At 43.0% G+C, this 232,537-nt stretch overlaps 2 protein-coding genes across 2 annotated transcripts; one reads left to right on the top strand and one right to left on the bottom strand.

Moving 5' to 3' along the window:
- Positions 1-8,580: 8,580 nt before the first annotated feature.
- Positions 8,581-12,083, top strand: irx3a (iroquois homeobox 3a). The gene is made up of 3 exons (XM_036543923.1): positions 8,581-9,005; positions 9,954-10,968; positions 11,620-12,083. Exons 1-3 carry the CDS (start codon positions 8,796-8,798, stop codon positions 11,685-11,687), a joined length of 1,293 nt encoding a protein of 430 aa, XP_036399816.1. The 5' UTR covers positions 8,581-8,795; the 3' UTR covers positions 11,688-12,083.
- Positions 12,084-49,667: 37,584 nt separating this feature from the next.
- On the bottom strand, positions 49,668-161,776 carry fto (FTO alpha-ketoglutarate dependent dioxygenase). Its single transcript, XM_036543681.1, has 10 exons — positions 161,709-161,776; positions 139,682-139,759; positions 138,559-139,177; positions 135,733-135,858; positions 133,167-133,246; positions 132,563-132,706; positions 127,936-128,055; positions 112,944-113,068; positions 51,966-52,106; positions 49,668-51,047 (listed from the first exon to the last, which is right to left on the bottom strand). Exons 1-10 carry the CDS (start codon positions 161,748-161,750, stop codon positions 51,041-51,043), a joined length of 1,482 nt encoding a protein of 493 aa, XP_036399574.1. The 5' UTR covers positions 161,751-161,776; the 3' UTR covers positions 49,668-51,040.
- Positions 161,777-232,537: the final 70,761 nt, after the last annotated feature.

Raw genomic sequence — 232,537 nt, 5'->3', positions numbered from 1 at the left:
GTTGTGACTGCAGATGCCCGGCAGCTGAGGCCAGTCTTGCTTGGCTGCTTGTTCTACAATACCTTACACACACACACACAGTTGACATTTGCTCCATCTCGTGAGTTAGCGGGGCAGTCTAATTCGACAAACAATTACTGCTCGCTGCAAACAACACCGACCAGCTGATACTGATGCATTGATCCAAGTGGTGGAATGGGGTTTTTTGGTGCATTGTTTTAGTTCCCAGTTGGTTTTCTTAGCTTGAACCAGGTTTAAATGTAAAAGCATAATCTTATTCATTTTACTACCATTATGACAATCATGGTGACAATGATTGTGATGACAATCATATCACACCAATTTCCCAATCATTATGTTATTACTGTTTTCTTTTTATATGATTATATTTGATTGGAAAATAGTTCTGTTTTGTGCATGATAGATTCTGGTGAAAATCAAGCCCTCTGGAAAACCACTTCATTGAGCTTCTTTATAGACAGAATCTGACGGTTTAAGAACTGGTTTCATACTTTTCTGACCTCAGAATATTAAAATACTGAATATTTCACTAGTACTGATCTTATAAGCAGCACCTATAGACCAGGTGTAAATATACTTATTCTTCAGTGAAACCTGGGTGTGAGAGGTGAGAAATCCTGCTCTGAAAACACCACTGTCCCTACTGACCACACAGGCCCTGACAGATTGTTAAACTGGAAGCCTCAATCCCCATCGCTTACATTTTAAAGCACACTGAAAATGATTAAATAATATGACATGCATTTTACTTTATATTTATCTGATGCTGATCCCTTTTTTCATGCTTCAGGAACACAGACACATAGTGTTGACTGGAAGCAAATCCTCTGTGTGCATCATAACCCATGTAAGGGTTAAGAGCTTCATTCAGTGAATGATTTGTGCTGTTTGCTGGGTGTTTCAGGGGTGTGTTTCCTGAAAAAAAAGGGGGAATGTGTCTATGAGTGGAAATTCGCTTTAGGTGGCTGGCTTGTGCTGATTCTGTGTTGGAGCAAGAAGATGGTCAAGTGTTCAGCCTCTGGTCATATAACGGCCTTTAGCCACTCAATACCTCGAGACTGTGGGGAGGGCCTGCTAACAAAGGCATCCAGACCACCATGATGGTGTAGTTTTTCCTTCATCAACCCCTGGCCTGCAGGCACATTCTGAGGGGAAAGGGGAATTGTCTGAGCTGGTTCCAGAAATCGCAATGGTGCTGGAACACCTGTGCCACAACCAACACTTCTTCCACACATGAATGTCCTATCTCCTCTATAAGGTCTCTCTGGCATACTACAGCAACCCAATACAACACCACTGTTCAGGAAACACACATGAATGCTAATTCAAAAAGTATGATATCTTTAGCAGAGAAGGTCATGGTTAGAAAAAAAAAATATGGCTTGATTTAGGTGAAGCAAGTTACAAAGGGGACTCATTTGAGTACCATTCACATTAAAAGTATATTATATTCTGTGGCCTTCAGCATCACACATATGAGTGTGCAGTAAGAACAAGGAAATGGCATGTGGAACAGAGTGTATGGGCTGTCTGTGGAAATCAATGAGCCCAGGAAAGGGTGCTGATGTATCAGTAAACATCCCAAATCACTGAAACTGCACTCCAAAGAACAGCACCTACCCAAAACTTCAAATCCAAATTTATAGTGCTGCTGAATTTCACTGCTTTGCTAACAGCAGAAAAAGGAATTGCCTAGGCTCCGAGGCAATGTACAGCTTAATATACACCTTTATCTCTTGTCCTTACATTGTTATTTCACCATGTAAAATGGCAGGAAACACAGAGGGAAGACTACTGATTGATATAGCTGTGTTTGGTTTTCATCTCACAACACATTCATGCATCAGGCAAACTTGATCTAGTCAAATAATGTACGCATCAATATTTTCAGAAGAAACATGATTTGAAAAATATAGATAAAAATAAATAATTGATAGAATAAGAATTAAAGGATTTACAAAGTTGAATGTATGACTGACATTTTTACAAAGAAAATATTGTGGCAACAGAACAGGTAAATGTTTTTATGGGCCTAAACTAGATGGAAAATTGCAAAACAGGATAAAACCACAAATGTCCACTAATTAGGTAGTGATACTGGCTGCTATACCTCTTGAATCATATTTAAATATGTGGGATGAAACCTATACATGTGTGTGTGTGTGTGTGTGTGTGTGTGTGTGTAGGCCAGAAAGAGAGAGGAGTGAGTGTTATACCTTGCAATATTGTAAGCTATAACTCCCAAAGCGTTCCAATCACTGTGCTATCATTTGTGTTGACATGTTATACATATATAGGACATTGTTATGTATGAATAAAAACAGACAAAACACTACCTTCTATTCATTACTAAAAGTTAGCCTTACATTCATAACTAAAAGTGAAAATTGCTGTTCCAAATCCAAACAAGGGCCCAAATGAAGGAACCCTCTGGGGCTCAAAAGAAAATCTAATATCTTTACCTTATATAATAATGTGAAAATAAAATGTTGCTATCTAAATGAACACCCTATCTGCTACTAAGTGAAGACATATGTATAATATGTCCATGCCACTGCTGTTCTCCTATCCTTTATGCTGCACTCTATGAGGTAACACAAGATGTACAGAATTCTATTTCCAGGGATATATACAGTATAGGTCTACCTCATTTTCAGGCCAGATCCTTCAACAAAAATGCCAATTATCCACACTCTCGTTTATCTTCATTGCACATGCCACAATTTGTTCACAACTGTGCAACATGCACCAAGAAGTTCAGCAGCCTTAATTCAAATATTGCTTCTCCGCCTCCTGCCAGCTGAATTAGTCCTATCACTTAGCCGGGCAGTTGGCAGCGTTAAACCAGCTTGCATTTTAATTTGGCCCTGAAGATACTTATTTCATTATTGATCAACTATAATGCTGAATCAATGACCACCTTGTTACGTGGGCCATTCGCGTGTAATACAGTGATAGCACAGCCCAGAGTAACTCATTCCCATTCCAAAGTGACTTTACCATAAAATCAATGCCTGTTTGTTACTGATATGAGGGGGAACTGCCGTGAGATGGGATGTGAACGAGATACAAGAAAGGAATATAGTCAGAAAGTTGAAAACACACTCAGGCAAACAATTATCTTTATACTAGTAATCTGACAGTCTGATACAGCCTAGCATCCATTATAGCCCTATGTTTTTTGTGATCGAACTGGCTGTGAAGGAGTAGTGAATTGTAATTTTTCAGTTGTTAGATTCTGTAAATTTAAGAAATTGACTGGCAGCATGACAATGTTTTTTCCATTGTTTCTAATATTATGTTTTAACCCAGTACATAAATGGTATCGAAGATGGTTATGACGGATATTGTTCTGTTCGTTATTATTATTATTATCATTATCATTATTATTATTATTGTTGTTGTTGTTGTTGTATTGTTAAAATTACTATTATTGGTCTTCTCGTGTGCCAGCATACATTATGTACATGCATTATGATTATAATGTGTATGTCTGCAATTGTCAAAAAAACACCATTTCTAGCTTTCAAATGGCATTTGGGACCGATGGATGCCAATATTAAACCAGCGTGGAAAGACAGAAGGGTGAATAATCTTGCGGCGCTTGACTCTGTTTACATTGATTAATTAGCGTGTCCAGAGGCATTTGTCTGGTCTGGGGAAGAAGACGGAGAAAGAATATCCTCTGGACAATCGTTTTTAAGCGAGACCTTCCAACAAAACCGTGACGATTTCACTGAGGGTAGATGTGAGTAAATAACGGTGAAATAATCAGACCCAGGGCCGCTAATAAAACACTCCAGAACCCCCCAGGACGGACAGCATAATATTTACCAAAGCAGTGTTGAGAGTGCAGCGAGAAGGCCATTTGACACCGGGCGCTCTGACCTTCCAAATCAATTACTGCCCGTGGCTCCCGGCAGCTCCACAATTTAACCACAAATTCTCTCTTTATGGGCTCCTTTTTAAAGCTCTGCCTTCTCCTTTACACCTCTGCCAAGGCAGGCGAGAATAACTCCCCAAAGAAATTAACACAGACGTGTGTAGAAGTCACCAGTAGCTCGTAAGCACGGAGCTTTGTTATGTTGCTGGCGATTGCAGATGCACGGGCAGTCCAGTAGGCTATGCATGTGCATGCCCTTTTATACGTTTTTAGCTTGAAAGATAGATTTTAAGAAAAGCAACCCTAAAATCCTTATTAAAATAGCCTCTCTTCCCTTGTGTGAAGAATCCTTTACATTTTGAAAAATGTATATTTTATCTCAGATAACTAAAATTAGTTTGAGTCACCGTCTTGTAGCCTGAACACCAGCAGCACGACACATCATCTGACTTCATTTCATTAAGGAAATTTTAAGTTTTAAAAGTTTAAAAAGGAATTACATATTAAAGGAATAATGGTTGATTCCATCAACAAACAGTTGTGCTCTTACTACGTTATGACGCTTTTTCTTTTATGTTCGGTTTCTGTTTCTATTATTACTTAAGATAACAAGCTTCAAAATTTGAGCGCCAGGGACAATCAAATGTACCTTTATATGTTTACGGTTTAGGGTTAAGACAGATTTGATTTGGGTTAAAGATATGTTGACGTCACGTGATGATTTTTATGGATGAGTAGAGACCATATATTGTGTTACTGTTTGGTAAGTATCAATTATCAGAAGAGCGAAATACTATATGCGCTAAATGTATTGGCATGTTTCAAAAAGTAATGTATCTGAAACCTGTTCAAAATCCTTACTTTCTCACCCATGCTGGCAGAGTTTGTCTGGTTAATACGTCACATACGGTTGGTGTGGTGTAGCTAATTAGAACACCTTTATTCCGTTTGTCCCAGTTTCATCTAAAAAGAAAAATTAATATGGCACTAAGAATTATTTTCTTCTGACACTTGCCTTTATCTCGAGCTACAGTTTATTTCAAAATAAACTTATTGCATGTGAAAGATTCAACCTCTACCGCTTTACAAACACATGCCGCGAAATTACCCTTATTTAACTCAGTTGAATCCAATTGGAAAGCGCACACTATTAATTATTGAAGAGGCCATTTTTGGCCGTAAACTATTTTAAAACAGTTTTACGTTTCAGGTAAGTAACAGCATTCTTAAAGTGGAATAGACTACTGAACTACTTCTATCTGCATTTATGATTTAAAAGCTATTGCGAGATAGACCAGGCTATCTTAGGCCAGACTAGGTTTGGTTGAATAAGTGAAGCAGAGACATGTTAGATTTAAATCTTAAAATACCATCGTCTTTTCTTAAAATAGAAATTGGAATAGCAGTATACTTTTGTAACCTTTGAAAAGTTTGGACTAATGATATTTAAGATGCATAAATTCCAAGTTGTCAAAATAAACTGCAAGCTTTCAATAACGTTTCTCTTCAATAATCCGCAAATAAAAGGCTTGTTTATCAAAGCAGTTAAGAAAATGCGATTTGGGAAAGCCTCTCTCTTTCTCCCTGCCCCCTCCTCAACAACCCCAAACATCAAAGGTCATTAATTGTGTTTTCTTTTCAAATCCGTTGTCACCGCAATTAACAGATCTTGATCAGAAGAGCCCTTTAAAATTGATTCCATGTGTGATAAGGTATGTGTCACTTGTTTTCTGCCGCCTTGGAATTATGGAAAAGATCCAAATGTGTAATTTGAAGAGCCTCTGTTTGAAAGCCTTTGATCTCGCCTTTTCTCCTTGCGCTTCACGTCATTAGTTGTGTCGTTAGCATGTTGTGTATTGCATATGGAACAGCACTTTAACAATACGTCTCCTCTTGTTTATTTGGATGCTTGTATCACGGAGCTACACTATATTCTGCGTATTTTCGTGAAACAAACTTACAGAAATTATTTAACGAGTCCCACGGAGTTTAAATGTTAATTACAAAATGACAGCGCAATGGCTGCTGCTACGGAAATTAAGACTCAATGACATAAACAGATGTTAATAACGAATGAAAGAATACGGCAGTAAACAAGGTTTGCACTGCTGCCGCAAAACGGTACCCTAATTATTAGCCAAATAGCTTACTTAGGTTTATTACTTTCAGGAGAAGCAGTCTTGTATTAACAGAGGTCAGGTTATAGTACCCTAACAGTATGAGCAGCAGTGATAGTGATAGACTATTATTATTATTATTATTATTATTATTATTATTATTATTATTATATAGGCTAATACTGAACTTGATTACATCTGAGCCTCAGAAGGCGTTGGCGTGTCACAGTTTCAGTCGTTATTTACTGTTCTCTTGTTTACTATAGTTCATTCAAATTTTATCGAGTAGAAAATAATGCTTCAGTCAGAAGGGATCGGGGACTGCTCGTTACTGAGTTGCTATGTCGTGGAGAAAAGGGCTGTCTTAATGTTTTTATGGCTGTGCCAGTTTCCCGGCCCTGTGTGAAAGTGTTAAGTTAGTGCATGTGTGTTTGACTGGGGTAATAAATCAGAGGTAGACCTCCGGGCCCTGACAGGTCTCGGGGATGAGACACGTGTCAATCCCAACTCGGAGCGCTGCAGAGCGGACACCAACTTGGCAGACACGTCGCCCGCCTCTCCCATTTATCCACACACCAGGGTCTACCTGCCGCTTCGTACTGAGCGTAAGCTCTTTTCAAATGCTTTGCAAAAATATGTCAGGCGATTCTTACACGATATCCCTTCCGCAATCTGAAAGTAGAAATCGTAAACAAAGTAGATCCGTTTTGATATAATGTAGCCTAAACCTATTAAAATTGCAATTTGCCTGTCGTACATAAAACGTGTTTTGTGAGTTTAAATTCTCTTCTTATTCTCACAAACGCACAGTGCAGTGTGCGATTACTTGGCCACGGATGTGCCTGGATAAACATCGCTGCGAGATCCGCGAGTCGGTGTCTCAGTTTTATTGACTGCTATGTAGTGATTACCATTCCGTACGGATTGTACCAGGCAACCGCTGGTAATTAATAACCCCATAATCCCTGCCTCGGTTATCAACGTCACCAGTCAAAATGCCAAAGCGTTAAGCAGCAACATCAGATTTTTACATTTAATTTATAGATATTCGGCGAAGAATATATGATAAACTAAAACAGTCGTTGTTACAATTCACAAATAATGATAATAATCAGTTGAAAAGAAGATTAAAGGTTTAAATAGCCACATGGTTCCAGGAAACTCGATCAGATAATTAAAACCCAAATGAAATAGTTTAGATTTAATCCCGTTGTCAATATTGCTTGAGCCTCAATTATATCGTCAAAATAAACTATAGGCATACAATTCTTAAAGTTTGCCCTTGTTTTGCGAACGATTATCAGACGTATAATGCTATGAAGACTGAATGTAATACGATTATAGATGTTTCCGACACATTTTAATATATTGATTCGGGGAATTTCAATTCGGATTTCTGCTTTGTCCTAATCCGTATTCTTTACAACACTTGGGCTTTATCCGGTTTATCCACACGATCTCTATCAGGTTAATCATCTGGAATGCTTTTTTTCATTCCCCTGGAAATTAAACGTTTGCATAGACAACATAAATTTTGTATACATACTTAGTACGTCTGTATAATCATGCATCATACATTCATGATGAAAGCACACTCGTTTCTAGGTTTTGCATTATTTGTGTTATTCCGTTAAAAATTCTATGAAAAATATTTTAGTCACAAATATAGCATCCTTTTAGATAATAATAATAATAATAATAATAATAATAATAATAATAATAATAATAATCTTAGTTGTAGTCCAGTCTAACAAGAAACCAGACTTTCAGTATTACCCCGGTTTCACCGCCTTCCTGCAAATTCAAAAGTAGCCTATAGGCTATTATCTATAAATATATTAATTACAAGATATTCAGAACTTTCGTCTTTGACGCTTATAACAGGTATTTATTTATGTTGTGTTGATAAGTTTTATTTTGTTTGTTTATTTCCCTCGGTCTCACTTTCTCTTTCGTGTCAAATTATCACTTGCAACAATTTGGTGTCTCACATTATATGTTAATTGGCTCTGATCTGCCTACCACTGGTTAGTTGTGCACATAACATAACATGTTAATTAAATAATGACGCGTTTTTCAGAATATTACAAATATTCATGAAATGCCATCCTAAGTGTGGGCTATTAACACGCACTCATACACAAAAAGTCAAGGCACACACGTGGGACGTTTGTAATTTCAAAAAAAAAAAAGTCAGACATTGAAGACCTCTAAGAAGTTAATCACTTCGAAAGAGTAGAATATTTATCATTTGCGCAGATGACCACAAATAGGGAATTAGCGCTGCAAACGGGGCAGGGCCGAAGCGAACAAATAACAAACGCAATGATTGGCGAGTCATAAAATGAGATTTGAAACCCATTCAAATAAGGGATCGCGACGTCAGTACACTTATCTGTAGGAAATACAGAGACAGTGAGAGAGCAGGCTCCGAGAGAGAGAGAGAGAGAGAGAGAGAGAGAGAAGCGGGCAAGCGAGTGTGCATGTGGACTGGGACTTCAAAATAGGAGGGGCGTCTGAACGACTAGAAATGTCAATCAGAGCTAAGAGTCCCAATAATCTAAGGCAATCTGTAAGGACCTGACCTTAGTCTATTCAGATCAATAGGAAAGTGAGGGAGGGAAGCGCAATCGGATCGCTTACACTGGCTCTGTATGAGGAAATATAGACTTCCCTTAGAGTTTCTTGTACTCATTGTAAAGTGGATATTGTAGCCCGTACCAAGAGGGCGACTCTGCGTTTTTTGTGACTATAGAAACCTTTTTTCTACGACCATGTCTTTTCCGCAGCTGGGATATCAGTACATCCGACCGATATACCCATCGGAGCGTCAGGGGATCGGCAGCACTCGAGCCGGCACAGAGATCAGCCCGACTGGGGCACTTTCCAATGTTCTGTCCACTATGTACGGATCACCCTTTGCCGCACAAGGATACGGGGCTTTCCTCCCTTATTCAAACGATATATCAATTTTCAACCAACTGGTAAGTGTTATGTATCTATTAATTCAGTACCTTCCTTCTTGTGTAGGCTACTTTCAAAAAGAACTAAAAAGTTGACGATAACAATGGTGCAGTCCGAGACTAACGATTTTTGATATTATTAAAAAACAAGACATTCGTGAAGTTTTAATATTGCTACCATGCTTACTTTTGTGACTTTTTGCAGTTGTTAATAAGAAAGCGAACCATGAAGTTCAACAGTGCCCGTGAGGGATCCGCAGACTTAAACTAAAATTGCGAACATTCAAACCGCTCAGCGTAACATTGTATGCAGTAGCAGGACGTTGTATGCGACCACGAGCATTCAACATTAGGCCAGTAGACTTGATACACATGTTTTATAACTCTGAAAATTGTTTATTATTTTTGTATAACGAGAAATAAAATGTGCCAGCTCGACTAGGTCTGGACAGAAACGCCCCGTACTGATTTCTTTATCGATGTGACATATTTATTTATCACTGTACACAATAGCGTGCACACTAATGTCGTATTTTACACAATATGTTTACATATAGGCCACGGAGGTTTAAGTATAAAATATACAGGAGCTTATATATACACACATTTTCTATACATAGTCTTTACAAAAGATGTAAATAACCCATGCGTTTAGGCCCACTTAACCGCACAAATGAAAAAATGACCGAACTGGTCACACTAAATATATTTACTGCATTTGACTGTTAGTTTAGCAGTTACAAGAGAAAATTGGAATACAGTAGCCTATTTTTAAAAGATGTTAGTCTTTTTGAGACAATGTTTCTTAGCAAACCCGTAATGAAACAATGAGGTTTTTTAATCTGTTCATCTTAAATGTGGTCAAATTGGTTTCATTTTGTAAGAGCAGTGACGTAGCTACAGTAACACCCGTCTAAATGTGAGGCAAAAAATCTGCAGCACTTACAACTTTTTGTGTCTCTTTTTTAGGGAGCTCAATATGAGTTGAAAGACAGTCCGGGAGTTCAACACCCGGGGTTTCCTCACCATCACCCTGCTTTTTACCCCTATGGGCAGTATCAGTTTGGTGACCCGTCCAGACCCAAGAATGCCACGAGAGAGAGTACCAGTACTCTTAAGGCCTGGTTGAGCGAGCACAGGAAAAACCCGTACCCCACAAAGGGTGAGAAGATCATGCTGGCCATCATCACCAAAATGACCCTCACCCAAGTGTCCACCTGGTTCGCCAACGCGAGGAGAAGGCTTAAGAAAGAGAACAAGATGACATGGGCTCCCCGAAGCCGGACAGACGAAGAGGGAAATGTTTACACCAGTGATCACGAGGGAGAGGACGGAGACAAGAGAGAGGACGACGAAGAGATTGATTTAGAAAACATCGACACTGAAAACATCGAAAATAAGGACGATTTGGACGACCAGGATGACTTGCCTGCTGATTTGAAACTAGATGCGAGAAGCGACTCGGAGATTTCGGATGGTTATGATGACCTACAAGGATCCGACCAGAGGTTTCTAAAAACGGTGGTAAAAGAAAGCAAGGACATCCACGGGGCCCGGCATGAGCACTTCCACCAGCATTCTTTAGAAATGAAACCTACACAGCCAAACGGAGAACAGCTTAAACTGAACACCGCATCCATCAACTCCCCACCCTCAGAGAATAACGCAGCCCCAGCCCAAAAGCCGAAGATATGGTCTTTGGCTGAGACAGCAACGACTCCGGACAGTCCTAGAAAGTCTCCATTGGTAAACGGAAACTCAGCCGGGCCTGCAGCACAAACGCTAATCGCTCCTCATAGACTTATCTCTTGCCCAGTTGGGAAACTTCAGAGCTGGACAAATAGAGCCTTTTCAGCGCACCAGCTCGCTTTGCTAAACTCAAACCATTACCTTGGACTGGCCAGTCAGGCTTCGGCGAACAGCCTTGCAATGTACGGCAGACACACAGACGACAAGAGTCACAGTTCAGAATCTTCCCTAACAGGTACTTGTCACACAGAGTGAATCTTGTCTGAATATCACACGTTTTTACATATATTTTATCCTGATTCGTTTGGTTGTTTTATACTGATTCATTTAGAGATGGAATATGCTGGTCTGTATATTATATTGGCTGTAATACATTTCTGTGGAAAATGGAAAATGTTTAAGAAAATAAATATTGCAGGTGGGGCTACATCTGAGCATGTGAATGAGACAAACGTGTGGTTAGCATTGTGTAGGCCGACGGCACGAAGGCCTGCAGGGTAGTCAGTCTGATTTTCTAAACTGCTTCATAAGTGAACCAGTTAAATGAACGAAAAATACAGTATATGCCAATCTATAGGTCAGCGCACCGAGGCGTCATTAATGGTTTACTAATTATCCAAAATAATGACTTGCCTCTCATAAACCCAGACTGCGGGTGTAGGTCGTAGTTAGCCAAGAGAGACGGTTTAAAAATATGAGTAGGCCTTATGTTACTTGAAACCGTCGGTCTGCCCACAGCAATGTTATATAGGTTACTAGGCTGAAATGTGTGTTTCAATGATAAATGCATTTTCTAGAAGTCTGCTCCTGAAAACCTCAATCGGTTAGATTCTGGCATTTAGTGAACTAAGCCAATTAATGCTTTATTTCATGATTATTATTTCAGAAAGATCTAGTGCCTTGGAAGCAGAGAAAAAGTTAAAAACAGCCTTCCACCCAGTTCACAGACGGTAAGACGTTACCTTATACTTAATGCGGACTTATTTGTTTGCTTTCGTTAAAAAAATTCCATGCGCATTTTCAAAAAAAAAAAAAAAAAACAAGCAATTAAATAATTACTTGGCTCTGAATACCAAACTGTTACCTTTCTCTAACATAGTTTTAATTCGTATCGAAAAGTATTTGGTTAATTTAAGAGGCCACACGGCATAACAATATTTCAGATATTCAATCAGCCATGAATTTTCACACTTTAAATCTAATGAATCACGTTTCTGCCATTCGCTATATTATTATTATTATTATTATTATTATTATTATGACGAAAACATCGTTAATTGTATTCACACACCACGCAGTGAGTTAGGATAGATTTTTTCCTCATTTTTCTCACTCACCCCCCTGCCCCCTCCCCCGTGTCTTGCAGGCCTCAGAACCAGCTAGAAGCAGCAATGGTTCTCTCGGCTCTCTCTTCTTCATAAGTTTCCTGTCAGTTTTATTTTCATCTGTTCTAAGGAATGTAAATTAACAATGAACCATTTCTGTATACTTACCTTGTAAGCATGTTATGTGTAAAACTGCTAATGTAATATTGTATGAAACTGTACTCTGTGAGGTTTTCTTTTTGTAAGTTCCGTGAGGATTTGATGTTCAAAAAATTTGTATATAGAGTAAAGAACATGTAAATAGTCGTGAACCAAATTGTACAAGAAAGTATATATTTTGGCTAATAAATGAACTGTTGCAACTTTATCACAATAGCATGTGTTTTTCCAGGGGAGGGGGCTTAACACGTTTATTAATAATGCGGTTATCAATATTTTCAATTTGTTCAGTATCTTCATTTTCAGCGGATACCATTGCCTGTTTAAGTGGTTCGAATTGTTTGACGCGATAATTATTTGTTAAATTAGCACATAGTCTAAGGTATATTTAAATTACTTTCATCTGACGAGTTCTAATTAGCTGAAAAAAATCTAAATAGTGTGTCTGGAATTGAATATGGCTGGGAGATCTTTACTAAAGCATTATGTTCTATAGCTTACTGAAATACAATGGTTGGTTATTGCACATATTTTTGGAGACTGATTTAATAAAACGTGGGAATTTATTTCAGACTTGAGACATTCTTGGCTGAGAGGTTAAATACTTTGACTGTCCACAATGGTCTGCCGGCATAATCATAATGCTCATATATTTGTGATTCAACTCTTTAAAAATTTAGCATGAATTCTAATCAGACATTGATTCTGCACCGCTTTCCATATGCCTCCAAAACATTGTGAAATAATTTATTTATGTTTGTTTTCCGCCTCTACGATCATTTGCATATCAGCAGCTTTGTTAGTAAGTCTAGGAAGTTTGCGCAAGGTTGGAGTTGGAGCGCCCTCTACAGGTTGATTTTATCCATGATCCACAGTAAAGGCTTGGACTCTGTCTCAGGCCTTCGTTTGGCCTATTCGGTGGAGAGCAAATTCAATGTACATTATTATTATTATTATTATTATCGTTATTATTATTATTAGTGGTAGAAGTATCAACAGCATTTGATAATTTTCTAATATATTTCAAAACACTTCTAAAGAACTCACACACCCCTCGCACCATTAAATTGAGATCATCTTAAACGCCTTGACAATGGGTTTGTCGGTAATTGTTGAATGCATTCACTCTGTCATTTCCTAATCGTAAATCAGGCTACACAATAAATGCGGATCCAGTCCATTGTATATCCGTGTTATTGGATATCAAACAAATGGTTTAGAAGTTTTTTTCATTTTATTTTTAAAAAAGTATTAATTGTTCAGTACTTTCTACATAAAGGAACAATCGTTGGTCATTGTTAATGCAATTTTTATAAACCGATAACGTTTCTATAAATACATTTACAACAGTTGTAAATTAGTTTGTGAAAACATGTCTTTAATGGTGCCTTTTGTAGAATGTCCCCACTCCTCAGAATTTCTTCAAGTAATCCTATAGAATAAAATAGAAAAAAATAAACGAATAAAGAACACTTACTCATGAAACGGGTATAGCGTGACATATTTATTGGTAGATGCTCCTTTCCTCAACTAAAACCCACTGGTAATAATATCTTAGAAACCAAGGTATATTGAAATTTATTGAGCATAGCCTAAATGTTGCAATAAAATTGGCCGGAGCTATTTTGTTTTTCATTCATTTGCAAAAACGTTTAGCGGCAAATGTTTGTAACAACTTGACATTAAGTCGAAGGAGGTACTAGCCCAGGCAGTGAACCACAGACCGGTCGAGTACATGACAGTACCTAGGTATCTGAAGTGTAGCGACCTCGCCGAGAGAGTAAGACTGGAGCTTTGTATTCTAGTAAAAAAGGCTGGCCTTTTTCAGCTCCTTTCTCCATACAGCCTTCCTGTCTAATCAATTATCTTCCTGAGAGCCCTTCATCTAACTGAGTGCTCATTATGCATATTCATAAATCACAGCGTCCATCTCTGACACTGATTGATGTCATCATCTTTCTGTTTTATACCCGTTTTCTCCCGGTAACGTAACACCAGCTAAGGCACAGGAAATACCACAGCGTGCGAGTGACCAATAACCTCCCATTACCGATGCCCGTCTGACTTACACACCTATCACGAGTCGCACGAGTGGACACGTCCCTCGTATTAAATTTGTTTCCCCTTAGTTTTACCGCAATAATTACAAAACAAAACTTGAACCAGAAGAGTGAAATCTAATCAAGTGAGAAAAAATAAAAGAATTAAACGTTAACACAAGCCAACTTTACTTTTACTATAACTATAACTTTGCTATAAACCATAACTTTTTTTTCGAAATGGCGCTCATATTTATATATGATTAAAATATATTTAAGTCATTATAATGATCTGAAATTGTAAATATTTTAATTGTTTTAAAAAAATTAATGAGACACATATAATGACTGAAGCTGCGCGATTAACTTGTAGACGGATTTGCATTTTTTAATGGTCAAATACTTTAAGGTTGAACCATTAATTTGTTTTCGATTAGCACTCATATGAAGTAGCTATTCTTTTCAAAAATAAAATGGTTAAAAATCTGAGTGTTCGGAGGACGTTTAAAGATACATTTAAATGAGGTCTTTCTGAAACAGTCTCTCTGGATCACTAGAATTAAATTCAAATGCTGAAGAGGGGATTTTGCCCGCATGCAGTAAACTGGTTGCCCCCTGATTATTGCATAAAATTAATGATTAAAATGCCTGACAAGAAACAAAGTAATCACGGCTGCCTGTATAACCATACATGTCCAACAGGCTTCTTTTACTTATTCAGCGAATGGAAGACATTATCCAACATTTTGCTCAGAGCAACACGGAGGCCATTTCCAGCAGGGCATGAAGTGTCATTCATTTATTCACACGTTAAGTGGATGTCCTTGTGGCTAATGAGCAATAATCAACACTGACTCCTCTTTTATTTCTTTGCTCCCAGCAATGTTAAACACCCCAACAGACAGCCTTTCACAGAGAAATATGCTTTGAATACGCTGATGGGTGAAAAAAAACACACACGCATACACAGTCACACATTAACGGTGCAAACTGACAGACTTTTTTTTTTTTTTTTGCATATTCATCCCTTCCCCCACACCCTCAGTCCCACACATCTCCAGTTGCTGTCCCCTAACCCCCCCCCCCCCCCCCTTAGTGTGTGTGGTTTTGATGGGATGTCAGGATATGAGTTTGCAAGGGTACAGGCCTGCCTGTATGGGGCTGGTGGTGTTTCCTGTTCAACAAAGGCAAGTGGCACAGTTAGGGATGGGCACATTTTCAACTACCAACACCCGTCTCAAAAAGAGTGAGCAAAACCATCACCTTACCCTCTCAGAGGATCTTTTTTTTTTTTCTTTTCTTTTTTTTTTTTTTTGTAAGTTACCACCAACTGGTCCCCCCTTCACAAAACAGGACCTGTACATTGGACCTTGATGGGAATGTCAAAATTGCTCATGCTCCATTTTGTACACATTAATGATTTTATTTGACACAATTTGTGTTTTACTGTACAAAAATACCAATACCTGTTGAAATTTTGCACATGGTGTAAAGTGAGGATGTACAGTGGTAAGCAGGATATGACTTTAGTCCACCTTGTGGGATACAAAGCAGCATGGAGACATAATAATATGAATATGCATGAAAATCATTTTTTTAAAAATGGTCACAGGGCTGCTGATAATTATACTTGATTGCCTTGGGCAACGTTGCCTTCAAAAACGGTCAATTAACTGAAATGCAAAACAGATCAACATGATTATTTTAAGTTGATTAATTTTACTACTGAGGCAAACAACCTATAATAATAATAAAACAATTACAATTATAACAATTATCATTATCAAGATTATTGGTCACATTGTATAGGTGTGGTCATAGTGTCTGATACAGTCTATTATGAATTGTTACAAGATTTTGATTTTTGTTGTTTGTAGCACTTTGGTCATCAAGTGACACCTGTATTTAACTGTAAATATTAACATCAGAACCAATACATGAAGACAACAGATATATGAACAGATTTTATTTTTTCCAAATTCAAATTTATGAATAGTCTTGCAAAATTAATTTGGCAGTTCAATGCCAAATAACTAGCACTACATTATCTGATTACCAGTGTTTAAAATAAGATATACTGTGTTGAACGACAGTAACGTATTACTGTTCTCAAACAGTTCAAAAAGGCAGTTAATATAAAGTGTGATCTCATGATTCTACATTTGCATGTGATATATATTGTTGTTTTTAGTGAAGAGTGTTGGGTTTGACAAAGTGAAAAGTAATGTGTCAATAATTCTGTTGATTGCTGGACCACCAAGATGTAGGAGAGAGACTGCAAACCTAAGTATTTTTTGCAATGACAAACCGCATTGCTATCCGCAGTCATACCCAGTTTTTGATTCTGAGTGCTATTCACTTCCACTGTCAACTGTGTGAGACCCAGACGCATAGCTCTGCTATGTTAAAAGAGTGCATTGTGAGATTCTGTTTTGGGGAAAAGTGAAGGAATATTAAACCAATTAAACGGGAATCTAATCTGTCTTCCTGAAAGGCTGAGGGTCTCTATTGATCCAGTGAGAGGATGGCATTGCCCAGTTTTCCTCTGAGTCCCGGATGGAGCCATCAGCGGCCAGTCTGAATGGGCAGAAAATAAAGAATAAATAAACAGAAAAGTTTCCCATTGGCGGGCAAGAAGTGTCCCCTGAAAGGGAACGCTGGCCTAAATAAAGAGGGCTGCCCTGTGTTTTCACCCCATCCTCCCCCTATGTCATTGTCCCCCTTCACCTCCTGGTCAACACTCCCCCTCCCACTGCCAGTCTCAGCCCCCAGATTCACAATGCTGTTCCCATTGTAGCGTGGGCCCAGCTTTGAAGCCACCGGGCCTCTTTGTCCGGCCCGCTAATCCCGTTAGAAGGCCCTGCTGAGTGTCCACTCACGGCATCTCTGGAGAGGGAGCTGCTCTTTTTCCCGACGCCGCGGCGATGACGGGGATGAGCAAAAGCAAAACGAGTGACGTGGCAAGCTGAGCACGCACGCCACGCTGCCTTCACGTTTCGAAACAGCCCCGCCCGTTTCCAGTTGACCGTTTCGATTTGGGAGAAGACAAGACGAAACCGATCCCTTTTCCTTCTGGGAAAAAAAAATCAAAGATTCATGATTCGAGTTGGCTGTTTTGAAAAACATTTCATAATGAACGAATTGTGGAAACCAATTTGAAAGTGGACAGATGCCAGTTTTGGCTTGGAAATATGTGGCTGTAGTTTCAGCCATCAGCAAGGGGGCGGACAGGGGGGACAAAGCGTAGGGGAGAAAGGCAGCCTCCGGGCCTGGAGCAGGAGCGAAGGAGGACACTGATTTCATGCCTATTGTTAAGAGGGGTTAGAGAAGGGAGTGCTTTCACTGAATCAGAATGGCAACAAGAAGGGTATGGGGGTATGGGGGGCTGGGGGAGAGAGAGAGAGCTCCTGAGCTTTTACTGTTCACCCATCTGAAAGATTGTGCTCTTCTCAGCCCCCTCAGATTTATTTCGCTGAAGTTACAGGGCAATTATGGAAATGGATCCTTTGAAGCTGGGCCGAGTTCTCTTTATTTTCTTCCCCCTGACAAAGCATAGTGTCAGTGGATTCTCTTTTTTTTAATGTGTTTCCTTCCTGCCACACGTTTATCACGTTTCTCAGTGTTGTTGTTTCTAATGCTATTACCGTAAGCGTCTGGGCTTCAGGAGGCCTGCTGCTAATAATGATTTAGATTTTTTTTAAAGGATAAGAAAGGAAGCAGAACAAACCGTCGGTCTCAGAAACTCCAGGGTCCAGGCCAGTTCTCCATAAGTAGCTTAAGTACCGGCCATACACCAAAAATGACATCCTTGGGAACGGTATCGGGATATTTGGGACCCCTTGTATAATCCTTGATTCACTGGCTAAATTCAATCCTCCAGACTGACCACAGTGGTCAGGAAAAGAGCCACCAGTTACATTTCACCAGCGGGAAAGTGCAGCCGTCTCCCCTCACAAGTGAGCACCAATAGGCCAGAGCCCCTGGCCCTGTACTCCCTCAGCTTTGTACATGACTTATCATTGCAGAGCAGAATTTAGGCACGACATGTGAACTAATAAGATGCATATTCTCTTGCACTTGAGGTAACGTGATGGGAGACTGTTAAGAAGTAGCTGTGGTAGTTTTTATGAGGCCTTCTGTCCAGTTCCACGCTGTCCAGGTCTTTTATAGGCACTTCAGTAATGCTGGTGCACACTGGACTTAAAAAAGTAGAATTAATAACAAAAAAATATTCCGTAATATTTACTTATTTATTCATTTATTTATTCCTCACTGTGCAATTCTCACTGAAAGCCCAGGTCTCTGTCTCACTTTTAAAGAATGTCTCACAGGCAGGAGTGAACATTCCTGTTTCGCCTCACTCCGGCCTATAATTACATCACTTGTAAACACAGCTCTAAAGTCAAGCGGCAGTTGTTAAATGGATTGTCCTAGTGCAGCTTTTGGCCTCCCGCTGACAGGTACTGTATAATTATCAGTGTTTGTTCTGCAGATAAGATCGGCAACTAAGTTATGAGATAACTCCTCCTGGAGCTGCGGATTGGTCGGCCAAGGGGAAAGTTAAGCCTGCTCCTTTGGGCCTCTGTCAAACAACAGCCCTTTGCATTTCACATGAATAATTTGCAGCTTCTCTTAAGTGATTGAAGCCTGTAACAAAGAAGGAATTGATAAACCAACTCAACATGACAAATCATGTTTATTAAGAAACTTTTTTTAAAGTAGTGGTTATGGGGTCAAAAGGTTTACTGACGATCACTTGTAAGTTCTTTTACTTTGATCTTTATCCTGGCAACATTAGCTTGGTCTGACACAAAGCTGCTTTGAGTATCTGTATGTGGCCTTATTTGTCATTACAAGTACCACACAGCGTGTTATACAAGTTACTTTGTACTATGCTACCCATGACTCTTATAGGCACTGTATAGCTTTTGTGTCCTTGTGTTGCGCAACATGAGAGCATTAAAAAGGCACCAATTTTTTGCAATCATTTTGATGGCTGAGTCTCTCTCGGGCCATTCAGGGCCTGGATTGATGTTGTATGCTGTTCCTTTTCAGAAGTTCAGTGCAGTATTAAAACATCTTTATGTAAAAAAGCATGTTCATTAATAATCTCTTTGAATTGTCTATGTATTTGATTTACACCAAAAAGTAAATGTTTGTTTTATTGCATAGTCCCCTTGAGGTTCATTCAAAGTTCATAACTGTTTTATATGCTGTTTTTTATCAACTGTAATGTGTGTGTATGCTTGTGTGTGTGTGCGTGCATGCATGTGTGAATGACTGTGTACATGCAGAAATACAGGGGTATTTGCATAATAGTACATTGATGGCATAGTGTGTGTGTGTGTATGTTTGTGTGTGTGTACATGTGTGCAGTGGTTTGCTAAAAAAGGTCAACATAAGGGTGGTCTTCAACAATAAAGTGCTGAGGGGTGGGACGTTGAAAGGAGCTGTAAGCAGAGGTCTGCCTTTGCTTAGTTAGTTGAAGTTTTTGTCGTATAACCAGAGTTTCACAGCTTATCGGCATAGCAAGAAGATATGAGTAAAGATATCAGTCTGCTTCCGGCCAACCAACCTATGAATTATTTACAATGTATATTATGCAATATATGACTGGACCTGATTAATGCAACCACAGATACTACTGTTCCTACATGCCCAAAAATGCACTGACTCAGACAAAATTTGTTTATTTTCACAAGAACAAATTATAGTTATCAATTCAAAAATGACACAGACAACTGCCGAATTGTACTGTTGCTTTACTATAGAGATTGATTCTGCAAGTGTGATCACGCAATATACTGAGGATGCCTTAATACTGAAAGATTCAAACCTTGATTTTTTCTCCTCAGATAAGAGAAAGGCTTTTGGATCACTCTGTCTGCTACGTGTGTTAATTAACAGTCTCATTAGACTAGTACAGTATTACATATTAAACGCTTATATATTTACTCATGCAATTAAGGTATACAATTATTTAAGGGTTCAATGGCAGTGCCCTTCTTAAGATTCAAACATCCAACCTTCTGGTTGCAAGACCAATTCCCCAACCACTACACACACTGCTGCCCCTAATGGCATTCACTCCAGGCTTATATGCAAAATCTACTTTTTCTGTGATAAATACTACTTTCACCAGTCTATCAAAAGGGGTGACATATCCCTCAGTGACCAGGCAAATCTCAATATGTTAAACCTGAGGAATAAAGCAGTCCATTGTTCCCCACTTCTCTTTGTGCCTAGATAAACTTGTTGTGGCGCACATTGTTGGGCTCTCTCCAATGACACTTCTCAGTCTGATAATCGCATTGCCATGCAAATGACGGCGAGAGGAGAGAGAGAGAGAGAGAGAGAGAGAGAGAGAGAGCGATGTGCCCCTTTTTTCTGAGAGGGACGGGGGGAATTATTTCAGCTGAGACAGGAAGACAGAGAAGGCCTCAGCCCCCTACAATGAGAGGAGGGCTGGGGGGGGGATAAAGACAGAGACCCTTCTCCGCGGAGGGTGGGGAGCGCCTCAGTGCTCACTTGTGTCCGGCGGTCGGCTGGGAGGAAGCAGGAAGCGGGGCCGATGGGCAGCGGTGAGCGGCGCGGTTGACATCCCTCCAGGAAGGCCTGCCACCGTCACCAGCTGAGCGAGGGCCGACCAGGGCTTTGTCACCAACGAGCACGACACAAAGGAGTGCCACAGTGGAAACGGAAAGGGCACTGATTCACTCAGTCTCCCCTCACAGAGAGGGGCGCCACCCCTCTGTTGTTATGTAAACCAGCGTCACTGACTGGAAACAAAACTCACACGGGGGGAGGGGAGGGGGAACTGACCACACCCAGATCATGCTGACAGGCATATTCAGTTCGCTTCCGTGCTGCCTTAGATGCGACGACACATTTATTTATACAGGAAAAGCTATACGCTACACTCCCAAGACGTGCGTGAACTCTCAATCACGAGATCGCAAAGGAGAGGGCTCCAGTTTGAGAAGTGATCTGCCTAATGTTACAGCTAAGCACCCCAGGGGTTTGATCATGTGACCATGGGAAATTGCATGTCTAACGTAATTTTACAGGTTGATAAACAGGCGGGTTGGAGGGCAATTGACAGTATTAGCAGATGGTCCACAAAAAAATCCCAGGAGTTCCTTTTTTCCTTCTTCGAAAGGGTCTGCTTATTTGCTGTGAGTTTGTAAAATATACAGCAGCTGAACTATGACCTTTGCTCTCTTTTGAAGGTCACAGTTCTCTTCTTGCATATACAGATGAAGACCTTTTCGGAAATCATAAGACAAACAACAGATAAGATATGAGGTCAGGGAGTTAAATCAATAATTATAATTAGTGGCTTAGATTTACATTTCTGTCATTTATTTCCTCAGGCCTTTTGGACATTCAGACATCCACTGCAATGGAATATTTTACACATTTCCAAACTGAAAGGTATTACAGTTTTTGACATTTTTTCCTTACACATCAACACATAAACTAAGCATTAGGAGCATGATATGTATACAATGAATGTCAAATAAACAATGAACAATGAATATATCTATAAACAATGAATATAAACAACAATATTACGAAAAAAGGTTTAGATGCCAGTAGAGCTCAACAGCTAAAATATAATCTGCAAACTAGTCTTCTTTAAAAGTGTTTAAAGGAAACTCTCCTTGTGAGACTACAAAGTCTGGGCTCATTTCTCTAAAAACAGTTGATTTTGTTTTTCTGGTCAAATAAGCACATGCATACATTGTGGTCATGTCACGTCCTCATCCTCTTTTTGTGAACTGCAGAACACACCAATGGCTTGTAGAGTCTGTAGTCTGTAGAGACCAAATCATTACGTCTGAGAAATGTAAAATCTTTTCGTGGGTGAAGTTACTAGTAGAAAAAAGCTCTTGGCCGTCATGTATGAGGAGTGCCTGACAGAACATGTGATGTCTTCTCTACCCCCCCAAGAAAAGCACCTCAAATGAGAGCACCTGCTATCCCTTTTACTCACTAATTTGTAAAACAAAGGATAAACAGTTTTATGAAAGCCAAGAATGCGTGTCACTCTCTCGACCAGCAGCCCGTCTTTGTGGGGTGAGGAAGAGAGACAGCTTTTCCAGAGCGCACCGGACTGCGTGCTTGTTTAAAAGGCTGCCATTCAGGTTAAAAGGCTCTCCGGAGGGTGCGAAAGGGCAGGCGAGGGGTGCGAGCATGAGAGTGGGAGATAATGGCTCTGTCTCCACGCGTCTCAGCGCTCTACTGCTGCACAGCTGGGAGTCTGCAACCACCCCCCACCCCCCTAACACGGCTCCAACCTACACCCTCAGCCCTTCCTAGAATTCGAAACATGCAATGGGAACACTTCGAAAATCATTACGAGGAGGAAGAAGGAGAATGAGGGGGAGAAAAAAAAAACATAGAGGGGCCACTTGACGTTGGCCTCTGTCTGCGGCTCGGCAGGTGGCGATCTGTCAGTGGCAGACAGGTGGCTCCTCGAGACTGCACCTAATCCTCTGTCCCTTCCCCTAGCTGGCCCTCTCAGCTGTCTCCCTCTCTTCTTCCGCCAGGGCCAGATGCAGAACATACTGTAGTGTCATATAAAAACCCCAGAAAAATTAGGCCCTGAGTTCCCTCTCTCCCTGGTGTTGTTTCCCACCAGCAGAGAGCTTCCTGTTTGCTCTCTGCCACGAGGTCCCGACAAGAAAGTTCACTCAAAAGTGAGTCACTGACTGGTCATTTGAAAAAAAATGACTGCTGAGGAGGATGACGGAGATGCTCAGTGAGGCTTTCTCGCTGACCAGCAGCCAAGCCTCCTCTCTGTGAAAGCAGACATGGGCTCCTCTTCATTGAACCCTCTATTCTGTTGCTTAAGGAGCCACTCACGAGGGAAGAAAAAAGGGGGACCCATCAGAAAAGGGGGTGTCGGGGTTGCGCTTGGACAGCTTTATGTCTTGAAAATGCAGTCCCATTCACTTGGATGTTCCATGCTCCAGTAGAGGACCACAAGTGGATGTTTCATCTGAATGTTTCCTTGATTCAGATGGGGAAAACCTTGTCAAATTATGAGAGCTGCTCCCTTTCCTTCAAGCACATCACTTAAAGTAGCGGAAACCAGCAGTACTCAGGGTATCCAGACCTGAAAGAGGAAACCGGTGGGAAATTTCAGGACCCTTCTCTAGTCATGAGACTCAAACAGTGCTGTGCAGCCTTAAAAGCTCATATTATTAGAGCGAAACAATAGGACATGATGGATAAGAGTATGATCAAGCAAGAGCCATATTACCATATGCTGCAGTGTCTCATGTCTGCAAAAGACAACACTCCTATAGGGTAGATCAGGTCATGACTGCCCTTTGACTGATAAACCCTCAGCTCTACACCATTAACATTTGTTTTAATTGCTGCATGCTCATTACCAACCGATGAGAGAGTTGATGCAGTCAGAGGATGTGCTTTGCATTGCGTAGTGGCCTTAACTGTAAGGTTATGCAAAAGATTAGGAAATCCAAATTTGCATATAAATAGGTCACTTTACTGTTTTATCAGACAGCAGAGCAGACAAACCACATGACTGTGCATTGCTGGCTTCATAATGATGCAGGTAGCACTGTTTAAGGCCGTAAAGCTCAACTAAACACCACTGACTCTTCTGTTTCCCGTAGTCTTACCAAAAGATGTAAAAATGTTCCATTTGGCCTGCAGACAAACAGGAGAGTATGTGTTCTCAAATATCAAATTATGAAACAAAGCATATTGAATATTATTTAAATGTCTTGAACATACTACATCCTTGAAAGCTTTAAAGTAAGAGGTGAACACAAACACCTGTGTTCAGCATAATCACGACCAGTTTTCCTTATACAACCACTTTCAATGAAATTTTACAAACTGGTTAAAAAGGACTCTATTTTTTTTACCCTTGGCAAACTCTAATCTGCTTTGGTATCCTTAGAAGCAGGTTTGAGCCAAATCTGCCATTGCACTGTAGGTGCTAAAGTTCAGAGAGCATGGTGGCTTTCCCTATAAAAGTTTGACTCAGCAGTCAATTGAGTATCCCTATCCTCCTACTGCCAAACATCACCCAAAGCTTATGGGGCTCTGTGAGTAGGACTATTTATGGTTTTTCTTGTTTTTTTTTTTGCAGCATCAGAACCAGTTTAACCTAAGACTCCTCATACTTAACACTCATTCTACACACTGCAAAAACCTTTCAGCATTCGAATAAAGCGAATGAAAATAAAGCCATTGTCCGTGGTTTTATGTTAATGGAATTTCTTAAGAGAAACCATGCACACCACATCTACATCACTGCATGCATTGGTTGTCTGACTGATTGCATATTTACACTTAATTGTCATGTGTCATATACTTAAAAAAAACTAAAGATTTGTTTTTTTTTCAAATGCAAATTAAAGGCTACGTTACTGCAAACCCAGGCCCTGTTACCATTAACAATATCGCTCATACGTTTGGTTTCTGCTCTCTTCTGAAATGTCTCTAGCGAGGTATGGTCCATGAAAATGGCCTAATAAAGACTAGCTTGGGAGCAGACACGAAAGGGCTGCCTAGACACACAGACAACCTGGCTAATATGCATTTATGAGTCAGGCGTGGTTTGGGCCCCGCTGTTTGAGCAGTTTCCCCCCATACTTCTCCAGGCTGATGTGAATATGGCTGTCCTCTGTTGTGGTATTCCCCCGGTCCCGGATCCACATTTCAAAGTCATTAGGACAGGAGGATTTTTCCACATCGCAGTCCAGGTTCGGCTTGGATTTATTACAATCTTCAACCAAAAAGTAATTTGCACCATGTTGGTTTCTGTAAAGAAGACAAATGTGAGGAAGTGGGGAGGAACCTCCAGTCTCTTTGAGTTATGTCCGCCAGGCTTTGATGGAAGAACAGTGCGCTCCAACACTAATACCTTAACTTTACATTAAACAAACCCATAAAGTCAGGTTTGTGATTTATGAACCTTTTTATTGCTGGATAAATAAGCAAAAATAATACTGAAATGGGGTCTGTGTATTGAGGCCTCATTTTAATGAAATGCACACAGGTGGCATTCTGGGAAAGGTATGGCAAGGAAACTTTTGAAAATAACAGTCTTTTATTTGATAAAGAAAGAAGCGGGCCCTTGCGGGCAGCACGTCACGTATTACATTCAAAAGATATGTCCTTTATGTTATTTATATGGTTTTATTTTTTGAAATAATAATTTCACTATTAAAACCTTTCCCACAACATCACCAAAGTGTCCACCACCATCCACTCCTTGGCCACACTGTTGGCACAAGTGAACCTGCGGCTTTAATGGGCACCGTGCTATGTTGATGAAGCTCCATTAAAACAGTGGAGGGGAAAGTTATTGTCTTTAAAACAGATCCAAGTCTTACATTGTTGTCTTTCCATAATTGTCCAGAATTGTCTTGGCATGCTCCACTCTCAAGTAATGTCCTCCATAGAATGTGGCTACTGCGTAGGTACTGGAGTAATGTGTTGATCTTTGCATTTTTTCCCAAAGTTGTCTGTGCGTGTGGGGTGAGTAATAGCTTCTTTTAGGAACAATAAATTGCACATTCTAGATAGATGTTCTGGCTAAATGGTGTCTGTGGTATGAGATATATCTGAAAAACAAAAGAGACTTTGGGTTGGAGACAATGCGACACCTACAAGGGGGTGGGGGGTGGAGGGGCAGTTGGGACCTTCTAACAAGAGTGAGATGCCACATAAGCTGTGCAACAGCCTCCACACACCCACTTCAAAGAACCTACATCCTGGACACCCCCATTAAAGGAACTTACTTCCTACACCCACCCTTTCAAAGAACCCACCTCCTGGACCCATTCACATTGCTCTAGCCTGCATTAACAGAAGGTCGACTGCCGTAGGCATGCAGGACACTCTGAGTAAAAGTCATGTAGAACAAGGGCAATAACGTTCTCTTCACAATGCTGTCTCAGCACTCATACCAAACACTAGCTGTAGCCTGAAGTGCACCAAGTGCTTGGGGGTAACCTCAGACTCAAACCTAGCACATGCTGGTCATTTAAGGTCAGCCCCCATCTGATTTATCACAGCCTAACCTGACCCTCTACAAATTCAGCTATACGATATCCCCACCAGACTCCGGAGGGCTGTGACAGTGCCTAAGCAAGGTCAACATTTCTCCATACACTGCTCTCTCCTCCCTCCTCCAGCTCGCCCCGCGCCTTCCATCATGCAGGGCTTGCTAAACATACACACTTAAGCAATTACGCAGAGCTCCCCTTTTAAAGAGACATCCCCAGTGGGTTTCAGCCATACATTAACAGGCACTTTCTGCAAGAGAGTGGAAACAATGTTCTGTTTAATCATGGCGCGGTCTGACTGCTGTGTACCGCGTGCGCTGGAACAGCCAGTCAATCATGTTAAAGCCTGGGGTGAAGCCCCGCGAGAGGGAAACCACTGCAGGAGGAATACTGAGGACTTACAGAGGTTAATTGAGAGAAGGCCGATTCCCTTTTACCCTGTGCTACTTCAGAATTCAAAGATGCCAAAACATTTTATTATTCCCTTTAAACACAGGCAATTCTGCAAGGATTCTTTCACTACTTTTCTTTGTGAAACAGAGGGATGCTGGTTTGAATCCCATGTGAAGCTTTATTGTGAACCCTTGAGAAAAGCACTTCACAAGAATTGTGTTAGTATAGCCAACTATAAAATACATAACACATAAATGTTAAGATACACAGTTAATCCTGGATAAGTGCATTTGCTAAGCAAAGAAATAATTAAGTAATATTGCTATGCCACTGCTAATTGAACAATTCTGACGAAGCTGTCACTGAAACGGTTCACGAGTTAAGTCATCTTGAAGATACCTATGGAGAACCAGGCACACACACACACACAAACACACACGCAAACACCCACCCACCCTATGCCTTTCCATTTGCACAAATTGAATGAAATGAATTTTGAATAGCAATAAAGTGCACTTTATTTTGCTTGGCTGGGCGGCGACCCCATGGTCCCTCCTCAATCACAGTGGTATCGTCTTTCCCCAGACCCAGTGAAGCCATGCCATGCAGGCTGGAGATCATTTGCCGAAATGCTCCTTAGATATCCCTGCTTTTTTAAAGGCAGAAATTCAATTTATGGACACTTTTATTACAATGTCTGTCAGTGAATAGAAGACGTTTCATAATCAGCAGCACACATCCAATCTGATTACTGCAGGCAGTTAGTCTAGCCAATATGTTGTCCATTATTCAGTTGGACCACGGATATCCACAGAGAAAAAAAGGAAATTTGAATAAATAAAAAGTAGGCCGTTAGATATGGTCTGGGGGCAGCTTTTAAAAATGATCTGATTTAAGTGTTTGCTGTGGGGATGCACCCAGTAATATAAGAGTGGTCTGACCCTGCCAACATTGCAAAGTGTTGTGTAGCACTGTCACTACTTTAAACAACACAATCATACTCTCGGACCATCGCCAGTTCCACTGAACAATTACAGAATAGCTTTTAACATAATTTCATACCATACTTCCCTGGAGTCTGATTTTAGTTATGTCACTAAAAAGGCATCAAACACATTGCCATTTAAGACAGTGTTGATACATTTAGGCAGCCTGTGACTTGAAAATTTTAGAGCCTGTTTATGCTGTTAGAAAATAGTTGCTAAAATATATCTCTACTTAATAATTCAGCATAACCTCTAAAAGTAGTTAGCAAACAGAGAATAAATTGTTGGCGAACAGGTAATGAACCACAAAATAAATAGTTTGAAACAAAACTTTGTTGTCTGAAATTAACATTTATGCTGTACCATTAAAATTTGCAGCTTGTGCCACTTTATGTATTTCCTAACCTACATGGTATAAAATCAACCAAAATGGAAATCTTATTATCTGCATAGTGCCTACTTTTGGTCTACAGTGGGAACAATAAATTATTTCATTTTATTAGAATCTGTCAAGGTTCCAAACATTCTGAACAACAAGCATCTCAGTTCCCAAATCCAGTAAGGCAATCAGGTTGTGCACAACTACACACACAGCACAGGGCTACTCAGTCAGTGTAGGTTGGCATTCCAGTCTAGTACATAAGTAGCTGATTCAACTAATCACTGTGTTTACTAAATGAGTTTGGCTTCCCTCCCCAGCTCTGGGAATGTTAGTAGTTTAAAGGAGGCTGCAGTCTGAGCAATTTCTGCTGTTGAGAAGCTGCAGTCTGAGTGTTTTTTGCTGTTAAGCAGCTGCAGTTTTAGCAGTTTTGCTGTTGAGCAAACATGCTTCAGCACATGAACATTTATCTTAATGACAGTTCTGCAACGCCTCGGTCTTAGGGTAGCAGGACAAAGCCCACAAATGTGGGGACAGGGAGCTGTGTGTTGGGAAAGGGTACGGTGACAGCACCGGGAGGGAGGCGTTTTAGGAGACTCCTCTGGACTGCCGAAGGAGAAATTCTACATAACGAAGCTTCATTCACACTTTTGTGTTTGCACATCCCCAACTCGCTCGGACTTGCAGAGAGCTTACTCCAGAAAATATTCACTTTCTCAAGAAATGAATCTTATTTATTCATTTATTTTTCACAAAGATGGACTCAATCCCTCACGAGTTCCACAGAGGGGTAAAAAAAGTCTGGGAAAGCTCCCCCCGGAGTCCAGGCCAGGAGGCAGTGCAGCCTGGGAAACGAAGCGTGTCGTTTATTAATGAGAAGATCACATTTTTTTCCACAAGAATGACACATTTAGTGGTGCGGAGGGCTCTGTGAAACGTCAGCAAGAAGGCCCTGTGTTTACTTTACAAAGTAATTAGACGCTGTCACTTGACACTCGCACAGGTACCGCTTTGGTCGGCATCCAAACGCAGATCTCATCACGGCCCCACTTTATTGCCGGAAAATAAGCCCAGAAACTAAAAACTGCGCTTTCAAAATTGCCTGCTTGTCCCTGATGTTATTCCTGGACGAAGCCCCATGTTGGAACTTAAGGGATCTGGAGCTTGTGCCAGAATCCTTAAAACCTGTAACCGATATCCCTCTTCCCCAGCAATACCTGAAATGTTCTGTTATTAAAACTGAGAAAATCCCGAAGGAACGTTTTACACGTTTACTAAGTGTATGTCAAGGTGAGAGATGACAGTGGTGAATTACGACAGAGATTGGGTTCAGGGGAGTAGTTGTGTAGAGCAGGGTATAGAAGCGGAGAGGGGAGGGAGTCGAATGCATCAACAGCACTGAAACAGAGTAAATCTAATCACCCTCTGACTTCACACATGAGCATTTAGCTCAGAGCCATAGATTACCTAGCTTTAAATACACTGGGTGCCACATTCCCTAGTAAGAAGCCAGCACATGCCACAAAATAAAGTGGATTGGAAGCTCCCATTCTGGATAGCATTTATAAATCATTCTCATAAAACTGATGACCATCTCAAAGCTTGTGTCATGTCTCTTGAGTCAGTTTCTCAAAACATTTGGCTTCCTGTTACCTCACTTAATTATGAGAACTTTTTAAAGTTATGCTCTATAGTACAGCTAATGGGTTAGCTGGCCAATTAGCAATGCTAGCTATCATCAGTTCAATTTTGTGGTCATTCTTTTGGAAATTAGCTTGTTAGCAAGCTTTATCTTTATTCATAATATAGTTAGCTAGTTAGCTCCCCATTGTTATATTCAACTTCGGGAGTCATGTCATTAAGGCTGTCAGTTTTTATATAGTTAATTCATAATTATAATAATTCATCAGTTAATGACAAATTTACAAAGCTCATTTCCAAAAAATACATGCAGTATGTCACAGCCAGGAACATCTCAATACTATTCATGCATCCTCATTCTTCCTCAATTTAAAATAGAATCATAATTTATCGGTCATCCACTGGCTTTGCATTACAAACAAAATTAAAAGTATTATTATATAGCTAGCCAGCTTGGTGATTAGCTAACTATGTAAACATTGAGCTAACTAGCTAGTGAATTAGTTAACTTTTAATGCCAAGGATCTAGGTAGCTAGCTAACTGTTTTAGACAAGTGTTTATTCAGCACTAAATGATTCACCCACATTTACTGATGATCTTCACCTGACTTTTAAGCGCGTCCCAGATTTGCTTCCCAGATTTGCTTCCTTTTTAAGACAGTTGCTTATCGCTGCCTTAGTAAAGTTCTACTTTGGAAGGAGACGAGCAGCAGGCAGCATCCTTTTGTTCAGGACACAGCCTCTATACTGATTTAATAGCTGCCAACACATGTGTTCATGTGTGTCCCTGCATAGGTGCTGAGCAACAGTTAACTGCTAACACGTGCCTTGTTGAGAATTTCCGTGCCTTTTGGTAAGAAACACAAACTCTGATGTACTAATGGGTGAAAAGAATGTCAATTAGAATGCAGACCGAGCTGGCCTCAGTCATTTCAAAACCACTTTAAATGTGTACTAAATGATCAAATGGGACAGCTCCTTTTAAGCTCACAGTAGGGTTTTTCTTCCTCAAGAACAGCTTTCTTTTAACAACACAACAGGGCTTTGATTCAACTCTCAGCCACACAGCCCTTCAGAGAGAAAACTTTTTGGTACTTTTGGTTATTAATCAGCTGTGACTCAAATGCAGATGAAATCCCTTCAGAGCCGGGTGGTTTCGGAGAAGAACCACGGGTGTGGGTGAGGGGGGTGTGGTGCCCCATGGTTACTGAATGATGCTCATGCTCCCACTGCTGAGGGTATGGTTTTTACCATCAGTGAGATCCACTTGGGGGATCACCAATGATGCTAAATCTAAAAAAAAAACACATAGAAAATGAAGCCACCCAGACATCATCTTGGGTGCTGTGTCAACACAAGTGGAAATGGCCCTACTACCACAAAGACACCACAGTGACGGAGGAAAACCAGAGAGAAAAAACATAGATAGAGGGAGACAGCCAGGGAGGATGGCTGCATGTGCAAACGTTCATTCCTCAGCAGGCTATACAGTTCCAAACACAGCGCACTCCAGCTCTGGATATGGGGCCAAGGAAGTGACTGTGGATATGGTGAATGCAAGGGCTAGTACCAGAGCCCAGGAAAACAGTGGCTGGGGAGTGGATTAAGACCCGAGGGGTCCCGGCAGTGGTCCCAGTACCGTCCCTGCCATGGCTGGGAAACTAAAAGCAGCACATGGCTTTTTCTTTCAGGCGTTTTCCATGTCGGTGAGGATTTCCTAATGAAACACATCACTGTGGATCGCTTTACAGGGATTACGGAAAACATCTGTTTTGAAAAGGAAAAACAAAATTCGATCACATTTTATATGTTCAGTGAGATTCAATTAAAATGTGATTAATAAGAGCTTTCCCAGACAGCTCTGTGCAGGGCGCTGGGTCCGCACTCCTCCATGTTCCCAGACCTGGTCATGTTACTGCGCTGCCATGCGCTGATCTCAGGATTATTCTCACCAGCGCCATTTAAAGACAGCGGAAACAGGTGCCTCCCCAGGAATTTACAAGGGGAAAGGAAGAGAGAGACAGAAGGGAAGAGACTTCATTTCGCCACCACGGTTTTAACAGGACAGATCACATGGTCTAGTATGCGGCTTCTAGTGTGTGGAATGTTCCGCATCACAGAATAAACGTACACATGCAAATTTTAACGCACATGACGCAGAAAAAACATACACCTTTTCTTCACAACACTATCAAGGCAAACCACCTCTCTTGTATGCATGTCCACTCACAGACACACACACTCACACATACACATACATCTGCATGTAAAGAGCCATATTGTGCTCAGCTGTGTCTCCCTCACAGACACGCAGTGCCTCTACAGCTTCTACACCACTTAGCACCAGCCCCACTACATACATGCAGTTCAACCGCTCATCACCATATCTGCAAATCAGTCCACCCACACAACAATCGATTAATGCTTGTTCTTATCTGCCTTTGAACTGTGAACATAAACACCAATATGAGTACGATACACATCCATAATGCTGCTGCCTGCCTGTTTGAAACACATAAGTCCATGTTATCTGAATCTGAATGCACTGTGATAACAATACTGTGTCAGCTAATATATGAGTCATAAATTCTTGAGGGCACGCAATAACTTTCTCAACATATGTTGCGTTTGAAATGATACTCATAACTTTACCATTATGTGGTGTACAGTGTGAAGAATAAAGGCAAAAACCTTTTTAAAAAGCTGAATGTGTTTTTTTTAGCATATCTGAAGGTGTTTTGGTATCTATAAAACAGAACCACCACCTTTTATGCTCACCATCAGCACTGCCATACTGGAAAAGGGAGAGCTCTCATATTGACCTAGGATTACATCCAGTTTCCAGATTAGGTTAGCCTTTGTTTTTTCCAGATTTTAACACCAAAACAGATATGAGTAAGTAGATACATACAAAGTGGGGCATTGCAGCTTGGGACTATTACCAATAAATTATGTGAAGTCAACTGGAAAGGATTTTTGGTTACATCACCCTACAAACCACTACAAGCAGATGATGCACAGGACCTCCTACTACTCGATGAGTATATAAAACCATTGCAGTTCAAGTTCTTTCAGTATATCTCATCTACTTTGTACTTCTGTTCCCACATGCTTGACTGCTGGAAAGGCAATTTCTTTTTTAGATCAATAAAGTTCTATGTACTCTACTTCTCTACTTACTCTACTATATGTCTACTACTCTACTTCTGATTCCCTAAAAGATAGAAAAAAAACTCATATACTGTAAATGTGATATTTTAACCAATGGGTATAGCCAATATGCAATAGGAATAAGAATATAAAATTCAGTGAATTGTAAAACAATAAGACATGTAAGTGTTGCTGATGATGAGGGTATAGGGCACTGATCTTTGGCTTGGAGTCCGAAGGGTCTTGGCACCTGGCCACGGGCAAAGGTTGCTGCCTCCCCATTTGGTCATAATAAACAGGAAAAGAAATAAAAGGAGATATTGGGGGGGGGGGGGGGGGGGTGTATGAACAGCTGACAGTGATGACTGGGATTTTTATTCTTGTGGATGGGACGGGTTTGTTAATTGCATTGAGATTGTCAGACGATTCTCCTCCTTTTTGTTTGGACCATCAGAAAATGTTATTTTCACATTTTATACTACTACATTTTATACTACTACTGTAGAGAAGCTGGCCGACACTTCTCCATAAACGAGTAGAAAAGAGAAACAGGTATAACCATAATTTATTGTAAAAACCGACCGACAAAACAAAGAAAACCAGCCTATGCAAGCCAGTAGCAGGGACAAAGTGAGCCTTCTGTGCTCTGCAGCCACACCTGTATTTAATCAGGCCTCAATCAGTAAGGTGTGGCTCATTATCCAATAAGCTGGTTCCCACACAAACACTAGTGCACACAATTAACAAGTGATTGCTATCAATTAACAAGTGTCATTTAGGCAAAGGAAGAGGTGCTGAAGGCTCTCCTTCACACAGGGCAACAGACATATTTGAAATGTAAAGATAAGTGGTGCGAAATATGTTGAAGTTTTTCATATCATACCCTTTACACCACCTTTCAGTGGTCACATTACCTACAAAAAAAGACGGTGATTGCTAAAATCAATAAAAACTGAACAGGTGGATTAAAAACAGCCACACATCACAGACCGATAAGAGTATTTAGGATTCACATATATCAGATAAAGCAATAATCCCAAAAACATTAGGTTTTAGCATTCAGGTAAACAAAGGTGAGATTATAGCTGTGCTTAAAGTTTAAAGTTACCATGCTGCTTTGATTTCTGCTATGTTTCAGCCTAGAAATTTGTTATGTTAAGTATAAACATATTCAGCAGGGTTTTTTGTGTTCTGTTAAAGTTCTCTATTAATGTTAAACATATCCAACAAATTTCTCAGGGCATTCAGGGAATGAGCATAACATAGAGACTTCACTTATCAAGACAAAATATAGACCAGATGGTTCTGGTAACTGCAATACACAACATAAACAATCTAAGATGGTATAGTTCACTCTGAACTTCATCCATACACAAAATGTCTGGAAAATATCTTACCTTTTGTACAACCGCATTTAAAAGTTATTCCTGAATGTTCTCTGGGGTAGACTGGAAGTCATTCTGTAGCTACACAGAGAATATACTAACACACAGCAGATGTGGTGCCACATACTAACATGCTGACATACATATGCAAACGTTTTGTGCAGTAGGATGGTACAGACATAGATACATATGCATACACACACATGCAGACATCTTTGTGACATTAAATGCATTATGTTGAAACTTCTTTTTTTTCTTCTCAAGTATTAAAACCATTAAGTAACCTTGAGCCAATTAATCATGGGCCGACTGCTTTGGCGCTAGAACTACAGACTGAGAGGTGCCTTTAGTGAAATTACAGAGGAATTAATCAGGCTTTTGTGGAGTAACAGAGAGTTGGAGCAGATGGAGAGCAACGCTGTATGTGTGATGGTGCAGTCTGTGCTCGCAAATTAATTCTGCATCCGTAGCTGTTGTTTTGTCCAGAATGTAAAATGCTGCATCTGCTCTCTTGTACAACATTGCTCGCTTTGAACTGCACTGATCATCTTCTGTGTTTACAGTGGCAAGCATGAGAGAGCACCCCCCCCCCCCTTTGTCATACTCATGGGTTGAGCAAAGAGGACAGTGCAAGAACACAGACTCAATATGCACAAAAATCTGTCTGTTTGTCTTTGCATCTCCAGAAACCCACTCCTTTTTCTTTCCTTTCTTCACTAGCACATTTAAGCATTCCTGGCCCTCCTGCCTAGTGTAGCAGCATCACAAAAATTGATAACGTGGGCAAGCAGTTTCTCCAAGTCACACCTACAACAGCAGTTTGGATGTGCCTGGCTGCAGGGAGGGAAGGGCTGGTGTTTTTACAGATGAGCAAAAGAGAGGCAAAGGCATTAGTTCTGCTATCTGCTGAAACTGAGATGTGGTGGCTCTTCTCTGAAGCTCAGTGGTTGGGTTTAAAGATGGGGCATGGAGATTTGCTGCTCAGTGGCTGTACCTGCTGACTGCGGGCGCAGACAACACAAGTGTAGGCTTAGGCTTAGGCCACAGATACTCAGCCATGATATAAAAACAGTCTGCATTGTCAGTGATACTTATAAAAATTGATGCTCTGAGAAAAGAGTTGCCTTCTTTGTGTAAAAAATGGTTATATGAGGCACAAGAACAGAAAGCGCATTTGGGGGGTTGTAAGGCAAAGCTATGGAAAAGCGTCAGAGTAAAGGCTCCTTTCTGCAGTGTGGCTCCTGGGTCTTCATGTGGACCTGTCAGCCTGAGGTCTGTATAAGCTCCCTGCACTCCCTCTTTCCCCGGTCAGCCTAACCTTGGCTGACACGTCGATTTTCACCAAGCCTCCAGTCTCCTCTCTTTCTGTCTCTCTCTCTCTCTTTCTCTCTCTCCCAGCAATCCCCAGCACGAAAGAGTGGGAGAAGGCCACTGGCAGCCTGGGTTCAGGTGGGTGAGACTGGCACAGGCCTTGCTTTACCGCTGTTTAGCAGTGCCGCGACCCTTGACACCTGGCATCTGGCAGCAGGAGGAATCACGCTCCCCTCTGTCAGGCCCTCAATCTGGAAAAGCGCTGCATTATTCCCCAGTTCTCACGGGGGGAGGCATCTTACAACAGCTGACTTCAGACAGCCCAGCCAATGGCAATTAGGAAGAAAGAAACCTGCCATTGACAAGTTCGGCTGAGGAAAAAAGGGACCAATATTGTGTCTATTGATCTTCATTACAATAGCAGCAAGCTGTAAAATGTTTGATGGTTTTGTACAGATCTTACTTGCCTCATTCATAATTACTGCTACATATGTAAGACCAAGGGCAACTTCAGAAGGAGTATGGTTTGAAACGCTGGTGAAAAAGTAAGAAGAGGAGATCAGAAATCTCAGTAGGGATTCACTGCAGCTTACAGCCCCCAGGCTATGCTTTCTCCTGCCATATACCTGAAGCAATACAGTTTTATAAAAAAAGAACGGTTGGGGTTTGGTTTAAATAAGAAATGAGGCTTGTTTTAGACAGTAAATCAAGATAATTTCAAGTCATGTGGATATGAAGAAATATTTCATACAAAATATTGCAATTAATATAAACAGGCCTCTTCAACTGCAAAACTCAACATGTAAGGGAGAATTTTGGACTCTAAAGTATTCCTGGAAATCCATTCTTGGCACCATTTCTATGATTCGTGAAGGGTAACCGTGTTCATATCACATCAACAATTACGATGATATAATAGTATTTGACATGGTTTTATTTGTGTATGATCTTGTTCAGGTCCCTTCCCCTGCTCAGTTATTATTATAATTTAATATATAATTTAAAGAGATTATACACAATAATAATAATAATAATAATAATATTAATAACATCCCACTCAGCTCTACAATGAAACAGTGCACCTCTGTGTTGTGCGCATGTGTCTGTGTGTACATAAATATGTTTTAAGAACTTTTGCACGGGTGACTTTTCCTGACTTTGAAGCATGTAACCTCCTAGAATACCTCCAGATCTTAGCTCGCTTCCCACCTAAACTCACTCGCACTTGACATCGAAATCACTTGCTCCTCCGAGGAGAAGAAAGGGATTACGGCGGAAAGCCGGGCTGTTGAAGTCGTACCCTCTGTCCCGGCGCGCTGAGCCTTTCCGAATGAGGCGCTAACGCTACCTCCAGCCTGCTCTGTTTACCGACAGCTGTGGCGTCGAGCCGGAGAGACAGGGCTGAGCCCGAGCGAGTGCCTCTCCAGCGAGCCGTCCTCCTGTGCACCCCATCCTGGGACCCGCATATGCAAAGCAGCGGGCCCCAGACAGGACCTTTAGTCGCAGGGCTCCTGAAACTTTAATCGAGGAGCGATTAAACGAGGCTGTGGAGAGGCTGGGCCACGCAATCCGCAGCCATAATGCGCCTGTTTGCATCCATTCCCCGGATCCTCTGTCTGCTCGCATTTGTTCCAAACAGGGTTGAGTCTCGCGGTCCGCAAGAGGATCCTCATGTCTATTAATGGACTAAAGTGAGCCCATTACACTGGCAGGGGTAAAGCGCCACCACAGACGACAATCTGGTTATTCTCAGGGAAAGAAAAAAATGTTTGTTGGCATCTTGTGAATTATTTAAAATCTCTTCATCCCTCCAGAGTTCTGAGTGAAGATAATGTTGTTATACACTCTTAGCAGCGTTGTTGAGAAAAGGGATGAATAATGTATTGTTTAAATGGTGAAGTTAAGATCAAATTAACAAGGGGGCACTGATTTCAAGACAAGATTTACAGAGTGGTGTTCGTGCTGTGTGTTGCTGTCCCAGTCTCGGCACAGGAGACACTGCAGAGAAAACATGAGGTTGTGGGCCTGTGATACAGCATACCCGTGGCAAACCAGGATGCGGTCACCTTAGCACTAGTCCAAGAGTGGTCACACCTTAAATGAAGTGCTGCTTATAAAGGCTTTATGAAGCATATGTAAAGCCTTCATAAATACAACATAATGCCTTCATAAACCATACACAAGCAAATGTCATACTTCATAAAGGGAGACATATCGCTTTCAAATGCAACACGTTATACCAAATGTGACATAACCAAGAATGTCATTTTCATTTAGCCTTTAGACAGGTGACATTCTTGGTTATGTCACATTTTGTATAACGTGTTGCATAAGTCTTATGTCTCCCTTTATGAAGTATGACATTTGCTTGCCTATGGTTTATGAAGGCATTATGTTGTGTTTATGAAGGCTTTACGTATGCTTCATAAAGCCTTTATAAGCAACACTGTTTAAAGTGTGACCCCAAGAGCAGAGGGAGAGCCAAGGTCCATCCCACCTTGTAGTCCAAACACTGTCTCTAGACCAGTGACCCAGGACTATCTCAGTCAGACCAGTGCCTCAGCAGCACAGCGCCAGCACCGCCGCTCCAACCATTACTTAACATTTTAAAACAAGGGAAATTTCTTCACATAACAATGACCGAACTTCCAGGGATAATAAAACAGACACCCAGCACACCCAAAGCATTTTCACACAGCCCTTCATATATAAGTCATGAAACCCGAACAGAGTGCAGCACATTCGCTATTCCCTTTGCTTTGGGGCTGTTTAAGGCTGCCAGCAACGGAAGGCAGGAGGTGAACGGGAGTTGTTTCAGACCCCCCCTTCCCCAAACCCCCACTCCCACCCCCCCAACCGCCACCCCGCCCCACGTCCCCTCGCCTTTGTGAGAGCGGCACTGTGGCGCACTGACACAAAGTAGCCCCTGTGTTCAGCGAGTCTGAGTGATCTTGCTGCGCCTGTCCTCTGAGGAGGCCTCAAACCCCCCTGTCCGCCGAATCCTCCCTCCCCGCAGCGGTACTCCCAATACTACCTGTGACCCGCTCCCCCCTTAAGCCTTTCTTCGAACATCAAAGGTGCGCTAAATCGCAGAAACGATTCATTTTTTTAGGCCGCACCTGGCACCGCTCCCTAAAGCGCAATTCGACATTGGACTGGTTCCTCCGCCGCTAACAGCGGTTCGGCCAGTTGTGATTAAAGAATGGATTCCACTCAAAGCATAAAACAACATCACTCAGACAGCCCACTTTAATCTTAAGCTTCCCTTTCCGTCTGCCGCATACTGACACTCATTGCCGGAGTTATCGGGCCCTTGCAGGCATGACCGTGCCACACGGAACATCTCGTTCAGTGTGGCGCTCTTTACGATCTACAAATAGAGCCTTTTAACCATTGTGCAGCCCCCGCGGTCTCAGATGTTCGCGCATCGTCCAGAATAGCCCATCCCCCAGCACTCATTAGGCTGTCCGGGATGTTTCCTGGCAGGTCCTCCAACCTTTTTTCCATGTTCTCTGATCCCGGCTGGAATGCGCTGCAAACCAACTGGCCTGGCAAAGTGGTCTAGCCCACTCCACACGGGACAGCTGCTCCGGGCCCTGGGGAGAGGCCTATAATTGAATTACAGATACCTTTCCATAAGCAGCTCGTATTTTCAAACCGCGTCAGCAGGGCCTCTAAGAGAGTGACGTCCCTCAGTGGGTCCCGACGGACGTCCTAAAGTGTGTTTGCACATTTCGTGGCACGCATATATATCAAGGTGAAATGAGAGGATGATGGGTAGGATATCAGAGGGAAATGGCTACTGCATGGGCTGGTTACTAGGCAGACCCTTGCAGTTGGCTTGGCTCAGTGAAGCTTCTGGAGGTTTCAAAATGGAGACAGGTGGGATAGGGTCCAGGAAATTAAAATGAAATGAACCTTGTCTCTTACACCTTTTCATTGTGAAAATAATAAATATAATATCCCAAAGACCATGATTGCACCACATGCATGATTGGAGAAGCAATAGCTAAACTGATATTGCCCCAGAAAAATAGAGTTCCCTTTTCCTTCTGTCTTTGAATTTTTAGAATGATTCAAGTGTTTTAAAATGTTATTGTACTTTCTCACTCAAATCATATAGGTACTGTTAAGAGGCAGAATATAACCAAGGGTACCTGTTTACATAAAATAAACATATGCTGATGTAACCATATTTGTAATTACAATGTAACAATAATTTTACTACAGTGTAGCTACATCTAATTACAAAGTAATTATGCTGACCACAAGTGCACAATCTTCACCACTAACACCAGGGTAAGCAGAGATGACACTTCAGACCTCAGCTTCATTAAGCCATGATTGCTGTTCATCACAAGAACATTCAGAGCTGATGCTTGCCTGAAGACTTTTGACACAGACTTCAAGAAGCATTCACATTGTTTTAAACAAAAAAAATATTACATGAAAGGATACTTAGGTTACACGTCAGACACAAATACCAGCTCTAAGTCTCACCATAACTAAAGCAACACCAGCGCATCTTCAGATGTTGCTGGTGCTCACCAGATTCATTTTGAGCGACCGACAGATACAAGGATGATTTTGCTTAAGATTTTAAGACTGTATGGTTATCTCAGGAATTGCATAAGGACATCTCAATGTTACTGAGCAATGAGAATGTGCCTCTGAGAGAGCTGTAAAAGGTGAGCAAGTTTCTATCAGGGGTTCCTGGGGTAAGCCTGCTGCTGACTGGGTCCTTCTCTGGGCCATGGCTCCCCAGAGGAATGCAGGCCCTCGCAGACAACATCGCAAAGGCTGCGGTGCCAGAGAACATGAGGGCCGAGCAACGCCGCTTATGGCTCCTTCTCCTTGTCTTTAATTTCTCCAACCTTCATTGTTACAGCCACCATGACAGCTTCCCCACGGTCTCTGTGTCAGCGTGCTTCTCTTCTCTGTGATTTACACCCCCTGGCTTGGCTGGTAGCAGCACCCTGCTCAAATTGACTATGACCTGCACTGAACCCCACACACCAAAGTTGGACAAATTCACTCTGGGGCTATTTTATCTTCACAGAGAGTCCCACTGTTGCCGGTAGATTAGGGCATTAATATACATGACCGGACGAATTCCCCATCTCATGTATTCAAATGAACAGGGGCCTCTTATTTCAATCTCTGACCATAACAGGAACAAGTGGGAATAAACTTGTCTCTTTCTCTCTTTTTTTTTCTTAGGACGGGAACCGGCTGCACTTTGTACAAAAGCACAGGGGGTTACTGGAAAAACAAACACACCGCTGCTTTTAGTGAACCACATTTCAGGTTCAGACAGAAGCCAAAACGTCTAATATAGCACCGTCTCCTAGCGTGGACTCCGAGAGGAGTTTTTCAAAGCATACCTCAGAACTCGGTTAGACACAGATTCATCAAAAATACACTCGCATAGTATACACAAAATCTAAAGGAAGATTGTCATACTTGGAATGCTTTCAAAACTATTCACACATGAAGGGAGAGACACATACTCATCCACTACATGATCTAGTATGTCGGTGCAGTGGTCCTTCATCTACATCAAGGTTTGGCTCTGTGCCCAGTCACTTATTTCTCTTAATTTATTGCAGTTGTCAAAACTGGTACATACACTGTTTTAGACATTATAATGTCTTTAAAGCAGTAAGGAAGTCCACTCTTCAGCAGAAATAAGCTTTTTGAAAACTGAAGAATCTGGCCATATTCATTTACTGCCATCAAATGTCCTGTTGAGTACATCTTTTCTGTGATATGTACAGTACATTAGCAACAGGACCTTTCAACCACAGCTGACATTATTGCTGAATTCAAATAAATAAAACTACATGGAGGCATGGTGCTGTCTTGTTCCAAGTTCCTAAATTCCTGCTATCTGGGTGATACGTTTGCTATAGCTCAGAGGTGTTATGGCAAAAAAGAATCAACAGGTAACCCTGTAGATAAATCCCACCATCTCAGTCTCAATGCTGAATTACACCATTAATATGGAGACATAATAAAATGGTGTACAGAGGCCATCCTTATCACCATCAACGCCAATGCCCCAAAAACATATTCACAGCCATAACTTCAGGGGCATCTTGAAAACATTCTCTTTTGATGCTGCTAGCATTATTGCCAATTTCTTTATAATAGAAACTCTGGGAAGCTGTTGAAGATGGATGTTGACATTACTGATGCTACTTAAATAAAACTGAATATTTCATCCACAAAAAGAGAGGGAGAAAGATCTGGTCAAAAGTGCACAATACCTGGTTCAAGACCCCTCTGTAACCCAGTCAAAGTAAACAGGTGGAGATGGGAGAGAAAGAGAGATAAAGAGATAGAGAGATAGAGAGAGAGAGAGAGAGAGAGAGAGAGAGAGAGAAAACGCAGTCTACCGGCCTCTTCAAGGTTGGAGCATGGGGGAAGGGGCGGGTTAGTATTCACACACTCCCTTTCCCTCTCTCTCTATTACACACACACACACACACACACACACACACACACACACACACATACACACACTCTCCCAGTCACTCACACTCTTCTCTCAAGTGCAGCAGTCTCTGAGCCTCTTCCCTTTGAACTGAGCAAAAAGGGAAAAAGGCAGGTGGAAAAAAGCAGAAGGGCTTCACAAAGCAAAGTGATGTTGGGCAAAGATTTGACAACATCCACAGAATCCTTTCTTTTTTTAAAGTGGGAATATCGTTAAAACCCACAAAAAAAAGCTACAGATCAACCTGAATGTAAATTTCAGAGAGGGCTACTGGGGAGAACAGGCTTTTTCATTTGATTTTATTTATTTATTTCTTGCGTTTGTGGGCAGAAATGAGGAGCAGTTGTCAGGTGGATTTGTGCTGAAGTATTGAGGTCTATGAAATATTTACCAAAGCAATAATGACTCCCTGGACAGAGCAAGGGGAGGGAAAAAGAGTGAAGAATAAAAGTGGATGCTCTGCACCAAGAGAAGGCCTGAACAAAGCAAAGGACTGAGTCTTTCCCTCTTCCTCTCTCTCTTTCCCTGTCTCTTGTGGCAGTCAAAATTACAAGTAATCTAATTGTGGGATAGAGAGATTCTTTTTTTATCTCCATTAAAAATCACAATTATGCCGTACATTTTTCCTTATATTTTGGCATTATGGGTTGCAATAAATAATACACACAAATACACACTCACACAAACATTCACACACATATGTGAGTGCAAGCACACAAAATGTGCTAGACAGGTCTCTGAACAGGGTGTAATATAATAAGGCCCAAGGCTCCAGGAGATGGAGACTTCAAGGAGAGGGGCCCTGTGTTAAAGCTTTAGTGTATCACCCTGTTGTTTTGTGCACTGTGAGGCATACTGTGGTCAGTTTGATCTGGACAAGCCATCACTGTTTGGGGTAGAAAAAGGAAGGAAATCCTTTCACAGAGCTAATATTTTTCCAGCCTTCACAAAACAACTGCAAAGTGGACACAGAGCAGGATTGTTTAGGTGGACTTCTATGCCTTACCATAGCTGAGACTGACTTGTCGGGACATGATATTGTAAGGCACACATTCAATGTAGGATTCACAAGAAGATTTGCATGGGTCCTAGGCTTGTTCTCTGGGGAATCCCTAAGACGGAGGATCAAGCTTTCTGACCTGTAAACCCACATTCTGATTCTCTGACCTTTGGCAATAATCTCACCTGACTATTGAGTACCTCCTCTCTCAGCCCGCCATGCGCTCACAGTGATGCATCTCACAGGAATGTCCAGGTGTCTGAGCAACAGAGGGGTCTTCTTTCTCAGAACAGAGAAGCTACCCCATCAGCTTTACCTTGTCACAAAATAAGCAGTAATTTAAAATGCTTTGTCTCCACGGGATTTATTTTTAAACTCCTTTGATTGTTACATGTATTTTTTCCACACGGGGAATAAATCCTGGAAATTATTCATGTAATTCAAACATTCAGGTACATATTTAGATACATTTGCTAACAGGTAAAAAATACATAACCATGGGGGTATTGATGTAATGGGTTTGAGTATAAATGCAACTTTAATGTTTGTAGGGTCCATAGCTGATTGAGATGATGAATGGCAGCACATAAGACCACTCCCATCCTGAAAATGTGTGTTCCTCTTTGACAAACAGCCGGCAGTGACCTTTGAAGATCACCTTCAAAAACAAACTGTAAAACACCCCCTCGGTTTAAAGAAGGACACAGAACAGCGGATGAGGGGAGGGGAGTTGCAGCGTGATTCTGAAGCAGAAGGTACATCGGTGCTCCCTACCTTAATGTCATTAACATGCATGTTTTAACGGGCCAGCCCAGGATGTCAATGCTCACCACTTTATTTATCAGTAAATAAAGATGGATGGTGAGCAGGAGGTGCTATCGACTGATCACAGTCTTTTAAACAGAAATCAATGGGAGAGGTGGGGAAATCGGGCAGAAGCATTAACTTTGTAATATGGGGCTATGAAATTCATGTCTTTATTGCAAGACATAATTAAGCTATACGTGCAGACCTGGGTTTGCTTTGAGTGGAGGTATAGCTCAGCAGCAAGTAAACAGCTGGCCAGACATTTATGAACCGACTCCATTGATTGGCTGCACGGCTGTGTTGGTGGTTTTATTTTAGTGACATAAAACCATTAATGGGGGAGCTTACCGACGAGATCAGTGGGGGTTTGATCCAGCTTCTACGATGCTAGACCTGGTCTTTATTGAATGTGACGACTGGTGTCTACGTAGCTCCAGTCTGAGCTGCAGTTTCCCTCTCCATAATCCAGCACTCTAAACTGCAAGAATATATTCATGCTCTGGAGACCTAAGCAGTGATGATGCCAGAGCTTAAGACTGTTGTTCTCTCCAGTTTTGCTCTTTGAGCCTCTCCTTGTTGTTACGCGGCTGTTGTCTAATAGCTATTGGAATTGTAGTGGTGGAGTGATGACAAAAATAAAAATGAGGTATCATTCAACCCATTTCCATATCCATATTATATACTTGCTTGACAACAGGTCAGACTAGGTGATTTAGGGTGATTCAGAATTGGTGAAACAGCAAAAACAAAAGAAATGGTAGCTTGGTGAGCATTATGCAACTGCGTCTGATATTGCAACCTTTAAAAGAGCAGAGAGCTTGCAGCAATGTAAAGACAAGATTGGCTGATGCCATGTAATCCTCAGCTTTTGGGGGAAAAAAGACAAGACAGTCATTTTCCCTCCTGTTTGTTTCAAACCTGCATTGGACTTAACGGCGAAGCCACAGTAATACCCCTGTGCTAAAGTGACACAGAGGGACGGAGAGTGATATGCTGGATTGGATCATTCCGCCCTGCAGCGTGAACCTGCTGCTCCTCTGAGGGCACCCTCTCCACCATCCATATTTATGACGTTTATTATTCCAAAGTGCGAACATATAATACGACACATGACGGATCATCCCCAATAACCTGCAGCCTACCGCTTGGAAAATATGAGGTGGGGAAGCAAACGGTCTGGGAGCCCGGGCCTTAAACTGCCGACTGGAAGGAAATAAACTCTACCCTGAAATGAAGCTGTCGGAGGGAGGCTGGGAATAGAAGGAGCCAAAGGGAGAACAGTGCACCCTGTCTGCAAAGAGAGGCAACTGCAGGCCACAGCGCTGTGCACACACCACACTCGCCAAAAAGGTCACCTCCCACCCTTCCAGACTTCCTTATATTAAGTCATTCCCATCTTGCACGTTCATAAGCAAACAAACTCCCCCAGTCTTTATTAACTAAATATGAGTACTTTGACCGCAGGGCAAAAATTCAATAATTCCCCACCAAATATTTCAACCAAATAAGGAAATAAATAAACAGACAAATAAATAGATCTCCCATGCCACCAGAGGAGTCGGAGGGGGGAGGGGGCTGGATGTAATTTGACATCTCAGTTATTTGGAGACCAATGCCGAAAGCTATTCTGAGGCTTATTTGAGGATCTGCCAATCACAATGCGGCGCCGTTGCAGTGGAGGGTTCGGTCTGAGATGTCATTGATGCGGACGCACCTCAGGTTTGATCAGATGAGGGACACATGCCCTGACAAACACAGCTCATCTTTTCCCTGCTATCACGACATCTCAATACTCCCTTAATGGCTGCTTTTAATACATTTTTCAGATGCGAAGGATAAAAGCGATAGTCATAAATAAGGAACAAGGTGCAGCAGCTTGTCCTTGCTAATTTCCGCGCAGCTGATTAAGTTTTAAATCACGGCAATGGACCTGTCCCTTGCAATGAGAGAATCGAGCTACTTTTAGCCTTTTTTTTTTTGCCTGTGAAACAGACAGCCCAGCCTGGACGCAGAGCACAGGCCACTGATATTAAAGGAGCCTGTGCATCAATTTCAGATGAGACAGAGATGACTCCATTATCCCTGACTATGGCTGCAGCCTGGCAGAAAAGGAGGAGCACGCAGGTCTCTCTCCTCCAATACCAAGGCCTGTTGTTTATGGTGCTGAAGACACATGGCTGTGATGGCTGTGTTACCGTCTCCTTGTAAAATGAAACCGTTGCAATCATGGGAAGCCTGGTTGTGGAGAGGTGAAACGTCATGTGGAACTTGAGTTTTAAAATCAGGGAGGATGGGGGCAGGGCGGCACATCAGCAGTGCCACTGTCAGGCCTACAGCCCACAGCAGACAGCAGACAGGTCATACTATCCAAGGGCGGTCAAGCATGCCAGCATGCCAGCATGCCCTGGGTGCATTCAAGCCTTTTCCATCACATGGTTAAATCTACTGTCCGCCCTGTTTGGCTCCCACGTAACTCATGTAGCTTGACCATCTGAACACAGACTACAGCAGCACTATGTGAAAAGCAGCGGTGATCACAGTCACAATAAAAACATCAAGCAATCTGCATCACCATCTGATCAGTGTCCATCAGCTACAGCACATATTCGGGTAGCAGGTTCCCATAAGACCACATTCTATTTTGTTAAATTCTATATGGCTAGTGCGAGGCCTTGCTAGTAAAGGGACCATTTGGTAATGCTGAGATAAAGAACTGCCTGGTTTGGGCAGAGCAGTGAGAACAGGAAGGGAGCCTGTAAAGAGCTTGGAGCAATGGTTTTGATAGCCTTGCTCATTTCCTGTAAAACAGCACTAGCACCTGCTATATCTGTTTATCACACACAGAGGTTCTTTGCTTTCCTTCAGGATAACTCACCTCAGGGACATCTTGTCATTGAAAACAGTGCACTTATCAGTCAGCACAGGGATGCTGGAGGGGGGGCTATGTTCAGTGAGGTTCTGTCTTTACGTGAGAGCACTTTAAAGCACACAACTCCACTCTGGGAACACACATCCCTTTTTTCTCTGCTCTAATCAGCTAACGAGGCTGGTTTCTATGCCAAACCTGCCTTTCGGCAGTGCAGAGCACAGGGCTGTGGAAGAAACTAAAAGTGTCGCTACACAAAGGGTGGAATCAGCTGACTGGGAATGAGAAACACTTGGTATGGATGGGCACTGCCCATACATGGATGGGTCACAGAAGCAGCTCATGCAAATGGCTAAAAAGGTTCCAGCTATGACTTAATTTAGTGATTCTACAGTGCAAAACATTATTACATAAACAAATCTGCAAAGACAAAAATGAATCCATCTATTGAAGAAATAGGCTTCACACCTAAACAGGATTAGAGACTAATTATGCAATCCCTTGCTCTATAGGCATTTCATTTCAATACCTACACTCAGCTGTTATTGTGTAAATATTTGTCCAATACATTCACATATTAAATGAATGTTTTTTTCTGTACAGTCTTGTAAAGTCAGTGAAATCAATTAATGATAGTGCTTTAAGAGTGACCCATAGGTTGCTGCATTTCAGATGAACACTGATCAGTGTTCAGTCTAGTGTTGCTGAGTCGGCCAGCAGTATGGAGATAGTATACCCAACCCTCCTCCTGTAAACTGATCCAGGATGCATGCCTGCGCCCCCAGTGCAGCCCAAGGGCATTCGGGTTGGAGATCTCCACCCTGATCTATGGCACACTCACTCAGAGGGGCATGACCTCACACTGCTATTTACAGGGGCACCTGGCTATTTTATCTTTCCCTCACCTATTGTTCGCCTAATTGACAGTGATTTTAAAATGCTTACTGACTCTTCCAGAACAATGCATGCCAGCACTTCCCCTCAACAGCTCGTGGCCGCCGCCTCCTTGAGTGGACATTCCAAACACTCCTGCGGAACATAAAAGTAGACAATCCGTCACTCGCTGACTCACTCACTCACTCACTCAACTGAACTCATTTATATCATTTGCTTGCCCACTCAATACAGGAACTAGTTACCCACCACACACACCCTTCCCCAACCCCCAAACCTACATAAAACAACAACAAAGCAGTGGAATGACAGCATAATCATAATCTTGAACTGAGCTCTTCTATCAGTGTAAACTTAAGGAGCACGTTCATAGTAACAACAAATCTGGGGAGAAAATGGAACTTGTTTCCTGGTAAGCTACTCCAGTGAATGGAAGGTCCCTATATCCTTGGAGAACTACACTGGACAGGCCGAATGATTTTCAATAATCTGGTAGAGCTGCACTATACAGACCCAACGGTGCTCAATATTATGGTACAGCCACACTGTACAGTGTTTTAGAGCAGCACTATACAGGTCTGATGGTGAAAAGCAGTGGGTACAGGCCTGTTATGGAGCGGTGAAGCTGTAGTGTACAGGCCTGTTATGGAGCAGTGAAGCTGTAGTGTACAGGCCTGTTATGGAGCGGTGAAGCTGTAGTGTACAGGCCTGTTATGGAGCAGTGAAGCTGTAGTGTACAGGCCTGTTAGGGAGTGGTGAGGCTGTAGTGTACAGGCCTGTTATGGAGCAGTGAAGCTGTAGTGTACAGGCCTGTTAGGGAGTGGTGAGGCTGTAGTGTACAGGCCTGTTATGGAGCGGTGAAGCTGTAGTGTACAGGCCTGTTAGGGAGTGGTGAGGCTGTAGTGTACAGGCCTGTTATGGAGCGGTGAAGCTGTAGTGTACAGGCCTGTTATGGAGCAGTGAAGCTGTAGTGTACAGGCCTGTTAGGGAGTGGTGAGGTTGTAGTGTACAGGCCTGTTATGGAACAGTAGAGCAGCAGTGTACAGACCTGTTTTGGAGCAGTGAGGCTGTAGTGTACAAGTCTGTCATAGAGTGGTGAGGCTGTAGTGTACAGGCCTGTTAGGGAGTGGTAGGGCTGTAGTGTACAGGCCTGTTAGGGAGCAATAGAGCTGTAGTGTACAGACCTGTTTTGGAGCAGTGAGGCTGTAGTGTACAAGTCTGTCATAGAGTGGTGAGGCTGTAGTGTACAGGCCTGTTAGGGAGTGGTAGGGCTGTAGTGTACAGGCCTGTTAGGGAGCAATAGAGCTGTAGTGTACAGGCCTGTTAGAGTGGTGAGGCTGTAGTGTACAAGTCTGTCATAGAGTGGTAGGGCTGTATTGTACAGGCTGGATAGCAAGCAGTAGGGCTGCAGCGTGCAGCCCCTGGGGTGAACAGTAAAACAAGCAAGGTTGTGATTTCGACTCTTTACAAAGCGAAGGCAGCCCTGCATTAACTCTGTAAAAACAGCAAGCCACCTTCATGGAGGCCCGGGGGGGTGGGAGTGTGGGGGGGGGTTTGGCAATAAAGATCAGCGAGAGAACAGCAGCGAGCGTCTCTGCGCGCCTGCCGCACCGTGCGCACCCAGCACTCCTAACCTCGTAAATACAGCCGCGGAGCTGCTTGTAAATTCAGCTCGGCAGTCTTCTGAGCTGCCAATCTGGCAAGGAGACAGAAAACCTGGGGGAAGAAACTCCTCGAAGACACACTTGGGCTAATTTGTTAGCTGACAAAAAAAGGCCAAGCACGGTAAATAATTTGACCGGGTGCTTTGACGGCTGCCGGTATTTCTTCCGGTTTATCTGCGTTTGAGCCAGGTCAGTGACAGGCAGGATGGATGGGCCACAACTCACAGGGGCCCAACTAATGATCCTCAGAACACTGTGTGGATAACCATGGGGGAAAAACCACGCACAAAAAAAGCTGCAAAGAGATTCACAATGTAGACAGATACGGCACAGTTTGAAGAGTGAACATCAAACACACAACACACCCCACACGCTCATAAGCGCATCCAGAAGCTGTGTTTTATTTCATTTACAGTGATATCTTTTGCAATGCCTTCTCAAAAGCTGCGGAGTTGGGTGCAGTGAATTCTAAAACTGAAAACTACTGGCGTACTTTCATTCCTCTGAAAACACACAAAATGAGTGACACATTTGGCAATAACAAAATAATTAGTAACTCTAAACATTATAAAAAATTCAAAAATAGAAGATTTATTTGCATTCAGTTGACTATACAGCAATTCTACTTCATCGGGAGTCACAATAACGAAAAACGAAAAAAAAAAAAAACATTTGGCTTCGACATTCAACACGTTACACTTTTTTTAAAAAGAGTTTTTTTTTCTTCCTTTTCTTAAATAATGGATCTCTCACATTGCCTGCAGCGTAACAGCAGAACTAGCGCTGAACATGTTTAAGTGTAATTAGAAATGATAAAACAGCTGTAATTACGAAAAAGCACCGGTTTAGCGATGGATGCTAATGAGGGCGCTCCGCTATCGCCAGGCTGCTTTCATCAATGCAGAGCACATGAGCGCCGCTCGGCGTCTCCAGCGCGGATGTCTCCCAGCCCCACCGCGGGCTCTCTGCCCGCTCCCTCGGCAGGCACATGCGAGGCGCTGATAGACACCCTGCGCTGGAGATAGCTGCAGTCAATACTTCAAGGACTGGAAACAACAACAACAAAAAAAAAAACGGTGCGAGACCCACCCACTTCCTTTCTTTTTGAGATTTGGATTCACAACGAGCGAGCGTTTCGTTCTGAAATGGGATGTTGAACGTTAAGAATGGTTTTGGCTATCAGAAAAGGTATCATTAAGTGGCGTTTACATAAAATATCTACAGTGCCTCTATGTGTCGGACCTAATCACTATGCGGCGGAAAGAGGACAATGGTTTAAGGTGAAGAACACTTGACTTAGTTTCCATGAAAAAGACGTAACCGTGCAGGCCAAGGCGTGAGCAGTAGTAATGTTATGTAGAGTGCTAGAACAGTCAGCGATGTGCAATTTCATGCTATCAAAACAGCGATATGTCATTACGTGGGGTTAAAATACAAACAAACATCGAATAGCGATTCTACTACTTCAGCACAGGTTCATGGTAATACTTGTGGTTGCTTGACCTAAAAAAAAGAGAGCAAGTGCGCACAATGCCCTACGTGTGGTGCCGCCCTCCCCCCGATGCCCAGCCGGAGTTCCGTCCCTCCTCATCCTCCCGCCGAACGCGCGGCTGCGGCTCGGGGCGAGGGCCGAATGCTGTGTGCTGCCCTCACTTCTCGGGGGCTGACAGTTATCGTCTAAAGGCGAGCAGATCTCTATCTTCAGTTAATCCATTTAGGCCGAAACAGCGACCGCGGGAGCCTCTAGCACGGTCTTCCTTCAAAGCCTGACAAGAAAACAAAGCACAGAGTCACTGAACTCATCCCCCCTGCCACCCCATTCACAGCAAGTCACAGGTACCTTGTGGGAAGATACCGTCCCCCATTCACAGGTGCGTGGTGAAAACAAACGCTCCACATTCACCGACAGTCACAGGTACCTGATGTAAACACGGACGGGTTTGCGCAGCACGACCAGTGCGTGAAGGATAGAGATGGCGGGCGGCCAACGGAAAGTGGCCCTTATGACAGGGAGAAAAAGAAAGCTGCCGGAGAGAAAGGCCTTTGAGTTGAGCCCAGTGGCAGAGGGTCAGGCAATTAAAACCGATTTATGAGTGAGGGAGAAAACTGTTGACCGGAGAGACGCAAGGTAATAACAATTATTCAGTAGGTCTGTGGAACAGAAGACCGATCGGCTGAATGGCCTTAGAGGACTCGTGGCTGAGGATGCTGGGAGAGCGGCAATAAGAGATATGGAGGAGACTGGGCAACAGCACGTACAGCTCAGACTGTGAGAGGCAGGCGAAATCAGTGTCTGTAGTTAAGCATCAACAGGAACACAATGAATTACAGCATTATGAGGTCAGTCTTCAATGACAACTTTAGTAACAAATTAGTCAGTGTTCCAAAAACCAATCAGGCCAATAATTATCAATCTGTCTGAACCAAACTGGATAAAATCTGGCTCTGCTGAAACTTTTTGAAACAGGAATTTTAAGCGGTGTCGACCAAAAAAAAATCACAACGTTCCATGAATCATTGAGCAATTGCAATGTAAAACGTTTATCCAATCAGAGAGCCTCGGAGAAGCTGATATGGCCTGGTTGATAGCAGAGGACGATCAGGCTTTCTTTTAGAAGTATGAGAGGAAGAAGAGCTTCACGAGATGAGGAAGTGGGAGAGTGGTATCCCTTCCCACCACTTACCTCCACAGGAGAGACTCCACTCTGCTGATGATGTCAGTCAGGTCAAAGGGCAGTGGCATGGGGGGGTCATCCTCACCCCAGTACGGCCGATTGACAGGCGCCTCCTCAGGGGGTAAGGTCTGGGCAAGACTGGACTGGCACCTGGAAGAGGGACAGTTTGCTCGTGTTAGCACCAGCACCAGCAAGGATGGGTGAGAGGCTGGAAAAGCAATGTGGGGGAAAAAGTAAAACCCAAAAACTTCTTTACAGATTGCAATTTTAAGGAAAAAAAAGGATATGTTAAGGGTTAATGAGCCACAACTGCAACTTAAAAGTTAGAGCTTCAGTTCCTAGGTGGGGTACTGCTGTTTCACCCTTCAGTGAGGTGCTTAAGCTGAAAAGTTCCAGTAAATATCCAGCTGTATAAGTGGATAATGTGTAAAACGTAAGCTGTGTTATTTGCCCTGGATGTGTGCATTTGCAAAGCAAATAAGAAGTGGAAAAAAGTGAATAAATACGACCCTGCCTTCAGCGTTATACCCGATTCAGCAGCACTTGAAGTGTATTAATCAGAAGTTTTACAGGGCTACCACTGCGTGTGTAATTTCTTTGCTAAATACACAGAGATGATGGTATTAAACCAATGGTCTGGTTGTGTATCCCACCATTATCTATTTAGATCTATCTAGATAGATCTATTATCTATCTACACCAACAACATCACTCATTGCCAGCTAAAAACTGGACAGGCGGTTGGGGATTCCTGGCCATGGAAATCAAACCACTTCCTCTTCAGACTTCAGAAATGCGCTTTGTGTGAGCCTACACTGGGGAGCGGCTGTAATGAGGCATTGAAGTGCCATTAGATGTGTCATGATTACTACAACAGTCATTCCAATGTTGGCAGATGGCTTCACAGTAAATGTTCGCCTTTATTTCATTTAAGGAAAAGAAAACATTTTGATGTTTGATGTTGTTACATTTACCCAGTAAATGTACCCAAGTTTCCACATCAATGCAATCTATCAATTCTTTATTTCCTGCTTCCATCAGAGTTCCACTGAGACACAGCTGTTCCCACTGCCGCTAAATATTAATCATTGCTCTGTTGCGCTGTGTGAAAAATTGGTGTGTTCTTAAGAAGAGGGTCTCAATTCCCCCACTGTCTTGCAGGAGAACAAGCTGTAATCGTGAATCTGAAGCAGACAGAGAGTGAATGGCAAGACCCCTGACCTGGAAGTACAAAGTACAAAAGGGCTTCACTGTGTGGCCATGGAGCCATCATGGTATCAAATTATATAAAAAAGAAACCTTTAATTTGTGAACCCCATCCCCCAATGCCCCTCTTTCTTATCTCAGGGCTCCACATCAACGTTTTATAAATGTGGCTGGGCTCTGTAAATGGCCAGGGGACAGCTAACCATTGCTACAATTTGTGATTATATATATGGCTCAAGCCACTTAATGCAAGAGCAGCTCCACAGCTAAGTGCTACCTTCTGGTCTCATCTACGCCCCTGTCTGTGGTGCATTACAGCACAAGGACAGTATTAACACATAACATCCCAATATATCTTCTCCACCTCAAATCAGGGCCTGATAATAGCATCTGTTAACATGCACTAAGTACTATTATGTAGCACATCAGTTCATAAATAATACGATAAGCCGACCTTGGGGCCTCGCAACCAGTAATGTGTTTAAATGTTCTCATTACTTATTTACAGTGTGAATTAAAGGAAGCGCTGCTTCTCAGGACAATTCACTGAGCATAAATATTCAGCTGCAATAAAATGCGCAAACGATGGTGAGAATGCTCCTCTCCAAAGGTCAGTCCATGGGAGCAGTGGGGTAGCATTGGCTAGAATTAGCAGAAATAACAAGCGGTGATACAGACTAGACTTGAAGCCTTAGCTGTTATCCCAGGGTAGAGAGCAATTAGCAATGACACTGCCAACAGTGAGCTTCTGCTGTTGTGTACAGGATGGAGATGATGTCAACACCAAGACAAAACACTGGCATGGAAAATTCCTGAAACCCTTTAGATGTATCCCAACACTGAGTGTCACTATATGCCTGACTGCTTCACCCTTGATAATTCACAACCTGTAATTCCCTGTAATTTCCTTCTGCATTCCCCAAACAGAATCAACTTAAACAAACTGCCTGTTTAAACAGGCTAACACACATCTACAGAACAACTCTTCCACAACACAAGACAGTACACAAAAGCAAAGGTCAAAGGCAAAGAAAGGAAAGAGGGTGCTGGGAGCATTTGTGAGTCTTCACCGTCCCAACAGATTGACCTCAAAAGAGATATGGGTTAACTATCCCATCTGGCACGCAGTCAAAAGAGATTGGCAATACAATCAGTCATTTCAATTTTCCCTGAAACCCTATAGCTCCGCAGCCCTGGTGAAATGGTATGCTAATGTGAAAGTTATCTCTGATTCTATCGCCTCTATTCCACTGAGGATCCACTGCACACTCCACCTTGCACTGCCATGCACCCGCCCCGGCCCACCGAAATTAACCACTTTAGCTGAAGTGAGTGTTAATTATGGACATGCAAGCAGTCAATAAAAGGTTAATGTAAGAGTCAAAGGATAAATTCCTTTAAGCATTGCATCATTCCACCGTCTGGATGACTAACATTGCGCTCGGTGGGTTCTTTCTGTGATCAATACGTTTTACAGTAATGTGCTTGCCATCGATTTGCTCCGGACAGCAGTCCCCATGCGATGACTGCTAAAAAGGAAAAAAAAAATTTCAGCCGACTAAATAATCAAAAAACAAAATGATAACGCTCGGCCTCGCTTCGTGTTTCCGTGGCTGTGCTGTGAGAGTGCGGTTAAAGGTTATCATCTGGACTTTCCATCCTTTGAGCGTGTGAAGCACGCTTTCCCGCTCACGGTGGTCGACATATTAAATGATTCTCTGCTCTAGCAGGACGGAAAGCGGCTTAATGGACAACATCAGCACTTCCGATTATGCAATTACGCCAATAAATGCACAATTGCGCCGGGAGAAAACATTTTGTACATAGATGGTGGACAGCGATATTGCATTACTGTTGTAGTAGACAATTTACAACAGGATGGGGACAAACAAAGGTGCTCTGTGCAGATCTCATCGACGGATCGTGTCCTTCCTGAATGAAGCGCATTGAAAGCACTCTGTTGGTTTATCAGTCTAATATCAGGAGCACAGCGCTTCAATACCGCAGGTGCGGAGCTGGCGGGCCTTGGCAGCATGTGCTAAATGCAGAGAATGCAATCAAACCAGCCATGCAAAAACAGGTGTGCATGCAATAAATCTATGTGTTCCCAAGAGAAAGCATGCAAGGACATTATGGGAATGGCAGAAAGCCCGTCGTCATCTGAGGCGCACGTACAAACTAAGTTCCTCAAGTCTTCAATCCACTCAATAATATTAAATCCCAGCAACGCAACAAGGTGTGCTTGTTTTGCACTGCTAAACAAAGTGCTAAGTAATCAGCCTGTCTCTGTTAGCAATTATGAGAACAATGATCACCGACAGGATGGGTTAAATGCCTGCACCGTGTTCAAAGCCCTGGGGTAAAACCTCGCCAGTTCTTTCTCAGGGGCAACCTAGTCTCATCGTCTGCAAATTATGCTGACGGTTGGATGTTTTAAACGAGGGCATCAAACGCACGACACATGTTACTTTGGTTCAGAATTCCTTCAAAGAGCCTTTCTAATAAAACCTACATCTGATAAATTCTCCCCCTAATTAATTTTGGAGAAGGCAAATGAGCTTCGCCCCGCCTGTTCTCCTTGCGTGCTCAGGCGCGCTGGCAGAGAACAATGGGGTACCTTTTTTGGTGGCAGGCTCGGCTAAACCGCACCGAGACGCTGTGAGGTCCTTTAAAAGCTGCTGTCTGTGCGGCTCGTGAAACCACATGAAATGATTGGAACCGTTCTCATTAATAGCCGTGGGGACTCCGGCTGCGGCTCGGGACGTGGGAGCAGAGTGCTGCCGCCACACGTGCGCTGGCCTTTTCGCTGCTCTTCGCGGAACGACGCATAAAGAGAACTGAAGCCCCGGACCATCAGAGCACTCAAAAGCCAGAGGCTGAGGGTCTTTGATGTGGGTCGTGTGGGTGTGCGAAGCACCAAGCAGACAACAGACAGCACAGGAACAAAAAAAAAATAAACAAAACACATACAGCAAGGACGGCAGAGGCACTGGCTAAACAGCCTTTATAATTGGGACAATAAAACAGATTACCGTCTAGACATGTGGGGATGCAGTGAAACTGCAGCGGGTGGCTCTCAAACCAGGTGAGCGTCCATTAGGCCCTTAACAGCATAACAAATTGCACAACACCTAGAGCTGCCTGCTTTGCCCTTCAGGCTCCTGTGTGGAATGCGGCCTAAAGTCAACAAGGAAAATTTACGATCAGAAACTTCTGTCCAAACGCAATCAAGTCCTCATAAAAAAAAAAGCAAGAGCGGGACAAACAGATAGCATTCAGCTGCTGTGACCATTTGTCCGTCGGTAACAGGCGTGGATGGATTGCGCCCTGAGGCTGTGTGCTTTGCAATAGATCAGAAACCGAGCGCAACCTGGGAGGGTGTCGGCCGTATCCGGAGGGAGGAGGCGTGCAGCTGGGACACAGACGGTGACGTCGGCAAAACAAATATATTCAGCCAGTTTGTGTCACCAATGCCCGCCGTGAGGAGGCTGCCAGCTGAGGGCTTGGTGGTGACGGTGGTGGTTGGAGGGGACAGCCAACACCCTTGAGAGCTTGTGTCCTTACGTTAAAAACCCCGCAGCAGACAACTGAAACGTAGCCGTGTTCTGATATTATAATGAGTTGTTTGGTTTAAACCTGGCCTAAAGTGACAGCTGGCTTTTTCACGATGGCGGTGTTTGCTTATACACCCCGGGAGAGAGCGGGGAACGAGGAGGAATGAGGGCGTTCGCCGAGGGGGTAAAGAGGTTACGAGTCCGAGAGTGCGGGCAGCTTTCACAGCCCCGCCGCAGAGAACCATAAATCTCCGACTGATCAGGAAGAGGGTTATTGCAGGGTTGGGAGCCGTAACTCTTACTCACAAGAAACGGCGCGCCGTTGCTGTGAAAACTTGTTGTTCTGCGAACGTTTCTGTAAAACGATCCCCACTTTTGCCTTCAGGGCATCGCCCACTCAGAGCAATAACGCCGGTGATGGATGGTCTGCCACGACAGCTATACAGCTACTACTAGCGTGACACCTGACCCCGGTCACATGATAAGGTCAACTGAGACTCACACAATTCCCACCTGTCTGCAGGTAACAATATGAGGGTCAAACAGGGTTGGCTAATTATATGTATCGTGCCTCATATTGCCTGGCTACAAGCCGTTCCATTACCTGCAGGGGACATTGTGTTAAATTCCGAAAGCTTTACAGCACTAAGCTGTGGGACTGCAGCATAAAACTGTTGCACAATAGATATTCTGTTTCAGAGTGGTATATGTTAACCTGTTTTACAGTTGAGAGAGAGAGGGAAAAAAACTGAGCACACTGTCTCCCTAAAAAAAACAATGAAAACAAGCATGTTTTCGGGTAATTTCTGCCACTGTGGGAAATACCCTGTGCCCTTAAGTGTTTTCTCTGAAATGTCTTGTTCTCTTACACACCGCATACATTTGAAATGACTAAGAGGGAAGTTATTGTAGCCTTCTCTTCAAAAACCCAATACGTTTGGATGCATTCCAGCATGTGAGGTAAATTTCATGACTGTAAAACACAGATCCTACAGACACCCACTTACGTGTTTTACACTGTAAGGCCACATGATCTCCTTCTGCTATAGCTTGGGCTCTCCATGTAACAGGATTATTCTGTTTCAGAGGGGACCGTCTCTGCCCTTTTCTTTTACCCATAATTCCAAGCGTTTGATAACCGCTGAGCCAATGTTCGTTTGCTCCAGTCACTTCACGACAGCCTCAGTATTCACATTGAGCTGTCCCATAGAACTGTCTACCAGTATTTTGGAGTTTAGGGGAATCCACGTGCTGGTCCATGCAAACCAACTGATTTCTTCCCCAGTAAAACAGAAATCGCCAAACGATGCAAGAGAAACCAAACCTTGCACATAGCAGAGAGACAGTTGTGTTGTGACAGTGCTGTAGAAGGCACTTTTGACATGCATGTTTTTCCCCTAAACCAAGCAAAAAAAATGCCCATTGCTGTGGAAGCCTTGTCAGGTGGGGCAATGGAAGCAGAAGCCCACTGAGGAGTAACAGAGAGAGTAGCAAAAACAGACAGGCTAGGAGAAGGCCTCCCATCCCTAGGACTCCACTTCAGCCAGAGCCAGGAGGCATGTAAAGAATAATGTCTGGCTGAGACTGTGACCTGTTATTTACCGTATGAAATGTTAAAACAAAATGAAATGAAAACACAGGGAGAAGTTCAAACAAAACCTGTCATTTAAAGTCCTGATTCCAATTTTAAGAATAATGGAAGTATGTGTACACAGTAGTGCTGTGACACTGCACTGCAAAAAATAAGTGTAGCCATTATACGATACCTGTGCTAGACTTCACATTCTAAAAGTCTCAGACACAGAAGGCCCTTATTCGTAAAAGTACAGCTTTGCTAGCTGTGTGTGTGTGTGTGTGTGTGTGTGTGTGTGTGTGCTACCTGTCAATATATGTAGAGGTCACTGGGAATGGAGAGGACAGGGCAGCTCATTCATAATGTCACTCTGTAAAAGCCTTGAGGGAGACGGGTGTAGCTCTGCAGGTCACCTCCAATTCTACTTATAACAGCAGTCCCCACGAGGATTCACACAAGAGCTCTCTTTCCCTCCCTCTAACACACACACCATCAAAAGGCACCTGCATCATTACACTATACGTGTAATACTGCACTGCAACACTACACACTGAAATACGCAATAACATACCGTTACACTGCATCACCACACACAGAAATGCACAACAACATATCATAACACTCCATCATCACACACAGAAATATGCAATAACAACACTACATTATAACACTACACACAGAAATATGCAATATTATAACACAACACCACAACAACACTCAGAAATACATAATAGCACCACAATGCATCACCACATGGAAATATCCAATTAATGTAGCACTACAGTGCAATGCCACACACCTAAAATACATTTTACACCTTGGTTGGAGAGAATATCTGTAGCTCTTTGTTGCCTTTTGGGTAACAGTGCCTTACATGACTAGTTGTTCTGCATGTGTTTATTCAATATTTGCATTTTCCAAAGCTCTATGAGACATGTGTGCATCTTCCAGAGTTGGGGGTCAATTCCATTTCAGTTCAGACAATCAGGAAATGAACTGAAATTCAACTGAGGAATTCAAAATCGCCCATGAAGATTCTACATTTAATGAATTGAATTCCAATTCATTTCCTGAATATATTGAACCAAAATAGAACTGACTCCAACTCTTGATGTCTGCCAGATAAGTGGATAACACAGATGTGTTTTCTTTAAGTAGCAGAATTGTTTCTCGCTGTTTGATCTAAGCCTCTGTGGCTTCCCCTGCTGACTCTGGGCCTAAATCAAAGCTGTTTGAGTTTTAATTGCAGCGCAGGTTTGACCCCAGCTCCGCTCCATACGTACTGTAAATGCCGTCTGGAAACTGTTAACATGATTCTATAACCTGCGTGGGGGCAACTGTATTGTTTGATGCAGCACGAGCGAGCTTGTTTTAGTTACCGAAAATGACTACAGGGTACTTCTTGACTGGTTAATGTACAGTAACCTAATTGATGAAAGCAGAACTTAGAAAAAAAAAAAAAAAAACATAAAGCGAGATTTAACAGCCATTTTCCTCCAATTAGGCGACAAGAACAGAGGGGGGAAATCCCCTCAGTTGAACACAGCGAAACCACACTGCACGATCAAGGCCCAGACAAAGTGAAATGTGTAGTAAAGTTAATGACGGGTAATCTAGAAGTGCTGATATAATTCGCGGGCGGGCACGGTCTCAGTCTGAGTCACACACCACAAAAGCATCTTTCCACCTTATGAAAAGGAACATGACTGGCAAGTGTTACTTTGTAGTGCTTACCCACTGCCAGTTCTACAGCGCAAGGCAGGGTGACGCATAAGTGAGACTCACAGCAGAGCAAGGGGTAATTTCACTTGCTGTGATTAAAGGAATCTGCGCTGATACAGGCAGCAATGGCTACCAAGCTTCACTGACTGCGTATTTGCTCAGATGTAATGGAGCCAATGGGTGGAAAAAGAGATTAGAGATAAAAAGAGATAGTGCTGAGATACCTTCCACAGCCTAACTCTATGGGGGAGAAGTCGCGCTGTGTGGCTTTGCTCTTCAGGCTGAGAAGGGACTTTGAGGAATTATGACTTTCCTGTTCTTGCGTATTTAGCTCTTACAAAGTGCCAAGTGTTTGGTGGTCTCTGAGATAAACATATAGCAAATTTTGAATGTTGTATTATATAAGAATTGCATAAAAATATGTGCCAAGCTTGCATGAATTGGTTAATCCACCAACAATGTACCCCTGACCTAATAATCATGCAATGATTCTTCTTTTCTCATTACAAGACAATTTATAGTAGCAATCCCTTTATCCTATCTTGAGATTTGACTAATAAGTCATTTTTTTCACATCATACAGTACTTTTTCAAAATCACATATATTATGCAGAAAATATATTAATTTACAGACTTACAGACTGTTTTAGATCATTATTAGGTTCTATATAGATGTTAGTACAACATATGCATGCTGTCCATATAGATAACAGGCACTATGACAATTTGATAAGCACACAGTAAAACACATTTTAGTGCTGAGGACAGTCCATTTAGCCCACCTAGGTGCATCATTTACTTATAAAGTGCATCTAGCACCATGCCAAGCCTGTTCTTCAAAACTCCAAGGGTTTCTGTTTCATCCTGGAATGCTGGCAAGATATTCCACACCACATATATACACTACATTGGGGAAAAAAAGTCTCTGTGAAAAAAAATTACTTCACTACTTGTGTTAGCGTAAAACTGACAAATTTCCACCTACACCTTCTTGTTCTGCTGACAGAACACGTTTTGGAAGATCTTACATAGTCAACTTTAATAATCTCTTTTAAATTTTCTAGAAACTTTACTCAAATCCCCTTCAGTCTCTCTTTCCCGAGACTAAAGAGATTAAGGCATGGATTCAATCAATACTTGTCCTTTACTTTGACAAAATAAATGGATATGTTTTTTTCAATACAAACTTTTTTTTTCATGAATGTTGTTGACCGCTGAACTTACCAAACTGTTTGTGAAGGAAAAAAGTACCACTTGATTGACTTGTGAATCAACGTTAAGGAGAAATATTGATTGAATGCAGGCCTACCTCACTAAGTTATACGTTTGACACCCAGGGCCAGTCTTGTTACCCTTCTCTGTACTTTTTCAAAAGGTTGTACATCTGTCTTATGGTGTGGGGCTTAAAAATGGACACAGTACTTTTATTAGGATATAACAAAGGTGGAACAAAATTTAACATTAATATATCGTCCTTTGACTTATACTCAATCTAACAGCTTTGGCACAACGTCTGGATCCAGGCTGACTTGACAGTCAAGTCTTATTTATAATATATAATATAAACTCTAATGTAGCATTTGCCATGAAATTTCTTGCTGCATATACACTGCATGTCAAGGACAATTTTGCTGAATTTGCACTGCTTCCACCACTCACTCCATTTAGCAGTCTAGAAGCTGCACCTGGTTTATGTGGCTTAAATTCACACTTATCAAATCTAAAATTGTATTGTATTGACTGTATTGTGGGCTCTCAACCTCAGTGGCTCAACTACATCAAAGTTGGACATTATATCACCATTAATACAAAACAATAACAACACTGGCAAACAGGTCCAGTGAAGAACTGTGTCTAATAGAGAGAACTACATTAGAAACAAGCATCCATCACATCCAAGAGCTCCTGTTCAAATGTTCACGTTATAATGCATTTTCCCAGTAAAAGGGGTAACAGAGCAGTAACTGTACATGATCAAAGCACCTCCTTATATCTATATACTTTTTAAATCAGCTTTATGTTCTCATTCTTACTCCTCCTACATGTTGGCCTTTAACATCGCTATGGGAAAAAAAGTAAATAAATAATTTACTGGCCTTTCAGACAAGGAAAAATCTCTTATTCAAGTGTGTGAAACCCGTGCAAGATGTAACACAATGTAGACCACTCACTAACCACAACCTTTGTGATGTGAGTTGATGGAATGTGTAATACACACCTGTTTTTTAACGTTGGTTATGATTCATTTTCACTTCCCTGACAACATGCAAAAGCTCTGCACTCCCACGTCGCTCCCAACCAGTAAAACTAGTACAACAGAGAGCTATATCTTACAGCCTGAGTATTGACATCGCACTCGTTTGATCTTCTTGGTTACCTGGTGCTTCTGCATTGTTAACATGGATTTTTTCACCTTATTAAGTACATACTGTAATTATAGGCTATGCCCTTGTAAGTAACATATTGTAAATACCGTGAGCACTGAGCAATTTGTACAGAGGAACAGTCAGGGCAAGCCCTGGGGCACAGCGTTCAGAAAGGGTGCAGGAGAACACAGGGTCTAAGGGAGGTGTATGTGTGTGAGACAGTATATATTTCTTTCAACATGTGTGTTTGCAGGTATGTGTGTTTGTGTTTGTGTATGTTTCTCTGTGTGTGTGTGTGTGTGTGTGTGTGTGTGTCTGCGCATGTGGGTGTAACATCACGTACAACACAAATAGTACTAGAGCCAATGTGTCAAATTGGGTGAACTCTAAAATTATGTTCGCCAAACCTGGAAGAGATTCATCGCAAACAACCTGGGGTTACAGGTGTTCTAAGTAATTACAGTACTTCAGACGCCATAAATAAATATTAATGACACAAGTTAGCAAAGAACAAAACCAGTTAACGTGAAAATACTTAACTGCTACCAGTATTGCTGAACAAGTTTCTTAAATAAGGAGTTTCAATAATCCTATTTCATAGCATCAACATTGACTGTGGTTTCATGGAGCTTAATTATTACTAAACGAATTCCAGATATGTACAAAGTGGAATGGACTTTTTAACAAGGGGTATTGATGTTCATGTAAATTGATTACTAAAGATTTGCTTCGTGGGCATAATGAACCAGGTCCTTTATCAAAATGAACCAAGCATATTCAATTAATCATTTTACAAGTACGTTTCAGCTGCAAGTCTGAAAGGTGACATAGACAACCTTTTATGGGTTCCCTCTGCTCACATGCTAGTGTTCTGATAGAGGATAAAATCTTAGAGAACCATTTCTTCTCAAGTGTACCACTTCACAGTCACAGGAACCGAATACAGTGGTACAATGTGCAGTCACAGCAAACACAAGCGATACAGATTGTACCGGGGTGTGTAGGAGGCAGTCGCTATTTGACTATAGCTCCTCTGTGGTCCCATTCACCGCAAATCCAAGCTCAGTTTAAGACGTGTGAACGAGAGTCTAGCACAGTGCAGCGAAAACCAGATCTCTGAAAAATTCACCAGCCCGCTCACACAGAGGAGGAAATTTACTGCTCTATGTTGCATCCCCAAGGCAAACACCCTGATCCGGAATTTAGACAAACAGGAACGAGACCCATTCTGCATCTGCAGATCCGACCCTCCGCGCTACAAGGGAAAGGTACCAGCTCCCGAGCCCAGCTCAGACTGTGCTGGGCCATGCTGTCCGGCAGGAGCGCAAACGCCACAAGTGGGGTGGTGTGGATCAAACGACACAGGACTCAGAAGCTGGGTACCTAAATACATAGTGTACAGATGGTGCATGATAGGCCTTTAGACCTGTGTTACCTCTTAGCATCAGTTAGGCTGACATAGGGCTGGGGGGAGGGGGGTCCTTATACATGGGAATCCTCACATGCTTGCTGCAAAGGCAACGTGCCACCATCCAAGCTGCCTCCCTGCAACCACAGAGGCAGAAGCCACTTTAACTTTAATTCTGCCTGACTTAAACTGTCTGTGGCAGGGGAAGACAGCAAGCTGTAAATATATAAAGAGACAGAAAATCATTGAGAGTCTTGCCTTTATGAATATTTGATAGGGGAAGGTCAGCCTCACTGCTGCTGCTTTACAAGCAGCAATGTCTGTGATGTGACCAGCAGTGGGGTTTCACGCTAACAGACTTGGACAACTCCAAGATGACGCGGATCACCCTGATGGTCATCTGAATCAAGATGGAGTGGAATAAAGATGCATACATATGATCTTTGCTGCAGTTAGCTATGCTCCTTGTTATTTACCTTACAGGTAAGACTGTCATTTGGCTCACACTCACTTCAAAAGAAGGCTGTTTTCTTTTACAGTATGGCTGTTAGGGTTCTGGTAATGGTTTCACTTCTCAATATGAATAATACAGCTGTTCTTAAGCTGCAACATACCAAATTGCATACAGTTGTGCAGAGCACATACACAGGTGTAGACCCTGCTTAACCTGAACCTGGATCAGTTGTTCAAGGAGAAAGTACTCAAAGAACTTACACACAAGCATGTACATCACCCTGTCATGACATCTGCTGAAACATATCCTAATTGAGAACAAACGGCATGGGCTCTTCCTCTGTAGTGCAAAGTTACTGGATTCTTACTTGTGGCTGTAGGCTTTGTGTGTTAGCACACCTCCCACACCTGTTCATAGTTCTACTCCGAGAAGTGAAATTAGCTGGCGGTGTTCCAGCAAGGGGGGATTTTTTTAATTAAAATTGGTGCAGGTTGCTGCATCTCTCACTCTGTCTCTCATCTTAAATAATGTTCTGCAGCATTATTGCAGTCTTACCAAGTGCGGGCTTGCAAGGCGCGTCCTGTTATGTTACTGAACAAGCAAAACAGCATAGCGCTAAGGTTTTATCTGCCAGCGAGGACACCTGGAAGTTAAAGGCACTGGCAAGTCATTAATTCTAATATGTCTCCGTGATCATAAAATGTTCAGTTCATAAATCTTTTGTTATTAGGGAAACTCTTCACTCACTGCACGCAGTGTCTTCAGACTTGGGGCTTTGTGTGAGACCTCAGTGTAAGTCCCCGTGTAAAAGAGTGCTAGACATTTTTCTGTTCTCCTCAATTTATGTCTGCCCATTTAATCTTTCCTGAATTTCTCTTGAAGAGCAGAGTAGAATTGGAAGTTGACAATGGAGGCTGCGGCGCCCCCGTCTGGCCAGAGACACACTGTGGACAGCAGCTGTGGTGCTGGGGGAAAGAATATGGGGGTGAGATAGCAGGATGACAGGGATGTTAGAGAGAACGTCCTGGACATGGACATATCCCCCCATAACATCTTAAAGAGGGAAATTTTGCACATCAGAGAGCTAGCCAGCTACTGAAATTGTCTGATCAATAGCACTGACTCAGAGCAGCAGAGTTAGCAGCGTGGTACATAAGATTGGTAAAGCTCTGCACTAGAGGATTACATCTGGGCCACTGCCTCCCTTCTCTACCACCTGAGGGCAGAGGGTGGGGGGTGGGGGGAGTTAGGTGAGGAACTTGCCTTCTCCTCTTCTCTCCCTTGCCACTTCTGCCTAGCAAATCACAGCTCCCTCTTGTGACACCACCTCCTCCCTGTGTGCTGCTGCCGCCACGGCAACTCGCGACCCAGAAACGGGGCAGGGAGAACAAGCAGCACAGCGGCACCCGTCTGCGCACTGCAAACCACAGCGGGGTCCCCTGTGACCCCCAGGACAACCACGCAGCCCACTTTCCAAATCTCAGCACGGCACCCAGCGCGGACAGGCCCCCCCACGGGACATGGCTGGCTTCCCAGCAAAGCCGAGAAGAGAGTCCCCTCCGCAGGGCCGGCTCTCGCACCGTATGAGGCTCGCATGACAGTCCCGAACGACTCGCCAACAAATTTCAGCGAACAGGATTTAATGCTCCAAAAAGCATCCGGCTACTGTCCTAACTTTTCATGTAACTCGCCTTCAATCACCGCTAATATTTTAAGACAGGAGAAACAAACAAACAACAGCAACAAAAATGCGCAGCCTTGCAGCGCATGTCTGGCAGTGGGTCGTGCTCTGGCGTTTGGGGCCGTGGGGACTGGGTAAAAGCAGGGATACTCAGGAGTGCAGAGAAAACAAGAGACAGCCTGCCGGATAGTGCTCCATCTGCCACTGTGCTGGGCTCCTGCTCACCGCAGAGCACCTCTGAACAGGAAGGAACAGCTTCACACACAAACTTCCAGTGTCTTACCTCTTCAAACCACCCAAAATGACTCAACTACAAAAGCTTACAAAAACGTGTACACAAATGCACCGTGCTTTAAGTCCCTCCGCCCCCACCCCCGATGCCGCTGAACAAGCTGTTCAGGGACCATCAGCACTCACAGGAACCTGCTCTTTCTGATGGCCGTCTGAATTTGTGGGAGACACGCAGGTGTTGAGATAAATGCACCGGGATGGTGCCGGAAGACAGAGAACAGAAGCTGCTTTGGAGGAGGGCTGTTAGTAAAGTTATGGAAATGGGTTGCTGGAAGCTTCCTTTTCAAAACTGTAAACAGGATCTTCGCGAAGGCATATAGCCCCAGGTGTGGCTTCCAGACCTTGGCACAATCGGAGCACCACGTCAGCCAGCTCCCTATAATGCCGCCAACCTTCGTCAGTTATTTATGAACGCGCAAACAAAAACGGGCACGTCCACGCCCCGACTCGGCCGCTGTGTCTGCTATCTAAACAAGTGACCCTTTTGTTTTCTGGCTAGACAACAGAGTCTTCCACACTCGCCATACGGTGTTGGACAACAGAAATCCTAATGGTCTGGCAACTGTCCACTATGTCTGAAAGAGAATGACATTTTAACTAAACTCAAGAGATGCAGAAATAACAAGAACACACAGAAAGATCAAAGAACAAGAGTCTTTGGGATCTCGAATAGCAGGTCACAAGCGGCAGATGCAGGCGCTGCAAGAGCATGTGCCAGTGCAGCAGAGGGGTGGGAATGAAGAGAGGCCAAGTCCTCCACTTTTAATCTGACTGGACAGGCCTGAATCTGTGGCACACAGCTTAAGTTCTATGCAAAGCTATCATTGATGGCTGGCTACATTAAACCATTCACTTACGATACAGTGTACCTGCAGGAGGAGTAGGCCCAGACCCCAACCAGGTGAAAACCAAATGTACCTCTAACTAGATACGAGCTGTGGCCCTTCTGTTCAGGCTGGTACAATAGGAGCCTGAAAGCAGGTATGCTGGGTCGTCCGTGTCTGCTAAGGTCTCCTTGGGCCTCCCTCCCAGCCCTGCCTACAGCCTGTATTTCCTGGTAAATAATCCCAAGTCTTTGGCACATATCAGATTCACACATTGCTCTGCTGCGGGTGCAGTCAGTGCACCAGACTGCTCTCAGTTTCCTAAACACATGTAGCTCACACAATTGCATTATCTTTGCCTTCCTTGTGAGACAGAGTAGTTCGTCGTCATTCGAGACGTAACACAAAAGTAAACAACTTCATCTTGTGTTAAAAGTACATGTCACTGTGATTTCATTAAATAGCCCGATGCCGCCGAGGTGGCAAAACTCGTCTGTGCAGTCTAATTAACGTCTCAGTTCCAAAGAGGAAGGCGCACTTCCGCAACTGCTCCCACCAAATCAGCTTTTCCTCTGGGAGCCCATTGTTTGTCTGACAACACGGGTAGCCTTATTTATGGATTTTAATTGCTCTGGTGATCTGTGGGTAAAAACCCAATAATCGAGCCACAATAGAATTGTTACTCTTTTTGACAATCGTAATAAAATGCCGGGCGGCGTCCGGGGAAATCGGAAAGCGTTCTGGATGCAAATGGCGGGACGTCACTTTGATTTTCCCCCCTTAAAGGGGAACTAATCCTCGCGAGCGGGGCACGCTGACGAGGCCCCCGGAGCCCGGTCCCCAGACGGAGGCCGACGCCACCTCAAAGTGACAAGCATGAGGAGCTGGGCCCTCCGCTCGCCGCCTTGCCCTCCGCTCGCTGCCGCGCCTTGCCCCAGACAGCCGCGGCCGGATCTTAAAAGGGAACGACAGCCTGACCGAATCCGATTCGCTTGACTCAATTACAGAGGATTGGAGAGTCACCAGAAAACAAACGACTGTAATGCGGTGGGATGCAGCTGACCATCGCTGTAGCACTAACCCTCCCGCCCCCACCCCCCATCAGTACAGTAAAATCCCTCGCACCTCTGGGCTCTCCTCTTCACTGCTCACTGACTGCAGTGGGGAAAAAAAGCTCCCAGGTGTTCCCTTTGCCTTTTCAGCTTTACCTCTTTAAGATCTAACCACAATGCACCAAGTGATTCACAGTTCAGCCCCCTTAGAGCATAATGGAAAATTAAACTGATCACCGCAAGGAATGTAATTAAAAAGAAAGATAAATAACAATGTATAATTAAAGTGCTCTCAATGGGAACCGTGCAGCAAATGAGCCAGGCTGTTTTAGGGTGCAGCACTGGATAAAATCGCTGGTAAAATCTGTCAAGCACGTTATGCCCTGAACAGGGTGTTACACATTTTGAGGAAACATCATGCCTGAACACATGAAATGCACAGCTATCACTTCGTTTCACCGTAACGTTACATGCATTCGGCAAGCGCTGAAAAAACAATGAAAAATTCACGAACCAATCAGGTGGCAGATATTCTCTTTCATCTCCTGAAGGCAGCCAACGGGTAAGAGCCTCTGGTGATGGGGGCCCTCTGGGGTTGATTCCTTTGCACATTTCTCAGCTGGAGTAATCCAAACACAGCCCAGCATTTACTCTGCATTCTATTCCACTTTGAAAAAGTACGGGAGAACTTTCTTAACTCTTTATTCTTTGAACAGACATGGTTACGGGGCAACTCCCTCCTGAAACCATCACAATTCTGCTGGATATTACAGATATACAGTCTGAATTTGATGTATTTAGATTTTTTTTTTCTGGTATCATTTTAAACCATCAGGTTCAGATTGCTGAACAGATAGAAAACATGGAAAAGATAGGCTCTAAAACAACACTGAAAACTATGGCAGCACAAAATGCTGTGTTGAGATAAAAATTAAAACTGCAGTGCCCTTTCTTTATTAATAAACAAAGTGAGAGAAGAAGGGTGGCATCAATCCTCAAGAGGAGCCGTTCCAGACGATGCTCAAATCTGTCTATTCACCACTCCCAGTCTACTCCATCCCACCAGGCCCTAAACAACAGTCATGTCACCTGAATCAATAAGCACGTGGCAACGGTCAATGGCAACAATTTTGCTCAGGTCTTAATTAAGGGAACACTTTCAGATACAAATGATGCCTTCAATCCACAGACAGAAGATAGCGTGAGGGTTCAACAGGAACAAAGGCATTGTTTTTTCCCCCTTCCTTCTGTAAATTCCTCCAGCAAACACTTGAATCATTTCGAGATACCAAAATAGCTGCTAGGCCTCACAAGTCAGCCTGCTAATCAGTCCCATGTCGATTACTTCCCTGAATCATACAGGCAAATTCGTCTCTACTTGAAAATTTTAATTACTGAACAGCAGGCCTAAACGTGTTGATGAAAAATAGATGCAAGAGGAGTCTTCATCCGGTTTTCTGAACATTTCCTCCCTGTCTCTCTGCCCTTCTTTCCTCTCTCTCTTGTTAACTGGAATGACTGTGTGGAACAGGACCAGCTGGCTGAGAGGGCCTTAGCCACACTGCAAAGTGTAGAACCTGACTAACCAAACGACACCTTTATTGGAGGATCCTGTGAGGGAAAGGAGAGGTGTGGATAGCGTCCTGCATAAGCACCCACACGGGTCCGTGCCAATAACATGTTTAAGCAGAACTCTGTCTGTGATGTCAGAGTTTATCTAATAAGCCTTTTCAAGTACACACAGAAAGGAAAATATACCACTGCAGCAAATGGAACAACAGGAGGATCAGGAAGGCTATTAAGGCTGTTCTATTGATTTCTGAATGCTTCACAAATAATTACATCATAACTGGCACGGCACAGTATTTGTCTTTTAAATACTCTGAAAACATTTTGGCTTGAACAGACTTTGAAAAATCCAGGATTATTTGTGATGACCCATTTGCTCATGCCAAGAATAAAAAATAATAATAATAATGTAAAAAGAGCTCTGACAACTTGCATTGCATCGAAGCATTATCTGGTGCAACAACGTTTCTCTTTCCAAATGCAGATTGCCTGTTCAAAGGCAGAGTGCACCTTTAATTCAAATTTACTGGTTAACCATTCCAAAGCAATTCAATCTCATTGCCCATTGACTTTCCTGCATGGGAAACATAATCTTTACATGGGAGCAATAAATTAAAAATGGCTTCATTTGCCACAAGGTTTCCACAGAGAGAGAGAGAGAAAGAGAGCAAGAAAGAAAGGGGGAGAGATAGAGAGAGAGAGAAAGAGAGAGAGGACAGCAGAGGCTGCCTGACATGTTAATCAGCCTAGACAGGGGAGCAAGCCGAGTAGGGTCGAAGAGAGAAGCCGCTAATGTCTTCAAATGTAAATAACGCCTTCATCTTCTGTTGTCGCATACGCACTCTTTATGGAACATTAGCCACAACTGCCTTCTGGCGAGTTTCAGGCTCACAGGAGAGCCATTTATGTGTCTATAGGCATCTGTGGGTTGTGATAGGGAATGCCTATTAATATGGCCTGCATTAAATTTATGGCAGCCATCGCCGGGAACGCAGCCACTGCCAGCCAGCGCCGACTCGAGTTCCCAGCACGCACAGGTTTTTATATGTGCAGGGTAAACTAACCTTTGCAATAAAGATTCAGCAGGTTTATTAGCGGAGGAAATAGCTGTAATTAAGGATAATTCACAATGGCTGCTTATCCACTCTGCGGTATTAAAAAAAAAGCTTGGCTTAATTTAGTCTCCATTTTGCACAGCCATGAATAAAGGGGTGGGTGCCTTCTGCCCAGCTGTGATGTTCGATGCGACAGTGCAAGCGCATTCCCGCTCGCACTCACCTCACAGGAGGCAGCAGAGCACATAGCTAAGGGCCGTAGCTCACAGACACCCGCTAAGCCCACTAAGCGTTGGCAGCCACCATACTCATAGCCTTGCGGATGCTGCCGACTTACCTCACCCACTGTCAGTAATGAACAATGTACAAAATACCTGGGAATTTTCACACTGCATAAGCGCCCGGGTGTTTACTTTGCATTAAAGCCCAGCAACTTCTCCCGCTTCAATGCCTGGGCATTTCTCCCCTGCCTCTACTCCAACACTCCACACAGGCTGTCTGTTATCTTTCAGGGTCTGCAGAGAGGAGGCAGTCTGCTATTATTCACAGTGAGCTGAGGTGTGGCTCACTGAAAGTTCTCAAATTTAAGTACCGACCATTTGCCAGAAGTCAAACAATGGAGAGAAAAATCAGCATTGCCTGTTGGGACACTGTCTCAGTGTAAACTTTATTTATAAACCCAAAGGCACGTGTAAACATTTGAGTGTCAGGCTAAAGGCAGGGAAGGAAAAAGCTGCTCTTTAGTCGATAGGCCGGATTGCATTGGACAGCGATGCCCCTTCAATCAGAAAAAAACTCCTTGTTAGTACCCAGTCAGCAGATAAACTCAAGCGGGCGTCTTCTCTCTGTAATTAGTCAGCTAGGCGGAAACGCGCGGCGGCAGAGTGCGAGGCGTGAGGCGTCGTCTGCGTTTGTGAACACGGACTGCGCAGCTAAGTGGGGCTGATGGCTCCGAATGGGAATGTAAAAACAATCAATTAGTGAGGACGACGCGTCCAAAGTGGGATTTCGTCCTGTGGTTGTCATGTCTTTACTCCCAGCATTGATTACGCCTCTGTAGCCCATTACATCTGCTGTTAATTCTCTATACACAGCCGCCGAAAAATCCATATGCGCTTTCTTAAAGTGGGCAGCCCTGCTGTGTTAAACCTGCCTCGCTTACAGCCAAGACAATTGCTGTCAATCCACCTAATAGGCACTCATGCCCATTCCGGTTGTGCTGCTTAGTGCTACAATACACTGGGGTAAAAATGAGATGCACAACTTGGAAGGAATGTTGCTTCCCCCAATGAAAACATACAAGTAGACTGAACCTTCTAATGATATGAGATGAATGATATTCAAATTACTACAATCACCAGACTCCAACGGTATTACTGTCACAGACATTGGTGCTTCTAATTGGTTTGTGCCGTATACGTTGACCCATGCATTAATGCAGTACTGACTTCAAATGGCAGAAATTGAAACTACCTTATTTCCATCATCCGTTGAACCTTATGCTTTGCTTTGACAAAGCCATGGCAGTAAAAGTGGCTGGGATATATAACCCCCTTTCAGATTAATAATAACAGTCATGAAGTCATCAAGACAATACCTGGCCCATTACATGCCTCTGTTACCAGAACATTACAAGTTTCAAGAATCGTGGAGGGGGGAGGCACTGATCTTGTACCTTTGAACAAGAAACTTTACCTAAAATGCTTAAAGAAGCATCTGGTAAGATTCATTATCATTGTCACTAACAACGATGATGACAACATGAATGCCTTCCTTTCACAATTAATGCTGCCTCCTGCCCTGTCAAACTCCAAAATGAGCACCCGAGGACAGGACATTCAATAAGGCCTCCTTCCACTCAGGTGCCACCCGGTGGGCAGCTAGACAGCAGCATAAGAGTTCCTTCCAAACTGGTGCCACTCGGGAGTAACACACACAGCGGCAGGGGAGACAGGCGAAGGCTGTCTGGAGGTATCATACTCACAATGAAATGAGAGCAGGACAGAGCTACTAGAGGGAACGTTATAACCTAGGATGGGGGGGGGGGGGGGGGGGGGCAGTGGGAGCCAGGGAGGGGGAGGCAGAGCGCATCACTTTATCAAATTGCTCTTGAGCGCACGGGAGACAGGGGTCAGGGAAAGCAAAGCAAGAGGCCAGCATGTAAAGCCAGGGGAAAACAGAGAGCCTCTCTAATGCGCTTTATAAAGGGGAGCGCCTCTCTCTCAGCACCTTCTCCCCCGCGCTCATGATTAAATACCAGTCCAGCGCCAAAAAGGTTGAACCCTGGCTTCCAACCGGAGGGGGCCGGAGGCAGCTTGGAGCACTTTCCGAGGCACCTGTCCAATGAGCGAAGTGCAGAAAGTGCTTATGGGATGGCGACACAATCTGGCCCCGCTCACAGATACGCCTTGGCGGGAAACAGAGCGGGGAAACCGGCCGCAGCCAAAAGCCCCCCCTGTTAGCACTGTGGCGGAAAAGGTGAGCTGATTAGCTCTAGAGCGCAGAGACAGTGGAAGAGTGCTCTGGAGAGGGGGGCTGTAGGGCCTATAGCAAAAAAACGGGTGGGGGTGGCAATGACTTAAAAAGGGGGGGTATGGCTGGAAAAAAAAAAAAAAAAAAAAATGGCAAACAAAAGCTCACGGAGCAGTCCCGGGGCGGCTCCTGGGCAATATCCCGTCACGGCGAGAAAGCCATCAGCGCGCGGCCCTCAGCGGCGCACTTATTTCTTTATCTAATAGAAAGTAATGACACAGACAGCGGGCGGGCCCTCTCTGGCAGGGACGCGGCCTCGGGGGGGAACGCCCCGGCCCATTTTGCATGGCAGAATGCAATAAGAATAAATGCATGCGGGAGTCTATTTGGCTGAGAGTGATGGCTAGCTTGTTGCTTATCGGGGGCCTATAAATCTCCACGCTTCGGCGAGAGATGAGGGCCGGTTATCTCATCACCGCAGAACTGACGCAAATTTTGACTGACTGCGCGGGGCCATCTCAGCGCATGATTTATCAGTGGAGGTGGGGGGGGAGTTATTTAGTGGGAGAAAGAATAAAAGAAAATGTACAGAAAGAAAGGAAGGGAAGGGGCGAGGCGGACGAAGCTGCGCGGAAAATAAACAGCCGCGCTGTCAAGGAAACGGGGAGACGTTGGCGCGGGGCGATGCAATAAACTGAAAATAAAAAAGAACCCAGAACCTTGGGAGGAAGAACACAGGCCCTCGCCGTGCTCTGCTCGGCGCTGAGCACTATTGCACTTGACGTTAGGATTGTGCGGGATTCAGCAGTTTCCACGGCTCAGAGAGGAGAATAATACAATCCAGAGGGCCAGCTGGCCTTACGGTGGCACCAGCTCTCAGAGCAGGGAATGCTGTACCACTAACCCTTTGCTTCGTGGACCGATTCTAGAGCCCACAGCACCTACCTCTTCAGGGTGATCACCCCTGCTGTGCCTCCACCTGGTGCTGCTCAAAGCCAAATTCGGGGTGCCAAAGCAAGAAATGACTTCCAATTGGTAACTTTTAACTGTAACGTCTGCCTGGAACCTTAAACAGCTGGGCTTTCAATAAAAGTCAATATGCAGGCATAGTATCTGAATTTTCACATATATATCTCATTGGAATTTAAAAAAAAAGTGAACAGGTTTAAACTGGGCAAGTGAGGTTTGTAAGCACAAAACATGCATCAAGCAGATGATAAAAGCTTGGCTTATCCAACCAAACACTGCCCCTGCACTCCACACAGAGAACAACCCTATAACATCTTTAAGATTTCTTCAGAGTTCCTGTTTATTATTTTTCTATGAAAACACCCAGGGCGAGGGAACCAAATGCATTTTTTTTCCTTAATAATGTAAAGTCAAAGCATGTCATCAGTAGACGTTATTAAGCAAAGGAAATACCCATTGTCACGTCACATAAACACGGAGAGATGTCCCTACCGCATTCAACAAACACAGGATTTTTTAAAGCACATTGACCATGTTGGTTTAAAATCAAGGGAGTGTTTTTGTCAGCGCGTATCTGTTGCAAAAGCTGACCCGGTCAAGCAGTCCTCTTTCTCTCGCTGGTTTCCTGACACTGAGCCACACGGAGCTTGTCTAATTATCGCTGCGCATCCATCCCTCAGCAGTATTGGATGTGACATCGGGGACAAGTGGCGAAGTATATTTAGGAAGCGATGTAAATATAATCAGGACTGTCACACAGCTCAGCGAAATCACAGGCTTCAAGGACCATTGATCATTATCTGGCTTCAAATACACCACAGCCCTGCTTGTCTGGAGAAATCCGATAATAAGGGCAACTAAGATAAATTATTGATGTGGATGCTGTTATACAGCAAAGCAAAGATGATTTTTTCATTATCAAGAGACAAGGAGGGGGATGTTTCAGAACGGTTGCCCAAAGGAAAAAAAAAAAAAAAGATGGGCTAAGTTCGTTATTCCTGAAACGAACAGCGAGCCGGGTTTGGTGTGTTAGCGGCGAGACGGAAGGGACCTGTCACATTCTTTTAATGACATTTTTTTTTTCATTCCCCCCCCGTTTGTTTGTTTATTTGCTTCCGCGCCGACACACCTCAGACATCGTGTCCACCCAAAGACGGGCTTCTCATTAGCGGCGATAATTAACTTTACAACTGTCAAGGCGCCCGCCGCTAGCGGAACTGACGGGCCGGGGGGGAGCACTGGCGAAGGGTGCGAATAAATCAGGGCAGATACGGCAGGTGACGCGGCGGCACAACAGGATGCAGGTGATGAGGTAACGCCGACACCAGATCTAATTATCTCCAAGAGGGGGGGCCGGGCACAGCGGCGGCGGGCCGCGGCCTAATGCACCGTTATTGGCGCCGGCGAGAAGGGCCTCGCCTCGATTGTTTGCCCTGGGTTTTGCGGCTGAGCCCCCTCCGCCCGTCCGCTGTCATATCAAGCGAGGGGACAATATCAGAGAGGGAAATTACCAGCGCCATGACCTCTCCGGTTTAAGATGGAATGATGAATGCCGGCTCGCTGCTTAGCGACAGATTACCCCCCAGAGGAGCCCTAAAGCCGGAGGCTGATCTATGACACGTTTATCAGGCCACCTTCTGAGGAATGCCATCGCGAGGGTGGGGGGGGGTGGGGGGTGGGGGGTGGGGGCGTGCCGGGAATAAAGGGGCTGAGGGAAAGACGCAACTGGGAGAATTATGCAGCCGTAATTGTCAATCATCGCCGCGGACGAGCTGTGATGGACTCGATTTTTTTTTTCCTACCGCCGCCGCGTGAAGTTGTCATGGCGGGCGGGCGGGCCGCTTAGCGCCGCGCTGGACGCGTATAATGCGCCCATCACTCTTCCCCCGGTTGCTAAGCGAGTGGCGGCTCTCCGCAGCTCCGGTCCTGGCCCAGGGCGATCCGCAGCCTCACCGTTTAAACTGGGGCCCGGCGAATCCGCAAACCGCAATTTTTCATATTTCCCCGCATGCATAAGAAGATGAAAAATGTTGATCATTTGCATTGTCTGACTGGGGTTATACACACATATTAGTTTATCTCCTCCACTTTACCTCTCTCCCTAAGCAAGACAGATCGTTCAGAGAGACTAGCAATATCCTGCATACAACTCAGTCCATCTTTTACCCAATACAAAGCAGCAGTTGTTCAGGTACGACAATTTTCAAAACAGGCAGCCATCAAAGCATGCTAACAGATATGGATTACTTATGCGCAGCGCTTTAATTACAATGCAATTTACAGAGCATCGCGTTCATTGTTTTTAAACGATTTAGCAGGAGCCCACACTGGTTCCTTTTCATATTCATAGGTTGGAATACTTGCGAAAAGTGGCAAATTAAAGAAAAATGAGCATGAGAATTGATTTTTTTTAAACTTTCCAAATACGGGGTCTGATTGATTTCTTCACTTTCTCCATGGGCACTGTGTTGGTCTTTCTGTGGGGGTGGGGAGGGGGAAGGAATCCTGATTACTTTCCACGCAGTCGAGTGGAAAACTCATCAAACAATGCTTAATCAAATCAATCGCAAATTCAACTCCAAACTGATAGCTCTTATCAAAACTTATATAAGGCGTGAAGAATTTCTCATTAACTTGTAAAAATAAGTAAGCATGGTAGAATTATTTTGAAGATGGGGCTAATTGCTCTTCAACTTTGGATCAATATCCTTGAGAAAAACGCCAAAGTGAAAAACAACACAATGAGAAGAGAGTAGAGAAGAAAAAACTACTGTCATTATTATCATCAGCCTTATCAGTAGTGTAGTACAAACACAACAAAGCAGCGCACGGTGTCTTTTTACTAACTTTGTACAAGTATCACTGGGAGTATTATCACGTTGGTTAAGCATGTTTATGTATCGTTCTCACAAAACCACATGTCATGTCTTCTTTCACTCTCAAAGTTCTCGTCTGTCGACAGCAAGATAGATCGTCATGCGTCAATGGCAAACAATGGCGCACGACGAAGGATGGGATTGCAAAATCTCACGGCAGAACTGAACGGTGGAAATCATTGACAATGCATTAGAGAAGCATAGCCTCACGGAGAGGACAAACTCAAGCAGGAGGGGGCTGGAGATCGGAGGAGGTCACAAGCGCAGGCCTGTGGAGGCGCCTCCGTCTCCTCCTCCCTCTCCTCTTCTGCTCCAGCTCACGCAGGGCGAGGGAGCCTGTGGGCTGGAGACGGCTGGAGGTGGAGGCACCTCCTTCTCTGCCTCCTCTCCAGTCCTCAGAGAGCTTTGGAGGAGATGGATGGCTGGCTGAGCTCGGTAAAGTGCTGACAGACGCGAGCCAGTGTGGCTAATTACGCTGGTGGAAGGTGCAGATGTTGAGCGGTGGAGGATTCTTACCAGGACGGCGAGGCATCGGAGTGCAAATAACCTGGCATCTGCTTCCCGCATCTAACTACCTTTCTTACTGTTTGGATCTTAATTTTTTACAGTTGACAGCGATGTTATTTGAGCTACTTAGTGGCATCTGGTTGGGGGGGGAGAGGGGGTGAAAGAAACACTGCATGGACTTTAATTAATTGAGGAGAGATTACATGGTCTTCCAACCGTGTAGTTTGTCATCAGAGCCCATTACACATTTATATTAGATGTTTTTCCACAGTGTCAACAATAATTTAAAGGGCAGCTGTAGTTTAAAAAGAGAAACAAAAACAGCGAAAGACTTAATGTGAGACTTCAGCTAATTTGAAGAAGGTTTGCCACACCGTAACAGGCACAAACAAATGTGCTAGATGAAGACTCCTGTTCGTGACAGCTGTATGTGGATAATCTCACTGACACAGACATTGCAAACTTGAGACTGCTGTCATTCCCAGAGCACCGCTGTGGGTTTAGTGCAGGCACTGCTTAGAGTCTGCAGCAGTGAGGAAACTTTGCCTATCCGCTAAATGCCATATACCCAATTTGACAGCTATACAAATAATAAGGTAGGAACCAATGCATTGGGGAGACTACATATGAAGCAGAAATATTGTGCTAACCTCACAGTGCCGTCTTATATTATTAAGAAAGAAAGCAAATCAATACAGATATCTTTTTTCAAATTAAATACAGACCACAGTTTCAGTAAGACACTGTAAACAGTTCCAGTTATGAGAGATCACAATAGGATTGGCTAGCTTGATCTAAACAGGCTAACTAACAAACAAAGGTTAACACTGGAATTGCTTGCATCTCAGCTGTGTCACATTCGGCTTCTGTTATCAAACTATGAGCAGGGTGATTGACACATCCCAGCAATCAATGACAGAACCACTCCACACATGCTGATATTATGGGATCCCCGCTGTCTCAGTTATTTACCACACAACTGTGACTTCTGAAGATGTGCACGAGGCCCAAAGGGACAGCCAGACCAGTGCGACAGCCGGTACCACTGTGTGCTGGTTCACAGCATATCTATGTGCCAGGGCACATTACCCTTTACCAACACTGCAGCTGATACAGCTGATACTGGTGGGCAAAGCAAAGATGTGATCTACACAGAGCCTCGTAAACCGAGGTCTAATTGGCCACACGTACTGTAAAAGAAGCAGTGGGCGGGGGGGGTTACCAAGCCACTTCACTTCAGGACAAAAAAAAAAAGTTGCATCGCAGAAGTTTACGAGGTCAGACACAATTAAGCAAGAACAAAACCTGGTCTGCAGCAGCACTGGGGCCCATGTGCTGTGGAAGCCGTGCGGCGTTTGTAAGAAGCGCATTCCAGCTTGCCGCATGAGGATGAAGACCACAAGCACTGGAGCGGAGGGGGGGGGGACAGCTGCATGTCAGGCCTCCCTATCCAGGACCCTCGGGGTTGCGGGTAATTGGAAATAACCCCACCCTGAGGGGAGAATGGTACATTCCTGTCCCGCCACAATGGCAATTAAAAGAGACAGTAAAAAAGAGCACAAACAAACACTTTGCAGTGCTGCTGTATTACACTCAAATGGCAGCACACACACAATTAACACTTATTTGGATAATTAGTGCGGACGACAGCTGTTGAACAGGAAGATCGTGGAAGGAAAAGACGTGGCCCATCAATGCAGCCCTGCTCATAAAAATATTTCAAATTCATCTAAATGAACGCAAGGATACTTTACTGTTTGCTGCATCTAATTTAAGAAATAACCCTAATACTAAAATGCTAAATTAAATTATTTTTGAATACCACAGTCTTCCATCATAGCCAGCTTATTATTTTTACTATCAGTGTATAAATTGGCTTTGTGGTATTTTTGCATCACCCCATTGCTATAGTCTAGCTCATTATGTTAATGCACAACTTTCCAAAACACTAAACTGATTTTTTCTACTCTTTAATTCGCAACTGTCATTCTGTAGGTTGATGAAATACAGTCTCTGGTAAGGCAGGAGTTAATAGTATAAGACAGAGCTCCAGCTGCAATTTTATCTTTTATTTTCATTTCAACCAAGGGCAGAGGAGTATTGATGACTCTTCACTCAACTTTTGCTCACAGTCAAACGTGCAATTACTGCCTCTTGTATCTCTACCTTAAACATTGCTTAACAAGAAAAATATGTCAATATGCCACAAACGCTTTCATTTATGCTTGAGATTTCAGCTAGCTGCCGCTGGCTATGTTGTAAATTACCCTTAAGAATGCACAACTGGGCAGAACAACAGAGGACAAATCTTCAAGGCTTCAGTGCCAGCAGATTTATAATTTGTAACATTTTAGAGAGATATATATGTTGCCTTTATCATTCCTTTGTCCCCGTGACCCCTTTTAGCCCAGAGCAAAACTTCTATCTGATCTCTATAACTCATGCCTCAAATTTGTCGGAGTGCCACATACAGTACATTTTTCTGAAAGGGGCAGGGCGCATTCATTAGCATTAATAATAACAATAAAAAAAACTGACTCATTAAGCAAGACTAAGACAAGCATACCTGTTTTTTTTTCTTATTTTATTACACCCCTTGACAACTGACTGACCCGTAATAAAGCTTCAGGATGGACTAGAGCCACCTGCATGCCTGTCTCTTCTGACAGCACAGGCCCACGCTGCACTGATCACAAACAGGTGCTCAAACCAAAGTTAGTGTCCTGCCCAGAGCGACTGTCAGCTAATGACAGATTAGACGCATTTTAACAAGCATCTCTGAATCTTCATCAGAGCAGCTTTATTGAATTATGATTAATTCTCTGGAGTGCCGCTGACAGATAAGGCACTTTATCAGGAACTGCGCAGCAACTGCATGGCCCTGAGCAAAGAGGTAGTGTTGCTGCTGGTAAAGTAAACAGTATCAAGTACAGTGCACTGTTAAAGATAATGATCCAAACACATACCTTTTCATTCAAAGAAGGGCGTACTGTGGGAACACAGAGAGAAGCAGCGAAAATGACAAGAAAAGAGAGAGAGAGGGGAGAGCGAGGACAGTGCCAGACGATGCACAAAGGGATCATGGGAGACATGAAGAGACAGGGAAACGTTCATTACGCACTGAGCACAAAAGACAAAAGACGGCCAACTTCTGACACCTTCACGCTTTCATTCCAGAAGTCTGAAATTAGAGCTGTTTCTTTGTTTTTCTTCAGGGGAAAGAAATCACAGGAAGAGAGACATGCATGTCATCCGAAGAGAGATGGAAGATTAGGCGTGAGAGGAAAGCTTGCAAAGCATGACAAGAATTGGCCTTGAATCCAGGAGCCGACGTCTGCAAATGTACTCTTGCCTTTTGCTGCCTTTCAAACCGGGTGCCCCACACACTCTCCATTTATTTGAGCCAAGGCCCAGGATTTTTCTTCAATGTTTTGTATAAACACATGCAAAGGTCTTTCGTTACGTTACATTATTGTCTTAGCAGATGCTCTTATCCAGAGAAATTTACATAGGTTACAGTTATGCATTTTTACATGGGTTACAGTTATGCATTTTTACAGTGGTATATTTACTGAGGCAATTCTAGGTTAGGTACCTTGCCCAAGGGTACAGCAACGGCGCCCCTGCGGGGAATTGAACTAGCAATCTTTTAGTTACATGCCCTACTGCCTACATATTGCCACACTGCCGCCCACTTTCACCCTAACAACAATGTTAAAAGCCATAACAATCTCTCAATAAAAATAACAATGTAGAGGGTGCAGGCAGACAGTAGACGTGAGCGCAGATTCTTTATGGATAATCTGATCTGATCTTTTCCAAACTCCAGCAAGACGCTCCTTTTGTCCTCCATTGTTTCCTCACCTTTTTGCCTCTTTATTTGGGGCATTAAGAGACATCAGGGAGCAGCATTAGCTAATCGTTCCAGGTAGTCATGTGAACGTTCTCCAAGGAGTCAAAGAATATTAAGCGCAGTACAGTCGAAACTTCTGAAATGTAGAAAACAAGAATCAATGAAAAACGGCCGGCTTGCTCGTTATTAATACCGCAAGAAAGTGCTAATTAACTTACTCTGACCTTACAATTTCACCAAAAGGCTAATGTACCCTAATCATGTTTCAGGCTAAGCGGTATTAACCTCTCCACCACTCATTTTCCCAGTCTGACTCAATCGATTGTAAACTGCAGCTGAGGTCAAGGCGGCTCACTTCCTCATTTTCCAGTCCTTCTGCTCCCCTCTTAATGGAGTGATATTCCACGGGAAGCAATATGTGATTACTACATAGATTCCTATTGACTGTACTGGCATGTGATGACAGCACAGGTCCCTATTCACTGTCCTAACAGGAGATTGCAACATGGATTCCAGATTACTGGTCTGACACATGATTACGACTTATTCTAGCAAAGTGTTCTGAAATGCGATTGCAACAGAGATTCCAAAACACTGTTCTGATTCATGATTACAGCACAAGGATCTAACTGACTGTACTGATGACACAGAGCATTACAAAAGATAATTGAAAAAATATACAAATATGATACAAAGGGTGAGGCAATTGTATGCCTGTATGCTGTAGTGGTACCATACACATGACCTCAAGCAAAATATGAACTCCTAAAACTAAGTCCATTACCTGTCTTTTTCAAGAGATCTATGTGGTCCCACCATACAATGAAACATTTGTTAATATGCCCAATCACTGAGAAACAACATTTGCAAAGGCCTGGCTATGACAAGTTCACTCGCCCACTGTTTCCATAAATTCCACTCTGCCTCGAGAACATCCCTTCATCCCAGGCACATGATGGTGCCTATTTTGAACAGCTCTCTCTCAACACTAGCTGGTCCTTGAGACTTGGGGCCCAGGAGACTGGTCCCCTCCCATCCAGACTCTAGGGGCCCTCTCTGTAGTCAGCAGGGACAAAGAGAAGTCCCATTATTAGTGCACATATTCTGCCAGGGCTCCTGGGGGGGCCTCTCTCCATGCTGTAATTAACTCCCATGCACAATCCATAATTGTGCTGTTTACAAGTGTGGCGCGAGATGCAATCGAGCCAACCAGCAAACACATTAAAGGGGTGCAAAATTCATATTTAAATATCTTTTTTTTTTCTTTTAGTTTTACTGAATAAGCTCCTGGGGCTCTCTAGAGGATAAGCCATGTCATTTATGTATTTCCGAAGATAGCCCTATTAATTTCCCCAATTTAAAACAAAATAAAATAAAAACAAAAAATCTCCAGCCGCCAAGACCTGGACCGTATATTTCACTGCTTGTTAAAGAAGAGTCATGAATGACCAAAATCAAAGCTATTTTCTGAGAGCCGCAGTGAAGCACAAGCTCCATTAAAGCTAAAACGAAGTCGTTATTACCCAGCCCGAGAGCATGCTAATGCATGGAGATCAGGGCCATTAATGTGGCTCCGCTCCCTGTTTGTTTAGACCTGACAATCAGCCTGAAAAACGAAAGGTGTTTTATTTTTTTTTTTTGGGGGGGGGGGGGGGGGGGTGCAGGGCTGGTCTTAGTTTAGAGGGGATATCTCGGGACGTTTTGATCAGTCCATAAACCACAGCTGAAGTAGAGTCCGACAAGCTGGGGGAAGAGACAGGGAAATAAAAGACATGCAAATGAGTAGGCAGAAGAAAGCAACGGCAAAATATGCCGCCATCGCCCGCTCGCACTCCTGACAGTGCTTGCCAAGGAGGAGGGGACACATTGATGGGGAATCTAAAGAAGTTTAAACGTCTCATTGTTCCCATTTTGAAGTTCTCTTAAAGTTCCACGACATTCTTCATTTCATCCACTTTAAACAAACTGTCAGAAAAAAAAAAACCCTTCGAATAGGGAAGAGACGAGCTTCGGTACTTTTGACATTTTTATAAGGTTTGGATAGTTAATGGAAGAAAGTGTCAAAATTGGAAAAAAGGATAGAGTGCAATTCATCCATTTATCATTGGTATTCTTTTAAAATAATAAGCAGTTATTACCCTTATGACGTATAAAAACTCTGAGAACAAACATTTATAGACTCTTAAAGTACAATACAAATGACTCCTTTTGGCATTTGAAACGAAAACTGAAGATGTTTAGGTAAGCATTATTTTCTCTTGAAAGTGCATTTAGCATTAAGTTTTAATAAAATTTTAATTCTACTTCTTTATTTCCCTCCCCTTCAATAAGTAACACTCTATAATACAGTATAATAATACTTTAATAATATGCACTGGTGATGACATTCTTTGAGAGCTGAATTAAAGGATGTCACGCGATGAAATTCAAGAAAATTGCAATATGCATCCTGCAAACATTTAAAATGTGTTTTTTTTAATCCCACATCTTTAATTATCTTTCATAACCTCCAGCAGTGTACAGTAATATTGCTGGAATCCTGTTCTAACCTGTGTGTCTGTTTTTTTTTTTTTTTTTAATGAAAGGCCTTCCCTTCTATCAAATATTGAGGAAGGACTGACTTAAAAAGTCAATGTAGTTTTACTATAGATTGCAAGGGTTAGTATGAAGATTGATGTTCTGCACAATATACTTTTGAAGTCCAAGACCGCAATTACAATCCAGCACAATTACCCCGGCCCATTAATAGCACAAGATAGCATGTCACAATCCAGCCAGTGCATAATTTATCACTGGCCTTTTTTTCTTTGCAAGCTCTTGTGGTATTCCAACAGTATAATCATGCTGTAGACATTGCTCAATGGTGCAACAAAATGCACAGCAAGTACAGATTTGAGCAAGCTAAAAAGGAGGGTTATTGACAAGCCGTCACTTGGCAGTAATGAACACTCTCCCTGTGCTTTCTCCCATGAAAGTAATAGTATTGAGTGGGAAAGGACTGGCTTTCAACATTATTACATCACTAGCAATCCCCCCCAGCCAACTCCAATCCCTCCCAAATGGTAAATGGTGTAAACGGTATCATAAGGTAAAAGAACGGTGTCACGGTGTAAACAATGCCATGACGGAAATGAAGCACATGATGTACACAAACCGTAACAAGGTAGCCTTTGCTACACTCATAGCCTCATAGCCACTTCCTCTAGCCTCAGTATCTTGCTTGCGAAGCCACCGTCAATATATGCTAACTGTTGCTCAGTCAAACCCCAGGCTAACAACACATGGATTTTGCAAGTTCAAACACCACAGAGAATTCAAACTCACTGTCATCAAATGACAGCTGCAATTTGCACCTGAACGGCCTCTCCTTCCTGAACACTGGGCTGGCATAGTAAATGATAAGGAGGCACTGTAATCCAAAAGGTTGCTGGTTCAATTACAAAATGGGCCACTGTTGCTATACCAGTTGTGTAAAATCCTTGAACTGAAGTATCTCAGTAAATATCCTGCTGTATAGATGAACAACATGAAAATGGAAGCCATGTAAGTCAGTTCTGTTTAAGAGTCTGCTAAGTAAAAAATGTACGTTAGGCCTATGTACTATGTCTATGTACTAGGGTCTAAGAAACACAGGAGGTGGCAAGAAACAGCACAGCTGATTCTGTCGTGAGGGGCCCTGGATGGCATAAACGACGCGGGTGCTCCACCACGTGCTGTGACCCCAGGACTCATCACCCAGCCATTTTCTTTAACTAGGCCAGTGAGGGTGTTCCATTTCCACCATCACCTGCTCGCTGCTTTTACAGCACTCCTTTCTCATAACATCTCCCTGTCTGTTTCAATCAGCCACAAATCTCAACCAGCCCAAAGGAGACCGACCGTTAATTTCCGACTCCCGTGAAGACCAGCTTCCTCTTGAACCACATTAAAAAAAATCCTCACGACCACGTGCAACGCCTTCCCAAGAGCAGCGACGACAGTCGTCCATGGAGCTCGGGCTCGCAGTCGGCATGATTTATACAGCTTATTACAGCCCATTACCAGACAAAATGGGAAACAAACACGCCTCACAAAAGTGGCGTCCGAGACACGACAAAGGGAGTCTTTTTTTTTGGTCCGTGCCGGCTCGGACGAGAGGGAAGGGAAAAGTCCGGCGTGCGCCCGGCTAGCTGCTCGCCTCGCATTGTTTTTAATCTAATTCTACACATGGTTTCATTTTAATTTGAATTGAAAGCCTCATGTTAACAAACCATAACAGATCTCCCTAATCCGGCAGCACAAAAGGAGGATGCGCGGCACATTCCTCCGCGATATCAGCCGCTTCTCCCTCTCCCAATCACTGCTCATTTGCATATAAAATGCTTGCTGGAGGTAAAAGCATATATCAAGCCCATTAGAAGCCCCTTTTATTTTTTTTATTTTTTTTTGTTGCAGCAAATAAGTTTACAGAATGGCGCTTTGGCATTATGCAGAAAGACGCTCCAGGAGGAACTTAGTAAATCCTCCAGCTGTTGCTTGCCTTTCAAACTCCTGCATCCCCCTGATAATAGAATACTTAACAACTGAAGACAAGTCTTTATTGCAACAGTGCGCTGGGAGACACTAATTCAATCGCTTACAGACAATGTACTATTCATGACCTTCCAAAATGTGCTCTAAGTATTTCCTCTATAAAACTCCTTGACAGAGATGGAGTCTCTCCGTGTGAAAGGAGGTGCCTGCTGTCCCCGTCGAGCAACGTATCCTCAGACAAACGTGGGGCTGCATTAGAAACACAGAAATGGAACATTTGATTTGAGCGAGAGCATGAGCGGTCTAAAGGCAGGCAAAATGAACGATGAAATTGGCTCTCTTTGAACTCCGATTTGGTTTGCTTTCTGTGCTGGGTCCTGCTGGGAAGGAACGATATCTGATTGGACCGCGCAATGTTAAACATTCGGACAGCGCTGTATGTGACCAGAGCTGGGAAGTGATTCAGACAGCCCCATTCGCTGAGAACACCTTTGTAGGCTTAGTACACCAAAGAGCCTAAACAAGGTATAAAGACATTGTCATTACAGTGGGCACATGCACTCTTACATGTCTTTAAATGCATTCAGACAGACGCATTTGCCTTTTGCTTAAAAGCAGACAGCATAATGACGTGCCCTGTATTCTTGCTTGTCAGTGAACAACTTGTTCACATGCCTGTGGAGTCAGGGCAGCGGTGGGTGGCGGTACTTCTGTAACAGTTTATGCCCGATGGCAGACGGGATTGGGAATTGCTCGAGCCAAACCGACGCATTCCAAAAAAGAGCTGCTCTACACCCGACACGCCCGCCACAAGGTATGCGGCACTTAATCACAGTCTGATCCAATCTGCTCCGGCGTAATGTACCTCCAACCTACACAGAGGAGAATTAGTCAGTACTAATATGGGTTGTTTTGTACATCGTGCGCCGTAAAGGTTAGTCATTAGGAACAGAGGAGCGTATGAGCACTGACTTGTTAGCGCTGGAGGTCTGATTGGAGGAGCCCCGTCCTGCAGCACAGAATCCGAGTCCCACGTCTGCCCTCGAAATTCGCCTCCGGGCGAACAGAGAGCGGGATGGAAACATATTTTATGAGGCCTTTTAATTTCCTTCATGAGAGAGACAGGCCGCCGAGCAAGACTGCACCGATTCCTGCCCTCATCAGACGCGGTGATTTACTGGCCCACCGTTCAGCCGCAGACAAATCATCCCTGGCTCTCCGAGCCATTCCCACCGCCCCTCAGGTGTCTGTCTGCACCTGCGTGAGAACTTCGCCAGGCTTTCGCGGTAATCTCCGCTCCCATCGCTTCCCGCGGAAAAAAAGCCCCCGGCGCGGAGGAGCAGCTGTCCCAGGGCTGAGCCTGGTCGGAGCTGGTGGTCGGAGCGGGCCGGGTCAGATTTGGGAGGTCAGAGTTGGTCCCTCCCCGTTTTGCTCCGCACGCCACTCTCACCACTCTCATTAGCCTGCTCCCAGTTGTGATGCCACGTGTGTTTCTGTCATGCATGTGCAGCCTTGTCAAGCCCCCCCCCCCAAAACCCCGCATCCGCATGCTGTCACGAATGCACGAGCACTGTGTAATGAGGACCGATGGCTTTCCGCGCATGCTGGATTTCGGAGGGGTGGGGTGGGGTGGGGGGTGCCTGCTGACAGCTCTGAGGAGCCAATAAAGTAATAACTGGTAATGCGCAAATAACCTAGGCTGGGTGACAACTGCAGGAGAGCTGCGTGTTGGGGGAGGGCGAGAGGTAGTCTTTCATGTTGCACGGGGAGCGGCTCCAACCCATCTAACCGTCTCCAACTGAACATGCCAGAGAAAGGATAAACTGTGTAACAGTCGCTCACTTTGGGAAAAGGCGGGGAGCTCCTTACAATGTCTAACAAAGCACTGAATAAGCAGTGATGGAGTGGCAATCAGTGAGGCACCCAGAGGTGGGTGAGACCCTCAGCACTCAGCTGCCAAATGAAAACTCCTCCACAGGGGGCATTCCTGAAACAGGACGGCCTTGGCAACACTGCGTCCACATATAGTGTAGAAAAGACCCACGGTCTCAGACTGGTACCTCACAGCCGATATAACCTCTTCAAGGAGGGGCTTCTAACTGTTTCTACAACACATTCAGTAAGCCCAGCCTGTGCAGACCAATAATCTGAGTTGACAGAGACCATGGATGGAACATCAGAGCTGCTGAACTCAGGTCAGTGGAAATGTCTGAAAACCAGATCAAATGATACGATAGCACAAACTTGTTTTATACACACGTAAAGTTCCTAAGAAGGGAAAATCCAGGCAAAGCAACAGGCTGAATGGGGTTCAGTGTTGTTCCAGTTCCCCTTGGGTGTTAATTTATTTATTTATGCATCAATGCATCATGCTTCAACTCAACCATCAAAGCAGCTGCAGTTTTGAGGAAGCCGAAATGCAGTGGAAAAACAATGTCCTTTCTAAGAAGTGTACCATAGCTTTGCTTTGCCTTACTTTTTTCAACTGCAGACTGATCTTAATTTTTCATTTCTGTGATTTGGCCTCTAGTTAGGAGCCAGACTTGTAACTTGAACCTCACTTAATGCCCACCCTCTTTATGAACTCCAAGAAAACCATTTGGCTACAATAACAATGTTGAAAAAACAAACGGTAAAGGAACATAAGCAAACCTGTAACAGGCAGCAGTGATTATTTGGTAAAAAAAAATAGCATGGCCATGAAAAAGTATAAGTCATTCTGTACTCTTTTCCACCACTCTCCCCTTAAAAAATGCTACAAAGTCTTCAGCTTCACAGTGTTAAGAAGATGTGGTGAAGGGTTTGCATGCCTTCATTCCATCCTAATAACCTGCTCTTTCTTCTGACAATCAATCATCAATTGTTGCTCTTTCTCTCTTGATATGTGTTTTTTACAAATGCTTTTCCACATCAGTTGAAGTAAGTATTTATGAGTTCATATATATACACACACATATACATATATACACAGCCACACAAACACACATACACAAACACACACACACACACACACATACACATACACACACATATGCGCAAGGATGCATGCATGCACTCATACATAGAAGTTAAACTAATATGAATCAAGCTTTTGATTGAATGTCTCGAGGTAGAAAACAAAATCCATCTTTCTGTTTACGCTATGGCATATCCAACTACTTTAAGCTGTTTGAGTGTAGGCTGTGGAAAATAGGAGCTCTGCATTATGACAGAGAACAAAGAGCAACCTTTTATCTAATTACTAATCCTTCATATTTACACTCAGAGCCCCTGGCAGACAGCCTTTGGTTCCTTCTCATTTCCTGTGTCCCACGTCAAAGAGATAACTTTGGATGAGGAGAACAAGCCATTCATTGCTTCTGCTTTGAAGATGTCAACCGGCCGATAACGGCAGCCATCTCACATCCCTCCCGGGAGCACCTTCCTCACAGTGGGGCGGGAAGGCCATCAGCCCACCTAGGCAACACCCCATGAGCCTCTGGGGCATTCCTCTGACAAATCTCACGCCCTGCTTCACCTTGCAGAGTTCAAAACTAATTAATAAAAACTCCCCCAGAAGCAAGGCAAGAAATACTCACCAGGACACCTGCACATGCCATACTTTGTAACACTTTATTTCTTTTCTGTGAAAGGACTGTGAAGTCACCCACATATGTTTCTGTCAGTAAATCCTTCCCGAAGACATATACTTGCTCGCTTTTCCCTTTTTCATACATAATCATGGTGGAAATCGTGAAAGAAGAAGTTGAACATGTAAAGGAATGACAATGATTTTAATGACCCTAGCTTCGTAAGATGCTTCCTTCATATGCCAGAAGCTGATATGCTTTTCATATAAAAATGTATCCCATGCATAGATTTCTGCGCTACTCTCATAAAACAATTGTGCTAATGTTTATTACAATTATGTAATAACATTTAGGATTAAGTATTAATTCACATATTTGATGATAATATATATTTGATCAAAATGATGAGGTAGAAGTTATAAAAAAGTAGACAGCATAGTGACATTGAGTTTTCATGACCACCAAAGTTTATAAATGGGTTAGACTGAACAACACTGCCAACAAATCACTGAGTGTGCCAAAACTTAACTTAGGGGCTAGGTGAATACAGTCCCTCCAGATGTTTGAAAGATTAATTCATCAGTATAGTTTTGGGCACTTTTCAATCCACATCCACAGCCATCAAACACAAATTTGGGCTTAAAATCCATCTCAAATCCGTTCACGGATATTGAGGAGTTACTGAGAAAGGTTTTTAGGGGCGCCCGGGGCGAAGCTTTCCGAAAACACCAAAAAGCGGCGTGACGCCGTCATAAGAGCTTGAGAAAGGCCATGACACGCGCTTATCCTCCTCAACCCTCGTCCCTCAAACAGGCGCTGGGTCTGTTACAGAATTGCAATGCTGGTTCATCGCCCCATTTCCCTGACCTTCAGAGCAGAAGCAACTCCACTATTGCAGGTGCCTACTGGGTCCTTTTTCTAGGCCTATTTCAGCCAGACAAGACAGAGACCTTAGTATTCAAAGGCGGCACTGTACTGAGATTCTGTCTTTCAATTCCATTCAAATTAACAACATGCATTTCTTGTTTTCTGTGGTGGTATAGATAAATAAAGATCTTTCAGTTCCTTGAGTTATTTCTCAGTTTTCCTTTTCCTGGCCAAGCACAGACCACATTGGGTCTAGACTTCTGATTCCTATCTTTGCATTTAAAACTGGTCATAATCTGAGACCATCTTTTTCCTTTTTGGGAAACCGTGAAGCTAACCGAAACCATGCTAAATTCGCATTTCGAAATAATCAAAAACAAAAAAAATGTTATGAAAACACGATTCAGCTTTTATTTGTCGCTGCTGTTGTTCCCTGAACTTTCAGAACAAAATGAAATTCAAAATACAACCCCGTCCCAGCTGAGATCTTTTATACACCATTTGATCTGCGTGAAGGGAAAGGAACTTGAGCTTCCCCACTTTGGTGTGGACTGGTTTGGGTTAGAGAGCAGAAGAAAATCTCTGTGGAGAACAACATCAGTTGGAAATCGGTGATGGGATACAAGCAAAACTGTTTTCTACATTAAGGATAGAACATCAAGGTACTCTTGCATCTCATCTTCAATGTGCTGAACAACAGTAGGTGAAGGGTTAGAATGCAAGAAGGGTCAACCATTTTAGGAGAGTCCATCCAGCTATAGCTGTTTCCATCGGCCCCTTAGGTCCATCAGCAGTGTCTGAAGGTATTACTACACTGAGCTAACTACAGCTGTACTTAGCTCCAACAGCAATGTTTGAAGGTATTACTACGCTGAAGTAAACAGAGCTCTGCTTAGGTCAATCAGCAGTGTTTCAGGGTATTCCTATGCTGAAGTCATTGATGCTCTTCCAGAACATCCACAAAATGAAAACAATCCATGACTCTGTAATGGTGATTGTAATGGAAAATCCCTCATCCAAAGTTTGGTTTCCCCACAAACTGAAAAACCCAATGCCTGCCAAGTTCTACCGTTCATGCGTTCGCATTTTCCATGCGAAAGAAACAAAACAATTGCTTTGGTTTCAGCATTAATGAAATCCAACTGAAAACTCCGGAATCTCTAAGCAAAGGAGCAAAGTGGAGCCTTTAATGGGGTCGGCATTCAAGCAAGGAATGAAATATTGAAACGTGCTGGTGTGTTTCTCCTCCTCTTGTGAACCAGCGATGACCTAAGAGTCTGACGGCTGTCCTTTGTTGTGCGGCCAGGGGGTGACACACGTCAGCTGCGGTGGCAGTTGTCGATGATGTTGCTTTGGGATAGTGGGGCCTGGATGGAATAGGCTTCTGGCTCCCTCCTGCGGCTTCCAGCGCTGATCCTGGATCTGCCAGTGGCCTGCCGTCAGCCTAATTACCCTCACAACTGTGTTACTCCTCTTTGTCTCCATAATCGGTGAGGTCTCATGCCTGATCCCCGTGAGCCAGTTCAAGGTTACAGTCTCTGGCTGCTGCGGTGAGTAACATGTAAACAAAGAGCGGGAGAGGGCCAACTCGATCCAAAGCAGGACCGGGGGGAGAGGTGAGGGAGGGGGGGATGGATCAAACGCGATCCTGTGGAGCAATGGCGTCGTTTTCAGACCCCGTTCGGATTATGTGGACTACGTGCGTGGATTTACCTGCTGAAATCTGAGCAGTTTCCTTTAAACCCTCGAAAGGGGGGGGGGTAGGATGGATAATGAGGCAGAGGCTGCTCAATAAGAACTATCTGCCCTGGCACTTAATCAAAGGGATTAGGGTTCGGAGAGCCAAGCCCACAGGTTATCCTTCAGGATGCATACCAAGTAGTTATCAAAAACACCCCAGTTCAAAGCGGCTCAATTTTCCTACATTAGACGTGTTTGGCCAGCGCCCCGGGCTTGTTTCTAGGTAAAACGTAGTGTTAAAGATGTTTGTACTTGCATGCTTGGAAGACAAGGGGAGAGGGAAAAAAAAAAAAAACATATGCTTAAGTGACACCGGGCCCATCCACTCTGCGCACTGAACGATCAATCACCGCAGCTCTTACAGTGGTGAAACACAATCCCCTTCCCTGTCCAACTTTCACACACTCCTTTCAGTCTGAACGTCACAGCAGGTATTCAGAGCCATTTAAACTGCACAGTGAGCCTGTCACAGGGGATATTTTGATACATTAGATCAACGAGCTGCTGTCGAAAGGATTTCCAGTTGTTCCACTGGCTGTTTCAAGGCAGGGGATTTCAGTTTGAAGTCATTTAGACATTAATCTCATTGCTACTGCAGCTAGAGTACACGTTGATAAAAAAAGTGCCCCAGGGCAACAGTATCTAAAACATAGGTATACAGGAGGTTATTCAAGGGTCGATACTTTTAGGATATTCAGGGAGTTTACCAACAAGTGAGTAAATGATAATTTATTCAGAATCTGCCTAACGTCTTTTTTGGTTTGTATCCATGTATTTGCTTGTTTTAGTAGATCAATCTGCAGCTATCCTGCGTCTATGCAAAGCACTGTGTCTGTATGTGAGAGAGGGACTGCCGAGCAGAAGGATCAAAGAGACATTGACAGACTCCCCAAAGGTATTACGGCATAAGGTAACGGGGGGGAAACAGACGAGGCCCCAAGCAACTAGAGAGCAGACACATTTCCTTCCTCCCCAGTGCCAACAGGGCCACGTGCTGTAAGCCACTGGTTCCTAAACTGGGATATGCGTACCCCCCCCTCCCCCCAGGGGTCTCTACCATATCCCATGGGGGGACTTGAAACAATTTTTGTGCTGGCGGATGTTACTCAACACTTTGTTCACTCCTTTTTCAACTTGTTCACTATTTGTCTTTTTATCTCTTTTCACCACATAATATGCTTTTTGAAGTTTTGGAGCCACTTGCGGTCCCGTGAGAAAATGTGCTGATGAGAACTTGTGCACACCTACTTTCACAACCAATCGCCTGCAGTGCATACCCTATGCCAATTTCTTCCTTATTTCAATTATAGAACATTTTGGAATAGTAAGATCTCTGAATCCTTGGTCCAGAGCAAACAAAACAATACATACTGTATATACAATATATATATATTCCTTGAAATATTTGTTTTCATAATTTTCAGTATTGTTTGCCTTCATATTCACATTTATGATACGGTAAGTGTTGTTACCTTTATATTTAATTCCTAAGATGCTTTTCACATACACTTTACAAGAGATTGGTGGGGGGGTACATGGAGCATTCCAAGATCTGGACAGGGTACACAATAAGATGAAAGAGTGGGAGATGAAGCTGAAAGAGATTCAGGGGTATGAGAGAAAGTTAGATTGTTGTAGTACTTGACAGTGGGGGAAGCTTCAGGGCATTATGGGAGAGAAGATGGAGAGAGGTTAACCATACAAATTACATCACTTTCATCCCTGTCCCCTTCCAGCACCTGATCAGTTACAAATCCCTCTGCCTCATAATGCAACAGCTGTTAAGGCCATTATTGACTTTGTGTGGGAATATTCCCTGCAGTACTAAGTGTACATGTCGATGTCCACGCTGGGTTGTGACGGGCATTGGGAGTGCCTTCAGCTGCAGAACAGGCCTGGCTGGGGTGGGAAGTTTCTCTGGGCCATCTGCAGCTTGCATTGTCCCACACCCAAAGGTGGAGTGATGTGGGGCACCGTGAGTGATTCCGCTATGTAACATACATCACAGAATCAAAGTTCCAAAGGGCCATACCTGAGCCAGGCCAAGGTGCGGTGCCTTACAGACAGAGGCGAAATGCCTCCGCCAAAATCTCAAATGATTTTCCTTTCCTCACATATCTTTCCAGGACCAAGCGTTGTGTGTGTGAGAAGGGTTAAGGCAGTCCTCCCGTGATTCTATGAAATGCTTAAGCATCTCGGCATCAAACTCAACCCCACTCAGTACGGTGTATTTGAAAACCAAACTGCAAGAAACTGAATATGGCTTTAATAGAAGAGTACATCTGTGGGATATTAAGGGCATTGGGAACAGATGTAGCTTTAATTGTATTTTCATCGAAATTGCAAAATAGCTACCTGAGAGGGAAGCTAAAATAACATACAAACAACAGTAACTATAATAACAAGTGTAGCTGGAATGAAATGCAAAAGATCAAAAGGACGGCTTACATATTCAGACGGAGCTCTTTGAAAGGGGATCTCCTGACATTAGTGCATCAGATTGCTTTACTCCGCAATTTTGTGTCCCTCTTAATGCCAGAACACCAATCTTTCTTCAGCAGGGGGTCTTTCTTGCAAATAGCTCTTGTCTGATTTTCCAACAATTTTTCCAAAGATAAACGATTAACATGTTACTTTTTGCATAGAGGACAATTAAAGAGCTCAACATAGTGGTTGGAGAGAGCTTGGGGGTTTGAAACCAACTCCCAAGACCAGCCATAAGGGGCAGATCTATGTAAAGTATGTGGTATACAAACTTTCTTACTGCTGTATGCCGGACAGAAAATGCAGTGGTTTTTTACATTGAAACTTTGCTTCTTTTTTCCTCAACAGGCATTTATTGTGAGCATTACTACAAATAGCTGCTTGTTTGAGCTTAAATGACACATACTAGCAGTAGCAAGCAGAGCCCGTTGCTCTTTTTCAATTTTTTATTTCAATTTTCTAACTATGATGCAGTGTAAGGCTCAGGTTACATTTACAGTTGTGACTGAACCGTGACAGTGACACAGAGCCTATATCTCCAGGTGTTGCATGGAGTTACAAAATAGAAATGAACGTCATACGAATGTATACAGTGAAGTGCTTTACTTTAAATTATTAAGAACACAGTGATTAAAGTGGGACTGGAGGGTGAATATAACCTTCAGGTTTTTACACTGATTAGGTATTAAAACCACGCACGCTGTACTTTGCTGATTATTCTGACTTTCACATACGCATTCACAATGCTTGTTTTTACCATACTCTTGTGAGTACGTGCACAAGATAGGTTCGTGTACAGCTCCATTTCAAATATTCTCAAGTTTGGGATACTATTCTAGGATATTCCCTGGCCTCTTCATGTGAATTTTGGAACGTGTAATTTTCCAAATTTACTTTATGAAACTACATCTTTGACTACTTTTTTCCACAGAGCTTCTCCTTCACTTGCCCCACTTCCTGGAGGCTGGAGGTCCATTTGGCATATCTCTTATTTCTCTCTAGGTCCCAGTCACACCACTGTTTCCACGCATCATCACAATGTACTGAGGGAAATCACTATTTTTGAAGTGAAGGGCAGAAACGTGCATGTCTCAGGGATACAAAAAAAAAAAAACAGACGCATTTGGTGCCTTACAGGTAAGTGAGACATTACAGTTATAATGGATAATGAGACACATTATATTGTAATCATTATATGTATACACATATAATACGTTTTACTGTCCTGTACATGATGGTATTACGGATAATGCTCAGACTCAAAGTAATTTAAACACCTAATAAATGTGTTACGAGTCCCAGGGAAGTATGCTGAAATCGCTGGATTTTATGTAACCAAGTACTTATCATTTGCGTCCCCTCCAATAATGTGACACCTGGCCATCAGTCACAAACCAATGAGACCGTTGTCTAATTGGAGTCGGGTAGCACCGTGTCTGGACTGCACCTACTGAGGCTGCCACTTTCTATGCACACAGAACTACAGTGATGGTGCTGGGTAAGGGGCAGAATTATTAAGAGGCACTGGCGCATGGAAGGAAACTCAGAGGGGCTGTGCATTGTGTCTGGCTGCTCAGCATGCCCTGAAGAAAGTCCAGCTGGCAGCAGTGCCCCGGCCCACCGACCTCCGACCCTTCAGGGGGATAAATTTAGAGCCGGTCAGCCCGCACTCAAAGCCAGACTGCCTCATCAATGACATATTTAATCATGTCGGGATTACCGACAATGGCCTGGCTTTCAGCGGCCTTGGACCACGTCCAACTGTATGCTCCTTCTACTGTATCTGTGCTCAGTATCCGCAGTTTTAATTTCACAATGAGTCTCACAATAATGACAATTATGGCCTTTAATTCTGTTTTGCGGGAGGTTTTATGATGAAGTGCAGCACAAATACAAACATGCTTTGGATTTCTCAGGAATGTGGGAGGCCTATTAAATGCCTTTCTGTATTGTTACACAAGGCCATTTGCATTTGAGAGTATTTTAAAGAACTTGTCTACACTGGATGAACTGCTTTCAGGCTGTGTTTACTTGTAAACAATTTCCTCCCACAGTAAATTCATGCGTGGTTTTGCTTCATTTTGGGAGACATGCATTTTAAATAATTCAGCTACTTCTCTCCTACAGTACACCTAATTCAGACAAACATATGCTGTAGAAGCTACCCTGGCATCAAACGATGCCAGGCAAAAAATTAATCCAATTATTCTAATGTCAGTTTAACCTGTCAGCCACCGGCACCTTGGGTAGAGAAACTTGTTGAAAAATTAACTGTGCTCTGGCCTGATTAAGTCTATTTGTGAATTTAATGGTGAATCAACCGACTTGACAAAAAGTTGTTGGATTCCACAGGCGGACACAACACAAGCACCTTTCTGTAAAGCCTGCATAATTTACTTTGGAGATGCATGCTGACTTTAAACATTCCTGAAATGAACATGCAGCGATCTAATCTAGCTCTGTGTTATTGGTGAGAAATTCCTAAAGCGTGCTTGGAGGTGTCATGGATTATAAATGGAGAGGAAATGTCTTTGTCCCACATTTGGAGGTGCCTGGCTTTGGCCAAACTGACAACGGCAAATCCCAGCGACATCTAACATGCTCTTCCCGTCGCGCGGGCAGCCTGTTCGTCTGGCCTTAATTACACTCCATCTGAGTCCCTTTTTCCCAGTGCCAGTGCAGGCGACAAATGATGCACCTTTATGCGCAATATGTTCTACTAAACAGAACACCCCCAAAATCAAGAATGATAAGGTCCTATAAGGATATAGCACAAACAAGTGCCAAGAGTGCGCTTTGGGATGGGGTGGGAGGTAGGGGATGAGGAAGTGGACAGGTACCCAGAGAGATTTCCAAAAGATTCACAAAGCACAACCCTCGCCCCTTCCTCCCGGCATTCGGTTCCAGCGCGTGTTCCTTGCCAGTGGCTGCTGAGTCTCAGAGATGGCACACTCTCTGCTAAAGCTCAGTAGATTAAGCACTGTTAGCGGAGGCCAGCCGAGCCCCATACTGCTAAGGCCATTATAATTAAAGAATAACAGCGCGCTGCATTCTGCGACTGCAAATGGTGTCATATGTTTTCCAGACCAGCTGGCTGAATGAACACCGTTTAACCATTTAGCATTTTAGCTGTACTGGATCCTGAAATCCGCAGCTGCCAATCGTATAAAACCAAGGAATCCACACTTCCCATGTTAAAATCAGCTGTGGGCAGTGCTGTTGATTCCTTTTGCCTCTAACCACTTACAAGGCATCTCAAACAGACTGCTCAACTCTTGCACTGAAACACTGAATGTGGGCTGAGCACAGGGGAAGCACAGCCCTCACCACTAGCAAAACGCAGCGTTCACAGATGAGAACACACAGGTCACAGACGTGAGATTCCCTGTCAGATATTGCCAAAAAACTATAAGCTTTTTAACTTACAATGGTCTCATAAAAGGATTTCATAGGCTTTTTCTCTGCTGCGCTTTGGCCTGCAGGTGCCCTCATTAGGAGCTGACACCAGGGGTACACGCTGCATTCAAAAAAATGTTCCAGTTTTGTTTTAAAAAAGGACCAATTAATATGGAAATCCGTCGAATCCACATCACGCGTATATTACTCCGACTTTTGGCGTAAACAGTCCTGGCTTGGGTCTCTGAGCGGAGTGTTATCGGGGGCAACGAATCACTTCGCTAATGAGAAACGGCCTCTGTGCAAAACCAAAGATAAATATCAACTGATAAAAGAACGTAAGCAAATACAGCCTTTAATTATTGTAACATTTCTGGTAGAAAATCCCGATAAGACAAATATTGCCCTGTAGGCTTTCCAGGCGAGCCCGCTCTCAGTAAATTGTACATTTTAATCATGTTTCTAAAGCACATAATGAGGCCATGCTCGGTCTGAATAATCTGATGGCACCAGTGTCTAATTAAAGTATTCCAAGTCCTTCACTGCAATGATCTGTTCTCTGGCATACTAAGTGCAAGGTGCACTTTAAGCTAGCATTACTACAAGTTTCCTGCTAGCAGTAACATTTCCCTCCTTCTCTCTCAACAGAATGACATGACTTTAGAACTCCTGCACTGCACTGACGTTTCTACCCCGGCTTCCTCAATACCCAGTCTTTCCCTGCCATGCACTTTAAAGGTCACACTGGGTCATTTGTCAAAACTCAAAATGCTCTGCCCAGTCATGTTGCTATAACAGATAGTACCTATCTTAAATATTAACTTCACTTCAGCCCCAAGATTCACATAACAATACTCTGTGCTCTTCTGTATCAGAAATGCACACCACTATGACATTATGTAGAGCAATCCACAGCCATTCTCTCCAGTTTATGGTCCTAGTTAGAGAAGTGTAATGCAGTTATGTGCTCCAATGGAACTGACATTATCTGGTCATGCACTTTTGCAGAAATGAGTACTTTTAGCCTTGTTATCTTTACCCAGACTTTACACAGCTAACATGCCGAGTTGCCCAAGGTCTCTGAGGTCCATCAACGCAAAGGGCCACGCCCTTTAGTTGACACTGAACTAAGGCTCATTTTCCCCGAGCTTCATTCATTAAAAGGGACAACAGTTCCCCACGACGAACCAGAGCCAATCTCCTACAACAGCAAATGCAGCACAGTTTGGGGGTAGTGTAGCATAGTGTTAGGGAGCAGGGCTCGTAACCAAAAGGTTACTGATTCACTTCCCTGCTGGGCCACCGTTGCTGTACCCTTGGGAAAGCTGTTTAATCCAGAATTCCCTCAGTAAATATCCAGCTGTATAAATTGATAACATGTAAAGACTGTAACCTATATAAGTCGCCGTGGATAAGAGTGTCCGCTACATGACAATAATGTAATGAAGCAAGCTGCTCAAAACACTAGGCCACCTTTAGAGAAAGGAACGGCACCAACATGCACATGCAGTCCACCCAGAGGCCGCCTAGGGAAACACCAAGGTGCCCGACCCGAGAGTGCAGCCAAACGGGGGCAGCAGACAGCCGCACTTTAATTAGACAGGGCTGTATAACTCTATCTGCAGGCTGGGGGCACTGAGCTGGAAATGAGCGTTAAATGCCACTTGATACCGAGAGGCGGCCGGAGGGCTCGATGGACTCGTGAGAGGAGGGGAGGGACCCCCGTCTGTGAATGGAGCTGGCGTCAGTCTGCCGGGGTAGGTGGCACAGCGAGGAGGGGTGCGACCAGCGGGGCGGGAGAGTTTTAGAGAGCTCGTCTCAGAGCTCTTGTATTGATTTCTGGACCGTGCATCCCGGAGTCATCATTGCAGCAAAATGCCTCACTGCTCACCATCCTATTAAGTTTCACTTTCCTCCACATAAATTCCTCCAGACAAGTATGACCCAGTCAGGTTTTTAAAAGAGGGGAAGAAGATATGTGCCTTTGGCCAAAGTGTGACACCAGGGTTAAAGGTAAGGGCTGACCAGTAGAGGGAGGGAGATTGGACTCATTACTGACAATTGTCTGAGCATACAGAACGATAGTGCCTTTGATTGGCCAGGATGCCTGTCAAAACCTGCCATGGGGTTGGATTCCTGTTTTTTCAGCTTACTCATAAGCAATCTGCAGTGACCTAAAACCACAGTTTTGCAATGCATTTGATTTTGAATAATATCTAAAGTGAACTGCCTGTTAGCACTTGTGCTGTTTGTGTATTTTACATGAATTTGTAGAAGTTTCATTTATTTCTGTTTCAGTTCAACAAACAGGTCAATCCAACTTGTCAACTGGCCCGACTGCTGCTGATATCCTGTTCTAGCCAGTGATAACATGGCATTTGAGTTGGTTGTGCAATTTAAATATCACCCTGCTTTTTAATACAAACAAACCCTGCAGTGGCTTTTGCCTTTGCTGTGTCTGCATTGACTTCAAGGATGTCACCTTTACCTAACTCTATATCCCTGTCTCCTACTTTTTTCATTTAGCAAGCGAGCAAAAATCAATTGTTTAACTTAAAAAATAGTGAGTGTCAAAAAGCAATGTTATTTGGTACCAAAACTAGTAAGATCTTGACAGAGTTACAGAAAAGGCACCAGAAGAACTATGTACTATGACCTTTAGCCTTATCTCAATGCTTTCTCCCAACCGAGTGTGGTGTACCATACACATACTAAAACCACGACCAAATCCAATCATATTCAGCCCACAAGAACCACCCTAAAAGGAGTCAGCGTCTCAGTTGTGAGCATCTCTGGACTCCCATGAGAGTTAATACTCAGATTTAACACTCCCACAGCGAAAGATAGTCAGTTACAGTCACAAAGGCTGCCAGTCACAGTCAAACCAATGCAGTGGATACTGTTGGAATTACAAATATAATCACAGTAGCCACAGACAATCATTAAAACCCAGTCACACTGACAAACTCAAAAAGGGTGTTACATGCACAGAAACACATACAGCAACTAAAATATATGAACACACACCCACACACTCTTACACAAACACCAAAGAGCTGTTCCTCTGCCAACTTCATTTGCACCTGGCTCACCCACACCTGCAAATCTGTAAATGGCAATCACATAAATCAGTCAGGATCGTTACAGCTCAACAAGATTTTTACGGTCCTGTTTCTTTAGTGTAAAGTTTCAGGTACTTGGTGTTCTTTGCTCAGCTCAGAGGTGCCTGTGTACGTGTGGGTTTGTAAATGGCTCCCGGCGTAGCTGTATTCTCAGTGACGAGCAGTCATCTCAGCTCTCCCAGCTGGGGAAGGCATGACCTCACTGCCTAGCTATGAGCCCGTGCCCTTCGTCCCACTCCGCAGTGCCTGAACACTGAGGGAACCGGCAGTGGCGGGGGTGGGGGGTGGGGAATTAATTTAAGGGCTCTTACCCACTTGTCCCAGTGCATGACACCCTCTCCCTGCTTCAAGGCCAGCAGGATAAAGTGGAGTGTTTTGGAGCACTGAGACGAGGTACGACCTTTTCTCTCTCGGAGTGGTGAAGTTTACCACTCCATCAGTAATGTCATTTGGTCAAATAGCCATAATGGTGGCTTCCTTCCTGATTGCTCTTGGTTTCCAAAGGCAGCTCAAAAAGGCTCACAGCTGGGAGAGAGGCGGACACTGCCACACTAAGGGCTAACCGGGTGATTAGCAGTGACTATAATCCCAGTTAGGGAGAGCAGGCAGCAATAAGTCCCCTTTATCTTCACCTCAGTGTCTGAGGGACCGCACCAGGGCTGGGCATAGGTGTTCCTGCCCAGGCCGTCTCATTAAAAAAAAGCTCAGCCCATGCCAGCTTACATCTCTAGACAGCATGTTCTTGCGTAGAATGACTGATGTTCGGAGCCGCAGCCGAGCAGGTGAAAATGTGCTGCAACAATTATTCTAATGCTGGAATACCACCGCACCAAATGCTGCTGTCAGCCCGGGGTTTAATTACCTTGGCACACATGCCACTTATAATCACCTGTCACTGCCAACAACCGCTGCATCTGTTTACACGTCTGTCAGAGATGCCAGGACGCTCAAGCCCAGAGAGGAGATGGCTTTCGCTGAGCCCGGGACCCAGACAGCAAAGGTCAACCTCCAGTCATCTGTCCGCACATTCAAATCTGTTAGAAAGCTGAGACGTCAGCTCCATGACGAGGATTTCACACACCGCTATCAGCAATATTATACCAGCCTTAGGGATAGACTTGCTAGTGAATTTTACTGTGCATTCTCTACAGTGTAGCATGTACTTCCTTCTGTGGTACTAGGCCCACGAAGCTGCTGCATTTATCATTTTATACCACCTGCCAATCATTTTCACAAAACATAAAACTGACTTCTTTTTCACTCAGTTTCACAAAATATGAATCTGACAAAAAAATGCTGTTTTTTATTATTGAGACTGGGGTTTTGAACACTTCAAACATAAATAAAGAAAATCTGGAGGACAAAAAGGAAATTTTGGTCAAACAATTAATTTCAGTATTCTCAACTTGTTACCCTAAGATTCAAGGCATTGACAGTGTGTGTCAGAGTGTGCTCATGGTGGTTGAGTCTGTCCTGCAGATGTGATCAAATCTCTATGAAACGTGGCATATACAGGTCTCTTCCAAACACACTAAAACCCTATCTTGACAGGCTGATCCTAAGGCTAAATTCTGCAGAAAAACAAAAAACCATGCATGGCTACTTTATGTGAATGTAATAGGGAGTGAGAAATTCTCCAAAAAAAAGGTTAAAAGTGTAGTAGATAATCAACAACAAGGCAGAAAAAACAGACAAACCGAACAAGTGAGCCAGCAACTATGAGACAAGAAGCAACGAAGCCACCAGGAGTCTCTCCACAACAGTGATGGACGGGTGGAGTGACCAAACAGATGCCACCTACATGGAAAGAGAGCCACGTGGGCGGGGGGAGCACGAGCAGGGCCTGCTGATGCATCAGTGCGGATGGGCGGCGCAGCTGTTAAGGGGAGGGGAGGGGTGGGTGCTCTGGGTTTAAGGTGTCCCGCACCTGCGTCTGCTGATCCCTGATGCACACCGTTTGAGACTGGGGTGGGGGTAAAAGGGGCTGCATCTGCCGTCCTCATTATACCAGAACTGCACCAGCGAAAAATGCAGAGTGTCAGGAAATCAGGGTCTTGACACCAGGACCCCTGCTTTCTCTACCAGTGCCAAGCTAAGAGAGCATTCATTTTTCAGCAGCATGCCATTCCAGTTCTACTCATAAATTACTATTCATAATGAAGCCATCCAGGGGATGCACAGCGCTGCATTCCCTATGCCAACCACACATTAAAGCAGAAAACACTAGAACGACATGGAGGCTTAAATATAAAGGGATAATTTCTGGGCTGTGCTACAGTTATCCAAAACTTCTGCCCAAGTTGAGAGGTAATGCTAATTGTGTGGATTTCCACTAACGTAGTAATGATAAGAGAGTCATTACTCCATAATTAATGCATCACTCTTGAATTGGTGACCCAGTTTAAAATATGGGTTTATGAAGTGAGCAGAGACTGTGATATGATCCTATCCTACATCTGTGCTGAAGCTCTGAATTCATATTGTAATTGGGGACTTCGGGTTTGCTGTAATACAATACTGTAGAATCAGCTCTAAGAAAAATCCCATAGAGTTCTTTTATTTTTTTTTTCTAATTGTACGCCTAAGTGGAGGGCTTAACAGGGAGCACTGGAGATCTGGAAATGTTCTGCCGGCTCTGCTATGGGCAATGAACTGGCAGCATTCACATTTGACACATGTAAGTCTCATCTTCTCTGCACTGGCTGGTGTACTTTGCCAATGCCAAAACACACACGTACACACGCAAAAACTGACATGCACACATGTAAAGAGGCGCACACGCAAACAGACACCCACATGCACATAATCACAGAAGTGCACATATATGCACACGCATGCGTGTACACACACACACACACACACACACAGAGGAATGCCCGCGCATAAACACACGCAGAGGCACAGATGACACCTCGGCTGATGACAGTAGGGGAGAGGAAAGGTCTCGCCACCTGCCTGCCTTAACCAAGTTTAAGTAAAGTAATGAGCAGAGACAGCTCGGGGACCGCCCGCGTGGCTGTCGGCCTCACGCGGGAGCCACAGGGGAGCGGCGCTGCAGGGCGGGGGGGCTGGGATGGGGGGGGTTGACAGGGCCAGGACAGGCGTTCTGCGTGGTGACAGGCTCCGCCCCCCTCCCCAGGCTTGACCCGCCATAATTCCTTCACAACGCGGACGCTGACAGGAGCAGCTGCGGCTCCTAAGCGAGATGGATGAAATTTTCATAACTATTTCCCCCAAGTTACATTTCACCTTCACGATAATTTATGACCTGCTCTGGAGCCTTGAAGAGACAATATGCTTGCCATAAAATTAACTGTAACAGACTTGTAGGTTATAATTAACAATAGTGAAGGGGGTAGCGGCAACTGGATGGGAACACATGGCATAATTGATGGTGATGCGGGGCAAATTAAGGGAAGCTAACAATATCATTATCACGCACGTCAGTTTGGTAAAGTCAAGGCTTCTGAGTGCTAATTACATGTTGCCCCCTCCCCCTTTTCCCTTCTTAGTGCCCACCCCCACAATCCAAACTGTGTGCACCTTGCAGCGCAGGGGGGCTGTGCAGAAGAGGAAGGCTTTCGCTTCTCTGGCAAGCCCAGTCTCCACCTGGGTGAACACTGAGCACATGTGTGTCTGTCAGCTGCTGCCTGAGACAGAGCGAGGGAGGGAGGGAGGGAATGAGAGAGAGAAAGAGAGAGGTAGGGAGACAGAGAGAGAGGGGCAAGAGAGGGGAGAGAGGGAGGGATTGTGGGGGGCTCAGGGACGTCACTCTCCTAACATCTGTCCACAAACCTGCCGCCTGTGCTGCAACACTGCTTCATAAATGTGGAGTCCTTCTCCCCTCCCTTTCCTCTGGCTGCCCTTTTTTACCACTCGAAAATTCACTGTTAACTAGGTATCCTATTAGGTACTATGTATCGCTGTTAATAACCAAGTATCTCACTGAGGTACTAGGTGTCATTGTAGTATTCTGCTTTTGTGCTAGATATCACTGTTACTAAATATCCCATTAAAGTGCTAGGTACTGTATCACTAAGCTTCCTGTGAGGCATTAAGTATCTCTGTTACAGTGTGTCATTAGATACTAGGTCTCACTGTTACTAAGTGTCTTGATAAACAGAGAACACAACATTTCTCTCCATGTTTTCTCCCCTCCCTTCGTCAGACCTAGATTTAACTCAGTACAGATGAGTAAAGATGAAGTGAGTGCATATCACTTGCTATGTCCATGGCATGAGCAACCTGCCCTCACAAGTAAAGGCTTCACAGGAAGAGATTCCCTAGTTCGCTCTTTCCCTCTGATGGCATTTACACATGAAGTATTATGGGATACAGGAAAGGGGGGGGTCACCTGACACTGCTATGGTTCTGTAATAGTGTTTCTCAGGAAAGCTGGCAAAGTGAAAGAGAGAACAGCAGATCCTCTCCCTGTTCCTGGTGGACCACAATGCATTGCAGCTGACCTTTCCACACGCCTGTCACTCAGCTGCTTCCCATCAACCCATCCATCTGCAGCCTTTTTTTTTTTCATTTTGCTTTTCACCAGAAAGAATTGACTTGGTTTTCTGACATCCAGCGAGATGGCTCTTGGCCAAGCCTCACTGGTTTGCCTTTAGCATTCTGAAACATTTCTTTCCATATTAAAATCTGCACTTTATAGCAGAGCGTCTCTGCAACATGCGGCTCCTAATGTCTGCGGAACGTTAATCACATTCTTCCCTTTTTACGGCAACCAGCTATTACTGTGAAAAACATCATTATGAAATTGCTGTTTTCATTAAGTTCTACGAGCTATTAAACTGAGCTGAAGTGCTAACTGGATCTTTTCTCTTTAACGGTGGGTTGTCTGAACAGAACCTCTCGCTTGTGGGGGCAAGAGGTATGCAGATCCTTCTGTAAGCTGAATGCGAAGTTTACTTCACCGCAAAACCATGACAACCATAAGTCCAAATAGTTGGCAAACCCCTACTCAGCACCAGACTTGAGCGCCACTTATCTCTGTGGATATACAGTGACAGTCTAGGAAATTTGTCTCACCCTGTTGGCAATTCTTACCTGTACATACTTGGAGAAATACCACCACTCATTGCGGGCACAGTGCAATCGTCAAAATTGAGTGCCCCAGCTTTCTGAAACTCTGTACTTTCCGCTCCCTCAGCCAAAGGGGTTAGAAGGTGAGTGTGCTGGTGTGAAAGACTGGCTGTGTCATGCAAAGCTTTATAATAGCTGCTAAATACAGACAGTGGATTGGTGGGAGGTGGGGGTCAGCCAGTGTGCTAGGGAGCCGTTCTCAAGAATTTAGGAAGATCAACCATGCTTCCAAAGAAAAACACTGAATAATCAGGCGAAGGCATTCTCTTAACCGCCACGTTTGTGTTAATTACACCACACCTCTGATGAAGAGCCTCCATTGTGCATGTTGTTGTTCAGCTGCGAGTGAAGTTGCCGCGGTGCGGACGTCAGAGGGATGCCTTTGCTGTGACGTGGCCCGATTTTCCAGGTGCAGGTGTGCGCCCACAAGCACATCACCCCCAGGTGCCGCACGTCGAGCAGCCCATGCCAAGAACAACGATTAAACATTATTACCCGCGTGAACCTGACTGACATCTACAGAATGCATACCAATAACCAGGAGACAAGATAGATGGACCTGTCCCCTCCGGTGACAACAACACAACAGATCAGTGTTTTACACTGTCTGCCTTCCACGCCACTTCACCGCAGAAATACCTCAGATAATTACACAAATAAACATGTATGCTTTAGTCACTGACAGAGGCGTTTCGTGCCATATTCTTTCGCCCTGTCCCCAGAGCCTGTTTCATGGCACTCGGCTATTATGGATTCTTGAATGTTAGAGGAAAACACTTTGGTTTAATGGCGTAAAAGTAAAATGAGTTCATGTCAGCTTGCCCGCACAGGCATGCCTAACCACTTGATTGGTCAACAGTTGCAGGTTTGGTTGTAAATGAATGGGAGGGACCTGGATTATTATGGAGCAGAGGCCTGGAGGGCTCGCTGGCAGAAGGCAAAACCAGCTTTGTCATCTCTGTCACCAGCTGAATGGCGACAGGCTTGCATTTGTCTTCCTCCATTACAGATGGACGTGTACAATCTTTCCAATTCCCAGCTGGGATAGGGGGATCCATTGTTCTGCCTCTCAGCCCCTCTGCGAGAGGGGACGCCGTCACCACGGACACAAAAGGAGGCGTCATTGGGATGGGAGGGACAATGTGACAGCAAAAAGGGGGTCCCCTTGTCTCAGCAAGGGCATAACTGGTGGCTGACAAACATCAGTGTTTAATGGAGCCTCCACACAACTGTTGCCCCTATTGATCCCAGGCTTTAATGATTCACCCGGGAGGCTGGCCAGGTGAGCAGGAACACAATGGCGGAAGAGAAAAGCAACACAGCAGCTCTCAAACTGGCTGGGGTCAGAGGTCATCCTGGGCAGCTGAGCAATGAGTCCAGCTGTAGGCCTGACGTCTTTATTCAGAGCACAGTGTGAGAGAAGCAGAGAATGGAGAGGGGCTCATAAACGCATACACACACCCACAAACAACACACAGATAAGCAAACACACAGATACACACACACACACACACACAGACACACACATGAGCACACAGAAACAAACACAAACACTGGCACAAACACACACAAGTAAACACACACGTGTGCACAAAGACACACATGCAAACACACACACACACACATAGAGCAACAAACACAAACAAGTAAACATACAGACACACCAACCAACCAACACACACCAACCAACAAACACAAACTGAATCTGGTAGCTGAAAAAGTAAGTAAACCGTCATTTCAACTGAAATGTTGCACAGCAACTCCTTTTCATTGGAAAATGAACTCCTCCGCCACTGAAATGCAGCTCTCCTTGATTTACAGAGAGTTCAACCTGTCAGGGCTCTTCCTTTTTCAAAAGGCAACGGCTGCTCACTGCTCCTCCTCCCCTAATGAAAACACAGGGCGAGTGAATGGCACCCTGTCTGGAGAAAAGCACCCTCCACACCCACTTACTGCGCCTTTCCCTGCTCCTGCACCAAGGAGGGGAGCTGTGCTTGTAAACTGTTAATAGCACACAGCAGCACTACACATTACAAGCCCCCATTCTCAGCACTGTTTGCCAGAGCCATCAGCAGAGGGGGAAGAAAGAGAGCTAGGAAAGAAAGGAAGAAAGAAAGAAAAGCTTGCGAGAGGGGCAGATGGGCACCTTCACAGTCCATTTGTCAAACCCAATGCAGCAGGCCTCTCCCCCTGCCTCCCCTCCCCTTCCTCTCTCATGTCCTAAAGCCCCATGTAATTTGGTCATAATTTTCATTATCATATAATGACCTTACAAAGCCTACAGCAGTTTGCACGGTCAGTACAAAACTCACAGCTGTTCCCTTTAGTGTTTGCTCGCCGGCGGCGGTAACGCGCGTATTTAATAGGCCGAGACGCGACCTCTGCTCCTCTCCGGTCAGAGCAGGGTCACCTCACGGCGGGGCGGTGGGTTAAAATGGCTCTCCTGGCAGGTCTTAAGGATCTATCCATCAGGTGCCATCGCCCCTGGTCCATAAACACTATGGGCTTGCAGTTATGCCCCCCTAACCCCTGTAAGCGGGAGGAACTTTTCATTTAATATTTATTTAATTCATTTGTGTTACAAGCTCATGTTACATATAGTACATAACCAAAGGTGATGTTTTTTCACAAAAATGTTTCCACTGTTTTTAGCTAACTGCAACAAGTTGCAGGTTGTTGTAAACAGAGAGAGGGCCTCTTCTGCTTGTGCACTCTAATTCAGATCTGTAAATCAGAGTGCTGTTTGGGCTCATTTTTGGCCCACTGCTGTGAAACACATTGAAACACATTGAAACACAAACATCACATTGCATTACACTACATTACTGTCATTTAGCAGACACTCTTATCCAGAGCGACTTACATACAGCAGATTACAGTTTTATCCATTTATACAGCTGGATATTTACTGAGGTAACTGTGGGTTAAGTACCTTGCCCAAGGATACAGCAGCAGTGTCCAAGCAGGGAATTAAACCTGCAAACCTTTGGTTACAAGCCCTGCTCCTCACCGCTACACCACATTGCTGTCCTCAGGGCTAAACGAAGCTGCCTCCTTTAAGAGAAAAGACAGGTCCTCTCATCTTTTCCCAGTCTCTTTTCACACACGTGTGCTCTCTAATTCATACTATTCCTTTGCTTTGAAACTAAACTAAAAAGTAACATGTTCATGATATCGATTCACTAAAATCTGAGGAGGGAGCAGGCTGCCGTTTGATTGCTGCTAGGCATTTCATGATGGGTTTCAGCCAAGGAGCTATAGCTCATTAGGCCCCAGGACAAAATGAATTTTGACCCAAAGGAGGTGAGTCCAGTCCCCACAGGGGAAAAGTCAACGCTATGCAGGATTTGTTTGAGAAACTGCTGCACAGTGCACCCGACACGCTGCGACGCATTAAATCACCAGAGCCGAGATGCAAGCGATACCGCAACACGGGAGACCCGAGATTTATCTCAGGCTACAATGGCTCAGAAGGCCGTAAATCTCAGGAGGCAAGTTGTGGCCGTCTTGAGAGCGAGGTAAACATGCAATCAGGAAACGAGGCGAAAATGGTAATAAATGAGGGGGCGTGAGGGGGTAAACAGAATGTAGTCACCGGGGCCAAAACATGGAAGACAAGTCTATGCTCACCAGTCATGTTCAGTTTTTTTTCTCTTTCTATGGCCTCTGAAAGCTTTGAGAACTCACAGACACATAGAAGAGGGGTTACACTCTTACAGAGGGACTACACTCCAACAGGGTTATGCTCCTCTAGAGGAGTTACACTCCTACAGAGGGGTTTGGCTCCTCCAGAGGAGTTACACTGCTACAGAGGGGCTTGGCTCCTCCAGAGGAGTTACACTCCTACAGAGGGGTTTGGCTCCTCCAGAGGAGTTACACTCCTACAGAGGGGTTTGGCTCCTCCAGAGGAGTTACACTCCTACAGAGTGGTTACGCTCCTCCAGAGGAGTTACACTCCTACAGAAGGGTTACACTCTTACATGGTTACGTTCCTACAGGGTTACACACCTACCGAGGCTTTACACTCTTAGAGAGAGGACAGAGAACTTATATCGGTTACAGCTTTTTACAATGTTATTCATTTATACAGCTGCATATCTTCTGAGGCAATTGTGGGTTAAGTACATTGCTCAAGGGTGCAGCAGCAGTGCCCCAGCAGGGAATCAAACTGGCAACCTTTCAGTTACAAGTCCTGCTCTGTAACCACTACGGTAACTGGTAATTTATAACCTAATAGTTTAGAAACATACACTGTGTACAGATTATAAATGTAAATTATAAAAATGTAGCATCCTGCACATTTAAAAGATTACTGTGAAAATAATAAGCAATCACAAATTAAATTTTGAAGTATTTAAATAAAATAAATGCTTCATTTCGAGGGTATTTATTTTAAAATTGTACATCAGTACACAAAAGAATTGGACTTTGTACATTCTCATGTTTACTATGAACAGTGATTTCAATTTGAAATGCTGCCATTTACACAATTAAATAACACAAAAATGCATGCCCATCCTGCACGCTTAAAATGCAGACAAAAGAAGCTTTTTTTGACTTGACAGAAATGCTGTTTTGAATTGTATATTTTACAATCTTATCGGTTTCTTAGCCTCACGTGAAGGCCATGTGGTGCTTGTCATTTGTGGTTTCTTAAAAGTTAGCCCGATGACAGCCACTTCACAGATGACCCCACAGCTTTTAAAGGTCCCCGTCTTCTACACCAAGGAATCCCAGAGAGCAGCACCAGTTCAAACGCATTATCCGCATGTACTCACAATCTTATCATTAGTCTCCCGCTGATGAAAGAAATGCAGAATAAACTCCTGCCCAGGACTTAAGACAAGGACTGATCACTTCCTGTCCTGGGCCACGTCACTGGCTCCTTTCTGCTGCATGCTGTGCTGGGTGGGGGGGAGGGGGGGGGGGGTGATTTTAGCTGTCAGCGCCAGCTCAGCCCGTGCCCTGCCTCACTCTCCAGCAGTGCCGTGCGACAGGGGGACGTAAACAGGATTCAGCAAGGTGTGGGGTAATGGCCTGTTTACAAAGATCATCTGGACGGGACATTTTGACGGGTCACTGAGAGGGGGGGAAAACATTGGACCGAGGGGGGGGGGGGGGGGTGACTTAATGCTCTTGGGAAATGTTTGTCACGGGGAACCCCGACGTATTTGAAATTTCCCCTCCGGGTGATTTAGGCTTTTTCCAGGGCTCTGGATCTTGTCTGCCAGTGAGACAGCTGAGGAGCCTCAGCTCGCTTTGGCTGGGGCGAGGCTGACTGTGCTTCAGAGCTGGCTCCAGAGCCTAATTAAGCTGTTCGCAGCACGCAAAGGTCAAGCCCATTTGGAAAGGGCACCTCAAAATGGGTTCAAGTCCCCTCTTTTCACCGAGGTGGAATACTGGGGTACAGGACTGCGTGTGTGTGTGTGTGTGTGGGGGGGGGGGAGTGATGGGGGCAAAAGGTAGAAGGCTGTACCTGCTAAAATAACTGATTTATCTGTAGGAACGTAAAGTGTTAACATCCCCAGTCACTCAGGCAGTCCTTTATCCCTCAGGAAGGAAGTGACACAGGAACTTATCAGGGGCAGACTGTCTAGCATGTAATGTCCATTGATGGCTGCCAGGCCACGGCCACAAATGCTGATCTGGCAGTATGACTGATCACCACCTCAGATCGGGATTTCCACATTGGTCACCGTACCCCTTTCATTTACAGACATCACTCATTTTCTAGCAGTCATTTAGTAGCTTTATGCATTTAGCTGATCTACCATTGTCTCATAATATCTATAAAACCTTTCAATTAATATTGACATATTTTTTAAACAAGTACCATGAGTAACAAGTAAATTTGAAGAGAAAACATCAAAAAATAAGATAATGCATATAAATGACATTACAGTGTGTAAAATTCAGAGCCTGGATATGGGGATAAGAATCAAACCACTTAAAGTTGGAACCCTGATGTGTTACCAAGATTAAAACACAACACAACAGGTACAATTTATACAGCTCTGACAGAGTGATGTATTTGGCTTGTAAATAAGTTCATATCTGTTTGGTATTTTTTTGTAGTAGTTGCACTTTGCATACTGTGTTAGTTTACCTCCTACAGTGCTTCAGTTCTACCTGAGGAAAGGAACTCTAGAAACATACAGTGCAATAATTGAGATGCAAACAGTTTGTTGATGTGAGAGATTCATTGATCTGAATTCTTCCCTAAGGCCACTGTCTTTATGCTAACACAAATATCTATTCAAAATGAACTAACATGAATCTAATATTGATCCAAACATGCAGTACCAAGCCACAGAAGCAAAGGTGGTTTATTCATTTTGACTTCTCTTTATCAACATGCATAAACATTTATTTCAAGCAAAAATGCATTAAAATGAATAGAAAAATAATGCCTGAAACCGTATCTGGAGGAATCCATTTGGATCGATGGGTTCAGGAAGGCCCACACTCTATCACAGCCCACATATTGATATGCGTATTGAATCCTTGTGAAAGCTGGTTGTAGCCTGTGTTGCAGTAAAGAGGTCTGTGTGTGTGGTGGTAATGGATGCTACACGTGTGCTGCTGTAATGAGCATGGGTATGTGCTGTGGTAATGAAGCCTGTTTGTGTGCTGCAGTAATGAAGGCTGGGTGTGTGTTGTGGTAATGGAGCCTGTGTTTGTGTTGTAGGATACATGTGTGCTGTGGTAATGGCAGCTGCATGTGTGTTATAGTAAAGGGGTCTGCGTTTGTGCTGTGGACGAGGGCCCTACCTGTCCCTCCATGTCTGCCTCTGCTCCTGCCTGTCCGTGAGGGCGTTCAGCAGGGTCTCAGCCACCTCCCGCCTCCTGTCATCCGTGCTCCCCTCGTCCTCCGCCGCAGCCAGCACCAGCTGCGTCTGAAACACAGACAGGGACAGAGGGGCCGCGGCCCGTGAGGGAACGCGCTTGTCCCAACCACCTTCAGTGGCTCGCTCATCTTCTCACAAAAGGTGCACCTGTGGATTCACCTACATTGGGGCATCCCAGAAGTCCGTACATTTTTCAAATTCATTTCATCATCACTTTATTGCCTATACATAAGCCCACAGCTTTAGCTTTGAACTGCTATTCAGACTGCACCATTACTACAAAGTAATCAAACCCTTTTCAAGCTGCAATGGGCCCGCTCACAGAATGGCATGGAGGACTTTCAGACTCGAATGTGGAGAAACATGAGAATATTCTGATAGATTTTTGGAACACAGCAAGGCTATGACTGCATGGATTACTGCTAGCCAGAGAGCTGAGGAACGTGAACACCCAGGGACCTTCACCAGTTGTAAACTCAATTTGTGTTAAAAATTGGACTGTTGCTGAGTGTGAAAGCCACACTTTCATGAATGTAAGCGGCTGAATGTGAACCAGTCAGTTTTACAAGGTTCTACTGTGGTCCTGCAATTAACAGCTTAGTCAGTTTGTCTGAACAGTGTAAATCAGTCCTAAGGGATATGGCAGAAAGTGATAACTCAGTATAATTTCTGGCCTGTCTCTACGAATCAAGAGAGATCTCATTACCATTATCTCCACTTCCACATGACTGTAGAATACATCATATTGAACTTTATTGCATTATTTAACATAATTATATGTTTACATGAGTTTAGCTTATATATTGTGTATGTCATATTAATCATCCTAAACCTTTTATACAACCTCTTGTGTGTATGATAACATAAATGTATCGTACATGAATCAGTGACCGGTCTACACAAATCCCAAGGTTGAGGGAGTGAGACCAGGAATCCGAATGGCAATGCTCAGCATGTGAAGGAAACACAATTAAACGGCCAATGTGCCGCTGGAAGTCTGCGTGCGCCATGTGTAATGAGCGAAACCAATGCTGGAGCGAACGGCAAAGGTAGATGTGTTGGATGTGTTGGAACTGCCAGGTCTACAGCATGCTGCCAATACCATCCTTATTAATATGGATGCCAAACTGAATTTAGCGGATGGCTGAATGCTTGGGGTACACAGGGAAAATCTATTGTGAAAACTGAGGCTGCGCTGAGGTCTGATTGCATGCAGGCAGTGTTTGCCTCGAGGGATAGAAATTTACCTTTAACACTGAACGTCAATTAAGCATGCACAAATATGTCTGCAGTTTGAGAGCATTTTCCACAAAGTACCGTGTGTCTTAAATGCACCGCCTGAGCGAGCACTAATCCGAGCCGTTGCGAGTTGCTGGAGTTCCTAAGCCAGTGGAGTGCGGCGCGAGTGAAATGTGGCGCTGTCACTGGCACCAAAATCCCCACTTCCCCCTGCCTCCCTCCACCGCCCGCGTGATGGATCTGTTTCCTGCACTGACTCTGATGCCTTGTTAAGAGCAGTCTGGTTCTGTCACATCCACAAGCGAATCGCTTTCATTTCCGTCCATTACACATGCCGCTCCCCCCCTCCTCCATTCTTAAACCGGCGATATATGAGGCTCTTATCCCTTTTCTGACAATCCGGCTGTCTGTTCGTCACTCGCGGCGAGGGGCACGTTTGCACGGGAGCTTCTCTGAGGGCGGGGTCCAAGCGGTTTCAAATGGTCCATCACGCTCACTCACGGCTAGCCTACATGCCTTTCTTCCCACGCTTTGATGAGACAGATGTCAAAACATTTGCTGATACACTTTTTTATTACTCGTTCCTGGTTCAAGGCACCTGCAGAGGATGAGAGGTCACGCCAAGGACTGACCAGAGGAGGACAGAGAAGTTTTGGATGCACAACATCTGGGGACATAGTCACATTAGACCAAAGTGACCAATAAGACAAGAAACAACTAATGTAAACTGAATCATCACAAAAATTTTTATTCAGCTTCAGCCATTGGGCTGTAGCACAGTTCAGTGAAAGAGGTCACCAGTCCAACGGTCACCTGAACACACTGTCTCCACTCTGCCCTGGAGGTGAACTCAAACACCCAGGTCAATGGTTCAACAGGGGATGAGACCAGTCACAGTTTAGGGCACAGCGATGAGGGACAGGTCCTCGAAAGATCCAAAAAAAAAAAAACACACACACACAAAGCTTACTCTAACAGCGTCTTCACCAAAAGCTTTGGCAAACAGGCCAGGGGCCAGCCCCAGAGACGCTCTGTCTGCGCCTCTTTGGGACGGGGGTTTGTCTATTTGTTGTGTTGTGGCTTTACCCTGGTGTTGACTGAAGCCTTCACGTTTAGCCCCTCGGTGATCCAGGGGCCTCTGGAGTCCGGACCCTCCGGCAGTGCCCCCTGGCCCGACTCCGCCTGGGCCTTCGCAGGGCTCGTCTGCCTTATCTCAGCTCTCTGTTAGCACCGGGCTTTCAGAGGCTGCTGTGTTTATGGACCGATGACAACTGCTATCCTGGAGTTTCCTCAAACTGACAGGGCGTGTCCCCGTGACCCCAGCCGAAGCCCAGGGTGAGAAAGAGGGCAGGTGGGAGAAGGTGCACTTGGGCCGGTGCTGCTGTATATTTTTGCCTTGAAATCCAGCCATGATTCCTCCCGGCAAAAAGGCAGGGAGAGTTAACAAACACAAACAGAGACTGCCAGGAGCAGACAGTCTATAAGCACCAGTGCTTATAGCACCTCCACGCTCAAACAAATTAGGCCCTTGTTCCAGACCCTGGTGTCTAGTGTAGCCCCAGGCGTTTGGACTCCCCCCCCAAACAGTCTCCATTAAACGGTCACATTGACAGCAGTGTCCCCATCGATTACCCTTCAAGTTCCTTTAAACAAGGCCCTGCATTTTACCCCATCCCACCCCACCCCCCAGGTCCACACACACACACATACATGCACACACACACACACACACACACACACACACACACACACACACACACACACACACACACACACTCATACACACACATACATATATTTTTGGGATCATGTAATAAAGGAGGAATTCAGTGCACTTTTTCATAGTTCTTACTACAACTATTGGAGCTTTCCCAGTCTTCACTTGCTTGGGCTGAGCTAAACTAAACTAAAATGCATGTTTTCAGTTTATATATTGTTCTGTACAGGTTTTGTTTTTTAATCAGTGTGTTTACAAGCATATTCTCTATTTCTGAGTGAGTGTCTGAGTGAAGAGGCCAGCCAATCTAAATGGCCAGCGCATTGTCAAGTAGACAACTGCCTTCCACCCACTGCCGCCATTTGTATCATACTGATCATGAGTAATTACTCAAAAGGCCATACTTCAGGATGCGCATTGCCTCTCTCTCAAATGTTATGCTTTGTCTTTGATATGAAAAGGAGTGTCTTCAGAAACTATCCCATAAGCAGCCCCCAAGCTTGGGTGTAAAACGCAAATTTGCAACTATATTTTAGAAATCCAGAATCATAAAACAAGGATCATCGCTAGTTTACGCCTTTTGGTCCTTTCCTATAAGTCATCAGAACATGTGAAGACCTGAAAGTGTTACAGTGCAGAAAAAGTGAGGAGGACTTCCTGATGTACATCCCTGCAGAGGGAGAGGCAAGAGAAATGCAACATTCCCATAACACCGGCACACAACGCCCTGAGATGCGCAGTGGTATGGGTGGTACTCCACGGAGGGTTGTTTCCTCTGCCTTGCTGTGACCGCCTCGGTTCCCTCCCTTTCCCATCTCTCCAGGTGCCACTTCCTTTCTGGTTTGCACCCAAAAACAATCTACCAGTAGCTCGTTCTGTTAAATATCTCAGTTCCTCCCTTGAGGTCAAATTCTTGCCCACACCCCTGTGATTGACACCACCCTTTCGGACTCAGGCGCACTGAGCTTTGTCACACTGGCCAACTCCCTACTTTGTCACTTGAACCCCTTTTCCAAGCCAGCTCCCGGCCTCCTGATGTGGAATTAACTCCAAGCTGGCAACCCCAACCGCAAGTGGATCCTCTACTAGATCAACTGCCAACTACATGACTGCCCATATGGAACAAGGCAGCATAAAGTAATCCATACTTCTGTTTATGACTGCTGGGCTGCCCCGTTGCATTGTGGTTAAACGCAGGAGCTCATGTTGTGCTGACCCAGGGTATCGACCTCTGCATCCCCACAGAAATCTTCACAGCCAATCCCCCCCACCTCCTTCCCACAGAACTTGGCTCTTCCACACTGGCACGGTAAGAATTCCGGCGCAGGGATTTTTTTTCCAGGTCCTCCAGCTAGCGTTGGCCGTGGCTCCTTCCATAACTTTACATTTCACAGACCTCAGGAGTGGAGGAATGGCGAACCCCTACTAAACCATAAAAACGATATCAATTCCACCTCACCAGAAAAAAAAGCAAGCACCTTGCATATTGTAATTAATAGCTTCAACTCCTCCATATTAACAGCAAGGGGGCTGTGATCCTGTTGAAGCAAGTTCCAGCTTGGAGAGACTGTGTGTTTTACCTCATGGTTCACTTCATACTGGAGTAACACTCAAGCACTGGACATTTTTACTGGGACAGGAAATATTCAGAATGCTCGTGAAACCAGAACAACTTGAAACCTGATTTACTTTTCTATGACAGCATGTAGCTGCACTTGTATGTGTATGTGTGTGCAAGTGTGTGTGCGTGTGTGTGCGTGTGTGTGCATGAGTGTGTAGTGTAGGGGGTTGTGTGTAGATGTATATGAGTGTAGTGTGTATATGTGTGTGTGTGTGTGTGTGTGTGTGTGTGTGCGTGTGTGTATGTGTGCGTGTGTGTGTGTGTATATGAGTGTGTAGTGTATGGGGATGTGTGTAGATGTACATGAGTGTAGTGTGCATGTGTGTGTGGTGTGTGTTCACACCACAGTGTGGTATGTGAATGCATGTGTAGTATGTGTTTGTGTGTGTGTGTGTGTGTGTGTGTGTGTGTGTGTTCAATCACTTTCCTCCATATCACGTATACCATAAAGCTGACAATGAATCATTCACATTACTTGTTACTTTGTAACTTTATAACTGTATGTTACAATTCCATCAATTCATGTGAAATTAAATCTATGTGGCACAGATAAACTATACACTGTGAGAAACCTGGAAATGTGGAAAATCTGAACCGTTAAAAAGATTAGTTTAGAGCTTACTTGTACCATTACTAACATGCCATTCCCACTGCCCTGGCTAAAGGGGGGCATATCACTATCAAGGCCTCTCAGCTCCTGACATCATTTTAGTTGGCCAGACAGCAGACCAAGCATCCTGGGTGGGGCTTCAAGTACTACCACGCCCCTTAAAGGAGAAGGGGCGGCATGTCTTCCCCTATTGTGGTGCTGGAGGTGAGGGGGCAGAGGGGGGTTTGCCACTTTTGGTCTGCAGGTGATTGAGAGGCTCCTCTTTCAGCCAGATTTCCTCTCACAGTGCCGCCTTCAGCTTCAGACCGCCATCAATTATGTCGGAGTGAGCCACCCATGCCAGATTATATGAAGTGTAAAACATTCGTAAAAATGTGTTTGGGGGGCGGGAGGTGTGTGTGTGTGTGTGGGGGGGGGGTGAATGGGGAGAAAAATGTCACCCCCAGAAAGAGACAGCTGACAGGGCTGTCCCCAACAAGCGATTATGTCTGGAAACACTGTGCATGCCAGTGAGGGCCAGGGGCTTTTGTCTCCGAGGCTATAGTCCATCTTTAGCCCAACTGTTGCCTGGATGGCTGAACATATGCTTTCTGCAGGAGAACTGAAGCAGAACCACAAGGCTTTGTTGTTGCTCCTTTGGCGTAGGAGAAAAAAAAATCTGTTTGGGTCACAATCAAACAACTGAAAACAGTTCACGCTCGCATAGCTTTCTGAGCTGAAGTCTCACACCCAAAGGAGTGGACACATTTCTTTTTTAATGGAAAAAGGACTTACTGTGAATGAGCTCTACAGATGTCACCCAAAGGTGACTCCAGAGGCCTATTTAGGCTCTTCTCATTCGTCCTTAAATAAGATACATTACAATTAACTGAGAATTTTCTTTTATATACTGTATACATATATTTTGCATATATATAATTTTAAAAATATAAAAAAAACAAAGCTGGGTATTGTGGTCAAAAACAAGTCAGACCTCTGAAAGTCTGCAGTCCATTCACAAGTTTTCACTGCCTTCCCCTTACTCAATTCACAAGCTGATTTTAGATCAATGATAACAGCTTCTCGTGTTATCTTCTCATGCCAGTAAAAGCTCTTTGTGTGCAGGAGGAGGAATGCCACACATTCTTTCCAGGTCTTTTTTTCCTTTCATGAAGACGCAATCTCAGCTTCAGCCTCCATTAAGAAGAAAAAAAAAACACACACAAAATGAACACCCAATTGCCCCAGTAGGTCTGTGAGCAAAACTAATGAATCTGAGTAATGATAAAAATAGGTTTAATAAAAGCCTCAAATACCTAATGTCACTGAGAACCAGCTCTGAAAACAGATAAGTGCTAAAAACAATTCTGTCGCGCTCAATGGTGACCGCATCATTGGGAATACACAGGCCTGAAGCAGGCATTGTTTAGGCTGAAGAGGTGTGAGGACAGCAAAGCTCGCCCTGAAAGCGAAGGCGCTGCTTTTTAAGTGATAGGAGAGGGTTAGTTAAGAGGAACGCTGAGGGTCAAAAGAGTAAAACTATTTTCCCCCCAGTACTCTGTCCATTGTCGCCCGAATTAAATGGAGTTTGCGCTCGGATGCACAAGGCTAATGCTAAACAACTGGTCTATGGAGACTCCAATGTGCCTCCTTTGTGGCTTCGCCACAATAAGTTATTTAAGCCTGGCGGAGGCTTCTGTCCGTGTACTCCCTCTTGTATACTAGTCCAGTACACATTAACACAAACAAAAGGCGTCACATTTAAATTGTAACCATGCGATGGGGTTATGCATGCGACCCCCCCTCCCCCCCCCCCCTCCTCTCTTTGGAGTGCTTTGTGGAGGGCCACTTGACATTAAAAACAAGCATCGGCGCCGCTCCCCGAGTGTCGGAGACAATGCGGAAACGATCTGAGAGGCATGGCGCGCAGATGCCGGAGGTTTGCGTCCGCCTGACCTCCAGAACCACCCCGGCGCGGCCGAGAGGGGGAGGGCCCCGTCGGGACGACCACGTCGCGAGGAACAGGCCCGGGCCCGTCGGAAATTAACGTGCGCATTTTTTTTTTTTCACACACTTTCCCGCGGATCATATATTAATGCGCCCCTCCGCGGCCGGGGACGCAGCCGGGGACGGGAAGGACATTTATAAAGCCGTAAACGAAGAAAGGGTGCATCCCTGCAGTTTCTTACACGCATAAAAACGTAATTTATTAGATTTAACACGACCCTCTTATCACCCGCAAACTAGGATTAATGAGCGCTATATCAGGCCGGTCCCTCTGGAGGGTGCGAGGCTAGCTGCAGGAATGCGCTTAATTATTTTGTCCTGAATCTCATCCAGTTCATTCTTTTGCCAAATTTAATATTTTTTTTTAAAGGAGAAGCCCGGTCAAAGTTTTACTTTAATATGCAGCGTAATATGCAAACATACTTCAAATTCTGACATCCACTATTGAGAGCTGGTTTTCTGATGGATTACAGTATCTCTGGGAACTCTGCTCCTACAGACATGATGTAGATTCTCAACATGCATGTGGTTTGGGTATTGTGCCTTTAGCTAGTCAGAGATCTTTCTACAAATATTTGATAAAACATCAAATCTTTGAAGCTGAGTGGACACCCACCCAAAGCACATAAAACAAACTCTATCAACAACTGCTTCATGTTTCAGGATCCAACACGGAGTTACATGACTGATTGTGAAAGAAAAACATGAAGTCACTAGTACGAGCAGGAACAGTGGCGGAGCAATTCCCAGCAGTCTCCTCTCTCTGTTGACACCATCCCTTCTCTCCTCTGTAGGAGCACCTCTGCCTGTGCTCCTCACTGCGCTCAAATCGTCAAACCACAATTGCCTCTTCATCAAAGATCGCATCTGAACAACCTTCCAAATCATCAGCACCATCTTTTCGCTTCATTTCCTGGCGCTTTCTCAGATGGATCGGACAGTTTTCCACCGTCCGCAGGTCTGGATGTTCGCACTCTCCTCCGCACTGTTCTGAGCGCTGTGTACACACGCACTCTGCTGGAGGAGATTCAGCGATGGCGCAGGGGAAACAGAGGAGAGCCACAGCAATCCTTGAAGGAAGATTTTCTCAGATCAACATTATTGCACCTGGTGTAAAAACCCGAGCCACAAATTACTTATCCTGCCATCTGGGCGGCGCCCTACAGCCTATAAGTCAATGCCAGAGCTTCTCACACGAGTGTTCTCCTTCCCTCACAAACACCTGTCTTAGTTTAACAATAAACAATTAGGCCGGGATGAAAGCGAGGTAATAATTGCATGCTAAGCGAGATAATGACTATTGTCGGCGGTAAAGGGTGAGCTCTCAGATGGGAAATTAGTCCTCGGTAACAAATGCCTCTCGCTTTGGTCTCTCCTGGCTGGCTCGATGCTGGCACGGCGCTGCAGCTACCCGCCCTGTAGAGTGCGATTAGTCTCTGCTGTGATTAATCTGTGCTGGCTTGTAATTCCTTTCTACCACTTTAATGGATGCTATCTTCCTCTTTTGAGGACTTATCTGGCTGATCACGGGGGAAGATGAGAAATAAAAAAAAAAAAAACTAACAAAATCTAATATAACAGCCACTAAGAGGATAAGAGGGATCATTCACTATAAGGCACTCATTTGTTTCTAGGAAAAAAAACTCAAAGTTCAAAGCGTGTTTATCCAATACTACAAACGCTGTCAACATTGAGCCTGCAAAAAAGCAACATTATATTTGAACACTACATTTAATAGTGTCACTTTTCAGGAAAGCCAACAGATGTTATGTGGGTGGGTGCGTTGATGAACTTTTAAATGACAGCACTGCAAAAGGAACTGTGTTTAGCACTTCAATGAGAGCTTTTGTATGTGTAATTAAAGACAATGCTAAGGTGTCACTTTAAGTGTTTATTTGTAACAGTAAATAACAGTCAAAACACTCATGGCTAGCCACTCTGCATAATTGGGATTCGTCTCACTGATTTAATCCCAGTTTTTTTTTTTTTTTTTTTTGCATATTTCTGCATAGAAACAGCTGTTAATAATTTGCACCTGCCAACAGTGACCCAGTCATTTTTATTTATTCATTTTCAAATGTCTTATTATTATTGCTATTAGTATGTGAGGCATTTCTGGAATTTTTAGAGAAATTCTGTAATGTACTTTGCACTGTGCTCGGCAGTACTGTACTTTAGTGCAATTAATTTGTGAGTGACCAGAAAAACACACAACAACAACTGCCAAGAACCCTTCTGAATGTACCAAAACTATACAAATAAATAAAGCAAAATAAACCCGGCAAGTAGAAACAAGTGTGCAGTGCAGACTCGGTTTGCCGCTGCAGACAGCGAGGTGGAACGCTGCACCGGCCGCGTTTTGAGGCGGTGTCCTATATCAGAGCCGGGGTGAGAGAGTGTTTCAGCAGGACAACTGCGGGGGTTTGTTTACCGAGCCTCAAGCGGCACCGATAACATGAAAGGGTTAAAAAAAAAAAAATTGTCGCCCGCTGCCTTGCTTTGATGCTCTTGTAGATATTGTCACTGAATGTATCCTCGGTAGAATTCCATTCAATACCTCTGTCTTAAGGTACAAAGCTGCAAGCTGTAGTGGCTTTAGGAAACATAAGTGTTCTTTTTTTCAGGAGCGCTGTATCTGTGCGTGAAATTCTCTAAAGGGGTTTAAGTATTTACCCAGAACACTATCGGGCGCTTCCTAAAATTCTGCTTATCCTGTTGAATAAGCACTTCAAAGAGAATTGCAAATACCTTTGCCCGCGACTTTTGCTACATTTTCTCCGACTGTTCCTCTTTTCACTTTATATTTCCAAACACAAACAGCGTCTTAATGTAAACTGTATTATCAGCTGCATACTTCCTCTTAAAATGAATAATAACAATAATCTTATAGTAATTTCTATCTTAGACACAACAGCCTAAATAGGGCACGGCACCTGAACTAATATGGAACAGGAGGTAAACACTGCACTGAAATAATTAACCTCCGGATTAAACCCTTCTGCAATATTCCCCGATAAGGAAAACAGGCTTTGCTACCAAGCACCCACTAAAGCAGAGTGACAACGAAGGATAAATGATTCTACATTGTGACATTTTGCTGTCACACATACACACACACATACACACCACACACACATAAACAAGCACACACAGAGACACAAACACACGTGTACACACACACACACACACACACACACACACACACACAATCACACAGCTTTCAAATATGCAGGCACATTGTATAATTACTGACAAAAACGCTCTTTCAATAATTTATGGCCTAATTCACAAGCACACTCAGTATACTGGCATGCAAATGTGCACATAAAATTAAATAAAATATAGATGCCACACAAGTGCAATAAAACAAAACACTGAAAAATGCTTCACATAACATCTGCAGCATTAGTCTGCTCAGCCTTTTCGCAGAACCCTCTGCTCTTCTACACAAGCCAAAAAATGGAATTCTTTCAAATATAATGTTCCCCAAAAATATTTATGATGAGATGGAGAACATAACAAGGAGCTAAAACACAACATGGAGCTAAAATGGTTTTAAAATACACAGGCTGGCATGGTCCACGTTGCTCTTAAAAAAATCACTCACACGTGCGCGCGCACGCACACACACACACACACACACACACACACACACATATGCACACAAACACACACATATACATATATATTACAAACACACTTACACACACACACACACACACACACATACACACACATAAACACACGCGGGTGCCTGCACACACGCACGCACAGAGCAATTCTAAGCTCCAATGAAATTGATACACTTTAATAATTGGATTCTTGGCTCTGACCTGCTGAAGTCAATAAAGGTTATTAAGGCCAATTGCTGTCTAAATACATTACAGCTACAGTAAACTGTCTGTCGGAGGCCGAGTATTTCATTGCCGATATGATAATTCACTCCCTGTCCTGGGGATTTTCGAGTCCCGCCTGTGTCTGCACTCTACCATACAAAACCAGATTGGATTTGCTTAACCTTTCGGGCTTCGATCAAACAAGCTCACATTGCAATAACATTTACATTGACCCCCCCAGCTCGGTCAATAACCTAATCAGTTATTGATGCCAACCTTGCCAGCTAGTATGTAATTGTGCTGCACTGTCTGAGTGCATCTGAAATTGTTCTAGAAGAATTCTATTAATGCTGAGGACAAACTGGGCATTGGGCACAGTGCTCATCATATCTTTTGTTTTAGTGCGCTGATGTGACCAAAATAAAAAAATAAAAAACACAAAGATGACAGAGCAGTTACATTCAGTACTGCACATTCCGATAACGAGCCATGGCTTTCTGTGTATTTTGTATAAATTGAGGTGTACAAGCACATTCGAGTGTGTGCTGCATTTATTTTGAGTGTAAATTAATTTTGTTGATGTGCGCTGAAGAGTTTCATCTTTTCTGAGGCGTGTTCGTCTGTCAAACAGAGAGAGAGAGGGGGAAAAAAGTGCTGAAATCTCTTTGCATCCTCTTATTTTTGAAGTGGTGATGTGAGCGGCCACGGAGGTAGAGAAAAAAGGCAAATTAAGGGAAACCAAGACTGTGTGAACAGAACTGGTAAATCAATTAAAGTCGCGTAGAGTGCATACATTAGTATCAGTACATTCCAGGCACAGAAAAAAGGACCCCTTATGTTTTTTTTTTTCTTTTTTTTCCCCCCATTCTCCCCCAGCATAAAAACTGAAAAAAAAGTCACAAAGCCCACACCGGTCTGTGTTTAAAATATTCTGCATAAGCCTGTCTCTCTCCTCTTTGTCAGCCGGGCCGAGGCTATTCATTGTTGGTAGTTTAAATAAATGTCAGTTTTGTAAGGTCTGCGCGATAGCACGCCCTGAGAGACAGCGGCTCCGTCCGCGGCGTCCGCGGACAGACTCTCCGAGCCGCCCTTCCACATCACGGGAGACTGCCGCCTTTATGCTCCCAGCCTTTTAGCCCAAAAAGCCAGCCATGTACACCCCCCTTTCAAATGGAAACGAAGAGCCGCAAATTCACCCCCACCGCTTATCTCGATGTCGTACTCCCGATAGCGCCTCAAATACTCTCCCTCCATTTAACCAAAATACAAACATTTGAATAACCTTTATTTATTTTTTCTTACCCTCCCCTCTCTCTCTCTCCCACACACACACACACACACACACACACACACACACACACACACACACACTTTATGTTTCTATTTAACAGCTCATCAATTCATAAGGTAATGGCTCTGGAAAAAAAATACTATTGGATGTTTCTTTTTTTATCAGAATGTCAATGAAATGAAAGGTTCAGCATTTCCATCACAACGGAGAGTAGAGCAGAAAGTGCACCCAGGGGAGACCAGAGCCATCAATAAACAGCTGCATTAGAATATACTTAATACAAGAGGCTTATATTTAACTCAAATTCAAAGGACAATGATCCCCATATCAGCAACACATTACAGGCCTTTCATGGAAATAAAAAAGTCATATCAGCAATGATAATAACTGTTTTAATATTGAAACTACTTCACAATTCAACTGGATTCGACTACTGTTGCCCATTGTCGATAACAATTAGGGCATTCCAAATGATATATTTTGAGGTTTCTGTGAGAGAGTTTCTTTTCTTGTTTTTCTTTTTTTTTTGTTTTTTTTTTGTTCCTTTTTTGGAGCAGAATCTACATATTATCATTCCCAATAAGAAGAAACAGTATATATGGCATATGAAAAATACTGAATAAGAATTAGATTTTTTCATGTTAAAAAACATCACAATAATAGAAGCAGGATAAACAAGCTTTTGAATTCACCAGATACAAAGAGCATTTTTTGCATTATAAAGTAGTAGTTCGTTCTATTAGGTTTATTCAGAATATATATTGTGGAAGAATATGTATAGAACAGTGCATATTTACACTCATATTTAAAACAAACTAATGAAACTAACATCAGTACAATACTGTACAAATAATGAATGATTTTCAAAACAGGTAATGCAGACATCTAAAAAATATGTAAAATATAACTGCTTTTTACGACTGAATGTGAAAAGTCTTCACAAAGCGTGAAATGTTATTTTTCACATTTTCACTGAACTGTCTTAACAGGGTCTCAAAACTGCAATGGTTTGGACCACCTAATGCACATTTTGGTTAATCAGTCAAGCACAGGGTCAAATTATTTTCAATTTTTATTCTTTATTTTTGTATGTTTTAGGTCACAAAATGTAAAAAACATGTACCCGATTCGGCATTGCCATTTTTACTGCTAAACTGCCTAAAATAGTAATTGTAAATAAAGATAAAGATTAATTTTCTCATGTAAGGTATGAACATATAAGTAAAGTAAGTGTGAAAATAAAAATGCAGGAATATGTATCAGCCGCAGTCTTCACAAACTCAGTGCAGGAGTTGTATCTCTAACCCTGTGACCACAGATAAGCCCATGGAAACAGTGTAGCCCACACTACTGACCACGTTGGACCACGTCTGACCACGCAGCCCAGCTGCCCAAGCAAGACAGGGGAAAAACATGCTGAACCCCTGCCAACTCAACCCGGACAGCTCTGCACATCTCACTTTTTCCCCTGCCTCAAAAATGTACATACTATCATTCACTGCATCTTAGAAAGATGTTCCCCCACAGCACATAGGTGCAGCCTTAAATGAACGTGCCCCACGCATTCTGAACTGGGGTGATTCTGCACCGCTCTGAGTGTGGCCGTGTCCCGGCCGGCAGAGGAGAGCTCTGCCTTCGGGTCCCCGGCAGCGCATTAGCTGTGATTACTGCTCACCGGGGCTCTGCAGCACGCCGCCGTTCCCAGCAACGGCAATGCAAGAGTGCCCCCTGCTGCTTCGTGCTCCTGCACCGAGCTCCAGCTCCTCACGGCACAGAGGCCCCGGTGCTGAGCCTTCCACCTGGAGACCTCAGCCTCCCAGTATCGCCCAATCAGACGGTGCCTACACATGGAAGAGACATCCACTGCCCCGTGACATTCCAGAGATGGTTTTAAATCTAAGACTTACCAAAATCATGCTGGAGAATTGACAGAGGAGTCTTTTAATGTGTGATAAAAATTATGTGTGATATACGTGCAGAGTAATTAAAGGCAGCACAGATTCCACACAAAAATGCTCACACAGATATAAACAACTATAAACTCATGAACACACACTCCATGTGATGGCGTTCAGCAAAGTCAATCCTCACACACCATGTAATTCAAGCAGAACATTCTCAACTACTGCAAGGAGCTGTTGTCAAAATTACCTCAGCTATGTGGTAACAGACGAACTAAACAGAATTCTAATGCTCAAGTGATGATGGGAAGCAGCTCCCAACTGCAGAGAAGCTTCCGGTGTCCTGGCCAGGACCCTGGAAAGACCTGCCACCAGTATGCATCTGCCACCTCATTCCATATTCACCAGGCTACACGCTGTTATTAATAATGCCCCCTGAAAACAGCTTCCTGTTTCCAAGGAGACTATGCGACTGTGCTGTAGGAGAATCACACTATGCCGACTGTTCAAGTTGCTGGAACTTGCATGCACCCCGTACTACGGTTCAAGGGTAGGGAAAACCCTTTTTGCCGCATCAAACTTTTTTACACAGATTTGTCTGAGAAGATGTCTTGATACCATTCTTGTATTGACCATCTTGTGTATTTCTTTCCCTACCCCCACCCCTTTGCTAATTCTCAGCACCAGTGTCCCCACCCTTCCTCTGACTCTTACCATGCTTTCCATCTGTCCCCAGGACTCCTCCAGCTGCTCCATAGGCTTGGTCCACCAGCTGCAGAACTTGGCACAGCGCTGGCCCTGAAACCAGTACTGACGTAGCCACTCGAACTCCACCTACAAAGAGCCGGCATACTACATCAATCAGATGGAAATCACCTGGATAGACACTACACGCAACACCCTTTCTTTGCTAAACATACCTGCATCTACCTGTACATTCACACACATGCATGCACACATATGCACACATATATCCTTACCTGCATTTATCTTCATCTACATTTCATCTCTATATAGTTCATCATCCAGCTATGCAAATACTTCAGCCTTTCAGCTATCTTTCATGAATCCAACCATCCATGTAACCTTCAATCCACCAATACTTTAATCCATCATCCTAACCATCCCTTCACCTAACTGGTCTATCTATCTCTTAATGATTCATAAATCCAACTGCCTTTAATCTATCCAAATGTCTACCTGTCCATTCTGCAATCTAACCAGTCTTCAGCACATTCACTTGAACAAAGTATATACAAAATGTATTGCAAAAGAGGACTTAATATGACGTATTTCTATGGTAGCTGTCCACAGCTTCATTCATGAAAAGAGGAAACACGTTTTATGAAACAGTGATGTATGTGGGTCAAGACCTGCAAAGATTATACTGCCAACAAAAGCTCTATAAATTCTGCACAAAACAAAGCATGATGCGCTTAGGGGTAGACAGGTCCATTGGGCTGGTCAAGTACCCCAGCGGTCATAAATAACCTCAAATATGAAATCCTACAGCAGCCAAGAGGAGCAGATAAATAAAGAAGAAGCAAGAGTCCAGCAGACAATGGTGTCAGTTTTGTCTTTTTAACTGTGATGATCTTTATTTACTTTGTTCCAAGTTCCTCAGCTGACAGTCCCTTGTCTTCTGAGAGATACATTTCTCTCATCTCATGCAACACTGACACATGTTCAACACTGTTCAGACAACAGAACTATCTGATTGGATAAAAAGGAGACTGCATGTAGATTATTCTCAAAATCTTAAAGGTGCTTCAAGGGCCACAAAGAGAGTAAGTTTTCCAAACACAAGACATTTAGGTGAATTGCTCCTTTTTGTGATCAATTATTTTTATTGACACATGAGTCTAAAGGACAGGAAAATTATTAGCCTATAATACCCCTAAGTGGTAACACATACCCCCACCGTTTCCAGTTGAACTGTTTAAGCAAACCTGGGCTTCTGAGTCCATCAAGAATAATAACTAACGACCTCTCCTGCTCCTCTGCTCAAAACCTCTTTCTCTTGGCTATGGGCAATGAAGAAGCATTTCCTGGGTACTAAAATGACAAAATTGCTCATGTGATTTGACTTTAATGGTAATCTTAGCCCCAAAACAGGGATTAACTTCAGTTTCAATACCTGAAGTCCTGGCCACTTTTCCTAATCCTAATAATAAAGACATAGCCGCTTTGTCCATTTCGTTTATCACAAGTGCGTTGCCTCCACTTTTGAGGATGTATTAATCTGGTCTTTTTCTCAAGGATTTTGTTCTCCTTTCACTTGTGCATGGGAGTAAAAGTTTACAGGAAAAGGCACTTCAAAGTGCATGATCATCTCCTAATGAGCATGGGGAAGAGGGACTGGGGTGTGGGGGGCCTACCCCAAGAGAGCACTCCAAATTTCCTCAAGTGTGCAGACAACTACTCCGCTGAGATGCAGTGGTTCGTCTCCCATGGTCCTTTGCGGCCACACGTCCCGGCCCTGCCCTTCAGCTCATTCCGGCTCCTCTTTCTTCCCCCTCTCCCGGCTCCTCCTCCTCTCTGTCGGTACCACTTTCTTTCCTGCCCTCCGCCCGCCCCTCTCCGTTTCTTGAGGGAGTGACGGTTTACAATGTGGAGCAGCTCGCCCCTGTCTCTGATGGAATCGTGTTTGCTCACCTCTTTGAAGTGGTGATTAAAGTCTCCTGTGGATACCTCGCGCTGCCAGGTGTGTGCACGCGCGATTGCCCCAAATACAGGAGATGAAAATAAGGCTCCAAATTAGCTGAAACGCTGTAGAGACCCTCCCCCCAACAACTCTGTGTCTCAGAGCCATCCTCCAAACAATGCATGCCCCATTTCATTAAACAGGGAAAACAACTGTATAACACATGGTGAGATACAACACATCATCAATATTAAACATCAACCATTGGCTATATATACACACACTCTGTATATAGCCTTTGTTAAGGATTAATTCATTAATGCACTGTACTGCGCTCTTTAAGCAGTTCTGCTATGTAAGCTTCGCCTCAAAGTCCCCCATTTCTGGTGGATCCGATGGACAGAGGCTGATCACAGTGACTAACATCCAGGGAATGAGGAACATGAAGGCGGAGACATGGGTCTGAGCACAGATTAGGTTCTATACAAGACACCCTTCAAAGAAATGTCAGGCTTTGTTGTAGTTCAAACCTACACTGTTGTACTCCCGTGGTCTCCGCAGCGCCACATAACAGCACGAGGGTACAAAGTCTAAATGTGTCCCTGTCAATCTCTCCCCTTCTCTCCTTTAAAGAATGATTACACTCTTTGGGTTAGCCAGTATAGCCCTGTGCACCCAACAGAGCGAACCAATAGCCACCACAGAGCTTGCAGCGGCGTGTCTGGCATTTGGCGTAAAGCAGTCTAACAGTGAATTATTTAAAGGATCGGTGACTAAATGCCACCTGCCCAGGTAGAGAAAGGCTTTGTTATTGTCCCCTTTTTTCTCTCCTCCCCTCCGCTCCTTGCCACCGAGTCTGTCATCTTGCCGGGTGACGTGCTAACAGGGCATTAGCCCCCTCGTCGACCGTGCATTCGCCGCGGTGACCCCGGAGTCAAACCGGCGTGACCCCTTTCAATTTAATGAGCCGAGATTTTTTTCCGCACCTCACGGTATTCCCTCGCCGGGTTCCTGTCAATATCCGCCCCCCGGCCCCCCGAGGTGGAAGCCGACGAGAGCCTGATCAATACTCGGCTGGCTTTTTCCGCTCCCCTGAAACCTCTCTCCGTCCCCCACCTCAGCTCTCTGTCTCAGCCCTGCCCTGGCAGTTCTGCCGCCTCTCAGCTATACGGCTGGATCAGCAGTGCAGCCGTGACCCAGAGACACTGCACAGTGCAGCTGCATTTCCCTCCCTGTTAATTGCACTTGACCAAACAATCAACGGCGAGGGACTCAATCTCGCCAGGAGCGCACGTTGCAGTCCGCCCGGCCAGGCCCGTCTGGGGAGAAGGGGGGTAATTGCATCTTCAGCACCTCTGGCGTTTTTTGCAAACGTCTGCTCACGCTCCTCAGAGCTCCGCGGAGACTCAAGGGGGGAAATGGCTCTGTGGAAAAGGGATGCTGTCAGCTGTGAGCCCCGTGATCACTTCCTGTTTTCTTTCTTCCTGTTTGCGGGGGGAAGCACTCCTGTGGGTACGTGTGGGATTGCCTTTGTCCCGTCTCCAAATATTTACCGTTGGTTCACAGGCTTCACCGGCAGGGGGGCCGCAACACGCCCACCTGGGAAGTTGCAGAGGGGGCTTTAAATGAAACGCGACACTTTGGTTTGGGATTTGCATTTCAAAGGAGCGTGCACCAGCTTCCTATTGCTAAGGCTAGCCCCGATGCCAGCGTGGGGAGGGATTAGGAGGGTGACAGCGTGGCATCAGTCATAATTGGAGAGGAAGTGAACACCTCTTCTGTTCTGACACACTGACAGCTACTTCCCCACGTCCCCCTGTTTTTGACACCCTCCTTGGTCTCATGACACCTTATTCGTGACGCTGAACACACACTCTCATTTGAAAAACACCGCTTTAGCACTGTCAGCAGATCTGAGCGATGTACTTTTTGAAACAGTTAACTTTTAACATGAGTTAACATTATTAAAAACCCTGTGTGGTACTTAGATTTATGTCCAACTGTTTAGGTTATTCTGTAAATTCTATATTACAGAATATTCCATATTCTGAATGCCTGCACAATGCACAAACCAATGAGAAACCAGGAATAAAAATAAATAAAATGAAACTAAAATCAAAACTAAAATAATAATAAATCGTTGATGTACCGGTGGTCCTCATGGGCAACTTGAAATAAACAGCCGAATCGATCATTCTTACGAGTAGGTAGAGTTTCTGACCTATGAACAGCACTTCCCTGCTTTTTATGAATGAGGCCCACTGGCCAGCAACGATGCAGGTGGCAATTATCTGCCGTGTCATCCTTGTATGAGACTGTATGTCAATCAAAGGTTTCCCAGCGACAGTGAGGTCAGTGTTCTCGGAGATTTAAATCGCTTTCACTCACAGCTGTAAATATCGGTCTTCAAGCAGCCACTCACAACCTCCGCTTACAGGACCGTCACAGGTTTCAGTGTGCTATCTTGCATGTGCTGCAGGCCTCTGAAGCATCCATCTCTGAAACCCTGAGTGTCTGGCAGTGCACATCCACACTGCACAATTTAGGACCTTCTGACCAGGCTTAGACCTTCACCTGCTTGTCTAAGAGGCATACCAATGTAATGTGTGATTCTCGGCATGCCTGGGGGAACTCTGAGTGAGTGACAGTGTGCAGTGGCAGTCTGGGTGGCAGCGCAGGCCCGTCCCGACACTCTACCTCATTGTGGATCTCCTCGCTCAGCTGGATCGCGGAGGGCAGCAGGGAGCGCAGGCTTTTGGTGCCAGTGTCCGGGTCCGCCTGCAGGTTCTCTAAAGCCTCCCGGCAGCGTCTTTGGATGTACTCCAGAGTGCCCGTGGAGCACTGCAGAGAGAGAACGAGGCGGAGAGTGGTGAACAGAGCAGGTGAGCACTGCTTTTCTGCTGTTACTGTGACAGAAAAGAGCTGTGGAGAAGAACTGTAAAATAATGGCATGATGTAAAAAAAATCATCTGCCACGGTAGGGTACATAACTGACACACGGTATGTGTTATATCTGGACATCATAAAGCCGCATCAGCTTTTAAGAGTCAACTGCCACCTTAAAGCCCCACTTATGACACCTGTCCCCACGTTTGTCCAAAGCAGCGGGAAGCTGCAGAAGGGGAACTCCTTTCATAAACCGAGTGTCATCCAAACGGATGAAGGAATCAATGAGCGTACGGTGGGCGCGATTGTAAAGTGCCGAAAAGCAGGCAGGGACATATTGCAGAAACGCCCGCGCTCGATAATCCCGCGACTTTAATAAAGGGGACCCGCTCCCCGCTGGCTGGCCCCTGCTCACCTCTGCCACTCTGTGCGTGGAGCTGAATCGCGCCGTCTCCCCGGCCAAGACGCAGTGCTGGTGGGTCCTGTTCAGATCATCTACAGACAGATTAGGGAGACATCCCATAAGCAGCTTTGATCCAACAAGGGAAAAGATATTAAAGATGGAATTTAATCTTCCAAGATAGGGCCATCCCGTTCACCAGGGCACCGACTGATAGCCGATCCTTGTGAAAGGAGAAAGAGGATTATTTTTTTTCCCTTTTTGTTTTGGTTTGTTGCTTTTATTGTTGTTTTGTCCCTATATTCATACTGTATTTTATTCATATGTTTTCATCAGGACTGAGTAACCACCATTAACATGGTTACTCTTCTTGTTCATGTTGCTTGGTAACACTCACATCAAGACAGTCATACCGAGCTAGGTGTTATATGATGTCTGTGATTTCAATATGATGCAAAGGAAAAACAAAGCAAAAAAGTGTAACAAAATGCATTCAAACTGTTTTCCTCACTGCTGAGACTGTGTGGGATTATGTTTCATGCTAGAAGTGTTCCGTCTTTTAAATATTTTATATCCAATAATATACAGTCTCCATCAATCTCTCCCGCTCCCCATTATGTTATGAATTATACAATAAACTAAACTGCTGTAATAAATATTTCTCTTTATTCCGCTAAGTCACCAGGAAGCTGGCTTTCAAACATATTGGGTCACCTTTTTTCTGATGTCCCTGGTGTGTTTGTCCTGGAAATCTTATTATTAAACAGGCTTGGCGTCTGCTCTTTCAAAATTCCATTTGGTACTAATACGCTGATTCAATTTGCTCATAAGTGCTTCAGCATTAGAGGTTCAAAGGGTGTGACATTGACAAATAGTGTTAAAAACAATATATAGCACAGGGAGACAGACATACCTTCATAATCTGAGTCGCACATTAGACTTAACACGAAGACAAAAAATATGTTTATTATTGTTGAGTCACACAATATTCCAGCATTCTAACTGTCACATGCACATTTCAAGCAACCAAAATCACAGATGCTCAATTGATGCCTCAGGAGAGATATTTGAGAAAGCGCCTGACTGCTTTGTGTATGCTTGTTAAGGGGGTCCAGACTGTGAGGACCCACCTCATCAGAGCTGAGATTTTGCAACCATTCCATTAACTTAATTTCAGCTTTCATTAATTAAATGAGATCATTTCCAATTACTTCCATGGATATACAAAGAAAATTGTCTGCAAATTGAATGAAAACAAGACATAAATTCTAGCCTCAAGAAGGTTTGAAACATTTATGGGGTGTACTTGAAAGGCTTGAAAAAAACTCCAGTAATATGCTTTTTGAGAGTGCAGAGCCTGTTGCCATGACTATGGTCTACCAGGATCCATTGTACCTGCAGCCAATCGATAATATTTGGGTTATTTCTTTAATATGGCATCACTTCTGTTGCAATGGCCACCATACATATATAGAACCTGATTCCAGATCTTCAATTAAAAATTGACGGGATGTTCCTGAAAATCAATTCCATCAACTGGGCACCGAACCCCCATCTCCCTGATCTTGCGTGACATATCCCAGGGCAGACGAAGGGAAAGATCGAAAACCACCCACCCAGCTGCACGACTTCACACACAAACAGCGGAAACTGGGAGAGTGAAAATGGAGGAAGAAGACTTTTCCTCCCAGCTAAAAGGTGAGCCGACTTGATCCCATGTGTGATCATAGGAGAGCCAACATGCTGAGGCCTTATGCTGAATAGAGGGGGAAGCGCCGGCTTACGAGGTGTGGATGCAGGCTGTCAAACCCGATCCTGCTGCGGTTAACATGACAGCAAGGCACATCAAAAGTCCCAACGAGGAGGCCCTGCAGCACCAGGCCTCCCAAAAATAAAAGCCCCTGGGGGGCGAGGCATCTGCGGGACACATCAGTTTGAAGGTCTGCTTTACACCACCACAGCTCCATCAGGAGCTGTGGCCACATCACTTCATAAAATAACATTTGGCATTCTTAACCCCTCCAACAGGGCCGATTTCATGGGTCCCAGGACTGCTCAGGGAGGGAATTCAGATCCTCATCTGGATCAGCGCCACACGCACAGATGAAAAGAGTACGTGGGCATTGAATGGACCTGGATACATACATATGCATACCTCAGGGACTGAACTATGCTGGACTGATGGCTAATCTTCACCTCATTCAGGTAAGGCTGAATTGATTGAATGAATTTTTTTGGGTGCTTTACTGTACACCCATTCACTTGTGTGTTAATGTGCGCCTGCCTTGGTAGAAACTGAGCCACTTCAGTAGATATTAATCCGCATACATGGATAAAGTGCAAGTTAATTATGTAAGTGGAGGGAGAGACTCCAAATGAGAGTGCCTGCTAAGGCAATAAGCAATGATGTCAGACTGAAAACGTAGGGGGATACATTTTGGAATGCTCTGAGTAATTTTCTCATTGTCTTCCACTGGGCTCAGCCTCTGCAGTGAGTCGGAGCTCGGATCAATGTGCTCCAGCACCACGCCCCGCCATTTAACCCTGTGTCGATTTGTCGGTGGCCCTCGCCAGAAAGTACCTCTCATGTAGTAACAGTCTCCGGACCGTAGGGGGAGCGCCAGGCCCGGGGTGTGGATGTCCCAGGCCACCTTCAGCCCCACACGCCAGCTGGCCCCGTCCACGTCGCTATCCCCCGAACTGCCACCTGTACATACAACCAGCATCAGCATTCAGACCTCCATCTCCTCAGTCACTCAGCAACACAGTTAGAACAGAGGCAAATAAACACACTCCATGTGTCTTTACAGACATTGCTTTCAGCTACTTAATGTTAAGCTGGAAATATTCCATTGATTCACAACCCAAAGAGAATATTATTATTCTCTATTAGCTTTATTAATAGTGGATGTAGTAGTGGTCATAGTAGTAGCAGTAGTAGCATTCATTATTTTGATTTTATTTCTATTTAACCAGGAAGTTTTATTGAGATTAAAATCTCAGCACCAGGAGTTGCCTCACAGATGAAACAAAGATCATTAATGTAAAACCCATATGACAAAAGTGTCTACCCGTTTAAAGCTGCCACATCCTTTGGTGGAGTTTATATCTGCATACAGCCTGTTCGCCAGCAAGGTGGAGCAGTGAATCCTCATTAAGTGAAGAGAAAGAGAGCAGTGGTGCCAGCGGTGGAGACAGGGCGAGCTAATGAAAAGCCCGCTCCTACACTTCTGTCTCCCTCCTGGCTGGACGCTCCTCCATCTCACGCCACGCGAATGAGAAAACGACGTCCATCCGACACCCCCTCGGCAAAATCGATACTAAAGTCTTTCCCCTGGCTCTCTCCCCCCCGTCTTCCTTTTTCTTTGCTCCGCTCAGATAAATTGTAACTTAATTTCCCGCGAATGCTTTCTGAAAGCTGCAAATGACAGTGCTCCCGGACGCTGGGGGTGTAATGGGGTATGAAAATTCCAGGCAGGCTTCCATTCCGAGAGGAGAGGTCTCATCTGAGAGGGCTTCCTCCGAATTCGAGCTGCAGTGATCTTTACAACATGGTGACACGGGGGGAGAGGGCCACAGGAAGAGAGGAGTGCAAAGTGTGAACATGAAACTAAAGGTAATAGCCAAAATAAAATAAAGGGAGATACACAAAGAGGTGAACTTGTTTTGAAATAGGCCTAAAGAGCTGCTAGATGTGCCCCTCAGAACATTACCATAAACAGCTTGATTGCTACACTGAAAGCAACTCTTTTCGAGCACAACACAGTCTTCATAAGATTACTGACCACATTTGTTGACAATGTAGTCATTTACGACTTTGACTTCTCAAAGATATCAAAATGAACATTCTTAACATGCGAATTTGGGCTTCTGTGACTTTTCTGTGAAAAGCCATGGAAATGAGGTCAGTATTACTTCTTAAGGCACAGGGACACAAAACACTGAGCACATGCTACAGTCGCAGAGGTTCTGAAGCGAGTGAAGTCAAAGTTCAACTGGGTCCCAGAGAACCTTCCAGACAGGTGCTTTCCATCCATCTCCTGCCTATTCCGCTCTGTAGCACCTCAGCACCAGCGGTGTCTGTGTGGGGACTGCTGAGATCACATCAATGACATACTTCCCATATTTGCAACAGATAATGGGAGGTTATTAAAGACTACACGGATAAAAGCTGAGCTTTAACAATGCTTTCACTGAGCAGCCAGGATTACAAGGAACACATGAAGATTTTTTACTGCTCCGCTGCAGTGCCCTTCTGCTTCTGGTATCAATGATTCATCAGCAGGGCACGCTCTCCCTGTTCATGGATCAGACACAAATCATTTGTGGCTAGAGGAGGCGCAATAAAAAACAGGTGAAAACCCTCATTACTAGCTGTGCTGAGGAGTACTAGCAAGCTCTAACAGAGGGGTTTGCACATGATAGGCGTTCTGACCGGTGCCTTCATCCCACGTGCTTCCACTCTGCTCTGCTGTGTTCTGCTCTGTTCACTCTCTTAAGTGAACGTGCCACTCAATCTAAAAAAAAAAACTGAGCACTGTAATACAATAAAGTGACTCTGGTCTCAATAAAAACCACCAAGCCATCATAAAAGAAAAAGTCACTTTGCTGTAATACAACACTGGATTCAAAATGTTATTTTGCGGTTTTGTTACTTTTCAAAATAACCTGGTAGTTTTGACTGGAACCAGGAGAAAAGCATAAGAGTGCCTCATTACAGACATGCCTTTACTAAGTAACGTTTTTCTTCCATTGCAGACGGCAGCCATCTTTATTTTATCATATGTAGACAATCTCTGTAAAATTACTCCATATATTCACAAGGGAAACTTAAACTGTCTCCCCAACAACAGGACAATAACTAGAGTCTCAGAGAAATAGTAATAAACTGATTCAACACAAGGTGTTTCCTGTTCAGTCAGGCTATTCTCATAATGTAATTAATAAATGAACACAGAAACAAGGGAAACTAGCGTGCTGATTTGCGCAAAATTCCCAACCATAAGAGCCATTCATTTAGTGCTGTATTTGCCCTGGTTCACAGAGAAGCACACAGAATTGGGCTGGTGATCTCTCTGCCCCATTGACAATAAGGGAGGCTGACTGATGCTGGGTGTGATAGCATTTCATAACGCCCCCGCAGCATCAGACAAACACATCTGGTGTGTAATTAGAGCCAAGCACGTGTTTGTGACACTGGAGCTACTGCAGGGAAGATAGGGAAGGTTACTGAGATCACATTTGCTGGAAATGCTTACTGATATCATAGTGCAACACTTTGGGGGTCACGCCACAGGGCAAAGAACATTTACCGGAATGGCAGACCCAAAAGCTGCAGGAGTGCAGCATATCAATGAACAGCTGTTTTTGTGACGCAGACACTGATAATACACGCGTCCATCCTCACCTTTGTCACCTTTGTCATCCTTGCAGCTGTAGTTGTAGACAGCCACGGGGGACTGTGGAGACAGGTTCTCGTCGTGGTGCCAGCTCACTGCCATCTTGCCCATGCCGTAGTATGGCTCCTCCTTCAGGTCGTTCATGGCTGCTGGGTCCATGTAGTTGAGCAGAGTGATGTTAAACTGGGGCGCGGGCGGGGCCGCCTCCGGGGGTTCGGCCTGCGAGGTCCCCTGGCCGCCCTCGGGGTCCTCGTCCTTCTCGCCCTCCCGGCCCGCGGTCTCCCTGCGCTCAACGTCCTCGCAGAAGTAGCTGTTCAGCTCCCAGAGCGACCGGCAGGCCTGTCTGAGCTCGGCATCGCAGCAGGCCCCCTCCCCCGCCCCCTCGCCCTCCTCGTGCCAGGGTATGGCGAAGAGGCGGGTCCCCAGGTAGCGGTAGGTGTGGCCCGGCCGGCCCAGCAAGGCGCGGGACACGGCGGTGAAGACGTCGCGACCGCGGATGCGCACCAGGTCCCGCTGCAGGCAGCCGCGGCGCTGGAGGGTGTGCAGGGCGGTCTGGACGCGGTCGTGCAGGTCCGCAGGCAGGGAGCCAGCCGGCCGCAGGGCCAGCCCAGAGTAACTGGACTCCCACTGGAGGGGAGAAGCCAAGACACACACTTCACAGCCGCTGCGTCATACTCACACACTGCCGCCCAGACTGCAGCCACCTTATGCTCTTATTCTCATTGCCATTCCACCTGTAGCCTCACAACAAATTCAATGCTAAATGTTCACACAGGAAAACACTCATTCAAAACAATGTAAACCGTCCCGGTTTAAAACGTTTGTCACCGCACAGTAACGAGTGGAAGAGTGAGAGTGTGAGAGCTCACCTTGCTGTAGGGCCTTATTTGAGAGTGTAGTGGGTGAGACTTAAGATTGCAGCAGAGAATAACCACAGACTGTATTGGTGATAACCCCAGACAACGCCATGCAAAGATCCCAGACTGTAGATGGTGATCACCCCAGACTATACCAGGTGATGACACTAGCAGTTGTGGGTAATGAACCAAACAGTAGTGGGTGTTGACCTCAGATGGCAGCAGGTGATGACCTAAGACTGTAGAAGTGATGGTCCAGAGAGGGCCCACTCACCAGCTGCTGGAATCCAGGGTCCGAGGGGGAGAGGAAGGGGATGTGCTGCCCTCCAAGCTCCTGCAGAAGCTTCTGTCTCTGGAGAGTACAACAATACAGGGTTTGCTTAAATGATCCGTGTTTTCAGCTTGTAAGAAGCAAATTTGTTTATGAGATCTAAAGGCTGCACTTTCATAAAGTTTTATTAATGAAGATGACATTTTTTGAGAATGTTTGGCTGCTTATATACGTTATGAGCTCGGCAGTGAATAGCTCTCCTGAAGCCGGCTGTCACTTCTGCCTTTCCTCAACACTCAATTCCCGACTCAAGGAAACCTAGAAAATTGTTTTGCCGTTATTAGGTTACAGAGAATCAAAACATAATAGAATTACCGGATTCAGTGAAGAATCTCAAATTTCATATTTCAAACTTTGACTGTTCCAGGGTCCCTTTTTTATGGTCGTCTCCGATTTTTATTTATTATTATTATTTTTTTTTTGGAGATGGCAGCAGGGTTCCTCACAACCTTATAAAACGAGTTCCGCGCTGCACTCTGTCCCTCTAATAAAACACAACCTGGCTGAGGGATCAAAGTACTTTTATCGAAGAGCATTCCATTCAGACCCGTAAATCTAATAAAAGACCAAGTAAAACCGTGATACTCAAATAAATTCTACATGTGTAGCGCTTCCCCTCGTCCGCATTCAGCTCTTTTTTCGCACAGGTGCATAAAGAACGGAGCCCCGCGCGATTCACCGCAGAGAGCGCACGTCAAAGGCCCATTCTCACCGCGAGACCTTTCCCTCTTTTTTTCCCCTTTATGCAGCAGTGAGAATGGATTCCTATTTTTATATCAGAGCAAATAGTGCTCTGATGTTTAAAGAGAGCAGGCCTCATATATATTCTCAGACATTTACAGTGCACATCTCACATTTCAGCAAGCCCAACAAAGCCAGAGCTTTCGTACGGAGCACTTCAGGAATGTGAGAGCGCCCTGCCAGAAATATGGCTGACTTTTAACAGGAAATAAACCGCACTGTTAATAACATTAAAGGGCAAACATACAGAGGTTACAGGTTGTGTCCCGGCCTGGAAAGACGTAGGACGCAGCAGGAAAAGAAACGGGGAAAGGGATGATGGCATCTCTGAGCGAGCGCCAAAAAAGCGAGAACTTTTCATGGCTTTTTACGACTCAGGTTTTTCGTCCCCGTTTTTTTTTCCTCTTCGTTCCAGAGTTCAAGATGAAAGAACATCTGAAGAAAATTTTTTTTTATCTAGAAATATCACACAAGTGCAAGACACTCTTATGTGATTATGTTTTGGCTGCAGAAAAAAAGAAAAAAGACAAAGAAAAAAGGAATGAAAAAAAGGAAGGGTGTGGCAAAGCAGGGGCGGAGCTAACATCCGGCAGTTGCTCGGGAGATGGAGGATGAGGAGGACCGCACCCCCGCACTCAGCGCCTGTGTCACACACCAGCGCGATGCGGAGACCCGGCACGTTAGGCCGGGCTCCGGGGCAAACAGCAGAGCGGAGGGGGGAGAGGGGAAACTGCCAGCCCTGCCGAACCACGTCCACTCGCAACCTGACGCACAGACAAATACACACAGCTGGGCCGGCCAGCGCACCGCCGCTGCTCCCCTCACACACAGCCGGGCTGTCACGCACATGTCAAATACATCAAGCCGCTCGCAAATTCCACAAAAAAAAAAATCACCCCAGCGCTCCGCAACAGATGGGCTCTGTAGGGTGATCAGCACAGCCCGCCTTTGAAAGCAAGGGACAACAATGCAGAAAAAGCACGCCTTCATAGCTGCAAATTGTAATAGGATTACTATGAGGAACTGAAAATAATAACGTGAATGTTCTGCTATAATCATGCCGCCCTTCTGTTCTGTGACCTTTATCTGGGGCGTTTCTTAATCTCGTTTTGCTTGGATCATCTTTCCCAACAGATAGCACTGATAACCATGCTTGAAGCTGGAGAACGTGCGCGGATCTGGGCCTGATCAGATGCATCGACACACTGGCAGGATGGAAGCCATTTCTTTACTCTGTGTTTATTCATCTTACTGTTTTATAAAATCAGACCTTTTTTTTTCAGAAATGACTACACATTTGGTTGCAATCAGCGAATCACAGGAAAGGAGAAGCACGGCGCTGCTTTTTACTTTTATATGGTCAGAAAAATCTTCGACGATTATGAGCTCAGACGTCCTAGCGGAGGGATGATCTGGATGTTGACATAGGCGGTGGTTGTGTGCGTTTTCCGTGTGAGCGATCCGGATGGGGAGATCTCACGGCTCACGCAGAGGATGTGCAGAACGTGGCAGAGAACGAGCGCAAGGTTTGTTCTTATTGAGTCCATCTCTGAGCGGCCCAAACTCAGGAGCCCGGAGCTCACAGTAGAAGGGGAGGGGGTTGATTTAGCCTAACAATGACGTGCGTTGCATTTAACTCATGACAAATATGAGATGGAACAGCTTTTTTTCCAGCATTCCCGCATGACATTTTCAGCCATCTTGAGCTCCTGATGTTGTAGCACTTGCTTCAACGAAATCTTAATTCAAGGGCGAAGCACATTGCAGTTAGGTTGCATTCAGTCCAGGGAACTCATCCCAGTCCAGCAGTAGCACCCCTGCAGCACGCCCCCAGAGAGGTCCATCGGAGCTCTTTGGCGAACATATAATAGAGCTCTCTGTTTGGAGAGCAAACCCTTCGCGTTTGCGTGATGCCAATCTCAGAAACAGCCTGCTCACGTAAAAACTGACCTGGGATCAAATATTTTGACAAGTGGCCTGTAAAACATCAGACACCCACGGCATTACCAGCAGGGGCATCAAAACCGTTTCCGCGGCGCTCCGTTTGGCTCACACTCGCTAAAAGTGGGGAGTGGGTGTTACTGGTTTCTGGGGCCGCGCGGCAGGGCAGGGTAGGGAATGCCTACCTTGTTTCCCAGGGGCTTGGGAACAGTGGAAAATGGATGAGCCCACACACCTGAGCAAACAGCCATACTCAGCGGCCGGGCCTGTCCGAGGCCAGGCTGCTCCATCCGCACAGCCCGGCGTCTCATGCAAAGGGCACGTCTCACCCTGACCAATCACGCGTTGAGACAAACCAGCACATGCATGCCATCACACACGCTCTGTCAGAGGCTCACGCACGCACGCACACACACACACACACACACACACACACACACACACGCACACTCCCATGGCCCAAGTCCACTCTGTGACACACACACACATGGCTCCAGTCCATACCCTGTCAAGCACACACACAATCTCTGTCACACATACACAAACCCACACCTGCACCCACGCACACACGCACACGCACACAAACACACACACACACACAAACACACACACAAACACACACACACACACGGCCCGGATCACTGGCATCATTCTTGAGGCAGCATTGCAGACTTCTGGGAGATTGGACTGCTCAAACGATCAGAGCAAGGGAATCTTTTTCCCATCAGTGCTACACACCATGAACCGTAACACTCCGTGTGAGGGCTAACTTTCAGCTACTGTACGAGCCCTTTAAGTCCTGTCAATGGAGCCTGTAATGACTAGGCCAGGGGAGGGGGCAGTGTCATGGGAGAAGGGGCATGACAAGTTAACTAAGCGCCATCAACACCCTCACAAAATCACTCATTAATACACTCAGTGGCTGAGGTGACCTTACAAACACAACAATGCATAATGTTTAATCCCACACCTTTTGCAAGCAGTACAGACATTCTCATGAAAAAGAAGCTCACAGGGCATGGAGATGCATATTCATTCGCTGGCGTGCTGCAAACTTCATGCCACTTCAGCGGCCATTCGGCATTAGCCAGTCACTCGTCAACCATTATGGCCCTGCAAACAGTAGCTACCAGCGTCGCCAGTGTCAATAATTAAAAACACCTTTACAGGGGAGAAATGAAAAGCTATCGAGTGCGGAGCGACGAAAACAAGATTCCCGCCGCCCCCGCGCAATTACTCATCGGTAACAATTAACTCGCTGTTGATAAAGCTGACATTAATCTTAAACCTGCTCCACTGTGCTGTGGTTTGGCTTTGTGCTGGGAGCTGGAACCCCAGCCGGCCTTGGCCGTAAATCAACAGCTCCCCTCCAGCCTTTGCCGCACACCGGCATACACACACACACACAAACTTCTACACACAGAGGCACACACATCTGTACACAGGTACCCAGAACCACACACACATCCATACACACACATGAACACATACACACACACATGCGTGCGAACATACACACAGCGGGCCCAGCACTCGCTGATAGTTCATTTCTTTCCAAACCAGCCAGGCTCAGGCTTGAGTAATGGGCTGCTGCCTGCGCTCTCTCACGGAGGCAAACAATGGGAAGTTAAAGGTCCGCTAATTGTTGTTTCAGTCTAGAAGGGAACATTGTTCATTTCATTTAACAGCAGGTTGGTGGGAGGCGGGGTCATTAATATAGAGGTTTATCCATCCATCTATCTGAACGCATGGCCTGTGCTTTAAAGGTGCTCCCGTACAGTGGACCTGTCATGCCCTTTTTAGAACGCTTCCTAAATCACATTACTTGGACTGCGGCGTTATGATGAATCATTAATTACCCCAGAACAGCTCATTTCCCACAAACCCACACAGAGCCCAGAATCTACTTTCACAGCCACCCTGTCCTGCCCGCCCACCCGCTGCCTCTCTGTCACACACACATACACACACATACACACACCCACACATGCAAAGGTAAATGCACACACACACATGCACACAAACACACATTTACACACACATACAAACTTGTGCTCACATGTGTATACATACACACATGCAAATGCTCACATTCATACACACACACACAGAGCAATACTGCTTTAACGCCCTCCTGCTGTCCAGCAGGTGTAACTCTGTCATCAAACACAAAAGAAGTAGCACATTTCGAAATCAATCATCACAGTATGGGGAAATTCATCTGGAATAAAACAGCACTGACAGGTCAGCGCGGAGTAAAGCTGTCCGCCTAAGTGCTTTTCAATGTGCCTATGGCTTACACATTTATTTTACGCTCTTCCACACCTAAAAAAGACCCGCAAAGTTCCGTTGACCTTTGTCACGTGTCAAATGTGAAGTCAGTGTCGCATGGCACCGTCTCTCGGCATCTAACGGCGGTCTGATTTGTCGAGAGAGGGCCATTGATTAAGAGACAGTGATTAGCAGTTTTAGCAGGACAGTCAAAGTGTTGTTCTACAGCCCAGGCAATGTCCCGAGGTACAGTCAAGGAGATGTCAGGGCTTTATAAAGCTTTCAGCGGGTAGAGGGTGGGGGTGGGGGGAGAGCTCGCCTTTCGGCTGCTCTAAAATCAATATCATTGTGCAAAGTGCAGCGCCTCCGCTGAGAGCGCGGAGGAAGTGAGCCGTCCTCGGAGCTGGTCCCACAGGCAGTGTCAAGGACAGACCCGGAACCCTGCTCTCCCTGCTCACCCCGCACCCCCTGTTCCCCTGCCCTCCTCGCCAGCAAAACTGCGGATCAATAAGCAGCCAGAGCATTAAATTTCAACTACGGGGGCCTGTCACACTCTTTAGCCAGGTGGAGACGGCCTCAGTAATGGCCGCGAGCTGACATTTTGTTTATGAAGTCAGGGATCTCAAATCTTTTTCTCCTTTTTTCAGCAAAACGTCTCTATAATACTGTAAGGTGCGTATCGACTGTATGTCTTTCTGGCACATTCTGCAGACCCCCTTCGCAAAAATAAGAACATTAATAGCAGTTTGACGCAGACCTGCTTACTGAACTAAACCACTGTACAGTGTCATAAAATTGTTATATTTTCATTTGATGTTATTACCAATAATTTGGTTAACTTGGTTAATTTTACTTAACTGGTTAACTGGGGGCAAAGGGGGCAGGAAGCCAAAGCATGAATAGATTTCTCAAAAATTTTGACTTATCATTTACATCGAACATGAAATTGTGGCTACATTGAGATATTCTATTTTTCAAGTTCCTTAGAAACATAAGTAATAACTCTGACATGGTAAATGCATAAAAATGTATAGAAAAAAAATGTATTTATAGTGTAATAAATAAAAAGACCTATACTTATATGTCATTCAGACAGGCTGTCACACAATAAGCTTCACACTAGTTCATTTCTGAATGCTACCTCTGAGACGCAGCATGTGGCGCGATCTGAATATGGTGTGTGTGGCATTTAACTGCAAAATGCAAGTCCAGAAGTGTATCAACACAACACAAGCAAATTATTCCTTCAACAGCAGTGCACCTTTATAAATGAAGTTGATTCTCAGGCTACACATCTATTTCATACTGGGAAAAAATGTTTTATTGCAAAATTCAGTTCAAAATTCAGATAATGTGGGTGTATGTTTCCTTATTTAATTATGTGTGATGCCATGCTTGCTTTTCTTCCTTTTTATAGTCAATACAGTGTGCTAAGAATTCCTCATTTAAATGAAAACAATTAAATCTGCCTCTTCAGTCCATTAATTATCAATCAATACTAGTACATGCTGAATTTCTGTCATAATATTACCTTGTTTTCTAATTTAACCAGAACAAAAAAATTCATAAATATAATGTCAGAGAACAAAATTAAATATGCACAAATCAGTTCTATTTTCCAACTTATTATCCTTACTGTTGTTATCTAAAAGCAAGATTACTGCTGGATTGGTAGCAATATATCTACTACAATTTCTAATATGATCATTGCTTGTATTACCAGAACGTTCAAGAAACTGATAACTTGTCTAAATTGCATTAAATTCAAAACATGACAGGTGGAATTTAGCTTTGCCTGAGATCTGCTCAATTTGCCTTCCTTCCTTCTCACTCAGTGCGAACAAAAGGAAATATTCTACCAGGAATTTAATAACTTAATCTTCTTTTGACTTTTCCCAGTAGCCTGAATTGTGAAAGATTAACAGAGGAGGTTTACACAGTTGCTGCAGCAGGGCTGATTTGAAAATGTAATTGTTTGTGAGGCACAGAGCACATATGGTAAAATGGAGGTTAATATAAAGCCAGTGAAAACAACAGTGGTTCCGACGCGTAGGACTACGGGCCTGACCAGGCCCATTTCCTTCCATCAGAACGCAGACGCCCTCACGCACAGGGACGTGTCCGAACGAAAGGTGGGCGCTGCTAAATACCCCCGTTAGTGTCGAATTCTGCTAATTATTACACCAAATCAGCAGAGTTCACAGGGTAGAGCCAGAGAAGGGCATGTTCCGGGGCAGGCGATGCCTGGCTGGAGGGGAGGGGAATATATTACCCTCTGCCCTTTAACAATAAAACAAACACACGGGCGTTGGGAAGTTCTCCCTGCTGAGGGAGAGAGGGAGGGAGAGAGGGAGCCCGTCTCACATACAGTGATATCCAAGTGCCACCTAGTGACAGCTCAACAGCCCCTCTTCCGCTTTGAAGTAGGAGAGCAAAGGCGAGGGAAGAGAGCGCTGTGGGACGGGTGAGCAGATTGCACCCCAAGTCCACACTGCTAGGCTCCCCTCTCCCCTTCCAGCAGTCAGCCCGTGCACCCGCCAACCTCAGCGAGGCGCGGGCTAATTAAAGAGGGTGTCAGGGAGGCTGTCTCGAACGCATGCCGAGCTCGCCGGCCTGTTTATACCTTCTGGGGGAAGAAAAGCAAAGCCAGCTGACCGCCTGCACTAGGCAGGCCTACAGAGCCGGGGCTGCAGCAGGACAGACACGTACCCACCCAGGTCACGGGCTGAACAATAGCACAGGGCCAACCAAGCAACTGTGGCAGACAGACAGAAGTATTAAAAGTCAATGAAGATTTAAATAAGCAGCACAGCCTCTTACTGTAACGGCTGAATTCAGCAGAACTTGCATGAGGTGACACAAGGCTGACTGTTTTTATTCAAATATTCAGACTATGGTAATAACCAGAAAACCAGAGCCGATGGCCCAAGGTTTCCTTTGTTTCGCTCTTTTGAGTAAAAGTATGCGGTTGGTTTTAGTTGTACGGAGCTGTGGTGCACCTCGCATATCTGACAGCACAGCCCTGTGAGCTCCCCCACTCAGCGTAAACAGGGTGTTAGTGAGTCTCTCTCCGAGTCTCTGCTCTGCACACTCGTGATAATGGCATCAGTCAGGAGCCTCCCCGGAGAGCAATAATCAGAGCTGACAGAGCCCAGGGAGACCGACCACATGCGCTGTCGTGCTCGGTCACACGCACACACGTACACGCGCGCACCCTCGATCACGCGCACACCTCGCACACACGCTCACTTACATACAGTGATACCTGTACACACAAGTACACACACACTCATGTGTGCACACAGATACACACTCACATACACATATACACACAAGCAAACATAGCTGCCAACTCACTGTTTTTGGCTCATTCCTCACAGGAAAGTGGAATATATTGCATTCTTAAGTGACTTTTGCACATATGTATAGCATTTAAAACCTACTTTAGTCATGACCTTGCCACTTTCTGCAAATACCAACTGTTAGCTTCCTAACAGATTTCATCTTTGCATCACAAATAAAATTACCAGGTGCATTTTTTCAGAGATGCTTTTCTGTACCAATAGTACAGTCTAGCTGACACTCGCAGTATTGGAGTCAAGGCCACTTTCCATTCTGTTCCCATACTCACTTCCTGCTTTCTCAGATTCGTCAAAAAGATTTATCAAATGGCAGCAGCAACTATTTTTAAAGAGCTCCCAATGAATTTGGATTTACTTTTATTATTATGACAATTCTAAATAATTCCTGTTATATTGTTATCACAGCACAATTTTTCTAACTGATGCTTATTTACTGTTACCAGCTACTTTGTAAATACGTTCCTGTTTTATTGGTGCTGTTATATGCACCCAATGTATCTTGCTAGGGTGGCCTCATATGTCACTCTGGGCAGGAGCATCTACCAAATAATTAAATCAATAATAAATAATCTGTTCATTAATGCTTATTATCTACAAAGAACAGTCAGAGACAGATACAGATTCTACAAAATGGATAAGCACACTCACACACACACTATGAAACAGCTGTGTAAATCTCAACATTCAGTGGTACTGAGGAGCAACACAGAGTCTAAATCAGTCTAAATAAGGACTGTAAATGAAGAAGCCTATCCAAGCAGTGGCCATACAGAAGAAAAGGGACCCCAGACCAGTAGAATCCTTTGCTGTTTTCTCTTTCTCCCATGCAAAAATCCGAGGTGCTGGGGACAAAAGCCGACCTGCACCTGACGGCTGTGTAATGTGTTTGACATTTGGCATCATGGTGCCATAGCATTCATCGTTTTATGCTCAAAACTATGGACAGTTTTGTTCCATAAACGCAGTCCCTCTTGCTGTGGGAAACCCAGAGGCACAGTTAACCCTTGAATGGCATTAAAGGCGAGGAAAGAAATGTATGGCAAATTAAAAGCTGTCTGATCCTGCCAGTGCTCGTGTACCTCACAATACAGTCTCACACACATTCCATTAATCCATCCTCACAAACATCTCACCTGCGATATGCGAACCACAAATAAAACAGCCAAACAGCACAACAAGGCCAGCGGTTTGACAAAATGGAGAGCTAACTAGAGCTGCAAACTACTGTGGATACGAAAGAAATGAACTGGTTTCACTAACTAACGGCATAGTCGGGCCTGGACATCATCTGATACTTCTAAATTTAAACACATTGCCGGTGGTCATTCACAGCATGAATCCAGAAGATTTGCATTTCTGGAAAGCTACTTAATCATATCATGTGAAAATGAAGGGGCTTAGCAACAGGAGGCATTAGTGGAATGTGTTTATATAAAGTAGGTGGCAAACACATCAGCTATTTATATTGGCTTGCAAAATTCACGTAAAAGGTTCACAGACAGTTTTGTTTCCACATTCATTACAATTAAACATTAAGGTATGTCGTTCTGCAGAAAATCATGAATCTGCTATGGTGTACTAAAAACAACATATCCTGTGTTATTCCACCTTTTCAAACTAAATTTATTTCTGTTCTCAACTGCGAAGTATATCCTCGGTCCATATTTCAGAAGGTGATAACTAATAAAATACTAGATACTAGATTAAGAGTCAGTTGACCACACATATATCAAACAAGTGAACTTTTACACTGTATCAAAAGAAGGTCAGGTCATGCAGACAGACTCAGAGAGGAACAGCAGGCTTACGAGCATGTCTACTGTGTCTGAATATACTCTCTGATAGGACAGAACCTGATCTGATAGGACCACTTTAAACACTCCTTTCTCTAATAAGGAAGGACACAATCCTAACAGACCTGTCTCCCCTAGCACCCCTGCCCCAGCCCCCCATGGGTAGAGCAGAACAAATATAAATCACAGCCTGCCACAGCCCGGAGGTGAGAAAGATGGGTGCCGGGTGAAAGAGGAAATAATGCTTAAGCTGAGTTGGGTCGGCCCTCCATTACAGCCGTTTCAAAAACTATTAATCTTGCTTGTAGTCAGTGGCCTAGAAGTAATTACTTCATCAAACCTATGTAATACAGCGTGACCAGCAGTTGGGACAGGTCAATTCTGAGCCTGAAAGGGGGCGGGGCAGAGGCAACAAATCACAGGCCGGCTGTTGCCCGAGTGACGTCCCCTTGCCAACCGTGCAGTCCCTGTGATTGCACACTCGGACACCCCTACGCTCATCTACGGACAAGTCACATGTCACATGTGCTTTAAATTGGTAATGCCTGCTGGTGGACCCTCCATTTATGTTTTCTGTTTAAAATGTACAAAATGCAACACTGTTCCCACAAAGCCATCATTTGAGCCAGTCTCAGCCAGGTATGTATGGATACAGGCAAGGCCAATGATGGAGCTGAGTTGTGAAAATACAATTCTGGGCATAAAATCCACCAAACATGCTAATTCTGGTATCTTTCATTGCTGACGTACAGTTTTTAACATGTTAATGAAGAAAATATGCATTAACAAACAATGGATCCTGCTGAAGGCATATTTGTGCCTTACTGAAGAACAAAATGAAGGCCTGAGACACAACATACTCGACTGTATGCTCTGAAAGCAACTGATGGTTTTCAACTATGTCAAGAGTTCACCTAGAGACAGTATCAGAAGCCATTATTCGTTGTGGCCTAATGCCACGGCCAGGTATTGACACACATTTACGGTTCATATGTGACAAATGTGTTGAATGTCAGATGAATGAGTAAATGCTATAAAACACTAGAAACATGTTTCTTGATGGCTTGTGACTCCTAATGACTTCTTATAACTGTCAGTTTTTTCACACACAAACATAGACACTACATGTCAAATCTGAACCAGATCAGTCAATATTACGTCACTCTGTAGCATACTGTGGAATCTTACTGGCCACGGTTGACCATGGCGTTTATGCACATCAAGAGACCATTCCTGATAATAAGCCAAATGAGAGATGAGCGGCTGAATGAGCTGAAGTTGAAATTAGAAATGGGTAAAACAGTGTTTGGTAACTATACTGGACTTCAAATGACATTGTGCTGCAAAAAGTATTTTGTTGACTATGGGAAGTAAGTGTGCCAAATACAAGCAAAATTGAGTGAAACTGTTGAGGGTTTTTCATGGCAGAAAAAGAGCAAAAAATGACAAAGAAGAATAAACATTCAGGTTTGTTGGAACAACAACACAAACACAAAATTTCACTCTTGAGTAATGATATAAACACAATATGATCCTCCATACTACTACCACAGAATTTGTCAAACAGCACAGAAGATGACTACTGTATGACTGTAAGATTTGCTGGTGAAATGCATCACGCTCATTGACACAGTACAATATGCATCATACGTTATGCAGTATACCCTTCTAGTTCTTGTCAAGGCCGGTCTCTCAGGTGTACATTTAATTAGCCGAGGTGAGGTCTCCCATGCTGTCTGAGGGTCCTGTGTAGAGACAACCGTAAACAGGATATGCTTCCTAATCAGGCGTCACCGGCTCGTTTGATCATCCGGCAAAACGTGTCACATATCCTTGGATGAAAGTGGGTCATAGGAGAGAACAAAAGGTGAAGCTGTCAGCGGAATGGGGAGACTGGAGAGAGAGCCTATTAGTAGTCTGTCTTCTCACACCGCCCATATACTGTATGCTGCCACTGCTCTATTCAGTCCTCTGTTGTGTGAAGTGCAGTAATTTTACTAAAGTAAGTAGAAATCCCCAGAGCTCCCGATCGACAAATGGATCAAAAGCCATAACGTAAGAAATCAGAGGTTTACTTTTCAAAACAAAACTACAAGCCACACGTTGCTGTTGTAATGGTTTCAATCGGGGGCTCCCGTTTTCTGCATTAATAAAACACGGCCCCCGCGCTTCTGATTTCTGACACAGTCAGTTATCCTACGAAAACCAAAACAACATGTGCGGAGCTGCACGCGGGCCCATTTAAATAGGGTTTACCTCCAACGCTTCTGACACCGCAAACACCTGCCATTTCCGCCTCAAAAGAGCGGAACAAACTGACAGCCAAGAATCCTCTCTGACACAGCAATGGCTTCCAAGACTATCGTGGAAAAAAAAATACAACGGTGATACATAAATTAATTATAAGACAAAAAAACAAGTAGGGAATTAAGCTAAGAACATCTGTCACCGACTTAGCTTCACATAATAATATGAGTGTTAGAACATTTTATACTCTTGAAGTTGATGATCCCCTTTCTAATTGACAGTGAAGGAAAAAGTACTGCAGAGGCATGCTGAAGACGCTGATAAGGGAGCATTAACTCAGCTTCTCTCTCGGAAAAGTGTTTAAAGAACCTCCGCGCTAATCCCTATTGTCATCCATGCGCGGTGGAAGGACTTACAAACAGACGTAACGCCGCGGAGGCTGTCTGTTCCCCGGGAGTTGGGGACAGTCAGACTTCTGCTCGTGGATAATCATTTGCACTGAGTAATAAGATCCATACATACTAGAGCTCTGAAATGACAATGTTCACGGTCACATTCATATGCATCCGAGTGTGCAGTGCGCATGATAGCGGACCTAGTAGAATATTAAGCATACCTCTGAGCACCTGTAAGCTGTGAGCACCCATTTAAATACTCACTGAGTCCCGCCTCTTCAGAATAACAAGAGAAAGGGTCCGTCAGTATCAACTGTGGTTCAGGCCCAATTGCTGGGCCAGCATTACACCTCCAACAAAGGGAAGCATCTGGTAAACTGAATCATCCAGACATAGTCAAGGCCTACTACACAGCACTTTTTAGTAGCTAGAAGAGACAGTGTTCATCCATCACAGGTGCCCCATTCTCACCTTTATAGTCCTGTCTATCCAACACTCACAACAGGCATGTCAAGTTTGTACTTCAGACATGAAAATAGCATCAATAGCTTTTCCACATCTACATAATTCCACACATGCCTGAAAATGCCACTGGTTTTATTCAACTTAACTTTTTAACTCAACTTAACAAGTTTGACTTCACACTTCACTATGGAGCTGAACACAAGATGGGTCCTGTCCACCTCAGCCAAAACAGTATGTCACTATTTAATGCAATCTGGAGAAAGAGTGCAAATCCCACAACTACACTAAAATCTAAACCTGCTGCGTCCAAGGGGTCATAAAACACAAGAGATATTCCTTTGGAAATCAAATTGAGTTTTCAAAAGCTAGTCTTCAAAACTACTTCTGGTTACTAAACCTCAAACTAAAAGAATAAGCAGCACCTATCAGAACAATCCTTCAAACAACCACAAAAACATTTGAAAGAAATGACTATCCAAGACCTTATTGGCAGTTCAACAACTAGGTCATTAAATCGAGTGATGTCCAATAAGTACCCCTCTTTTGCAGTGTTCAGTCAGTTGGCAAACTGTGTATATGCATACATACTTTCTTCACTGGAACAGGTCACAGTAAACAGGGACAAATGACAGCAGCTGACCTCTTGGCAGCCTTGTATTACAGAACTAGGCAGCAATCAACACTGCAGGTGACAGGTGATCCCAGCCTGGCAGTCATTCACTACACAGCCCTCCAGGATGGCCATGACAAAGCTTGCACTTCACTGCACAATGAAATTACCCTCCCCTCTCACTCTTGCTATCTCCTACTGAAGACAGGATTTTCATCCCAGCAATAAGATCTGACCCTCACCCCAGTGGAGATCATCTGAATGAGGGAAACAGCAGATGGGGGTCTGCCAAGACTGTGGTAGGAGGACAGGGGCTTCAGTCAGCATTTTTATGTGCTTGATGTTGTTGACAGTGCTGGAAGGTGGAAGTGCTGACTGTTTAACAGAACAGGTTGAAAACCATGACGTAACCCAAGTGTAAAAGTCAAATAATGACAGGCACAAAGGCAGCGGAGGCCTGTCATTCAGAACCCCTCCAGCTCACTCCAGATGAGTACTTAGTAGGGGGGATTCTGAGGTCAAAGGTTAAGTGATGAAAGGCAGCTGTCCTGCTTCCAGTGCAGAGGAGAGATTTTCTCCTGGAGAACATGCTACAGTAAGCACTCCCATTCAGCCCGAATGGGCACATATCATGGGGCCCTCAATGAGTCCATTACCCATTTATGAAAAGCAGGAGCTGACAGCATGCTAGTCAAACTGCCACCCATCAATCTGACCCCCTCTCCATTTCAGAGGTAATTAAAAACAAACAAGGCAAAATGCAGTCACATACCACACCTCAACCAAATTAACAATTCTGATGTTCAAAGTTTTCCATGCAAACATTTAGCCATCAACTAATCGACTGTCAGAAATGTGTGTCACTTACATCACTGCTGGCTACCTCATCAGAATACACTGCTTTACCAGTGTAAATAAATCTTGCAGTGTTTGTTTCATTACAGCAAATATGTATTCTAAGAACTGTTAGAAAAGAAGGAGGGTTTGTACAGCTGTGCCCCCATAAACACCAAACATCAATCGTATGTCACAGCACACGTTAACCTGAACTGTAAGATTGCTACACTGCATCCATCCAACTGTATGCACTTTATTATGCTCTTATGAAAACCAATCTGTAAAACAGCGACTTTAGCGCAGCTGACATCTCACCTGTTTGCAACAATTTTGCACTGTAAATTAAATAATTGCTCTCTAATTTTGCATCCTCCGAATATATCATAAATACCTGAAATATATGACAAAATGAAAAATGATCAGTAAAAGAATTATCCTGACTTGTTACACAAATTTTGATTTGAGGAATGAGATGGCGTGTTATTTTTTTTTTCAGAGAGTTATGGCACACGGCTGTGGGTATGCAGTCCAGAGAGTTGGCAGAGAGCAATGTTAGTAGAAGTAAAATCACAAAGGTACTTCCCGCTCCCACGGTCTCCAACAGCTAATGCTACCAGTGCCAGGTCTTCTCACAGACTTTACTACACTCATTTATGGAAGAAACTTATGATCTACAAATTAACTGTGAATATCAACGGTGGCTTGTGAAATGCCCTCCTGCAGGTTTTGTGAATGGAGGGCCTAGGCTTAAAATGGAAACCAGATTTCAGGCAATGCTCACATTAAGGCCTTCCACTTTGTTGGAAAGGTGAGTCGTTAATTCAAAAATAACCACAAAACAAATAGCAATGAAATGACAACAGCTCTTAAAATGGAGTGAGTGGCATAAACACTGAAAATGAGTTACTGTGGGTTCCCACGGGTAGTCCGCCCCTACCCACCATTGCACTTAATGAGTAAATCAACAATTTAAGGCACTGTTAGACTTTCAACTTGACCTGATTTTTTTTTCTTTTTTTTTGACTTATTGTAATTTTTGCATGGTGTAACTGATTTCAGTTCACGTGACTGGACCTTCAGTTATTGTGTCAAAAATGTTCTGACATGTTCTGATATGGCAGATGGCACCCTAGCTTCTCATACTTTAAACAGGAGGCATCTGGGACCACCCACCAGCTGGCTGGTGTTCTCATCCCCAGTGTCATCTCCATCCCCAATGTGTTGGACTAATCACATATGCATGAAAACGGTGACCCCCCTAGATCTCAGACAGTGGTTAATGAAATCTCTGGAGGTTGTGGGCTTCACTGGGAGGTTGCTAGGTCATTCACATGTTTATTCAGTGGGCGTTGAGCCGCTATGGATTATTGATCGGATTGATTATTTAACCTACATCACTTGTGATATGGCCCTGCCGGACAGATGAGCTCTGTAAATGCAGGTCATCTGGACTGCTACCGTATTGAAACTGATGGGTGATCTACTGAACTGCTCTACATGATGCATGTCATGGAGAATGTGAAGGAAGGGACCTCAGTGCCATCATGCCTCAAAAGATGGAATACCAAGCAAGCCTCTGCAGCAGACAAACCTCACCAAGCAAACAGCAGCCTACTAATAAAAAGTACTATGCACCAGACATTAGTGCACAGTACAGTCGCAAAAAATGTCAACTAACAGCTATTATGGATGTAGTTTCGACACTAGATATACTAGTGAACCAGTAACTACAGCTCACGTAGTTACTACAGTACTAGTCAACTGGTGAATGCAGTTACTTCACATGTAAGAGCTAGCCTACTAGACTTCCAGACATAAAGCACATACTGGCATGTAGTGTACATAATATGCCACTTTACAGAGCACAGCAAATAAAATAATATGGCATGCATAAGACAATGGTCTGTACTAGGGCTACTAAATGCACTGGTAAAGATTAGTAGAAAGGGATCTCTTTAAATCAATGCTATTTATACAGTATTGTATTTATCTAGCTTTCAAATATTTATTTCTCAACAGAACATATATTGTAAGTTAAAAGTACCTCCTTAGCTTAAAAAAAAAGAAAAAAATCAAAAAGTCGAAATAAATCAAATAACTGAAAGTTGCATTTCCGTTTCATTTCATTTCATCTCATTCCGATTTCAAGTCCAGCTGTGCCAACTCTTGGGTCAATGGGAGACTCTACCCTTCAGATCACTGTGTTAAAAAATAAAACACCTGGCTTAATGTCAGTCTCCCAACCTGCCCTGACATTTCTGACCACCAATGGTGGCAGGGGCTTAGGAAGGAGTAAGAGAATGTGCTGTGAACTCTGTCACTGCAGTATATGCACACATTCACACAGACAGACAGACACACACACACACACACTCACACACACACACACACACACACACACACACACACACACACTCACAGAGCAAACCCTCACGACCAACTAATCAACCCCCAACCCCACATCCAATCAATTCAGCATCACAGCAGAGCCCTCGGGGTCGTGAAATATTACTTAAAACTTCATATTCATTCATTGATTTAGGTTTCAGAATAGTATATCATTGAACTCCGATGGGAACAAAAAAAGGCAGCTATTTGTGAGGTCAACCACAGCATGGACAGATGTTGACACGATATTGATGGCGATGCAGAAAGAAATTACCAAATATCTTGATCAATACCTAGTTTCACTGTTGCAGCCTTCTGAGGACAGAAATATATATCTTTACAGCTACAGAAATGGTAATAGTGAAAGAGAGAGATAAATGTTTCCCTTAAGGTAAACTATTTGATTAGCTGAGGGCAGAGGTGATGAAAGATATGCTGATGAGGCAACTTCACGCCTTTAAATAAATGGCTTGAGGAGGCTATGAGGCCCCAGAAATGACAGATCACAAGGTCTGTACACAGGGAGCCATGAGTTGAGTTAATTGACTTTTTATTCATGGCGAGGTTCCCCACACAGTTCTCAATCATGTGATGACAATAAATTATATGAATAACTTCTCTGGAAAAAATCCAACATTTGTTTATAGATGTCCGAACACATGATTCACTTTTTAATCTGAGTGTCACAAGTGACATACAAATAAACTGATAAAAATGCAACCAGAAACCTTAACATACAGTTCTGCTGGAATGGGCTCACAGCAAAATTAGGCTGACCTTCCACGTTCATTCACTCAAACCACATACAGTATGGTACATCAGAGTTGTGACAAACTGTTTGCTGTTATCAAACCAACACAAGCACCAAACTCTGAGGCCTGCTTCAAACTGCTGATGACACGAAAGGGAAAAGCCTTCCGTAATTTACGTCACAACTCAATTACAAGAGATAACACTAAACACGTCCCTTTTTCCAATGACTGACCAAGCCATAAAGTGAGCAGAGGTAGATAATTCCCTGTCCTTTAATTAAATGAAAGCTGGTGTGTTTTTCCAAAAAAAAAAAAAAGGAGAGAGACAAAAGGAGAGAAGATTGAGTTGTCCGACGCACTGGCAGGCTCCACCCACACGCCCCTAAATCACAGGGAGGCAAACAGCCCTACGGCCCTCGCCCAGCCAGCAGTAAAAGGTGCGAGGCACGAGCTGGGGCCAGCCCAACACTTCCTCGCGATAAGTAATTTTATAGAGGATTAGCAGCGTGACGGGCTGATCAATACTTGGTACTCTGGCCATTACGAAGGCAGTGAGGAAACTGCCCCCTCTGGTAATAAAGCACTGTGTCTGGGCTCTCCTTCATTTGCTAGGTCCATTAGTGTAATGGTGTCATTATCAGCCAGAGCAGTATTTTTACCCTTTTTTTGAATCTGTGGGGGTCTGATGAAGTCAGGGGCGGCGTGCGGCGTGCCCCCCATTCTTTACAGGTCCCGAATGTAAATTTGCTTAGTGTGGCCCGCATGGCTGCCACCTCTGCGCAGCTAGGCATTATTCACTGGAGCGCCCAGCACTATTTCTCAATTATTGGTCCATTAATAGTGCGTGCGGCCTGTGCTGTAACTAAAACAAAAAAAAGGCTGGTGGCAAACAAGCCACTGATTCTGCTGACACCGACATCCACTACAGCTAAACAGGAGCCTGACATGACAAGATGACTGTGTTAGTCATCATAAATTGTTACATTTACACTAATTCACAGGCTAGCATTTTGTGGCAGGGAGCTGATTAACTGCATTTGAATCTATGGCCACATAACCAGCTCTTGCCTCCCATGATACTTCATTTAACAGTATGGCCCGGGGAAACGCAAACCACTTTAATTAATATTAAGAAATTAACAGCTTCCTAACAGCTTGTGTTAACCTGCACAGCTGAAGGAAAACGAATGACCTCCATCTCAGTGGCGCAAAGGGTGGCCAAAGGACCTTGAAACATCTGGTGACCCTGCGTGATCATTATTTGGACTGTCTGTTTTGATTACGACCATTTTCATACTTTTCATAAGCTATTCTTACGTTAGTTTGACTTAAACTGCATTGACACCGGATCATGGCTTTCATGGCTTTTCACAGGATAAAAGTATCAGGAAATCAAAGTTCCTTAGCGCAGACGAGGCAGCAAAGAAAAGGGAAATACCAGAAAGGATTTCAATGCTAAACTACGGAAAAAAGACTCAACAGCACAAAGCTAAAATAATATTAATAATCCTAAAACCAAACACTTCAAAAATCTGAAAGACCTGCTATAGCAAAACAAGTACAGCCCTTTGTTTAGACTGCCATTTGTACTGAAAATGTACCACAAATATACTATGCAGGCAAGTCAGGTTAACATATTCTGTAAGCAATGCATTTCAATTTTTTTTGCACAGTTTTTGAAATAGCTACTCTTCACCAGGTTATATCTATACACAAACCAGGAGATCAAAATGTTCAAATAAAAAATACAGAAAGGAACAATACAGAGAACTACATACTACAAACCAATCACTATGAAATATGATATTTCATCACCATTTCATTATTTCTGTCACTATAGGTGTATAACACTAATATATGGTGTTTTCTGCACATGATCTCTCAATAAGTTCTTAATTTATATTTGAGAGGTGATCTGTTTTGAATTTAAATGGGGAGTTAAAACAACAAAATTACTTTCTGTAGTAAAATGATGCAAGACACATATCAATTAAGAATGTAACTGATCTTGTGTCAGTTAGCGAATGCACACTAGCTCATACCCAAACACTTGACCTGTTTAACAGCTCTGAACTCCTTTTTATTTAAACTGTATGAAGCTGTGAATAATAAACGTGGGTTATTATCATTAGTTGTTTCTGCTAATATATCAGCCAGTTCTACAGTTATTGATCGAGTCTGTTTATCTCATTTATTTATTGGCTAGAAAACACATCCATCAGGTCAATGTAATTATTCAGATGTCCCATGAAAGTTACTGGTCTCACAGGGTTCGAGCGGGGATATGGGTCTGAATGACTCATTTAAAAATCTCAAAGCCCTTCAAGATGCACTTGGCTTCAGTAAACTAACATAGAGTAATTGTGAAATTTGAAGGGAAAAAAAAAACTATAACTGGTTTGAAACATTGACAAATTGACTATAAATTGACAAATTCACTGAAAAACAGTTCTTATTTATTATGAGCAACTGCTGTAGAATAATAATAGAAAGCTACGAGGATTAATATTTACTTTATAATATGCTTCATTTGTGGTTTTCCAGTAGTTCTAGTAGCAAAAAAAAAAAAAAAACATTTCCTTGTTTAGCCACTAACAGCACATTATTTGGTCACCATGTTACTCTTTCATCCTTATATTTGTCATCCCTTTATTCCAAGAAAAGATGAGCAAAACCATTGAGTTTACCCATATGATGGCCAGCTGGAAAGAATTCTCTCTGCACTTCATATGGTCACCACAGCTGTTTCAATAAACGGGAGGAACCACGTCTTGCATATTTTCTGTGCTGTCTTACATGATCCAAACATATGTGCCATATGAAATAGCAGCAGAAAGAAAATGTTCATTTTGTAGCGCAGTGTGATTCTGATTCTGGCATTTATATCAATATACACATCTTGTTTGAAACACATAACCTACAACCTGTTGTTGCGAAAACTATTAAGACAATAAGGAATGCCATTTTTTAACGCCATGAGGTTCAAAATCATATATTAAACAATGCACATTTCCGTTGCCCACTAATCGTAAATGTATTACTGTCCTTTCCTGGAAACAACTCATAATCCACACAAAGGACGATGCTGGAAAATGAATGGGGTCGTTCTCAGTTTGACTGTCACAAGATCTTGAGCCTTCCGACAACGTCGATGTGTGGACGATATCGTAGCCGTACTATTTTATACGCATTTGGAATTCTAAAACCCATTTACAAGCATAGGGCACATGTTTGTCTGCCCCCTGTATATGTAACACAATCGAGGGCATATCGAGTCATACAGATAGTATAAGACCTTCCCGGTGATTGCTGTTTTCCGAATGTGGGCGGAAGTTTTTCCAAATCGTGCACATGTGTACATGTGATGATTATAGCCTAATCATATCAAAACCCCAATCCAATTACCAACTGCATTCCTAAAATAATCCTAAAGCGTTATTTCTAAAGCGTGTTTTTATGTTGGCGTTTGCATACGTTTTATTGACACGCCGTGATGTCACGACTGATGCATGCTGTGAAGTATAAGTTTCACGTCAATTCACCTGTTGGCTAACACCTCATTAGTGCCCTAAGAAACGTTCATTAAGATGGGTGGCTCAGGAGAAAAGCAAGCTAATCGATAAAGCGTAAGGTTAAGGCAATGTTATGGTGGAAGCGTATCGTGGGCCTCTGTATTTTTATGAATCGCACGTCTTTTATTCGTACGTTTTAATAAAGCTTTAAGGATGGATAGACGACCCATGCCCTCGATGCCTTCTAAAGAGCTCCTTCCTCCTGGATATACATTGGCCAGCTTTGTCCTCGCGAGTTTATTGAGTTTACACATAACTGTACATCTTTGAATTGGCAAGCTAGCACTAAAGCTTTATGCAGCCCCACGCTGTTATGCCCGCTATTTTTGTCACTTCCCGTAACACTGTTCCATTCATTAGGTGTGATATGCAATGCCAGTATGCATAGTTACACCCCAAATAAGCTAGCGAATTGTTTTTAACTTGCTATACGTTTTGGAAGGAAATTGTAAAGAGGGGAACAGAAACACGTGGGCTAGCTTGCTAACTAAATGCACTGACGCCCCGATCCGCTTTTGCAAGCAACCTAAAACCGAGTCAAAAATAAAAAATATTTTAATAAGCAAGCATAGCCATATGAAAAGTACTATTGATACCTTTCTTTTCTTCTTTCTCTCACTGTCACCCGACCGTTTCATGTTCCTGGAGTTTTATTTACACTGCCTCGATCCACTGTAGGTTGTCCTGGGAAATGTAGTTTTAAATTGGGAAATACGAACGAATGTGTCCGCTACTGGATCCCCTGGTTCCGCTCAAATGCACCCAACTGCCAGGCTTCACTGTCAGGATTAGAGAGAAATACACTAATAATTCCATTTTTGTTAAAAAACGGATTGGCATCCCCGTGAATGTGCAAAAAAAAACTACACCGTCCATAACTTCAGTTTTGGGGAGTCGTTACGTAGGCGGCACGCAGTTTCACGCAAACCGCAGAATGAGCTGTATCTTAGCAACAGTTAAAGTAGCGAAGGAATGCCTCTAAAGGTAAGAACCCAAAAACAAGCTTGCGAATGTATAGTACTGAAAAGAAAACACTTAAGTTCATATGCACATTAGCTAGGTGGCAGCTATGGCTTGGTTTTATACATGTACACATACACATACTTGAATTTTGTTGGCTGGCAAGTACCGTTACCTGTCTAGCCATAGCTAAACCAGGTAGCAGGTACCATTGCCGTATGTCGTTAGCTCTGACACTGTATTGTAACTAGCAGGGCTAATGTAAGGTGACTTTTGATATTTTAATCCCCGTTGATATACCATCAAAGAAAGTCCTTACCTGACTAGCATTAGCTAAAATGCTCTACCAAGCAAGCTGTGATCGCTAACGCTAAACGTTAAAGTGCATCTATTGCTTGTTCATAAACAAAATTAATTTGGCAGTAGCCGCTGCAGAAACCTACTCATCCGAATGTCATGTGGATATGTTGATGGTCGATTATTCTATAGACGCATATAAGATAATATAATAGTCAGTAGCTAAGTGTAGGCAGCTCGAGCTCGCTCTAAACTAATGCTCGTCTTGAGTTCTATTTGCTGTAAACAGCTATCAAGATTTTTATCAAGCAACACTGACCATATTTTCTGTTTAAGTTGTCTTATCCAGTTGACTTTTTTTTTTTTTTTTTTTTTACAGAATTCGATTTTGTACAGGTTTATTCTTCATACAGTTATCAGAGACACTGCACAGCATTTTTAAAATGATTCTGCCTCGATCCGAAAGTAGTAGATAACCAGAAAGCCATAGCTGTCCAACTGTAATCAATATACCAACTGGATCAAAGCGTCTTTAGTTGCATATCGCTTTATTGCCTCGGACAGGCAATGGTCAATGTTTTAAGTATAATTATGGTCCGCTCAAAATATATACTATGTTTGATATGTGATTATGATCTCAAGAACTTTACATGGCAAGATCGAAACGAATCATCAAAAAGTGTTTAAAGCAACAAAAAAAAAAAAAAAACGAGGGAGGAAGTACTGGAAATCATGCGAGGCAACGCATGTCTTTTGTGTTCAAACGTCTTGCATCACGTGATAATGTAAGTTTAATGTCCATGTCCAAGTTTAAGGAGGTCTATGCAGATGTTGAACAGGTGCTAGGTGTGATTATATATATGTTTGTATATATGTATATATGTAGTAGAACAAAGTGCTTGTCAAGTTGTTTTCAAGATCAGAGACTAAAGATGTTTTTGGCAGGGTTTACATCAGATCCATATGAAACACAAATCCCCTTTCTGAATCTCATAAAGTGAACTTTATCCACATACTTACAATGCAACATATTCTTAAAATGTAATGAAAAGCTGCAGATTTATGCAGTGATCTGCTATATGCATAAGAATGTTTCTTTTCCAATCTGGCCCTATAGAAAACATTCCGGTCTATATGTTAAACAGTTTTTACATCGGTATCCATATAGTTTTATGTGCATCTCCCAAAAAAGCTGAAGCATGGATTCAAAAGTTCTCCAATTAAAGGTCACATAGTCTGCAGTGTAATTATCAATTTATTTTATGATTGCACTAATGAGCTTCTTTTTTAGGCTATTGTTTGCAGCTGTATCGACAGGTTTTCTGCATTACCGCTTGAAAGGAGAGGGTTTTGTCCCATCGGTATTCTCTCAATATTTTAAAATGTGTAACAGTAAGGTATGAGAGAACTTCCACAAAGGCTGTGTAAATCACAACCAGCACATCATGCCACGTGTAACATTGATGATCACACTTTTTACACGCGCTAATCGTTAACACTTGCTAAACTTTTTTTTTTTTTAAGCTATGATTTTTAAGATTGTTTTGAGACTGAAAACATAGGTCAAAGGTAATGACTGAAAAACAAGGTTTAATAAAGTTCACAACCATTTGTGGAGGGATGTGTTGCAGCATTCATGTTTCACTTGTGTATTAAATACCTTCTTACTTGGGGTTATCAAAATACATATTTTGACATGTTGGGCTAAACACCAATGACGGGACTTATTCAATTCGTTATTCTCGTCTGACTGATCTGTGTTAGCTCTGTAGCTGATGAAACAGCAGGAGACGTGCCTGTGAAAGATATAAGCTTGAACCTCTGTTGAGCTGAGGGACTCCAAGGTTTGAAACACCTGCTATACATTACCATTACAGACTTTGATCAGTGTCTTCATTAGTTTCGTTTGTAATCTCTTTCTTTTATGGTAGAGCTGACCCAAACAAGCCGCGCACTGATTGAAGACATGTGTGCCTTTCACCTGTCTTGTAAAAGCTCAAGATTTCTCTTATTTCCGCAGATTTTTGCGTCACTTGCATCCTGGTGCCATAAACAGAATTGGTCTTTTGATTTCTATTTATAACCTACATTTCCTCTCACCCTTTTTCCATTAAGAAGAAAATAGCTGAAAATATATTTGGAAACATTTTGACTAGAGTAGATCCATATGCATCCATTAAATAAGAACTAACTGGTGGGTACAGAAGAGATTGTTGGATTGTTTTTAGTTTCTACAATATCCAAGTGCAGAGTGGTGCCCCCATCTCCTGTTTGCCTTCTACCACCTCATATCACATCGTTAGTATTAGCTAATTATTGTGTGTGCATAAGGGGAAACTGCTTCAGTGCAACACTTGTCAAAATTTTTGAGACAATGACCCTTCCCCTCCTCTTTTTAGCAAAAGATTTGGAGCCCATGGTTGCTTGATCAATTGAGCAGGACCAGGAGCTTTGTGTTTTTGTTATACTGAGAAGCAATTTTAGCCAGTCTTTTACTTTTCAAAACATTTTCCACAGTAAAGAGCAGTAAAATTTCTAAACAGCCACCTTCAGCTTATCATGCATGTTCAAACACTGCTCACTCTGGACTCCCTTCCTGTCCACCTTGTGGATTTTGGACATACGTCACAAGTCTTGTGTACTACACAAACAATATAAATGACACATTGCAAAGATAACATGGACACTGGCTGTATTCAGGCTCATCTTTAGTTGTGTTTTGTACATTCAACATTAAAATCACATTTATATGATACTGTTGCCTTTGAAGGCAGCATAGAATGCCAAAGTGTATATGAAACCACCCTTATAGCTGCATCACAGTTGTTTTTCTAAAGATATCACTCTGAACATCTAAACAGAATTAGCCTTCCTCCAAGATGCCGTAGAATGCTGAGCTGTTCAGCCCTCATTCTTGGAGGACACAGTAGTGTCCAACTGGGCACCTAACTACTCAATTCGACTAACTGGGCCTGTTAAGATAATCGTCTCATTTATACAAGTGTTTGAAGCCATTTGAGATGGAAAAACAACTGGATAGCAGCCATTCTTGGCTAAAGTCAAACAGCCATGGATGGCGCATGTCGGTAATACTGAGCAATGATAGTTGAAAATGTGGCCTCAGTCATGGTAGCATTGGTAGTGAAACTAAGCAGACCCTTTCTGCCTGAAAGCGGTCTAAATTAGGAATGCATTTGCATCGCTGGCAAAGTCATGAGCAGCACAATTCCCAGACACAGCAGGCAGAGTCCTTAGTCCACCATGAACTAGGTGACCACTTCCTGCAGTTAACATGCTTCTAGGCCGGAGGAGAGTTCAGCAGGTTTGTATTGCTCTCACACACTCAAGAATCACACAACACCCCACATATCTTTAACAATAATATTGTTATTGCTCAGATATTTTACTGTTGTAATTGAAAACAGTACACCATTTCCAAGAACGTGTCAAAGAGGACGTGTCAAACTATGTGAACAAAGGTTATCACTGGCCTGAAGGGTAATTCATTTGTTTAAAAAACTGCTTAATTCTGATACACCAGGTGAGTGACCCCGCCCCATATGAAAACTTTACTTTGAACATTTAAGCACTGATGCATAACTGGAACCAGCAGACAATGTGGCTTTCCAGAGCTCAGTATGATCTCACAGGAAACTAAATCTATTAGGAAAAGGTGAACGTTCTTTTAAACCTGTTGTATTCTACCTGTTGTGACTGTAAATGTACTGTTAAATCACAAAGAAAATATTGATACTGTTTGTGCAAAAATCATGTCATAGATTTGGGCATTTGTGTTTGGAACATCATAAACACTTTTTTGTGAATAAGGAGGAACGCATATTTGTTTCAGCTTGACACTTAATACGAAACAAATATTCCCATGAGACAAGACTCCTGGGAAAACTTGTGTGAAGAATGTTCATGTGTGCCAGTATCAGTGTAGTCTGCCTGGTTTGTTTCCCAACAGGCATTGTTAGTCTCATTTATTCCTTTTTCAGAAAGTAATCAATCTTTCAGAAAGTGGACACCATGTCCAATGACTCCTTTGAAGCATTTGTTTTTTATTTAACTATTATGCATGTACTGCTTTTGAGTTACACCCTTCTAGCCAGCAAAGCATCAGATCAAAAGGAAGGAAGTTCCCTGCTGTAAATTATTCAATGGGGAATCAGAAACAATAAAATGAGTTATCCAACTTGAATATAAGGTTGCAGTTTTTTTCTGGGAACTGGTGATATAGGCAGTTGGGATGTAAGTTTGCAGTTCTGTCTAACCTTGGCAACAGCATTTATCATTTGTCCTGTAGCAGACCACTCACCTTTTAAACAAATCAGCCTTTCCTCACGTTCCTCTCTGGCACGTTTAACACATGGGGCAGGAGTATGAGAACCTTTTCACCACTTTCAGATGCGCTACAATCTCTGGGAAAAAAAATGTCTTTGAACTCCTGGTGCTCATCAAATCCCGCTCTCTTTTGTCCGCCCAACTTCTCTGGTTCCATCGACTGTTGGGCATGTTTTCTTTTATTACGCATTACTTCAGCTCAGGACAACCCTTTGACAAGGCTCCTTTTATAATATAATGAGAGTATAAAAAAAACCCTGGCAGAAATCAAAGGTGGAGGAAGCACTGTGCCAGAAATACAATTGAACGCATTAAAGGAGGACGAAAACCATTGTGTATGGTCCATATTAAGAACAGAGCCCTGTCCTGGCAGTCAGTTTTTCCTGAAGCCTTTGAGTGAAAATCAAAACTTTAAAGATGGGCTCCTCTATGAATAAGGATGTGTTCGCCATCCGGGGAATTTATTTTGGGCCACCTACACTTTATATTGCATTATCAAATTGTAGTGTGGTTTCCACAGAAAGGGGAAAAAGACATTGGGGGAGAAAACTGCAAGCAGTATAGTCATGGAAATTCGTTTACAATTAGCCACCCTTATTTAACTTCACTGAAGGTACAATAACAATTGCAAACCTACCACATCCCTTTCCCACAACCACGTAGAATTGTACAGTACATTCATACAGAACAGTGCTTTTGATTTCTGTTTTTTTTTTTACTGTGTATAGAATGAGCATATGGAACAAGTATGTGCTTTGCCTGTTCACTAACCTTCTACGATAAGCCTTAGGAAACTTATTTGTCAGTGCTATAAAGCAGATTGCTGCTCAGTGGTTTTAGTTAACATCAAAGGGCTCTTTGCAGGCAGTAATAGTTATATCAAAACCTGAAATTTATTATTCAGGTCCCATACTGGAGTCTTTGGAGCGATTATGTCCTCTTTCAAAAGAGGTTTTCATTCATGCTAGCTTTTCACATTCCTCCTTTTCTGTCTGTTTTCCTCTTTATTTCTTTTTTTATGGGAATACCACCTCCTTCCCCTGCTCCCTACCTCTCACTGGGGTGCCTGAGCACAGGACGGCCACCAAGCTGGGCCAGCAGGGGAAGGACAGGAAGTAGACAGCGTCGGCCTGTGTGCGTGTGTTGTGTGCAGGAGAAAGGCGAGAATGTGTAGGTGGAGGAAATAGTGGAGTAGCCACAGGAGGAGATGTGGGGGAGAGGGGGAAGCACAACCTCAAAACAGCCATACATCCAGCGGCACACACTACAGACACATTGTCCCACACAAACACACTCCCCCTGTCCGTGTCTCCCACTTTCACCTCCACCTGTCTACCTTCTGCACACATCAAAGAGAAGCCAGTCAACTCTTACAAACAATTTGGTAAAAGATGTTAAAAGGTTCACCACTCAACTGAAAGCAAATGCACATTTTGCTCCCAAAGTAAACATGGGTTCCCCATGGTCCTTCAAAATCCCTGAAAGTAATTAATTAAAATTCAAAATCAAGGACTTGGTAGTGCTTGTAAACACAGAGAAACTGACTTTGGATTCTTTACATGGTGCAAATTTTATTTTTAAGAGATTCTGTTGATAACATTTTGAAAGCTGCTGTAATTGTACACCTTCAGCTCTGCCTGATTGTCCACTCTGTGGCATGCTCTTGGACAGTTACTAAAAACATTCAGTAAGTTTGCTTTCACACCTGATTTGATTGAAGGAAATGTTTTAGACTTTATTTACCACTTAAGTTAGCTTGTTACCAGAAAATTGGACAAGATTTTTAATTTACAAAGTGATGGTTGCAGTGCAGTGTCATATCTTTTGGAATGGTCCATCTGCCTTGCAATTCCAATTAGATTTCTATTGAACTTCTGTGGATAATTCCTATAGAATATTCTGAATAAACAGCCTATGATTCAGAATTGAGCAAGTTAAAGGGCATGAAACCCAATAAACTGGTTAAATATATTGTACAGTAGGACAGCAGTTTTCTGGAGATTAGAATAAGCAGCACAAAGTGTTGGCTACCACTAAGAAGTGGTGTTTATGGATCATGTCAAAACTGTATCCCTGTAAGATGTCAGGACTCCAAAGCAAAATAGCAATGCATGAGTTACCTGAAAAAATCTTTATGGACCAGTGCTGGGTCTGTCAGAAGGATATTGACAATGTCCATTGGTGTTCACTGTTAGTTGGTAATATTTTAGGGAATCATTGACAGCATGGATGTCATATTTTCTGAATTAAAACTGAAGGACAAGTAGTTGGCAGATTCAGAACATTGTGGAAGAAATGAATATTTTTCAGCGATGCATATGTGGTCGCTACATATACAAAAATGCAATAAAAGAGTCTGAAGCTGGAAAAAGCTCCTTGATCAAACAGAAAACCTGAAAACCAGTGATGTGCTCAGAAGCTGGCCTGTAGGCATAGAGCACTGGAAATTTGACACAAAGTCCAGTACCTTGAAGTGCAAAATATGCATGACAGTCAACGAAAGTGAAGGAAAGCCTTGATTAAAAAAGACAATAATAATAAAATGTTGTGTTGTGTATAGGGATTGAAATGTGCATGTGTAAGTAATTTTATACTTAAACACTTGTCTGAAGGGTAACTGTGGCAAACAATGTTGTAAAATTAACATACGACGGGGGCACCTAACTACAGACCTCTTTTCAAGCATAACAGAAAATCGCTTTTTATTTAAAAATCCACACTTGAATCAGCTTTTCTGTTTGTCAAGTGTCTTAAAAGCAAGATCCATCCTATTTTCTTCTCAGAAATAAGTATAAGGATTAGAGTATTTTCTCTTGCCAATGACTGAAAATCCCAAAGGAAGTAAATTGTTCTTTGTGTCCTACAACAGAATCATCTTTCTTAATGCAAACATTGTCTTAACTCCCACCAAGTTCTTTTGACAGAATGTCATTGTTCTCCCATTTTGAATTGTTTTCATTCAAATGATCGCAGAGGGACCTGAGCTGATCTAACAGCTTGAAAATGTCTTGCTTTTGTACAACTTTCAGATGAGATGTATGTGTAGTATAAAGAATTATGTTGTTGATTAACTACATTAATTCTTAATTTGGATTATATTTTGTCTGCATGTAGAACAAATTTACTATACACATGTACAAGACTTACTATTGTAATGTAATCTATCTTAAATTCTTGTTTCTTTCTGAAACAAAAGCAGTATTGCCCATCCAAGGTTGTACAAAAATGTTTTTTTTTTGTTTTTGTTTTTCAACTTATAGACCTCCCTTAGATAAGCAATTGCAGTAATATATTGGCCAGCTAAAGTTGCTGCATCCTACATGAAACCAACTATCCTATGCCTTTGTTACTGTTCTTGTACAGCATGCACTCACAAAAATGTTAGCTGGCAGAATCGCTTCACTAGCTAATACCATTTAGTTAACCTGTAATACTCTTGTTATTGTTAGTCATTGCTACTTAGCTAATACAGTAATGATTCTGTTGCTTGCTACACTTTCTATCCATTACATACAGTTAGTTACTTGGTAAACTTGATGTTGGCTAAATTTGCCACCTACCTAACAGAATAAATGTGTGTATATGTGCATGCCACTGATGGATCTCAAGTACATCTCTGCATTTTTCACTATAACCTGAGTAACCTCAAATCAATGAATAATATTTCATACAGAATGATGTGAGTAATATTCTACTTTATTGTTGGGGATAATGTGCCACAAAAATATTTCAGTGGTAGCCAGTGGTTAACCATTTATGCTTTGGAACCTGCCTTGATCTGTAACTGGAATCTTTTTTAATCCTGGACAAGCTCCTCTCCAAGGTTCAAAAAGCGAACAGAGTCCTATAAAATGAATTCACAAAACATATACACCATTTGATACATGTTGATTAAGCTTATTTCAATGATCACACAACACCACAAGAAAAACATATGGTTTTCGAACAGAAAAAGCTCAAAGCCCTCATGTAAGATGTGGTATACCTCCACACCCGGGACAGTTTCCAAACTATACAGAGAGGAAACATCGTCCTCTTGCTATGGTTTAAACGCCATGATCACTGAACAGTTTTATGAGAAACCCTTTAAAAGTGAGGTTTGAAACACAAAAGAGCCTCTGTTAAGAGCTCACACACAATGTCAAGCTGAAAGCCTTTAATAGTATATATACCGCAACATAGTCTGTGTGCCTCCCTTGCATAGAATCTTTTTTTAAAGCATCAGACACATCATTGCTACAGACAGTGCTAAACTATTTGAATCCCTTGCCGCACCAGTGATGTTGAACGTCATTTTGATGTTCTGTTTTTATTGCTGTGGTTTATATTTTCTCAGATGACACATTTTCCCCTTTAAAAATGTAACTGCACAGCTGTGGTGATCTGTCATAGTCAAAATGTAAGGTAAACGGGCCATAACTATAAATGGTGCAGAGCATGGGGCTTCGAACGGTGCTTTACGGCCTTCTCACAGGGGTGAGGGGCATGCAGAGGGATGTGACCACGAGAGGCTGTAGAGGCAGGCCAGAGCTGAGAGCTGCATCCCCTGTGTTCTCCAAACACATCCCTATTAACACTGGGGTGGTTGGTAATAATCTCTGGATTCCTGTTGTAAAGTGTTGCCCATGATAAATTGAAGCCACTTGTTTAATCTGAGATGACTCAGCTTTATTCTGAAGTTGTAAAAGGTATTTTGGAATATGAGTGACAAACAAATGTATGCATACTTAAATACAGTAGTATATTAGAGATGATAAAACGTTGAGAAATTATAGACAATATGAGAAGCCCTAAAGCGCGCTTTGGTCTTTGGAATCTCATGTGTCCAAGTCTATCCAGCGTCCTCCCTGACTGTAGATCACTTTGCCCTTGCACCAGCTGTATACTTTCAACTCCTTGCTTTTACCTAATCCCTGTTTTACTGGTGACCCTTCACTTCTACCCCACACTGACACTGACACTAGCCCCTCTCGTATACCCAGCATCCTCACAGGATTTGTTCCCTAAACACTCAATCAAGGGGTCTACAGTCTACATTATCTCTCACTTATATGGGCAAGAATGTATGCTATACCATAGGTGATAATAAATATTTTCTTATGAATTGCTCTAGTATGAAATGGATATCATATTCCACGCCATTCTTGGTGCTATGCAAAAATGGCACCTGATGATAGTGAGGAAATGATCACTGCTTTGCATTTTGTGTAAATGCTTATATGTTAAAGTGGATTTCATATGAAGAGAGCAAATTAGATCTATGTGACCTTTATTACAGTAATTGTTTAAGTATTGATTATGGAGGTCACTTTCTCATTAGGGCTGTAGTCGTTCCTAAGGTACACCATTATTTTAAGTTAACAGGCACCAACTGATCAACAGTAGTAAAACCAATTTGTGATTTGTGATCATTTAAAAAATATGAAGTGCAAACCCTTTGAAGCTGAGTTTTTTGCATTAGCAGTTTTTATGGGGGCATTACTTGCCTTTAATGGTTATTTGTGCATGCATTCCTCCTGTGTGATTGTAAGCAGGTTTTGCTGTCTGGCTAGTGTTCATTCGTTAACTAAATGTATTGTTTTTAATTAAGACTACTGTAGAGATTGGCCTGAGGTTTCATTGCTTTGTTACTGACTAAGGGAGCATTTTTCAGTAATTGCATATCACTGGTTAGGTGTATTCCTAAACTGTGGAACCTTTGTGTAGTAGTTGCATCCGGCATACAGCAGCTAAGCAAGAGTGAATGGTATGTCCCCTTGGAAGGTCAGACAAACCAAACGATATTTGAGTTGAGTTGACTAACGGGGACAAACTGGAATGAAAGGAGGGGCTTGGCTTGGAATAAAACACGGCGGCGCACAAGGAGAGAAACCGAGGAAGAGCACCATGGAGAATAGTGTTTTAGTAATACAAGACCTGGAAATTGCTGAGCTCCCCCCGCTGGCTTACAGTGTGAGCCCCTGAAAGAGAGCGTGCAACATAATGCTGCTCTTTGAGAGGGCCGTGAGCCCGGCACCCCGGTGAAATGGCCGGCCCCTCACTGGCACAGCACTCCACCCCTGCCAGGCCTTTAGAAATGCCCTCCTCGGGTAGCAACGGAATCACTCCTGATGCGCCGGCACTGATGATGAAGAGGATCAAAGTCCAAGCCCCGGTATGATTCTATTTGCAGACTCGTTGACCGTTGGGAATGTGGGGACTGTTTTCCCCAGGGAATGCGGCCACTCTGAGCTTCCACTCATCCCATTTCTTTTTTATTTAAACAAACTACAATGAAATAAAACTCACACACTGACATGCAGTATTATTTTATACTTGGATAGATGAGCTGTCATTCATCGTTCTCAGAGTCAAGCAGAAAAAAGAACAGTTGACAAGCTAAATACAGGGTATTCAGGCATTACTGCTGTCCGGAATGGCCCCTTACTGTATAGTTACTGTTTTATTGAATGAAACCCCAAGGCATTACAGAAGGCACAAATATTTTTGTATGAACCAGAAGTCATTGCTTTAGAATTGCAGAAGAAAAGTGTCTGTGTTTTGGTTTTTAACTATAAGCAAATGTACGGTAATTTAAACCAGTTGGGTTGTTTCATTTTGCACCTTTCCCAGCGGTCCTCATGTCAATTTCAATTAAGATGAAATTAATTCTAGCAAAATACATCAAAAATCTCCAACCTCAGTTCATCTAAAGTGAGGGACACTCCATAAAGTTTTCTGGGTTTCTTTTCTTGTGTCGCTGAGGTGGGTGTGGACTGGGGGAGCTTTCCAACGGGCAGCACTCCTCCAACGGAGCTTGAAAGGTATGGCACCGGTCCCGCCTGAAAAACGTCTTCAGACGCCTCATACTAAGTGCTTAATCGACCCATTGGGTTTGGCATCGGCACGGCACTGACTTTCGGTTATCCAAAGTGCATTTAATTGCCCTGAAGCCAGAACCAAAATGCTGCCTGCTTTCATTAGAGTTGCCCCCCCACCCCACACACACACACACACACACACCCGTTGCTGTGGCCAGATTCTGAACACTTTTCAGTGATTTCTCTGTGTGTTCTACATAATGCTTCATTTAGTTGAAAAACTTCTGTTCCTTCCTAGAGGCCTGGATGTCATATCTTTCTCTACTTATTTGTCTTCTGACCGCAGACATTACAGTTTCAGCTATGTATATGTGCTTACACCCGCAGATGCATACATCATTGTCTGTCACCAGTAAACAAAGTGTCGCTATATAATGTCTTTAAAGGCCAAGGGCATGATCACATCCTAAACTACAGGTTGTAGACTCCAATAAAGCTGAATGACAAGCCTGCTATACTGGCAAAGACTGTGGTATGCAACAGATCATAGAGTGTTTGACAGCACAAAGTAACAAAAGGGAACACAAGTTGACCAAAATGAATGTTTCATCGTGCTGTATCCAATAGAAAATGTGTTGGGGAAATGTTGCAAATTTATACACATTTGAGGAGGACCTCTACTGTGTACATTACACTTTTATAGGATGTTTTCATCTGCAGACAAAAAATCAGGCTAGTGATGTAGGTGTTGGTGGACATCGGGGAACTGCTGGGGACTGTTTTTGGCAGGAAGCAGAATGGTGTGTTAATAGATATGATAAGCTGCATCCTGCTGTTGCATACTTAATGCACAAAATGTGTCAAAAGCCAAGTCTCTAAGATGACAGCCACTTATCCCAAAGGCCATTTGATGTACTGTAGTCTGCTTTTACAGTAGAAGAGAGAAAAGAACCTATTACCGAAAATCTTAATGGCTGTATGTAAGGTTGTTTTTTTTTCATTACGTCATGTCTGTTTTTATTTGGGGGTCACTGGTATTGTCTATGACAAAAAAGAAATGCAACAAATAATAAATGAGGTGGCGTGTCTTTAGAGAGCAGGCATATTACTGAATGACAACCAGAAATAGGACTAGGACCCAGCTAGGAATTAGCTAACAAAACAAGCTGTATCACACAGTAATCTCCATTACGACATTGCATTTATAATGAACTATGCCAGCTTTTTTTATCTCGTAAAAGTTATGAGAGTTTGCTATGAATCATGCAACAAAAGAACTTTTTTTGATGCCCAGCTTCTCAATATGCAGCCTTTTCATAACTGCCCATCCAGGCTCAATGCAGGGTATAACATTCAGTACCACAGGAATTGGGGAAAAAAGACTTAGTTTTCTCTGCTGTGCTCCAGTTGTGAACTCCAGTTGACTCTGATCACATGGCAGTGTTGAGAAAAGAGTCATCGAAGAAGGGGAGAGGAGTACATCTTGTCCCGCGAGTGGTGGTGGTGGTGGTGGGGGGTGGGGGGGTTGTGTCACTGAGTTGTCTTTGGGAAATTCTTTTCCTGTGATGCCTCAGCTGAAGCCCATCAGTTCCAGTGCTGCGCGAAACCGCAATGTTCTTCCAAACGTCGATGATACAAATTGGTTTCTGTCACACTCAGGATCATAATTTGTAAAAGATGACATTGCTGTCCTTGCTCATTGTCCTTTTATTTGGTGACAGTTTTCTCTTTTCCTCCCGAGTTCTGAAGACCTCAGCAATGTTCTTAAATGGACCCCATGCCCTTAAATAGGGTCAAGAACAATTTGTGTCTGTGATTGCAGCTACAAATCAATGGTAGAACTGCTATCTTTTCTCTCCTAGCAGATTTTAGCCAAATGCATCTTGTAAAACACATCATAAATGGTCCAGGCCACAGTAAAAAGCAATATTTAATTACATCGACCATACATTCTTTTTGTGCCGCCCAAGAGTAATGACATGAAACAGGACAGTGGGGCAGAAGAAGATTAAGTGTTCTACAACAGTAGGATAGAAGAAAGGTAAAAGTAACCAATGAAAAAACATTCTTTGCTCGATCAAAGAACTCCACAATAGTACAATGGAACCAAGACTATTTACGATGACATAATAGCATAAGACACATTGAGGGCCTGACCTGTGTTTAAATGTGTATAACATAAAAAATGCCACACATCCAGTGTGGTAATGCTTTCCATAAACCCTCCTTTTCTGGAGAAAAACAGTCTCGCAAAGTCTTTTGAAGCCATCAAGTGGTTTTGCAAATAGTGTTGTTTTGTGTTGAAGTGCTGAGCCAGATTAATAAAAAACGTGTGACTGCATTAGCGCTCTTGACAGCACCGCCATCTAAACCCGCCACAGGTTTTAATGTATGTAGATAACATGTTGGGGAGCCAAGTTCCTGTTTCAGCATCGTGTCAAAGGCAGCTATTGGACCGCGTCCCAGGTTTTGTGCTTATTTGTCTTTCAGAAAAAGGACAACTACCCAGGCAATGGCAAAGCACCCTTTAGTCTTTGATATCTGAAGGCATAAAAATGGAATCGCTCGACACTCAGCTGGTACACAGATGTGTGTGTTTTGGAAGTCCGCTGTCTGAACTGACTGCAGATTAGTGACTTTTTTCCTCCTTCCTCTACCCATGCATTATAGTTCTTATATGTGCAAGAGAGTAGAAAACAGCAGAGACATTTGCTCTGTATTTTAGGCTTTTATAATGCCAAGTGCCCCTTTACTTTTTTTTTTTAATTGTGGCTTGCAATAGCAGTCCGATTGTTCACAGGTGGCAATCTAATGGCTTAGCATGGTGGCCACGAACAGTGTCTCTCTTATCTTCAGAATAATAAATATCCTTTCATTGTGGTTGTTTTGAGGAGAATGTAGTTTAAAATGTTGATTTGCAGAACCATTCTTTGTAAGGTATAAAAAATTGCATATAAGATATATTACACTAACTAGGTTCTGAAAAGCTGGCAGAACAAGCCCTCCAAACTTCAGAGTGACATTCCCTCAATGTTCCATGCACACAGATTTGATTTCTGTACTTTCCCAGTGTAACATGGGTCAGTTTTCTCAGTTTACTGTCAGGGCAGAAACCCCAGAGCTGTATAATAATCAGGTGATCCTAAAGAACAAATCTGCTTTACAGGACTGTGAGCATCTTATAGAGAATGATCTCAAGATGATCATGACCTTATCTGCCTTCACCATTCAGCAGTGGAACACACATCGTGATTTTGCCTTTTTCACACTGTGAAATATCAAAGCATCCCCCCACAATGGTTTTGTGTCATACCTACACAGAATTAGCTATTACTACTGGGACCTGCATTTTGATCTGTTAGCTGTTAGCTATTGTCCCTAACTAATTGATATACTAATGTCTTTAAGCCCCTCAGATGACCCATTGATTAAGATATTACAAGGTTTTGTATCACACTGAAAATTCTGTGATATGTTTGCTTTAGACAGACAAAGCAGCCATTACAACACTGTGTGCTCCTCTGTCATTCCTATAATGAGACTGTTAAATTAGTTTAAGACATGTCCAATTCTTTCTGCTTACTAATATGGTTCATGGTAGCCTTTACAAGAAAGGTCAGTTACAGGAGATACTTTGATCTGAACATTGTCAGAAGATACAGCTTTACCGTTTCACAGTTTAGAATCGTTGAAAACATATTGTTCCACCAAATTTGGACTTTTCTTTCCACAGAGAGCCAACAGAACAGTTGTATCTATTTAACAGCCTCTGCTGTTGATGGGCAGGATTACAGAAGATTTGCACGGTGGTAAAACGTTAGGCCTTCCCTGACCTTTGAGCATCTGATCCCAATCTGGGCTCCATAAATCAAGGGAAATTAAAAGTGCAAGAGAAGCAGTTATTTTAAATGTAGACCCACAAAGTCATAAGATAGTAATTTAGTTTATTTTTTTCTCCCCCAGAACCCCTTGCGAATGATATTTAGCTGGCAGTGCTAAATAAAACATGCAACTGCGTGAAAATACAACAGGGCTATTCCAGAGTGCAGTTTTAAATCATAAATTCCAATGGGAGACACATGTCTGTCAGTGAAGGAAGTGCTTGATTTAAAGTGTTTTTTTAGTAAGCAATGTGCTTTCAGGTCAGGGCATGAGTTTTTAATTTCTGACACGAAATTACAGAGGCAAACTGGTGTACATGTGTGTTGAAAATGAGACTGACTCACACGTGTCCTTTGACCTATTATTTACTCAATTCGACAAATTTGATTTTAATCAGAGCTATGTTATGACAGCAAGGTAATGGCTGGACAGAATATTACCTCATATCATTCTGACGGGCAATTATTTATTCGTTATACAGTAGTTATACAAAGCACTTACAGAAAAGTCTTTCAGAAAAGTAATCTTAATATGCATAGTAGTAATATGCATCTAGTATAAATCTTGAAAAGTCAGGGGTATTAGACTCTGGCAAACAAAATGTAAAAAATGGCTTGACTTTAATGTGTATTAATTCTAAAACAGTTGGCCTGTTTTGTGCAAAGATGGCATTGTGGTGAGTTTACATGTATCATTAGCTGTCCCTCAGTCGTGTAAAGTGGACTCCTTATCTCCTGTCAAAGCAGCCGTTTTGTTCTCCCTCTTGCACAGAAATACCATATTGATATTTTCCCTGGCACTACTGGCTTGGCAAAATTCCTTTGTTTTTCTCATCACTCTGCGGAGAGCTTTATTTATACTGCAAGTGGATGTGTCATTGCCATTATGGGGAAGGGCTATGTACTATCAACAATAACAGCACAGTTGCCTCAGCCTCAGTGGTGCTGCAATAAACAGCGATTAGGGGGCGGAAATGCAAGCCCAATGGGTTCCATTTACCGTACCTAAACAAATGAAACAAGCTCTGTGGTGGAGGGCCGCCGGCTCCGCGGCGCAGGCGCGCGCTCGGGCGCATACCTGCGGTCGGCATTCCACTCCGCCCGCCACATCTCGCTCCTCTCTGGTCGCTGATCCCCACCAGTCTCTTTCGCAACCCGCATTTTTGATCTGGTCACCAGATGTAGGTTGAGGTCACTTCTCAGCAGCCCTGCTGCAGTTTGCCAGGCCCAACCAGAGAAGCTCCGGGACATCGGCCCACCGGCGCGGCGCCTGTGCGTGTGTGTATGTGTGTGTGTGTGTGTGTGTGTTTGCGTCTCTCCCTTGTCAAACAGTGCAATCCGTCAGTCAATGCTGTCTCCTGCTGGCGGGCTCCTGAATAGCAAGTGCACCCCAAAGCCCTGGGAACTTGGCCGCTCCGTCGATGTGGACCTCTACCATTGCGTGATGGCTGAACTGGCTGACGGCGGGATGTGCTTGGCGTTTCTCTTTAAAAAAGAAAGGAGAAAAACAAACAACTTCAAGCCATGGGAACAATTTGTCGGAATGAAATTCTAGACTTGCTTCCTTTCCGCTCTGGTGTGTGTGTGTGTGTCGCAAAGAGACACTTATTTCCCCATCTGAATTCGGAAAAGAATGTGCATGCCGCAAGCAGCTATTTGGTCTAATTGTGAAATCTCCTGGAACATTTTTACACTTTCCTTTCACTGGGGACAATATGACGTCAAAACTGTGCTCTTTTTGCCACAACCGAATGTGAATGTGAAGTGACTATCAAAACTTGAAGCGAAACCCATGTAGTAATCACAGACCTTTATTTGGTTCATAGGTTGATACTGTTTTTTACCTTTATGGTGGACAGTTTGGTCAGGATGGGCTCTGCTCACAGCGAGACTGTGGTGCAGAGTCGAGGATATTAAGAGCCACCAAGGGGGACTAGCCCAGCAGGCGGCTAAAAAACACACAGCTCCAGGGGCTGGTTGAGAAGGAGCTGCGCTTGGCCAGCTCTCAGGAGGAGGCAAGACATTCCCAGAGACAGACGCAATGCGGGAAGCCATCCAGGCCTCATGACTCCATCTTCTGCTTTTCCCTCCAGTTCGTTCGTTGAACTCCCATCTCTGTAGGAGCTGAAAAACAATGGGACAGGCCAATTAAGAGCCAATTATAAGAGCCATTAAGTTTTCAGTGATGGGAGAACTGGAATGAAAACCAGAGGACGCAACGTCTCTTCAGAACCAAAACCAATCTTCTGCTGATAAATGGGAGGCACTTGCAAAACGTGAAACAAAGGGAATTTTGTCTAGGGCACATTTCTGCTAAAATTTACTGCATGATTGGATTGGGCCTGGTGTGATGCAGTATATTTTTTTTTCAACCTTTTCAGCCATAATACCATATGTGTGACCTGGAGAAAGAAAGAGACTTGTATAAGAAAAAAGAAGACAACCTTTTCAATGGATGAGAGATGAGGAACAAGGCTGATGCATAGCACTTAAGATAAAACCAGGCCATTGCCACAGCACAGTCTCCCTGATTGCATTTCAGCGTAGCTCAACTAAAGATGTGGATAATGTAATCTCTTCTGTCAAAATGTATCTGAAATATTTACATGCCAGAAAGTGGTTAAAATGTGTTGTTAATTCACTTTAGAATATCCTTCCTATTAATGACAGAATATTTTGTCTAATGCGCTCAATTGCTAAAATTACAGTGGAAGCATGCTCCGTTTAACTCCCATAAAGCACTTGCTCAGGGATTATTGTGACTTTTTAATTGTCCCTTCTCATTTTTCATCCCAGTGTCCCTTGAGCTGACCCTTGGGTAGCATCTTGATGACAGATATTAGATTCAATAGTTTAATTGGTTGCAATAAAAAAGACAAAGGCAGCTTTGTTTGAAAAGGACCCCAGCCAAGCGTGGTCTATGGCTGCCAGCCTGCCAGTCACTGTGACTTTAGGATCCTGGCCTGTGGGGGGAGGAAGCGGTTGGCTCAGCAATGCCAGCACTCCCCCCCCCCCCCCCCATCCCCCCCTCAAACTCCACCCCATCCTGTCCTATCCCACAGTCTCCCTGGGGGTCAGGTGGTAGCCTGCCCGCTCCCCATTGGAGGGTTTTGTATGTGGACAGAATGGTTTTGTCAGCCGACTGCCGCTTGGGTTTGTTTGGAGTTGTGCTCCCTGCTGGAATATGTAACTGAATTCCTTTCCCCGTCCCACAACTGCAGCACACTGCCAGAGTTTCTGGCTACGAAGCTTTAAATTAAGGCCAGTCCTCCTGCTCATCCCACAAAAGCTTTCATGTTCCCAAACCGCAGCCTGAGCAAGGCGTCTTGGTTTCAACAGCAGCAGACCGGCATATGTTTGCCTAATTCCTGAGACATGATGACAGCGGACTCTGAGCCACGGAAAGCTTGCCCCTTATTTTTGCTTTAATTATTATTTTCTCTTGCTGATGACTTCCAATAGTCACGCGCCACATGTTTTCTCATTACTGGTGTTTTTTCTGACCCCCCCCCCCCCCTTCCTCCCACTCTTTCCCACAATGACTTCCTTGTGACCCTGGAGCAGAGACAGCAAAGAGAAGGACAGCTGAAAAATTTGGCTCACCCACCTGGAGATGGCACTCAGGTCAAATCTCACTGAAGAGAAGATAGTTGAGAGATGAGAACGACATCTCATAGGAGACACGCAGCTCTGACTCGGCAGCTCGAGGCAGAGGTTTCCGATAAATGCTGATCTAGGGTCAGATTTCCCAGCCACAAGTCTAACCTTAACTGTTACAAGCAAAAATTATCCTAGATCAGCACTTACAGGCAACTTCTGCATGGAACAGCTCTGTCACCACAATTGGGAGGCAGCCTTTGTTCCAGGATCACAGATTATACCTCTCTCATTTCTATTTGTCACACATATTCTTCATATTTGGCTAGAACAGACATTCCTATGATTTCTTGAGATACATTGAAGTATAATCTGTAACCATCTAGCATTGCCCTGTTTGTGTCCATAACACCATGGTATCAGTTTCAACCAGTAACCACAGCATTTGCTGGCCCCTTGAGTGGCAAATATCTCTCTTGATATAGTAGAATGTCCTTATTGAATGGATTTGAGAATGAAACCAAACACAGTAACAAAATCCAATTATTGTCACACAGACTTCATGACTGCAGTTCCTGTTGCCATGATGTAGTCAGGGAAAAAGAACCATTGATTCTTTTGCATGGCTGTCAATTACAGAGCCATTTCATTCTGCCTAAATCAACAGTGATGGTCTTGTGGTCGGTTACTAGCTGTGGGCAAAGGCTAACTGACATTTTGGTTGCCATGAATGTCACATAAATTGGAATTCAGACCCCATTTCAGACTGACTTGGAAATGGACTTGGAAATGGAAAATGCTACTTTTACAAGCTTTTACACCTGAGAAACGAGTTTAAACTTTAATTCACCAATCCCCGGTGTAGCTTTTTGTCTTTATTTTGGAAAATGATGAAAAACTGTCTATGTCTACAAGGAATGAGGTGTCACATAATGTCACTTTATGTAATATGGTCAATTTCATTTTATTACCCACATTGTACTTTGCTCACATTATGCTAATATACTCCTTTAGGGTAATACTTGAACTTTGCTGAAGTTTTTTGGCATTTCATTGTGGAAAATTTTGTGCACTAGTTGTTTGACTTCTGTGTATCTGTTCGTGCATACTTCATTTTTAATTGTTCAAGTTTGTCTTCAAGTTTTTTTAACTTTAAATATTCAATGTTTAGACCTTATTTAGTAATCACTATGGGCTTAGTTTCCTGAATGGAAGACACTTTAATTTGTCCATCTGTCTGTCCATCTCAGCAGTCAGTTGGTAATTCATTTAATTTCAGCTCAAAACCACATTTTCCTACAATTCTCTGGGAGTCTGATAATGTCACTTGGGATATTGGATGGTCCTTCTATTTCACCTACAGACTGCTTCTTGCTCAAACTGGTTTCATTCATCTCTGGATCCACTCTCCAGCTATTTCAATTCCACAGCTAAATCTCTCAAATAAGGTGTATTTTCAGTTGACGAGAAGGCCTTGTAAATCCAAAGTTACATTCATCAAAGTTGCATTTTTATATTATTTTGTTTCTTTGCACTTAACACCTTTGCATCTTTACATTATATGCATTCATACAGCTGAACATTTAACAAAGCATTTCAAGTTACATTCATTGTTTAAAACCTGAACAGCTGCTTGTCATCTGGAATTTGAACCTGTAACCTTGAAGTTGCAAGCCCAGTTTCTTAACCTGTACTCCACTCTGCCTCCCTAAAATCTGACAAGTCAAACAGACTCAGCACACTGCCATTTTAATCAAGGGCTATTGGAATGTATGTTTATGTTTAGTTTCAAGCTATTTTCCTATGGGTTTCTGCACTCAAGCAGCCATCCGAGATGGTCGTGTAGCAGACACTTATCCAAAATAAAGCTGTTAGTTCAATGCCATTTAAAACTAACCTTATCTTATACACGTCCAATATATATATATACCAATTCATTAGCTTCAGAATTATGCTATTTTTGTTCACTTCATGAAAAAATCTAACCACAATTTCAAATACTTAATCATCAAATCTTCTGTACACTTCACAGAAATATTTATAGTTTATTTTATTTCTAAATGCACAGACATGGTTACATTTTAGAGCAATGTGGGCTTCTATGCATGTGCCATATGGAGCCATGTGTGACATAATGACCTCTTCTATAAACATAATTGTCCACTTTGTGAAGTTTGTCTGATTTATATGATCACACTGTAAGTTTTCTTGCCTCCCTTTGAAGGAAGACAGCACTGGAACCTCAAGATCAAGAATGAAGTTCATATGCTGTCATTTTAATCAAGGGGTCTTAAAATGTCATGGCTTTGTTTGAAACAAGAAGGAAACTGAAATGAGTTTGAAATGTGCACGTATGTGTGGGAGGGAGAGAGAGAAAGAGAGAGGGAAAGAAAGAGAAAGACCGATTATGTGAGACAGCAAGGGAGGGAGAAAAGAGATGATACATAGATAGATAGATAAATAGATAGACAGATAGATAATTACATTTGAAAAGCAATGTTATTGTCATTATGTAGTCCACTCCAGATGAAAATAGTCAGGGGCTGTTGTGACATAATGCACCTAACCATGCATTGTTCCATTTGTACACCTAACAGGATTAAGTGAAATTAGTGGTATTAATATTGGAACAACTGTGTAATCTGCAATAAAACCAAGTCAAGTCCAAATTATTCAATATGGAATAGGGAGTCAACTGCACATCTGTGTAAACATAACTAATTAATGGTTCGTCTTTCTTCATTTTGTTAAAATTACAGTCTTTTATAAATTGTCCAGTTCATACAGTTATGTCATGTAAGAACTAGTTAGGGTGACAAAACTGGACTCTTAGATCACTAAATGATTTATCATGGGAAATCAGTGGCTGATAATTTATCATTGTGCCATGTATCACTTTATCATTCTGAGCAGGGGCCTGCATACAGCCCCCCCCCCCACTTCAATATACGGGGTTACCGTAAATCTGGGTGGTCAGAGTTCAAAGGCAGCCCAACCGAAAGGAGACTGGCTGGCTCCTCCTCCTCCTCATCACTGTGTCTCCTTAAAGCTGTGCTATCTACCAGTATCAGGTAGCATGAGAACGGGGGCTGGGTCAGGGTTAATTATCCGTACATGTCAATAGGGCTCCAGTATTAATAAGCTTTGCAAGCAGCCGATGACACTCTTGGCCTCACTCAGGGTGGTCTTACCCCTAAAGACAAGAAACCCCTGTGATACTGAATTGATCCTGCAGCCCAACAGTCTGCCTCAGCCAACCGAAGTGACCCTCTCAGAGAGAGGTCATCATCCAGCTCGCTCTGGAAGTGGACCATTCAGTGGGCCAGAATCACAACTTGAAACGGTACCTGTTCTTTCAAGCATCTCTCAGCTTCCAAACTGCCAAGAAGATTTCAATGTTAAATTACTGGAACACAATAAGCCCTTCTGCAGAAACAATAAATACAAGCAGCGATTAATTGATTTTAGCATTTCAGAAAGCTAAGAGAAACTTGTTGGTGGAGGACTGAGAATTATAGCTCCATTTTATGGTGCAAAATCAAAGGTTTAATGAAAATTCTGGATGAAGTTTTCCACCAGGCAAATTACAGCCAAGGAACAAACACACTCTGCTGTTGCATCAAGAGACATTCGCATTGCTGTTATGTATACTGCATGGATCAATGCACACACATCTATTATTATTTTTTAACAGTTCCTTGTGCGTATCTGTGTATCTTAATCATTCATTACTCTTTTACAGCGTTGAAAAGAGTTTGCCAATGTTTTATGCATGACACAATATGCATCCTAAAAGCAAAAGCAGTGGTAGACACAGAAAAATGCAAAGAGTACAGTCCACATTTACTTATTCATGGCATTCCGAGAAAGAAGTGGGTTTAGAGCAAATCCATGTTATTTTTAGTGCATCTTCCCAGAATTCATTTTCCATCTGATAATGCCCCCTTCGCCTGTTTTTAATTTTGGAAGAGCGATATTGACACAGCTGAACTCAGCTCGGCACTGACACTTGTGGAGGTAGCTAATTCCGCAAGTCGATCCCTCTCCCGAAATGGAACTGGCGCCGCACTCTTAATACCTGGAAGGCCCTGGCAGTGCCGTAAAAGCCCCGGCTGCCATTTCACACGGCTGATTCGTTTGCGTGCCCTTAAGTGGCTGACGCCGCCTGCTCGTACATGTGCAAATATCAGCCTCTGAATATGAGAAAAGCGTGAAAGACACAGGGAAGGGTGGGGAGATTAAATTTATCCAGGCTCTGTACATATTTCATTACTGCATCTAAAGTGAATTAGACCTGACCCGAGACTCTTTACAATAACCATGATATGTCCTTTGCATTGATGAGATGTATAGGTAGAGATAGACAAAGTGACAACGGATGTGGAGACAGAAATGAAATGGATAGCTGATAGTGGCTGATGGAGTGAAAAAGGCACATGTGAACTGGCATGTTTTTATAAGAATAAACAGAAAGTTCTAAAAGTGGCGTGTACGCACAATGTGCATATGAAAATTATCTGTACAAGTCTACATGGTTCTGCATGTGTTTTTTATAGAGGGGTGCATGTGATGCTGGGTGCTCAATGCTTCCGTGAGCAAATTTCTGTGGTTGCAACAGGCCTTTTCCTGACCTTTCAGATATCGCATGCTGCCCCATCTAGTGTTTTCTTACACACCACAGACCATATCTCTGGCAAGCAATTTTTGCTGTGCAAGTAAGCCATCTAATGGCCAATTAAAGAACACGTTTTACTGATTTTCTGATGAAGTTTCTCTGGATGTTAGAGATAAACTCTATGTTGGCCTTCAGTATCTGATTTGTAACGTAGGTATGTTATTTATGTTTTTTTTTCTGTTGTTAGTATATGCTAGAATCAGCATTCCTTATATTAGCCTGCGGTATAACCTTTTGGGCTGTAAGTTCATTCTTCGGGTTGGTAAAAGCCTGAGAGAGAAAAAGCAGTTTTGCTGGAGGAAGGGAAGGACCTACAATGGGATCTAGAGTGCCATCTTGAGGCAGCTTCAAGTGACCAATGCAAACGCAGTCAAGGAGCAGGAGAAGACACGCGACATGCCCACAGTGTAGTGTGTGGTCAACGAAGTCAACGAATATAGCCCTGCCATACTGGGGGCATTGCCCATCAGCAACTCCTCCCCACCTCCGCCGCAAATATTACACAAGTGAGTCATGTGATCAATCGTCAGAGCAAAGCATACACTTTACACCCCTGATCCAACCCCCACGCACCTCAGCTCCCCTGCACTGTTACTGAAACCCATCTTTGATAGTAAGGATCACTAAAAACATACAGATGAGACTCAGATCTGTTTACCGGTTGTGATCTCTCATTAATCAAATGGTGTAAACTCCGTGGCCGTTAACGATTTTGAAAAGGGCATGCACAGTGTCTTGCACTCCGTGTCCTCATGACTGTGTCTGGGACTGGTTAAAAACTCATTTATCATGTGTAAATAACCTCAAATTACCCATAAAAAATGAAATGCAAGAAAAATCTTCCCACTTCATCTGGATCTGATTAATATTTTATGGTATGTAATTAAATAAGCTGGATACTTGAACTGTGCCTGGGATTTAAGTGTAGGAGTATTTGTTCCTTTAAGTGTTGCTCTTTCTTTTGGGAAAATTTGCTCATTTAGGACGAGTTTGTTTAAACCGTTTCCATATGCCTTAAGTCAGCATTGATCTGTGGTAGAAGGTGGCAACAGATAATACAAAAATTAAATGCGCTGTGGTAAAGCAAAATATACAGTCAAAGCCTCACTGTTTAAATCTGCAGTCATCACTCAGTGCTAGACATGTATGTGAGGAAACACTGCAGTTGGGTATATTTTCATTTGTCTGATAGCTAATGAGAGGTTGTGGATTGACTGGGTACAGCGCTGTTGAGAATATTGTTTGGTTATTGATTTCAGTTCCTTACAGCCGAGCCACTTTTGTGTTGTTAGCAATACGGACAGGAAAAGTAATGCAGCAAACCACTACTGCTAATCAGAGATGCATCCACTGCAAACTATTCTTGCCAAGCTGAGCTGAGGAGATATAATGCAGTTTCTAAATAGAATCTCTAATTTGACAGCACTCTTAATATCTAAGTACATTTGTGACTTTTCAAATGGGGAAAAAAATAGAAATTAAAGCTTATGAAAGTACAATAAGGCTCATGAAAGTACATTAACCAGAAAGCAATTAACCAATGTACAGAAGTTAATTTTGTATTAATGCTTAAACTCCAGCAGATTGCTTTACCATTTTATCCCCTCTCCAGCTGTTCTTTCAGTGACAAGAACATTAAAGAGGATTTGTCCTTAAAGTACTGAGTCCATATATAGATACCTCTGTTATAACATAGCCCCAAGGGGTCACGGATTTACATATAGAAATTCATAAAAAGGGAGAGGGAGTGCCTAATGCAGGGCTCTCTACAGCGTGGTGTGCAATAGGAGATGTATCTCCCATCCACTATATAGAGATTTTTTAGCAAAGCATTGTCAGTTGTGTATATTTCACAGTCTTGTCTCCTTTATTAACATCTCACTTGGGCATGTAGCAAGGAGGAATGTTGATTACGCTTAGAATCGGGGACAGAAGGGTAGAGCCCAAGAATGTTTGATTAATTGTCTTATGCATCTGGCCCCTCTGAATTTAATCAGCTGTCAAGGAGCTTGCTTCCATTTTGCAAAACAGCCAAGACAGACAAATGAAATTGCATATGCCACTTTATTTTCTTGCTTCTTCTTGCCAAGCGCTTGTCAAATTTAGATAATTTGGGTTCTTTTTTTTCTGTAAACCAGAGGTATTTTTTTTATATTATTGAATCATGAAATTAAACAGCACCAGCCTGCAGTCATAGCAGATTGTCAAAACAAACTGCCAAGAACAACCGGAGTGGGTGCCACCGCTGGTACCACTGTCGTCCCATATTAAACCAGCATAAACCGCAAGACATGCACTTACACGCTGATGCAGTTGCCACACAATGCCACATGCCTGCCGCATTAAACGAATGTCACGAATGCCACACTGACAAGCGGCGGGCTTAGAAGCGGTTCCCTCGCACACGTCGGAGCGGGCCACGGCGTTGGGTTTCCGAGTCGGATGCGAGGCTTTGTTATCGGGTTAAAGACGTAACCGGGGCAGATTGGAAGCAGATTGGTGCCGGCCTTGTTTCTGGAAATGTTTGTCCTGTTCTTTCCAGAGCTTTAGTCACCACTTGTTGTCTGATGAGGAGGATGATCAGGGACCAATGACAGAGTCAGCGTGAAAATATTCGGCGTGTCTCTGTCTCTGTTTCCAAAGTCGTTCCATCTTTCTGGTGTCAGGGCCTCTTTTGTGCAGGGAAAACCTCATATGTTTACACATACAGCACCTAATAAAAAGTACACAGTTACAGAAAGTTTTACATTCTCGAGCAAAGCCTGAGCACTTGAATTTACAGAATTTGCAATTTATTAACAGATTAATGTAAGGATAACAGCATGTGTGTACAAAATCCTAATCGAAACAGTAATAATGCTATTAATGACGATACTGACAGCTACATCAGGATCCTTTGTCTAATGTAATTTTCACTGTAATTGTTATTGTTACAATTACAAGTAGTAGTGTCATTATTAGTGGTGGTGGCAGTAGCGGTAATAGTAATTGCAGTAGTAGTCATAGTAGTAGTTCTGGTAGAAGTAGTAATGGTATTGCGATGCAACATTTCCTCATCTAAATCTACCTTGATTATTATACTCCTATTCCAGTGTTTCTTTTTTGTTTTGTGATGCAAGTTATTATTAAGTGTGTGCCATTATTTCTCTCTTCTGGCACAATTGCAGTTGTTATTCTCATTTAGAATCAGGTTTGCAGTTGCCTTTTATCTTGGCTTATTAAAATTTTTAGAATGTATTGCTCTGCAGCAATTAGATTATTGGTATTTATTATCAAGTACTTCAACTGCCTAGCAGGGAAATCACATTTTTAAAATCTTCTTTGTTTATTATATTTCAGCAATTTCATTTGTTTTCATTAACGTGCAATGTGCCACTGTTGGAAAGGTATTATTTGATTCTGACTTTCATGTGTCACTCTGAAATGCTGAGCCTTGTATTACTTAGAGAGAGTTGAGCCCATTTAGAAATGTGAAACACACTAGAGAAATATGGCTCTATCCAACTGCCTGTTCCCCTCCTTTAATCGCAATGCAAATGCAGTGATACATCAAAGTAACACATTCAATGATTTAAAAATAGCCTTTCGGACTGAACATCTGTATCCTTTATATATGCTTTTAAAATCACTGGACCATTTAGGGATATTTTTTAAAGCAGAAAAAGAAATGTGTTTTTCAAAGCCCTCTCATACATGAAATATTTGTTTTGTTGCCTGGATACTTATTGTTGAACAGTGAGAGGAAAAGAAAAATATAACAGCACAAAATATGTGGCAAACGTTGAAAACCATGAAAAATCATAATTTACGGTTCTGGCCTGTTAGTAATTTCACTGGGCTACTGCATCATTGCATAATTCTAAGTAGGACAATTATATTCATGCACACAGCTTAAATGCAATTTATGATAAAAAAAGAAAGCCAGAGGGGGAAAAAACTGTAGCCCTTTGCAATATCTGCATGTTTTCAGCTTAAGTTCACCAGATGTGAAAAACAGAAAAAGGCCCTGTACAATTTTACTTTCAACTCAGTAGGAGGGAGAAAGGCTGGGGAAATCAGACGCGAAGGTCCAACTCAAAGGAGGGTCATGCCATTTCATGGTACACACGGTGTGATCAGACGTTTCTGGACGCGTCTCATGTGTTCCCCCGCACATGTTGGCCGTAGCGCACGCTTGACGCTGATCGTTTATGAAGAGAGGCAGAAACACAAAGCTTTGGTGTGCAGATGTGGGCCGCGCGGAGGTCACGTGTCCCTCCCCATATTTATTCCATTTCTCTGATTCGCGCATTTACATATTACCTGATTTCACCTCATTCGTCGATTTTTTTGTTTGTTTGTTTGTTTTTGCTGATGTCGTTTCTTCCACAAACCACTCAACACCGCTGCTAATTCGCACCTCTCAAAAACTGGGTTTTGTTTTTGCCACAGTGAGTAAGAGTACATTGGGCACGTGCTGTGAATCAAGAACGCTGGTGTGATCCTCAGACACATAAAGCATAGGAAACTGTATGACTGAGGTACATGGGGCACTGAGGATGCACATTTCAGCTTCCTTTATTCCCAATTTTTACATGGGCATGGGAGCTATGACACACAAGATGGAATACATTAAGACTAGGTATGAACAGAAATTTGAGCAACTTGCCCAGCTGCTCAATATGGCAGTTAAGAATCGGGAAACTAGTGGAATTTCAAAAGCAAAGCTGCACATTTATAGGGCCATTTCCCCCCTATTTCCCCAGAAAACTACTTTTAAACATAAATAACCCTGCCGATAACTTAAAAGTCTTGTTCGTTTTTATGTTGAAATGTTTTTATCAGTGCAAAACACATTTATGAATTGTCATTGTGTGGCTCCATTTTTGTCACATTTAAGTGCTCTATTTTTCTGTTCCTAAGCTGTTCATTTGATGTCCCATTTTTATGTCCTTTCTGCTGGCCGGCACATTCGCATTCTCGCCCCGCTGTAAGAAAGCTTTAATAACCAAGACAGTGCAGTCCATATGCGGCTGTGAAATGTCTTCTAATGCTATTTACAAGGCTCAAGACCATGAACATGATAGTGTTGGGTATTTACTGCTGTTCCAAATGGTTTTATTTCGGCTTCGTCTAGTTTAAAGCTGTATATAATAAAAAGGAACAACTTCGAACAACACAGTATTCAACATGGAACATTCCAGAGCATGCGGAGCCCAAGTTACACCAAACAACACGCTCCCCTAAACAGTCTGTTACACGCATAGGACATCCAGTGTCACTGTCATGGTAGCCTCAGACACTAAGTCACACCTCTGATTCTCCTCAATACCAATTAAGGCCCTTTAAATGCCTTGTAATTAAATTTGTTTCAAAATTTAAGCTCGGTTTACTGTCATGCAATGTCTTTTCCACCATTGAATGAGCTTTACAAAGTTAATACAATACTGTAAATGTTGGTTCCATGAGTATCAGTTGAAAAAATACATAGAAAATTTACTCTTTTCATTTTTCAATGTTGACTCATAATTGTTAGATATGCTCCATTATGTGTCCAAAAACCAGTACTCCGACTTGCCAAAGTTATCATTGAAAGCTCAGCCAGTGGTAGGTTTGTGACGAAAGCATGCTGTTTTCATCAGGATGTCACAGCATCCTAGTCTTGTATCTGATCTCACACAAACACAAACTGAGTGGAGACTGTTTTCCCCCTGTGATTTACATGTTGATCCCATCAGAGAGAAAAGGCATATTCATAATAACTTGCATATGTAGCACTTTTGTCTTTGTGGTTTTTCCTCCACCATAAATTGAAGGTGTAAGGTTTTTTTTTTCCTCGTTTTGGGCGACATGTCAGATAGGTTTAAATGGGTGTAACTTTGCTTTGAAGAGACTTTGTGACTCATTAACTCGTGCCCGTTTGCGCGTGTGCCACCCGCGGTTTTGGAGCGTCGAACACCGTGCGAGTCACCGCTCCTTTTGTCGTTGGCGTTTGGAGTACATCTGGCGTCCATTCTGCCGAGCGCACACATGCCAACAAGAACACATTAGGCATTGGACCAATGCTTTCAACCCAAATCTAACATGCGGCACATGAAGATGAAAATCAAAACCCTTTGGCACAATGAAACATTTGTACTTTGTTTCGTTTCTGACAATCTCTTCCCAGACGCCAATTCAAGGCTTGATATTTATTGAATTATGAAAGAGACATTGCATAGCCATGTAGCTGCATTACATTCAAATCCACTGTGGTTGAGATGGGGGTAACTGTTAATTTCTATATTTTACAAACTAGAACTGATGTGGTACATAGTGGCATATTGTAAAAAATGTCTTCCACTGTACTCAATAGCTACAATTTCTCCTGGCAGATTACTCCTCCATTCAACAATTGTGGTGAATTTGTAGCTGTCTGCGTTTGTCCTGCAGGAGGTGCTGCTCACTCCAGTTATGATTATGTGGGAAAGAACAGTAACGTCTAAAGTATTTTCACAATCTAGCCTCTGTGTGTAGTGTACAGGTACTTGTACAAAATTTGCATTCCTTACTGCATAAAAGCAATGTAGCGTTTGCCAGTGTTTCTTAACAGCTATGTTTACTCACATAAGCCATGATGTCCTCATAGTACTTAATGAGGAAATTATATTATGAATGTATTCATCTTCATACTTACCACAGAGCAATGTGCTCCTGCCTCAAAAAAGAGTTTATGACTGCTAACCTTGCCATATGAGAACACACTGTTTATATAAAACTGTAATCCCCCATAAACCCCTGGCTCTGCAAGTTATACTTTCTGACTACTTTTTCACTCGAAAGCCAAATGGCGTCTTTTTTTGTCATTAATCTTTTAAACAGCCCAATTAAAAGACACAAGTTGCGGCACGAAGGGACACATGTTCAAAGCAGATGTCATGGCAGGGGGGGGCATGGCAGATAAATGTCATGAGATAGCTCACCTGGACGGTGCCCATGACCCATTTTAGAGCCACGTCAAGTCATATCGCTGATGTGCATGTCATGGCTCAGGCCCTGGGCATGCCTGCTGATCATGAGCTTTTCCTCTCACTGAATTTTGGCCCTTTAAGACCTGGAGCCCTGGGCCACCCCGGTGGTACAGGGCTCGTACCCAGCCGATGACTTCACAGTACCCAGTGCATGTGACAGACTCCTTACTGCTGTAGGTCCTGAGAAGAGGCATCGCAGCACTAGGTCCTGGAGCAGAGAAGAAAGATCCTCTGTCGTTGTTACCAGTCGGGGAGTGAGTGGTGCCAGCAGTGGCAGCAGCCATTACTGACCATTTCCCGTCTTTTTTGTTAACGGGATGCTAAAAAGCAAATCATAAATCAATCCCTACAGAGTCAAATAGAGAGTCACTCCTATGACCCTACCAGGAGTTGACACTGCCACTGTGCCTACATGGTGATTTTATTGTTCATATTAAAATATTTGGTTTGAAATTATGACATTTGGCGGTCACAGTTTGTGATTAAATTACTGTTACATCACCCCAATCTCTTTAAGTGCTTCAGTAAATTGACTCATTTCTTATTAACATCAGCACAGTAAAAGGCAATGATTTAATTAATATGTTCTGTATTGAAAGCACTACAAAACAGTTATTGAATTGTATGTGATTATCATAAAAGTATCTGTTGTATGAACAACATTCATTTGGAGTGGTCTTTTAGAACATTTTGTGATTAATGCCACTGTCAGTAATGATAGTCACAGTAATTGCTTTTGTCTCCCATGTTCGGATAAGAATTGATTATGAATGTGGTGAGCAGAGTCTGCATGTGACAGACTGGGTTGGGAGACCACAGGTTATAATACTCCTGTTGTTTTCTTGTACATAAAGCAATGTACATAACATAAACTGCTTCAGTCTACAACATAATGTCCAGTGGTATAATTTTATGATAATTATGAATAATGATAATTGGTCTTGTTCCCTTCAGTGAGTTGCTTCATTAGTTACTTCTTGATTAGTATCTGTTAGAGAGTATCTGGGTCATTATGAAATTGCTTCATTTCTCTTAAACACATTTCATTACAGAAAAATTAAAAGGCTGAAAAGGCCTCCATTTCTCTTACAGGTGCTGCATTTGAAATACTGTAAGAGGTATTTCCCAAGCATTAACGAAATCTGAGGTGATATTTGCTGAAGCAATCTAGAACAAAATCATTTAATTCAACTGAGAATCCCAGCAGTAGTGAATAATGTTATTTAAATAAATTATTTATTCCTGATTTCTGCAGATCTTCATGAACCTATGACGCCTTACCGGTTCATCATTGTTAAATTCCACAAATTCTGTTTATCCTTGGCTGGAGAATTATTTATATCTGTTAGCTTTCTTCATGCTTGTTTTTTATCCAACTGCTTTTCCAGCTATTCTTTTTAGAGATTCTTTTTCCCCCTTTCCTCACAAGCTGATGCCTTGTTTGAGCCAGCATTAAATCACACTGTGGCTGCAGATGGAATGTGTCTCCATGAATAGCGGTCCAAGTCATGAGTGCAGCTCTCAGTGTGTAGCTGAGAACATTTAGCTCATGAGGTTTGTGTTTTGAAAAATAATTTCTGTCGCCAGCCAAGCTGTGTTTTACAAGTGGAAACCCCACTGCAATTAAGCCCTGGCTGGTTTGGTTTGGCTGCGGGGGGAGGGTAGAAGAGACTGCACTGGCATTCTCGCTTGCTTGTGGCTTCCCGCGATTAAACAAGAAAACAAACAAACAAACAGATACATAAACCCGAGGCCTGAAAACCGTGCAGTGGAAAAAAAAGAAGCTGAGATGACTTGGCGCAAGTTAAGATTTTCCTTTGCGAATCAAGAATTGTCTCTCAAACTGAAATACTGCTTGAGAACAACGGGCGTGTGGAGATTATATGAAGAATCCAGGTGTGGGGTACAGTGTACAGAACTGGTGCGGCAAAAGGGTTCTGCACATTTCTCGCAATGCTGGAGGTTGAACGTGATTTTGATCTCTTCCTGAAGTATGACTGTGAAGCTCCTGCATTTTGGTAGCTTGGAGTATCTGCTGAGTCAGACTCTTCTCATAGATTAAGCTGTTTCCTTAAGGGAGCACATTGAAAACAGTGTGCTCTTCATCTACAGTTGCCGAGGAAAGTTGCAGGAGTAGCAGGCCCTGCATGTCCTAACTACGGCCCCTGTGCTCATGCAATGTTTTGCATTTGTCTTAGCAACAGGCCTGTAGTCAGGCAGCCATAACGGCATGGAGATGTGGTTCTGTTGCAGACGCCAGACTGCTGCAATGTGAGGGCATTTAAAAGAGTGGGTTTTCCCATTATTCTGTTTTCCAGGCATTGTACCTACGGGACCAATGCACCTTCAGGTGAAGACAGATTGAAAGAGTTCCATGTCAGATAATATCCAGTCTTGCCCCCGTATGGTCTATGAGTAGTAGGATGACCATTCCAATCCACCACCCTGACACCAAGAAACAGCGACTCTACCTATTTTAATCAAAGTATTGTATGAACAATCATTTTTTCAGTATCACAAGAGCTAGGGTAACAATGGATCATTCTGGTGCATATTTTAATAGGTGAACAGAAAGTGTAATAGATGACTGTGGGGCAGGATTAAAAGAATCATGCCAATCAGAATCGCCCCACTGTCTATACACAGCTGCCAGATGTGACAGTTGCAAATAGGAAAAAAAAAACCATGGGCACCATTTACTGTTTTTGCTGACCTGACTTAAATACATGCACCAGCTTGAGTTACAAGTATTCCAAATCTCATGTACTGCCTCTGCTAGCTGTCAGTACCATCCCCATGTTCAAAATAGTGTTTGTCAACGGGTAGAGTTTCTCAGTGAAGGGATATGATTAAAATAGTAATAAAAAACATATACCATTAAAAACACATTTCCCGATTACTTTTGTCCACTAAGTAGTACCTTGGGTCACAAACATTGTTTTATTCACTATTTTAAAAGTGTGAATGGGAATGTTTAAATGTATGTGTCCTGTCTATTGAATCCCACCCAGAGGCCACAAATCCCTTCTGGAAAGTCACATGATGTTCCTTTTGCCAGTTCCTGCCTAATTCTAACCAAGACAGCTGTATAAAGTCTGAAACTGTTTGGCTCTACGATTTGGATGCTGCAGGCACACATAGACATTTATGCAGAAGAGAAAGAAGTTCTTCCTTCATCTCTAACTCAAAGAAACTCCATCAGTGGTTAGGACACACTGCCTATTTTGTATTGTTTCCCAACTCGTGACAGTCATTAAAATTAGATTTAATGAACTAAAGGTCAAATGGGATTTAATATAAATCATGGCCATAGAATGTATCTCAAGTATTTTTGTAACTGATAATTTCTGCCTCCAGTATGTCTTTGGTCACTGGGTAACACCACAATGACCATAAAGGCATCTGGATACATAAAGCAAAACAAAAATCTAATTTATAGTGCTGCCTGCCAGACACACCTATTTTTAATAAAAACTTGTATTTGAATTTGCCCTGTAAAATCTCATTTGCAAAATAGGAAATTAGCCAATTACTTCTATAGTTATTAAGCATCACATTTTTCAATGAGCACCCGTCGCTATTTAGTAATAACTTGCGGTTGGTGTTTTGCTCTGTATGTTATTAGTTTTTTCAAGGCTAATAAAGAGATTAGCCATTATAGAAACTCGTCAGTGTTTCCAAAGGATTTAAACCTTCCTCTTTCTTGTATTTCCAACTTACTTCATAGAAATTCTTTTCAAGCCTGCAACCTCTGTTGTGTTGTTTCAGCTATTGTGTGGGACCTCCAGTTACATGGCTCATTGGCAGCCTAAAGCAAGACCTAACTATGTTTGATCTGTGTTGTGGCTTGCATGATTTCCATACAAGGTAACTGTCAAACTTGAGTAAGGAAATGAAACCTGTGCAACGGACAGAGAGGAGGTTACTTTCTTGTGAAATCTGTGTCAAGAATCAAGTTTATCAGTAAATTACTAAAAAAAACACAAAAGATAAGATTGAGCTTATCTAGACCTTAGACTTCCTGTTCTGCCATACTTCACACTATTGTGACCTCAGTAAAGATTGCTTTCTATAGGCAACACTTTATTTTTAGAGGTTTGGTCTTAGAAGTAACCTTGCACCAGGTCAATAACAGCTTGCTTTGTTCTGACCTGCAACTGTAAGTCAATGTCTTTTCTATACTCATAGTTGAAATGTGTAGATTACTTCTGGTTCATAAAGTCAGCATGACACTTAAGTGAAGGTTCACTCAGTTCATGTACTATGGTGTCTCTGTGATCATAGGCCAAGCAGGCCAAGTTTGTGTCTAAAGAGACATTGATACAAATGAGGCATAACAACCAGAATGTTCCCACTTCAACCATCCTTCCTTTGTCTGCCCAGTAACTACAGAGCTCAGAGAATCTCCATACCCTGATTTGACTCAAGACCAAACACCTTCATTACTGCATCTTTACAATCATATCCTAGGGTCTTCTGAGCTGATGTAGACATATTTCAAAATAAATAAGTTTTCAGTGGGACCCTGTTAAATTCCTGTTTTCTTCTCCATTTCTGAGAGCTTAAGCTTTTGTCTAATGCTATCTGAGTGAATGTCAGTCCATGACCTTTACAAATGATATCACTTTATTAGAAATGGTTTTAAACACAGAGTACCACTGGGAAGGGCAGATAGCGCTATAGCTGACATCATCTGACCTGCTCTCCATAGTAGCCATGACTGGTGGCATATGGTGTGAATCATTTTGGATGAGGCTTTTGTGGGAAGCCTTTTTTGCTTCTCTGAGTTCCTGACACAACCTTTTTTTTTAAGTAAGTCACCACTCGCCATACATGTCTAAGCTTTTGTTTCTTCTGATAACCTGCTCTGTGAGTTTAAAAGGGTCACTGTTGGTGTACAGATCATTAGCTGCTCTGCTTTTATAGTTGGTGAGGCCGTTAATGAGAAACATTACTTCATCAGATTTTGCTAACGTTTCGATGCCAGCATCTTTATCTCACATAAATGTAATTTATCAGCGTGTTTTATGGGTTGGCTTTTTAGTGGGGATTATTTATGCCCAGCTGAACTGCTGTGTCTGAGCTTTTTGACAATAGTCATTTTAACTGCATATTTTATGGATCTGGCATTTGTGTTGTCACCCTCATAAAAGTTCTCTTGAGGCTGTTTGCGCACTGGGATGTCTTTATAAGTGGTGTTGTATGTTTGAAAGGGAAACTTTTGACAGCGTAGAATTATAAATGGTGAAAATCAAAATGTTAAAATTCCCCCAGACAGTGGCACCAGACAATGGAAGTAGCTGCCACATTTGACTCTTCCGCATGGTTTTGACTAGTACAGTATTACAGTATTTCTTTTGTGAAGAAGCTGTAGGATATTGCACTTCCTTTGTTGCATCTGATACTGGTTATTTGGGCTGTGTTTCTTTGCATGGACACATGGTCTGCATTGTGAAATTACAAATATGAAAACAAACAGAGAATGGATGAGTCTGTGTCTTGCATTCAATACTTCCTCGCCATTATTAACACTGCGCCAGACCCAGAATGCGTGAGGTTTTGTAGGGAATGTTCTTGTTTGGGCCTAGGGGAAGGCAGTGTTGCTTGCATCTTTGTCTTTATAACATTCATAGTGTTTTGTATACAGTATGAGCATAGCCATGTGTCAGCATTGATGGATGAAGAATTGTCATTGCTTTATATGACCCTTGTATTCCTTACTTTCATTATTTGAGAATGATTTATAACTTTCATATTTCCTCAGATAGTTATACCAAACCCCAAACAGGAGACTGTGGTAATTCATAAAATAACCAACAGAAAGTCCAAGTCCAACTCAGGGAGGACACAATGACTGAGTTGGCAATGGCCATGTTTGTCAATGTGTGTGTGTGTGTGTGTATTTTATTTTGTTTTTCAGTGACATCAATCACTTATGTATCTGACAAAACTGGATGGTGCAGCATCCCTCATTCAGCCTGATATAGCCCTTTTTGTCCAACATGGTGTTTTAGTTTCTTGATGGTTGCAGCTCTCAGCTTTTATTGCTCTGGAATTTAACAATATGTTCTGGTGGGTTTGGAATCCTCTCTCTCCCACATAATGACTGTGTGAAGAGATTCTCTCTTTTTCCTACAGTAACTTTCAAACAAGTTGGCTGTGTTTCCGTCGTGTTTTACCCAGAAAAAAAGCACAAGGAACCCTTTGATTTGGTTCAGTGCATTTGTTTTTGTTTGTCTCAACAGCAGTATCACCAAGTAATTGTCAGATTTTATTATTTTGTCTGGAAACCCCAAACCCCTGCAGATTAGAGGTTGCCAGAATTTCCTGGTTGATGTATTACAAGCGCATGTCCCCCTGGGCAGTGGTACAATCACAAAAAATAGACTTTTGGTAATTATGAAGACTGACTACAGCAAAGAATTAGAACAATCGTCTGTAAAGAATGATTTGTGAGGAGTTTACAATGGAACAGTTCAAAGAGGGTAAATGCTGTAGCTCTAAACAATATGATGAGGATGCTGTTGGCCAGATCTGATCATTAGGTAGTGCTAAAAGCTCAGATATATATCTCATTTCATTGTCTTGGATACATATGCAAGAATTTGGTCCACCCAGAGCTTAAAAATGTTTTTGGTGTCCATGTATACTCTGGACACTACAACTGAATGTAATACTCTGAATTACATTCAGTTTCACCTGTATAATAGCTTTTGCTTTATGGTGAGACAACATAAATATTTTGTAAATGTTGAATTATATACAATATCCTCCTCATATATTTTGTGCTACTTATATGATATATTTCTCATTCTACATTTAGCTTGGCTCAGGGGGTAGAAAGAGGGAAGCACCATCTGTGAAGAGGTTAGCATGTATGTCTTCCTTTTACAGTACATGCTTCATTCTGCTTGAGTGCCTTAGGTTTCCCATGAAGAGGGGGAACAGTCATATGTCTTTGAGGGATGGTAGAACCATAGACAGAGACAGTTTGGCCAGCTCAACATACAGACACAATTTGTGTGCCTTCTTGCATCTGGCGTTGATGTAAGTTGCTTTGAGAGCTTATTTGACATATATCAAATGTTATAAAACTTCATATTGTCTGTAACTCTGAAATGTTGGTAATGTAGGCATATTAATTTCTTAATTGATGAAAATGTCTAGAAAGATCTTGGGAGATATGGATAGGCACCCGTAAAGACTGAAAGGTAGTTAGCAAGCTGGCTAGCTAAATACTAGCTGTTTCAATGTCAGCTGAGATGAAACTAACCTGAAACCTGACTAACTGAACACTTCCAAATTAACTTCTTTATCCAAAGTATGGAAAAGTATTTTTAAAAGTAAAGAGATGATTCAATATCATTAAGACTGCATTATTGCAGTTAAATTGCATTGATGCATGTGCTCTGAAAGGCAAACTCAAGTCTCAAGTCTGAACCAGCAGGGTAAGTGCTTGGCTGGAGTGAAAACCTACAGACACTATGGCTTACTGGGACCACAGTTCAGCTGCCCCAACTACACAGTGGGCCCTTAAACACAAAGCACAGAGTACTGGCTTCTCGTGGTGTTGAGTGTAGTGTACCTTCCATGATTACCTTCCAACCAGAAAAACCAAATCTGGCTCACTGCACCTCTTGGCATGGCCATTTAAGGAGAGAGCATATCTTGATGTTGATGTTCATGTATTTCAAAACTTTTTTGTCCCTTTAAGGGAAAAAATTCCTGTGAGGAATACCACAAACAGATATCAGCTTATGTGGTTTACAAATGCAGAAGACTAAATGAGATGCTTCTGGCCCATGGTGCTCTGCTCTGAACAATGGCCCCTCAGTCTCTGAGGTTTGGAAACATGTACTGAGCACAGCTCACATTATTGTAGCACTCATAAATGATCCGTGGCACAGGAAATGCATGCTTAGCTGCTACAGGACAGCGCGTTTGACTCTCAGTGCAAATACTCCTCCCCATGTAATCACTTACACTCCCTCTTAAAATGAAGAGGACACAGCACATCAGAGGCTCTGACTCTCTCAGCGTTCCCTGGGAAACAAGAATTTATTGTCTTTGGTTTGTGTAAACTTTCATGTGCAAATGAGTGCCGCTGTTTCCAGGCCCCACCTCAGGAAAACAATAAATATTGGATGCCGCCTGTCGATATTCCGATATTTGGCTCAGGACGGCAGCAACATAAATGTTAATACGCCCTGACCTTGTACAAGAGGCCATCTTTCAAGTCTGGTTGTAATACATCTCACTCTGCGCCGATAGCAGTGTTGTTTTTGGAGAGCGGCCTATGGGCAGAGCAATAAAAGAGACGGACGATAGCAAGCAGGCAGACATTCCCTGCCCATGTCAATGCTCATTGACTCAGCCTTCGCCGCTCAGAGTAACTGCCCATGGATCAGCGCAAATGTCCAACTCCATATTTTTTTGATACTGACAATTTGTAGCGAGCAGCGATCAGGTTCCCCTCCGCACCTCATAAGCCCTGTAATTATAATTGGTTTCGACGCTGTCGATCTTCCCCTTTCCCCCCGACAAGGGAAGGATGCGCCAGCCACTCGTATCATTGAATCAATACTCTCAGACAGTGATGACTGCATTGGTCCGGACCAGACAGCTTAGGTCTGAAACCAGGTAGGTAGAACAGCAAGCCTTTACCTTCTCCAACATGTGCACCTTCTGTATGATGTTGGACAGGTGAGAGTCAACACACTGCTACATCCAAGCTATTATAGATTACAAGATAACAGTCTGGATTCACCATTATGGCAGTAAACAAGAGCCCTGGCAAGAACCTCAGGGCTGAGTATGAGCTGTTTTTTTTTTCTTTTTTTCCATTAGTTTCTTTCTGCTTATGGGGATGTTTAGTTTAAAAGATGTGAAGTGTAGATTTACATATATTTACATACATATATATGGGAAACATGCATTCAGCATCATCATCAGCAACAGTTTTGATTTGTTTATAACATTTTTTGGTCAATGCATAATTCCATTTGTGTTATATCATAGTTTTGATGCCTTTTATTGTTATGGAAATTTACATAAGCTATTAAATATCACCAACTGTATGTTCAAATTTCCAACTTGTTTCATCTAAAGACTGGAAGCATGTTGGAGAGATACAGAATAATCACCTTGATCACTGACTGACAGACATATGCCATCATAAATATGAATTGATGGTATTTGAATGAATATTTGAATATTTTCTTCTCTTCCTGTCACAGTATATCTTTTTCCTGTGGTGGTGTGCTTTTAGAGGAGCAAGTGAAACAATATATCTTAGAGGCAAAGACTTGTAAAAAAAAAAAAAAGTTGATTCTCAAACATTTAATCTGTAATACAATATTTAATTAATGCGTGATCAGTTGTGGCCCTAGGTGAGGCGCTCAGGGCCTGTACAAGATAGGAGCGTGCAGTGTGGAGGGAGTAGACAGAGCATGCATGACAGCCCAGAGCTCTTCTGAGACACTCTCACACCCACAGCACTGGGCTCAGGCCCACAGTGTCTCTCGTCACTGCCTCCTCCAATACTAATTAAAGCCGGCGAGCAGAACAGTCACAAAATGTTCTCATGCAACACTGTCAACGTGTAGCTTGCAACAAAAGGGACATAATATAGAGGCGCCCCCCCCCCCCCATTGCAAAACCTGCAAAAAAAGCAAGGTGGAGGTTTCCCACAGATGACGTGAATGTGGTCACTTTGACATGAAAAGCCGTGGTATATTATTAACATTTAAAAAATGTCTTTCGCTCGTACCACATGCAGTTGAAGCCTAATTAGAAGAGAGAAATGTACGGGAATGAAGACGTGAAAGCTGAAGAGATTAAGAGCTGGAGTCTCATATATTTTTGACATTCAAAGGGTCACTTCCCTTTAATGGCCTGTTGTTCTTTCTCTCACTGAGCCAAATGTAAGAGATAGTGCAAAGTTCCCATGAGCACTTCCTGAAATGCAATGACTATTGATTCTTATCAGGAGACATTGCTTATAGAAAGACTGGATTTTTTTCATCCACATTGTTGTCCTCTGTTTAGTTGTGTTGCATACATTTGTGTTGTCTGAGATGGAATTAATCTAGAAGTATTACTCCTAACCTCACTGTGTACTTTAGTGTAAACAAATTCTCAACCAGTGTGACAGACCATTGAGAGGTAAATTTCATTAATAGCAGAGGGTTGCTAAATAAAGGTAAATGTTACTGATTTCATGTTGCCCTGTAATTCATGCTGATAGTCAGATGGATGCCATATTTCTGTCAAGAAATGTAAAAATTCATCACTTGGTTTACTGACAAAAGCCAACCCTTCCTGTTGCATTTTTACTTTGTCATTTTGAGAGATTTATTTTCTGGTATATTTATTCAGCTGAGCTTAGTGTTTCTCTGAAGTCAAACACAATGAGTAACCTTTTAGTAAAACTGTCACATGCAATATGCATGTGTTTGTTGACATCCATTTGAAGGCCTGTGAAATGGGGGGTCAGCCAGTACCGTCCAATGGCCGAGTGTCACCACATGTCCCGGCCTGGTGGAGTTTGTCTTCTGCATGTTTGGTCCTGATCAATCAGCTGTAACAATAAACTGGTGTGCCAAGGGGACGGCGAAACAGAGAAGCATGCCAGAGCACCAGATGCCGACGACTCACCAGACCTTGTCATTCCACACTAATTAGCCAATCAGACAGGACCCTGCACTGTAACCCGAGACAATTCCAATCTCGGGAGCCGTAATTGAAGTGACGTGTTAATTACCAGCTGACACCAACCGGCTTCTTGCCCAAAGCCAGCTCTCCTTTCAGTTGTGTGTCGATTAAAGTGAGGAACCCAACAGGCTTGCAACTTCCCCACACCTTTTCTGCCTGCGTGTGATGTATAATTAAAGAGAGATAAGTTCATTTTGTCTCATTTCTATTTACAACATTTATGAGCCGTGCTTTGTCGACACAAAAGGCTTGTCCCCTCCTCTTCCCTTTCCAACGCGCAGTAATTGGTATTAGCATCTTCTTTAACGGGCTACATAAAGTTTAGTGGCTGGATTAAATCTAGTCATTATCATAATGTGCTGTACAATTTGCCCCTATCTCTCTGCCTTTCCGCTACATCAAAGCTCAGTGGAGCAGTGGGGTAATTGGGCCATGCCGCCTTGTCAGGTTCAGTCAAGCTGACGGCTGCTCCTTTCCTTAAAACCTCCTAGGCATGATAATTAATGGAGAAGAAAGCCGGGTAAATGTAGAACTTTGGACAGTTTCCCATGAATATTTCATATATTTGAATATTCTGGAGTTAACATTATCAATTTGATGTATTATACATTGATTAAAAGCCTTGTTCCCTTCCTGGTGATAAGAAGGAGAGAGACATCAGCTATGGATGTGTGCATCAGACTTCTTGGGGTTTTTTTTTTCAGTGCCCCTGGTTCTTTGTGTTCTCCAGCTTCCTTTCATAGTTTGGCCTTTATAATATCCACTGTGAATAGCGCACAGCACTATTCTTCTCTCTCTTCCCTAGCGAGCTTCACCAGTCTGACTGTTCACTGTGGCCCCAGAGATTGTGTGGGATATAGGAAGTGCTTCTAATCAGTCAGACCACCGGCACACATCCAGGAACCTCTGCAATTCTGCTGTACCTCTCCACTTTCTTGCCTTTATGAAGCCAGGGGAAACTTCCAATTCCCAGTTTCCTAAAAGATACATCCAAGCTCACTTTAGATAAATCACCAAAAAGTCTACTGTGTTATATCTTCAGAAGAGAGGTTGAGCAATAAACATTCTCTTTTTAATTAATATCTGGGGTAAGTTTTGTTTAGTTTGTCTTGTTTCTCTTTTTTAATACATTAGGAACTTAGGTTCTGAGAGTCCACTGTTAATGGCTGAGGAATTACCTGTGTCTAGTTAGATGTTAACACCCGGTAAATGCCCAAAGCAACAGCAGATCATTGCACTTAAAGGTATAAGGTCTAAAGATGAGGTTTAGTTCTGTACAGGCAAGTCAATTCCACTAATCAATAACAAAAGCAACAACAAGCTTGATGATCATAATAAAATAAAGGAATGATAATAAAATAAAGGAATGATATCTCAGTAATATCAGGCTTAATAGCTTAATGTGTTAAAGGCTTAATGGGTCTTTGAATAAATGAAAAGTGCAGTGGTGCCGTATTACACAGCTATCATCAGATTATGAAGAAAACAAAACTGTGAAACACCATTGGTAATTATTCTCTTGTTCAGAAAATGAAGTGGCTGATGAAATTGGTGTAAACACAAGAATCCTAACACTGTGTAGCACCTTCCCGATCTTTTTTTTTTTTTTTTGCCTCTGACTTAATTACATTAAGCATCAGTTATTACTGTTCAGCAGCATTGTCTGGATTGTTCTAATGAGTAAGTGCTTCAGAGATTGAACCACTCTCTGGATCAATAAGGCACCCTGGCATTAACGGCTCCTCCAATGGCTTTTCTGTGAATTACCGATAACCTGCAATGATCACAGTGTTGGTACGAGGCCATCTTTGTCTCTGAGGATTGATGGGTGTCTCTAATGACGTAAAGTGACATTCTCCTCAACATGCCCCGCAGTCAGATGCACCTGGATCTGCATTTGATAAGCACCCCCTTTATTTACGCATTTTGCTTCGGCTTTGGCAGTTTGAGTACTGTAGGCTTCCTTTCAGGAGCCGGACGCCTGCTAAACTGAGCATACCACCATAGACCGCTTTAACAAGATAAATGGAGCTGTTGCTCCCATAAGGATTAAACTACCTCCCTCCCATAAATCTTCAAAGACCCCCCCATCTAAAATAGGCCTCAGAATAGATGGGGTGTACACTAGAGGAGAGCGAAAGAGGCCTGGTTACACACAGGCTCTGCACTGCTGCCTGTGGCATTCCTCACTGCCCCATTTGTGTCTTTGAGAGGACATCCGTTTGAAAAAGGAATGGCAGAGAACAGCATTCCATGATCTTATAAATACTGTGCTAATGCTACAACACGTTGCTTTGTGTAACATTCTAACCTGTTCTTTGACTATAGAGGTGTCACTGCAACCAAAAACCAGGAGCAGTCAGTTTTTTTTCTGTACCATTTACATGTGTAATTATTCCATACAATGTAAACAATCACAAAATAATGCATTCATTGTGTTACAGAGGGTCGTATTAAACATGAGGGCACCAAATGTGTGTATTATTACTGTGAAGTAATGATTACTGTGTGCTGAGCTTTGCACTAAAAATCTGATGTATGTTTGTAATAAACACAATGTAGTGCATGTAATTTCATAATACTCAGCATCTGAAACACATAGGCTCACATCTTATTTACAGTAAGATTGTTTGCATTTAAAAATATGTTTTGTGATCATAGCAGACATCAGAGGGTTAAAACAGACCACGAAGGGAGCCAAGTCTGGTGTAATTGTGGGTTATGACAAGTCTCCCTGCACTTGAATGACGTGGAGGGAAATAATATTTGGACGACTGTCAGCTGATTTGCAAATGAAGGACGGGGAGACAATGAATTTCATGCCGGGTGTCAGAGAGACAGCTGGCCATCCTCACCACCCGCCTCTGATCAGCAGCCGCTTGACGTGCCACAGAGGACCGCCTGACTAATGACAACAACAGGCGAGACGTTACACCTAACGCGGGGACGGCGGGTGGTTGGGGAGGGCGTTGGGGGGGGGGCAGGAAGAAACACCTCTGAGACTTGGAGCGCTGCATTCTTTACAGAGACCAGACAATCCCACCGGTGTCATCCCCCCCCCCCCCCCTCCTTCTGCACGCGAATGTGGGGCACTGGGGGTTGTTAGCTAAACCAAGTAACCTTTCCATTCTTTCATTTCATCCGGCCCACATTTGAATATGAAAAGCCTTCTTTCTTCCCTCAGTCAAAGACCATCAGTTTAATGACATTTGGCAGCCATTTGATTTATTAGGTTTTAGAAGAAGGGAAAAAATCCCCTAAATATTTCATATGCCATGCTAATCCTTGTAATATTGCCAGCTGAAGCCATGTACCTGCATGGCTGAAAACTGGGCCGTGTGGATTTCTCTCTGTCAGGCGGGTGAAATGCCTGTGAATCTACTGAATAATAAAACACCCTTATTGAAATATTTAGACTTTGATTCTCATTAAAGGAATCTTTAAAACATGAGAGAAGTTAATGCGTTGTTAAAAAGAAAAGAATAGAAAGAGGCAAGAATCATTACGCTCCACAAAGATCTTAACGCCACTCACGGCGAGCGGAACGTCTGTGTTTCACCTTATGCTCATTTCTAAAGTGGATTTGCTGGAAAACATCCATTGCTCTGCAGGTAACAACGCGCAGAATATTACGCTACAGTAGCTCGGGATCCTGAGAAGCAGGACACACAGGACTATGGCTGCACGTCACTTTACAGCTCAGGAAAAAGAGATGATGTGGTCAAATATGGCAACATTAATATGCATTTGCCTGAACTCCCCCCAAGGTGTGTGGATTGCACAGAAAGAAAGACTGAAGTAAATTACCCTGAAATTAAGAGCTGTGATGTAAAGTATAACCATGGTCATGTTTCTGTTCTTGACAAATGGGTAAAATACTTTGGGCAATAATATGAAGACCACTTCAAGTGGAATGCCTGTGAATTTCCTCTAATCAAATGACAACAATGTAAATAATTACCAGAAAATACCTAAAGTAGCAAACTCTGATTCTCTGCTTGTGTAGTCCCAGCACAGCAATGTAAAACATAATGAATGGCAGCGTTTCGATTGCTACAAGCATCGTTTGGTTCATAATGACTGCGTATGACCCTGAAGTCCAGCCTTCCTGCGTGTGTCGGAGTAATCCTTAAAACAACACAAGAGCACCCCAATGAGACTGATAACAACTCCTTCCCACTGTTGTCCATCGATCAGCTATACCTGCGCACGATCCCCATCCTTACCAAAACATGCAGTGAACGTGGACTGCCTCCGCAATCAATGGCTTTGATTTCAGGGTCCCGGCTTGCTCATCTGAGGAACATGTGGGCTATGGACACTCGCTTCCTGTCCCTGATCAATACTGGCCCGTCCAAGGGGCCCTAGCAATTCCCCGCTAATGAAGGGGAAGCCAGCACAGGACGGCAGCTTGAGGCACGACTTAGCTGTACGCTTCCTGCTCTTTATCCTTGCATCACCCCTCAAATTAGTTTCCTGTTTTGTTTGTAGTTAGAAGAGCAGACAGAGAAAAACTTCCAGTGGAAAAAATGCCCCATGCTAAAATACACACAAACAAAGAAATCAATCCTTCTCAGGTGCTTGTCGGAGTTATGCACAGTGTATGTGATCTTTCTTATCCAGTACTACTTTTCCACCTGCCTCAAAAAAGAAATACAACAGCAACAACAACAAAAAAAACTTTCACAGGTTTGTGTTTTCCAAAACTTTGCCATTGCCCGAGTGAATTCAGTGTTTGTGCTTGACATTATACGGAAAATTGTAAACCTTTGTTTGGGCAATGATGTCTGTGGGCTGTGTGCGTCTGCTGATGAGAGTCATCTGCTCTCCCGTGGTCGGGGCAATCACAAACAGCCTGCTCCTCTTCTTCTGTCCGTTCGGAGGCTCCGCAGATGTCTGCTGCACGGCTGGATTGCGCTCGCAGTCAGGGCACTGCTGGCTAGTGACTGTTTTTACCCACAAACCCTTGGCAAGCATCGGCCCTCCTTTCATATCCAGGCTTGACCCAGCAGTGACATCCTTTCCAGACTCTGATGTATTGCTAAGATTAAAGGGGACTCTGTAGACCACCATGACTGTACAAATAACAATATTGGCTGCCACGTTTTTCTCTTTTGCTCTAACTTTATAGTATGGGGCTATAAACCAGGGGTGGCCGAATACAACTCAGAGATCCCCTCTCATCATGACATGCAAGTTGTGAGTATAATCTTAGCAGGGCACGTAATAGGGCTGAGGTCACTCAAGTGAGCCAAAGAATCAAAAGATGCAGTAACAGTTTTAATATGTTGACTAAGGAGTATTTAAAAATGTGATTATTTTGTCAGTAATGTACCATGCTTGTTTCTCATGTTTCTCACATAATTAATGTGGCTTTTGGCTTCAGTGTTCAATAACAAAAACCACCCATTGTTTTGCTAATGCTACACTCTTAGTTGCAGCTCCATTTTGTTACGTTTTGCTACATTCAGGTATATAATGTGATTGAGAAAAGCTGTTTGAGGGGCCAAGAGTGATATGTTTATCAGAAATGCAGACACCCCCCCCCCCCCCCCATCAAAAAACAGGGTGACAGCAGAGTGAGGAGAAGTGAGGAGAATAATGAAATCAAAAAAATTTTTGTAAATTTTTAGTAAAATCTGATTTTAGTAAAATCAGCCTGTGTTATATGAACAAGTTGAAAAGCCCTTCAATTTTTTTGATTATTCCTGAGGTGAAGCAAGCAAGTCAGTCATTTCCTCAGTGGAGGATTTCCCATTTTCTTTCAGATTTTTTCAAAATAACAAGACTGCATAAACCTGACTGAGTGTGTGTTCCAGATCCACACATATGACATCAGGCATGTAGGCACGTGCAGCCACATTGCAATCTAATGCGCTGTTAGTTTGTTGGTGTTTATATTGGAAAAATGCACACATTTCCAAAAATCCCAAATGTACTCTGAACAAATAACGCAAGTTACTCTGCCATCCTCCCGAAGTTACACACAGATGTTTTATGTGTGTGTCATTGCAAAAGGAGTGTGTGTCTCCTGTGGAGAAAAACAGAGTGTCATCAGGAGGAAAATGTTCGTAAATAGCATGCAGAAGCAATAAAACACTGAAGTGTGTAGGCAGGCCTGGCAGGAAGGCATCAGAGAGGGAACACATGAGGCAGAGGAAGACAATGTACAGGTAAGTACGGTAAGGTGACAGACACTAGCAAAGGGTCACACTCCCACACACATGAATGTGCACAGAGTCGCAAGAGTCGAACTTAAGATCGCAACCGAAATGAAGCTCACATTACGCCGGTTAAAGGAGATGATCAGAGCTGCCGAGAGCTTAATTGGAGATAACGAGCGTCACTTCTTCCTGGGCAGGTGACAGGGCACGGAATCCTTGAGGGTGACAGCAAATTATTTGCACCAAGCCATGTTGTATGCACACTTGACAAATAGAGGCTAACAAACAAACCTCGAGCAGGCGAGGCAAGCGTGGCCCGAGCAAATTGCTACGGGGACAGGACCTGGAACGGGGTACCTTCCAAGCATTGAAATTGTGAAGAGGAGCAAATCTGACACTCTTGCCCCACTCACTCATCACTGTAATCAGATGGAAGGATATGAAGGATAGGCACCCCACACTGGTCCCAAAAGCAGAATTTGATCACAACATTCTGTCAACAGTGAGGGAAGCTGGGTACACAACTCTGACTTTGCCATTCACACAAATAACTGCAGCAAAGTATAATAATTATAATGATCATAATGATACATATTCATGGACATGATACATATTTACCAACATAGTGGTCCAGAGAATAACAGGAATTCATCACCTCAAATAATAAAATCTATTCTCTTTCCTTATGGTTCTGTCCTGTGTCCAGTGTCCTTTCATCATTTTCAATTTGGTTGTAACTTACAGGGTTCATAGGTTCTTCCCTGCCAAAGTTAAACCCAGGACAAGTGTTTTGAAAAGGGTTGGATGTCATTCACATAATGTCACATCAAAAGAGTAACAAGTCATAAAGCATGCAAGTCAAAAAATATGCTGCCAAAAAGTGCAGCTGACCAATTAAGCAGTGATCAGAAAAAGACACTTTTAGTGGGTGACTCGTGGTGAAGTGTGCTAACATGTAGTTAGTTTTTGGCTATTAGTGTACAGCTGTAATTATATATATAAATTTATTCTTTCAAAAATAAAACTTCTAGCTTTCATAAAAGGAGAAGAATGTCTTCATTATTATCTAAAAATCACAACAAACAGTGTGTTTTAATCTTACCTTTCTGAGGACACAGGAACAGAAGCTCATGAATGGAGATTTTTTGAATTTTATCATAACCAAAAGGCTGCAGGTTCAATTCCCTGCTAGGGCAGTGCTGTTGAACCCTTAGGCACCCTTAGCCTCAGAAAATACCCAGCTGTATAAATGGATAAAATTATGACCCTCTATATGCAGTTAATCTGGATAAGAGGGTCTGCTGAATGACAATAATGTAATGTATCAGGACCTTTGGTCACCCTGCTTGGAAGGGATAGAATGTGCTAGCTAATAATAATGAATTTAGCTCATTTATTTACATATAGCAAGCCTTTTTTTAACTTTGTTAGTAGACACCTGCCTAGCCAGTAACTGTAAACCTTGCTTGCTGACTTAGCTAGAAAGGGTAGCCTTTATCTAGCAAACAAAGCAACAAACATTAAAGTGGCAAAGTTTGTTCTTCAGTTTGTCACTTTATGTCATATTCTAACCCCTGCCCACCAAGGCTCTGGATCATTATTTTGAATGCATATCACCCATAAGGCATCTTTAGACACCCACTTGAAAGTGTCCATAAATTAGTAACAGTACTATACCTTCATTCAATGTTTAATATCAATCAAACAGAAAGACAATAATTGTGCACCTGATCATCTGACAACACTTAAGTATGAATTTCTTAAGCTCATATAAGCTTTTGAAGTTGTTGGTCCACACATTGTGGTGGATACTTCTCAAACACAAGAAAAACTATTCAAGGTAGCAGGGAATGTTGTGAGAGGGTATTGCTGTACAGTAACCTTTATGTTACAAACTCAGCACCTTAACCACCATCCCACACAGCTGCCTGTGTTTTAGAGTTGGACTAAACATGAGCAATGTATTTGTTAATAATTTATAAGGCAATTACACAATGCTCCTGCCAAACACACTGCACTGCTTCAGAGGACACACACTCACACACACTCACACACTGCCCTCCTGCAGGTGACACACACATCCATCTTTTCATGCTTGGACTTCCGTTCCGATACTTCCCTGGAGTGTGTCCCCCACTACCTCTGTCCCTCAGTTCCACTTAATGGTGTAAGAAAGCCTGTTATCTGATGACAGAAATGAATCCAAGTAGGCGTTTATCTGGGGGGATTTCTCTCCTCTCGTTCCCTCTCTCTCCTTGACGTCCTCCTCTGTCAGTGGGGCCTAATTAGACCTGTCCTCATGGTGTGATTCAGACTGAACAGAATATTATCTTTAATAAAAATGAGATTTGCCAGAACGGCAGGCTAATTAATAGAGTCATCGGGTTCAACTGTGTCTGCAAGCAATAAAGAAGATGATATAGACGCCAAGATGGAGAACTTATTAATGCAGTAAAATCCATCTGTTATTTGGTGCATTTTTTGGAGTAACATTTTTTTTGCAACACTGTAAATCTCATTCTTCTAACATGTCTAGCAGCTCTAATGAAATCTCTGTGTCAATCTGGTGTAGAACCCCTGTACGTACCAGCCTCATTCTCTTCCGTGACGTGATATAAGACACTCTGCCTTCTCTGACATGAGCAGGAGAGGATGCAGATGGTGAAAGAGTTGTGTGGCATGCGTAGGATGGCCACAGCCTCACACCGCATCAGTGTAGCATCGGCAGTGACAGAGGAGGCAGCAAAACTCAACTTTGCTGAATTAATTTCAGATTTCGAAAAAGCTTTCCAAAAGTTTAGCCAAAGCCAGTGAAACATCAAACTATTGATCAACAGAAGACATGGACAGCAGACCCAATGGGTACCATAGATTTTTTTTGTTGTTGTTGTTTTTACAAAATACATAAACAAACCTAGGCTTATTCGGAGTAATATTGATTTTATTCCCAGGCCTTTTTTTTTAAAAAAAAAAGACAGAATGGAGAAAAATGTATTGTGTTTTAGTTGGGGAAGAAGTGTAGTATTAAAATTAGGGTATGTGGTTATATTGGGACTGTGCAGCAACTAAATGAATAAATAACAAGTTGTCAGGAGGTATCATGAAGCCCAAAGGTCCCAACAAAGGCCTCAGGAATTGTTCGGCAAAAGGGAATGAAAGGACTTGTGTGAGTCTGAATGCACCTGACCTGGTGCGGTGCAACTCAGTCATATTTTGAACATAGACCAAAACCTGAGTGCATCTGAAAAAGTGACCTGAATTCACCAAGTAAAGTATGATACCTCTGTTGACAGCAGTCCGTCAACACAACTCCGCTTCCTGTGAATGACAGCAACATACAGCAATTTATCCATCAATCCAGTCCAGTCTATTTATCCATCCGTCCAGAAATGTAGCCAGTTAGCCTGTATTTCAGCTTGACAATTTATAAACGAAGTTGGGAAAGAGCTGGAGAAAAAGGTAAAAAAACAGGTTTCTTTGGCAGCACTGTGCAGAATTGGATTCGTTGCGAGTCTGACATGACAATGCAGGCTAAAAGTACACTAAGCATGTCGCTATCTTGTTGACAAGCTAGCTACTTTGCTCATTAGAAATGGCTTGCTATCACTAGCTATTTCTGAATAATGTCAGCCAGCTCAAAACATTGCAAACATATGGATGTTCTGTTCATAATGAGAAGAAATTACCATTATGTTTGGCCTCTAAGAAAATTGAAAATAACTATTTTCAAAACATGACACTTAAATATTGAACGTGGAGGAAAATCAGCTGATGGCACCTATGGAATAAGAATAAACACTCTGTGTTACCTATCATTTCCTCAGGCATTTTGGTAAATTCCTGTCACCCCTAACCACTTAGTTCAGAACACAGCCACAACAACAGGTGAACTTAGTTGCTTTAGAATTACCTAAGGAGTCTGAGTGTAAGTATATGTATAAGCATAGAGTCTCTGGAGAGCTTATTTTCAGGCCACAAGCTCCAACTCTTTTCTACATGTACAGTGCCTTGATAAACAGCTCTTTCTATTTTTCCAAATCTTACATATTAAGACGCAACATGGCAAAATGCATTCTTTAGTGTTTTCTGATTTTCTGGATCTTCTGAGGGGTGTTTTTGACCACTCACAATGTCAAAATTATTCCCTCATTATTTCCTTTATACACTGCTTTCATGAGTTTAGATCACAAATGTATACATAGATTGAGGACTGGAGATTGAGATGACAAGTAAAAAATTTATTTTGTGCTCAGTTTTTGTAGGTTCAAATGAATGTGTTGGAGGAGTGCATTGTCTAGCTAGAACGTCTATTATCTGCAACACTTCAGCTTCCTGGCAGAAAGAACCAGGTATTTGGCCAAAACATCCTGGTATGTGTTGGAGTTCATGACTCTGTCTATCTTAACAGGGGTTCCAAGGAAAATAGCCCAAAAGAGGAAAAAATCCTTGCCATGTAAGTGGGCGTGGGTTTATTTCTCAACACACACTTCTCTTCATACCAAAAAAACACTAATGGCCATGTCTGAGAAGCTCAATTTTTGCTTCATCTGGCCATAAAACATACTTGCAATCGTTGTTCAGATGTACTTTGCCAAATTCAAGTCACCTCTTTTTGTGGTTTGCCTTCAGAAGAGGCCTCTCCCTGCAACCCCACCACGAATGCAACATTCATGAATGCAATTTCAAATTGTGCTTTTTGACACTTTGTATCCTGAAGATGTCAGTTTATTTTGGAGATCTCCAGCTGTTGCCTTTGTGTTTACATTTGCCTCCCGAATCACTTGTCTCACAGCCCGTGGTAGCAAGATACACTTGCACCTTCTTCCTGTCAGAGGTGCCATCGAACCACTAGTCTAAAATTTCTTAATAATAGACAGTGCAGTGGGAAGCAGCAGATTCAGCTTTTTGTGAATTCTTTCATCACTATCTCCCAACTTGTGGAGGCTAATGACCATTTTCCTGCAGTCTTCAGAGAGCTCTATGACCTTCTCCATGAAAACACATGCTGCTAATGAATTTCTTCAGAGTGGTACCCCCATTTCTACTCAAGGGAAACAGGTAGCATTTGGATACCTCAATACAGTTTCAGAGGCTTACACTGAACTCCAGAATTCAGAATGTTGATGTGGATTGGTTTTTGTTGCATTTTACTTAAAAATTACTTACATTTACATTTATTTATTTAGCAGACGCTTTCATCCAAAGTGACGTACAAAAGTGCATACAGAAAGTATTACCGACAGTACGGGTGTGAATAAATCAGACCGTTATATTTTCTGGAAACAAATGTTTCTGAAAAATATTAATTTGCTATGCTGCAAGGCTACAGTGCTGCAATGGTTAAAGAATTAAATATAAAAAATTATATTGTTATTAGATTATATTGTTATTATACTTTTTGTTCCTGTTTAAGCAGGGGTATAAATAAATTCCCTGTATGACCCTGTATGTATTCTTTGTAAAAACAATGTAAAAACAGTGATCATATACTGGTAGTTCCATCCAGCATTTGTAATACAGACATCACAATAAGACCAGCCATAACCTTATCAGGGGATACCCCGTTATTACATCCGGGGGTCAACTGTGTGTAAGATACCGTTATTAGTGACGAGCCAGTGACACCACAAAGCCTCTTAGGGTCTGTGATATTTACCCTCCAGTGGCCTGTCGCTTGTAAGATATCTCTGCAGCCCCTGAAAAGAAGCAGCAGTGTGTGTGTGGGTTTGCTCCGCCGACGTCTCACCTTTCCTGCCTCAGCGCGCTGGCAGGAGCGGAGGATTAAATTACTGCTGTTGTCAGAGAGGACAAGCTCTCTGCCATACACCATCATTATCTCTGGCTTCTCGGGCCAAAGACGAGGCATTAAATCCACTCCAACACGCCGCGGCGAGGACCACGGCCTTTTTCAATTGAGACTGCCAGCATCATAAACGGGAAATGACAGTTGCACAGCCAAACTCCTGGATCTCTTCAGACAGTGTGCACGTAAACCTGCCCCGTGACAAAGATGTCTGTCCGTGCGATCTTCAGATTCAACGCCAGACTGATCTTGCTGACTGCTCTTCCTCTCTCAGTTTGGGTAAATGGCATGTGTAGGGCGGGAGGGGTGTGAGATCCTCCTCTTTCTGATTCTTGTCCAACGTCCTTATGTGGGCCGTGCAATGTCCGCTCACATCCATTGACTGACAGAGTGCCATCCTGACATGATTTATGTAGACGCGGAGGACAGCGGGGAAAGACAACTAGAAAGGTGTTGGTGGCAAAGAGAGTGTTTGGTTTCTGTTTTCTCTGCCACTTGTCTGAGCAGTGATGAGACAGCAGTGTGTGCCTGCCTAGACAACTCATCAAAGCTCCGGGATGATGGGGCGGGGGGGGATGGGGGCTTCTTCTTCTCGTACCCTGTTTCCCTATTCGCCACCCCGCTGGCCATCAGCCCAGCAGTGTAGGCAGGAAGCTGGGATTGCACCAGGGCTGTTGCAAATGCCATGCAACTGAGAGGCGTTAACGCATCCATTCTAAATAATAGGTCCCTTTGAGAACCTGATCTTAAAAGGAGCAAGAATAAGTGCATTTGAAATTGCATCATCACTTCTTTTACATACAGACTACGTTATTACAATAATGCTATTAGACACTTATTTAAATATATATGTATATATGTATATACATCCCTTTACTTTGGGGACTTTTTAAGAGGTCTCAGCGAGTGTCTACATCAGAGTTGGCACAACTGAAAGTTACTCTCTCATGTTGTAGTTGCTTCAAGCAGCTGTATCTCATATGGGAGTGACTTCATGGCCCTGAAATTCTCTCAGACTTCTTCTGAAAAACATAACCCCTTTCTAAACTACTGACTGAGCTTTATGGGCTCAGTGAACAATGTGACATGCTTTAATTAAAACCTATGCTTGTATTCCATTAGCTTGATTTTTTACTATAGATAGCATGAGTTTGTTTCATACATGCATGTGTATTTGTAGGAAGGATTAAAGGTGCAGACTGAAGTCTGTTCATCTTAAGGGGTTTTGATGAAATTTTTATCTTTAGCACAATAATTATTACAATGAAATTCTCATACGTCTATAATGGTTCCATCTGTACTTAATAAATATATTTATCTGACGATAATTGGCCATTAAACCCATGGTTGAGAACTGTGAGAAAGCCACCCAAGAGCATTGTGGTTGCCAGAAAACAGACAGTTGGCAGAATCTTCAGCTGCTGTGAGTTACATCAGAGAATGATGGATCTGTTCCACACAGAGCATTTTCAAGGCAGAATAAAAGGCAAGGCAACTCATCTCAGTATAAGTAATGTTAATAAGTTTATACTTTCCGGAAGTAAAGACACTTTGTGAATTTCTAAGAAAAAAGGGTTTGAATTTCTTGTTTCAGCAGTGATGGCTTAGATCTATTGTCAATAGATCTACAATAGATCTAGAATCTATTGTATATATATATATATTTTTTTTGATTGGCTTTACATATATATATACATATATATCAAGTATATATAATATACTTTATTAAATAATGCATTAATGACCTCTATAAGAGCCATTATTCAGAATTCCATTTAGCTTACTGTTTTCGACTTTAGTTGATCCTTATCAGGGGGAGTTCAAAGCAATAGAGCTTACAAGCATTCAAGGTCTTTGGAAGACTTGCCAAGGCGTATCAAAAGGAGAGTGCTTTGCAATACATTCTTGTCCTTTTGTCCGTATAACTTGGCACTTGCATACGCCACTAATGCAGATCAGCCCTGCCAGATCCCTGCAATTATACACAAAACGGAGGAAAGAGAAACAGGGCTTGGATATTGTTTCAAAAGTGAGTCGGTGTTTGGCTCTTGGGTGAAAACTTTCCTTTATCAGTACACTATTCTTTTTAACCAAATTTAGACCAGATTTTTTTCCCATAGTAGTTTTACCATCAAAAGGAGAAAAAAAGGGTGAAAAAGATTGGATGGAAGTAGGTCCTCTGTGATGTATTTACGATGATAGAAAGGCAACAACACCATTGTCATCTTTGACATTTGGACGGAGACAGGTTGGTTTGGCAGGAGCAAAAGTGCTGATGGAGACAGAACGATTGCCACAGGAATGTGATAAACTCATCCCTGTTGGAGCTGTCCTCAGTTTCCCCAGTGCTCTCTGTCTTTGAGCTTCTGCTTGCTGTATGCTGAGCTTGAGTTGCAGGTACAGTGAACAGAGGCTGTCCTCTCCCATCCACAGTATGACACTGGAAGCATTGCTAATAGAGGGCTAACGGGACACCTATGTTGACAACCATACTCTAACCTGAGACAGCATACGCATTAAATCTGAGAAATCAACAGTAGAATGTGTTTCTTCCACAAATTCTGCAATAGACATTTTCTCATTATACAAGGGACAAGTGGATAACAAACAGTCCACTCAGTCTGTGCATGATTATAGTGTGTACTTGGACACAGTTGTCATCAGACATAAAGTAAGGTGTGACACACTGCTGGTTAGGAAGGCGAGGTACATGTAGGCCTTAAGAAACTATTTTTGGCAGGACTCTGGTGCTGAAAAGTGATTAGACACAAAAACAATATGAGAATAGTTAGAGTGGCTATATTCTGAAAGTGAAAGGCAAGTAGGCAAGTATATGTCTTGCACTTGTCTCAGACACTATGCAACAAACGCATCTCAAAATGACTGCAGTTGGAAAAATCAGAAACTCTTTGAGAATTCCATAAAACCAAATATTCCAAAATTCCAAAAACAAATATGTGTGTGTGTGTGTGTGTGTGTGTGTGTGTGTGTGTGTGAGAGAGAGAGAGAGAGAGAGAGAGAGAGAGAGATCAACTATTTTTATAACTTTATGCTCAACAGATAATGCCATTCTTGCCATCTAAAAACTGAAGCCAGTCTTTCAAAGCAGGAACCATGTTACCACAACACATCTTTAAATGAAGGTAACATCTTTAATGCAAGTGAGTGTGCATGTTGCCAGGGTATTGACAGTCAGAGGGAAGGCAGGTTGTGATGCACTTAGTTGCTTTATGTGAAGAGCTGTCATGATTTTACAGACAAACTGATTGAGGGCGTTGGGGAGAGAAGTAAAAATAGTCGAATTTATGATTCATAACGCATTCAGATACCTGTTGTATTGCCCTTCCAGGGGCTGCTTTGTACTGAACATGATGATCACTCACCTATCTCTCTGCCCTATAGCTGAACTGTTGTAGAAGAGAATCCATGCCATGATTTATTGAATTGGGAATATTGCAGCTGAGTGTGGGCACCTGTCTGCAGTAGTTCCTCACAATAAAATAATAATGGCAATAATAATATTTCAAATCAATAAAAAATACGAGAAAGTCACCTTTAAGAGGCTCCACACTTTCATGTTTATTAATTCAAAGGTGTGTTGGAACTTTTATGAACTATGTTCTGAAACGTTCAAGATAGCGCTGAGTGCAATTTCATGTTGGAACATTTGTGGCCTGAAGAATCAGAGGGGTACATAAAGAATTCACACAGAAGTAAGATGGGGGAGCTCTGAGGTTGTGTAGCAATGCTTGGCAACACCAGCAACAGATGATGCACTCTGTTCTAACAGTTCTTACAGGGAGTGTTTGTTTGTGATGACTGCAGTAATGTGGGGAGGTTTTGGATTTTTCTTGGATGAAAGAGCCCATTCCTGCTTTAATCCTTTCTCTACAGGGGGTCCCTCTTCAAAACTTCTTACTCCACAGACATGTCAGTCTGTTCCATATGCATAGGTATGTACAATTCATTGCTGTCTGTGTGTACGACATTCAGTAAATTAATAAAAAAAGACTCATCTCTACAGATGCATGTAGAGAAACAAAAGAAGGAAAATTATTTCAAGGAACACTCATCATGGTCTAAGTCACACTGTTGACTCATATTTGGATTCTAATGATTGCCGCACAAGTAATTTCCTACATCTCCTGCATCAGATGTAACCTTCCCCTTAAGGGTTTCACAGATGTTATTATCTGGCTTTTCCCATAATCTGTGCACAAGCATTTCAGTACATGTCAGCAGACCACATAATCTTTCCCTTCTTGGACCATTGTGTAGCGCTCATGGTTTATAGGTTTAGGGAAAGCCGAGTTGCCTGTTCCTCTCTTTCTCTCGGTTGTGTGGGTGAGCTGGAGAGCGCCGCAGTGGTGGTGGGCAGTCTGAGGGTGACGGCGAAGAAACTCCAGGCCCTGCAGCCAATCAAAGAGGACGCTCTGTTCCCATTCCATAGCTCACCCGCAAGTCTACTTTCAGTTTATTTCCTGGACCTATTTTTAGTTTTGTATTTTTGTAAACACATTCCCCGTTTACGAAGCTCTTTCAATAGTCACGAATGCACCAGGAGTGACACAATGGAGGTGTGAGCTTTTATGAGCCAGTGGTACACCCCATTGCTACAGCTGGGATTCAGTACAGGTTATTTTGTGTAATGCGTCATGTGAAAGTCTTTTAATTTTTAATAAAACATTTCGTTTGGCGGCTCAGGATTTAAGCCGCCGCGTACACTTCAGAAACTAAAGTTTGGTGTTATCCCTAATCACGACGCTAAATGAAAGCCGGTTAAGCCTCATTAGGAGTTCTACACTATGACGATTCCACTGGAAGTGGCAGATGAAAATTGTCTGGATTAATGTGCTAATCCTCCTCTTTAAAATGCTAATGTCCATTTTATGCCCATTAAATCTCAGTATGCATTTTCTTTGATGCGTGCAATTTCTATCAATTAAATACAGAGGAGTGAAACAGGCGCAGCACAGATTAATTCTCCTGCTTCAAGCATGGATTTCCTCTTTTAGGTTCAAATTTGCCTTGAATGAAGTGAGAGGAAGAAAGAGGCTAAGATGCAGAACGGCGGAGTGGTGAAATGACAAATATCGGCAATGCTGGGAGATTAAGGCCTTTAGAAGAATGTCTGTTACAGCACAATTAATGTAATATGCACATCACATATGAGAACGGGGTTTTCAGATTTTGCAGATGTCTTTCTCAGTCTAAGTATGAAGCTTTTCATCTGAAAGCAATGACTGAAACCTAGGATGTGAGAAACAGGTGTCTCTGCTGCATATATGTATGAGCGTATGCATGTGTGTGCGCAGGCTGTATATTCATTGTTAGTTCATTTGAAGACATTGAATTGATTATTACAACATAGGTTGTTTTGTCTCTCCTGTATAGAGGACTGATACATTAAAAGTGTACCATAATAATAATAATACGTTTTACTTTGTTTCTCCAGACACAAGATATGACCATATCTGGAACATTTCTGACAGGAAGAGGGGGAGGGGAGTGCATTCAGAGGCAAGGCCCAAAGCTGGAGAAGGCTCTGTCCCCCATGGTATGATGCTTCATGTTGGGGACAGGTAGAGGATCAAAAAGATCAGAAGCAGGTGTGTGTAGTGATATCAGAGTGGAGTACCTGGGAGAGCCGAACGGAGGAGAGCTACTGAGGGCTTGGTAGAACAGAAACTGGGATAAAAAAAAAAAATCAGTCGATAATCAGTAACACCTGCATAAACTCACATCCAGACTCATCTTCATGCCGTTTTCGACCACAATAAAATGTGATGGAGGTAAACATTTGGGTGTCAGCATTTGTGCTGAGCACAGAATTTTTAAGGCACTGTCAAAGCGATTTCAAAGTATTCAATGAAAATAGTTTATGGGAAGATTCACATATGCTGAAGGTCAGTGTGAAGTGCTTTTCTGTTTTTTAGAGTTCATTTGTTTAGGTGATGTTTTGTACTTGTGGCAAATGTATACGTGTAGGTCTTAAAGGTAATTCTGTCAGTAAAGGAGAATGAGGAGGTATTTTCAGAATATGACTTTGTGGCGTCATGTCTGTGAGCATCTCATGGGTATTAATGTTCCAAGCACTGAGTCACAAAGCCCAGAACCATTTCATGTATTTAAAGGCGTGTGCCCTGACAGAACTAGTGTACTTTTGGAGTGAGATTTGGCCCGGTGGTCAGGGTGGAAAATCTCATCCCGCGAAAAGAGCAGTGACTCTCAGATGGCTTCAAAGCCGGGCGGTGTTTAAAAGGACGGGAGTGACATGGCTTACCCCATCGGAGAATCCGGTGCGGCTGACCATAAACTGCTTGCAGATTTGCAGCACACAGGCGCATTGTTCTGAGAGAGCTGCACATTTAAAATGATTCCAGAGAAGCCACATTTCTCATAAGAACATTATTTTTAACCATCGAGGGCAGGACACTACATTATTTATTTGCTTACCAGACACCCTTATCCAAAGCAACTAAAATCGCATATATCACACATATTTAAATGTTATCCAGTTGTACGCCTGGATATTTACTGATGCAAGAGTTTTGCTCAAAGGTACAGTGACAGCGCCCAACCTGGAAATTGAACCAGCAATCTCTAGCTCACAAGCACCACTCCTTAATGACTACATTACACTACCACCCTGAAAGTGATTGAGTGAGGGGTTAGTGTTCCCTTCTCAATTTTTTTCTCCTCTCTCTCCCCCTCTGCCTTCTTTCTGGTGATCTGTGAATATTTCTACAATGTACTCTTCTGAATGCTCAGGGAAGAACACTCAAGTATTAAGTGAAAGAAAAAAATATATATTTAAATTACAATGTTGGCACAGCAATGTGCAAAGTTCCTATCTTTTCTCTCTGTCCCTTTAATATAATGTTCTTGACATATTCAGGAGTTGTAAGTGATCCACCATTGTTATGCAAATGGAGGAATGAGACAGACAGATAAGCTTCAGTGTTATCTAACGGAGGCAGTGATTCAGAAAGCACTTTGATGCAAGCGCAGCTGAAATACGCCCGGAGCTTGATCTCCCTTTCCCAGTCTCGACATCCATCGAGAGCAGTCAGCAGCATCGCACCCATTACCGCCTATCTAAATCTCTCTGATTCCTGCCCGTCATAAAGCGGTCAATTTTCACAGTTTGCAAACATTTCCTCTTCCCCGTGCAAGCATATGTGGAGCGCAGTGGGATGAGCAATTTATTAAAATCTACCTAATTTTCCATGATGTATTAAATCTCTGCTTCAGTAATCATAGCCCATTTCATTTAGCGAATTAGGCGCCCACTGCTTTGTGTGATTAAAGCCCTGGAAAATGAGGCCTGTGCTCGTATAAGTGAACATTGAAAGCCTGCTAATGGCGAGGAGATGGAATAGATTATGAGACAATTCAGTGCAGTCCAGCAGCACAAGAGCAAAAAAAAAAAAAAACACAGCAAGGAAAAAAAAACGTGAGCTGGAATATTTGTGCATGGCCAGACCCATGTGGGCTCCAGCGGTATTGCTGGAGGTTTGCCATCTTGAGGAAGCCCTGAAGTGACATGCAATATTCAGGTGCTGGTGAGTGGCGTGACTGTCTGGGTGGATGGTTGGATTAGGATTATTATACACATTATTACACATTATTGTACATGACTTGGATTAGGGCTGGACATATCAGGGATGTGCCACCTGGACCAACGCAGGGCCTAAAAGATCTGCAAAGTCAAGTATTTCCACTTAGAATGTTGTGACAATGCACAGACTTCTACTACACAAGACATCCCACAACAGTACAAGTGAACAGCCTCGATTTTGGCATTGGTGTGGTCAGGGATAGGTAATCTAACCCCTCTTAGCATTCAAAGAAACATGTTCCTGTCTTTTTGTTAAAAAAAAATACAGCGAAAGCAAAATTAGGTGCGCAATAAGACACTGAGGGGCAACACAGTGGGGGGGGGGGGGGCACTGTGATTCGCACCCCCAACATGTGTTCATCTTGTTCTTCCGCAATTAATAACATATGAGGTATTCAAAAGTTGACAAAAGGCACTGGGTGGAGGGAGGGGTGTCTTTAAGGAAGACCATGGCAAGAGGACAGTGCCAAGCTTGTGTGGTTATCTCATGGATATAAGCTCCCAGCAACCAAGACTCTGACTATCTCTCTGTCTGGTTATTTTGAGTCTTAAACACAGCCTGTCAGTGAACTGCCATCCTGCAGGAAACTGGGACATTTTCTACTTCCCAAGCCACCGCCTTAGTTCTGCAGCTCCCAGTTCTCCTTACGAATCCACATGTGCACCCTTGAGTGTGAATTTCAGTCCATGCGATCCTGGACAGTCCTTGCTGCTGTCTCTCTTTTTTGCCTGAAGCTCTTAGGTGCTTTCCATACAGGCACACGCAGGACACCTAAGGAGGGCTCCAACAAAGCCAGGAGATCCCCTAAGTGCAGGTCGACTGTGCATTCAAGTCAGTTGTCCCGACAGGAGTGGCGTGGTTTGGTCAGCTGAGGTGCTTAAGCTTGTCTGATGGAGCTCGGAAAATACTGAAATCTGCACATTGTCCCAGCAGAGGGGCATGAGCTGTGAAGGACTGTGGGATATGATGCACTTCTTTCTGGTGAAAGGAATTGTGCTCCTCTCTATTCGTTAACACCTGGATTCACTGACATCTGGAGATGGAGCTCCTCCCTCTCCCCTGCCCAGGGTGCGCCGCGGGCAACCGCGACTCGAAACATCTGCCAGAGCAACGTGACGTTCCAGCCACACAGCCAGAACTGTGCAGGATGCACAACTATTTATATAGTGTCACCCTTGATATACTTTATCATTTGTTATGGCACTCAGCCCGAATCGCAAATGAAAACAGGGACTTCTGTCTGTGATGAAAGAAACAAAACAAAACAAAAAAAAACCCATTGCTAGATCGCAATATTTTCAGTTATGATTTTAGCTGTCACCACAACACACACATGCACTTAAACGCAAGGGCAAACACAGTCCATATACACCCTGGCGTGTCCCTTCTCGCACGACATGAGATCACATGAGATCACAGCTTACGCACCTCCCCTTTTGCTCTCCCCAGAAGGAACATAGACTCTGTAGAAAAAAAAAAGAAAAAAGTGACAGCCAATGGCTATGCCAAGACAACAGAAGGTCACTGTGTTGGTCCAGACAGCGCTACTCTTAACATTTTTGTGGACTTGGAAAATAAGAGCCTTAGTCAAAGTGGCACCCCTATTAAATGCAAAATGATTTCCGCATGCATTAGACAGCAAAATTCGAGTGGCGTCTTTGATAATAGGCGAGCAGTGAAAGAACACAGAAACAGGAATCTGAACCTTATCTCCAGCCTGCCAAAGCGATAAAGTAAATCCTGCTTAGTGCACGGCTGCTTATTTCCCCCCCTCCTCGCTTCCAAGTCTGCGCTTTGTGCATTTAGTCCTGTTTTGAAATGAAGAGGAAGGTGATTAGCATTCACTGGAAGGTGTTGCATCGTCAGGGCCCATTTCTTCTGTGTTTGCAAACACCAGATCTAAGCTAATGCAATATCAATAAAGGGTTTCATTTGAAAAAAACGCAAGAATCACCATATTTCTTTAAATTTCTTATGTCCGCGAGGGATCAGTTTGGTTACTGAATGACTGCTGGAAGGCATGCTAGCCGCACAAGCCACTGTGGGATTCGTACGTTTCTTTAGCATTTTAATCCAGAGGAGAGCAGTGTGAATTCGTAGGTTCTTTGAACGGTGCTTGGGGTGAACTCTGTCACCAGTTGCCCTTTCATCTCACTTATTTCCATCTAAATTAATTAAGAGTAGGATGTATGAATTGGATATAAAGGAGCACATTATAGAGAGTTCATTAAAACAGAGGAAATGAAAGGGGACCGCAACAATTGTGTCTCCAGATTAATAATTAAAAATGTGGCTTTTCTAACGTTGACCTCTCTGAAGAAGCACAAATAATTTAGGAGGCTGGCAGAGCAACGTTTTTCTACGTGCAGGGGCTGAAGGTTCACCCCCCTCTGGAGAAACTGGAGAAGAGTGAACTCTTCTGGGATGGAGGCGCGGATGAAAGAGGAAGTGACGCATATTTATCTGGAGTGACGTCTGGCCGTCTGACATCACGTGAGTTTGGCCCTGCCGCCTCAATAACAAGGTCAATATTTCCAGCTGATGTGGAAACAAGCCGCAGGAGATCTCTGAAGCCGAGAGAGATGAGGGACATGGAGAGGGATTGCAAATGACAGGCAGGCTGACATGCAGAGCTTTTGTCTAAAGGTGTTTGGATCTCTGCCGAAACGTGGCCCCATCAGGCCACCTCTCCCCGCTTTGTTGGGAGTATGTGTTGCCTGTCTCTCTCTGCATCTGTCAGCTTGTACACGGACAGTAGAAATGGCAAATCCACTACATACTGTGGGCTTGCTCCTCTGACAGTGGTGCTTGTACTTATTTCATTTTGGTCTGCTAGGAAAATTCAACGTAGTATCCAAACTTGTATGCCTGTTAAATAACAATGGCACATTTATGGTGTTTTTGTGACAGATTTCAATGAGTGGGTTAAATCTGGCAAGAAAAATATTAGGCTGAGGGTTAACACTTTAAACTACGTAATTAGTAGCTAGTAATACTGCCATTTGTTTTATGTTATTGGTTATCTCTCTCACTTTATAGTTACGTTAAAATCAGTCAGTGAAGTGGAACAGATTCTGGAGACATTTACCATTACTGAATATGCTATTTTTTCACAGGGAAAAAAGCCTACCCTTTTACAAATGGAAAACATTTAGACTTCATCAATGCAAAAACAGTAAATGTAGTTGTTTGCTTGATAATGAGAAAGCAATCAGTGTGTAATTTTAATTATGAATTGACATGATTTGTATATTTCTTGAAACATTAACAGGTTTTTTTTTACTCAATTCTATAAATATGTAGCCGTTACTAGGGAGGAGAGAGTGCTGGAGTTGTCATTACTCAGCGTGCTGAAAAGCTACTGCCTTGAGTCTGAGCTCTGAACAGTGAGGGAGCAGTCTGTGCTTCAGCAGGTGAAGGTTTGGAAAACTCGACTCCACGCCAGACACTTTTTCACAGAAAAACAACTTTGCATCTGTGAAACAACCCTGCCCGTATGTAAACCGCTGGGAAGTGCAAGCAGCTCAGTAGGGTTTCATTTAGTGGTTGTTTTTGTTTTCCTGGTTCCGTACACTACGAATGCTCCCCTCCAAGGTCCAATTTACCAAACAGCATATCACATAAAATGCAAGGTAATGTTCATCATTATTTACCTGAACTGAAAAAAATACAGTTTCCCAGTTGAGACCCAGCAGAGTGATTTTATGGAGTGTGAAATGTAGCTTGGGGAGATGAAAGACTGAAGCGTGGCACAGGTCAATAGTATCTACTTCTACTCTTCAGTTTTTTTCTTTTTCAAATCTCTTTTTCAGCTGTAGGAACAGCTTTGGCATACCTTTACTGTGCACAAACCTCTAATAAAATGCTCTGAGGACAGACCTTGACTTGGATTGTAATGCCACACTGTTCTTCCAGTGCTTTTATGTCACTCTATGGTTAGCGCTCACTCACGCAACCCTCCGTAGCTCCTGCCAGGCTCCCATTCACTGGGAGGTTATACGAACACATCGTAAACTCTGCCCCCCCCTGCTGGATGGAGGAGCAGGAAACGTGGCTGAAGCGAAATAAAATCCAAGTGACAGTGACCTTGGATCTGTGGCAATGGTCCTGGAGCTCACAGCCCTGTCTCTATTTGCTCTGAACCTGGGGACAAAAACAGTGTCCCTTAAGATGACAGTTGCCTGTACATAAGTATATAAAGTGAAGTGGTCATAGAATTCAAAGGTAGAGTTCTACTGGCATTCTCATTACAGAGAATCACAGTTCAAAGTTGTCTTTTTTTTTTTTTTTGCTCCGAAGCAAAGTGATACAATTTCGGAATGCTGTTTCAGTACTTGGATGATACATTTGTCAATAGCGTTTCCTGTAATTATGTGTGATCATTCATGCTGGGGTCCTGGTGGTCCAGACTGATTTCAGCCAAGCAGTACATTCATCATGTTTTCTCCATGAGGCTTATAATCACACAGTGTGGGGTGAGGTGTTGGAGTGGAGTGGAGGCTACACACTTTGATCATGTGTACAGTCACTGGTGTCATTAAGACCTCACACAGGGGTGTGGGTGTAATTGGCTTCTGCAGGCACAGCCCAAAAAGTGTGTGAATCAGAGAGCAGTGTGTCTTTGTTTGTGACAGTCACCTCATGGCAGCCTGTGTGGCCACTGCCACTTTCACAGCCACAGAGGCCTGGCTGTGGAAATGTAATTGTTATGGCGATATATATAAGCACCGAGGCTTCAGCAGATGGCATTGCAGAGGTGAGGTTTCGAAGTTTACTGTGAGTGATACACTATAATACTATTGTTAATAGTGGAGAAAGCCTGCCCCCTGCTGTTAAATAGCAGAAGCGGCAAAATACATTCTTGGCAATACAATATTGCGAGTGTTCGGAAAAACGAGAAAAAACATTTAGTTTAAAATATTCTTTCCAAAATGATTTTTTCTTTGTTTGTTGACAACTAACGTGTACAGCATTTAACTATTTCATAGTGTTGCTAGCTATCAGTACCAGTGTTACATCTGAAGGTAGGCTATTACACATTATGTGACAGCGGTGAAATACAGTGTGTCAGTTCATATTTGTAAATTGGTTACATAAATATGTTTTTCGTAAGGTAGATAGCCTAATAGTAACCTATTACTGACAAATTACTATTTTATATTACTTTTCTTCTTCCCATGGGCAGGGCAGCGGCAACGTGTTTAGTTAATGAATAAAACACGCAGTTAAATGTCACGAAGTAAAAGCCATGTGTATGTGTTTGTCAAAATCACGCATTCTTCCTGTGTTTTGTGGTTAGACCACTTTTAAGTGGATGGGATACACATTTTCAGCCTGCGGAAAGTGTCTGGTTGAATTTAATTCAATAATCCCAATAAATGAAATAAATCCCTTTTGGGACACTCATTTTCGTGGTTGGAGAGATAACGTGAAATGAGGTTCAGAGAGGAAAAAATTAGGACATTATGGTTGATTGAGCTTTTACAAAAAGGGGGAATATTAATACTTAGATATTCTTCATATTTATAATTTTACATTAATTAATGAACGCACCCATGTGGAAATAATAGAAGCAAAATGCATGAAAAGGAATTGAGGGATACAGTGAGTGAATGAGTTTAATTTTTTACTTTAGAAATTTAGTTTTACTGCAGGAGAAAAGGTTTATGTCTCACCCAAGAATGACGATCAGATCTTGAGGTTTTCCTTTTCAATTGCTGTTGCTGTAAGGAGAAAATACATGTATTTTAAACTAATGACATGTGCCTTTATGAAAGTGTCAAAATTATTTCGCTAAACGCTTTACGCAGAAGGTCGATGTTTTCCACAATTTAAAGATCCATCTATACTTTTTCAAGCGAACACACTGCACAATACTGTGGATAGGAATGTACGCACATGCATATCCATACACATATTAACATGCTTCATGTTTCTAACCATACAGTAAAATGTAGGCTAACTGAAATATGGGAAGCTCATGCAATAACGCCGAGCTCCATGTGAGATTTGGTGTTCTGCCTACTGCGAAAAAGTTCAGTTGACTGTATGCTTTTCAACACTTGAGGTTCCTTTCTTCAGCGCACGTTTAGTACGTCAAATGAACTTAAGAGCTGTATCAGGTTCTGAAATATCCTCAGCATTGTAGGCTACACTTAATGCGGAGGGCTCCATTGTGTAATTGCGTTTTGAACCTCGGGAGCAAATCAACATTCTTTCTTTAGACTATAAGAAATACACGTTTGCTTTTATGGTCGGCCAAATTATAAATCATGAAAAACTGAACTTGAATAGAAATTCCTAAGAGATGAAGAACAGAGCAGTACAGCAGTTCCCGGTTAACAGACCTTTTTGCATTATTGGTTTACACTAGTCGGCAATTAGCCTAACATATAGACTTTGTTAAAGAAGATCAACATAAATGTTGGATATGTAATACATTGAATTACCGGCCTCAGTGCAGAGGTGAAATGCAACTAAAAGTTTACTTCATTCTTGTGTAAAGTAAGGCGTTCCGTGTGTAACGACATGGAGCCTACGTTTCATCGATGTCATGTCTTTTTTATGAAGAAGGCATTTGCTTAACAAATTGTTAAATGCAATTTTAAGTGCAAAGCTACAACGACTGTCTATTTAAAAGACTTAATAGCAGTAATTAAAATGATGCTTCCGTTGCGTCAAGACTTCGAGTTCACCTTTGTTTTCACTTTCCTTGTTATAGTTTTAATCGTACAGTTTATGTGCTCCGGAAGCAGACTACAGCACCACAATTATATTTTTAAAAATCACCTAGATTTCCTTCGTTGAGACTATACGATGTCCTTCCTTCAAATTGTGAAAGCAAATTACACAAGCTTTCTTCCTTATTCGGTGAATAGAGAAGAAACTTCTCCATTCAATACATAATTTCAGATTGCTTAAAATAAATGTTTTAACGCTGACATGTAAATTGTAGAGAGAGATAGATTGTTTTACAATCAAATTTTGCCCGCACCAGAATGCCCAATGCAGACTCCCCGTTTTTGTCATTGCTTGAGGATTGCTGTACTAGTGCGCCCTCCTGTGTCACATGCTGTGCATTTCAAACAAGCACATTGGTTAATCTAAAGGCAGGGGTGTCCAAACCTCTCCTGGAGGGATACATGTCCTGCGTGTTTTAGATCTCTCCCTGCTCCAACACAGCTGATTCAAACGATCAGCTGTGTTGGACTCCTGAAGCTGCTGAATAACAAACTGATCATTTGAATCAGCTGTGTTGGAGCAGGGAGAGATCTAAAACACGCAGGACAAGTGGCCCTCCAGGAGAGGTTTGGACACCCCTGATCTAAGGGTTTGTCTTTCAGGTAGGCTCTCCAGTTGTGGTTCTGAGTCTTTAAACATCAAAATCAGTACCATCCAAAAAAAAAGGTTGTTTGCTCTTGCTCTCACTCCTATCAGCTTACATCCTGACAGCAGTGACTGCCTCAGAGCATTAGTGAATGAGTTGCCCTTGAACATCTGTTAAAGCAGGCCTCAGAGGTAATCGTTCTAATGGCTTTTAAACTCATCTACATATGCACATAAATAAATATGTTTCCAAAGAGTAACCACCTCCAACTTGCCTGCTAATCAATTGCGCAAATGCATCTGCTAATGAAAGCCAGAGAAAGCGGGGAGGGAAATATACGTGTGGATCGATGGCTTGCAGTGAAGCGGCTGTGAGCTGAGTGACAGTCAGGAATCCACTGGGACCCCCTCTATCAGGCAGCCGGTGCATAAGACCCTGCCAGAGCTCACAGTCCACATATCACACACTGTCCTCTCAAATATACATATACGTGCACATGTGCATATTGTCAAACACATACACATGTGAGAGAACACATACATGCTGCACACACACACACACACACATACTTCATAGCTGTTTTACACCATGCTCCCCTGAATTCTCACACTGAAACTTTTCATTGACTACATGGCACATTAAGACTGACTCATGCTAGAGACAAAATGATACTACAATCCGTTTGTAAAAAAAAAAAATGATACACATACTACACATTCAACAAAGTGTTCTTTTTCACATCAGTGAGATTGTGCATATGTTCTTACCTGGTTCATCAATAAATAGGCTGGCAACACCATGTTGGATCATGCCATGCCTGCCATTTCTAATTGGATTTATGATGATGTTAGAGAGGGTCATAGGACAGGCAGTACTTCTGTTGTACAAAAGTACACCATATTCAGAACAGGGACTCATTACATTGCATTACATTCCATTACATTATTTAGCAGACGCTCTTACCCAGAGCGACTTACATAGGTTACAGTACAGGTTAAAGATTCTTTAATGTTGATTGACATTTCTAGGTAAAATGTTGTAATAACTGTTGTATCTTACTTACGCAGTGATTTCAAGCCACAGAAATAATCGATTTCACCTTCTTTGAAAAGTTCACATTTTAAAGTGTAGTTTAGATGTTTCTTACTTCTTTATTTTATTGTAGAATTGGCTATGTAAAGACCTCCCAGTTAGAGATGATGGACCAAGCACAGCTTTTTTGGAACATTTCTCCCGAGCAATATTCATAAATTCAATTTCCAGTCCTCTTGCCTTTTATTAGTTTGGGTGTTATTAAATGAGCTTGCTTCATCTTAATATATTTCCAGGGCTGCGGAATGTGGCTGAGAGCTGTTATTCAAATCAAATAACATGCTCTGTATTTTGTGCACGACACTAATAAATGCCAGTGTGTGATACATTTGCGGACGAGCCCCTAAAATCTGTCACGGCAGGCAGTAACACTAATGACGTCCTTCAGCTGTACCGGGGGGGCCTTGTGGTTGTCACGACAGCCTTCAGTCTGCCTGCAGTAATGCTTTGTCCTTAACTTTGAATAAAGAAATTAAGCAAATGCAACATTGTGCAACCATATTTAAATCTTGATGATTAATTAATGCCAGTGGTGGTGGTGGTGGTGGTGTTGGGGGGGGGGGGGGGCTTACGTAATTAGAAATGATTGAAAATTAACACTTGGTTAATACTTTCATTCGCAGTGTATTTTGGGCAAATTGAATCTGGGCCTCTGTCCTCCTCAGTGCTGCCCACTTGTGGACATACAGTGGATCTGGGCTGAGAAAATATGACTGACACTGACACAGACTCCATCTTTGGTAACTGGAATGCTCATTCACCTGAAATTTCATAGACCTCCACACCATTACAAGGCATTGGACACCATATGGAGTCCTCCCAGTGAGACATCCCTGGTGCAAGCACTTGAACAACTGGGCAATGAAGATGACAGTGTACATAGGTTCTGTCCCAAACCGCTAACTCTGGATCAGTGTCCACCTTTTATAAAACTTGTTTGGGTGGCCAAGCTGATCCTGGACTTCCAGCATGGGAGGTTCCCAGAACCTAGCTGTATTGCCTTTTACACCTCTCACACGGTTCAGATATTACCATGCTGCTCTTCTAGCTTTATCTGCAGTGCCAGACAACTGCTCATGTAAAGGTTGGGGCTTAGGAAGCTTAGATGTTTCAGAAAATGACCTTTACTTTTAATATGATTTTTTTATGTCATTATTATTA

This window comes from Megalops cyprinoides, chromosome 13 (genome assembly GCF_013368585.1).
Source record: "Megalops cyprinoides isolate fMegCyp1 chromosome 13, fMegCyp1.pri, whole genome shotgun sequence".
NCBI lineage: Eukaryota > Metazoa > Chordata > Actinopteri > Elopiformes > Megalopidae > Megalops > Megalops cyprinoides.
This window is presented reverse-complemented; position numbering and strand designations above follow the sequence as displayed.

Bases quoted from the DNA above. Each gene is read 5' to 3' on its own strand.
- irx3a (XM_036543923.1), top strand. From the start codon at position 8,796: ATGTCTTTTCCGCAGCTGGGATATCAGTACATCCGACCGATATACCCA. The intron at 9,006-9,953 runs GTAAGTGTTATG...TCTCTTTTTTAG, and splicing joins TATCAATTTTCAACCAACTG to GGAGCTCAATATGAGTTGAA. The intron at 10,969-11,619 runs GTACTTGTCACA...TTATTATTTCAG, and splicing joins TTCAGAATCTTCCCTAACAG to AAAGATCTAGTGCCTTGGAA.
- fto (XM_036543681.1), bottom strand. From the start codon at position 161,750: ATGAAACGGTCGGGTGACAGTGAGAGAAAGAAGAAAAGAAAG. The intron at 139,178-139,681 runs GTGAGTGGGCCC...TCTCCCCTCCAG, and splicing joins ACCCTGGATTCCAGCAGCTG to TGGGAGTCCAGTTACTCTGG. The intron at 132,707-133,166 runs GTGAGCAGGGGC...CTCTCTCTGCAG, and splicing joins CCACGCACAGAGTGGCAGAG to TGCTCCACGGGCACTCTGGA.